The sequence below is a fragment of the Delphinus delphis genome, chromosome 9 (assembly GCF_949987515.2).
Source record: "Delphinus delphis chromosome 9, mDelDel1.2, whole genome shotgun sequence".
Taxonomy (NCBI): domain Eukaryota; kingdom Metazoa; phylum Chordata; class Mammalia; order Artiodactyla; family Delphinidae; genus Delphinus; species Delphinus delphis.
In genome coordinates, this window is record NC_082691.1 from 62,333,030 (window position 1) to 62,601,285 (window position 268,256).

Below are 268,256 nucleotides of genomic sequence, written 5' to 3' on the forward strand. Positions count from 1 at the left end.
AATAGGGTCCCTGTTGGAAAGGAGGATACCCCACACATACAGAACATCTCAGATTCATCGAAGACAACTCAGTAACAGGTCCAAGGGGAGACAAGCTGCAGTAGCTTTGAGAAAACAGGAGGCCATGCTTGAACCTACCCTGACCCAGCTCCCTGGATGGCTGAGGGCCCTGGGACCAAGAGGGCTGGGTGATTAAAGCAAGAGACCTTTGTCAGGAGCTCGAGCACTCTGCCCTCTCTTCAAAATACGAACATGTTTTTCGTTATAAGCCAGAGACCCACAGAGAGGTGATGAGAGAGAGAAAGTAGTTCCAAGGGGGAGCACACATGCCCAGAAGATATTTGATGGAGGTCAAAGGTGGGCCGGTGCCACCAGGTGGGCCACAGAGTAGAACATCAGCCGCACAGTGCTTCATGGGAGGTGGCGTTGGCATGGGCAACCTGGGCATGGGGACATGACAGAAAAGGCACAGGCAGCACTAGGATTGGTAGATGAAACCCCTTCCTTCCATGCCTTCAAAATACAGAAAGCGGGAGGCTTGAGGTCTTGCATTTTGCGTGGGAAGGAGGAGGACTGGACTTAAGAACAAACCTTCATAGAATCTATAAGCTGGGGGAGCCAAAGAGACCATTTGGTAGCATGCATGTATGTAGTCAAAGAGGAAAAAGGTAGTAGAAACAGAAAAAAGAATACTTGGGAAAAGTATAAGATCTCAGAGAGACGAAGGAATTGGTGGACAGCAGAGTTAAAGGCATTGGTCTTGGAAAGAGGTAAGCAAACCTGGCCACATACAGCTGGGAAGGGATGGGGATCACTGTACTAAAAAGAAAATAAGCTAAGACAGTCTCTTATCTGGCAGACTGAACTCTCTAAGGCAGGCGATGCCATGGGCGGCACAAAAGTGTCATCTTGGAGGCCAGAAGCAGTGCAGTGTGAGGAGACAAAGACCAGTGTGATCAAGACAACCCCTTGAGGGGCATCAGTGAAGGATGGTTGTACTGCAGAAATGGTCCGGTTGAAGTTTGATATGCAGTGTATCTCATGAGCACACAGATGGAAGACATGCCCTGGAACGTTTTCCTCCTGAACTGTCATGAGGATTTTTAAAATAATTTAAAACTATATTGAACACCTATGATGTGCAAGGCAGGCTGCTGAAGTGGTCCTCACAGTGCATAAGGTGAGGCCAAAGCTCTTGAGGCTTCAGAGTTTAGAAGGAGAGGCATGGCAGAGATTGCTGGGTGCCTGGCCAACATCCATTTTCTCCCTCTTACGTATTCAGGACCTGAATTTATTCCAGGTGGCAATATGCTCTGATAAAAAGGATATATTTTACAGCTTCTCTGAAATCTAGAAGTGGGCAGTGAGATGTAAGTATAACTCATTGGTTGGGACTTTCATAAATATTCTCTAAAGGGGTCTGATCAGGTGGATGGGACATTCTTTTGCCATCCCCTTTCCTTCTTCTTCACTGGAATGAGGACACAATGGCTAGAACTCCAGCAGCCATCTTGGGCCATGAGGTGAACTTGAGAATGGAAGCCCCATACTAAGGTTAGAGGAATAGAAAGGTAGAAGGCACCTAGGCCTCTGGTGCCTTTGGACAGCCATACAAGTCCTACTTTATCTACCACTTCTTTTAAATAAGCGTGAAATACATCTTTATTTTGTTGAGGCCACTTACATTATACACACACATACACACACACACACACACACACACACACACACACTAATCCTGAGATTAAATATGAGATTCACATAACTCAGCTAAAAAGAAGAGATGCTTAATCAATTTGAAAGGCGTTAATTATTAAAAGGGTTCAGAAAATAGAAATACCTCTCATCCTCTCATGCTGGGAGGTAAGGGAAGCATGGGGTCAAGAAGAGAGCAAGGAGTTAAGGTGTCCTGACCTCAAGCCTTCTGGGTGTTGTGTACAGTCTCTCTGAGGCTGCAATAAGAGGTTAGCAGTGAGGCAGATTTTGACCCAAATCTGTCCGACTCCAAGCCTTCCTGATCAATTGTGCTCTCTATTCTTTACTATTTCCTCTTCCACTGGAGCGACACCTTAAGAGGTAGGATTCTGTAATGCATTGCATCTGTGATGTTGGTATATGAATGAACAATTCATATGATTTCTCAGGGTTGCAGTCAACCAGGAACAGGGAGGCCCCTGTTGGGGAAGAGAACTGACACTCTGTCCTTGGTGAGTGTAAAGGTGGCAGCTGGGTGATTCCCATGCCAGAGGTCATCAGTGGGATCTGAAGGATAATTAAGCCACAGGGATCAGTCCCACACACCCTGATTCTATCAGTCCACTGAAGGAGAGAGCACACATCAGATCTGTGCATCCAAATTATGGGAGAAATTTCATTATCTCTAGGGTCTGTGCCTAAAAATCCCACTCTTGCTTGAATTCCTTACGAACAAAGCTCTGAGATGAGATGCTTCTTCTGAACGTTTGCTTCTTCCCCAGACATTCAGCCAGCTGCTTTTCTTCGCAGCTCTCCCATATTGCCAGAAGGGAGACAGGAGACTGCAGCTCCTGTTGCAATCTCTAGTTCCAACATGAGTTTGTGACCCTCGGAAGACTGCGGTTTTCAAAGGTTGTCTGGACCAACAAGACACTGAGCAGGCGCAGTGTGGGTCACCTTGGAGCAAGGGTGTGGGAACGCCACACCTATTCTGCTAATGACCAAACAGAACTGCCTTAGTTTTCCTTCTTTCTTTTTTTTTTTTTTTTAAACCAAACACAACAGATTCTTCTAGTTCCAGGTGCTTCCTCACTTTCGTGCTCTTTGCTCAGACAGGGTGAGCAAAGATCTGACTCTCAGCGTCTGAGGGGCCTTAACGAGGCCGGGCAATCCTGGACACAGTCCCAGGGAGGGCAGGTGTTGTGCGCGGATTCGACGAAGCAACCACGAGTCACTCCCGTGTCGGCGACAGACAGGGGACAGGCGGCTCTCTACCTAAGGCAGACTTCTCTCTATCCCTGGAGGGCACACTGCCTCCTCTTTCCCGACTCCTTCGCCCCGGCCCTCGCGGGGTGTGAACGGGCAGGTGTTAACACACCTGCTTTGAAGGGCGCGTCCGTCACCCACCGAGTACCGCGCCAGCAGCTGCTGGTACCCTTGCCCCTCGGAGCGCGGCGGCCGCGCGCGCCATAGGGCCGGGCGCTTAAGGCAGGGGGAGCTGAGGGACGGGGGACGCTGAGTCTCTCGGCCTCGGCTCAAGAAGCCCCGCCAGCCGCGGAGGGGCAGGACCGGGCAGCTCTTAGCCGAACTTGGGCAAACTGAAGCTGCCGCCGCCGCGCGTCCCCCATCGTGGCAGATAGCACGGGCGATGGGGCGACCCCTTTCCCGCCCCCCGGGGCCTGGCGACCATGAGGTCGCCTCCTCCCCGGTTCGGGGCAGGGTCTGCCGGGCGCGCCTGCTCCCCCCGCGGTGAAGTGTCTTCCCCGGCCTGCAAGGCCGGAGCAAGAGCCGCGGCCCCCGGGACCCAGGGCGCCCACTGCGGGCGGGACCCGGGCAGTGCAGCCCGTGTCCCTGAGCCCGGATGACTGCAGGCGACGGGAAGCCGCCTCCACCTCCTCCCCGCGTCAGCCGCGAGGCGCCGTCGGGCCTGCGCCCGCTCAGTCGATGCCCGCGGGGCGCACAAGTGGGCAGCGTGGGCGCAGCCGTGGAGCGCGGACCCCCTGCCTCGGCCCACCCAGCACCGCGCGGTCCCGCCATCGGTGGACCCATTTCTACTGGCCTCACCAGCCTTCGCAGCTGTCCCCATCTTCCCCCTGGAGGCAACCTACGCACGAGGGCATCTGGAGTGAGGTCACTGCCACCTTGATTTTTATCTTAGAAGAGTCTCAGTTCTGCTTAAGAGGGTGAGCTCCTTTGCGCTATTCAAGTAGGGTTTAAACTTATACTCACACAGAATTTAGCCTCTAATCGGCCAGACTTATTTAAACGGCACAGAGTAAAACCTTCCAGTTTTAACATCCACTCTGGTGTTTGCTGGAAATTTGCCACCGAATTTCGGCGCGAGCTGAAGGTTACCAGGATTTATCATTGTTTCCCCAGGATGTTTAACCCTCATGGGCACCTCTTCTTTCATTTAAGATACTTAAAAAAAAAAAAAGAAAAATTTCTTGTAAGCACTTTGGCCATTTTGTTTAAGAAATTTGTTTTATCTCGCCTGGTTTTGAAATCCAGAACTATGTCTGAAATGGGGAGGAGGGAGTGTTGGAGACAGAAACCAGCTGTGTACCAGGAAATAATAAGTATCATGCAAAAATATCACAGCTAATAGATGTCCTTTACGAGTGGAAATATCTATGTTTAATCGCTTTAAAAATGTGGGTGGAAAACCACAATTATACATTGTGAAAACAAACCTGTACAGATAATTTCTGAACAATACAAAACAAGTGCTGAAAATTTTTTCTCTAGGATTGATATAATTATTCCAAAATTATGACACCACCTACCCAAATATCATGTTGCCCCACCTGCAAATCCTTGAAGAGGAATAGTTCCCGATCGAATGCATTTAGACTCGTCCTTAATAAAACGAAAGTTGCATAGCTTTTTATACTGTTGTACACCCTCAAATGCATCTTCCAATATCATTGTCAGCTTAGTGTTATTCTCGATATTTAAAATGTTCAATTTTTCAGAGATACATTATATATAAATTCCTAATAATTATAAACACATCATTTTATTCATCTTATTTTTAATAACATGCATTTTTATAATTACTGTACAACTGAAGTAGACACTGAATTATGCTGTGTGCACGTCTTTATTCAACAGTATATTCTTAGACACCTTGTTCAAACAAATTAAGTGAATTTAAAAGAAAATAAAACATGAAAAAAATAACCTTCCAGTAGAAACAGAATCACAGTGCTTTACAGACAAAAGGAAAGGAAAAGAAGTTCTCATAGGAAAAGAGATTTATTATTACATAGAAAATTCTCACAATAGTTGAAACACACTCCAGAAACTAGTAAACACCTTAGCTAGAGTTGTGCCTATTACTCAGCCCACAAGCATCTGCTTTGTCTTAATCAGAAGGGGGAGGTGAATGACCACTGTTTATTTTCATTTTCCTCATTAATTATGAAAAACTGCATTTAATTCATCTTGCATGGTGAGAGATTGGCTGCGCAGATGTAAGTCGTAAGGGAAGTGGCTGTCGGTGGGCAACCTGAACATGGCACCCTGCCCAAGGGGACCCCTGGGTGGCACTGCACAGTAATGCATGCCGTAATTGTAATTTTTGCCATAGTCCAAGGTTTCTTCTTGCTTCAGGGAAAATATCCCATTATAGTTAATTGGGGGAGGACTTAAGGGACCCTCAAACTGAGGGCTGGCACACTCAGGGGAAGTGCTTTCATAGAAGGATTCATACGCACTGCAATAATTGTAGGGTTTCATGGGCTTGGAATTATCAAGAGTTCCATGCCCCGGGGGAGGGGTGAGCTCAGGGCTGTGGTAGGGCGGGTAGAAGGTAGAGTAGGGTGACCTTGTGTGGTGTGCCGCCTCCCCACCCTGACCCATCAGGAAACTCCTGGCATTGAGCTGCAAGCAGCCTGCCACCAAGTTTGTAGTTGGCTGGGAAAGACCTTTGCATAAGTTTTGGACGAACGTGAGCAGATCAGGTCTCTTGCCGATTCTCAGAATTTCAGAAAGTGCCCAGATGTAGTTTTTGGCCAGTCGTAAAGTTTCTATTTTGGACAGTTTTTGGGTTTTAGAATAACAGGGGACCACTTTTCTTAAATTGTCCAGGGCGTCGTTGAGGCCGTGCATCCTGTTCCTCTCGCGCGCGTTAGCTTCCTGTCTCCTGAACTTGACCCTCTCCAGTCGGAGCTTGGTCGTCTTTTTTTTCCTAAGACCCCTCCTTCTGGGCAACCCATTTTCATCTTCCTCTTCCCTGTCTTCCTCCTCTTCTTCTTTCTCAGTCTCTTCTCCAGGGGCCCTTTTGATGCTCTTTCCTCGAAGGACAATCTGTTTGGAAAAGCTTTCTGGTTTCTTAATTTGCTTCTGGTCCTCGCATTCTCTAGAAAACTTTCTGCACATCTGGGATTCTGGCATTACAACTGACTCATCAAACGGTAGTGTTAACATGGTTCTCTAATCTTAAATTACCTGAAAAAATGCCAGCACAATATTTAAAGTGTTTTCATTTTTAAAGTTTATACACTTAAAGCATATTCAATGACTTAATCATAAGAATACAAAAACATGAGAAAAAGACTGATTTTTACATTAAATAAAATTTTTGAGTTTGTGCAGCCTAGTAATTATTAAAGAAAACAATGACACATGCAATAGGATTAATTTATACCAAATTATCAAAAGAAAATAAAACAGGAAGTATTTATTGTAATACCACCACCACCTCCATTTCTCTTTGATTTTAAACTGATTTTTAATACACGAAAAGGACAGTGAAATTCAAACAAATGCAAAACATGATATAGCAATGCAGAATTTCATTAATTCCAATTCCCCTGAGTGCAAAATGAGAAGAGGCACCAGTTTTTAAAATAAAAAATGCTACCTCTCCATTAGCTGACAAATTTGTGGAGATTTATTTTTTAGAAAGAAAATAAGCCTTAACTTTATTTGCTGTATTATATAACTGTGAATTTAGATAAGTGGCTGTTGAAATACACAAATTTAAAGAAAAGATTAATCAGAGCCAATTTAAAAACTGCTTTCTTTCTGATCCGTAACGAGACATGTAAGAGAGCACTCTTTTCCCAACCTTCACCAAAAAAAGCGAGGGGGAGGTTAGGCTAATTTGGGATAAACTCTATAAATAAATTTTAAAAATCACTGGCATTATTTTAAGTCAAGAAAAATATTGAGACTGCTTTTCTATTTTAAATTTTTCTCAGTGTAATTGTCTGTTTACTGCTGTTCAAATCATCTGACAAAAAACACTCTCGTAGTGTTTTTGTTCTACGAGCCACAGAAGTCTCCCTCTAGCTAATATCTGACAGGAACGGTCCAAGGATTCTGACTGCAATTGTGCACGTGTATTCAGAATCCCGAATGAAAGGGGAAAATAATTTGTGTTTCAAATGCAATTTTGGCTTTCGTTTGGCAAAGCAGCAAGTATTTTCATCTAAAGTCTTCAAACAAATAGGCATGTTAAAACAGAGACTTTTTAATTTAACAATCTCCAGCTCCCTCAACACACACACACACACACACACACACACACACACACACAAACACACACACGCAAACTCTTAATAATGTCTACATACTTGCAGTTACATAATAGCCGTGAAAGTATGTGATAATTACATCATAAGAATGAAATATGATAAGAAGTTATAGATGACAAAAGACCATATAAATACTATAAGGCAGTGACACTGTATCTTTAAATACTTGCATGCAAAGCCAGCATCAATTGAAGTATATCTTTATTTATATTACCTTAGGTTTTAATTTCATTCAATAATCAGTTTTCATTTTGGATCTTCCACATCTTTTCAGGCTGAGTGTCGCATCGTCTCCTGGAGTCTCTAGATCTGTGTGTATCTGCACTATCTCATTGATCTCTAAAAAGTGACATTGATGCCAACTGCCAGAGCTGGTACCCATGCCATCTGCTAGTGACGTCACAGGGCAGAGAGAACCATGTGATCCTCTCTCTTGGGACCTTCATTCTGCACTGATCATCTGGCATCCCTGTAAGTGGGTACCAGCATTCATGCATCAACACAGAAGGTTAGACTGATAGGGAAAAAAATCTGCACCAGCCTTTCACATACAGTAGGTGCGTTTCTCCTCGAGCTGCTTCGGCTTCACTGGCAATCTGTAGAAATAGCTGTGTTAGTGTTCAGTTTCGCCCTGCCAACGGTGCAACTATTAGGTAGTCGTTAATATTCCATTCATTTGCAAGGTGGGCTTTTGTGTGTGAGCGAGAGGTTTTTTGTTGTTGTTGTTGTTTTGTAAAGATCACCATCCCATTTGTGCACCTGGGTGCCCAGGGAAAGAAAGCCGTGAAAAGGAGCTGAGATCAGGAAAATGGTCTTGAGATGCTTAACCAAACTAAGATTTGTGTAAGCGAACAGGGATCAACAAAGGTCTCCTTATTTCCTTTCATGGCATGTAACTTATGGGTGTGTGTCTGTGTGTTCTCTTATTGACATGTAAGACTTCTGTGCTTCTTAAGAATTTGGAATAAAAGAACAGTTTCTCCATCTGGGGTCTGTGAAAGACATCCTCAGATGCTCCCCTTTCTACACTTGCTGGTATCTTTCAACAACTTTTCAGAGAGATTCTTTGTATATCTGTGTAAAATGCAGAGACAACTGCAAGTCCACTGTGAAAGATTTCAAACTACATTCTTATGTCCTCTACCCAAAGTCACAACTTCACTCTCTTATTGTCCCTCTCTTTACAGCCTTCACTGGCCTGTTCCTTCTCATTTCATTTCATATACAATGAACATAAAAATTATCACTTAGGTTTTTGTCTTTCCCTAGCATTTTGCTGAGTATTTTAGTCAAAGGTTAGCTTTCCTATTTTTTGGAGCTTTCAGATTTTTTTCTTTCTCCTGAAAATCATCCCCTCACATTTTCCCCCCTCTGGATCAAAATCATTTTAAATATCTTCTCATCCCTGTATCAGTGTCCAGTTGTTTTTCTCTGTCAGATTTATTTCATACTTACCTTTTTCTTCCACTTTTCCCTTTTGGTTTCTTAACAAAAGCAGGGTACAAACAGTTAAGCAAAGCTGGCAAAGCCTTATAGATAAAACGAACTGTGAAGCCAGAGGCAAACCTCGCCTTCTCCTTTTCTCTACTCCCCTGCCACCACCAGCCCCCTACCCCTGAAATAAAAGGACATTTTATTTCAGGATTGCCTGTCACTGAAGTTAAAAGGGCGCTTTAAAAAAAAATAAAAGTTTAAAAATAGACAAACACAACCTTTGTTGTTTGACAACTGAGTAATCTCTTTCTATAAAGTGAGACAGTATGCTTTTGGTATTAAAGTAATCCCTGGCAGAGTTGTAACTGTTGAATCTGTGTTAGCATTCCCCTTATAAATCCCAGTTTTGAAAGGTTTAAAATTCTGCTGCTTTAATGCACTTTGGTTCCAAATTGGCATCGGGGGACTCAAGCTAAATGCAATTTTTCTCCTGTCATACCCCACTCATTTCCGTCTCCCCACAAAGTTACCTGACTTTGCCTGGACTGTTCGAGAAAAGATGGGGAAGTTGGCAAAAAGAAGAATCATGCTAAGTAAAGGAGGGTCATTTTTTGTCTCTCAGTGGTCTGGTAAAAAAATGCAAATTTAAAATAAGGCTATAAACTCATAACTTAAAATATTGGGTAGGTTGGCCTAGCTCATGTTTTTAAAAAAATCAGACACACCAAAGGCGTTTCAAATTTGTTGTTTAAGGGAATAGTCCTGGTAATGGGTGCATTAAGTGTATTTCATATAGCTTTTGGTTCAAAAACTACACACAATTTTTATATCAGCACAGAGAATATCTATAGGAAGACCAGGTGCAGAATTTTGTTTGTTCTCAGGAATGGTTTACTTTTTAAATGTAAAGGAGGGTAAGTAAGTATCAGAGTCACAAGCCATGAAGCAGCCAGCCCTGTCATGAATGTTGCATTTTGCACCATATTTTAAACTTGCAAAGTCTCCAGAAGCTGCATTGTATTACAGGCATCACAGACATGAAAATCAAAATCCAAGGAACAGATAAAGGGACACATTAGTAGAAAATTATCACCGATGTAGCTCATCCCAAGGATAGATTTTATACTTTATCCTTGCGATGTGCAGACAAATGAGAACCAGCTTTTCCATGAAAACATTTGGGGCTGTTCTATTTCTGCCTTTGAACACGAAATAAAACCCTTTGGTGGTGGTGGTGATGTGGCGAGGTGGGGTATAGAATCTGTGTTGAGGTTTTCTGAGTATTAATCTATTGTTTGAATGTCTTAGTTTTTTGTTTTTTAAAGGGAGGAAACAAAAAGTTGTTATGTCAAGATTTAGCAAGGATTCAGTGTGTTTGTACAATAGTCTTTCAAAAGAAATTTCGTTATGCATTTTCTACTGTAGTTCCAGATATGCAAATGTCTGTGCTGTTAATATGCATTCATAACATACACCATAACGGCTGTTCTACTCTCTGCTAAGAAAGCATGTTAACACCAGTACTCCAAACAGAAATACATTGTGAGTTATAGACAAATACTCGGAGTAAAGGGAGTGTATCCTCACCATTTCTCCTTTTACGGCCATCACTGCACACCAAAGTTTACCTCTATAACTCCATTTAATATTAATTGAACTGATATGCTCTTTGCTTCTGAGGCCATGACATTTTTAAATAGATTTTTTAAAATTGCCCAATGTCTATCTGCCTGCCTCTGTCTTGCTTTCACTGGGTGAATGTCCATATTTCACTTATAAAAATGACCCAGAGAAAATTTAGGTATAATTTGACTCAGTTGCAAGGCAACAGAGGCATAAAGTCTAAATTAAGACTCAAGCGTTGTTATTTTTAGGTCATCCAGTTGGTACCTGTGTCTTAGCAAATGGGAATTCTGTTGACTCTCTTTTTCACAATCCCCTCATTACTTAAGAGATCAGTTTGGAACATGACAGGCATTTTTCTCAGCTCTCCAGGGGTATAAGGCAGCAGAATGTAGACCTGGGCAGGATCAGGCAGCAAAACCTCAGAACCAGAGTTTTTTTCCCCAGAAGTAGGGTACTTCCTGAGATAGATTTTGGACCATTTTCTCTATTGCCTTTTTTTTTTTTAAAGCTTTTAGACAAATGCTTCAGGGCAGCCTGGAAGCCTGTGAACTAGCCCAGTGTTAATCCCTAGAGTTTTAACTCTGTGATCCTCATTGCCTTGAAAGAGTTTTATGGCTGTGACAGAGCATCCCACTTTGGAAAACAGCCCTTGGGGTTTAAATAAAGGTATTTAACTTGTAAGACAAGACACAGAACAACCTTATTCCCCTTGAAACTTTAGAGGGCTTAAAAATATAATTTAAACTAGATGTCTTAATATTTTGTTTATGTGTGTTACACTAGCATTACTTAGACTAAACAGAGAATCTGGAAATAAAGCAACATTTGGATTGCTTTTTAGACTTCTTTCAGAGTGAAGACTAGAGTGAACTGTACTATTATTATGCAATTTTAAAATATATGGTTGTTTATGCCACTCACAACACGCTTTAACATTCAGTCTTTGACTTTAGTCCTTGCACAAAACAGCACTGCAGTCCTTTCCAGAAATACCTTTCTCAGTTTTCTTCCGTGAAGCATACTTTTTATTTTACTCACCAAACCGCAATTATTAAATCCATTTTCTAATTTGTTATCAAATAAGGTCACCTGAATCTGCCAGTGAAAACTTCTACTAGTATGACAAAACCAGTATTATTGGACTGAGTTATTATACTTCCAGCCATTAGTAAAGAAATGGTGTTTTATTAACTTTTGTGATCTTACTGTAAGAAAATGTAGTTTCCTTTAGGCTTTTACAAATATTAAGAATGATTTATTGTTGATTTATTTTTTATGCTGCTGAATTCAAAATTATTGCTATGTTCCAGTGTTGTAATCGTTACTTATAAACATAGAAAACAGAAGTGCAGTTTGTCTTTTTCCTGTTACATGAATCCATTTTGTAAGATTGGAGTGGGTACTTTATAAGGAGATTTTTTTTTGCAAAAGTTTATGCAAACTGCATCTTGAAAATCAAGTTTTATATTAGTTGCTTGTATGATGACATGCAGGCTCTCTTCACACAGGGGATTCCTGGATGGATTTTAAGAGGTTCTGGACCTGCCTAAAATTCTGTACAAATTTGGCATATATGTACATATGTACATTTTTCTAAAGAAAGGCTTTCTCTCAGTTTCTTAAAAAGTTGAGAATCACAACAAGAATTTTGATGACCAACTAACCTTGCTGCTGTTTAATAGCTATGTGTCATTCATTTATTCATTCATTCATTCATCCATTCAACAAAGGTTTACTGAATATCGCTTTTGGAGTAATTCTTGACTCCTCTTTTTCACACACTAGAAACAAATGTCTGCAGATTCTCTCAGTACTATCTTAAAATTACATCCGGGATCTGACCACTTTCTGGCAATTCCACTACTCCTACCCTGGTCCAAACTGCCTTCATCTCTCACCTGGCCTAAATGGCACCTGGGCTTTCACTCTTGGCTCCGTACATTCCATACACAGTCCTCAACTCAGCATCCTGAGCATCTGGTTAAAACATGAATCAGATTGTATTCCTCTAGGCTCGGAAACCTTCAATGGCTTCCCCTCTCCCTCAGTCAAAACCTAAACTTAACAGAGGCGCCGAGGCTTCCTCTGGCCTTTCTGACCTCACCTTCTACTACTCTCCCCTTCACTCGCTCAGCTCCAGCCACACTGGCCCTCGACTCTTCCTCACACTCTCAGGCACGCTCCTACCTCAGGATAGTTGCACTTGGTCCTACTTGGAATCCCCTTCCCTGGTTTATTCTCACATTCTTCGTCTCTGCTCAAATGCTCCTGTCAGGGAGGTCCCCTCTGACCACCCTAGTTTATACTGTACCCCTATCTCCATCTCTCCCCCTCTATCAACCTTCCACCAGTTTTGGTTTTCTCAGTAGAGATGATCCCTTGCTAACACAATACATTTACTTATTTAACGTGTGTATTAATCTGCAGTTCTAGTGCCTGCTCATGAAAGGCCATAAGTACATACTTGTTGAATGAAGATATATGTTCCAGGCACTGGGTTAGTGGTGACTATTCAGTGGCGTGTAGAACAGCCATGGCAAAATTGTTGGGAAGTTTAGTCTAAACGGTGGGCAGGCAATGAACAGGTAAACATAGAAATGTGAAATTTACGTGTTGATGGCTACAGAGAATCATGGGAAGATCTACTGGATCACATGGGAACCTTTTTCTGAGTCATCTTTTGTGCTGAGCTGTGAAGGAAGAGCAACAGAGGCAAGAGTACATGTGAAATGTCTAATGTTCTGGGAGGAGCAGAAGGGTCAGAGCACAGGGAGAGTAAGGATCAGACCATATGAGATTGCGTATTGGTGAAGTATTTGGAATTTATTTCAAAGGAAGACATTGAGGGTTTAAGGCAATTTAAGATTTGAAAGGATCATTCTGGCTGCTTTGGAGAGAAGAAAAGAAGAAACAGGGAGAGATTTACAAAGCCTATGACAGTGGACAGAACAAGAGGGGCCTGGCTGTGGCCCGGATTAGAGTGGTGGTAATGGAAATGGAGAGAGGAGGCCCGGAAACATATTTTGGAGCTACAGTCAGCAGAACTTACTGATGGATGGTCGTGGATTAGATGCGGGAAAGTTCCTTAACCTCTGGTCCTGATGATAATGAACAGTACTCTTCCACGTGTAATCCGCCAAGCACCAGGCTAAATGCCTCATTTACAGTTGACCCTTGAATAATTTGGGGCTGGGTGATAGAGGTACCAACCCTCTTCACAGTCGAAAGTCCACGTATAACTTATAGGTGGCCTTCCACACACACAATTCCTTCGTATCCATGGTTCCGCATCCTTGGATTCAGTCAACGGTGGCTGGTGTAGTACTATGATATTTACTATGGAAAAAATTTGTAAGTGTACCCATGCAATTCCAACTGTGTTGTTCAAGGGTCAACTGTACATTGTCTCATGGGAACCTTGCAATAAGGTAGACGTGACTATCTCTGTTGTAGACTCTATGAAACTATGCGGCTCAGAGAATTAATGTACCCACAACTGCTCAGTTTTTAAGTGGGAGAATCACAATTTGGACATAAGTCTGTCTGAATCCAAATCCTAGTTTCTTAACAACTCACACTTTACTGATTTAAGAATTAAATGATCAAATGTCAATGAACTGCCTAGAACTGTTTCTAGTACAAAATAAATCCTGAATAAATAATAAATATTAGATGAAGTAGAAAAACTTAACCATGAATCTATTCACAAAATGAAGAATTATCCTATTAATATATCCAGTGACTTAAGCGTTTTTACTATATACATTTGTCTTTTAGAGCCATGCGCATAGACAGGTAGATCAGTAGACTGCCATGTATGACATAATCCTCTAACAATGATGACAGTCGTCATGACTGAGCTTCTGTTTGTCTGGAATAGTTGAGGGTTGAGTTGTTCATTCATTCTTTCATTTTTTTCATTCCTTCAACAAAACACTTACATTTGTGTGTTACCACTCTAGATATTATTAGGAGAAATAAAGATAAACAACAAAGAGCCCCACCTCTCAAGGAAGTTAGAGTTGAATTAACACACAAAATACGTCCACAATATTCTAATTAAAAGCAGAGTAAGCTTACTATGATAAGAGAGTTTGTTGGTAGGGAATGAAGAAAACATTTGAGTAGAGTTTGCAGGTATTTGGAGAATTATTTTCATTTGAAGTATAATAAAGACTGAAAAGCACACATGACAATAAGTACACAGCTCCATTAATTTTGACAAATTGAACACATCTGTGTAATAAGATTGTGATCAAGAAACAGAACATTACCAGAAAAGCCTCCTTCCTGCCCCTTCCACGTACCCAACACTTTTCCCCAAGAGAGAGCACTGTCCTGAATTCTAACAGCATTGCTTGGTTTTGTTCATTTTGTACATTATATAAATGGAATCATTCAGTATATACTTTTGGGGGGTCTGATTTCTTTATCTCAGCATTTTGTTTGTGCAGTTAGTTTATCCATGTTGTTGCACGTAACCGTAGAATGTTCATTCTCATTGCTGTATAATATTCAATTGTATGACTATATCATAATTTGTTTCTCCATTCTGTTGTTGACAGGTGTTTGGATAATTTCCAGTTTGGGGCTATTATAAGTAGTGTTATCCTAATACAAATAATTTAGTAAACATATATATGTTAGGTGTAGTCCATTCCTAGGTATATATCCAACAGAAATGCATACATGTATTCTGCATGTGTAATTTTAAGAGGAATTCGGAATAGGACATTTAGAAAGAGTTAATCTTTAGTAATTACCTACATGATAGTCACACACTTTCTAAGATCATTACACAAGATCAATAATATTATCCCAAAGCTATGGAGTCTGTTACAAATCTACAAGTATTTACTGAGTGATTCCTATGCAACAGCCACTGTGATACTGGAGAAAGACAGTAGAAGACACAATCCTTTCCTTCAATGACTCAAGAATCCTGTTTAGGAAATGAAACTAACAAACTTAAAGCATTGAGATGCATGAGGGGCAGACTATGGCGTAGAGTATCAAACAAGTGAATATTTGCTTTGTTTATGTAATACCCTTTAGGAAGCTAGTGCAAATTTAAGATTATGCAGAAGGTTTACAAGGACATATTTCAGAATACTTGCCCTTAAAGAGTACTTCAGTTGATTTTAAGTTTTAAAACATGATGGCTAAATTACTGACTAACATTTGATCATGTTAATATTGACTAATATTTTAATACTTTCTTTGTACCAGCTTTTCTGCATATGCTACATAATTCTTACAGCAGCTGTGAGGATTATATACATAAGCAGACCAGTAGAGTAGCTAAAGCGTAAGGACATAAGCAGATCGGTATGTGGTATCGGGAGCCAGAACCCCTGGTTCTAACACTTTCTTGCTGGTTGACTCTGAGTAAGGTCCTATGCTTCAGGTTTTCCATCCGTCAAATGGGGATAAATATATTCTTATCTCACAGGTCATTGGATGTAAATGGCTATAATATTAGCTGGCACATAGTAAGCCTTGCTTTATTATTTGCTGGATTATTTTAAAATAAAAATGGGGGGAGGTTAAAAATAAGGCCTTTATGTGAAATAATTCCTCAACTCTTCGTGAAGGAAAGGCTCACGTCTATGGCAATGTCCTCTGGTTTTCCAAGCATTCGGGTTATAGGTAGAGAGCACATGTTATGTTGTCAGTGAAATCAATTATTTTGAAAATGTTATATCCTTTCGTTTACAAATTTAGCTCGTTGGGCCAGGAAATATAGCAAAGTGTTAAAGACAGATACCATCTGAGGGAAGGTTGAGCCAGGCTGCAAATATTTAAGGGACCTGAGCTTCTCTGCTATGAATACTCCATTTCTTTCCTATAGAAACACTGAAGACTTTGCACTTTGTCTCCACCTACTTTTGAATTTCTCAGTGGCTTTGATGGAAGGAATACACTACACACCCAGACAATAAACAGACAGAAAGCATTTTTAGTCCTAATGTTTACATGCTTGCAGATATAAGGCCATGAGGTGACTTTGGAAACTAAAGCATTAGATTAAAAGGCTAACTTTGCTAATGCCACGGATTCAAACGCACACAGGCACAATCCAGTCACCCCCCAGAGACCACATGTATTTTTCCCAAGATCTGCCATATACAGGTAGAACTTATAACCCCTAGATCACACTAAAAAAAAACATTGTTTACACCTATAGAAATAGAATAAGCAGCGAACTAATCCTACACAAAATGAAAAAGCCCAAATCATTATTTGTCTTCTTGTATTTTAGACTTCTGGTTGGTTTGCTCTGTTTGGCTGGCAAATCTCATCTAATTAGAGTATATTTTTCATTTGTGTTTTAAAATAGCAATCCGAACCCACTGTTATCATAACATATGTGGTTAAGTTGTTGTTCCTGGGGTGGTAGTAAATTCATGGCGATCCATTCACATCCTCACGGGTTGGAATTAATCTTTCTCCTCTGATTTCCCACTATACTTTGTGGTTCTATTATTGTGCGTAGCATAATTTACTTCGTAGTGGAGCTATTTGTGAATGCATCTGTCTCCCCAGCGAGATCGTGAGGACAAAAACTGTCTCGGATTTCTGTTCGTTTCATTCTGTTTTGCAGTCCCTACGTCACACACACGCTGATTTGTACTTAGTAGGGACTCAATCAATATTGATAGTAGAATTGAATTGATCAACTGTAGTCATAGCACATTTGACTGCTCACCTTAGAGCAATGAGGCCCATCTGTCAATCAAAGCTGTAATCTTTTCTTCATTAACACCATGGCTAAGCAATGAGGTAATAAGTCAGTGACAGAGAGCTTCACGCCTCACATACCATAAGTTAAATGGTAGATTATATAAGTCCTTAAGCAGGAAAAAATCCTTTGGAAAGCATGAGGCTCTGAGGTGGCAAAAATGATCAGTAATTTTATTCAGCCTATGTGTGAAGATGGAACCCAGATATCTCCTTCCTATTTTTTTTTTTAATCCAACAAGTCTGCTTCAGTGCTAATTACTTCTTTCAAAAGCTAGAGTAACTATTTCACGAGGCAGTTTGCCGTTCATTTTGGCCACCAATACTGGTACAAGATCCAGTCTCAGATTGTGGCACATGGCTTTGAATTCTCTTATTGGCCAGTGTCATTTTCTGCAGGAAATATATCATTATCCCTTTGATTCAAAGATTAAGCATTCCCCAGGCTGGATTTTCTACCATTCACAGGATATAAGTTTGGCTTGTTAGTGGCGATGAGAGCTTGCAGTACGCCAGCTCTACTTTTCCCCCCGTTACTTTTTTGGGAGATATTGATATAAAAAAGAATGGAAGGGACCGTCCTCCGTCATGCTCCATCTGGCCCTGCTGGTTACTTGGCTGCTGAGGCAGCGCATACGTTTGGTGGACTGATAAGGAATGGGAAATCCACGATAATAATAACGATCCTCTTCTCCAAAGCGAAAATCCTTCCAGATTAGCATGTCTCTTACAAACAATCCATGTTGGGAGGGGGCTGAGAGAGAATCAGGGAGGAAAATGAAACAGAAGTAAGTGAATATATTACGTATTTGGAATTAAAGGCCGGACAGGACACCTAAAGATGGCATGTCCTTAACAGCTGCGATTATTGAATGTCTAGCATGATAAATCAGTAGAACACGGTGCCTGTCCTTAAAAGACTCCTGGTCTTTAGGGGCATTTAGACACATCCCTAAAGTAGTGGGGGGTAAGAGTCATTTATAACAGCGGTCCCCAACCCTTTTGGCACCAGGGACCGGTTTCGTGGAAGACAGTTTTTCCATGGACGGGGTCGGGGCGGGGGGGATGGATCAGGTGGCAATGCGAGTGATGGGGAGCGGTGGGAGGTGGCAGGTGAAACTTTGCTCGCTCACCCATGGCTCACCTCCTGCTGTGTAGCCCAGTTCCTAACAGGCCTCGGACTGATACCAGTCCATGGCCCCGGGGGTTGGGGACCCCTGATTTATAAGACTCCATAGAAGAAGTCTGTCTCTTTCAGGTTTGAAATGATCCTAGACATTTTTGGTAGTGATGGCAGTAAAAACATAATAGCCCATTGGAAATGTGGATGAAATTAACATTCTTACCTGGAAGAATTATAATTTTTCTACAATAGGAAAGAGCAGATTGAAAAGGAAATTTTGAAATGTAACTCGTGAGGTCTTTGAGAACTTGGTTTTTAACTATTCCTCAGGAGACTGCAAAACTTTATCTTCCATGAGAATTCTAGTCATAACTAAATAAAAAGTAAGAATTGTATAGATGAGGTGGTGTGGCGTTTAATTCAGAATGTCTGGGCAGCATGGAGTTATGACTTTTGTGGGCCCTAGATACTGTGCTTTTGTAGGTCCCGTCCTCCATAAAAGAATAATACAAATTATAAAAATTATACTTGGTGATTGTGTCGCTATATAAGAAGTATAATCCAAGATGGATTGTATTATTATATGAATAATTATAGATATGTTTATATATATATACAATAATATATATAACCATATGTATGTTTATGTTTTTTATTCTTGTGTACTGTGCTTAATGGATAAATCGACGTATTCACCTATCATTGGAGATAGGGCCTTGCCAACAGCACTTTTTAAACCTCCACATGGTTGAGAATCTCTGTGCTTTGGGAGTTACCCGCTAACTCACAAGGACCTTAGGAATACCTTTTAGAAGTGTCTGCCTCTTTTATTTCCTTCAACTTCCAGTTTTCATAAGCCACCCACTCTCCATATGAAATACACCTGGTTGGAGGACATGGCAGAATGGGTATACTACTAAGATTGCCAGATTTAGCAAATAAAAATGCAGGACACCTAGTTGAATTTGAATTTCAGACATATTTATGTATGGGACAAACATACTGAAAAGTATTCATTGTCTTTCTGAAATTCAGATTTAACTGGGCGTCCTATATTTTACCTGGCAACTCTATATGCTTCCTTTATTCTTGGAACCCCAAGTTGCTTTTTCCTCGTAAAATACACTTTCTGGTTGATATGCTATGCACTAATAAATTGTTTTCCAAAGAATGCTCTGTAGACTGTTAATGGGAATCACAAGGAAAGGAGTTGTGTGGTCTAAGGTATTTTCTTTCAAGTGGGCTCTCTTGATTTTCTTCCATATGCCCAATCACATTACAATTTCCAAGAGCAGGGGAGCATGTCCCAAATTTGTTAGACCACTATGAGTGACTTCCTTTCTTCCTGGAGTATCTTGCAGAACTGGAATTTCTGATGGGATACACATAGTATCCTGCCAAGGGCCAATATGCTTTTATTTATGATGAGTGTGATGGGTATTTTGAACCTGCTTCACTGATTTACTTTCCTTTCCTGTTTTGCTCTTACTGGCTTCTGTGATGAGTTGTACATTGCAGGGTGAAATGCAGCTTTCTTTTTTATCTCAAGTGCTTCACAGTCTCCCTTTGTGCCTGGGGTAGGTTTAGTTAGAGCTAGAGTATAGTTGATTTACAATGTTGTGTTAATTTCCGCTGTACAGCAAAGTGATTCAGATATATATTTCTTTTCCTTTATGGTCTATTATGGAATATCGAATGTAGTTCCCTGTGCTATACAGTAGGACCTTGTTGTTTGTCAATTCCATATATAATAGTGCACATCTGCTAATCTCAAACTCCCAGTCCTTCCCTCCCTACATCCCCTCAGACTTGGCAACCACAAGTTTGTTCTCTATGTCTGTGAATCTGTTTCTCTTTCATAGACATGTTCTTTTGTGTCATATTTGAGATTCCATATTTAAGTGCTATCATATGGTATTTGTCTTTCTCTTTCTGACTTACTTCATTTAGTATGATAATCTTTAAGTTCATCCATGTTGCTGCAAATGGCATTATTTCATTCTTTTTTATAGCTGAGTATTCCATTGTGTATGTGTACCACATCTTCTTTATCATGAATTTTATCTTACTGTTGAATGAAGGGCACCTAAAGCAGGTGTACAGGGCCAGCCACATAATTAGTGGGGCTGAGAATCAATTGAGGATGCAGGGACCCTAGTTCAGAAATTAATAAGAATTTCAAGATGGCAACAATAGATCATTAAACCAAGCATGGGGCCCTTCTGAGTGCAGGGTCTTTCTGAGTGAGTGCCCGCTCAGGTGGCACACCCATGAAAGTCAGCCCTGTGGGAGCACCATCCTCAGTGTCGAGACGCTGAGAGTCTTCACCCAGGAAACCCCAGAAAGAGTTTTCAAAGGCTAATAATCAAAACTATCTTCATAGTTACCAAGAAGTCATAAGCAGAAGCAAGGTAACTAGATTGGGCCCCAGAAGACATAGAATTTTGATATTTTATTTATTGTGGATTTTTTGCATTAATTTTGAATTTTAAAAACCTTGTATTAAAATGTTATTTATATTGATTTTGATGCTATCTTAGTCTGCTCAGGCTGCTATAACAAAGAAACCAAGACTGGGTAGCTTAAACAACAGAAATTTACTTCTCACAGTTCTGGAAGGTGGAAGTCCAAGATCAATGTGCCAGGAAATTCAGTTTCTAGTGAAGGAAGGCTCTCTTCCTGGCCTGCGGACAGCCACCTTCTCACTGTGTCCTCACATGACCTTTCTTTGTTGCACATACTGGAAGAGTGAAGGAGACAGAGAGAGAGGGAGAGAGAGAGAGATCTCTTCCTCATCTCATAAGGCCACTTATCCTATCATAAGGGACACAACCCCATGACTTAATCTAACCCTATTTACATCCCAAAGGCCCCATCTCCAAAAACCATCACATTGGGAGTTAGGGCTTCAACGACAATTTTTTGGGGGTGTAGACATTTACTCCATTACAGGCACCCCCTTAAATTTTGTTCTGGGGTGAGTGCTCACTCACACACCCCTAACCCTGGCCTGACAAATGGTGATGAAAAATTATGCTCTATCATTATTTACTTTAAAACATAGTTTAAAAAGGGAAACATTTTCTTCATTTATTTCTGTTTTACAACTCAAACACAGAGCTACATACATATTACATAGACACATACATACACCCCAATGAATAAATATGATTTCTTGGAAATGGCTGGCACAAAATCTAGAATCATTCTTTAAGAATACTTCAAATGGAAATGAAAAATGTAAGATAATCTATTTGTCATTAGAATTATACTTATTTCAGATGAGTGTTTGTTTTAAGAAAGGCAAATTCTAAAAAATAATTGTGGCCAAACGTATTTTATCTGCTAATTTATCTGCTATATGTTTTTCCTTTCTCCATATGCAAACAGTTACTTGGTTAATCATAACTTCTGAATAATGCAAAAGAGGCTGTTCTTATTTAACAAATCACAGCTTTAGTTATTTTCTTAAGTTTCTGGACCACTGTTGATTTATTTTTTTTGAATTTTTGCTTGCTTGTAGTGGCCATCTGTTTCTGAGTGCCAAGAGTCATTTCTTTATATTTTGGCAAAATGCTCTTCTTTTCTTTGGCAGATGAGCCCTCTTCAATCCGCATGCTTTTTGTGGTCCTAACTCCACCTCTGGAGACAGATTAGACCCAGGGGCCAGTCAACAATTCCATTCCCTGGATGGAGTGCTTGCTTGGGGATCAGCACAGGACCCGAGTAAGCCCAATGAGAATCAGCCCCAGGCTTTTGATGGAACTATTGGAAAAGAACTTTTTTTCCACTGAGGCTGCTGAGCTGGAAGAATGTCAGCCTGGAGCTGCTAGTGCCATCTTGGCTACTCCTGAGGAGAGGCTGTTGGAGAAAGATGCACTCACAGAGGGAGAGAGGCCAAGACATGGTGAGGAGCAGATCCCTAACGGCAGTGTTTGAACACCTGGATCAAGCCATGTCTGAAGCAAGCTACCCCAGACTTTTAGTTATGGAAACAATAAGTTCACTTTAAAATTTCTGGTTTAAGTTTCTGTCACTTATCACTAAGAGTACTGACAAACTTTAATGCACAGAAATTTCAGAACTGGGGATGAGTGATGATTATATTGCAAAAGTGGTCCCTTAGTAATACCAGAGTCAGTCTGAGGGCTCATTAATTGATACCTTTCCCCAGACCATGTTAGATGCCTCCTTATAAGTACCTGGACTGGTACACTTGCACAAAGAATTGTAACTGCCTGCTTACCTGTCTGTCTCTTCTCTTGGACTGTGATAAGCCCCTTTGTGTGTGTGTGTGTGTGTGTTTGTGTTTGTTTGTTTGGTTGGTGTTTTGGCCACACGGCTTGTGGGTTCTTAGTTCCCTGACCAGAGGTCGAACCTGTGCCCCCTGCAGTGGAAGCACGTGAAGTCTTTACCACTGGACCGCCAGGGAAGTCTGTGATAAGCCCCTTTGGAGACTGTTTTTGGGCTCAAGGGCATTCATTTGGTGCTTACTAAGTGTTAGGCTCTATTGGGTACTTTATTCCTTTATCTAATTGTCACAATAATCCTGTAAAGTATCTGTGCCTTTTTTTATTAGTATCTCCGTGACTGGCTCGTAGCTGTGTGTGTGTGTGTCAGGGGCCAACTATGTAACTAGGAGTTTTCTGAATTTACATCCCTTTCGAACATATATTAAAAACTCAAGAACAACTGAACCAATTCTTTAGAACAGAGGTGGAGAAACTTTTCTCTCAAAGGCGAAGCAGTAAAAATTTAAAGGCTTTTTTTTGCAGGTCATAGGGTCTCTTTTACTATCATAATGTGAAAGCAGCCTTATGCAATATATAAACAAATGGGTGTGGCTGTGTTCCAATAAAACTCCATTTATGAAATTTGAATTTCATGCAGTCTTTACATGTTGTGAAATATTGGTTCTTCTTTTGATATTTTTCAACTGTTTTAAAAGGCAAAACCATTCTTAGCTCTTGGCTTGTGCAAAAATAGGTGGTGGACTGAATTTTGCCTATAGGTAGAAATTTGCATATCCTGGTTTAGAACTTAGACCAGCACTTTACAATAGAAATATAATGTGAACCACACAAGTCATTTAAAATTTTCTGGTATCCATAGTAAAAAAAAAAAAGGCAAAAAGAAACAGATGAAATTAATTTTAATAAGATATTTGAATTCTTCCAATATAACCAAACTATTACCATTTCAACTGGTATTCAATATAAAAATTCATTAATGAGGTGTTTTACATTCTTTATTTTTGAGCTGTTAGAAATCTGGTGTATATTTTACATTACAGCATGTCTCCATTTCTATGCTAAATTTTCATCAGAAATATTTGATCTGTATTTAGATTTCATAAAATTTACAGCTGAAAAATAGATTCACAAGTCGTTAGAAAACATTCTTAAAAGTTTTCTGGTAGTTGAAGTTTGAAATTTTAAGTTAATTAACTTTAAATTAAAATTTAAACATGAACAATTTAGTTTCCCAATTACTCCAGTCACATTTTAAGGGCTCAATAGCTACTATATTGGACAGCACAGACTTAGAAGAACAAGAGATTGTTTTTTGCAGACAGTATTTTCACTGGCATGGTTTAGAATTGCCAGTAAAATGGAGATTATAGAAAGCAGATAGACTATGTCAGTATTTTAAACCTTTTAAAATTCTCTGCAAAAAAAAAATAAAATAAAATAAAGTAAAAAAAAAGGTAAAAAAATTAAAATAAAATAAAATTCTCTGCAGACAGTGTACCCCCTCTGGCCTGCACCTGGGGTGGACCACCACCCCAAACTTGGTTCACCCCCGGAAGCCCTCATGCCAGGAATGCAGTGACCAAGGAAGAGAAAAATATGAGAGATTGCCAAAGAGGCATCTAGTTGTGGACCACGTAGGGCCTGGTAAGCCTTGGTGAGGATTTCAGACTTTCTCTTAAGTGTGATAGGCAGTCAGTCATTGGAGGGCCTTGAGCTGCTGCTGGCGAAGAGGGCAAAAGTATGGCAGGTGTCAGGTGATAGACATGGTGGGTGCAGGGCTGTGATGGAGGGGAAGTGAGCGGGGCACCTGGGATCCTAAGCTGAAGGAGGCACTCACCCTTAGGGTCACGTGAGCGCTGGTGTACCACCCTAGGGGTGAGCATCCCCTTACATTTTGGCCCTGGTGGCTAGGTTAAAAGGGGTTCTGTCTAGGAAGTGAGAGAGGTCACCAGAATTTGGATCTATTTTAAAGGAAAGGCTCACAGAATCTACTAGCAAATTGGATGAGGAATGTGAGTAAAATAGGGGAGTCAAGTGTGACACTACGATTTTGATTTTCACTGTAACTCCGGCCACAGCCCCCAGGATAGCCTGCACTGCTCTGCTTGCTCCATTGCCAAGTTTACCAGAGCACAGAGTGCTTTTGAAAATAGGAGATTTCAATTAAACACATTTTGAAATTGCAGACATTCAGCTGCGCAGCCCCAGTCTCCTTCCTTGTAACAAAGGTCACACTGTGTATAAAGCTGGATGGTTTATGGTTCCACTTCATTGTGAACCACCACAGAGCTGGTTTGCCCTTAATACCACTTATGAGAAGTCTCAGGGTACCATCGCTGCATGAACCTGTTCTCACCCTTCTTGAATACCAAGGCTGCTGTGACCCTTCCCCCCATCAAAGGGAGCATCAGCCCATCCCCCCTGCTCCGGGTCTGTAATGGAAATCCAGGTTTGTTCTTACCCCCCTTGCCCCCCACCATCTCCACTCCTCTTAGATTCCATTTTACAACACACAAAGCAAGCTAGCCTTTGTTAAAAAGTTTAATGTTCTTAATTAGTTGAATCAGTTGGGCTAATTAGAATACCAATTAGAATTGGCAGGGCTATCATTAATTTGAAAATGCTGTGGTCTAGTGTTAATCGCTATTAAACCTTATAGTTTGTGAAAGAGAGAGGATGAATTCACAAAATACTATTTGAAATGTTAGAGGTCGGTGGTCAGAAGGGGCCTGCCTGTCAGTGAGTATTCCAGGGAGGCAAAACCCACAGAGAAGTGCAGTTGCTGAAGACTTGGGCCCTACATGGGGCATAAGTGTCTCCCTTTTCAAAAAACAATGTTGAAAGCCTGCAATGTGTTTTACTAAAATAGCCAAAGTGTTTAATTCACCTAATGGACTAGTGATCTAGAATGATTCTTTTAAAGAATCAGCTTAAGTTAGCAGGACACAAAAAAGTTTCTGCCATTACCAGAGCTGTTTGTCCCTTTGGGTTGTAACTTTCTACTATAAAGACCAACCCTCACAGTGAAACCTCTTTTGTTTCTGGTCACTGTCTGAATAGGAAATTAAATCACAAAGACAAAAACCCAAAGTCTTAGTACAGAAGAAATGCCATGTTTGGACTGTAGTCATACATGAGTCTGTATTTTCATGTCTCATTTGGAGATGGCTAAATGGATAAGCAAATCTTAATTTATGTTTTCCAACAAGTATAAAAATCACTACTCATTTTCTCAGCGAGCAAATATGGAACGGACAATTATAGCAATTCCTACCGTACATTTTCTGAGATATGACTTGATTTTCCCTCTATTCCAGTGATAAAGACAGAAGGTATTGCCATCCATTATCGTTGCTGGTATCCTCTCAATATATCTGTGGTACATTTCCGGAAAATAAACCATGCAGTTTATAGAAACAAATATAAAGATATATTTCATCATATGTATTATGGCACTGTTAGGAAACAAGGAATCTTTCTAAATGGCGAATTGCTCTACAAAGGATTTAAAAATGTTCAGCTCAATTGCTACCTCAAATCTTGGAGGTAAGTGGAGAATAAATTTAAAACACTCAGACCAACAAATACATAAGTGACTGAGTGACTACCAGTATAGTATTTGTGTGTAAAATTTGTAGGCAAAGAAAAAGTTTATAACCAAGAATTTGCTCTCAGTGTATCTTAGGATCTATGGTGACATCTGTATAGATGTTAGGAAGTAATATCTAGTTAAGTTCCACGTGATCTTACTAATGTCTATTTTGCCTTGATCAAGTGGCCCCCATATTACAGCCGTTGTGCTAGATGCCTGCCCTGGGGACAGGAGAGGACATTGTTGAAAAAGACCTGATTAGGGTCTACCAGGCAAGACTGTATAACTGACAGCAAAACATACACACAAACAAAAACAAAATTTGATAACTGATCAAAATAAACTTGTTTCCTTTCATTGTAGATTCAAATACCACATTAAGCCTTTGCCTCACCACTAAATTTTTTACATTTGTTTTTAATCCTACTCACCAGCTCCAATTCTTTAGGACTACTGGTCATATGTTACCTTTAGGTTATGGTTGAAAATAATACTCAAGCTACTTGTTTAAGTCTTTATTTTGAACTTATACGCGAAAAATCAGTAATTTTTTTTGTAAAATGCCAAACAGTTAAGCACCAGAGGTTCTCCCTTAAGCACTGAGAGAGGGAAAAACCAAGACAAATGAAGTACAGACCCCAAGTAAAAGTTTGAACTGGGAACTGTACTGATCCACCAGTCATTTTTCTTTTCTTTTTTTTACTTGACTGCATTTCGAGTTACTTACGTCCTTGCATATGTTTTGGATCCGCTTTTTTACGTTGTACGCAAATCCCTTGATGAATGTATTCTATAATCAAACCATAAATGCCTTCATTAATTCATCCATGCAGTGATTTAACAAGCATTTATTTATTTTTTACTATGTACCAGGTAGTATGCCAGGCTCTGGGATACAAAGATGCAAGTATAAGACAGCTATGTCAAAAAATTGATCAGTCTAAGAAATGAGGCGAAGGTATAAAGAAATGGTTGGAATACTGTCTGGCAAGCAGTGTGTCAGGGGCGAGGACCAGGTGCTTTGGAGGACAAAAGATGTAGCAAGGAAATTGCTGTGTGGGCAGAGTTGGGGAGGTGAGGTCTGAGGGAGCTTTGAAGGACAAGTAGGGCCACTATGGGATGGCTGTCCCCTGGAATGTGCAAGTCAGAGGCCCTGGCTTAGGGTTTGGAGTGGGGGAGGCATTGGATGTTATTTGAACCTGGAAAATATTATGCAAAAGAAAGAGATGGGACGAATAAAAGTACAACTCTGATGTAATATGCATGTATATTTCCTCTCTAGAATCTCTCCAGCTCCTGAGGACAGGCTTTGATCCACAACAACACTAATTGTGTGGTTTAGAAAGTTATCTCATAAATTAACAAAGCTCAATGGTAATTTTCGTCTACAAAGAATCTGTAGGATTGAGCTAAAGCGACGTATTTTCAGAAATTTCTTTTGGCATCTGTAAAAGGTATACGAACACCAAGGAAAGTATATACAATTCATTTCAGTTTTAGAAAGAATGTTAAGAAAACAAATGAAATAATTTTTTATTTCCGTTTTGGTTTGATTTGAGACTAAATGTATCCCTTATTACAAAAAAAAGCATTCATCCCAAATCAGGCTCTCTCCTGTTGCGATGTGCATCCTTACCCTGAAAATATATTTAATGAAGTCAAATCAAGATGCTATTTCGTACTCACCCTGATTCCCCAACCTCCCTGCAAATTTTTGAGCAGGTCCCTCATCTTACTGTGGGTGCTTAATGTCTTATTTGAAGTCTGTGTGTCTACGTGTCTGTGCGTATGTTTATAGTTTATTTGCCCCGTGTCATTCTGCAAAAATGGATTCACTCAGTCAACTAGATAGGAGAGCTTTGAGCTCAGCTATCAGCTGGAGGAACAAAGAGAAGGCAATCTGAACCCCCTGAAGGGAAGGTAGTGAAGGCTCACAGTCCCCTGAGGGTCCTCATCAGCACTAAAGAACTGTTTTGACAGAACCACTGAATTGAGTGCAGGAGTCAAATTCCTGGGACATCAAACCAGGACAGATTTCCCACTCACCCACAAACAACAGAGACCCCTCTGCCTTTGGGGAATAGGAGGAGCCCGGTCTGAGGGGCACATTGACTTCCAGGGTTGGTTGGAATAACTTGCTGTAGGCAAAAGGGCAAGGAACATTGAGTAGCAGAAATGGAAGCAAATAATTTACTACTTTTTTAAAAAAATTGCGAACCCTGATGTCTGGCCCCAGATATTTGAGCATATTCTCCATTCTTCTAACAAAAGAAACACACATGCTTATTCCACCCTTTTCCGCCTCATCTGGCAGCCGCTTTCTGGTCCAGCAGACACTAACATCTAATGAGTCAAACTTCTCATTTTCAGACTAATCAGTCGGCTGCACTAATTGCAAATGCAAATATGCAAATTTATATTAATTAATTACTCTGCTAATTAGTTCTGCGGTCTTTTTTGGGTAATAAATCATTGTGCAGTGGAAGGGAAACAAGTCCTGTCCCATTTCACTCCACATAAAAATTTAATGTACTCATGGAAGAAAATATATATAAAAAAAGACATCCTGAGTTGATCACTGTGCTCCCAGACTAGTCCCCTCCAGAAAGGTGCAATTGTGAGAGGGCTTTCACATCTTCAGCAAATGCCATCACTAAGGTGCCTGTTAGCAATTTAATTATCACATTACGGGCTTCAGAAAACGCCAGTTTGCTGTGCTGCAGGCTGTGACATGGAGCTCGACAGTTCACCCACTTTGCAGCAAAACACTTAAAAATAAAATGAGAATATAGAAAGGGAATCACATTTCTTTGCTGAAACACTATAGCTTGGGATCCAATATTTTCAGGGTTTTTGTTGTTATTGTTGTTTTAAGCCAAAGTTACCATCTTGATTTCCATGAATGAAAAGTTTTATCATTCTGGTTTAGAGACTCAGTGAAGGACTGTATCATGGGGAAGGGGGTTCAGGACAAGGTGAGGAGTAGCTCTTAGGAGAGGAAACTATCTTTCCCAATGTTTAGGAGGGATATTGTACTCATTCAGACTTATTTATTTAGCAAATTCTTTTTGGTGACCTACTATGTTTCTAACGACCCATCTTGGGGGATAGAGTGACATATGAGAAACAGTCTCTCCCACTTAGCCTTTGAATTCTCTGAGGATAAGAGGCTGTGTCTGTTCTTTGGCCAGATAGAACAATCAATAAGTATTTGCTGAATGATTGAATGAATGAATGAATGGCTGCAGCCTTCAAGAACCTCAAGTCTATTTAAGGTGACAATAACTTATTCACGTACAGTCTTGCCTTTATTATTGGGTAGGTGCCAAGTGATACTGATTAGGAGATGGGGGGAGGGAGCCATGGTGGTTAAGATTTAAATCCTCGGGCTTCCCTGGTGGCGCAGTGGTTGGGAGTCCGCCTGCCGATGCAGGGGACACGGGTTCGTGCCCCGGTCCGGGAGGATCCCACATGCCACGGAGCAGCTGGGCCCGTGAGCCATGGCCGCTGAGCCTGCGCGTCTGGAGCCTGTGCTCAGCAACGGGAGAGGCCACAGCAGTGAGAGGCCCGCATACCACAAAAAAAAAAAAAAAAAAAAATTTAAATCCTCATGTGTTAAATGTCCCTTCATTTCCTTCCTCTCAGAAAGAAATTTCTCTTTTAATTCCCCATGCTCTTTCCTCTCTATTGTGCCTTCTCCATGTGGGATTTAATGATTGAGCCATAAAAAGGAAACTGCTATCATTACAGCTGGGCAATTGTAATCTTGGGCAAGCCATTTAACCTCATGGTGTCAGTTTCTTCATCTGTGAAAACAGGAGTGGTGGATTCCTTATCAGCGCTGTGGTGGACGCCAGGCCTTTGCAGTCAGCACGCAGTCCTCACGCCCTCAGTTGCTCTCTATGTGACTGTACTTTTTATTACTTATAAAAATTATTTACTTCTGAAATGTTTTTAAAGAATTGGAATGGAGGGTACATGTACATGGTACAAAATTCAAAAAGTGTACAAGATATTCAATAAAAAGTTAGTCTCCTTCCCTGACCCCTAGCCTCTCTGTCCCTTCCCCAGTGGCAACAACTAATTCCTGTGTGTACTTCAGTGACAGTCACTGTACTTGTGTGTGTGTGTATTTCCCCACACACGAATGATAGCATACCATGACGCTCTTCTGCATCTTACTCTTAAACTACTTTGTACTTTATTTATTTATTTATTTATTTATTTTTGCTCTTTGTTGCTGCACGTGGGCTTTCTCCAGCTGTGGCGAGCGGGGGCCACTCCTCGTTGCGGTGCGCGGGCTTCTCATTGTGGTGGCTTCTCTCGTTGTAGAGCACGGGCTTCAGTAGCATGGGCTTCAGTAGTTGGGCTCGCAGGCTCTAGAGCACAGGCTCAGTAGTCGTGTCTCGCGGGCTCTAGAGCACAGGCTCAGTAGTTGTGGCGCTCTGCGGCATGTGGGATCCTCCCAGACCAGGGCTTGAACCCGTGTCCCCTGCATTGGCAGGCGGATTCCCAACCACTGCGCCACCAGGGAAGCCCTACCTTGTACTTTTTAAGCATGAGTGTTTCACATTGTATGAGAGTACAGTAATTTACTTGTATTAGCCACCAATTGATGGCCCTTTCAGTTGTTTCCAATTTTCAACTAATACTAATAAGGCTGCAATTAATATTCTTGTACTCACAACACTTTGCCCATATGGAGGTAGATCTGCAGGATGATACCTGAAAATAGAACTGCTGGATCAAAGGCTACATACTACTTGAAATCTCAATTCCTCCGTTTTCTCATCGGCAAAGTGGAGATAAGAGTTCTCCCTTTCTCATACGTGGTTGTGAGGAGTAACTGAGATAATTAGTGAAAAGTCCTTAGTATTGTTGTTTGTTATTCTTAGTCTCAGCATCGACATTATTATTTTTCTTTTCACCATCTCATGGCTTTTTGTTGAGGGTAAAAGGAGACCACAATTGTAAAAGCAATGTGTATAGGACTGTGCCAATGTTAGTCATCAGTAAGAACCCATTTTGCTTTTCCTACCCTGTTTTCTTAGGCTTTTGTGCCATGGTGGCCTCTCGTGCTAAGCCTTCACGTTGTTCCAGTTCATAGAAATATTTTGCAAGTGCTTTGGAAGGTTTTCTAAGGCTTCAGAAATGTCTGTATATGTAAAGCATTTAACAAAAATAAGACTAATATTAACTTCATTCTCCCAAATTAGTCACGTGCCCAAGGTACAGAACAGGAGAAAGTAAGATGTATGAATGATAGCAAATGAGAATACAAACCAAGGGACTAAATGAGGGAGGTAGAAAGTGGGGAAGAGAAGGAGGGATGGAGAAAAGGGAACAGGAAGCAGCCAAGGTAGATGACCAATTAGATTGCAGGGCACCAAAGGGGAAGGTGTAACCAAGGTCCAGGACCCAGAGGGCTGCCAGCAGAGGAGGTGGTTGGACAGATGATCCAAGCATTTGATTAGCCTAGAGAATGCACAAATCCTCGCTGCCTTTCTGCATCATACTTCCATTGTTTGCTGAGCAACGGGCCTCCTTCCCGTCTCTTCTTTCCACTCCACGCATGAGCTGATTCCAGGGCTCCTACTTTATCCCCTCCTCTTCTCTCTTTAAACTTTCCTCCCTGAGTTCAATCTCTTCTCAAAGTTTCAACTGCCACTAGTAGGTGGCTATCTGGCTGGGTGCCTAGTGCCATGTTTTAAATCACTGACAGAGCACTTAAGAGTCATTCTTAAATAATCTGTGTTCATTTCCAGCACAACTTACTTGAAACCAATCTCATCCTCTCTCTGAAATGCCTTTTCCTTCTTATTGTATTTCCATGTATGTTAATAAACTGTAAATAACTTATTGCTTTGGATATACCCTGTCAGCAAGGACAATGCTGCCCGATAGTCTGTACACAACAACTGCTTGTTGGTTGACTGGTGGAGCCCAAGTGTTTCCCATGCTTGTAACAGCCTCATCTTCCCCAGCGCAGCTCACTTCTCTTATTTTCTATTTTGATATGAACACAATTTGGAGATTACTTTCTCAAAGATGAGACAGTCTTTTGATTGTTTCATGGCTTGCACTGGATGATTAACAATTCTTCAGCAGAAGCCTTCAATCTGCTGATCTCAGAATAGCCTTCAGAAAAGCCAGTGAGCCACCTTACCAAGTGAGTTTATGTACATGGGAGAATTCAGACCCTTCCACTCTGCAGGGTATATAGCTGTGCTCTACAGGTCCCAAAGGGGAGAGCTGGGCTAATTATTTATTTAATGTGAGAGCCTGAGTGCCGTATCTTAGAACCTAATTAGTCCCGTAAAAGTGAATCATGATGCAGATTTTAAGAATGTGAAAGGGGTTGGCCCAAATCTGGAGAACTGAACCTTCAAAATTCCATCTGAAAGAAGAAAATAAATGCTATTAATAAATGCTTTATGAAGGTGAAATGGAAAAGAATGTTTCTTCAGATGATTACATTAAAAACCCTATGCCACTACTAGATGTGTTTTATATTTGTCATATTTTTTAGGAAAAAAGATATTTCTTCAATAGATTACTTTTCCTAACCCATGTTTTAGATAAGAAGTTGTTGAGTTTTGGTTTTGGCCTCACGTCTTTTAGCAATCAGCTGTAGGTAAAGGGTGATGCTAATGAACTGAGGTTGAACACTTCGTGCCCCAGCATGACCGACTGGCTTATGGTAAGGGACTTTGTGTTCTGTACACCCACACTGTAGCCACCTCTTCTGAAAACATGTGCCACAGCATATGAGAAGGAATGCAATTGCTTTCTAGGAAAAGCCATTTAAAATCCTTGCCATTTAAAAACTATTATTTTATATTCATGGTTTAGCATAAAGGAAAACAAAAATCACCCTTAATCTTACAATCCAAAGATGACCACTGTAAATATTTAGGGTTCTACCCTTCCTGATTTTTATGTATAGCTACATCTAGAACTGTTAGTATCTATATACATTCTTACTTCTCTACGGATATATCTCTATCATTCCTGGGGTTTGCACTGATGCTGCAGCTGGATCACTTGTTTAAGGCTTATTCTGATTGGTCAGAATCAATGCTGTATATTGGTGCTCTGTGATGACCTAGATGGGTGGGATGGGGCGGGGTGAGAGGGAAGTCCAAGACAGAGGGGATATAGGTGTATATATAGCTGATTCACTTCATTGTATAGCAGAAACTAACACAACATTGTAAAGCAATTTTACTTCAGTGGAAAAAAGAAAAGAATCAGTGCTGTATAGATTGATAAATACTCTGAGTGTCACCTTGTATCTGTTTTAACAAAAGTGGAGTCAGTCTCTCCATATTGGGGTGTGTGTGTGTGTGTGTGTGCGCGCGCGTGTGTGCGCGCATGCACATGCGTGTGCATATCTGTACTTACTGGTGTCAGTTTTTCAAAATGCACCTCATTTTTATGACTGCAGAGTATTCAGTTGTGGGCATGGATATTCCATAATTTATTCAACTAGTCCCATGTTATGGGATATTTTGAATTGTTTATAGTTCAATCTTTTTTATATTTATATGTCATCCTATTTTGTTGTCGATCTTCCCTTTTCCTTTGTTATCTTTGTTGCTTACATTTCTTTCAAGTAGTGGTTTGAGATTTCTAAACTTATTGTTCTCAAATAGTCATTATCTTTTTATTGAAAATATTTGAATTCATCTTTATCAGCGTTAGGGTTTAATCAGTTTCTGCTAATTTCCCCACCTTCGCTTTCCTCCCAGAGTAGATATTTCTGCTTTTATTGTCTCTTCCCATCTCCTATGCTCAGTTGACTTTAAATAATTTGGGGTTTTTATATTCATTTCTTGAAATACAATTTGTATCTCTTCTTTCAAGAATTATGTTTGATATTTGCATTGTTTATAATCATATTAGCAATTGTTTAGCTGTTAACTGAACTTTACTGCCTTCATTGCTCACTGCCATTTCTTTTAAACAACATTTTACATATATAATATTTAAATGCTTTATTTTGTTACTTTCTCAATGAACTGAAATACTTTTTTGAGGACATTTTTCAGAAAAAGCATATGGGTGATAAACGTATATAGCCCTTGCTTATCAGGAAAAAAATGTTTCTCTTGTCTTCAATCATAAATGGCATGCAATCTGTTTTTGTTATTCTTAAAATTTCTTTACATATTCACCCCAATTATTTTCTGGCTTTGAGTTCTAATCTGATTACCTTTTTTAAAAAAAATTACTCATGCCTAAATATATATATTTTTTTCCTTTGTCTTTGAAATAGAAAACCATAACTAGAGTTTGTGTGTGTGTGTGCCTTTCTTCATTACCTTTTGTACTGGACCCATGAACTCCAGGTTCATTTAGCATTTTTTTCATCACAGAAATCTTTCTGTTGTTATTTCAATCGTAAATAATTATGTCTCCTGCATATTGCTGTTTTCTTTGTTCTCTCATCATACTCATACTACATCCTGTGGATCGATCATCTGGGTCACTTATCTTTCCACTTGTTGCTTGCTCCGTATTTATCGCCTTCCACTGAGCTCTCTGGGTGAAGCTCTAGTGTTCCCATTCACAGATTCCATTTTCTGCTATTCACCACTTCACTAGTACTTTTACATTTCAAAAACCTGTTTTTTGTCTGACAGCATTCTCTTCTGGAAGCAGATTTTTGTTTTCTTTGCAGAGATGCAACTCTGAAAGATACTGAATTTACAACAGTATGTATTGTCATATATACTTAATACACAGCTTCAAATACACAGTTTTTAAAATTTCTTGTCATAAACCTATATCATTTTGGGAATTTGGTTCTGTTGCTTCTTTTGGTCAAGTGAATCTTTTCATATGTCTGGTGAATCTTCACCTTTGGGAGTAGGAACAGACATAGATGTTTGTTTATTTTAAGTATTATGATGGCTTCGTTGGCAATTTTATAGATCCCTGTTCACGTGTATTTTAGTTCTAGACAAAAAGAAATGAAAACAGCTTATATGTTCTGCAGTTTTATTTTGGCAGATAAAGGTTCCAAATGCTTGAGAAGACAGAGTAAGAAACACAGCCAGAAGCAATTCTGCAGCCCATGGCTTTTTTCTGTGTGTCACTTAGTACCTGGCCTACCATGTGGGGTCCAGGCTGCAGAATGACACCCATTGTCAGTCCCATTCACACTTTCTGAAGCCACTGGCAGGGGCTGTCTTTTCACTGTTTTGAGGCCACTGTTTCACTCACTCTTGCCTAGAGAGTCTGGCTACTCCATATTGGAGGTGGGAGACAGCCCCCTAGGCCATCATGGTTTCTATCAGTGTCACTCACAGCTACTCCAGATTGGCTTAGCCGTTCAACTGGCCAAGTATAAGCTAAGACAGAGGCATGTGGCCTGTAAACTGCACTACTTTGTGGCATTATTCATAAAATTGAGATTTGCTCCCATGGGCCACCCTTTACCACAGCCCTACTCTTGTCAGTCTGGGGGTGTTTGTGAGGCTCTGCTGATGACTAACCTTCTTAAGTGCATCCTTTTATAGCCTGAAATTGCAGCTTGGGCATTCCATTCCTCAACCTGGACCTGGTCAGCATTACGTCTGACGTGTATTCTGTGACATTCTTGGCCTGTAGCTGACAGAGCCTCACCTATTTTTATTTTTAGGAAGTTTGCATAGTTGGGGCAGTTAATCAAGATAATTGAACCCCTGTAAAGACATCGAAAGCTATGACAAATTCCACCCGACCGCCTTGTTGGTCCACAGGACACAGGAATATCTGAATGAACAATTCAATGATCGCTATGATCTGTCATCTCTAAAATATGACCCACTCACCTATATATAGATATTCAGGCTTCGAATTTTCTTCTTGATATTTGGCATCATAAAGCTATGGATCCTGAAGATCAAAAAACATTTTCCCCCAAGTCTGAAGATCTTTTAGGCAAAGGTACATTTTAATGTGGCTGGATTGATCCCAACTTCTGGGACTCTCTCCTGTGTCTTTGTAGAAGACCTGAAATAACAGTTTGTTTGCAATTTCCTTTCAAGTTGCTTTGCTCTCACTCTCACCTCCTTTCTTAAGGCACAAGCTGAGCTTTACAATTCAGAAGTTAAGCACATTAGAATATTTATTTAAAGGCAGTTACACTTCCTGCTTTTTCTGGAGAGATGGGTTCAACATGTCACTAGATCACAAATTTTATTCACGTTATGGTGGTGGCCCGGTCTGCGGGGGCTCAGCCTACAAGGGGATTGTCCCCCTGTTGTTTGAAAATGGTTTCCTCCACAAACCTTTTAACTCCACAAGTTTGTAACCATTAATTCTTAAGGGTTTTGACAAATCTCCCCAGTTAAATATTAAATAATAAATATGGTCCTGATGGTAATGGGGCTTTGTGAAGTCTGTTTGAAGTGTCCTTTAAAATATTAAATTCAAATAAATGATTGAATCAGAACAAAGGGTATATCTTAAGACAAATTCAGCCAAGTCTCTTTAACCTTTGAGCGTTCAACATAGATTAGAAAGCTAGGGCAGCACATGCTTTCATAGCAAATTGAAATGGGATTTTTGAAGCAGGTCTTGCAAACACAGGTAACCCATACCTAGGTTTGATCTGCCTTTGCCATTTGGGGGGAGAGGTTTTGCTGCCTATTGTTTGATAAGTATGTGATTTTTTTTCTTTAAACGCTTACATTCAAAGAAGCAAATCCTTGAAAACGCTAGCTTGGGGTGCTATGTTTATTCCTTGTCAATGTCTTCCATATGAAATCTGTTCTGCTTATAATATCTACCACAGTTGGAGCCCTGGAAAAAAATCTGTTTCATATCTGCCCTTTGCACTTAGCTTATTTTGTTTTACACTTCCCCCATGTTATCTGTCTGTAATCAGTCTTGCTTACAAGCAGGCAGTCTCTGGGGAGGAAGACTTGGGGAGATTGCCCTGCATTTAGGGGGATCCTGGACTCCTGATACTTGCGCCGGACCCTACGAAAGGAGCAGGTAAAGGAGAGGGGGTGGCTTCACCAACTCGGCTAAAAAGACCAGTAAAGGCAAATTCCGCCTCCTTCTTACTCCCCCTCGTGTCCCAGGCTGGTTTGGCACCCATTATGTCTATTCTCGGGTTTGTGCTCTGCCACTGGGTCTCCATCTGCTCTATCTGCTTCCTTACCACTGAGCAACCTCCCATATCTCTTGCTTGAGTCCACCCAGAACAGTGACTCCATATACCCAAGCTTCCCAGAGTAGGTGACACAGTTGGCACAGGGCATGCCCAGTAAAGAAACCTTGTTAGAATAGAATGTGGAACAATCTGGTTGGCTTCATGGGAGCTGAAGTGCATGAACATGTCAAAGACAGACATAAAATAGATAGCTATGGGAAGCAGCCGCATAGCACAGGGAGATCAGCTTGGTGGTTTGTGACCACTTAGAGGGGTGGGATGGGGGGGGTGGGAGGGAGACGCAAGAGGGAAGAGATATGGGAACATATGTATATGTATAACTGATTCACTTTGTTATAAAGCAGAAACTAATACACCATTGTAAAGCAATTATACTCCAATAAAGATGTTAAAAAAAAAAAAAAAAGACAGACACCCACCAGACATCTCTGGAATGAATGCTTGTAGGCTGCAAGGGCTTCAGAAAGGAGCAGGAATAAGACTTCTGCTCCTCAGATTCGCTGCAGTGTAGGAGGCTGGTGGGCATCTGTGCCCAGCCTGGTGAGAAAACGCTCCAACATGAGGAGGGGTGCATCCTCCACTAAAGCCCAACTAAAGCCCCAGTATTGATGTAGACCCTGTCCCCTGCTCTCTCCCTCTCTCACTGATGCTCCATCTGGGGGATAGGAGTTTCCCTTACTTCAGAAATAGATGAATAAAGTAATTAGCCAGTACAGGAAAGGTTAGACATTATCCAACCCAGTAAAAGGAGGTTTAAGATCCAGAGAGAGAAACCTTCTTTGGAAACCTGGGAATACAATGCTCATTTTTCCTGTACAGGAAAGAGACATGTCATCTTTGGGGCAGCTCCCATGGTTGTGGAACCACCCTTGATGGTTTGAAGCCTGTGTGTAACCCGTTAGGCTGAACTTCTCCCAGGAATCCTGGTGCAGATTCCGACTTCACACCTCTTTTCTGAATGGTGTCAGGCTGTTTAAAGGCATGGCCTTTGGTTGCTGTATGTCCATCCTGTTCATGCCACTAGGGGTCCTCATTGGTTTGCTCTGGACAGAGCAAAAGCCAGCTTCTAAGACAGAAACCACGAGGAAGAAGCTTTGACTTGAATTCTCTGCTGGTTTCAGGCTGTGTCGTCTCCAGCAAGTTACTCAGTGCCCCTGAGCCTCTGAGTTCTCATTTTTACCACGGGAAGAAGGGGTCAAGAGATTACATTTGTTGAGGACCTACTGTGTGCCAGACATTGCTTTTGTTTTAGTTGGAATTACTCCAAAAACAAAGTCCAAGATAAGGACTTGGGTACAGCTGTTTACCTGGGGAGTGTGATCACAGGAAGCAGGAGTGAGGGTCGGGGGTGTGTGTGACAGGAACAAGGAAAAGCCAATCCAAGGGTATGTTATGGAGGGGCTGCTGAGGACTACAGGGTCCTGATTCCAGTGAGACCTCCTCAGAAGGGTACAGAGTGCACTCCCAGAAGCGTCCAGAAGTATCTGGAAAGGCTGCCTCCTTTACCCACTGGCTCCCATCCCACGTAGGTCGAGGGTTGCCTCTGAGGGTGATGCACTCTCTCACAGAGTGGAGAAGGCTCTGGGACAGAAGATGGAGACACGTGGCACCCCTTAAAGTGAGTGAGTCCAAAATCAGGTGAGCTGCCACTGATCAAACATGAACCAAAGGATGTGACACAGGCACCTGGGCTATGGTTTCAATGACATAAAACTATATATGGCCTGCCGATCATTTGATACATATGCAAGGACCTAATATCTATGGTGCTCAATGATATATATGTATATGACATATAATACACATATATCATTATTATGATATATGTTATATATATTATCATTATTATGATTGTGCCTGACGCAAGGGAGAGTTTTGGAAACAGAGCTCGGCTGCCTGTTGGCACAGGGAGAGTGTATGTCCACTAACAAAGAAGAGCTACCTCCCCTGGGGACCACTGTGTTTTGGGGGAGGAGGGAGTGTGAGAAAGAAAGGGGCCACCCACCGATGAAGCCTTTGGGAGCCATTCAGCTCTAGCAGCTAAGCTAGAGCCTCTAGCTGCTAAGACTCTCAACGGGCTCTTGTTAAATGAATGAATGTAGCCATGGGGTTTCTCTTTGCTGACCCCATGGCAAGATCATCAGGATCCTGGATATTTTTGAGATGATCAATTGAAACATCAATAGGCTGAAAACCTTCACCATCATATAAAACACACGCAGAACGTGCCTGGCACTACATTCGTGTGCATGGGTGTAAAAGCTTTTTAATGTAATTATTACTACATTCCACAAAGTAACACTTTTCCAAACCTAAATACATAAATCTGTGTTAAATAAATAGTAACTTGAAATAGTCAAAAAAGATTAAAAAAATTTTTTTTATCCAGTGGAATATGTTGTGGAGCAGAGCAAAGTTTTAAGTTGGTGGCCAGAGCACAGACGTAGCCTCACTGTGGTGAATCATGACCAATGTGCTTATTCATTAGGGCCTGACTATACCTAGACTGCACACATTTATGTTTCTACTTAGGATTATCTATACCCCAGATTATCTGAGGTGAACTGCTTCAAATTCTTAGTGAAATTTTCCAGAGAGTTTACCAGAATCTGATCATTTGCATCTCTTGTTTAGCTTACTTCCTTTGGAGCTTGCAAACAGCAAAAGGTATTTTTAGTGAAAGTATTTACAGACTCTAAGCCAAAATGTGCTCTGTGTTCTCTTTTCCGTCCTCAGAGCCTCTATCTTAGTTCAAACCGCCCTCAGCTGTCAAATTATCATAACCTTCACTGTACCAGTGTCTGCCTCCCCGCTGGCTTCCAGTCCTGTCCCTGCTCCAATCCAAACGCCTCCTGCCCCTAAAAGGATCCTTACAAAATGCAAATCTAGTCGTATATGTCACCCCTCTGTTTAAAATCCTTCGGTAGCTCCATATTTTTCAGAACAAGATGAAAACTTAGACCTTACATGATCGTGCTTCCCCCGCCTTTTCAGCCCACTTCAGTCCCCACACATTTTTGTGATTCTGACCAGACTCCAAAGGCTGTGACGCTGCACCCCAGGTCTGTGTCTCAGCTGGAAATGCTCCCGCTGCCTCTACCTGCCTCAGCACCTCCGCCTGGTCCTCCCTTCATATTCATCTCTGCTCAATGATTCTGAATGTTCTCGACTGAACCACAAATAAAGTCAAAGAAGACTGCCTCTTTCTAAAGGGTTATTTGGTCAAACTCCAGCATGGCACAGAGAGGTGGGTGAAAGTTCTAGGCACAGGTAAGAAAGGAAGTGATATAATTCCCAACTCTTCCTGACTGGGTCTTCACCATGTGTTTTAGCTATTTTATTTAAACTGAATTCTAAGAGCACCAGACCTGTGCATACTTAAATATGTAAAACCTTGGAAGTTTAAGCAGATGCTATGTAAGTGATTCTTGGGTTTTTCACCATTTTAAATGATCTGATACTCTTTATTATAGAGAATGGGACTTGAATGGCTATCTATAACAAATATGTCTGTGCTCTAGTGAACTAATTAACTGACACAGACATTACCTCCTTAATATTCAATACAATAAGATTTGACATATTTTTCAAGGCACAGAGGAAAATGGACCTGATTTTGGTTGAATAAGGTATCCCAAAGCTAAGTTCCTGTAATTCCGCAGGTTTAAAAATCAATAGGCCTGCAATTTAATTTGCCATCAAAAAAGTGCCTTTTCTCACCAAAAAAGTAAAATTATGCCAGTTCATCCCAAGATTAAATAGGAATATGGTTACTAAAATAACTTGCTTATTATATTTGCCTTGCATAAGAAATTGAAGACCTTTTTTTAAAAAAAATGTATTATATTTATGCAACCAGCTGCATGTCTAATTTATATTGTGGTGACTTAAAACAGAGCATTTTGTATTAAGGTTTATTGTTACTTAAGCTGCTTTCCAGAGGGGTAACCGACACACGCGGAAATAGCCTTCATTTAATGAGCACATTTAAATAGACTCCTCTTCATTGGTGCACTAATAATACCAAATATGTACTGACGCACTCATTCAATTCTATTTCAAAATATTTATTGAACATTTATTATTTTTTGTGCTAGGCATGCTGTGACAATGAACACTCTTCTCAGAGTCCATGTAATGAGCTGATTATCTACCTTCCACGGGGAGAGCTTAGTTCAGACTATCCCTCATGCCCAAGGTATCAGGCAGATATTAGGCAGAAATAGTTTCTGTAGATGACGTTTGGAATAGAATGACCAAGAAAGACCAGTTCTAGGATGAATCATTCACCTCACTCTCAATTTTAAAAGGTGAAACATCATCATCCAGAATGAACAAAATACCAAAAATTTATTTCTTAAATTTTGTACTAAAATATTTTCCTTGATTACTGATTACTGAGAGGTTTGTGTGTGTGTGTGTGTGTGTGTGTGTGTGCTACCTTAAATTTGACACCCAAGTCTAGTGCCCCATTGTCCTTCCCCTAGTCCCAGTCCGGCCACCAGGCAGACCTCATGGCTGCCTAAACGTTGTGGAAACTGGAATGGCCTCACTCTCCCCGCTCCCCGGGGCTCCTGCTTGAATGTACTTATCTAGGGATAAAGCACTTCATTCTACAATAACAAATTCTAGACTTAAGATGTCAGGGAAAAGATAGAAGGTGATTTTAATTTGTACTTCTGAGGAATTGACTAATATCAATTCTTTACAAGGGTCAGCAAAGAATCCAGGTAAACACTCGTGCCCTGCAGGGGGAGAAAATGCATAGGCAGGAAAGTCTGGGGACAACACAGACACATCTGTGTTACAGTCCAGGTTGATCCCAAGTGGTAGAAATGGTGGATCCAGATCTTTTGAGGCAGTGGCTGTCGCTGCCGTATTTTCCATATAAAGTATAAAGAGTTTTTTTTTCAAGGAGGAGCCATGGACACAGCTTTGTGTTTCCTTCAAAATATAGCTAATTTTAATGGACAAGAACAAAGAAATTTAGAGATGATGGTGAACATCTGTCCATGATTAACCCTGCTTGCACTTAGAAATTAGAGACAATCACACCGTTTTGAAATCATAATATCACCTTCAAGTGAAACTAGTCATTCTCGGAACTTTGTCTCCAAAAAAGAAAAAAAATGCTAGTAGTCAGTTTTAAATTGCCAGGGTTTCGAAATATATTTCTTTATAACCATAATGTTTATATTTTTAAAAATTTGGGTTTGTGATAATTTGTCCCCCTAAAAAAATTAAAAACAAACTATTTCATTTCCTTGTCCCCATTTTCTAATCAAGAGAATATTTAAGACAATCCAAGTGTACATTATTTAACCAGTCTAAATATAGAGTATTTTGCAGATTGCCAACAAACACATGAAAGGATGCTCAACATCACTAATAATTAGAGAAATGCAAATCAAAACTAGAATGACATATCACCTCACACCAGTCAGAATGGCCATCATCAAAAAATCTACAAACAATAAATACTGGAGAGGGTGTGGAGAAAAGGGAAGCCTCTTGCACTGTTGGTGGGAATGTAAATTTATACAGCCACTATGGAGAACAATATGGAGGTTCCTTAAAAAACTAAAAATAGAACTACCATACGACCCAGCAATGCCACTACTGGGCATATACCCTGAGAAAACCGTAATTCAAAAAGAGTCATGTACCACAATGTTCATTGCAGCTCTATTTACAGTAGCCAGGACATGGAAACAACCTAAGTGTCCATCGACAGATGAATGGATAAAGAAGACATGGCACATATATGCAATGGAATAGTACTCAGCCATAAAAAGAAATGAAATTGAGTTATTTGTAGTGAGGTGGATGGACCTAGAGACTGTCATACAGAGTGAAGTAAGTCAGAAAGAGAAAAACAAATACTGTATGCTAACACATATATATGGAATCTAAAAAAAAAAAATGTTTCTGAAGAACCTAGGGCAGGACAGGAATAAAGACGCAGACATAGTGAATGGATTTGAGGACATGGGGAGGGGGAAGTGTAAGCTGGGACGAAGTGAGAGAGTGGCATGGACATATATACACTACCAAATGTAAAATAGATAGCTAGTGGGAGGCAGCTGCATAGCACAGGGAGATCAGCTCGGTGCTTTGCGACCACCTAGAGGGGTGGGATAGGGAGGATGGGAGGGAGATGCAAGAGGGAGGGGATATGGGGATATATGTATAGCTGATTCACTTTGTTATACAGCAGAAATTAACACGCCATTGTAAAGCAATTATATTCCAATAAAGATGTTAAAATCAATAAATAAATGTAGAGTATTTTAGAGAAAATAAAATGATCTGTTTTTCAATAATAGAAGTTCTATATCTTGCAGCCCCTAACATACACATCAGTGTACAACATTGGCAAACTCAGAAACTTTAACATAGAAATCCAAGCTCAGATCTTACCTCAAGATTGAAACCCATTTAAATTCCAAGAATAAGTAGCTGACAGAGATAATTTTCATAGATTAACATTTTTCACCTGGGTTTTATATTTCTGGAAGAAATATACACTGCATTGGTTATGCATTGATCAAACTTTTATTGTGCCAGCTGTACTTCATAGACCTGAAAAAGTGATTCAAGCAAAACAAAAGAGAACATAAAAGCACAACTATAATGGTTTTAAATCCCAAAGAGGCAATTACAAGTTTGATGCCAGTGATGCAGCTGGACTCCATCGGAAAACGAAACACCTTATCCATATTAAGTAGTTATGAAGGCTAGGGCTCTGGATGTAAATAATAAATTTGCACTACAGTCGTATTTGTAAAGTACATCCCTTTTAATAAGTGGAAAGAATATGGTAATAAATTTCACACTAATTCATGTGCAAAGGAAAATTTTACAGAGTTCAAATGTGTTAAGGCAGGTAAAAAAACTGAGGTATGAAACAAATAATTATTGAGATAAGACAAATGAAAAAAGATCAGAATCACGTGCACGGGATTGGATTGTAACTCTTTAACCACTTAGAGCTGGGGTCAGCCTAATGCAGCTTGTTGTATGCATGATGTTTCTCTGCCTCTCTTTAAAAGTAAAATGAAAGTAAATGGGGCATTGTGTTGCTTCCCAAATTAATCCACAAAAGCCTAGGACAAGACACTTCTAGAACTAATTATTGCATAGCTTAGAATATCTTTCTCTTCCCCAATTTTTAGACATAGGAATGAGAAGAGTAAACAGGATTCCATCCAGTATTAAGCAAGCTGGCTGGGGCTCGTCCAAACTCCCCTCTGAGTGATCCAAAAATGCTCATTAATTCATTAATCTGCCAAACGTTTGGTGTCTATTACATATCAGGCACCAGGGATGCAAAGATCAGAAGGCACTGGACCAAACCTCAAGGCCCCACAGGTTAGTGGAGGAAATAGATGGGGACACATATTCCCGGGAAAAAGAAATAATTGCTAAAGTAGAAAAAATTCAGTGTTGTGTTGCAGAGTGAAAGACTACTTATCTCTTTGTCTTACGGAAAGAAGTTCAGACAAAGGCTCAATAGTAGAGCAAAACTTGAGTAGTTTTTTTGTTTGTTTGTTTGTTTGTTTTTGCGGTACGCTGGCCTCTCACTGTTGCGGCCTCTCCCAGCGGCCATGGCTCACGGGCCCAGCCGCTCCGCGGCATGTGAGATCCTCCCGGACCGGGGCACGAACCCGTGTCCCCTGCATCGGCAGGCGGACTCTCAACCACTGCACCACCAGGGAAGCCCTTAACTTGAGTAGTTTTAAAGTAATCTTTAAAAAGCTTTTGCTCCAAATCTTGCTGCTTGTAACAAATTGCTGAGGGTTACCCAATGTAAGCCCATTATTCCTCAATGGGCCATTCACAAAAATCAATCCTAATTCTTACCAAGAAGAGTCTGTTGATTACCTATAGAGTAAAAGATAAAATTGGATTCCTTCCTCATATCAAACATAAAGATGGTTTTAGAAATTAAATGCAAGAAGCAAAATGTTAAACATTTAGAAGAAAATATAGGATGACGTTTTATGAAGTTGGAGTAGGAAAAAAATTCTTAATCAATCCTCAAAACAATGCAAGACCGGAAGGAAAAGAGACAATTTTAACAACATTAAAATTGAATTTTTTGGGCTTCTCTGGTGGCGCAGTGGTTGAGAGTCCGCCTGCCAATGCAGGGGACATGGGTTCGTGCCCTGGTCCGGGAAGATCCCACATGCCGCAGAGCAGCTGGGACCATGAGCCATGGCCACTGAGCCTGCATGTCTGGAGCCTGTGCTCCACAACGGGAGAGGCCACAGCAGTGAGAGGCCTGCGTACCGCAAAAAAAAAAAAAAAAAAAAAATTGAATTTTTCTTTTCATCAAAAAGCAAAAAAAAAAAAAAAAAAGAAATTCTGAGAAGATAACCCACAGACTGGAGAGATATTGCTAACTTGTATAACCAATACAGCATTAGCATCCAGCATATATGACATTTACAAATCAATAAGAAGAAAATTTAAAAGTAGAACAATGAGTAAAGAAATGAAAGAGCAGAGAAACAAGGGAAAAGATGCTCACCTCTTGAGTTATCAGGATAAATGCAAATAAGAACATAGATTTCATACCTGTCAAACTGGCAAAAAGTCAAAAAAAAACTGAGGATACAAACTATTGGCAAGGATGTAGGATTAAAGAAACTCTCACATACTGCTCATAGGATTGTCGACTTGCACAACTATTTTGAAAGACAAAACAGCAAAATCTAGTAAGGATGAGGATGTGCATACTTTATGAGCCAGTAGTTTCAATTCTCAGTGTATATTCTAGAGAAACTTTTATATATGTACACAGAGCACATGTCCAAAAGGACATAATTTTGAGCCAAAATGTCCATTAAGAGGAGACTAGATAAATAAAATGTGGCATATTCATATAATGAAATACTATATGGCAATGAACATTAATGAACGTGCAAGTTACTGAATGAAAAAGGGAGGTAGTAAAAATGAAAAGAGAAACAAAGCATGAGTATAAAAGAGAAGCTGAACTGGAGCAACCCACGGATTTTTTCATAATAGAGGATATTGAGGTGGGAGACTGGAGGTTTTTTTGTTTTTTTTTTGCGGTACGCGGGCCTCTCAACGGACTCCCAACCACTGCGCCACCAGGGAAGCCCGGGAGACTGGAGTTTGAATGTCTACATAGGGCTACAGCACATCCAGGGCAGGGAAGAAAGACCAGAACTCCACATATAAAGCTTCCAGCATCAAAGTCTTCATCATCTGGAAAATCTCCATGTGCTCGTCTGGTGAAGCAGCAAAAAAGTTTGCTCTGAGAGAGAAGGAAAACATCCTCAAAAACTTGAGGTCCTATGCCTGCACCACTGCAGTGAGGAATCCCAAGTGTACCAAAAACATGGTGAGGAAACTCAGTGCTGAGTAATCAACATGAAAGCTATCATTCCAGAGTGAGGACAAAATAATAATAATTTTAGTAAATGGCTCAGTTTGCCACTCAAGGAAAGGAATACTGGACTTTAAAAAGAAGGAAATTGCACCCAGAGAGATCCAGAAGAAGAAAGAAATCATGAGAAACAGAAGAGGTAAACCTAAAGAAAAAATGACTGTAAAAGCAAAACAATAACAATAATCACCAAGTGGGGTGTAGGATAGGTAAAAATAAGTTGGAACAAAGCTATGAGATCAGAATAACATGGAAGACTGAGAATGGGAAATTGGATTTAAAGCTTCCCCAAAGCATGCTGCTGTAGGATAAACAGACATATAGATGAACTTCAGACTTCACTCTGTGAAATAGACTCCTTAACTCTGTCCACAGCTTGCACATAATTCCTTTATTAAGCTCTTGTCAGCTGACTCATTTGAATGGATTGTTTTCTGTCATGACTCATTTTGATACAGAATTGAATATTTACGTTAGAAGTTAAGAAATGTTGTAAACAAATGAACTAAAAGTAAATCCAAAGAAACAGAATAAATGAACTAGTAAAAGGAAGAAAAAAATTGATGTGTGAATATAGGGGTGCAAACTGGTTCCCATATTGCCTCTAAAAGTACCTAGAATTCAACATATTGAGATATGTTCCTGAAAGACATTTTAGTCAGGGCTTTGTGAACAGCTAAGAGCAGAACCTCCTGAGTGAGAATATCATGGGCATCGGGGCTGGGAAGGAAAGAGAGCCCAGGGAAGGGAACACGATAGATTGATTTTATTATTTCCCTATGTCCAGCCCTGCCAGTTTATACCTAGAATCTGCACAGCCAGCTTTTTCCCCCTATACATATAAGACAAACATTTGCATGTGCTTTGATTGTCATTTTCAGTTTCTTACAAACTCAGATACACTCCTACAATTGTCTAGTTGCTTCCGAACATCAGGTAGAATGACTGTTCTCTGCTGTCTTACTTAGAATCATTTGGGTCTTGGAATTAAAATTTACAACGTTTCCACTCCATACGGCAGCATCAAACAATGACACCTAATTTCCTATGGCTGTGTTCTTTGTCACTAATTGTCTTGTAAAACTGAAATATTTAAAGAAACATTTCTGTTATGATTGTACACGATTACTCTGTTAAAGTACATATTGCAGGTACGCATGCACTCTGTTAATGCAGATCTTTGGGATTTTTCAGCCTTGAAAAACACCATTTCTTTTTACTTCATACAAAATTTTTGTTAGCCTGAAGTCGTTTTACCTCTCCTATCTAACGTGATTGAGACTAGTTTGTGGGAATCAATAGCTGTTAGGGGATTCCATAAGCTTTGAGGCAGAATAAATTATAAATTATTTTATCATGTCCTCTTCCTTGGATATTCAGTTTAAGGGAATGTAGTGGCTTTAAACCTAGGCAAGAGAGAGCCCTGAATCTTGCCCCAAGTACATGGGAACCCCTGTCTGAGCTGCATTACCCCGGAACAAATTTTGTCTACCTGTGAAGAGTTTTATTCTTGGAGAGCAGAACACTCGAGCATAAATCTTGACTCTAATAAACTGGCTGACAAATGTTGCGTGAGGCATTTAATTCTCTGAGCCTCAGTTTTCCTCAAGTGTAATGTGGGGGGTGATTTCCATCCCAAAGAATCATTGATTGACTAAGAAAACTCATGTAAAATCCGGTGCTGGCACAGAGAAGCTGAAATCCACAAGTCATTACTATTCAGAGACTTACCAGGAGGGTCTGTGCAGGGGTCCTCCCAGGAGGAGTTTACACCAACGGAGGAGAGATGTTGGGGGTAGGTTTGAGATTATTGTCCAAGGGCTGACTCTGGCTGCAGTGTGGTGTCCATCACATGGGATGTACTGTAGCCCAAGCCTTGTGACTTCTGCCTAAGTCCCAAGAAGAGCAGTGCAATAAAAACAAGTCAAAAGTGGAACCAGGGGCATTAAGATGCTGCAAGCAGAAGTCAGCATTGTGTTGCAGCCCGTGTATCACATGTGGCACAAGGAGCTGTAGGGCACTGTTCACACTTGGTCTGAGTGATGGCACGAATCATGGGCTTGATGATGAGCTGGGGGAGGCTTTGAGGGACACCTCACTTGAGGAGCTTTGAGGCCCAGTCACAGCAGACATCCCACTGCTGCTTGAGCGGGAGGAAATAGGTATGACTCATGCATGGACTTGCCAGAAGGACCCATCCTCAGAACCAGTGTGGAGGTATCTGAGGCAATGCTCATGTATCCACCAAGAAATGGGAGAGGGTGGAGACAAAAACAATGTGCTCTTTCCAGGCTGGTCTGGCTGTGTGACCCAGGTTATCTTTGCATCCTCGGTGATATCCCACAGAGCTCTTCATTCCAGACATCAAATTCTAGTTCCTCTCTAGTTGGAGAGGAGCGACTATAGCCATCTACGTTTTTCCTTCTCTATATTTGTCTAGGTATCATTTATGCCATTCTTGGAGTTTGATTAACCACATGTCATTTCTTTGGCTTTATTATTAGTTGGATTTTGCCCAACCTTTGTAGTGTATAGAGTGTGGAATATGGCTTTCACACTCGACACCCTTTTCTCTCCTACTCCTCAGACTTTTGCTCCTTGAACCTCTCTATCCAGATGTTCTTGGTTCTCCCTTAATACTTTCTTTTTCCTCCAGCTTTTACTTCTGTTTATTTTATCTCCCACTATTTGCTCTTAACAATGATGTCTTTGCAAGTCTAACGGCATCAATATAAGCAGATTTGTAGATCAACTGTTCACTTCTGTCCCCTGCTGAGGAAGATGTGAAAATCATCCTAACTCTTATTTATTTTTTCATTGTGTTTCCCAAAATGCTTTTCAAATTTTTCACTTTTAATGACATTTTTGTCAGTTAAAATGTTGAACATGTTTTTAGAAAACGATCCTTGGTATTTTTAATACTAAATGATGTTGGAGAACGAGGGAATGAAAAGCACCCACCAAACTGAGCAGGCATTTTGAGACCAAAAATAAGACAGACAGCTCTATATAATCAATGGATCAGTTGATTATAGGGTAACTTACTCATAGGGTGGGATCTGGATCAGGTGGACCACAATCCAGAAGCATTCGCAACTGCACTCTGCAGTACTGAGGGGCCATTAGGACAATTTTATAGTTAACCTAGGGCCTGGGCCTAGGTACTTGGAAACAAGACATGCATTCCTGAGGCAAGATTTATGAATGGGTAACTAGTCTTGTGGATGACTAACAGAGCATAGAGGCTGCCTGATCCTAATGATTATTAAACAATATCTATTAACTACAAAGCCCTGGATGACAGAGAGGTAATTTGCTGTACAGTATAGACCTGGATAGGGTCAGCAGAAGGACAGGAAAAACTTTAAGGGCCCAACACGGTGTTAGTTATGCTAACAGCCATGCAGATGAATTCAGCAGTGTCTTTACCAGGAAGGTGAAATTTGGTGTATCTATAATAACAACCAAAAGGAATTTTTTTTTTTTTTTGCGGTACGCGGGCCTCTCACTGTTGTGGCCTCTCCCACTGTGGAGCACAGGCTCCGGACGCGCAGGCCCAGCGGCCATGGCTCACGGGCCTAGCCGCTCCGCGGCATGTGGGATCTTCCCGGACCGGGGCACGAACCCGTGTCCCCTGCATCAGCAGGTGGACTCTCAACCACTGCGCCACCAGGGAAGCCCCTCCTCTTTTTACGTTTCTACTAGTAGTTAACTATGTTTGTTGAAAAGATATTTTAACCTATGTTTCTCTTATGATAAGATTCAAGTTGGAATGATATCTTTAATATTCCATTATTTAAAGAGAAGTAGTTATTAATTCCCAACTTTCCCTTTTCTTATATTTAATCACACCCCTGTTACCTGACCTATATTAATATTTGATATTTAGATCTAGAATATAATATACTTTATTATGCAGTGTATTGGGTTTTAGTATATTCACAAGTTGTACACCCATCACCACAATCTATGTTAGAACATGTTAGAACATGTTAGAACTCTAGAAGGAAATATGCAATAAGGCATTACATTATTCGCTCTTTCTTTATATTTTTTCTCTTTGAAGAATAATGTTTGATATTTTCATTGTTTTTTAGCCAGATTTTTAGATGTTCTTTAGACTTATTTCTAACTTAACTGGTTGCAATGTTTAAACCCAGTACTTCATAGCCTTTGTTGGCTAGAGATTGAATTCAGCAACATGTAACAGTTGCTTAAACAAGATAGCTATTTGATTTCTTTCATGTAGCAAGAAGTCTAAAGGTAGGGCAATCAGGGGTGGAACAGCAACTTCATAATATCACTGGCTACCCACTTATGCCATCCCTGGACTGTGGTCTTTTTCCTGTTGCTAGCAAGGTGACTGCATTGGGGACAAGAAATAGGAAGAAGGGTTCTAAGAAGAAAGAAGACTGTGCATATATCAGGAGAGCAATACTTTCACAGAAACAACCAGCACACTCTGCCTACATGTCATTGGTCATGTACCTGTGTCTGCCCAGCTGCCCGGGAGACTTGTGGCTTCTAGGTGGAGACAATGCCAACTTTAACACAATTGGGATTCTATTAGTAAATCAGAGAGGGAAAATTGATATTGGATAGGTAGCTATAGTCTTGCCAAGTTCCCCTTTTTTGATCTCTTCCTCGGTTAGTTGAAATATATCACCAAATAATATTTTAAAAATAATACATTTTTAAATCTGGAACTATATTTCAATGCGTTCACTTTGTGAAAACCCAGCTTTGCCTTGGATCATAAACTTTCGCACTCAAAATCCTGTATTTATTTATTAAAGCTTTATTGAGATATATTTTACATACCATAAAATTCACCCATTTAAGGTGAATAGTAGAGTAATTTTTTAGCATATTCATGGATTTGTGCATCCAACACTACAATCTGTTTTAAAACATGTTCATGATCTAAGGGAAACTCCATTCACATTAGCAGTCACGCCTCATTCCCCTCTCCTCCTGGCCCCTGGCAACCAGGAACCTACTCTCTACCCCTATGGATTTTCCTATTCTAGACATTTCACAAAAATGGAATCTTACAATACATGGCCTTTTGTCACTGGTGTCTTTCATCTAGCAAAATGCTTTCAAGGTTTATCCATGTTGTAGCTTGTATAAGTACTTCATTCCTTTTGTTGCTGAGTAATATTCTGTTGTTTGGATATACCACATCTTGTTTATTCCATACAGTTACCTTACTATTGATGAATATTTGAATTGTGTCTGCTTTAGGGCCATTATGAATAATGATGCTATGAACCTTCATGTGCAAGTTTCGTTTGGACATATATTTTCATTTCTCTTGGGTATATACCTAAGGAGTGGAATTATTGGCTATTAGGGTGACTCTATGTTTAAATTTTTGAGAAACTGTCAAGCTGCTTTGCAAAGTGCCTGTACCATTTCACATTCCTATCAGCAGAATATGAGAGTTTCAATTCCTTCACATCCTTGTCAACACTTTCTCTTGCCTGATGTTTTAATTATAGCCACCTAAACAGGTACAAAGTAGAACATCATTGTAGTTTTCTGTTGCATTTCCTTAATGACTAATAATGTTGAGTGTCTTTTTAAGTGTTTATTGGACATTTGTATCTCTTCTTTGGAGCAATGTCTATTCAGAGCCTTTGCCCATTTTTGATTGGGTTGTCTTTTTATTGTTGAGTTGTAAGAGAGCTGTATATATTTTGGATACAAGTCTCTTGTCAGATATATAATTTGCAGGTATTTTATCCTATTCTGTTGTCTTTTCAATTTCTTGATGATGTCATTCGATGCACAAGTTTATCAATTTGATGAAGTTCACTTTGTCTTTTTTGTTCTGTCGCTTAAGCATGTGGTATTGTAACTAGGAAATTACAATAATTTGTCATTATTGCCTAACCCAAGGCGATGAAGATTTGATTCCTTGTTTTCCTTTTAGTTTTATAGTTTTAGCTCTTACATTGAGGTCTATAGTCCATTTTGGGTTAATTTTTGTGTATGGTATTAGGGAGGGGTCCAAATTCATTCTTTTGCATGTGGATATTCAGCTGTACTAGCATCCATCATTTGTTGAAAAAACTAATCTTTCCCAATTGCATTGTCCGGAACATTTGTTGAAAATCAATTGACCATAAATGGGAGGGTTCATTTCTGGATTCTCAGTTCTATTTCATTGTTATGGAATATGTCTATATGTCTATTGTTACCATTATCATATTATCTCAATTTCTAAGGTTTTATAATAGATCCTGAAATCAGTAAATATGAGTGCTTCAACTTTATTTCTCTTTTTCAAAATTGCTATTCCTTGATTTCTTCTTGCTTATGTCTCTGACTTAAGTGCTTTGTTCCCAGGGACATTTCCCAGAATGAAATGTACCACCATCAGCCTTCCCTCAGGTTCTTTTTCTGCCTTGCAATTTTCAGCCTTGCAATTTTCAGCACCCATATGGATGTGGGGAGATTGAGACAGGGAGGAGATCGGGATCCATCCTCCAGCCACCTTCCAGAGTACTTCAAGCAGTATAGAAGATGAATAGATGTCTCATCCTTTCACAGATGTAGGTCCCACATCTCCAAGTCAGGGAGCAGATTGGTGAGGAGAGACACGAACATTTTTTTCCTTCTTTTTTTTTTTTTAATCATGGTCTCCTATGGTTTCGTAAAGCCTCATTTACCGAAGCCTGGGTAGATTCCTCTTAACGTCATTCCACCTTCTGTATAACTGAAGCTGATGTTCAGCCAGCACCCTCCACTATGACCACTGAAGTTTTTCGTGGCCAGCATCTGTCATGTCTGGATGATAAATATTTTTAATAACACTCTGCTTATCACCCATGTCAATTACCCCTAGATACCAAGATGTGATTACTTTTCAGGTTAAGCTTGGCTGGTGTCATGAGCTTTCATCTAAGTTGGATGTGGAGCTATAAGCCAGCTGCCACTTTGCTTTCGATGTCTCCATTGGATAGGATATGAAATTCGTGGCATAGCTGCAGTTTTTGACGGCAACTGTATAACTTCATTTAATAATCATTTTGATCTTCCCTCTGGATAAATTTTCCTTGAGAGGAGGTTAGGCTCTTTGGGAGGTGAATTCATTCTCTCAAGTCATTAAGGTTCCAGTTAGTGCTCTGCAACTGTAACTAATTAAACTATGCTCAACTTCCCTAAAAATCAAACTTCCTATATCCATAGTGAATGTGAGGTTCACACTAAATAGACCCAGGCATGAATACACCAAGGCTCACTTTACTTATGTTTGTTGCCTCCCAGTCGGTCTTGATGAAGGTATCTTGTGAGTGGGGGCATGATGAAGTTGATGTTTCATTTCCACTTCTGTATTTTACAGATTTTTTTGCTAATCTAAATATCTTATCTGGTAATAATATCTGAGAAGAGGGTGATAGACAGTAAAAAAAAAAAAAGAAGTATTCTTTATTTTAATTAAAATGCTAACATAAGGCATGATCACTGAGTGATAGCATTACAAAGCAGCTACTTTTCTGCCATAGTTAAGTGTGATTTGATACGTCCATTATGAGTCTGTATTCTCAGGGGTTTATATCTTGGCCAAAATAGTCCCTCTGGGCTGAAACTTGGCAGACATCTCAGCCTAATTACAGTCATTTTCCTTTTTGGATTAAGGAAATGGAATTATGACAGTGCCTTAAGCCTACCCATGCCCTTATTTTCAAAGGTCTGTATTTATATCCATGTAAATTATGGGCTCTTGATCATTTCAAATAAAATGGCAACTTAGCAAGACCCAAAGGACTTCTTTAGTACTTGTGAGCAACTTGATCCAAGCATTCCATGGAGAGGGACTCACCCTTGCTCAAGCAATTGAAGCAAAGAGCCAGGATATCACTGCATTAATAATGAGGTATGTGGGAGTGTCAAGGAGGCCAGGGCTGTGGGTTTTGCTGCCTTCAGTAAACAGGTAGGTGCCTCTCTTGTTCCCAAGTCATGGGGCCACAGCTACCATCACATCCTTCCTTCAACTTTCAGCAGTTTCCCTAGAATTGTCCTACTACACATCTGACCTCCATTTTCCTCACCCATCTTTACCCATCAACAGGGGTGGGCAGAATCCAAGGAGCTCAGAGGTAATTAGAGCATTTCTACTATAATAGGAAAAATCCTCAGTCAGCAGTCTTCTCTGAGGTGTCTCTTGTGTTGTTCTCTTAGAGACCTTGTGGTAATGTTAGTGGCTTTACCAGCCGGCAAAGAACAAGGTAAGTGACTTGCTTGCCTCCCCAAAACACCAGTGTATTACTTTTGCTGGAATTATTTGAAACATAGACTACTGGTGGATAGTACTAAAATTTTTATCATTTCTTAGGTGCAGTAGGTGAGATTTGACTTAAAATTCTCCATCTTACCTTTTATACCCCCTGTTTGACATTCTTATTGCTTGAGGCATGTCATATCTTCTTTCCAGTGTAAGTACTGTAGGTGGTAGATAGAATGGTTTTGCAGCGTTTAGACAGCTTCCCTGACAAAAACCACGATCTATAATTTGCAAACTTTTGTGAAAAAACCAGTGAGGTTTCTGCAGTTTACAGCTTGGAATTCCCTGGGTTCTTGCTTGTAAATCTATCTAGATATATGCCATGAATATGTAATATGCAGACCCATGCTGAATGTAGCAGTACAAAATATAAATAGGCTACATGGGCTTTTCAAAAAAGCAACAGGAGTTGGTGAAACAGAATTCTACTCAGTTTTCTACACTGTGCAGACTATTAAAGAGACTGTAGAATCAAAATGTTGAAGATGCTACAAAGAAAATTTTGCTGAGTCAGTTCCTTCTAAGAGGCTGGCATGAATGAGTCACTTGGTATGGAGGAAGAAGACACTTAGGCACACCCGTAGCTGTCAAGGATTTCATTTACTTAGCAGGTTTGGTATTTGTGTGAGTGTGGTGAGCAAATAAAGCACGTCAATGGTACATAAACATGAATCCTACAGCAATTAAATTAAAACCTAAAAAGGTTTTGAATGGTAAAACTGCATACATTTTAATTGAACATAATTCTATGGAAGACGATTAAATTACCACCTTGGAACAGAAGCACAAACAATGTGATAATGAGCTATGGAACCAAAATTTAGAACAGATAAACTGAAAAAATAACAGGTACCCTGGTGTAGGAAACGCACAGTGCTGATGATATGAAAATATGAATTATTTATATCTCCTTTAAATGTAGAATGTAAATTTGCTTGGAATTAATTTCTGTTGGGAAATCACTGCACAGTAAACATGGCTGTCTCTTAGGGTAATATGCTTTTCTCCTAAATGTTATTATTATTATTTTTTTATTATTGTTGTTATATGGGGAAGAAAGAAGATGAAAAAATACTCAAGGTTGAAAACTGCCACGGTATAGTTACATTGGAAAATCAAATCTTTTATTTCTAGGCAACGTGTAATATAGACAGTTACAAAGTAATTTTTCCCACACTTTTCAACAAAGGATAGCCACACTGAGTGTTGTGGGCCGAATTGTGTTCCCCTCAAAAGTCTGTGTTGGGGGACTTCCCTGGCGGTCCAGTGGTTAAGACCTCACCTTCCAGTGCAGGGGTTGCGGGTTCAATCCCTGGTCGGGGAGCTAAGATCCTACATGCCTCGCTGCCAAAAAACTAAAAAACATAAAACAGAAGCAATATTGTAACAAATCCAATAAAGACTTTAAAAAAAAGTCTATATTGAAGCTCTAACCTGCAATGTGATTGTACTTGGAGAATGGGTCCTTGGGAGGTATTCAATAATTAAGGTTAAATGAGGACATAAAGATAGGGCCTTAATCCAATAGGACTTGTGTCTTTACAAGAAGAGGAAGAGGCATATCACTTTCTCTCCCTCTGCGAGTATAGCGGAGAGGCCATGTAAAGACATAGCAAGAAGGTGGCCAACTGCAAGTCAGGAACAGAGCCCTTGCCAGCAGTGGAATTGGCAAGCACCTGAATCTTGCATGTCTAGCCTTCAAAAACGTGAGAAGTAAATTTCTGTTTTTTAAGCTGCCCAGTCTATGGTGTTTTATTATGGCAACCTGGATAGACTCTGACACTGAGTAGAGTTTACATTTAAATTTAATTTGAAAGGCATTTTTATATTTACTGATGCTCACCCACTAAAGACCATAAAGGCTTTTGTGCTTTCAACCGTCTGAACTGTGTGCACATGAATACCTGTGTGTACTTTTCCTTGATTACTTCTGCTTATTGATTCATTTAATGTATATTGTTGTCTCTTCAGAACTGGAAAAAAGTTTCTTCTCCCTCATCTTATGACCTTCACGCATTCTCCCTTTCCGTTGTATGCTGCTCAGCAGTGTTCACAGCTACTCCATGGCTCTTCTCCACCCACAGTGCCCAGGGTACTGCCTGTGGACTGTTAGCATAGGTCCCTGGTCACGTGGCTCAAAACGTTTTCCAATTTGAGCTGAATTGCGAACGTATAGGCAGTACAGCATAGTTAAAAGTATGGCCTCTGGAGCCAACTGGCCCGGGTGTGACTCCAAACTTTGCCACTTATTAGCTATGTGACTTTGAGCAAGTTATTCACCTCTTAGTTTCCTCATCTGCAAAAATTGGGAAACAATAGCATTTCTCTCGTAGAGTTACTGTGAGGATTTCATAAATTAATACATGTAAAGCATTTAGAATAATGTCTTTCATCTCATAAGCACTCTATGTGTTTGCTCTTTTTATTATAGATAGTTCCTGGGAATCAGATACCACATTTCATCCTTCTACTACTCTCTTGGCCCTCAGCCCTGGACCAAATGCATCATAATGGTTTTAATAAATTGTTAATTAACTGATTCTCAGCTTCTTAATAGACTCTGATACCTGATGGTTATGGTAGTTCTGAGTGAGCTGTGCAAATCTTGCAACACTGCATGGAGTCAAGTGCACCAATGCACCAGGCACCCTGCGTCCAAATGCCGATTCTATCAGTTTTCAGCAGTGATACCCTGGGCAAGTTACAACTCCCCGAACTGAAGTCTTCTCGTTTGTGTAGGGGGCACATTTTAGCACGATGTCTGCCACGTGGTAAGAACTTAATAAATGTTAGCTATTATCATTCTCCTGTTGTGCCTTCATGAGGTCATAGGGTCCACATCTGTGGGTATGGAATTTGGAATAAAGATTGGGTTGCAGAAATTCTGGCTTCTGGGATGAGGAAGGCAAGGAGTAGACACGAGACCCCTGCCTGGTTTGTGGGTTTGGGTCCCGGGCCTCTGTCTTTACTAACATCTGCCTCCTTGACTACCCTTCCCAGAAAACCTCCAAGTAGCACTGCTGAGTTCAGAGTCACTCTTGCTTACGAGGCAGCCAAGGATGGTCATAGAATTCCTCAGTGTCCAAGCTGGACAGCATCTCGACAGTCACACACCCCAACCCATTTCACAGGTGAGGAGGCTGAAGCCAGAAAAGGAAGGCGATCAGTGGGACCAAGTTACACAGGTAATTAGTAGTAGAACTGAGACTAAGGCCCAGCTCTTCCAGCTCTCTATCCGTTGATCTTTACTAAACCATGGCATTTCTGAATTGATGCCAGGAGGCCTTTGCAACCTTTACCAAAATAGCCGTACTACATGACATACGTAAATCATATAAACCATGCACAGGTGAAGTGGAAACAGGAGGGAAGGGATCTGAATGAATTTCATTAGTTAATATAAATATGCAGTAATGTTTTTCTCCTACTCTCACTCAAGACATTGAGAGCCAAACACTCCCTAAGTGTACAAGGAGAGTATGTGAGGGCCCTTGTCAATAGTGAGGGGTTAGTTGGTCACTAGGAGCCCGTCAGTCCTTTATGGTGTCTGACCAGGCCTCTCTAAACCTCCCTGATGCCCAACACCCGCAGCTCTCCTTAGCTTTACCTGGACCTTCTTTCCACGAGCACCCCTTCTTTCCTCCACACTCAACCTCTCAACACTCTTCCGACTCATCAACCCCTTATCCATGCTGTGCCTTTGCACTGAACTTTCCCTCTGCCCGGAACATTCTTTCCACTGCCCCCTCCGCCCACCCAGCAGCTCTCTTCACTTTCTCTTGGCGGCGTATGAACTCCAATGCCGGCTCCTCCCCGAATGCTGAATGTTCTGCGCTCCTCCAGCACCTCGTTTTGACTTACGTTACCATAAGAGGTGTGTTGTGTCTCTCTTCCTTGCCAACAGTAGGCTCCTTCTGGCCAAGGACTTGTCTTACTCACTTCCGTATCCCAGCTCCTAACACATGGCCTGGCACATAGTGAATGCCCATGCAGACTGGTTAGATAGACGAGTTAACAACCCTGCCCGTATCTGACCGCCATTTGTACCATTATAGCTCCAGAGCGCTTCCCCTTCTGTGTTTAGAGTCTGGAGCTCAATTAGGTTTCCAAATGTAGATTCCATCTTTTAATTATGAACTGGAGAAAAATATACATATGAATGTGGGTATATTTTTAACCTTGGATGGCTGCATTCTTTCTACCTTTGCCTGTTTTGGAAATCGTTGCCTTCCCTGTGATCACACCTCTCTCCCAGTAAATGGACATGAAAGTGAAGACGTGAATATTTTTATCTGACGTTATTTTGGAGCATTGCTTTCCTGCTCGCTGCTGTTTCCTTTTCATGGACCATTAGCAGCTTCCAAAGGCAATATCCTTTCACTGTCACACTATGCCATGGGGGGCCATTTCAACAACTTCAGACTAGGGCATTAAGTGCAATTCTGGATGAGAGTCAGCACATAACCAAATAAAAATAATAAAGGGAAAGCTTGTAGGAGCCATTTGGAATGCTGTCCCGTGCTGAATTCATTTGCAGCCTCGCAGAAACCTACCCATCACCAGTGATCAGCCCCGAGCCCGACCGTACCTTATTTAATTGTAAAGTATTTCATATCCTCAGAAAAAGCCCTGCTAATTTGCTTTTCCTTTTTTGGAGATTGTCTTAGTGGAATGCTGAGATTCTAATCAGTGGGAGAAGAAGAAAACACAGGTTTTGATTTCAGCAAGCAAAAAAAAAAAAAGTGCATTTCTTGTAGCGTTTCTTCCCTCCTTAAAATGAGCACTTAGGAAACCTCTTTGGAAATTCTTCCAAAATAGGTGCTGAGCACAGGGGAGAAGGAGGCAGAAGAGTGAGGTGAAGTAACCTCAAGTGCCTTCCAGCATAAGCCACTGCCACCCCCAGCCTCCACGTGTTTCAGAAATGAACTGGGGAAAACCAAGCATGGGAATTCGTCTCCAGACCAGTATCCCTGATGTTCAACCAACTGAGAGTCCTCTGAGCCAGGGGAAAGTCTCAGGTCTAGTACAACCAGGGAAGACTAGAAGACTAGCATATATCAGTGTACCCCTCACCTTCTTGACATCACAGCCACTGGGGGAGGTGGGTTGTTAAAGATATCGATTCCCAGGCACCAGTCACTAGAAATTCTGACTTGGTCAGCCTGGGGTGGGTAATGAGAATCCATACGTTAAGAAGTGTTCTGCGGGACTTGCCTGGTGGCGCAGTGGTTAAGAATCCGCCCGCCAATGCAGGGGACACGGGTTCGAGCCCTGGTCTGGGAAGATCCCACATGCTGTGGAGCAACTAAGCCCGTGTGCCACAACTACTGAGCCTGCGTTCTAGAGCTCCTGAGCCACAACTACTGAGCCCACGCACCGCAGCTACTGAAGCCCATGCGCCTAGAGAACGTGCTCCGCAGCAAGAGAAGCCACCGCAATGAGAAGCCCGCGCACTGCAACGAAGAGTAGCCCCCGCTCGCCGCAACTAGAGAAAGCCCTCACAGCAACAAAGACCCAACGCAGCCAAAAATAAATTAATTAATTAAAAAAAAAAAGAGAGAAGTGTTCTGAGTGAACCTTATGATCAGGCAAGTTAGAAAATGCTGCCCTTATTTATTTATTTATCCATTCTCTAAATAAACTCCAGTTGATAACAAATTTTGTACAAGATAACTATGGGGGTAGAGCAGAAATAAATGTGGAGTCTGCCCTCCAGGAGTCTACAGTCTAGAAGGAGCTTGTGGTAGTTGCAGAAAGCTGCCAGTTCATCCTTTCGTCTCCTGCTCATCAACAATTCAGTGCTGCAGATGAATCAACACTCGTGGCAAATTCAATAATCAGTTAGGAAATGGTTGTGCAGTGTTTGTGCAAGATACCGTTCCTGAGACCTGAAATGGTCACATCTCAGAGCCAATCCGTCAGTTCAGCCTATCTAAGGACAGGCTACCCTGGAAGACCAGGGATGTCTCGTGAGTCTGCATAGTAAAATAACACAATTATAAAAATCATAGCTAATATTTATCACATGATTATTATGTGCTGAGCATGGTGCTAGATGATTTTCCTCTAGGCTCCTTTAGTTGAACACTTTTTTTTTTTTTGGCTGTGTTGGGTCTTCGTGGCTGCACACGGGCTTTCTCTAGTGGCGGCGAGCGGGGGCTACTCTTCGTTGCGGTGCATGGGCTTCCCATTGCAGTGGCTTCTCTTGCTGCGGAGCACAGGCTCTAGGTGAACGGGCTTCAATAGTTGCGGCTCGCAGGCTCTAGAGCACAGGCTCAGTAGTTGTGGCGCACGGGCTTAGTTGCTCTGCGGCATGTGGGATCTTCCCAGACCAGGGCTCGAACCCATGTCCCCTGCATTGGCGGGAGGATTCTTAACCACTGCGCCACCAGGGAAGCCCTAGTTGAGCACTTTGCTTACTTTGTTCATTGTTTTATCCCCAGCTTTCAAGACAGGGCCTGGCACACAGTAACTCTTCAATAAATACTTGTTAAATAAGTAAGGGAATACATTATTAGTTCACCTAATTTTTAAGACAGCTATCTGAGCTACATACCAAATATCCTAGATACTCTAAAAATCTGGGAGGGAGTCCACAGAATCTGTATTTTTATCAAGCTCTTTGAGAGATTCTCAGATTGGTGAAGTAGGAACTAGGGACCAATTCTCTAATGGATATTTAAATCCCCCAGGAAACATGGACGTTCAATGTTTTTTCACTTCTATTTGAAGACAAGGAATTCACCTCTTCTGGTACCCTGTATCATAATCCGTACCAAAGTCTAATCACTTTAATTGTTGAAAAGTTCTTCCTCATGATTAACTGATTCTTACCTTTTCTTCATTTCTACCCACCATCCTTATTTCCTCTCCGGGAAAAGGACCATGCCCACAGCATTCAGCTATTGATCACCCGGTATAATGAAGATTTAAGATCATGTTGTGATTGAGAGGCAAGTGCAGTGTTGAATCCATGGCCTGATCCCACATGAGAGGCCTCAAACTGTGCTCTGAGTTTAGGTAGAAGATGGACATAGGTCCCATAAACTTAGGTTTGAAACTTTATTCTAACATACTAGTCCTATGACCTTGTATGAATTACTTAGGTTCTCTGAACTTCAGTTTTCCCATGGGTGATGCAGGAATAATATCATATCATTATGAATATAAAATATAATAGCTAACAATGACAAAAACAAATCCCACACATAACAATAAAATAATACAAACATAAAAATCATAGCTCACATCTTACATGTGCCTGTTATGTGCTAGACAATTTTCCTCTAAGCTCCTTTGGACTGTTTTATTTGTTTTGTTCATTCTCGTATCCCCAACACTTAGGACAGTGTTGGAGACATAGTAACTGCTTGATAAATATTCGTTGAATAAATGATCAAACCCATTATTAGCTTATCTAATATTCAAAGCAGCTCTCTGAGCTAAATGTTACCAGCAACGCTATTTTGCTCATGAGAAAACTGAGAATTAATAAGATTATGTTACTTGCTCAACCAGTAGGTGATGGAACAGTGGTTTAACCCCAGACGCATTCCTTGTGCCACCTACCAACTAGCTGTTTCATGTCTTTGCTATTTATTGATTGTTACTAAATCTAACTTTAGATCTGTATCCTTGTGCATCACGACGTATGTTGCTGGAGAGCGACTGCATTAATTTGGTTGTGATATGTGATTCCAATTCTGTCATTACTCCATCCTGTGGATGAATGTGCGTGGGAAGCTGGGAGCTGCCCTGGATGAGGGCAGCGTTCCTTTTGCCCAGCGTCTGGTGGCCTCGCTGCCTGCTTTGTGAGAGACCATGCTTTACCCAGGGCCTTTGGTTGTCTTTTCCTCCCACTGAATAGTCACTGGGAAAAGCAAGCACTCTAAAACTGCTGGACTGAAAATGAAATATGCAATGGCTTCAGGCTACCTTTTCCCTTTGCTGGGAAGCACTGCCATGATAATTGTTTCTACAAAAAGAAACTTCAACTCAGGCAAAAAAAAAGAAAAAAAAAAATTCAAACCCTCTGTTTGCTTGAACCTATCATAAACCGTTGCTGGTAATTATAGAAGCTGATTGTGCAACAATTTAGTTTAACTTAATTGGCTTTTTTGTTTTAAAGCTGCAACACAATAAAAATAGTGAAGAACAAGTGAGGTTCTAGAGGCAGAACATTTAGCTTTGGTGAAACGTCAAAGATCCGCACACGCTGCCAAAGGTGTGGGAATGTAACTCTCTGCTGTCAGCTCTGTTATTTAAATCTTTGTTCCTTGAGTTTTAAGTTCCGTTTTCTGAGTGCAGCCTAACGTGGGCTTTTATCCTATTATGGCTAACCAGGGTTTTAAATGATTGTGGGAAGAAATGTGCCCTGTAAACCAATTTAGAAACATGAGACTCCTGTGTCTGGAAGAGATGGCTTGTGCAAGATCAACTAGCAGCGTCCCATTTCAATTTAAGTATAATTGCTTCTTTGGGGGGTTCATTTTACTTGATTAAAATATTGGTTAAATCTTTACCTCTTTTTCCGTCACAGGGGATAGTCTCATCCTTGTTTCCCACCCTTGGTCTTCTCCAACATCACGTTCGTCATCTCATCTCATCTCATCATCATCATCATCGTCAGAATGTCTTAATAGTAATAGTGATAACAGCTAGCCCACTAGCTATGACCACTTCCATAGGCCAAATACAAGGCCAAGGCCTTTCCGTAGATTATCTCATTTAGTCTTCACAGAGACAATTTAAAAAACCATTCATTAGAAAATGGCAGGGCTTAGATTCACACTTGTGCCTGTCTGGCATCATGGTATATGATTTTTATCCACAGTGTTATTCTGTCACTTTCAGGGTTTTGTCTAAAACTAGGCCCCCATCTCTGGAACAAAGCATAGCCCAGCTCCATAGAAAAGGCAGAAAATAGAGCAAAACCCCAGAGCCACCATCCAGGGAGGTTTGAAATTGATCTTGTTACCAGTAGAGCTGATATCTATCATGTCAGGGATGACACTTGGGGGCCTGTGTCCCTTCCAGGTGGCAATCTTCCCTGAGCAATAATCCTTCTCCCACAGCTCCTCATCCGGGGGGAGTTCCACCTCCTTTCCTGGCCCAGCCTGCCAGGTCCCCACTAGGCTTGGGGCTTTTGCCCAAATGTCAGCCAATATCTGGGGCTGAAGAGGCTCCTCTCTGCTCTTATCAGTCCCCTTCCTCTAGGGCTTGAATTCCTGATCCTTGGACTGTGGAGTGCACAGTAAGGCTAGGTACTAAGATGCTTCAGTAACTTCCTTTTAAATGAAAATCTCAGTGATGGTGATGACTATAGTGATTTATTTAGTGGTATTTGCCAGTACGATTCTAAGTGCTTTTATGTGTGCTAACTGCCCTCACAACACCCTAGGAGGTAGGTCTATTGTTCCCTCCACTTTCCAGATGAGGAAATGAGGTAGAGAATGGTTAAGTGACTTACCTAAGGTCACATTGCTAGAAAGTGGCAAAGCCAGAAGGATACCCAAAGTCAGTAAGCTTAGTCATGATACAATGCTGTGATGTCAAAATAAATGATATAAGGAACCAAACCTTTAAATTACTTCAGAGAAACATAACAGCTTCCAGATAAATTGAGTTATGAAAAACTACTTTGGCTTCCAACTTACCATGTAACCTGTAGATTAAAAACAAAAAAATTACTTATACAGCTAAAGTCTATTTTGATTCCATTTTTGTTACCTTCCCTTCCTCTCTCTTTCCTCCTTCCTACTCTTCCATAGGTGGTGTGAACCTTCTCATTCATGGTTCCATGAATATAACTATGAGCCCATAAATGATATAAAGTATAGATGTGTTTAAAACTTAAATAAATATTATCATATACTCTATGTGTCCTTCAGTTTAATCCAAAATTAACGTTTTAAAGTTATCCATTTAATGCAGAACCAGATCTAGTTCATTTGTTTTCATTTCTCTCTCTCTCTCCCTATGTGTGTATATATATGTATACATATATAATTTTACATTATATTCATATATTTTAATTTAGCCATTTTTCTATTAAAGGGTGTTTTTTTCTAATTTCTCACATTGTCATATTTAATTGTTAAATTAAATTTATTTTTATATAATGTGTGAGATAGGATTTTCACATGTCACATTGTCACTTATGAAATAGAAAAAAAAAGAAAAAAACTGAGAAAAGAAAAAGCAATTGCTGTGTTTCATTGCGAATTTTAATAGCAATTCTTCTATTCAAAACTTATTTAAATTGAGATTATGAAGAACACATTACTTAGTAATGGTGGCATGTGACAGTTATCTCTCTAAAAGAATGAATTCATTCAGACACATGCTTTCCATTAAATATTTGTTTGTATATAGTTCCTTTCAGTCTCCTCAAACCTCTTTTAGGAGAAGGAGGGGAATCAATTCTAGGAAATGATATATTGTAACGTCTTTCTCAGTGGAGATGGAAGGAAGGAAAGAAGGAAGGAAACTAAGATTTGAGTTTCCATGAAATGGAAGGAATTCTGTTACATATTCTCATTTAACTAATTTAACCCTTTCAACTCAATGAACAAGCATGTGAAGTAAATATTATCCTGGCTTTTTTATATGAAGAAAAACCTTACCCTCTAACACACAGCTAATAATCAGAGGAGACAAGATTCAATTCCAAGGTCATGTGGATTTCAAACTCTGTACTTTCCACTTCACAGAAATAAGAGGCTTAAAGAGAAAAGTTGAAACCTGCCTTCCAGTACAATGATCTTGGACATGAAAAATAATGACAGAAAGAAATGGAGATGCAGATTGAGGCATATAAGGAAGAAAAGGCAATAAATTCCGTCCATGATTTATCTTTTTTAATGTAAAAGAAATGTGTTGTTTAAAATATTTACTCTCTAATTTTTATTTGGATCTTAAAATAAAAAGTTTCTAAAAGAACCTGATCTTATAAAAGGTCCCAACAAGGGGAATTTCAGGGGATTAGTAGTAGAAATGAAATGGAGCAGGACCCTATGGCCCTTACCCCGCCCCATGTCCTCCGCCTGCCTTTTGTCTGTGGAAAAACTTTAGCCAAAGAATAAGTTTAATCAGAGAAGTGAGAAAATGCAAAAACAAAGGAAAACCGTCCAACAAGACTAAATAATAATAGTTTAGTCATTAAGCATAGTCAAGGACCTTTAGTTCCTTCTCGAGGGCTGTAGATAATATTCTGAGCCATCTCCTGTGAGCTGTCTTGTAGATACTGAAACCTCCACCAGGTGGAAGAAGTTAACTACATGATGACCAGGCTGTAGCCATGACATAAGCTGCCACAATTCCAAGAATTGGCCTCAGGGAAACGGGAACAAAGCGACCCTGGAACCCAAGACTAACTGTACCTAAAACAGTCAAGATGACGCTGGTCAGACCACTGATGACCGATTTCAAGATGCCTGTCAGAGCTGACTGTGCTGTTTCTGCATGTAGCCCCCTCCCTCTGTCTATAAAAGCTCTTGCCCCCTGATTGTCACGGCGGGAGTTGGCCTTTGGACAGGGGTCCGCCCTCTCCCCCAGTTGCCGGCATCCAAAACAAAGCAAACTTTCCTTTCCACCAACCTGGCCTCTTTATTGGCTTTTGAGCGGTGAGCAACCAGACCCCCCTTTTGGTTACAGAAACAGTTTTGAAAAAATAACCTTAAGAGCTCTGGCTGGGTATTGGCCTGGCCTGGGGCCTCCCCTACCTCAGAAGAGTCAAGGTAAGACTGCGAGGGCAAAATTCTCCATAAAACTGGTCAAGGGGACCATTTCTCTCTCTTCTTGTAAAGCAGTGGTTCTCAACCTTGCCTGCATTTTGGAACCACCTGGGAAACTTCAGAAAATTCTTGAAGCCCTGCCCCAAGAAATTCTGATTTAATCGAGCTGGGATGTGGCTTGAACTAGGGGTTTCTAGAAGCCCCCCAGGAGATTCTAATGTTCATCCAGGTTTGAACCCTCTATCAGAAAGGAAGAATATCCTCACTACCTGTCTGGCTCTCCTTAGCCAGAAAAGCCCGTGTCCTGGCCGTGGAAGGTGGCTGAAAGTAAATCACACCCAAGAATACCTTTATTTCCCAGCTGTACCTGAAGCTACAGAAAACTTGTGAACCATCATCGGTGAGTCGGGCCTACTGTGGGCATCTATCTCTCCTCTGGGGACCCCTGGAGATTGATTGTGCCGTCTTCTTGTCTGGGATGAAGAGCTGGGCGTCTCAGAGTGTGGTCCTGGATCCAGCAACATCAACCTTGCCCGGGAACTGGTTAGAGAAGCAGAGTCTCAGGCCCTGCCCAGACCTATCGAATGAAAACCTGCATTTTAACAAGACCCCAGGTGATTCCGATGCACATTAAAGTTTTTTTTTTTTTTGCGGTACGCGGGCCTCTCACTGTTGTGGCCTCTCCCGTTGCGGAGCACAGACTCCGGACCCGCAGGCTCAGCGGCCATGGCTCACGGGCCCAGCCGCTCCACGGCATGTGGGATCCTCCCGGACCGGGACACGAACCCATGTCTCCTGCATCGGCAGGCGGACTCTCAACCACTGCGCCACCAGGGAAGCCCCACTTTTTAAAGTTTGAAAAGCACTGTTGGAATAGAAATAAGATGTATTTGTTTATTTTTTTATTTGTAAATTATTTAAGGTTAGCTATAAAACCTATATTCATTAATGCAACACATTAGGAATAAACATTTAAAAATCAAGACAGGAAAAACTGTAAATTGGAAGAGGATATTAAGCAAAGGAACAAAAAATAGTAATAGATAATTAAATCATAAGGAACTTGTCAGTTAAATTGTTAAGCACAAATTTGAATCTAAGTTTCCTAGACTCCAAAGAGAAAAATATAAGAGTTCATATTGCCCAAGGAAAGAAGCAACAATTTTTCATGGGACTTCATGAGAGGCACTAAGTGATCTGGTGTTAAAAATCTTTAATAAGCACCACACTTGACGTCAGAGAGATTCTGCACATGCCACTGTCTAATGTCTTAACATGGACAAGTTACCCATCACCAACTATTATCTTAGCTTCATTCTCGCTATCATAGGAATAACACTTTCAATCTTACAAGATTGTTTTGAGGACTAATTACAGATAGTACACGATATGTCCTTGGGGTCAGAGTAAATTCATACCTTGTTTTTGATCCAGATAAAGTGACTAGGCATTTATCGTTGATGAATATTTAGGTTGCTTCCATACATTTGTGGTAAATATATGCAATGGACTATTACTCAGCCATAAAAAAGAATGAAATTTTCCTATTTGCAACAATACTGATAGACCTGGAGGCTACTATGCTCAATGAATTAAGTCAGACAGAGAAAGACAAATACTGTATGTTATCATTTATATGTGGAATCTAAAAAATAACCAAACAAATGAATATAACTAAACATAAAAAGACTCATAAATACAGAGAACAAACAGTGATTACCTGTGGGGAGAGAGAAGGGAGGAGGGGCAAGATAGGGTTACAGGGATTAAGAGGTACAAACAACTGTGTATAAAATAAATAAGCTAAAAGGGTATATTGTACAACATAGAGAATATAGCCAATATTTTATAATAATTTTAAATGGAGTATAATCTATAAAAATATTGAATCACTATGTTGTATACCTGAAACTAATATAATATTGTAAATCAACTATACTTCAATTTAAAGAAAGAAATATAAAAAAATAAAGTGACTATCTCATCACTAATCATACCTTTCTAATTTTGAAAAATAAAGGTGCGAATCTTATCCTATCAGATATCAAGTTTTGTTTAAATCTATAATGATTAAAGAATATTGTATTGGCAGAGATGAAGGTATAAATTAACGGACTTCTAGAGTGGTCAAAAATAGACCCATAAGTATATCAACACTTGAAATAGAAAGCAGGGTGCATCACAAGTCAGTAAAGTCAATTTAGAAAATATCACTTTAAATATAGGTAAAGGGGGCTTCCCTGGTGGCGCTAGTGGTTGAGAGTCCGCCTGCCGATGCAGGGGACACAGGTTCGTGCCCCGGTCCGGGAAGATCCCACATGCTGCGGAGCGGCTGGGTCCGCGAGCCATGGCCGCTGAGCCTGCGCGTCCAGAGCCTGTGCTCCGCAACAGGAGAGGCCACAACAGTGAGAGGCCCGCGTACCACAAAAAAATAAATAAATAAAAATTTAAAAATAAATATAGGTAAAGGTTTAGACTCATTATTTTTAAAAGAAATCCATTCCCATTCCATTAGAATATTTTATAAGAGTAAAATTTCTTTTCTGCTTAAGAGTAAGTAGTCACATTTCTTATACCCTCAGAATTCAAATTACAAGTAAATTTGGATATGCAGTTGTAGAGCAATGAAAGATCACCTGTTCTCAGAAAGCCTTGGTTCTGAGCTATAATAGGGATAGCCCTGAATAATATTGTTTGATTTCATGACTCCCTAATCTTGTTTCTACCCATCTTTTGAAAAGGTGTTGAATAATATATTTATTATTTAAGCTAATGAAATATTTTCTTTTGAGGAATATTATGGCTTCTTTTGTAATAATCAGAGACAGTGCTGAAAGTCAGTGTCTTATACACTGGGGTTTCCAATTCAAATGGACACTGAGGTAATTAAAAAACAAGTGAAGTGGAGTTACATTTTCTTTAAAACACATTGGAATGATTTTTACTTTTACAAAGAAAGAGAATTTTTCATTATATATGTGGTCCATCATTTTTGATGGAGACCCAGGTACAGAGAAATATTTCTCTACTAAAAGAAGAGAAATAGCATAAGTATAATGATAAATGGCATATATTGTGTGACCTTAGGTCATGGAGACAGTAGGGAATGGTGAGGACTATGGTGAGGTCCAATTGTCACCATGTGGGAATCGAGCCCAAGGTTCCCAGGTCTTGTGAATTTGCAAGAGAAACCAGTAGCCTGGAATTTTATGTTGAAATGTCCTACAATTTAAAATAGATCTTTTAAAAAATAACTTATAGAACAAATAAAACATGAATGCCAATCAAATTCAGGAAGATCACAAGTTTGCAATTGCTACTTGGAAAAAAAATAATGCAGAAAGTTAAGGGGAAGCAGTTTCAGTGAGGTGTCTGATATGAAGACTAGCTCTTTTCTGGAATGAATTGTTTTCATTCAAAGGAAATGTGAGCTGCTCTGTGTGTACTATTGGAAATCTATTTGGTTGAATGAGACATGATAGAAGGTACATAACGTTTTTGTGATGGAATGTTGGGGGTTGAAGGCATGTGTTTGGAGCAAGTGGGGAAGGAAGCAGCACGGCAGACACCACACCAGATGGCAAAGGGCATCACGGTTCCATCACTGAGAACTGAATGGGGCCCCCAGATAAAATGTCAGGGCACAAGACGGGATGATATAGTCCAGGTGAAGTGTACCAAGTCTCCAGAGACAGTGACCTGTTAAAGATAAACTCCTTTTAAAGGTGATTTTTCTAATACCAACAAATGTTAAACAAGGCAGTTCTGTTTAAGATAGTCCATATAAAGGTTGACTTAAAAAAAAAAAATCAACATTTCCCAAGGCTTTTGCCTTGCACCATCTCCCTAGCAATTGAGGATTGCTGTTCTCACCTTCGCTGTTGTTCACGACCCACTTTTCCACGTTCCTGAAGAAGTATAGAGAAGATTCCTTAAGCTCACCATGGCCCCACCATTCTGGGTCCTGGCCCACGAATCTCATTTTGGCCAATCACCTTTCCATACTGGTAGACTGAAAAGGAGCAAACACTCTGCACACATAGTAAATTCATAGTACTGCATGCATTCTTGTTTTAAGCAAGAACTTTCCCCATGTGAGAGAAAGAAAAAGGAATTTGTATTCACACTGCTTTGTAGAGTTTTAAAATGTGTTTTAGGGGGATACAATTCAAACACTAAAATAATCCATTTCATGCATATTAATTGCTTTTTACGTGAAGACAATTCCCATTTGCATGAGAGCTTTGGCAAGTGTTGAGTCTGGGGAAGATGTTTTAAACAGTAGTGGGGAAAAATGAAACCAAACATTGCACTATGTTGGCAAGAGCTTAGGGAAACAAGTGCACTTGTGCCAGTCTTCCTTGTTGTCCGTAGCAATCAGTCCACTGACCCTCCTGGCCCATTGCTGGCTCCTATCACCCTCTATCCAGAGTCTCAAGTTTGTGGTTCCTTGGAATTGAGACCTGAGCCTCTTCTGCTCTCTAGCGATTGTCATTCCTCAAATGAGTTCATTTTATCATGTGGATTTAAAAACCATCTTTGTGTTGCTGTGTCTCAAATTCACATCTCCAAGCCAGATAACTCCCTTGGTTTCCATCTCATTGACACTACCCTTTGGTGTCCCAATGACACAGAAAACTCACGTCCAAATGACTTAAACAAAAGAACATTTATTGGCTCACCTGTCACACTGAAACAAAAGTAGGTGGGCCCCATAGTCGGATTAATCCAGAGGCTATGGATTTTGTCTGCGCTTCCCTTGTCTCTCCCCTCTCCCGCCATGCTAGCTTTGTCTTCCAGCTGGCAGTGAGACAGCTCCTGCAGTATCAGACCTTGGGTCCTCGCTTTGCAATGTCCAGAGGAAGAGAGAAGGATGCTTCCTGGGTCCACTCATAAGAATGAGGAAACTTCTCTCCCAAAAATCCCCTGAAAAGCTTTTTATGAGTTTTCTTGTTTTGAATTGGGATATGCCCATTCCTGAACCTATCCTTCCAGGACAGTTCCCGTGGAGAGATTGGTTTAGCCTTTTTATCCCTAAGTTACTCATGTGGCAAGCATATGGGATGACCCTGAAGTACTTAGACCAATATTCTCAACTCTATCAGGCTTTGCACCCCATTTTGTATTGCTCCCTGTAGTGTTGTGAAATAAAATCCATAGAGGATTAAATTTAACTATATACTTAATTGATATGATGTCCTAATTATAATATAAAAGAGGTATGAAAAGAGTTCATCATAAAATCATATACATTCCAATATGCAAGTGGTGGGGCACAGTTACCTTCGAAACTCACTCCCCAAGGTGTGGTCCATGGGCCAGCAGCATCAATACCAACTGGGAGCTCATTAGCAAGGCAGAGTCCCCAGGTGACTGTTGAGTTTTAGACGCACTGTGCTACAAGACACAATGTAGCCCACTGTTTCCCCCGTTTGTTGAATCACAGTAAATATGACAGCCACAAACGTGACTGATAAAGATATACTGTATTGACAACTCAGACATCCATTGGTGTTAGGATTTTTGGAAATAATGAGCAATACTTGAGACAAGAACAAAACAAAGTATGTCCTCAATTTGCGTAATAGGAGCCATTCCTGGAAAACACAGAGCATAATAAAGGATGTAAAAATACCTTATATTTACATGTAAAATGGAGTTTTTAGGTTTGTATAATTATAAACAGGTTTTGTACTAGATTCAGGTTTTTGCTTTTGCTTTTTAATATCAGGTAGGGTATTTGAAAGTAGTGCGAGATCATGAGACAATTCTGCAGTCTTTCCTTTAGTTTCTGTCAAATCTCCTGCCTCCCATGTAGGCTAGCCCTAAATGTAGTCTGAAGTAGAGAATTCAGCTTCTCTAAACTGGCAAAGTTCAGTTTACCTTCAGATCAGGTTCACAAAGGGCCTGTTGGAAGTTTCCAGGGATTTCAAACGGAGGACAAGCCCAGACTGTGAATCATATGGGCAACCATTCACAGGCGTAAATAGGTAGAATGTATTCACTGTCTGTTAGCTAGTTATGTCACTTGTTAAGCTGAATGTGTGCAGATGTGTCTGCTGTATTGATAATTACCATGAGTCTGGGGACCTTGTCATTTTTGTTCACTACTATATCCCCATTTGTTAGCCCAATGGTTCTCAAATTTAGCAGACATCAGAATGACCAGGCCACCTCCAGAGTCTCTGATTCAATAGGCCCAGGGTGGACCTGAGAATCTGTAGTTATAACAAGTTCCCAGATGATGCTTCTTACATTAGCCAAGGTCCAAGCATCACACTAGGAGAACCACTCACCCAGTAAATATATGTGAAGAAAGGAATTGAATTCAATCAGTCAACAAATACTTAGAGTGTGTGCTAGCGTCAGGTGCAGTACACGAATCAGACACCATCATGGCCCTCAGGAAGAAACATTCAAGTGAGGGAGAAAAAAAGTAGAAAACTGTCAGTGTACTCAACGTGGGAAAGCGAAGAAAGAAGAAGACAGGTGTGGGCAGGGATCATGGAACCACAGGGCCGTGAGGCACCCAGGGATTAGCAAGAGCAGGAAGCTCTTACCCCTCTGGGCCTAAAGGGGCAGGGCAGGGAGCTGTCACAGAAACAGTGGGAGCTCTAGACCTGGGAGAAGGGCAACTTGACAGGAGCTACAGGCTCAGGTAGTGGACCCCAGAAATGGCTACACTGGGGCCCTGCAGGGATGGGTGTTAGGGGATACAGTCCCCCCTTTTTCTTCTCTACCCTCAGTCTCCTCAGTGACTCCCATGTAGGGTTTCCAGAAAAAATAAAGGACACTCAGTTAAATGTGAATTACAGATAAACAATGAATTTCTTCTTAGTATAAGTGCAATATTAGGACATACTTCTATTATTATTTCTTGTTTATCTGAAATTCTAATTGGGTGTGCTGTATTTTGTTGATTTTGTTAAATCCAGCAACCCTATCTCATGAAAACTTAACTGGAGGACAGAAAGCAAGGGTAGTGAGAGTTTCAGTCCATAAAACATTTCAGGGCATGGAGTCAGGTAGAGACAGGGGATCTGGAGTTAAGGAGGGATTTTGAAAATCAGAAAATAATCACATGTTTGCATGATCTAGCAGAGAGAGAGAGAAAGATAACTATGTAGGAGAGACTGAAGACATTTTTGAGAAGGCTTAGAGAAGATCATGGATCTGTTATGCATAGTGACAAGAGGAAAGGCAGCATACGTGGGCACAGAATCTTTGCAATGGCTTACAAGCTCGACAGGATCTCCTCCATCCCTCTTATCATTTTGTCTTCATCTCCTACCTCTCTCCCCCTTATTGTTGCTGCTCCAAAACCATTGGCCTCCTTACCATTCTTTGACATAGTTTGATAAGCAGGAGTGCTAAAAAATGGCTCTGGATGCTCACTTGGGGTTACCTGGGCAATGAATTAATTGGAACCACCCTGGACAGGAGGGGCTCTCTCAAAACATGCTTCACATGGGATTGATGTCTTCCTTCCCCTGGCAGGAAGGGATAAAATTTCTCATGGAATCCAAGATGCCCAAATAACTTCCATAAGCACCGGGCACTTCAAATCCCAGCTGTCTTACTGCAAGCAGTGTTCCTTGTCCTACTAAGAAGGTCACTCTCACAGGTTGGAGACATGGGATCAGAGAGAATCATATCAGGATAGGTTTTGGAGAGAGGGTTGATAGGACTTACTGGTGGATTGGATTTGGTGGGTAAAGGAGAGAGAAGAGTCCAGGGTAATGCTCATCGTGAACGGCTGAGTGGATGGGATTTCCATTTACTGAAATGGGAAAGGCTTGCGGAGAAGCAGGTTGAGATGGGTTGGGAGGAAAATCAAGAGTTTGGGCATGGGTTTGAGATATTTATTATACGTCCAAGTGCAGTTGTCATATGAGTAATTAAATATACTAGGTTCAATTTGCAGGGAAAGGTCATGGTGGAGATATAAATTTGGGAGTGTTATATGGTTTTCAAAACCAAGGGACTGTTTTAATTCATGTAGGGAAATATATATTAGTAGTGAAGAGAAGGGAGGGTCAGAGAGAGCCCTGTGACCCTCCAGCATTTAGGGGCCAATCAGAAGAGAAAAGTCAGCCAAATGGATTGAGAAGGAATAGTCAGTGAAGGAGGAAAATACAAACAGAAGCATGTAGAGTCTTTAATATCAAGAGAAAAAAGTGAGTATGAAGAGGTTAATTAGTATAAATTTCACAGAGGGAAAATGGCAATATGCATCAATGTCTTAAAGATAATCACACTTTTTATTAAGTAATTCAACTTCTAAAATTCTAGCCTATCAAATCCTAAAAACTATGGAACAAGATTTATGCACAAGATATTTTCACTGAAGCATTATTTCATAATAACCAAAAATTATGGAAAACATAAATGTCCAAAAATAGGACATTAGTTAAATAAATTGTGAATAGCCATACAATTGTATCTTACGCATCCATTAAATTATGTTTATGAAGAGCTTTTAATGAGCTGAAAAAAATGCTTATGAGATGATATAATGTTGAGTGAAAAAATAGCATACAAAATTTTATGTATAGTTATGATCTCTTATTTAATCATACATACTCATTGAAAAATGCTAGAAAGAAATATGCTGAAACGTTAATATAACCTTTAGATTATAGTACTATGAACAGTTATTATAGTTTTCTTTGCTTTTTTTAAAATTTTCCCCCATCATCATGTATTTCCTCTATAAGCAGAAAACATTGAAAAAAATTCTTCCTTAAATTGAGTTGAAATCTGTCTCACTCTTATCAAATCAACTGGTTCTTATTGTTCCTTTTAGAGAGGAAAAAGTGAGCAAATCTAACTTCTTTTATCTATGACAGCCTTCAAATATTTGAAGAGAGCTGCCAGCCAAGAGTTTTAGCTTTACCTATGATCCCATGTTCCTCTGCCTTTCAAACTCTGAAGGAAAGAAATCATCTGTGCCACTTTCATAGCTCCTCATAGAGAGTCTTCTCCATCATTTATCACTTGTTCTGTGATTAGCCTTTCTAAACTTCAGTTTTCTCACCTGAAAAATGGGAATAAATTGTTGGGAGGACTGCATTTAGTGGAATACTGTATATAAATGACTTTTATAATCTAAATACCATACAAATTTGAGAGTAGATGCACATGAGAGGATATCAGAGAGAATGGAAAAGGAGGGAGAAGAGAGGTGACCTGAGCATTCCCAACTCTGTCACTAACGACACCAGTGGTCTAGGCCAGACACAAAGACTCTCCTTCATCAAAGGAATTGTAACAGGTTCCTGTACTGTCTCCCAGAGTAGTCAGGAAGAAGTGAGGTGAAAAATACAAGCACCATTGACATGTGAAAAAGCACAGTGTGTATGCAGAAATGTATTGTTTCTACACTGGGACATTCTCCCCCACCTCACATCCCACATGCCCTCATGTGATGGGACCCACTGGGGACTTGTGATGCTGTCACGGGTGGATGTCATGGCAAGGCAAACACGATCCTTCTCCAGTGAGCCCCAACTCCGTGACTCACCATCTCAGAATCAATATATGACCAACATCAAGATCTTAGTCGTGAGGCTAATTCCTATCCCCTCTCAACCCATCCAATTCCTGGGTTCTCTTAAAGACTCTGCTCAGCTTCCAACACATCCTTGAAGCTGGGCAGACATGAGTTCATATCATTACTTTCATATTTACTTGTTATGTGACTCCAGGAGTATTATTAAACTTTCTGAGCATTAATTTCTTCATTTATAATGGAAGCCTAATAATAGACACTTGTTATGGTTCTATGCATTAAGTGATTAACATGTTTAACGTTCCTAACATAGAATTTATTACACAGGAGGAAATTAATAAATCATAGTTTTCTCCTTCCTTCTTACTCCCTTTTCTCTCTTCTCCTTCCTATTTTCCACAGAAATCTCTCCCTTCTCCAGAATTGCTCTTGCTATTATCTTCTGCCTGAAATGCTTTTCCTTAATTCTATAAAGTTCAAGTTCTGCTCATTCTAAATGATGCTCAGGACATGAAATTTCACTTTGAACCTCCTCCCTGAAGTATTTCTTCTTCCATTGCACACTTATAGCACTTACTTATTCCTCCCCTTTAAAACTCATTATTTTCTAATTTGCCATTTAGATTTGTATTTATAATTTCTTTTTACTGCCTAAAATTGAATTTCTTGAGAGCAGGAGTGACCTATAGCATGATGGATCTGTAAGGTCTTGTAATCTACTCATGCATCTCCACTTTAAGCATGAAGAAAGTGAGACGCAGCAATGTGAACTGGTACTCCAGGGTCTTATGTTTAGTTGGAGGCAGAACCAGGACTGGGCTTGGATTTTCTGATTACTTTTTCTATTGGTTCATACCAATGGAAGTGGATGAATTGCTGCAGGCTGTTTCTCCTTGAACTCTGCATTGAGGTAGCAGTTTGGGACTTGAAATATGAGCTCCAATAGTGTTGAGTAGATATTGCTGCTGAGTTATGGAGTCTTTCTTAGGTCATTTCATTATTGTAGACCAGTAAACTATTGTTCTTCTCCCTCCCCTCCCCTTCCCTTATCAGTCTCTTACTTTCACCTTAGTGATGATTTAGCCATTTGGGAAACAAGGTATAATAGAGGGGTAAAAATTGTCCCCCACTCCCACATCAGGATTCAAGGACAAAACAGTTATCAAATTTGGTTAAGTGAATGATAAACTGACTACTTTGGATAGGAAGCTAGGCCTTGACCAACTGTCTTTTCCTGAGTTTTCTATCTTCCTCTTGGTTCTATTTTCCTCTTGAGTTGGGTGTTCTATTTTCCTCAATTGATGACTTGCAGAAATGGGGTTCAAAATATAATTCCATGTTTCATCAATTTTTCTCTAGTTCCATAAAAGAGATTTTCCCCAAATCTAAAGCCAAAATCTCTTCTGCATAATGTTGGTCCGTCAGACATCTTACTGATTATTTACAGGTTAGGGCCCAAGTGCTGCTGCAATTTTGTTTTTAATCCAAGTTTTCTGTTTTCCTTAGAAGGGTTCTCTAATTAATTGGCATGTAAATGAGGCATTGGAGCTTTGGGCTTATCAAGGGCTTCACATAGTTCTCAAAGACTTTCTCATCTCGTTTTTTGAGGCAATTTGCATACTTTCACTCATAGTTCTCCCTACATTTTTCTTTGAAGAAATCTCTTAAATGCCTGTGGGTGTTCTGTGTATACAACTCCCTTGACCTCACACTTGTGCTTTGCTTTCCCTTGAGCAATGACATTGCCTTAGGCAAAAGTGACATATTTCCATCACTGATGAGCCTCCTGAAAGACTCAGAGAGTGTCTTGGGTACTGGCTTGAATTTATCTAGATCTGGGGTTGTACATCCTGTTATCTTTAGAGATTCCATGCACAAATTAAAGAAAAAATGCATTCCTCCATGTGGAAAGGAATAATAATCCTTCACAAATAAAGTTCCTTTCTTTTAGCTTTGCTAATTAAATTTAGATGGATTTGGTGAAGAATGGATATTTTTTCTTCTTCATTCTTACTATTCAAATGGCATGAAACCATGATGTCTTCATGAAAGGTGAGCTGCTCTGCCTCTTAACCTGCATTTTGAAATCATTCCATTGTTGCGGAAAAAGGGAGCTAGCTTATTTCTGAAATTGCGTTTGGTACTTACCAGTCATCATTTCTCAAAAAGCAAAAAAACATATCACTCTGAATGCTTAAATGTCCATAGTGTTATTCATCCATTCCTTTATTCAAAAAACAAATACTAATTGAATGGTATTACATGTCAGACAGTTTGCTGGATTCTAACAAAAAACAGGGTCTGCCTCTAAGGGCCTGGTGGCTTAGCACAAGCACTCATATATAGAAGGGGATGAAGTAAGCCAAGAATTAGAAAGGGTGGATTATGGTTCTGGGTTAATCATACTTGGTGACCTTAGACATGTCACAAGTGAGGAAGTGGGGTTCAAAATGTAATTCCACGTTTCATCAATTTAAGATGCCATTGGAGGTAAGATGAACCTTTTTTTCTGTACCACTAAGAAAAAACAAAAACTGCTTTATAAACTATGATAAAATACTCTTATCTAGTTGGAATTTTTATTTTCTATACTGAAGTAGCTCTTTTAGACTTATTGACTTATTTCTAAAATCATATATCTTTCTTTTTGGTATACACCACAGGAAAATGCAAGCAAAGGAAAATGAAATTTCAGAGTTAGAGTCTTCTGAGTCAGTTTTCTGCTCAGTGTTGTTGATGTCCATGCTTTTCCATCAGTGTCATTTTCTGTATCATCAAGAATGCTGGTTATGTGCAATTCTTTGAAAGAGCATGCCACTTTTGGTTCTGATCTTTTTCTTTCTAAGTTACTGATATCCATTCTGCAACTTTTTATAAATTTATTTATTTTTATTTATTTTTGGTTGCGTTGGGTCTTTGTTGCTGCACGCTGGCTGCGGGGAGCGGGGACTACTCTTCATTGCGGTGCGCGGGCTTCTCATTGCTGTGGCTTCTCTTGTTGCGGAGCACGGGCTTCAGTAGTTGTGGCTTGCGGGCTCCAGAGCGCAGACTCATTAGTTGTTGCGCACTGGCTTAGTCGCTCCGCTGCATGTGGGATCTTCCTGGACCAGGGCTCGAAACCGTGTCCCCGGCATTGGCAGGTGGATTCTTAACTACTGTGTCACCAGGGAAGCCCTCATTCTGCAATTTTTGACCCTGGAAGTTTCTTGGTCTTACCAGAATATGTTAATTGGTGGTTTTCAGGCAAAACTAGAACTCAAAGTCCTTCATCAAATGTTTTTGTTCTCGGGCTTCCCTGGTGGCGCAGTGGTTGGGGGTCCGCCTGCCGATGCAGGAGACGCGGGTTCGTTCCCCCGTCCGGGAGGGTCCCGCGTGCCGCGGGGCGGCTGGGCCCGTGAGCCATGGCCGCTGAGCCTGCGCGTCCGGAGCCTGCGCTCCACGACGAGAGAGGCCACAGCTGTGAGAGGCCCGCGTACCGCAAAAAAAAAAAAAAAAAAAAAAAAAAAAAGTTTTTGTTCCCTACCCCTTCCGACGGGCTGTGGGCGGGGCTGCTTTATGCGGTTCTCAGCGGGGCGGGGTCATTTGTCTGGCGAGGCAGGCGCAGCTGTGCTGCTCAGGCTCAGATTGCAGTTCCGGGAGCAGCACCTCGCCACGCGCCTCACAACCGCCATCTTGAGCTGAGTGTAGCGCGCAGCGCTTCTCCACACGGTCACCGAGCTGAAGTGTCGGTGCGGTGAATCTGCGCTGGGAACTCTAGTCCTACGTGTTTGTTGCAAGGCCTCTGCACGTGGCACCCTTTGAGCAAGTGGAACTAGACTGAGCACGAAGGAAAAGGAAAAAAGGTCAGACTTTATTACGCAGATTCTATTTTTGTTTCCTGGGAATTGTTAATGGGCTTTGCTGCTTACAAATCCCTTTCTTTTGTCCTCTCCTCATTCATGAGGGGCGCTGAGGGGTGATGGTCCATCTTCTGCAACTATTGATACTTCCTGCTGAGTTTGGGTGTCGTCATAACGCCAGCAGAGGAGCGGAGATTCTCCCCCAGCTGCCTTTAAATGTGTGTGGTTGTCCCCAGGTCGCAGCCCCAAGTGTTCATATCCCTGAGTGACCACCATTTGTCTAACCTTTAGGAGACAAAGGACACCAGTCAATTTAAGGTACATGGCCCAAATATTAGCAAAAGAACAATGGTCGCATGTCAGATTTTCCTAAAAATGAAGGCATCTGGGTCTTTTTCCTGTAGGCAAAAGAGTGCCCGGATGGTGAGGCTCAGTGCCGTGGCCTGAATATCCCTGATCGCACGTTGGTTTTTCAGAAGAGAAGCTTCATGTCAGACACACGTTCATATGATTAGTCAAGGGGCCCGTTGCCTCAGGTTGTCTCTGCAGAGTTTGGGGCTTGGGGGCCCCGCTTCTCTCGCGTGTGATGTGTCCGCGGAGAGATCCCCTGCAACTTCAGGACAGGATGAGTGGTTAGGATTGCCAGGTGGGGTCCATTCCACTTAGAAGTTGAGCTGGTCTTTGGGGCTGCTGGTTTTCCAGGTTTTTAGGTGCACCCAGTATCTTATCTTGGCCAGAAGAGGTGTAGGGCCAGGTCGGTGGGTGTGGACAGCACCTGGTTATCATAGTCCACGAGAGCTTTCATGGATTCTCCTACCTGGAGGGCATTCTCGAGTTGTTCTATTTCGAGGGGTTAAGGTGTCTCTTCTCTGAGGCTTGGAGAATGGGTCTACATACGTGAGTTCAAATGCATGTAACTTTAACTTATCTCTTGGGACTGACTGCATGTGGAGCAGGGCAATCAGAAGCAACTTAATCCAGTTTTCTTCAGTTTCCTGGCCCAGCTTGGCTAAGGCCTGTTTCGAGGTCCGATTGGATCTCTCTACTTTCCCAGCTATTGGGGTCTTCAGACTGAGTGCAAGGTCCATTTTATGCCCAAGGCACTCATTCTTCCCTTTGTCATTTGGGGCACAAATGCTGGACCGTTATCGCTTTGTAGGATCCTGGGAGCCCAAACCTGGGGATTATTTCTTTTAGTAAAGCCTTAGCCGCTTCAGCTGCCATTTCAGTTCTAGCAAGGAATGCTCCTATACACCCCGAAAATGTGTCCACTAGCACCAAGAAATACCTGAAATTGCCCGGTACCCTTGACCTGACCGTGAAATCAACCTGCCAGTCTTCTCCATGATATGTCCCTCTGGTCTGAATGGGCCTTATCTGGGAGCCCCTGGGGGGGTCTGGTTTTGGGGTTGTTTATTGTGCAGATGGAACATATCTCAACTCTTCAACTGATTATACTTTCATTCCAGGAGTTACCATGACCTCCACTAACCAATATCTAGGGCTCACCCCTCTATAGTGAATTCCTTGATGAGCCTCCCTGATAGCTTGATAAGCTGCAGTTTGGGGAAAGAAGTATTGCCCATGTTCATTAACCAGCCATGCATGATCTTCTAGATCTGTCCTGAAGCCCCATTTTCCAGCTTTGTCTGATTTTTCCTTTGTGTAGATTAGGGAATAATTGGATGGATTTAGCTTTTGAGGTTTGAGGGATAGAGACCAAGTTACTGGTTCCAGGGCCACCCTTTGGGCAGTTGCATCCACTTTGTTGTTTCCCTTTGTTACCTCTGCCTCCCCCTTTTGGTGACCCCTACAATGAATCACTGCCACATTTTTTTTGAGACTGTACTGCTTCTAAGAACTTTAATATGCTCAAGCCACGTTTCGCCTGTTTATTCTTTGCAGTAAGTGTACCTCTTTCCTCCCAAATAGCTCCATGTGTATAGGATAGTATATGCATATCAGGAATCTTTGTAAACATTTAAGATCTTCCCTGTCCCAAGCTAAGGTTTGGGCGAGGGCTGTCAGCTCTGCCCTTAGGGCAGAAGTCCCTGGGGGTAGGCTTCTTGCTTCTATGACTTGGGTCTGGGAGGTTACTGCATATCCCACCAGCCTTTTTCACTCTCTCCTGGGTCGGGGCAACTGGAATAGGTTTCTGTTTCCAGGGGCCCCATTTCTGTAGGTAGCAGAGTGGCAGGATTAAAATGCTGGACTGGGTTCTGTAGGTTAGGTTCTGGCTTGTATGGAGGGGGCCCCTCGGGCCTGTGGCCCAAACTGGGACATATGAAGGAAGGGGGTAGGGAGGAAGCAATAGGAGGAGGGTTAGGAAGGAGATCAAGAAGGGCCTGGGGGGAGGTTCAAGGACTGGTACTACCTCAGTGGAGGAGAGCTCACATCCCTTTTGAAGGCCTTTGTTCTGATATAAGGCCATAAAAAAAAAACTGGATCTAGGGAACTTTATCCCATTTTTTTTGTCTCTGCCATAGCAGGTCCAGTTGTAAGACGATGTTGCAATTTAGAGACCCATTGAAGGGGCCAACATTCCCCATCTGCCAGCTGGTATTGGGGCCAGGCTTTATTACATAGGAAGATTAAATGTTTTGGGGTCAAGGGGTGATTTTTGAAAAACTTCTAGTTCTGCAGGATGCAACTTAACGGGTATCCTTCAGTATGGGGGATGTTTGGGTTCCCCATACCTTAGATGTTCTGTTTTGGATTTGTTCCCAACTACTGGAGATGGGAGGGAGGGGCAATTGGAGTGATTTTTTGGCATGCAAATGCCACAAGATCTGACCCAAGTAAGATTTCTGGTTTAGGAAATTTGGAATCAGAAACAAACTGTTAATGGATTCCTCAAAAGGTCAAAATAGGAGTCGGTGAAATGGCATGGACTCTGATATAACTTGTAACTGGGGGTCCCCTTTGAATTTGTAATGACCTGTGCTTGAGATAGTCACTCCCTCTGCAGTCTCAGTCAGAATGTCCCACAGAGGGTTAGACGGGACTGCCTCTGGGCCAGAGCAGCCTAGCCACGCTAGTTCCTTACAAACTTGGTCCATTACGGGGTGGCACAGCTGGCTGAGGCAGGGCTCTTCTCTTTCCTCCTTTCGGCCAGTAAGGAGGAGTTTTTGGACTTTGGACTGCGTGAGAGCTAAAAGCACGAGGGATTCTCATGGGGTACTCACCGTATCGCTGGGGCAGCTGGTATTCTTTGCCGATACCTGGAGGAGAACCTGTGGAACCTCGGTCGATAAAGAATCACTCATGGTTTGCCTCACAAGCAGAGGTGGGAGGAGAGGTCGGGCAGTGGGTTGTTTCCTGTTTTTGCCAACAACTCCTGGTGCCTCTTCGAGAGACTCACGGGACTCCCCAGCCCACTTCAGAGAAACTAGGCTGACTGGAAGAGGTCAAGTCACTACTGGTCACATACCTACCTTGGGACCCCTTTGCACTTGGGCATCCCTGGTACCTTTTCCTGAACTTGGATCAAGCATCCTCATTCCATTTTGTCAGGAGTCCTTATTACCTGGGACTTTTCCTGGTGTCGCCTCTTTGACTCACAGGGCTGGCCACTTTCCTTTACCAAACTGAGAGAGACTATGGGGACTGCTACTGTTGACCCTGGAGGTCAGCAAGGAGGGCAGAAAGCCCTGGTGTGGCTGCCACTGCCTTGTGCAGAAGTCAAGAGGACAGCACTACTGGTGAGACAGTGGGCAGGACTGTAGTGGCTCCCTCTCATCCACAGGTCCTCACTGTCCCCAGATGTCCAGGACCCAGGGAAGGCCAGCCAGAGGCAGTGGGCAGATACGCATGGCTTTGTCTCTGATCCCCAGTGATGCTGTAGTGTGATCCTCAAGGGGGTGCAGTCCAGATGACTCTGGGGACTGTGCTGTGTGTATACCACCCCCAGGTATTGAGTGGCTGGGCAGAGTTGCTCTGAATTCGGCTGAAAGCTGCTACCTTCTACCCCATCAGAGTGTACTCAAAGACCAGAGTCAATCATCCTCATGCAAACCTCCCAAAGGCTCTGCCACCCTCCTACTGGAGCCAGGGTGAGCCCAGAGCCTAATGGATAGCCTGGAGAGAGGATGTTTGAGAGCCCCCTGCCCCAAGGACACTGGGGGAAGTTTTGATACAGGGCACACAAGAGCCAGAGCAGGATCATGCCTAATTCCCCCACCCCAGTCTACTCTGCAGAGTTTGTAACCATCTTTGAACTCTCAAATAAAACATTACTTAAAGTAGTGGCTTTCAAACTTTCAAACATTTTTGACTTATTCACAGTAAGAAATATGTTTTGCATTAGTTATAACTGAATATTTCATAAAACTATACTCACCCTTCCTATCGATCTCATTCACATGTTTTATTTTTTTCTACCATATTTCATTAAAAAAAAAAAAAAAGCCAGTGTAACCTACTAACATGATTTCATGATCTACAGTGAGTCATGGCCCACAGTGGGAAATACACTAGTGTATTTCTGTTTGTTTGTTTGTTTGTTTTGCGGTACGCGGGCCTCTCACTGTTGTGGCCTCTCCCGTTGCGGAGCACAGGCTCCGGACGCGCAGGCTCAGCGGCCATGGCTCACGGGCCCAGCCGCTCCGCGGCATGTGGGATCTTCCCGGACCGGGGCACGAACCCATGTCCCCTGCATCGGCAGGTGGACCCCCAACCGCTGTGCCACCAGGGAAGCCCTACACTAGTGTATTTCTGAAAACAGACTATGTTTTCACTCGGAAGAAAGGGAGTGGGTGGTATTAGGAACAAATTGAGAAAGGGAATCTCTGGTTTTCAGTGAGATCAGGATTATCTATCCTCAGTGTAGACACCTGAATGGCCTGTAGACAAGAGCCCACAGATGATAGCAGAGTGATTCTACTCTCGGCTCTCCTGAGAAACATGGAAGATTCATTCTGTGGGAAAAAAGAAATGAGGAGAAGGAACAGCAGCAACAGTCACAACTTACAGTTTACATCAGTGATTTGGTGTAAAAGCAAACTATTTATTTGCATAATAATCATGGCAAAGTATTTTTATAACAGGACAAAAAATTAAAGTAAAAATATTTACCACATTTTCTTTCACATGGGCTTTATATGAAGAAGATTTTGAGAGGATTTAAGGAAGAACCAGATTGCTTTCCTTAACAAAAAAGATGGTCACTGTCTTAGTCCATTTGGGCTGCTATAACAAAATATCACAGACTGGATGGCTTATAAACAACAGAAATTTGTTTTTCACAGTTCTGGAGGCTGGAAGTCCAGGATCAGACTGCCAGCATGGTTGGGTGAGGGATCTCTTCAAGGTCCCAGACTTCCTGCTGTGTCTTCACTGGTGGAAGGGGCAAGGGAGTTCTGTAGAGTCTCTTTTATAAGGGTACTAATTCCATTCATAAGGGCTCCACACTTCTGACCTAATCACCGCCCAAAGAACCCACCTACTAACACCATTATGTTAGGCAGCAGGATTCTAACATGTGAATTGTGGGGGGAACAAACATTCAGACCATAGCAGACAGAGAAGAAAATGAACAGAAAGGAGGCCAGAGGACCAACATGGGAGAAAGGAGAGGAGAAAGAGTTGACAGTGGAAGTTTAAGAAAGAAAGGAGGCTGGGAAACCTACCATGCAGTTAAGAAGCTTTTTTATAAAATTTGGGCATATCAAATATAATTCCTCCCTTGACATACTACCCAATCCTGAGAAAACCTCTAGAAAAGAGTTATATTACCCTTTAAAGCTTTTGTCAACATTGTGTATGTGTGTATGTGTGTTTGTGCGAGCGTGTGTATTTTGTGTGTGATGAAATGAGCCTGAAGGCCACAGGGCTGGCTTAATCTGAATTAACAGAAGTAAACTGTAACTAATAAGTAACTAATAAGTTGACTCTTTGCTGATTGAGCAGTTGAGGGGGGTCACCCAGTAGGAAAATGAGTGAGTTACAAGTGGTTTAGAGATCTGGTTTACACTCATAAGTATTTGCATGCAAGCCAGCAAATGTTTCCCTGTGAACATTTTCTCAGCAAGATCAAAGTGAGCCTGGTGAACCACGTGTTCATTGTAGGTTTAAAATTTTCAAATAGCCTTGTAACTTTCTGAAGTCAACATCAGTATTGGCTTCTGAGATCTATCAGCAGTCTATAGGGTCTGATCTCACCTAGTTCAAAGTCTTAAAGAGAACATGATTTTCTTCATTTCCATAAAGTTGAAAGAAATCTGTGGAATATTTCCACATAGGAGGATCCTCCCCCCTCCATGAAATTAAGTTCTCACAGGACCTCAATTGATTCAGAAACCTTAGGATAAGAAGGGAGGCTGAAGCAACATTTGAATGAGACTTTTGGGGGAAAATTCCACAACACACCATAAAGTTGAACCAGCCTATGTTTTCCTAAGACCACAGCTGGATATACCCAATGTGGTGAGACTATTAAGAACTGTCACATGATCGAAGTTCAAGGTATCAAAAGAAAAATACTTATTGAACTTCCCGTGAACTTGAGGATTTGATAAGACCTGTAACCCCTGCATTCTAAGGGGCCCCTTACTTCTCTCAGCAGATAAGCTATACCAAATGGAGTGGCGGGTGTGATAACAGTGTTCCTAGGGCAGTCTCCTTTTAAGTAAGGTTTTATGAGTCACGGTGAGGAACCAAGAAGATGACACACCCTCACCCCTCCAAAGACAACAGATGAATCCCCACCATGCTCCTGGATGTTCCAATGATCTCAGTGGATTCTGAGAGATAGAGGGTTTGTAGCCTTCTCTTTAGGATGCCCAGGTAAACACCCACAGGGATCATTTCCTTCTTTTGCTATATTGTAGGAATAAGTGAAATTGAATGTGCATGCAAACTTAGAGCCTTAGCATCTGAAGTAATTTGTACCGGTAGCTAAAGAAAACAGACAATAGGCAAATCAGGATCTAGAATAGAAAATTGCGGCCAACTCTATGAGAATTATTCTTTTCTCTGTGAAAATCATGGGGAATTATATTTCTCTTACTGTAGATGCCATAATTTTCTTAATCTTCAAATGGGGTGTTTTTATAGCACCGTGCTGTGTCTATGTAGATAAAGACTACACCCATTATACTTTGATCTTCTATCTCTAAACCATCCTACTACTACTTTCAAGAGTTCAGCTTGGACTTCCCTGGTCATGCAGTGGATAAGAATCCGCCTGCCAATACAGGGGATGTGGGTTTGAGCCCTGGTCTGGGAAGGTCCTACATGCCGTGGAGCAACTGAGCCCGTGAGCCACAACTACTGAGCCTGCGTGCCGCAACTACTGAAGCCTGCGTGCCTAGAGCCCGTGCTCTGCAACAAGAGAAGCCACCGCAAGGAGAAACCCGCGCACTGCAACGAAGAGTAGCCCCCGCTCGCTGCAACTACAGAAAAGCCCACGCGCAGCAATGAAGACCCAATGGAGCCAAAAATAAATAAAAATTTTAAAAAAGAAGAGTTCAGCTTTGCTCTATGTCCTATTTCTAGTTTCAATTTCATCTCTGTAAAATGAGGGACTCAGCCCAAGATTTCTAAGGTTCACCCAGTTCTGGTTTTTTCTTTGATTTTTTTTTTTTTTTTTTTTGCGGTACGCGGGCCTCTCACTGTTGCGGCCTCTCCCGTTGCAGAGCACAGGCTCACGGGCCCAGCAGCTCCGCGGCACGTGGGATCCTCCCAGACTGGTGCACGAACCCGTGTCCCCCGCATCGGCAGGCAGACCCTCAACCACTGCGCCACCAGGGAAGCCCCTTTTTCTTTGATTTTTATGTCTCCATCTTTGCTGTCTTCAGTGGCATGCTGGGGTCAGCTCCCACTGGTCCACAGTGGCAGCTCTTTCCAACTCTGCATTCAGTAACGTCAGATTGGTAGTTTAAAATCATCATGGTAGGAGCATTTACACCTCAGAAATTGGCAAATACAATATCAGAGTGCTTTTATTCCTGGAGAGCCAATTGTTAAACATTTATCAGTGGTATATTATTATATACCACTATATATCTCTCAAGCTGAATTCTAACTTTCAGTCTGACGGATGGAGAGACAATTGTTAAACAGTACACCACTACACGTCTCTCAAGCTCAAGTCTAACTTTCAGCCTGACGGATATCAGGCTGAAATTTGAATTTATTTGGGCCATCTCAAACTCTACTGGCAGAAAGTAAAACTTGAGTCTCAAATGTGTTCCCCTCCCCTTCTCTATCCCTTGTCTGTTTTGAGAAAGGAACTACATATTTTTCGGTCAGCTATGCATAAAATCTTTGTATTATGTTTTATCTATCTCCACACACTAAGGGTATGCAGAGTCTTAATGGTTGTTCCTGTGAAGTTTCTCTTAAAACCGCCATTTTTCCTCATTTCCCTTGCCAACCTTCATCATGTCACACCTGAATTCATTCAAGAAACTCCTAACTTTCTTTTTTTACTTCTGTCTCTCCCAAACCTATAAATGGCAACAAACTTTCTTAAATCTTATCTTCCCCCTACAAAAATCTTTCGTGGCTCTAACTCTCTGATCATATTTCATGTCTAACACCCTCTGCCTGGTTTATAAAACTCCTGTCAATCTGGCGCTATGTCAGCCGTCTCACTTGTTTTTTCCTACTCTATCCCATCCCTCTGTTACAATGAGTCTTCCTGTCATCTCACATAAGGCTCATCTCCCAAGTTGTTCTCTCAGGGACTCAGGACACCCTTGCCTGCAGCCTTAGGAGAGAAGTCAGGGCTGTAGCAGCTGCTGCTACAGCACATTAACCTCCCAGACTTCACCTTTCATTGGACTGCTCTGAGGCTGCTCATGTTTAGCTCCCCTGGCTCCCCTCTTTCCCCGACTAGCTCATGTCCACAAGCTGCCATTGCCTTTTTGTTTTGACTCCTTTGCGAATGCTAACCTGATTCTGAACTGTCTTCAGTGATTCTTTTGGCCCTGCTGAGAAGAGAACCCCCGATGATGCTGGCTAGGCTCTGAATATGCTCTGTTCATATTCTGATAACCCCACAGCTAAAAGCCCTGGGCCCTAAACCATGTGCATGGAGAGAACAGACATACTTATTTTCTCCTATTGCCCTTTCTCTTTCTTTTCTTTATTCATTTATTTGATAAAGTTTAATGAGCATATACTGTGTCAGGCACCAGGATGAGCAATAGAGATGCAAAGCTGAAAAGATATAATCACAGGCTTCCAGGACAGGAGTTGGCAAATTATGACCTGTGGACCAAATCCAACTCACTGTTTTTGTATGGCCTGTGAGCTAAGGATTGTTTTCACATATTTAGAGAGTTGGGGGAAAAATCAAAAGAAGAATATATTAAATTCAAATTTCAGTGTTGATAAATAAAGTTTTATTGGAACACAGCCGTGCCCATTTTCTAGGTACTGTCTGTGGCTGCTTTTCCACTGCAACAGCAGAGCTGGGTAGTTATGGCAGAGATTTTATGGCCCACAAAGCCTAGAATATTTACTATCTTGCCCTTTACAGAAAAAGTTTGATGACCCCTGTTCTAACATTTCAACATTTAGTGAGTGAGATAGATACGCAAACAGTTAATTACAGTATACTTAGATGACTAATTTGATGGCAGCATAGACAGGAGACAATAGTTGGAGGGGATAAAGTTCCTACTAGAAAATGTGTCTAAAAGGTGACATTTGAATAGTATAGAAGGTGCAGAGATGTTCAACATCCAACAAATATGGGGAATAAAATGACTATATGTGTTTTTTAAAAAAAAATTACTTCAGGGTAAGAGATGGGTTACAGAGGTGTGAGAGTGAAACCTTTGGAAAGAGGATGAATGATGGGTTATGGGGAACAGCCTACGGGAATAAAACAGTTCTTCTCAATTAAGGTAGAAGTTGGTTTAACCTTTCCAACATCCTAAACCACAGGTCATGTCAGAAAATAAGAACATTCTTCTTGGTTCACTTTGGCCTTCCATTTCCAAAGGCTTATCAGATTAAAAGAAGAGGGTGGGTAATTCATTTTAGGTCAGTTATTGAAGCCAATAGGTGTGCTTATTCCTCAAAACTCTAACCTATCATCATCCTTCATGCTCTTAATTGCTGACCTTCTTCCTATTCCACAGAGAAAACAGAAACAATTAAAAGAGAATTTCACCTCTCTCACACCTACTCACCTATCTCCATCAGCGCCTGTATTATCTGCCTCTCATGCTGCTGCTTCCTTTCATGCTTCCAACTAAAGCTAACCACTCTGTTTGAAGCCTAGATTCCATCCCTCTATCTCTGCTCCAGTAGTCATCCTCACTCCCCTCTGTAGTATCTTTATCATCACCTCCCACTCTCTGGACTCTCTCCTGGGTCATCTTCATTGGCACATAAATGTGCTCTGAGTCCTGCCACATCAAAAAGAATTCTCTCTTGAACTCACATCCCTTTTCCGCTATCAGGACGTTTATCTGCTAACCTTTTCAACAAAACACCTTAAAAGAGTTGTCTCGACTCACTCCAATTTCTCTCCGCTTGTTTTCTCTTGAATTCATTTAAATCAGACTTTTGCCAGCACCACTCCACCAAAACTGCTCATGTCAACCCCACTAGTAACTTCCTCATTGCCAAATCCAATAGTCTATTCTCCATTCTCATTGTACTTGTCACAGTAACAGCTTTTGACACAATCAGTCTCTCTTCCTGGAGATACTTTCTTCAATTTACCTCTAGGACACGCTACTCTCTTGCCTTTCCTCCCACCTCATTGACCAATTCTAAGTTTCCTTGCTGGTTCTTTCACATCTCGTCAATGTCTTAATAAGGTACTATGTACCAGCACTTAATCCTGGAACTTCTTTCTTCTCTGTCTACACTCAGGCCCTGACTGATTATTCCATCATGATGGCTATAAATACCAGTCGTACGTTTATGAATCTCAAATTTGCATCTCCATCATAGATCTGTTCTCTCAGTTTTAGACCTTATAAACCCAATTTTCTACTTCTCTACTTAGGTATCTAAGACATACCTCAAACAGTATGTCCAAAACAAAACTACTAAATTCCACACACACACCCAATTAGCTCTCCTTGGAGTTTTCCCCATCCTAGTAAATTATGACTCCATCCTTCCATTTACTCAAGACATAAACCTTGGCATCTGTCACTGTCTCCTTTAATATGCTCACACCCCTCATCCAACAAGCCAATAAGCCAATCCTATCAGGTCTATCTTCAAAATATATTGAGATATATCTGACTACTTCTCACCACCTATATTACTACTACCCTGGTCCACACCATTAGCTCTGCTCTGGATTATTGCTAGAGCCTCTGAAGTATTATTCTGCCTGTTCTATGCCTTGTCCTCTACATAGAGTCTATTTTTATTTTTTTGCAGTACGCGGGCCTCTCCCTGCTGTGGCCTCTCCCGTTGCGGAGCACAGGCTCCGGACACGCAGGCTCAGCGGCCATGGCTCACGGGCCCAGCCGCTCCGCGGCATGTGGGATCTTCCCGGACCGGGTCACGAACCCGTGTCCCCTGCATCAGCAGGCGGACTCTCAACCACTGCGCCACCAGGGAAGCCCCATACAGTCTATTCTCAACACAGCATCTAGAATAACCCTTTAAAAATCTAAGTCAGATCTGCCATCCCTGTTTTCAACACTTCTAAATGTTTCTCATCTCTTAGATAAGAGTTTGGGTAGTCAAGCATTTTTGGTTTCCTCCAAGACACAGGAAAGCAAGAAAGGAGAAGCGTTTGAATTGTTTTCAGTAGCCCATTCATGTCACAATGTGAAAAATCCTTATAAAAATGGTAAAATACGTCTGCAGGACATGAAAGATCTTAAAAAAAAAAAGATTTATACCATGTTCATGGATGGTAGGACTCAATATCCACCTTTAAGCAATTATCCTAGAGAAGGTTTCAGTGTGTCTGTGAGATTACATGTGCAAGAATGTTCATTGAAGCATTGCCTATAACAGCAAAAAAATCGGAGAAAAACCCAAATGATCAACAGAAGAGACAAATTATGATTTAGTCAGCAATGAAATTGAGCTGTATATCTACATGGATAACTTTGAAAAACATAATATACTGAAGTAGCAGAATTATATCATTTTGTAAATTTTAGCATATTTATATAATACATATCATATATGTGATACGTATATATGAATATTTTGTATATGTGTGTGTATATATACGTATATATTATCAGTCCTATGTGAATGATAAATACCAAATTCAAGATAGTGGCTATTTTTGAGGGTGGGGAGTAGAACTGAGGATGAGTATCTTAGGGGTTTCACCTGTACTGAAATGTTTTATTTCTTTAAAAAAATTATGAGGCAAACATGGCAAAACTATTTAATCAAACAATTATTAAAACTAATTATGGGGGGCTTCCCTGGTGGCGCAGTGGTTGGGAGTCCACCTGCCGATGCGGGGGATGCGGGTTTGTGCCCCGATCCGGGAAGATCCCACATGCCGCGGAGCGGCTGGGCCCATGAGCCGCGGCCACTGAGCCTGCACGTCCGGAGCCTGTTGCTCCGCAACGGGAGAGGCCACAACAGTGAGAGGCCCGCGTACTGCAAAAACAACAACAACAACAAAAATAAAACCTAATTATTGGGTTCACAGATTCACATTAATTATTTCTATTTTTATTATGTTTGAAATAGTTTATAAGTAAAAAGAGTGATTTAGCTCTTAAAGTTGTTCACAGTCTACAGTTTAGAGATGGAGTAAGACATGCCTGCAACTAATTCGTATTTGGAATGTTTTGGATGACTAGAGCAGAGAATCGCTCAATTCTAGCTTCAAAATGGGGACATTTAGTTTAAAGTCACACAAAGGACACTTACTGAAATCAAAGGGCAGAAACCAAAGTACAGCCAGAACTCCTGGGGACTGGAACTGAGAACTGGAAAGTGGACAGGACCCTGGGCTACCTTTCATAGGGGCTGCAAGTTTACACTTGGGCTCTCTCTCTCCCTCTGCTTTTCTCTGGGCATCTGCTTTACCCTCAGCTCTCTACTTTCTCTTGACTCCTCTGATTCATCTGTAAGATGTGAGATGAAGTTGCCCTTCTATCACTGCAACTTTCATTTGTAATTCTGTTCAGATTTGAAAAGAGCATGTGTAATTAATAGATATCATCATTTAGAACCAGGCCACACAGGTCTTTTGTCCATCCCGAGGCCATATATAGGTCACTTCCCATGCCTAATCTCTCGTTCAATCTTAGTGCCCATTCCAAAGCAAACAGCAGCCCAGGGCTGTTTTCCTGAGCAGGGGCTGTGGGAAGTATCACTTAGTACTACTACTACTACTAACGCTAATCGAATTTGCTTCATACAGCAACCCTATGAAATAATACTATCATCTCCATTTTACAGATGAGGAAAGTGAGGCAGGAAGGAGCTAAGTGACCTACCAAGGTCATACTGTAAATGGTTAAGCCAGGATTCTAAGGCAATCTGAGCATAGCTGGCAAATTGACTGGCATTTCTTGCTCTTTGCTTCAGCCAGAGCAGAGCCCTGGGCTTCTCAACCAAGTGTTCCAACTCTCGGGGTGGGGATGGGGGATCTCCATCAGTCCAGAGTTGTTGGGAGGGAGTTGTTGCTACCAATAGTTAAAATATTGAATGTACATCCATGCTATTGAATCCCTTCACTTTATTTGATCTTTTTAACTTGATGTCATGGTACATCTGCTCTGATTAGCCTCTCTAATAATAAAACTTTTGAAATATTTTTCTAATTTTTCTTTAAATAGCAATGCCGTCCACAGAGCAGGAAAACGATCCAAGGAAGTAAAAACGATACAGACTTCTCCTGACTTCTGTCCTTAGGCCCCTGGTTTTCTTCCCATTAGGCAACCACTCTACCATTTGCTCATGTATCCTTCTAGAGAACAAAGAAACTACTGTAATTGGTTGTACACACCCCAGCCATTATGTCTTTTATCTATGCCCCATCGGGGGTGGAGTGTTCATGGCATCGGAATCTGCCAGGGAGTGGAATAAACGTGCTTTCTGAACTCACACCTTACTCTCGCTCCTGCTGTTCTGTCCCTTCTCTGCTTTTCCACAACCGTGAGTTCCTCATGAATGTCCAGATTAAATGTGTCCATCTCTGGGACCACCTGCCTTCCCACCTCATCCTGCCTGCTGCTCCAGCTCTCCAGGAAGAACCCATCATCTCCTTGGAGTGCAACCTGAGCACTTCGCACATACCAGTACTCTAGCATGTTTCCAACAGTGGCATAATTGTTGGAATGCTCGCTCTCCTCTGTCCTCGCTCCCTATAAATTCCTTGATCGCAGAAACCCTTCATCACAAATCTCCTTGACTTTACATAGAAGAGTGCTTATTACATAGTAGGGGCTCTGTAAATTTTTGATAAATAAAAGAAGACACAGGCAAGACCTTCCCACTGGTGAGTTGAATCTAATTGAAATGTGACTGAATCCCAGGAGCAAATCCTGGTTGGGTCCTTCTCAAGGAACTGAATTCCTCACTGCAGCTCTCTAGAGGGGTCTGCTCATCAGGGCTCAGTGTGTGGTCTAGAGTCATGTGCACTGACATATTGCAACGCCGTATTTTAATGATGCCTTAGGTAGGAGGCAGCGCTGTCACATATGAAATGGCTAGAGAAAGAGACGGCTCTTCCTTTTCCCATTTTGAAAGTTATCAGATATTTTGGAGGAAGATGCAAATATCAAATCCCTTTCAGACACACAGACATGGGCAGAGACACATACGCACAAGGAAACGCTGTGTCTTAGCTAAATATAACCCTTTGTAGCAACAGTATCTCAATAATTTTCAAGTGAAAAGATAAGGAAGGGGAGCCAAGTCTTTCATAATGAATGCAAGCCTATAGCTTTTAAGCAGGGCTAACATATGGGCCACTGATGTGAATGTGAATGCAAATTAGATATTTTTGATTGCTTGAAATAAAGTCAGCAGAATCAAAACCTCACACAGCAAATGGTGCAGCTTTAACTGTTTCGGTGCCAGGTTGAAAACAAGAGCTCTTAACACATCCTCAGGAAAAAAAGGTTTTCAGGCTGACATTTTGGATTGAGGCCCTGCCCCTTCCTTTTATTGCCATTCTGGTTCTTTTATAGGAGATTCTTTCTTTCTTTCTTTCTTTCTTTTTTTTACGGTACGCGGGCCTCTCACTGTTGTGGCCTCTCCCATTGCGGAGCACAGGCTCCGGACGCGCAGGCTCAGCAGCCGTGGCTCACGGGCCCAGCCACTCCGCGGTATGTGGGATCCGCCCGGACCGGGACACAAACCTGTGTCCCCTGCATCGGCAGGCGGACTCTCAACCACTGCGCCACCAGGGAAGCCCCCGATTCTTTCATTTTTATTGCACAGAAATAGATTAAAGATCTACTTTGACCTCTGACTTTTCCAACTTGTTGTAAGTTGTCCAAAATCTTGAGGTAGTAAGGAGCCTTTAGAGGTCATTTATACTTCGGGCAGGTAAAGTCACAGTCACCGTGGGAGGCACTGTCCTAGGTGCTGGAGATCCAGAGGGCCTAAAATAGTCACTTAGCTCAAGGAGACTGCTGCATTTTGGAGACATGAGATCAAAAATGTCTGTGTGGTGTAGGATGTGATGCTTGCTTTGGTGAAGGGGAGCCTAGAATGCCACAGGAGCACAGGTGGGGGGCATCTCCTCTGGGAGGGAGTGAGTGTGGTTCCTGGAAGTCTTCCTGGGGGAGTGACCCATAAACTAAGCCTTGAAGGGTAAAGAGTAGCAAGGCAGTCAGAGGAAAAGGGACAAACCTACACAGAGGCACAAGGCTGAGAGTAAGGCTAATGCAGTGAGGCACAGAGTTCCTTGTGAGGGAGAACATGAGAGGGCATTGGGTGAGCACACTTTGTAAGCAGAGGTAGCCCTGCTCCCAGCATACTCAGCCGCTGATGTGGTTCTGAGAGCTGGAAGTACAAGAACAAAGCTTAGAGAAAGCCTTTAATAATGTGAGGCTTTGCCTCCCCAGAAGAATGAAGTGCTTGCCAACTAGGCTGGACCACGCAGAAGATTCCTGCCCAGACTCAGGCAGGTAAAAGATGAGAACCAGAGTAGATCAGGTGGCCCCTGGCCGCTTGTCCTTTACTCCCAGGCTTGAATCCCAGCCTCCATAGCCTACCATTTGCAGGGACTTCTACTGTCAAATCAGCTCAACATTTCTGTCCCTTCTAGTAATACAAGATTTTCCCCACTGTTTCCCTTCTCTTCAGCATAGGGTTTCTCAACCTCACTACTATTGACATTTTGGACTGATACTTCTTTGCTGTGGGGGCCTCTTCTTTTTCTTTTTTTTTAATAAATTTATTTATTTATTTGTTATTTATATTTTGCCTGGGGTCTTCGTTGCTGCACGCGGGCTTCTCACAGGCCCTAGGCACTAGGGCTTCAGTAGTTGTGGCTCACGGGCTTAGTTGCCCTGCGGCATGTGGGATCTTTCCGGACCAGGGATCGAACCCGTGTCCCCTGCATTGGCAGGCGGATTCTTAACCACTGCACCACCAGGGAAGTCCCGGGGCCTCTTCTTTATGTTGTAGGATGTATATCAGCATCAGTGACCTTGACAGACTAGATGCCAGTTGCACCCTCCACACACACCAGGTGTAAAGATCAGAAATGTATCCGGATATTGTCAAATGTCCCCCTGGGGGTTAGGCTGGGGCAAAACCACCCCTATTTGAGAACCCTTGTGGGAGATAATATAAAATATTTATAATGGTCTCTGCCCCCAGTTCCTGACACAGAGCTCCTAAAACCCTTGTAATTTCCTAAGTGATGAGAACACTAAGAGCATCTCTTGTTCTAATATTTGTCTTTGACCTCATCCCTGACACAGGACGCTTAAAACCCCTGAAAATTCCTAAGTGGTAAGAGCGCTAGGAACGTCTTTTGTTCTATTGAGGCAACTCCAGATGGGCTCCTGGATGGGGGCTGGTCACCAGAAAGACCAAGCCATGACGAGAAGCTTGGAATTTTCACCCTCACGCCTCATCCTCCAGAGAGTTGTGAGGGGCTAGAAATGGGATTAATAATTTTTCATGCCTACCTGAGGAGGCATAAAAATCCTCAGATAATGGGGTTCCGAGAGCTTCCAGGTCATCAGCTGGGTGATGCACCCGAACTCCACAGGGACAGAAGCACCTGTGCTTGGGATCCTCCCAGACCTCACATCATATGTTTTAATAAACTGGTAAATGTAAATAAGTGCTTTCCTGAGTTCTGTGAGCCGCTCTAGTTAATTGAACTTGAGGAGGGGGGTTGATAGAAGCTTTGATCTATAGCCGGTCAGTCAGAAGCATAGGTGATAACCTGAGCTGTGTGGCATGTGAAGTGAGGTGGGGCAAGGCAGTCTTGTGGGACTGAGCCCTTACCTGTGAGCTCTGCTACTATTTCCCTGTGTATATTGTAGATTGAGTTAAATTGTAAGACACACAGCTGGTGTCTGAGAATTGCTTGTTGTTGTTGGGAAAACTCTCCATACATTTGGTGACCAGGAGTGTCAGAAGTGAAGCGTTCCGTGTGAAGGTAAAGGAGACTCAGGGAAGAAACTCATAGCAGGGAAGAACTGGGTTTTTCCCTACATAGGAAGGAAAAGGCTCTGTTTTTCCCTGCTCTAACCCAAACACACAAATACACTTCTTCTGGTAAATGCTCATTTCCCTGCTCCAAAGTTACAGTGTGACCTTGACGGGTGCTTCTGGGTCTCATGTGACCCCTCTTCCTGTCCAAAATGTGACCTGACCGAGGTTAGATACCTGGTTCAGCTGCTGCAATCAAAGTATTTTCAAGGTGCTCTCACTGACCTAGGAGGTTCAACACTTTCTTCCAGTAGCAAATTTGTATGTCATGAGCCTGGGAGCTATTGGTGGCCAGGTTACCAGACATAGACTAAGCTTTTGTAAGGGAGTCAAGTTAAGGAGAAGAGATAACATGGAGTGAACTTCTGGTAGCATTTGAGCATCTGGAGCTATCAGTCCTAAGACCTGTGGTCTGCCTCCATGATCATTGAACTTCCCTTTATACTCAGTTCATATAAGTTGAGTTTGAGTCAGTAAGAACCAAAGTAGACCTAATGACTGCACCATCCCTTGCTGAGGAAAGTCCAGTCCTAAGAAAGACAGGCAAGTCAACAAGATGAAGTGAGAGTGCGATGGTATTTGTGTCGATGTCTAGAGCACAATTCATCTGGCTGCCCATCCCAGGCTGGCTTAGGGCAGAGCTGCTTCCTGGGGTCATCTTACCTCCATGAGAAGAGCAAAGAGATGGCAGTGAGACAAATGATCAGAGTTCAGTTCCTGTGTGGGATCAGACTTATAAAGGAAAAAACTCAACTGTTCTCCTTTGCACTACAAACACTTCTGTACTCTGGCAACCAAACGTGTAGTAGTTTTTATTGTGGTTGTTGTTTTTCACACCAGGCAATTCTGTGACGTCAGCTGGGTGTCCTGCAATTTAACTTAATTCTGACACTATCTCCCAGAGATAACTCCAAATCCTATAGGTTAAGGGCTCAGTCCCACAATTCTGCCTTCTCTGGCCAACCTCAGACGCCAGTCACAAGTCCAGGTTGTCACCTGTGCTTCTGACCACCTGGCTCTTAATCGGAGGTTCCCACATCCCCTCCTCAGATTTGATTAATTTACTAGAGTGGCTCACAGAATTCAGGAAAGCATGATTCTAGCCAGATGACTGGATTATTATAAAGGAACAGCCAGATGGAAGAGATGCATAGGGCAAGGTATGTGGGAAAGGCATGGAGCTTCCATGGTGTGCCACCACCTCCACTTGTTCAGCGACGTGGGTGCTCTCTGAACCTTGTCCTTTTGGGTTTTTATGGAGGCTTCATTACATAGGCAAGATTGATTAAATCATTGGCCATTGGTGATTGAACTCAATCTCCATCCCATGTCCCTTCCCACAGGTAGGGGTGAGGATGGGACCAGAAATTCCAACCTTCTAATAACATGATTGATTCTACAGGCAACCAGCCCCCATCCTTTTGGAGCTTTCCAAAATTCTCTTCATTAACACAAAATCAGGTGTGGTTGAAAGGGGCTTGTTATGAATAATGAGATGCTCCTTTTACCTTCACAACTCTGGAGGTATTTCAGGAGCAAAGGACAAAAGACCAAATATAGCAAAAGATTCTCTCATTGCTCTTAATGGTTAGGAAATGCCAAGTGTTTTAGGAGTTGTGCCAGAAAGCGGGAGACTAAGACCAAATATATATATTTCTTATTATAAGTCACATTACAGACATTTAGCCCCTTTGCTTATCCCAGTGAGTATCCCCAGAACTGTGACTTTATAAAATGTCCTCACTTCTATTTCTACCTTACTCTTCTAGTGATGGGGTAGAAAGGGGGCAGAATGGAGCCAAGAGGAGCCTTGAACCTCTATAGTTGATAACATTTCTCCACTTTTTATTCTTTCCTCACTCTCAATGATCTTATTGTTCAGACCTATGGCCAAACAGGGATGCAGCCATCCTCCTAAGGAGAGGAAATCCATCAAGCATCCTTAGAAAATCTGCTTCCCTTCTTCCAAATCCTCACCTTTATTCCCAGTATCCACTGGGGCCTATAGGGTACACAGTTCAACTCCCAAAGCCTTTACCAATATTTTTTAAATGCTTCTTCCAGCATTGAAATTGATTTGTACTGGAAGTTAATAAAATTTACCCCGAATCAGAAGATTTACAATTAATCAGATCTTCTTAAAATTCAACTGCATTTTTCCCAATTTTGAATTATAATCAGTTACATTTTTCTTTTGAATTCAATACAAAATATATTATGCATCAAAGAGCAATGTGGTCCAACAAAGCAATATCAGCACTGTTGAGCCCCATCCTCTCTGTCCATGACACAGCCTCTAATTCTAATGGGTGAGCAGAGCACAGAGGAAGAAGACATTATGTCCTTTGTCATTTGCCCCATCCCCAAACATCCCTTGAGCCATGTTTAAGTTCCTTTGCCTGTATAACCCGCATTATTCTAATTGCAACAGAAGCATCCCTTTTTAACCTACAGAGGCACATCAGCCTCAACAATGGCTGAGGGACAGAAGAAAGGAAAAATAGCCTATTCTAGCTAGCACCAGGCCACCCACTGTGTCTGACTCTTTCAACCCAAAAGGTCCAAACCTGCATGTCAGAACTCTGGTGGTAGGAGGGTAGCCTGCTCTGATGCTAGAAATAAGCCCCCACACTAGCTGTGCTCCCTGCTGTGGGAAGTTACCCACCAAGAATGCAACTGTAGAGCTGCTCAAGGTTCCTGGGCAAGCTGTTCTCAGCGTCCCTACAAATTCCTATTCTTGCTAACACCAGATTCTGCTTACAATACATGGGATGTTGCTTGTAAGATCTGGAGCTGTATTTTGTGTTTTAAGGGTAGCTGGGATTTATTTCAGTCAAGTATGATAAGACATGTAGGCACAGAAATGACTGTCATGAAGTTAAGAAGTTTATACAGTTCCCTAGAAACAGGAAGCTTGGTGTGCCATGCAGGGCCGCATGGAGAAGCACAGGGCTGGACAGGAAGTGAGAGGTGGGGAAATGTGGGCAAGAGCTTTTCTTGTGGTTTCTGTGGGAAGGAAGAGGCAAGGCAGGGTAAGCAAGTTTGGGATTGGCTTGTTTGAATAATTTCAGTAGGCTCTGAGGCATAGGGGCTGTACCTAGTGGTTTGGTACCTGTCCCTGAGGTGATTAGGGCAGGGGAATGGTAGTAGCCTGGAATGTGAAAACCTAGTAAAGACTCCAATTGGAGGTATTGGTTGGCTTGCATATGAAAGGCATGCCACTGGCTCACTTGTTTCCTGTCTCTGTCTCTAGGAATTGGCTAACCCTGTGTGGTACAGTCTATCCAGGGTCAACAAGGCCTTAGATGGCAAAGCATCAGAATACAGAAAATAAAAAGATATGGTTGATGCAGTTTGCCATTGCGGGTATAAAAATTAAAGTGGTGGTTTGCAGACCTTTTGTTTGTTTTATGCCCCTGAATCGTTTTTTCAAATGAAATCTTATTTACGTGGACAGCAGTGTATAAAGTTGTTAATGGAGAGCTATTCTGGTTGGAATAAGGATCATCAGCCCACAGCCTTGAATACACAGCTTCCCTGCCCTCTTCCTGAGTGGTTCTTGAGGGGATTCTAGAGATCTAGGGATGATGGCTTAGAAACAGGGCACTGGAGGTCTCTCCTAATGCCAGTTGTACCTGCCACAACGTGGGAGCCTGCTGCCCACATTCTAGTCTCCTGTACATATACTGCCTTGGTCTGTTGGAGGTTCATAAGAGGTCCCATGAACCCAACACCCGGGTCTGTTCTGCCAGAGCACTGCTCCCAAGTATACCATCTGCACCAAGGACAAGGCCAGGAAAGGAGACACCCCAATGCAAGCTGGGATTTGTATTGGGTATTAATTACATTGTTTAGAGACTTATTAGGAACTGAAATCACAATGTATTCCTCTGGGGAGTTAGACTGGGCCATGCAGAAGACTCTGGCCTAGAATAAAGAGACCTGCACAACTTCCTTTGCCCCCTTTCTCCTAAGCTTCTGAATCTCAAGTCCTGTATATCTTCCCCCTCAAATGGCTAGGAAAGCCCAGTCTGAAGATAAGCCAGTTAGCCATGGAAGAATAAGAGCAAGGATTTGTCCTGTTGTCTCGGCCAGGTTAATTGTGATGATCTTCCCTAGACCTTCTCTCTCAGGCCTGTCTTAGTTCACTAACTGCAAGTAAGCAAAACAAAGAAAGTAAATCAGCATTTCACTGTCATTGGTGTCGTCATCATCATCATCACCATTTATATTGTTAATTTTATTATAATGATCAGTTTTTTCTTAATGTCCCTTTCTTGCTTCAAGGCAATTATTATTAATGTAAGTTTAGTGTCCGTCTTTGCCCTGAGATGGTGGGAGAAGTTGTAGCTCTCTATCTCATTAAACTGAATTTTCTAAGTCCACGTTCCCTCAAATGACTGTGGCAATGCGATGACATTGTTGTTGTTATTTCTCTGTTGACTTATTGTATCACATATTTGTGGGTATGCTGAAAGCCTGGGCTCCTCACTAATAGGCTCACCCCACAACCCTTGGTGAACCTCATTTCATCCTGTTCCTTGTGCTCATCGAGGACCATTTGTTGTCCTTGATTGTACTTCTGTGCCCTGTTCCTTCCCATGTTTTTGTGGGTTTTTTTGTTTTTTTTGTTTGTTGTTTCTTGTGGGAAAAGCATCCATTGGGAGGAAGGAGCGACCTTCTTATTTGGAATCTGAGTTAGAAAATGATTCCCTGTTGTTTTGCACGATGGAAATTTCAAGTAACATCTCCTTGGAAACAGTGGCAACTGACAACCCAATTAATCACCTATTACTCAGTATCAAGTAATGGAATAATTTTGGTTTATTTATTCTTGATTTTGAATTCAGAACTGTGTTCTAGAGAGTTGGAGAAACTTGCTAGAAGCCTGACATCTGAAAAAGCAGAATAATATCCTACTTTTCTATGAGGCTGCTCTGTGAATGGTAGAACATCCTGAACACCTAAGAAAAGTGCCTAAGTTGGAGGTTTATTATATGTACTGAGTGCAATTAGTGTCATGTTAGCTCCAGCAGAAACCTGATATGGGAGATTCAAAATGATGTGTTAGAAGAGCACTCGACTAAGACTTAGAACACTATTTTTGTAATACAGGTGTTTCTATGTATTGGCTGCATGATTTTAAATTCCTCTTTTCCTTTCATTCATATTGACATGCATGTTGACTGTTCAAGTGAGATTATTTATATAAAAATTTTTGAAATCTATAGAGTATGATCCATATGTAGAATGTTATTGCCTGCAGTTATCTAAAATGAAGGAAGCGCACATGCAGTTCTCAACTTACTTTCTTGGCTTCCTAGGTAATATAGAAAATTAGAAGTTAACTTTAACTCATATGGACAGGTAGGTGAAGTAGAAAACAAGCTCATGTGGAGATGGAAAGGAATCATCCTTGAGCAGATGAATAATGATAGAGGGAAGCAGTTGGCGGTGGGTTGTGTTATGTTCCCAGGCCTTACTGATTCTGGCACAGCCACCCTGAAGACTTCCAAAAATTTAGGAGCAAACACTTAAATATATAACAAAAAAAGCAAAGGCATTTGAAGAATATGGTAGTATAACTTCAAGGTTAATTTAGCAAATTAAAAAAAATTGTGGGGTCTATTCACTTACAATTAGCATACTAAGGTTTGAAATACCCTCAGAAATGTCTAAAACTCATAGGTGTGGAAATCAGCCCAGAAATTGTTCAAGGATGTGAAGTGAAGATTCTGAGGTGCTCCGTAATTCTGTTTTTATTTCATTTTGAATTACTAAGTGATAGAACCCCAAGTGACATAAGAAATAAACTAGTCCAATCATTTCATGATCCACATGGCAAATCTGATTTTCAAGGTGGTAGCTGACTTCTCTAAGGTTACACTCCAAATCTGTGCTGTCCTATCTGGTCAACATTAGCCACACATCGCTATTGGGCACTTGAAATGTGACTAGAGAAACTAAAGTAATCGAATACTAAATCTTGTTTTATTTTAATTAATTTAAATTTAAAAACTGCTGTTTGGTTCAGTTATTGGAACATTTTCATTATGTCAAAGCAACTTGGCTATGTTAATCTACTTTTTAACTGTGAACTTCATGGAATCTAAATACAGATCAATTATTTCTGAGGAAAATTTAACATCTAAATCAAGAGGTGCTATAAGTGTAACATACACATCAGATTTCAGAGACTTTGTTATTAAAAAATACAAATATTTCATCAATATATTTTATATTGATTTTATGTTAAATAATGTTTTGGATATATTGAATTAAGTAAAATCTATTAAAATTAATTTTACCTGTCTCTTTGTACTTTGTTTTAATGTGGCTGCTAAAAATGTAGTTACCTACGTGGCTCACATTATATTTCTGTTGGATCGTGCTGCTTTAGAGGATACAACAAACAAGACTACAAATCTAGTTCTTTATTCTTGGTCTCTTGTTCTTTCCACTGAACTTTGATGCCTCTTTAGCACATTTGCTTATCTCCTCCACTATTTTTTCAAAAGCTGGTATGTGGGCTTTCATCAAAAGTTAAAAAAAAATTTAAAAAGGTATCTGGCTGGAGAGAGCATTCTGGGAAGATGGCAGAGTAGGAAGTACTGGGAATCTGTCTCTCCACCTAAACAACAATTTCACTGGCAGAATCCATCAGATATAACTCTTTCAGAACTCTGGAGTCTATTGAAGGTTTGCAACTTCCAGGGGAAGCCTTGGTAGGTAAATTGCAGTTAATTCCAGTCAACTTCAGCGCTTAGTACAGTAGCAGCTACGCACCCCCCACCCTCACCCCCATGGCAGGCTGCTGTGCATATGTTCCTGAAGCAGCCTACACACAGTTTGCAGGAGCCAGGGTGGGGAAAAAGGACCATGTTCTCCAAGTATCAGGGATCTGTATTCTGATCACTGATTGCTGCTTCTGATCACACGGGCTTAGGCTGAGAGATAGGCAGCCTCTCTTGTTGCAGTAACATCACTGTCCTCATTGTTGTGAGCCCCTCCTCCTCTGACTGAAGTGATTTTTTTTAGGGGGTTTAAAGGGCTAGTGCCCTTTCCTCCCTCCCCTTTATTTTTCCTCATTTCCCCTTCTAGAAGTCAGACATTAAAGACTAGGATATTTAAAACAAATACACATATGTGGAAAATTAGAAAGTGACCACACATGTCCAGGGAAAGCCTAAGCCTCAGAAAAATCCTGAGACGACATTAAGTTTACAGCTCAGGCTAATCCTTGATCCTTGGTACAGAGACAGCCTACAACAATTTACAAAAACAATAAACAAATACAATTACAAGAAACAGCAAACTCTGGAGAAGGGGAAGAATCTAATTTCCAGAGTTACCACATTATCAGATTCAAATGTCCAGTTCTCAACTAAAACAACAAATCTCAAAGCATAGAAAGAAAGGGGAAAGTATGGCTCATTCAAAGGAAGAAAAAAATCAGCAGAAATTGTCCCTGAAAAAGACCTGATGGTTGATCTAACAGACAAAGACTTTAAAGCAGCTGTCTTAAAGATGCTCAAAGAACCAAGAAAGACGTGGATAAAGCAAGAAAATTATGAATGAACAGAATGGAAATATCAATAAAGAGATAGAAAACTTAAAAGCAAATAAAATTGAAATTCTGAATTGAATTGAAAAAGTACAATAACTAAAATGATAAATTCACTAGAGGGATTCAAAGACAGACAAGAGGGCAGAATAAAGAATCAGTGAGCTTGAAGAGGGGGAAATGGAAATTATCAAGTCTAAGGAACAAAAAATTAAAAAGATTGGAAAAAGTGAACAAAGCCCAAGGTGCCTGTGGGACACCATTAAGCAGACAAACATATGCATTGTGGGAGTCTAAGAAGTAAGAAAAAGAGAAAGAAGAAGAGAGCATGTTTGAAGAAATAATGGCTCAAAACTCCCCAAATTTGATAAAATACATGAATATAAACATCCAAATAGCTCAATGAACTCCAAATAAGGTGAACTCAAAGAGACTCACACTAAGACACAGTACAATCAAATTTTCAAAAGTCAAAGAGAGAGAATCTTGAAAGCAGCAAGAGAGAAAAAACTCATCACACACGGGATCCTTAATAAGGATATCAGCAGATTTCTCATCAGAAACTTTGGAAGCAAAAAGACAATGGGCATATATATTCAAAGTACTAAAAGTAAAAAGAAACCCAAACCAAACCAAAACAAAACAAAAATCCCCACCGTATCACCTAGAATCCTACATCCAGCAAAACTGTCCTACAGAAGTGTGGGAGAAATTAAGACTCCCCATAAAAACAAAAGCTGAGGAAGTCTGTTACTGAAAGAATGCTCAAGAGACTCCTGCAGGGTAAAATGAAAGGACATTAGACAATATCTCAAAGCTGTATGAAGAAATAGAGATATCAATAAAGGTAAAAATATGGACAATTATAGAAGCTAGTATTATTGTAACAATGGTTTGTAACTCCACTTTTTGTTTCCTATGTGATTTAAGAGATCAATGAATTTAAAATAAGTATCAGTTTATGTTTTAGGGCACACAGTGTATAAAGGTATAATTTTGTGATATCAGAAATCAAAAAAGATGGGGATAGGGCTGTAAAAGAGAAGAGTTTTTATATGTTATTGAAATTAGGTTGGTATAAATTCAAATTAGAATGTTATAACTTTAGGATGTTAAATATAATACCCATGGTAACAGCAAAGAAAATAGATATAGAATATACAAAAAGCAAATGAAGAAGAAATATAAACATTTCACTACAGAAAGTCAACTATACACAAAAGAAGATGACATGCAGGAAATGCGGGACAGAAAACTAAAAGGCACATAGAAAACAAACAGCAAAATGACAGAAGTCTCTTCTTATCAGTAATTAATTTAAATGTAAATAGATTAAACTGTTCAGTCAAAAGACAATGATCTGGGCTTCCATGGTGGTACAGTGGTTGAGAGTCCGCCTGCCGATGCAGGGGACACAGGTTCGTGCCCCGGTCCGGGAAGATCCTACATGCTGCGGAGCAGCTAGGCCCGTGAGCCATGGCTGCTGAGCCTGCGCGTCCGGAGCCTGTGCTCTGCAACGGGAGAGGCCACAACAGGGAGAGGCCTGCGTACCGCAAAAAAAAAAAGGCAATGATCCAACTAAATCTATTTATAAGAGACACAAATAGATTGAACGTGAGCACATGGAAAAAGATATTCTATGCAAGTAGTAATCAAAAGAGAGCTTAGGTGGCTATACTAATATTGGATAAAGTAGACTTTAAAAAGTTTACAAGAAACAAAGAAGGACATTATATACTAATAAAAGGGTCAATACAGCAAGAAGATATACCAATTATGAACATTTATGTACCTAATAAAAGACCATCAAAATAGATGAAGCAAAAAATGACAGAATTGAAGGGAAAAATACAGGCCTACAATAATAGTTGTAGACTTCAATATACATTCTGAATAATGGCTAGAATAACCAAACAGAAGATAAATAAGGAAATAGTGGACATATACAACATAATAAATCAGCTAGATCTAACAGACACATACAGAACATTGTACCCAATGACATAATAGACATTCTTCTCAAGTGATGGGTGTATGACCTATGCCCCATGCTTGGAAGGGTCCCAAACTTCATTTAATTCATGGCTTTCATCATCTTGAAATTCTTAAGTTTTTAACAAAGGACTCTGCATTTTCATTTTGCAGTGGGCCTCACAAATTATGTAGCTGGTCCTGGGTACAGGTGGTGGAAGTAGACGGGATATAATATTTTTAAAATATTTGGAAAGATGAAGTTGCACTTTTGAGGCTTACATCTGGATGAAAGTGAGAAGTGGAGCCTTTGGAGACACTTTATCACATGCTTATCCCTAAACTGAAATAAACCAGTATATACAGTTCCTTCCAATCTTTGTTTTTAGATTAAGAAATAGACCAATAGCTGACCTGTGGCAGCAGTGAAATTATGGGTATGATTCCACCAGAAAAACATCAATGTAAACAGCTGTCCACTGAGTGGGGAAACAAGAAATAGAAAAAAAGACTCAACCAGTCGTTTGCAACTGCAGATTACAGTTTAGGCTGTAATTACAATAACTACAATGGAAAGAATTGTAATGTGTGCTGAGTTAAATATTTTACTTGTGCAGAATTTAACACCAAGTTTATTCTTTTTCTGATAAGTGATTTTTATTTCCTTCAGTACATAAATGAAAATGGTCAAGACTGAAATTTAGCAAGTGATAAAATGGTTCATTTTTACGTATTTGCCAGTTTGTGTACATGCATACATGTGTTTATGCATGCGTCAATGTGTATCTATATAATATACATTCATGTGGAAGAGGGAGAATCATGTGCCAAGCACCTTGAAAAAGGAAGGAACATGGTAAATTCTGGCCATTCACTGACAAAGAAAACACTGAAAAAGGACTAGATTCATGGTGGGAAGATCATAAGTTTGATTTCAAAAGCACATGAAAAGTTTAATCCAAAGTGCCTCTGAGATATTTAAAGGAGCTTAATAAGTAATTGTTTTGGATACATGCATTTGGAAATCAAAGGAAATACCTGATCTGGAGAGGTGAATTTGAAAGTCACCTGTTTATAGCTAGTGATTGAAGTCTTGGGCATTAATTAAGCAAAGAAAAATAGGAGAAAGAAGAAGAGGCCAGTGGCTAATCCTTGCAGAATTGATAAGCCTGCTTGTGTGACTGAGAATGGGGGGGCCACAGAGGTGGGAGGAAAACCTGCACTGAATTGAGACGAAGAGACTCCAAGAGAAGAGATGATCTTATGAAGATGAAATGGTCAGTGGTGCCAAAAAGTACTAGCAGGTGTAATAAAGAAGAGAACAGAACAGTACCTGTTAGATTAAGTAAGATAGAGACCACCAGTACCACTGAAAGAGCTGCCCAGGGGACAGAAGACAGGCTAGGGTGGATTGGGAAGTGGATGGGATAATGATAGTGAAAATGCACACTTTGCTGATGCCCTGTCTCTCACTCTCTCACTCCTTCTCTTCTTCAAAGACATAGAGAATCAAGCCATCTGAGCCTCCATCTGCTCATTCACTCTGCTGAGAATGCTTGAGGTGTAGTGGAGGTATCCAGGAAGAGCCCATTCTCTCCAGGGGCTGAGAACAAAGCCAGGGCAGCAAAGGTGATGGCCCTGCACTTCTGGCCCTGCTCCAAGTCTCAGTCTGGGAGTGATATATGAAGCTAGGGAAATCGCTGAGCCAGTGGGCTTCATTCCTCCTTTAAGAAGACAAGAGATTTGGGGAGTATTCATTGCCTTCCAGAGGAAGACTAACCCTGGGTCTAAGCTGAGACTCAGCCAGAAGGAAGTGTTTAGTCAGAGTACGACCCCTGTGAGGCCATGCCTGGTGAGTGCTTGCCGAGGTCCCGCAGTTAGTGCGACATGTCCTCCTGATTACTGCAAGTGACTAGAGGTCTCACGTTCACAAAGTTCTCAAATTTAGACTTCCATCCCTGAGTCTAACTGAGGCAACACACACAATCTCAGAAGTACGCTAGCAGGATTGGAAAGAAGATATCCCCAAACTGTAAATGTCTCTATTCCCTTTCACCTCGGGCAAGCTACTGAACATTTCTGTGCCCCAATTTCTTTGTCTTTGAAATAACCGTAATGGAACATACCTCATAAGGTTGTTGGAAAATTAAATGATGTAAGATATGAAAAGTGCTTTGAGCAGCATATAGTAAGCACTCAATAAATGTAAGCTGTTATTATTTTTCTTACTACCGGGCGCTTGTGAACAGCATGATTGCATTACATTGTAAATATTTCTTGTATAAAAGATTAATTTGTTAAAAGTAATATTTTAAAAATAGCATCATTTTGGTGACCCTGTTTTGACATTTCTTTATCTTTTTTTTGTATACTAGAGCCTTAAAACAATCTAAGTGTTTTGGGTTATTCTCCACTTCTGAGTGGGCTTGACAATGATTGCTAAAGAGGAATTACCTATAGAAACTGAATGTGGGAGAAAGTGGTGATGGGGAGTCTAACTCTGTCTTCATAATTGCAAGAGATTTCTTGAATGCTCAGCCTCTATTGTTCTTGTTGTATTGGGTTGGACAAAAAGTGCTTTCATCTTTTAAGTAAAAATAAAAGACACATTTTTCATTTTCACCAAGAAATTTATTGAACAACGTATTCATCCTTTTGTTCCACTACTTTCTGCCATTTTTCAGGCAACTTCATAATTCTATCTTCCCAAAACTTTTTATCTTTTTGAGCAAAGAACTGTTCCAAGTGCCTTTTACAGTCTTTCAAGGAATTGAAATTTTTTCCATTAAGAGAATTTTGTGAAGACCGAAATAAATGGAAATCCAAAGGTGCAATTTCTGGTGAATACGGCAGATGAATCAGAGCTTCCCAGCCAAGCTGTAACAGTTTTTGCCTGGTCACCAAGGAAACATGCAGTCTTGCGTTATCCTGATGGAAGATTATGCATTTTCTGTTGACTGATTCTGGACGCTTTTCATCGGATGCTGCTTTCAGTTGGTCTAACTGGGAGTGGTACTTGTCGGAATTAATCGTTTGGTTTTCCAGAAGGAGCTCATAATTGAGGCCTCCCTTCCATTCCCACCATATACACAACATCACCTCCTTTGGATGAAGACCTGACTTTGGTGTGGTTGGTGGTAGTTTATTTCACTTGCCCCACGATCTCTTCTATTCCACATTATTGTACAGTATCCACTTTTCATCCCCCATCACAATTTGTTTAAAAAGCAGAACGTTTTCATTACGTTTATGTAGAGAATCGCATGTGGAAATACGGTCAAGGTTTTTTTCGCTTAACTTATGTGGAACGCAAACATCAAAGTGATTAACATAACCAAAGTGGTGCAAATGATTTTCAACGCTTGATTTGGATATTTTGAGTATGTCAGCTATCTCCCACGTGGTATAACATTGATTGTTCTCAATTAATGTCTCGATTTGATCGCTATCAACTTCAACTGGTCTACCCAACCGTGGAGCACCGTCCAGTGAGAAATCTCCAGCACGAAACTTTGCAAACCACTTTTGACATGTTCTGTCATTCACAGCACCTTCTCCGTACACTGCACAAATCTTTTTTGTGTGTTTCAGTTGCATTTTTACCTTTCTTGAAATAATATAGCATAATAGGCTGAAAATGTTGCTTTTTTTCCTTCCATCTTCAATATTAAAATGGCTACACAAAAATTCACCAACTTTGATGTCTTTTGTTAAATGCACGCTGATATGACAGCAGTCACATACAATCTAACAAAATTATTTTAAATGAAGTTAAAGACAACTAGGTGCTACTAGAGCCGTCTTACGGAAACGAATGAACGTTTTGGCCAACCCAATATTTGATCTGGTGATAAAATGCCTGTTGCTGCACTGCTGTTATCAATGTCATCGTTATTACAATGGCCAGTTCTAGTTGGAAAACTGTCTTCACAGGTTGTGACCAGTAGGTAAGGCCAGCTCTTAGCATGTCTGTAGGCAAATGGAACTGCCAAGGGTTGCTTTGTGAATTGTTATACCAAACATTAATTTAGAGAACTGTAGCTCATAGGGACATTAAAGTTTCATGTGCTTATCAAATAGATTTAGAACATTCTAGAGGCTGAAGGTTCTGGGAAAAAAAGGGAATTGAAAAAGCTTGTCTGATCTAGCTTGATGCTTAGGCAGAAAATTCTCATTTTTCATAGAAAAAAAAGTTGCTAAAAGACTAGTTATTGGGCATTGTTATTCAAACCAGACAAATTAATCTTTGGAAATTCAGAGTTCATGGAACATATATATTTAAGAGAAACAGTAGCTTCACTACTTTTTACTATTGTCAAATACAGAAAATATTCACATTAAATCATGGTATTTCTGAGCTCCAATTAATTTCTTCTAAAATGCACTCTAAATTCCTGAAAGATATGCCTGTCTTGGCATCCACCCTGGGCTAATAAAGGAACAGATATGATACTTAGCAAAGCTAAAACTTCAGGCTGGGAACGGGGAGACTAATTCGCAGTGAATTCCATGGAGAAAAATCTAGACTTAGGAGCAGGTAGAGGCCATGAAGGAGGGCAAGAATGGCTCACATTTCAAGCCTCTGTGCTAGGGATCTCCACTTGGACAGAGAGCATCTTCTTAGGAATAATCTTAACTGGTTTTGGGGTTGAGAAGATATGGTGGGTAGCGGGGGCAGAAAATGGCAGCCCTCTTCTTGATGCTGGGTCCTCTAGCACTCGTTTTATATAAATTTTACTAACCTGGTGGATAGGTATTACATTGCCATTTAACAGATGAGAAAACTGAGGCTCAGAGAGTGTACATGACTTACCCCAGGTCACATAGCTGGCAATTTGGCAAGGATGGTTGAGTGCTAGGACCAAACCCCATATCATTCATTCCTCGTCGTACGTGATCTTTACTGCTCCATCCTAGCTGCCTCTCATCACACAGTTGGGTGCCCCCAGTTTCAATATCTCTTTCTAATGATATTTGGAGGTGTTTTTAAACTAGTGAATTACAAACACAGGTTACATGAACATGGCTGAATCTGTATCATGGCATAAGAACTATTCACAGTTTACTTTTCAATTAACCTAAGTATAATCATTATATTCCTGCTGGCATTTTTTGCTATACCTGTCTCATTGTAATCAACTAGTTAATTGACTGACAGCTACCTTGATTATGAAAGGGCACAGACAGTTTAACAAGTTAAAAATATAGAAGAAAGCAGATGAAGCAAAAATAGGAAATGAGGAAAAGCTGCATTTTGGCTAAGGATGCGACTTTGCTTCGCACGGTGCCCTCTTCTTTCATTTCCTGAATCCCACTAACACTCCTGCCTGGGCTCTACCTGGTTCTTATCACAGGCTGGAGGGTAGTACAGGAATGGCTGCTTCTTGCTTTCTTAAACTGGACACTTATAATCAATGACAGAGAACGACCAATATAAGCTGATAAAGTAGATTGAAGTCCAACATTTCCCCCATATTGTCAAAATATTGCTTTATTTCATTCTAACACCTTTTCTGTGTAAATGTATAAACATTTTTGCCGCATTGAAATTATACCATAGACAATTTTATTTTCTGCTTTCTTTTTACTTTATATTGTTACAGCATGCAAAATTCTTCGAAAAGAATTTGGAAAACAGATTTAATTAGTTTTTCTTTTAATCATGAAACAAATATATTCGTATGGTAGACAAGTCAGGAGTATACAACAGTATGGTCTCTCCCTACCCACACCCAGCCCTATCTCATCCCTGGCACACTGGTAAAATGCCTACCAGGCCTCTTGCTATTAAGGCAAACCTCTGACTCTCTGTGGTCATCCTGCAGCCAGTTGTAGAGTAGCTGAGCTGCAGAAATGGGATGGAGGTGTTTGCACACAGCTCCTCTGCATCCCTAGCCAGGGACACTTCTTCCCTAATAGTTTTTGCCTAAATCTGTGAAATACTCACCCCCTCCATCCTGGCTGCCAAAGCTCAGTTCTGCTGTTTGGCCATTTAATAATGACCATAAACACTGTGCACTTGGAAGATCTGGCTGTATCTGCCAGGTGTTCTGCCCTTGGACCTCAGGGCAGAGGGCTTGTGAGTTTGTATGCATGGAGGCTGCATGTTATCCATCCAAGCGCCATGACCATGTGGGGTGGTAAAAACAAACTGGAAGCAGCAAGACACCCAGGACTGTGCCCAGGCCCCCCAACCACCTGTCCTTGCTTCTGGCCTTGCGGCTTTAGGTTCTGGACTCTGTATCCAACTTGGATTGCTGTATCCTTTGGCAACTTTCCTACCTCTTTTTACTTCTTGGTCTTTGGCTAATTCACACCTATGACTTTCGATGTTAAGTGTTATCATGTGGGTTTCTTCCATCCTAACTTCATGGCCACATAGAATTTTAACTCTGGCCATGGCAAGGCTATTCACCCTCTCACTCCTTCTGGGATGGAGCAGATTCCAATATTTTGCCTGTGGATGTTGTTGGGTCACCTACCCTGGGGCAAAGCATGAAGTCCCAGCCATTCTCCCACTCCCCATATCCGGGAAACTCAGTGTGATAGGAAGAAAAGACAGCCACTATCATTGTCCAAAAGAGCGAGAGAAGATTAGTGGAACTGACACTGAATTTACGTTAGCCACTCCATGCAGTGTCACCACCACCTTGCCCGTATTTCTTCTCTTGCACTAATTCTAAGGTAGTTTCAGTAAATTTCCGGCTCCCAAGCCCAAGAGGTAAGGGTGGAGAGGATGAGCAGGCTTCCCATCCGGACTGCTCTGTTGGAATGAGGCAGAATCAACAGCCTGTCTGTGAAGGTGTTCTACAGCCCCATTCTCTGCCTCCCAGGAATAAAGGGCTGGTAAGCTAATTTATCACCAAATTCTGCCAAACTAACAGCAGGACAAATTGTCAAAGACTTTAGAGTATCCCTTCAGAAGTCCCTCTGCTCCCTTTCATTCACTGGCGGTGTGAGTAAAATGGGTACTTTTCCAGAAAGCAGCCAGAAGTGCAAACTGTAATTATGTATCCTTTGTCCCAGATATTCTATTTCGGAATTTATACTTTAGGAAATTATTGGACAAGCATCTGAAGAGGCAACTGGGTAACTGTAAAATTCTGATGGCAGAGTTGGTCATAAAAGCCAGAAAAGGGAAAGTGGAAGGGAAGGATGGAATAAGGAAAGAGAGAGAGAGAAGCTTTATTGTCTCACAGTATGGAATTGGTTAAATAAACCATGGTCCATCTATAAATGAAATACTATAATACTGGGCAACTTTTAAAAATAGTTTAAATGTAGTTACTAGCCTGGAAAATGTTCTTCTTATATGGTTAAGTTAGAAAAAGCAGGTTACCAAACAGTATCCTTTTAAGGATATGAACTAAACGTTAACAGTGGTTATTTGTGGGTGCTGTGATTTCAGGTGACTTTTAAAAATTATTTTTGTTTACACGCTTTTTTTGAAGTCATCTACAAAAACATGCATTACCTCTGTAATTAAAACTCACAGTGAAGGAGAAAAGTATCTGGTGAAGTAACTGAAGCCCCCAGCCATTCTGAGCTCATTGCTTTTTGTGAGAAGTGACAAGCACCACCGGGACCCAAAGACATCTTCCTGTCTTGGAAACAATGCTCTCTCCCCAAGTCAGGATGAGCAGAGAAATCTGGATGAGAACCTCATACTTGCCCGACATCACCGCATATAAATTCCTGGCGTTGGCAATCCTGAGCCAACAAGCAGAAGCCCCACTTGGGGGCCAGCCCTGAAGAATGAGTTTTCAAGAGCTTCATCTCGCTGAAGCTTCTGCACAGCGCCACCCAGAGGACAATCAAGGAAATACAGTGGTTCCTCAGCTCTTCAGACCTGTTTCTGATCTCAGGAAAAGAGGCTGCAGTTATCTCTCAGTCCACTAATGTCCGGTCCCCAGCTACCCTGACGAACCAAGCCTCGCTGGACCGCCCGGGTGCACTACTTTCAGGTACTCCATCCCAAATGGGCTCGGAATATTTGCGGGCGGTGCCTAGAAATCTGTATTTTAAATAAGCCACTCTTTGGACACTGAAAGCTGGAAGGCAGTTAGGTTGTCCACACACCCTACCGTCTATGCCCTTGGAAACTCAGGCCAGCAGAGCTAATTTCTCCTTTCTCTCTATGCAAGGAGGTGGAGTGTGTGGGAGTTCAAACAAGCTGCATCTCACAACAACTTTATGAATTCCTTACTTCATTCCCACTGCCTGACACTGGTGGTAAATGAATAGCAGGGCTACCCCTCCCCAGGATGATGCAGACAGAGGGGATGCTGGCATGTAAGTAGGTAGTTATTGTACAGTGTGATAGGAGAATGGTTGGAGGTCAGAAGTACAGAAACCAAGATGTGACAAGGTGTGGAGTATTCAGAACTGGTAGAAAATCTGTGTGCCTGGAGCAGCAGAGGCAGGGACAAGAAGAGGCTATGGAGTCAGTGAGAGATTCATTGAGCCCATTGTACAGCTGAGAAAACAGAAGAATTTGGAGCTAAAGTAATTTGCTTGTGGTAATGTAGGTAATTTGGATTAGAAATAATTCTTTTCTCCACAGGTAGAACACTGGCTATGTGTGGCCCTGTAACCCCAGGCAGAGGGATATTTTACTGCATTAGGTCTTAATTATTTTGATGTCATGGATCCCTTTGAGAATCTGATGGAATGTACATATATATACACACTTTTGAAAAATTGCAAGGGGTCTATTGACATGCTGAAGCACTTCTACAGTTTATAAGGTAAAAACTCCTAACCCCCAATAAAGGACAGAAAGAGGTGGGAAGGGTAAGAGTGCATGGAACTGAAATCTAAGAAAACAGTTTTCGTCATTACTGGGAGAAAATGTCTTTGCAAAGGGCAGGAGGAAAACAAGAAGATGAGTAGTCCACGTGACATGCTGCCCGCAAAACATCCGAAGTGATGACAGCTGACGTGCTAGCAGTATTTTAGGATCCCTCCACCACTTGCACATTTGTTACTTCGATACACTGACAAAGGCCCACATTACGGATTATCGACTCTCTTTCCATTGAGGCTTTCCCACTGAGGCATAACAATATCAAAGCTATGGGCCTGGAAGAAGCATCACGCTACTGGTGTGAAGAAAACTAGGCAATGTGTATTAATGAAATCATTCATTGCCTTTCCCACAGGATGCCAGAACATTCTCACTTGCCTCTTGGTGGCCGGGTTTCCTCTGCAATGTCTCTCCCAGGCATTGCCTCAATGCTACCAACAGTGTTTGCCCAGCCTGGCCTCTGCTGTTAGGGCCTTGTTCTGTTAAAATAAATATGATAAACTCACTCTCTATAAGTTGGCTGTTCATAATGTAATGAGTAGCCCTATTGAAATGACTACCGAACTGAAGCATCAGTTTCAAGGCCTCAGCTAGGAGAAGTGAGGAATGCAAGAATACAAAGGAAGAAGATAATTTGGTTCCATGGCCCTAAGATCACTTAGCTTCTCCCTGACAGTGCCATCCTTAATGTCTAATCTGAAGTCAAGTTAAAAAACACTTAGACCAGCACGAAGAATGCTTGCTCAGTGGAACTTGTCCTTTTAAAACCTTCCACAGATGGAACCTCAATTGACACTTTTCCTCATCCCCATTATAGGAGCCCTGGAAGAGATCTTTAGAGAATCTATTCATCAACTTCTGTTTCATATCTTACAAGGTATAGATGATTATTATTCCTGCTTAATAGATAAAGAAAGTGAGTCATCTGTAGTGAAAAGAGTGGGGTTTGGTACCATGGAGTTCTGGATTCACTGGATCTGAGCATCAACATCCTTGTCTATAAAATGGGGCTAAAACCTATACTATCCAACATTATTATAGAAATTAATCAGCTACTTTATCAAAAGTGCCTATCATCAAGTCAGGTAGACAGTAGGTGCTCAAAAAACAGTTTGTTCTTTTAACCAGTTGGACCAAAGTCACTCTTGTGGAAAACGGCAGAGCCAGGTGTTCTGACAGCAAATCCAAGAATCAGTCCATGCATGCTTTCCTGCCCTGCCTACTTCTTCTGTCTTCTCAAAGCCGGTGTGGAAAGAGCTTCACATTCCCATCTGGAGACTTGGAGATTCACCTTTCATGACAAAGATTCCTGCAGAATTAATTCACAGCATTGGTAAGGTGGGGTGGTGGTAGATGTGAGTGATTTTTTTTTATAGCGTTACAATAATTTATCATCTTCTCTCCAGCAGCCGTACTCTGGCTGGCAGCTCTAAAAACCCTGCAGTCCACGAGAGAGCAGTGAGCAGAAATATTTTCAAGAGCAGATGGGACGTACCTTCAAAATGCAGGATTGTCCCACTGAAACTGGGACATCTGGCAACCCTAAAAAAGCCCAAACTAGATGAAATAAAAATTATGAGGTGGAGAAGCAGAAAATATGTCTTTGCATTGATTAGCAGGGAATGTAATTAATCTCCTTCAACTCCCTTTTCAGTCCTGTGGTGTAAAACAAGAAGAAATCGCAGTCTTACTGCGTTCCCCTGTGACAATTCTTACGCGATAATTTCAAAGTAGTATGAGTTTTAAAACTTTGTAGTAATGCCTCCCCTTCTATTGTTCAGAACTGTTCAGGGAGTGATAAAATTCATGCCCAAACTTCCTCAATACAGTGCTTGTCTTATTAGCCTGGCCAACATGGGGTAAGGGAGAGGGTGGAAAATGTTCAGCTGACTAGAATCAGGCTAAACTTTTAGTTTTAATAGGAAATTATACAAACAAATATTTCTTTGCCTGTTAAGAGGTTTTATTCTGGATTTTTCTTTTTGTGGGTGCAGAAGCAAGAAGGGGAGAGCTGACCAGCCCCAAGGAAAGCGGGAAGATTTTCAGCTTTTCTTCTCAACTATACTTCCTTCCTCCTCATTCTGTTTTGTCTGCTAGCATCCTATGCTATTTTGGCCACATATTTCTTATCAAACCTGTGTTCCGTTTAAACAAAACACCATTGGACTAGACAGCAGTCTTAGTGTGTGGCTGTGCACCTCTGTCTCCTTTTCCTGCCCTGCTTGGGTCCAGCCCAGTACCCAAAATACTGTAGGTACTGAAAAGTAAAACGTGTGTGGGTTTGAACAGACTGGACCCCTTGTATTGACCGATAATTCTGCATTTGATCTGGAAGAGGACCAGATGAGGAGTCAGTACCAGAGTTCAGTTACCTACTAAGCCACAGAAACAGGAACAAAGACAAAATCTAAGCATCTAAACCTTTTAAAGCCAAATATCCTGTCTTTATGAAGGTAGCATATATATATATATATATATATATATATATATATATATATAGTTTCTTATTGAATTGTAGTTTATTCTCCCAAGTATTCTATTATGCCCACTTCTTGGATTAGAAAAACATTATGGACTGAATCGTGTCCCCTCAAAATTCATATGTTGAAACCCTACCCCTCCAATGTGAGGGTATTTGAAGATGGGACATTTGGGAGATAATTAGGATTAGATGAGGTCATGATAGCAGAGCCTTCATGATGGATTAGTGGCCTTATAAGAAGAGGAAGAGGTAAACCTCTCTCTCTGTGTGCAGTGCTCAGAGAAAGACCGTGTGAATGCGCTTCCAAGATGGCAGCCATCTGCAAGCTAGAAAGAGAGCTCTCATCAGGAACTAAATTGGTTGATACCTTGATACAGGACTTCCAGCCTCCAGAACTATGAGAAATTAATTTCTGTTGTTTAAGCCATCCAGTCTGTGGTGTCTTGATATGGCAGCCTGAGCTGACTAATACAAGAATTGATTCTCAGAGTGATTAAATACCATGCCCAAGGGCACATGATTAGGAAATGGTGAAGCGGAGACAAGAACCCATATGTGTAACTCCAAGCCCAGGACAATTTCTACTACACCATGTGGCCAGCTCCAAGTTCATGACCTATCGTACATAACTATTTAAACCATACATGGATATAAGCCTCTCTTTTACCCCAGGGGTTATTTCCAGGAACACACCACTAATGTGAGCAGTGCATGGGAGTTAGAAGACTTAGGTTTGCCTCACCCTCCACCATGTATGAGCTGTGAAGCCAGGCAGCCTGCTGCCCTCAGCCTCAGTTTCCTTATATGAATAGTGGGAATTTGTGGAATCAAATTGGATGATAAACTTGAAGTATACTTCTGGGCTGTTAAACACCTGAAAAACAACAGATAGCACATTAATTTTTAGTCAGAAGGGCCCTCAGAGATGATAGAGACTATTTCTCTCACTTTGCAAATAAGGAAATTGATAATAAACAATGATCTTTGAGAACTAACCCTGTCAGAGTCATCCTCCATTCATCCCTGAGAGAACATTTGAGGGTTGTTGATTTAAACAATTAAGAGAGAAGTCAGGGCCAATTTACTCATTAGGCACAGAAGGTATGGTATGTAAAGTACATAGGACTTCAGGGCCTAATTTTTATTTTTAACATCTTTATTGGAGTATAATTGCTTTACAGTGTTGTGTTAGTTTCTGCTGAAACAAAGTGAATCAGCTATACGTATACATATATCCCCATATCCCCTCCCTTTTGTGTCTCCCTCCCACCATCCCTATCCCACCCCTCTAGGTGGTCACAAAGCACCCAGCTGATCTCCCTGTGCTATGCAGCTGCTTCCTACTAGCTATCTATTTTACGTTTGGTAGTGCATATATGTCCATGCCACTCTCTCACTTTGTCCCAGCTTACCCTTCCCCCTCCCCGTGTCCTCAAGTCCATTCTCTACGTCTCCATCTTTATTCCTGTCCTGCCCCTAGGTTCTTCACAACCATTTTTTATTTTTTTTTTAGATTCTGTATATATGTGTTAGCATACAGTATTTTTTTTCCTCTTTCTGACTTACTTCACTCTGTATGACAGACTCTAGGTCCATCCACCTCACTACAAATAACTCAATTTCGTTTATTTTTATGGCTGAGTACTATTCCATTGCATATATGTGCCACATCTTCTTTACCCATTCATCTGTCAATGGACACTTAGGTTGCTTTCATGTCCTGGCTATTGTAAATAGTGCTGCAATGAACATTGTGGTACATGTCTCTTTTTGAATTACGGTTTTCTCAGGGTATATGCCCAGTAGTGGCATTGCTGGGTCATATGGTAGTTCTATTTTTAGTTTCTTAAGGAACCTCCATACTGTTCTCCATAGTGGCTGTATCAATTTAACATTCCCACCAACAGTGCAAGAGGCTTCCCTTTTCTCCACACCCTCTCCAGCATTTATTGTTTGTAGATTTTTTGATGATGGCCATTCTAACTGCTGTGAGGTGATACCTCATTGTAGTTTTGATTTGCATTTCTCTAATGATTAGTGATGTTGAGCATCCTTTCATGTGTTTGTTGGCAATCTGTATATCTTCTTTGGAGAAATGTCTGTTTAGGTCTTCTGCCCATTTTTGGATTGGGTTGTTTGTTTTTTTGATATTGAGCTGCTTGTAAATTTTGGAGATTAATCCTTTTTCAGTTGCTTCATTTGCAAATATTTTCTCCCATTCTGAGGGTTGTCTTTTCATCTTGTTTATGTTTTCCTTTGCTGTGCAAAAGCTTCTAAGTTTCATTAGGGCCCATTTGTTTATTTTTGTTTTTATTTCCATTTCTCTAGGAGGTGGGTCAAAAAGGATCTTGCTGTGATTTATGTCATAGAGTGTTCTGCCTATGTTTTCCTCTAACAGTTTGATAGTGTCTGGCCTTACATTTAGGTCTCTAATCCATTTGGAGTTTATTTTTATGTATGGTGTTAGGGAGTGTTCTAATTTCATTCTTTTACATGCAACTGTCCAGTTTTCCCAGCACCACTTATTGAAGAGGCTGTCTTTTCTCCACTGTATATTCTTGCCTCCTTTATCAAAAATAAGGTGACCATATGTGCTTGGGTTTATCTCTGGGCTTTCTAGCCTGTTCCATTGATCTATATTTCTGTTTTTGTGCCAGTACCATACTGTCTTGATTACTGTAGCTTTGTAGTATAGTCTGAAGTCTGGAAGCCTGATTCCTCCAGCTCCGTTTTTCTTTCTCAAGATTGCTTTGGCTATTCGGGGTCTTTTGTGTTTCCATACAAATTGTGAAATTTTTTGTTCTAGTTCTTTGAAAAATGCCATTGGTAGTTTGATAGGGATTGCATTGAATCTGTAGATTGCTTCAGGGAGTATAGTCATTTTCACAATGTTGATTCTTCCAATCCAAGAACATAGTATATCTCTCCATCTGTTTGTATCATCTTTAATTTCTTTCGTCAGTGTCTTACAGTTTTCTGCATACAGGTTTTTTGTCTCCTTAGGTAGGTTTATTCCTAAGTATTTTGTTCTTTTTGTTGCAATGGTAAATGGGAGTGTTTCCTTAATTTCTCTTTCTGATTTTTCATAGGGCCTATTTTTAATTTATTTTGACATCCAAAGAAAAAAGTAAACTTTTAGATCAAATGAAATATTTTAATATATAATATTAACAAGTTCATCTTTACACCAATGTAGTTGTAAATTATAATTTTTAATACAGTTTATGAAGGAGGGGGCCCACAAAGGCAAAAGTGCCTCAGGCCCAGAACATCCTGTGCAGGCCTGAGAAAAGTACCACATAATGAAAATACTTTTATTTCCAAGGGAAACATTTCATTTACTTGGTTTCAGTATTGCTCTGGACTTCTGCAGCCACTCTCGGCTCTGCACTGTTCTCCTAAAAGCACTGCAATCTTTCCAGAGTCTTGTCTGCTTATGCTGTTCCCTTTGTCTACAGCATGCCCTCTGTCCTCACCATCGTCCCCACAAGGCAAACACTGTAGTGTCACCTGCCTCCGTGCCTTTGTTAGATTGCATCATAGGTCTTGGTCTCTTGGTTTTAACCATTCTTATCATTCTCACCACCTTTTGCCTCATGTTTTAATCATTCATTCAGTCGGCCAGCCCTATCCAAAATGTGCAGAATGCCCTGTGAGAGGCAGTAAAGCTTAGTGGTAATGACCAAGGACTCTGGTCCTGAGTTCGAAACTCAGTTTTGCCACATACTAGCTGTGTGATATTTGCCTAGTCAGTTAACACACTTGCCTCAGTCTCTTCATCTGTAAAATGGAACTAATGATAGCATTAGTTCAAAGTTTCTTTTGAAGGTTATTTGAATATACATGCATATGTGTGCATATATTCGCATACACAGATTTGCTGCTGGGAACACAGTAAGCACTATGTAATGATAGATATTATTATTTATTGTTATTTTATTAATATAATTATTATAATATTATTATGTATCAATTTCTAGGCCCTAAGAATACAAAGAGCTCTTTAAGGGGTTCACTTTCTAGTGGAAAATTAGGCATATAAAGAAGACATATTAAGATAAATCTTTCTTTTTTTTTTTTTTTTTTTTTTGCGGTACGCGGGCCTCTCACTGCTGTAGCCTCTCCCGTTGCGGAGCACAGGCTCCAGACGCGCAGGCTCAGTGGCCATGGCTCACGGGCCCAGCCGCTCTGCGGCATGTGGGATCTTCCCGGACCGGGGCACGAACCCGTGTCCCCTGCATCAGCAGGCGGACTCACAACCACTGCGCCACCAGGGAAGCCCAGATAAATCTTTCTAAGTGTTTTGAGAGCCCAGACTGTCTCTAGCTAGGGGAAGTTGGGAAGACATTTTAAATGTATGTGGCCTGAGGCTGGGTCTCGGTAGAGGGTTGGGGTTCTGCAGGTTGATGAGAGGAACGGCATTCTAGGAAGGGTTTGCAGATTTAAATAGTCTCAAGATGGCAAGTTATGTTTGGAAATTGGTGAGAAATTTAGTGTGGGCAGAGCATAGGCCATTTCCAGGGAAAGGAGTCAAAGGGGGTGGGGTGGGGGGGAGGTGGGAGAGAAGGAGCCAAGCCGACTTGGAAGTTTGGTCCTTTCCCTACAAGCTTTCGGAAATTGGAGAGTAATCTGCTTAAATGTCTACTCTAGGAAGATCACAGTGGTGCAGGGTTGAGAGAGTTCTAGGCGGAAGGGTAATTGCAGGAGAGAACCAGTCAACAGACTGTTGTGAGCATGAGCTCAGATTTTAGAGTGGAACCTAAGTCAGAGAGGGTGTGAGGAGAGAGATTAAGAGGCCAGAAATGCAAGACTTGACAGGGCATGGTGACAGATTGGTTGTAGGAAGAAAGGGTGAGGGAAAGATTGAGACTGATTGATTCTTAGCCTGGGCGGCAGGAAGACTTCAGTGAAGACTTTCAGTGAAGACTGAAAATGGAGAAGGAGGAGGTGTGCAGCACCTCTGGCGTGCATGTGGAGACGTCAGGGAAGCAGCTGAAAGGAAGAGTCTGGTACTCAGAAGAGAGACCTAAGCTGGGGATAAAGGTCTAGGGGATGACAGTTGAAGCCACAAGAGTAGTGGTGGATGATGGTCGAAGCCACAAGAGTAGCCGAGAGCACCCAGGGGAGTGTATCAGCCGTAGTTGGCTGAGAGCCACGGATCGCCTGCAGGGATTCAAACCTGAGCAGTTATGGTAAAGTTGGATGGAGCCAATGACAGAGTATTATCTTATTTAATTGTTCATTGTCTGTCTTATCCACAGGAATGTTAGCTTCTTGAGAATAGAATCTTTGTGTTCTGCAAAAAAGACATTGGCACACATGCCACTATTATCGTGTGATATAAATATAGACTGGAGCATTTGGGGAAAATATTACCAGCAGATGGGGAGTAGAGTGTACATGATCCTCCGAAGTTTATTATTCCAGAGAAGGGTATCCAGGTCAGGCACACCATGAAAACAGCTCTGGTAGAGAGAAGTCTTCCACTCCTCTGAAATTCTACATATTTATAACGGTGGGAAGGGGGCGACCATGTAACAGTAGAAACTTCCTGGTAGATGTGTCCTCATTAGAAAGGCGGAACCTCAGAGCTCCATGAATGTCTGCTTTGGTCCCTGTCCCAGGGAGCTAACTCTCTTTGCTGGACCACTAGAGGAGAGGAGGTAAGCCTCTAGGGCCATGCAATCTGTCTGTGAGCACCTATAACAGTGCTCAGCTCATAGTAAGTGGCCAAAACCAGTCATTGAATAAATGATATACTCCGAAGTGTCTAGCAGTGCTTGGCACACAGCAGGTACTCAAGGAGTGAGCTTTCTTCTGTCTTCCAGATGCTTACAGGACTCATGCTAATTTCTAATTTATTTCTGTATGCCCTCTTCTCCACTCATACGTCCTTGCCGGGTCTGCTTCTCCTTATGGACCCTAAATACCCTGGGGTTCTTCCTCCTTTTTTCCTCCAATCTCATTTGCTCGACCTGTGTGCCATCCCTTTACCCCTCTCTTTTCTACTGGACATAACGCTTTACAACAATCTAGTAAAATAGGGACTACGGCAGCCATTTTTCAGCTAAGGAAACTGAGACTTTCAGGGCTTAATGTCTTGCCCAAGGTCATAGGGGTGGTAAGTTGCAGTGTGGGAGTGTCTAAACCTTTTGACTCCAGGCCCAAGTCTCTGCAGTTGCCTCCTTTAGGAAGTATGTGATCCTCTTTCACAATTGTCCTTCAGTAGATCTTTGGGAGAAGATGATGGAATGATCATCATGTTGCACTTCCAGAAAAGCCACACAACATAGGCTGTTTAAAGTGGAATGATAGAAATGAGTAGAAAGAGTTCTATTAGTCAAGAGAGCTGGGTTACAGGGTCAGCTCTAACACTTGGCATATGTGTGACGTTGGGCAAATCTCTGCACCACTCTGGGCCTCAGTCTTCACTTCTGCAAAATAGGAATAATAATTTCTGCCCTTTATACTTTATAGAATTGTTGAAAGAATCAACAATTGCATAATGAATGTGCAAAGCAAATGCAAATGCAAAAATGAATGCATAATTGGAGTGAAAAAGCATAGAGGATTGTAAAGTTGTCCACAGTATCAGGGGTCTCTCTTTTTCATTATAAAAATAGTCAATAATGAAAAGAGTGCTCTTTAGGGTCTCTAAAGATTAAATCACAATATCAATTGTGTATTAATTTAAATGTTAAATTAATTTTTCCTAAAAGGCATCGTGCATGTTTGAACTATGCTTTATAAACTTTCTTTTAATCAGCCAGACTAAATTTCTTATAGTTCATTCTGGCAGAAATAATTCATTGTCATTGCCATCACTTCGATAAACAGTGCTTTGAGGGCTTAAAACATCCCCAAGGATAGAACCAATATTTGCCAAGGGATCTTTTGGTCCATGAATCTCACTAATTTGCTCCTTGTGTTATATGAATGAGGAAAAGGCCCTGGCTCTTGGATCTGGGACATCTGAACTGACTCCTGCCAAGTGGCAGGGACAATTTTAGTGCTGCTGAGAATCTGACTGCTGTTTCCGCCTACTCCCGCCTTCCCCCTTCCTCCTGTCCTTGAGCACGCAGATGCTGCCTGCCTTCTGCTCTCTCCTTTACCAGTTTCTTGTATTTCCATGTCTCCTTGCACCCGTTTGCCTCTCTCCAGATTCTCACTTATCCCTGTGTTTTCTTCCTTATCCCTCCCCATCCCCCATGCACAGTTTTATATTGGTTGGTTTCTCCAATAGGCCTATGTTATGTCTTTCCTTACCCCAGGGAGCATGATAGAGCATAGCCTGGTGGTAGCAGGGGTGATTTTGTTTTTTCCTTGAACCCTCAAAAATGCCAATGGTAAGAGTCTTTCCAAATGTGACCAGCATCTTTACCTTCTTTTTCTTCTTTTCCCTGGATTGTTGTATCCTTCCATTAACTGGATACCTCTCTCCAGTTCTGCTCACTCCTGTCTACCAAGTCACCCCACTGCATTCAGAGTGAACCTTCTAAATATTTAATCTGACCATGTCACTTCTAGAATGTCCCAGTAACTCCAGATAAAATCCATACTTCACATTCAAGGTCATATATTACCTGGCCTCTGCTTACTGCTGGGAACTTACTCATTTCCAGCTACACATGTAGCACACACTTAATCTCTGTTGGCATTGCTATTGAATAAATGAATGCGTGAATGCATTAGTGAATGGTAGATTCTCAGCATGGGCAGTAGTGTAGTGCAATGGAAAGGTTAGACCTGTGTTCAGGTCTCAGCCACTTATTCACATAGATTAATTCATAGTAATTAATCTATGATAGTAAATTAATAGCAAATATTATGCCCTTCCTCTGGGCCAGGACTAGGGAGAGGTGAATGAGGGGATTCACTTTGGATGCAAAATTGAAGGGGACACCAAAAAACTCAGGAATCAAGAAAATATTATTTTAATATAATATTTATAAAAATCAAAATAAATGCAAAAAATCCATGATGAATGCAATTTCAGAATCTAATAAAAATGGTATCTACCCTGCACTTACACAACTCACCTCACTCTCTTCATCCTGCCCTTCTTACAGGATAGCTGTGAGGACTCAGTGCAGGGTGTTAACAGCCACCTAGCCTGGTGGCTGGTCTTTCACTCTGACTTGAGTTTTCTCTAAAGCAGCGATGCCCTGAGTGTGGCTCACAGACCAGTGTTGATCTGTAAACCATTGTTTTGTCTACAGTGAGATAAATACAGAAGTTAAAAGTGTTCATATATTTTTATGGTAATTGGACTGTGATTTTATGCTCAATCTATTTACAAATTTGGGCTTTTATTTTGCATGTCTTCTAGGTTTTTTAATTTTCTTTTTTAGCAATTCATTTTTATTGTAGTTTACAAAAGTTTCGAAATAATTTTACAAAACTGGTCCTTCATCACAGATAATTTAAGAATCACTGACCTCAAGTCTGAGACAGCTGAAAAGGTCTGTGGTTTTCTAGAATTGGTTTATTTGTTCCTAACAAGGAGATGTACCAAACTGGGTAGATGTGGTCTAGAAACCACTAACTCCGGGGGGCGGGGGTGGGGGGTGGGAGTGGGGGGTCCAGCATCATTGTAGGCTATCCAAATGGCGCCCCCTAGTGTTCTGAGAATAGCACCCCTGTGTGGGTCCTGCACAGCCAACCAGGATCCATGCTTTGTATCCCCTTCCTACCTTTCAGATTGTATTTCATTTTCCCTTTTTATTCCTCACTTGCTGCTGCATTCATCTGGGCAGTGTATCCATCCATCTATCCATTCATTCAACAAGTACTTATGAGCCCCTACTATGGGTGGAGCACATTTACAGATGTGGGAATATAGTGATGATAGAATCAGACATGGTACCTACCTTTACCTAGCTTACAGTCTAGAACAGAGACCAGATGAACGATTACACAGACAAATAAATATATCAGTTACAAGCAGGTGACATACCATAAAAGCTAAACAAAGTGCTCTGATGAATTAGAGAGCAAAGCTTCCTTAAACAGGGTGTTCAGTGAAGCCCTCTCTGAGGACAGGAGCTCTGAAGTATGACGAAATCTTAACCATGCAAATAGCAAGGGAAAAACATTTATAGGAAGAAGGAATAAAATGCACTAAATCCAAAGGAGGGAAAGAGCCCTCTTTCCCTGAAAGTAGAGCAGTGTGATTAGACAGAGGGACATGAGGTGAGGTTGAGAGGTGGCATGCCACATCATATAGCATCTGTCAGCCATGGTGAGCTGTTTGCACTCCACTCTAAATGCAATAAGTCTGTCCCCAATTTTAAAACTTGTACCCCATCTTTGAATTGTATATTATTTGGGATATTAAGTGTGAGTAACACAAGCCTGGTAACCTGGTAAGCTTCCGTTCGCTGCTGTGGGGGATGTTTCCCGACTGTGTAGGGCACTTCCACCATCATCTTCCCTGACTGCTCCTCCCTGCACTGTTGCTTATTTTTGTACAGACTCTGATCCTGGGGAATCAGGCTGGGCAGGCATAACCTGCTTGGACTCAGTGATTGGTCAAGAGAAAAATGTGTGACGAAAGCCGAACTCATCAGGTTACCTTTCTGAGGTTTACTCTATCTAGAACCAACAGGAAACAGTATGTGCCTTTTGTGACTGGACTCCAACTGCCTGTGACTACATTCTCCACCTCAAGGAGAAAACTTGTGTGCACTGGAGTGAATAGGGTCAAAAAGAGGCAGTCTGACATGATAGATGGACAGAAACTTGGAACAGTATCAGTCACAGGTCCCAGTCTCTGACCCTTTACGCTGCCCTGGTTCCTTCATTACCCTAGAAACCTTCTAATAAATCCTTTTTATTTATTGTTTTGCCTAAGCTTGTTTGAGTACAGTCTCTGTGACCTGTAACTAAAAAGACGTTACAACTGCAGCCTCCCAGACTCTTGACCTCCTCCAGGGCCCGTCCCTTTCCACGCTCCCACTTTGCGCAGGACTTCATCTCCCTTCACATATGTTAAATACAGTGAGGGAAAGTCCATGTTTCCCAAAGTGGGTTTGTCAGAAACTTCCTACCATTGGGAAACTGAATTTGACCATTTCTCAATTTTTTGGAGATGTCCTTTATCATAGCAGCTGTTAGAGGATTGGAAGTTCATAAGTGAATATTCCCCATAGCTTCTATGAGTCTCTAGTTTGGACATATACATACCGTATCCTCATAGATATGCACACAGATGCACACACAGACACACAAAGGCACACATGCTGGAGTGCATTCCTGTGGATGCTCAGGGCATGTTCAGTTGTTGCTTTTATGACCAAATAAAAGGAATATCATTTTCCTCAATGTTCTATAAATGAAAGGCCTTTTCTTGGGCTCTGGGTCAGTTTAGAGCTCTTCAAAACCATCTGGAGCATGATTTCCTTCTTCTTAACAATTTCTTTGTGCTGTTTTTCTTTAAGCTCAACTGTAGTAAGAGGAAAAAAAGCCTCTAAAACCAAGCCAAAAATCGGTGTGAATCCTGACAGCAGGCTCCAAAATGCCAAGTGGGAGAGAAAGAAATGGAAACACTGACTTTTTCCAAAGCCATGTAACAATTCATCCTTCCGCAGATATCCATGTGGTCTTAGTGTGTCTAAGCTTTCCGAGCTGGCCTGGGCCAGCAGGAGCAGTTTGTCGTGGTGGCTGCCTACTGTCCTGTGCCCATCTATCCATCTCCTTCTACCACACTGAATCTGGTGATCTTTAGGATTCGCTGCAAATCCAGATGTTCAGTCTGACTTAGAAACCCCCAGAGGACTAACTGTGGGTGTGTCACAGAGGTGCATGTAGATATTTTCAACTGCAAATGATAAGTTAATGAGGAAGGTGGCTTGTAGGAGTCTTGGAACAAATGATCTACTGCTGGAAATTGGATTTTTCTGTGGCTTGCTCTACTCTTAAGAATAAATTCTACTGTTAATCCTAGATCTATACTATATTGCTCATACAGGGGGTGTTATGACTATGAATGTGCCCATTTTGAGAACCATTTATACAAAATTCTCAACTCCAAGACACATTAGGTATACACTAGTTATTATTGATCTTCAAAATAATTCTATTAATATTTTTCCGTCGAATGATTCTAATAAACCATCTTCTTCAGTTCCTTTAAGATACATTATTTGTGACTACTTACATGTATTTAGGGGAAAGTAATGTTTTGAGTAAGGTGGAGAATATATGTTCTCTGAAACAAAAGTATCAACTTGTAAGATTTAATCACATGGCTTTCCCTTTAATAAGATTTGATGGTTATCTTTGTCACTTTTTATCTTGGGGGGATTTTTGCACTTCATGGGACTCTATGGCTGAATTAAAGATTCTAGTTGGCTATTTGCTGAGTGTGACGGATTTTGTGAGCTGCTACTGAAGCTGGTAAGCTGGTCCCTGGGAAATGTCCCTGGATTCTCTTTTCCACCTGCCTGCTAGGTGACAGGGGTGGAAGTGGAGAAGCCTAGACTTGGAGCCAGAAACCTTGTTTGAGGTTAGGCTCTAGTAATGACCATTTGTGTCGCCCTTTGGCAAGTCATTTACTTCTTACCGTTCCTCGTTTGTAAAATGGGAGTAATAGCTGCCCAAACTGTCTACGTCGTCATGGGATTTAAATGAGATTATACATGGGAATACACTTCCTAATCTATAAAACAAATCACAGAAAGGTTAATTATTGATAACATCCTCTTCATTCTGTCCATAAAATAATGGCGTTCCCTCTGCCTGGAATGCTCTGTCCTTGCATCTTCGCAAGGTGTGTTGTTTCAGATTCCAGCAAGAAACAGAGTCCATCCCCAATTTTTTGGTTGAGGGACTGTACTGTGGGTTGGGTTAAGGAGACAGCCAGGAAAGGTGGGAAACCTAGACAGTACCAGTACTGAGAAGCCATTGCTACCTCTAAGGCCAGAAGAACTGGGGCTGGGATGGGAGGAACCATGTTACTGGGGCCCTGCTGGAGCTGGAACCGGGGAGGGGGCCACCCCAGGAGAGCTGCCATTGTAGAGGACCACAGTCTCCACCTGTCTGATAAGGCTCAGGTTCTAAGCAAGGAAAGATTTACTTACTCTCCCTCCTCCTGCCCTCTGGTGTCTCATTGGCTAAATCCCATTGGAAATAAGCTGGGAAGGGAGTCAGAATAGAGAAAAGCAGAGCATGGATGGGGGCAAATGGAGAACCACCAGTTCACCTGGCTTCTTGTTATGTCATTTCCATCCCCTCAGAATGGCTTTCCTTACCACCCAGTCTAAAGGAACTTTCACCAATCCTTTTCAACCCCATCACCTTGCATTTTCTTTATAACACTTATTACCATCTAGAATTATCTTACCATTTATTTGCTTGGTTATTTATTGTTCCTCTTCCCCCTACTGGAAGGTCCGTTCCATGAGGTGAGGTTCCTTGTTGGTTTTGTCCACTGCTCTATCTCGAGGGCTTAGAGCATAATAAATCATTGTTTAATACCCTGCAGAATGAATAATGATGGTAGAGTAATTGAGGAAGAGGTGATATGATTAAAGATGCCATCAGAAGAATGCCTGAGCTTTAACTCTATTGGCAGAAATATCTTTGCTCCTGACCTCTGGCTGAATTGCTAGTCAAATTTTCCCCTTCTGAAGAACTCAGGCTGCCCACTCCTGCCAGGGGTTGGGGAATGTTCATTAATGACATTGCCTCAAAGATTCTTTGCCCCCTCATTGTTCTTTGCACATTGCAACAGAAATAGCTTTTGCATGACAAAGTGTCAGGAAGAACCAAGACCACTCATTTTCTATTCACATCTGGAAGTGGGGCCTCTACCATTTCCTCTACGCATTCCTTATCAGTTTGGCAAAAGGGGAGCTCACGGTGACGCACAGAAACCCCTGCCCCCAGAGTCCTGGATGCGTCACGGCAATGACGACAATGCTAGAAATCCCTTACACTTACATAAAGGGCTTTAGGGACTGAAAAGTACTTTCATAGTCATCATCTTTTAATCGTGACACTAACACATAAGACAGGTACTACTTTCTTGTTTCTTTAATGAGAAAGTTGAGGCTCAAAGAGTTTAACTGAGTTGAGGCAAAATGGAGGTTTGTCTCAAACTCAGTCCCCTTGGGAGCTGTTTCCTCTATCAGTGTCACTGAAAAGAACAAACAACTCTACAGGCAAAACCTGTCCCTGTCAAGGGAAATCCATGAATGCGAAATCTGGAATAGTCTTTATCTAGCAACTGGCATGGATGCGTTCAGCATCTTTTAGTTGATCAGGGAGCTCGAGCAAGTAACAAGGACATGGATCTTGGACTCAGCCTTAAGTTTAAGACATTACCTTAGAACACATTTATCTTTTGATTTTAGGTTAGGTCACTTCACTCTGAGTCACAGTTTTCTCTTCTCCTAAATAGTTTATTTAACATGTCTTCTAGAGTCGTTTGAGAACTAACTTGCCCCAGATCGCACCATTAGCAAAGGGCAAAACCAGAATTTGAGCCCAGTCACTAACGCTAGAGTTTGCCCTGTGAGATAATAACATTGAAAATGAGACCGGAAATTCTCCAATCCTCCTAAATCTCATTTGCTCACTCAGCCAACCCCAGTGGTTTGCCCTCTCATTGTTAGAAAAAATGAAGAGGAATGCGGGGGGAAAAGGGACTTGATGAAGTGAGTCCTTGACTTTCAGCAGGTGTTGAGTCTGAGAGTAGAGAAGCAGAAGATAGGAGCTGGGTGACTTTCTTGGTGGCTCAGTGGTTGGGAGTCCGCCTGCCAACGCAGGGGACACGGGTTCGGGCCCTGGTCCAGGAGGATCCCACATGCCGCGGAGCAGCTAAGCCCGTGCGCCACAGCTACTGAGCCTGCGCTCTAGAGCCTGCACGCCACAACTACTGAGCCCACGTGCCTAAAGCCCGTGCATCGCAACAAAGACCCAACGCAGCCAAAAATAAAAAATAAATAAAAATAAATTTTAAAAAGAAGATAGGAGCTGAAGCAGAGCATTGACTCACATTTGCCTTGACATAAAATTTATCTTGAATAAGTGAGGACTTGAATCTGTCCCTTCCAAGTATAAAAAAAGAATAATCCAATATCTTTAGCATGGGATCATCTCCCCTACCTTCACTTTCCAGGGCTCTCACTAAGCGGGAAATAGAAATTCTGTGGCTCCTTCAGATGTAGGCCATGGGGACCCAGATGAAGCCAAGGACAAACAGCTCTCCTTCTGCTCCACAGCAATAAACAGCCACCTGTCCCCAGGGGAGGTGGACCTCACCGCTGATGTGAGCATAAACTGCCCGGTCTGCCAGGGCTGCATCCTGTGGTGACAATGGAAAGGGAGTCCTTGCTGCTCAGGAGGGCAAGTGGACTTTGCAGTTAATCAAGCCTTCGAGGAGACATCGTAGTTAATCATGTCAGATATTGTCGCATCAGCTCTATTTGAAACAAAAGAAGGGCAGGGGTCACTAGCAGTACCAGGTAAAAGGAATGGCAGGTAAAGAGGAATGTTTTAGCTATGACTTACTGTTTCTAAAAGAAAGGGGGAAAAGATGCTGGCTATGATTTTAATGTGGGTCAAGGTTATTTGAAATGTGCATGGAAGTTATTCTTGTGAAGTAAAATGGGCAGTGTGGGAGACCTGGATTCACTGAGAGAGGTGATCCACTACCAGAGACTCTGAAATTGGAATCAGCTGCCTTGGAAAACAGAGAGCTCCCCATTTCCATTCACGTGTCCAGCAGAACCCAGGTGACTGTTAGGTGAATATTTGGAGTGGATTTAACCACTGGATGGTAGGGAGTGGATTAAGTGGCTTGGATGATTTAATGTTATTTAAACTGTGCATGGGCTTCTCAGTGAACACATCCATATAATGAGAGCAAGAATTGTATCCCCAGTGCCTGGCACAGAGAAACTGCTCAATTAATGAGTGAGTAATAATAATACACACATACATGCATGCTTTTCCAATCAAGTTCCTGCAATGTACTAGGTATTATGCTAAGAGATTCACACATCATTCAGTCTTATCCCCACCCAGTGAGTTGTAGATCAGGTATTCAAAACCTGTCCCCCTAATGTTGGTCCTTGCACATAGTATCTCTCAGCCACTGCTCTTTTTAGGGGCCTAGTTGGTTAGTAAATGTTAATCTGAGAAGCTGACTCACACAGTAGTTCTAAATGCTATTATTGGCGTCCCAGGGGCGGCTATATTTTAGCAGTGTCTTCAGTGCTTTAACACAAACGTATAGTATGTGAAGTGTTTGGGCACCTTGGCAACCTCATAGAGGTTTGAGGGAGCATGGGAGATTTTCCTCAGTGACTAGCCACTTGTTGGAGATCTGTGCATTTTGGGTAGGGTCTAACCATGTTCATTACCATACTTGAAAATGTTTTATGAGCAATGCATCTTCAGGAAAAAGGAGACAGACCCTCTGCTAGGCATTTGAGTGGAATTGTTATTTAATCCTCTAAATGATGCAGTGAAACACATATTATTATTTAAATTCCTATAGAAGATGAAACCAAAGCTCAGAATGGTTTACCAACTTAACAGAGGCCACATAGCAAGTAGCAGAATATGTTTTGGGTTTTTTTGTTTGTTTGTTTTATAAATTTACTTTATTTATTTTTGGCTGCGTTGGGTCTTCCTTGCTGCACACAGGCTTTCTCTAGTTGTGGCGAGAGGGGGCTACTCTTCGTTGCAGTGCTCAGGCTTCTCATTGCGGTGGCTTCTCTTGTTGCGGAGCATGGGCTCTAAGTGCGTGGGCTTCGGTAGTTGTGGCACGCAGGCTCAGTAGTTGTGGCACAGGGGCTTAGTTGCCCTGCGTCATATGGGATCTTCCCGGACCAGGGCTCGAACCCGTGTCCCCTGTACTGGCAGGCAGATTCTTAACCACTGTACCACCAGGGAAGTCCTAGAATCTTGTTTTAAATACAGGTCTTTGTAATTCCAGAGCCCCCATATCTGGAAGGTTTGGGGAAGACTGGGGAAGGTATTTAGCTTATTACTTCTAAAACTTTCTCAAATGCTTTGATCCCCGTGAGATAATCATGATTCAATAAGGTGGGAAACACTGCTTATTCCACACTGAATTTGGATATTCTCAGCGAGCACATGAACTCAGTAGAGATCCTAAGAATTCCTGCTACGAGGACTGTTTGTGCCTAATCAGCATTTCCCAAAGGTATTTGACCACCAAGCCTCTCCCTACCACCATTCATTGTTGTTGCTGTTCAGGTGGTTTTCTTTGTTTCCATGTAATATATGTTAACATTCCATGGACCTTGGATTATAATTTGTGAAACCCTGGTTTATTCTGCTCTTAGGATGAAATCAAAGTCATGGTAGGGACAGACAATCATTAATACTCTCTTTGTGTTGTGTATATGTGTGTGTATGTGTGTTGCACACATGTGTGTGTTATATGTGTGTGTGTGTGTGCATAAGAGAACCAGAGAGAGAGAGCCTGAGTCCTATCACCATGCCTAATTGGGAAGAGGGAGCAGGTGAATACAGATAAGTTCTGTCACTTCACTTGCTTTTCCCTACAAGTAGGCTCAACGATTGCCCCAAATTTTCTTCTTACCCATTGTCATATGAATATTGCAAATGGGAATTTAATGGGAAGTAATTTTGTCAGGGATTAGCATGTTTTGCTGGGAGTGGTGGGAATAGGCAAGGGTGGGAGGAAGAAAGGAAGGTAAAGATGAATCCATTTCCTGGTGGACAGATGATGCTAAAGTCTGGGATATGACAGAATGTACCAGCTTCTCTTAGGAAAGTTGGCAGGGCAATTAGGGCCCAGCTTCTCTGAGCCACTGCATATATACCCCTGACCTATAGGTAGAGAGAGAGGCTGATAGGAAAATTTTAGGATCTCCTCTGATGGAATTGCAGACTTTGAAGAGTCTGCTTGGGTGTAAGTTCTTCTACCACGGTTCCATATCTCAGATAGATAAGACTATACTGGATGATATTTAAGGTTGCTAACAGAGTAATGCCCCATGACTTGACGATTTTAACCATCTTTACATAAGCGTTACTAAAGATTGATCATTATGGCATTCTTGCTCAGAATGCTGCTTGGCAAGTAGCCCCCAGTATAAGCTCTCCAAGAGTCTTCTAAAATACTCATGAAGAAGTAGAATAAGAGGAAATCCAAAGCAATTAGAAACTGAAATTTATAGACAACATATCAGGATTTGGAATGCCTTGTCAATAAAACACAAATGCAGTTATTTTAGGAAAAAAACTATCAGTTTGTGTCATGACCTGGTTCAATGTCATGAAACAGTATCATTAAAGAAATAATAGATGTTGTCTTCCTTCCATATAAGCTCCTGTAGACTTAAGAACCAGGACATGTACCCACCAGATTAGGAATGTGTTTATCCTCCAGTCCTTCCCTCCCACTTTTTAAAATCTCAAGCAGAGACTATAAATCTTAGAACTCAACTAGGAGATGTAGAGGGCAGGGTTGGGTAGAGTGCATTCTGGAAAATTCCATCCTATGAAGAAAACAGTGAAGCCCAAGGCTGAGGAAGGAAGAACTTACAGAGCACAGCAAGCTTGGCATGGTCAATTTTCACCTATTGTTCGGGTTCATAGCATGAGAGACCCAAGGCAGGAAAATTAGACACTAGTTAAAAGCTTCCTAGAGACTGCTCATGGATCTGGAAGATGTGCCCATGAACCTGCCCTCACATTTTAGATTTGAGAAGGGAAATCTGAACAAGAAAAAGCCTATCCTTTCATCCTGTCTGAAAACAGATATGGGGAATTACTAGATCTCACCTTACTTTAAGGGTAGACAATAATAGTAAGGAAACAACATGGGGACTATGATAGAAAATAACCTCCAAATAGGACATTTGGTGTACTGCTGGAGAAAACAAGAAAAGGAAGGTATTTCTACAAATCATCTATTCATGATCCCAAAGAAAATTGGGAGAAGAGATTTGGAATATTCAGTACAGAACAAAAAGACATATACTATGTGAAACACGAGCAGACGCAGCCATTAAGAGAGCAGATTGAGATTAAAAGTCTGGAGTGTGGGATGAAAATAGACTTAAATGAAATAATATAGAATTTCAAGGAATCTTAAAAGACAATAGCAGCATTAAAGCTTACATTGGAAGAGAGTAGAACTGAAGTGTAAAAGAATTATCAGTGATATGAATGACAAGTTTGTAAAATTCTTCCAGAATGAAGAGACAATATACAAAAAGAAGAGTACAGTGCTGGGGAAAAAAGATTATAAATGCTAAGGGCAAACGTAGGTGGCCAACTTGCAAATAAGTATTATTTCTGAATGAAACCTTGGACAAAGTAGAAAAGACATAAATTTATAATAATAGAATATTTTCTGCAAATTCCATGTGAAGTCAAAGAAATGACACATACATCTAGACATTTGGATAAAGACAAACAACTAGGATAAAGATAAAAATCAATTGTGATCCAAATAAGAAAAACAGATTTTCTGCAAAGAAACAAACATTAATTTAGCTCAGTTCCTCATTTATAACCTTAAATGTCAGTATACAATAAAGCAATGTTTTTTCTCTCTCAATGAAGAGTTTTTAGACCCAAGAATTTTAGACTCAGACAATTGTGAGAAGGCAATATAAATGTATTTTCTGATAAACAGAAGCTCATAAAATATACCAATGACGTACCTACCCTACCTAATAAAATTATTTGCAGATCCACTCCAATTAGCCAGGAAGTAAAGCAAACTTCAGAGCTCAAGAGCTCAAGAATGAAGAAGTCATAATATAAAAGGAGTGATTCTGAGTACTTGCTGGCCTGTTTACACAATTCTTCGTCAGAACAAATGCACAATATACATATATGTATTTATATACTTAACTGAGATACTATAGCATTCCAAGGAATCTTAAACAACAATAGGGGCTTCCCTGGTGGCGCAGTGGTTGAGAGTCCGCCTGCCAATGCAGGGGTCACGGGTTCGTGCCCCGGTCCGGGAAGATCCCATATGCCGCGGAGCGGCTGGGCTCGTGAGCCATGGCCGCTGAACCTGCGTGTCCAGAGCCTGTGCTCTGCAACGGGAGACGCCACAACAGTGAGAGGCCCGCGTACTGCAAAAAAATAAATAAATAAAAATAAAAAAAGACAATAATACCATTAAACTTTACACTGGAAGAGAGTAGAACTGACATGCAAAATATTTTATATATTGTAGATATATAATTTAATATTTTATATATATAAAATGATAAGCAAGGTTATATATGAAGTGAATAATATAATTAATAGATGATTTTATATGTATATATAATCTCACACTTACATTCTTACAAAACTGAGGATCTAAAATATCAGTGCCCATAAAACATGTACACAAATCAATCTATATGAGCTAGTTCATATAGACAGCATCAAAAATTCCAAAAAAGCAGTAGTACAGGCCGTAATGTCTTGATCTCTGGCCTAATGCAATACTAGAATTTAATAACAAATGGTTAATCTATGAAAGCATTAGCAAATTAAGAGCAAAATTTCCAAATAAACCAGGTTGAGTTTTTGGATTTTAGCTTCCAGCTAAAGTACTAAATGTTGGAAGTCTTTGGAAGATGACCATTTTTGTTTGTTCTAGTGTCAGATATGGATAGGTATTAAAGAGGATGTCATATTACCAGCTTAAGGAAAGGTCAGTTATGAAATTTAAAGAAGATTGAATTTTTTTCTTAGTAGCTTTTATTACCAAGTGGTACCTCACCCTTCAGATCAAATTGCTTTTGTAAGAAATGTAAACTATTTTACAAACCTGAGAGGAAATTTGACTCCAAACAAGCCTAAAGTGTCCTATAGAGAATGAGAGAAACAGAAAATATTTGCCAGGTTGTATATGTGCTCCGTCACCTACCACCCCTCTTATGAACATTCCGCCTGCCCCCAGAGGGTGAGCCTTCACTAATAAGGGAAATACATATTACCAGTCTCCTTTGTTCCCCCTCCTTGGCCTACCTTTAACAAGCTTATCTGAATTATTTATTGTTCTTTGCTTTATTTGAAAAACCAGTCCTATGAAGACTGTAGAATTTCCCCAGAAGTTCAGGCCCTGATTCCTGACTTTTCTCCAAGCCCTGCACAGTGGAGATGCCAGCCATGTGGGTCACAGGCCTGTGGGACCTGACAGTGCCACTGAGGACCACTTTGCTGTGCTCAGGCCCACTGGTTTGGGATGACTTTGCTTCCTCCCATGGCTCAGGTGTCCATCAGCTTTGTGCTGTGGTCTTGGTGTGTTGCTCCATAGCTTTAGAAGCCTAAAGGGAATAATTCCACTGAGTTTTTCAAAACAAAAATGTATTTGATTCTTAAACGTCTCTTGAACACAATGCGGATACATCCCTGCTCTTGAAAGTTCTAGAGATTTGGCTTTGTTGAACCGTAATACTTAGTGACTCATAGAGTGAAAAAGAATACCTTAAGTTGGGTTTGAATTATAGTGCAGGTCCTGTTTCTGGGCCCCTATGCTAGGACTTGGCAAGATGGGTGCTGGAACTCCTAAAGCAGGAAGTGAAAACCACAATTTTGGCCTATGGCTGGCTCTAATTGCTCATGTTTTGAACTTACTTATCTTCTAACAGAGACTAAGGAAGAGAGCAGCCATTTAGTAAATATTTACAGAAAATGTTGGAGCCCAAGAGCAAGGAGTGTGGTGACCATGCTGACTAGATTTTTCCAGAACCTTCTTTGTTTTAAACATTCTATCTCATTATGCATAGAGGTGTAACTTTGCCTTGATTATTGATTGAAGAAATATGGTCCCTTTAGTCTGGGCTTCAGATAGTTAAAGGAAGATAAGCTGTGGGCCTGGTGTGGACCTGTGTGAAGCAACACATGTTAAACGCCTAGCACATCATGGAAAGTCTCTCAGCTTTGGAGTAATAAAGACCTAGGTTTGCACTCCACCTTCACCATGTATCACTTGTTTGGTCATGGGAAACATTGTCATAAAATTAGGTTACGTATTGTGCTAGGGAGAGTTGATGTTCCCATAGCCATAGTCATGGGAAAAAAATTTGCAGAGTGGAGAGGGAGAGTACTATGAGGTCGTATTTCCTGGGACTGAAGGTCAGAAAGCCTTCATTTCCCTAATCCTGCATACATGACCTTCATAATCAGCTCTGTGCCTCCAGCTCTACTTCCATGAAAGGGTCAGGTTGCCAAAAGTTTTGTTCCTAAAACAATTAGAAGGGAGAAGGGAATCCAGAAATGTCTTAATACGTTTTAGCTAGGAGGTTTACTGCCACTCCTGCTATGTCAACAGACCCAGGAGGATATTTGCAGAGTGGTTTACATTTCTTAAGTTGTAAAGAAATATTTTACTCAACACCACTGTTCTGTGCAAAGGTTGCAAATTCATTCCAGTTTGGTAGGAGCAGGAAAGGAGAGAAAGAAAGCCTGTTGCGTACGGGAAAACCTTTCACAAGTAAAATTCTGTGATAATGAAAGCCCTGGAACAGCCTCTTTTTACAGCGCTCTTCCCAAAATATCACAATGTGTTATCCTCAGGCCCAACATCACTGAAACTTTGAGTGTCCATCGGGCTCTCTGGCCCTGCATTTCCTTGAGACTGATGTCCATGACTGTGTCTCTGCCAAACATAGTAAGAGCTATTGGAAAACTCATAGGGATTTTATAAGTTCTTTCCTTTCTGAGACTCTATGAACACCCTCTCTCTCCCATGTGGACAAGGGCCCCCCTTGCTGTGCACATTGAAAATACTCAGTAGTTTGTGTCACCTACAGAGCAAGGTCTGTGTGGAATACATTTTATAGCTTTTCATCCAGAATGGAGTCTAAGGTGTAGAAGAGGCTTAATATATACTTATGAGAATATTTATTATGATGAGAAATGGAAAAGTTATAATTAATGATAGCAAAATAATCATATAATAATCCTAGTGTGGTGACATTTACCGGTGACATACTGTCTTCCTGATGCTTTTGTATAGTTATTTCATTTAATCCTCATAAAAACACTAGACAAGATGAAAAGCTAACATGGCCTGTGGCCCCCTTTCTGAGGTCCAACCCTGGAGCTACCACAGATGATAAAGGAAAACAAAGATAGCCCCAACCAACCTACATAAAACACAAGACATTCCTAGACAACAGAAGGACAAGCACCACAGATGAGTGACTGGGTAGGGAAGGGATTTTACATGTGCTCTTTTTTTCTCCCCACATTACCCTGAGCAGACTGCTACCCACCCTATTATTTCTGAAAGTCAAGATCAGCAGCCAGCCCAGGGAGGCTAGGGGATACCTAGTCAGGGCAGGACTGGAGGAGACCACAGTCAGAGCCAGTACCAACAGATACATGACAGCTGGATCATTCAGTAATTGGACTTTTATTCCTTAATAACCAAGCTCCCCCACCCCAAGAGGTTGGTTAGGTGATGACAAATGAGTGAAAGAGCTATTGTAAAAGAGTCTGTTTCTGTTTTGTAAATAAGTTCATTTGTATCATTTTTTTTTAGATTCTGCATATAAGCAATATCATGTGATATTTATCTTTCTCAGCCTGACTTACTTCACTTAGTATGATAATCTCCATGTCCATCCATTTTGCTGCAAGTGGCATTATTTCATTCTTTTTAGTGGCTGAATAATATTCCATTGTATATATGTACCACATCTTCTTTATCCATTCCTCTGTCAATGGACATTTAGGTTGCTTCCATGTCTTGGCCATTGTAAACAGTGCTGCAGTGAACATTAGGGTGCCTGTATACTTTCAAACCAAGTTTTTCTCTGGATATATGCCCAGGAGTGGGATTGCTGAATCATATGGTAGCTCTATTTTCAGTTTTTTAAGGAACCTCCCTGTTCTCCACAGTGGCTGTACCAATTTACAGTCCCACCAACAGTATAAGAGAATTCCCTTTTTTCCATACCCTCTCCAGCTTTTATTGTTTGTAAAGTTTTTTGATGATGGCCATTCTGACTGGTGTGAGTTGATATCTCATTATAGTTTTGATTTTCAGTTCTCTAATAATTAGCGATGTTGAACATCTTTTCATGTGCCTCTTGACCATGTGTATGTCTTCTTTGGAGAAATGTCTATTTAGGTTTTCTGCCCAATTTTTTTATTGTTTTTTTGTTTTTATGGTATTGAGCCACATGAGCTGTTTGTAAATTTTGGACACTAATCCTTTGTCAGTTGCATCACTTGCAAATATTTTCTCCCATTCTGTGGGCTGTCTTTTCATTTTGTTTATGGTTTCCTTTGCTGTGCAAAAGCTTTTGAGTTTAATTAGGTCCCATTTGCTTATTTTTGTTTTCCATAAGAAAGCACATAATTTAATTGTAGGTGATTAGGTAGCATTGGAACTCAATTGAGGTTCTATCAATGGTGGAATGGATAAGTAAAATAAATTGATTGTGTTGTGTCTTATATGATGAGTAGGAACTGTATAGGCAAAGAAGTAGGGGAAGTTTATGCCAAAAGAGGAAGCAGCATCTACTTGGGTCTGAGCTATTTGTAGTGAGGTGGATGGACCTAGAGTCTGTCATATAGAGTGAAGTAAGTCATAAAGAGGAAATACCATATGCTAACACATATATATGGAATCTAAAAAAAAAAAATGGTACTGATGAGCCTAGTTGCAGGGCAGGAATTAAGAGGTAGACATAGATAATGGACTTGAGGACATGGGGTGGGGGGGCTAAGCTGGAGCGAAGTGAGAATAGCATCAGCATATATACACTACCAAATGTAAAATAGCTGGCTGGTGGGAAGCAGCTGCATAGCACAGGGAGATCAGCTCCAGCTCGGTGCTTTGCGATGACCTAGAGGGGTGGGCTAGGGAGGATGGGAGGGAGGCTCAAGAGGGAGGGGATATTGGGACACGTGTGTGCATATGGCTGATTCGCTTTGTTGTGCAGCAGAAACTAACACAGTATTGTGAAGCAATTATACTCCAATAAAGATCTATTTTTTTAAAAAAAAGAAATACAGAGGAATATTTTCTGGAGTTAACAAGTGCGAGGCTATGAACAAAGATAAGTCATTGGCTCAGCTGTACAGAATCTTCAAGTTTAGTGGGTAAGAAAGCCACATAGACAAGGATATTATAGTAATATATTCAAGGTACAGTAATGGCATCAGAAAGGGGAGATTAGCAGCCTTGGAGAGGCGTATCAATAGTAGTTAACAGTACAGACTCTGGAACCCACTACCACCAGGGTTTGACTCCTAATTCTTCCTTTGAGATAATGTTTTCCTTAACCTTTTCATGTCAGGTTTCTCATCTGCAAAATGGGAATAACATTAGCATCTATGCCATAGGGTTAATGTGAGGTTTTCATTAGAACAATGTTGGGAACACAAACAGTGCTTAAATAAATTGGTGAGTAAGGCATCAAGGAGAGGTTTATAAAGGAGATCATCTGTAAGTCAAGCCCTGATAAGTGCTTAGGTGTTTTTCAAGTGGACTAACCAGGAGGATGTCAGGGAGAAGGGAAAGCATATGCAAAGTCATGGAGGCAAGATAAAGTTGAGGGTCTGGGGAGATTTGACTAGCTCCATGTAGTTTCTATTTATGTCTCGTATTAGAGGTAGACAGTGCTGGAAAGGGACTGGAGCCCTATGAAGCTCTGGTTTATTAAATCAGACTCTGTTACTCTTCGTCATCCTTCTTTCCACTGCCTATCACCTTTTCTCTCTTGCAAGTCCTTTCCTTTTTCTGCTTGCTGTCTTTATCTTGCTGATGGCTATTCATGGATCTGTGTATTTTGTTAAGACTTTGCCCCTCTGTATTCATGCCTGCATCCTGTAACTAATCCCAAAGGCAAAATCAAGTTAATCCTTGTTGCTTAAACATCTCCTATCCAACATACCTTGTAGTAGCAAATCTCACCTCTACCATAGGACTCCCTCATTCCTCAGAATCTTAGTCTTGAAAACTCATTGATCCTCAGACTTGAACTTCTGCATTATATTTCTAGACATGGCCTTGGTTTCCTCTTGACCAAATTTATATTCTTATGCCATCCACCCAATCTATCTTGAGTAAGTAACCCTTTTGGACTGACCTGTCCCAGAACGCCTATTTTGGTTCCGCTGAGGAATGGAGGAGGCTTTCACCCGCCCTTGTTCTCTGGGGGCAGTTAATTTCATGCCTATACCCCTCAGTGACTCATCCTCCCTGACAGGTAATTGGAAGTCTGAGATGCTGAGCATGGAACTGGGACAGACATAAAATTGAGACAGTACTTGTTTTATCATCTGCAGTCCTGCATCCTCATAGAAACAATAAAAGAGCAGTATTGATAAAAGAAATAAATTGAGGACAGTCAGGCATTCAAAAGAGATGTGAAACTCTAAGATGCTAGACAGAGAGAGAGAGTCCAAGTAGAGGCAGGAGACAGAACCTGGGAAAACCATGTGAGTACAAGAGTGGTCAAAGACAAGGTGGAAGGAAACAAGTGAATTTTTATGAGGCGATGTCCTGGTCAGGACATTGAAGGCGGCTAGGGAAGATGGACACTGTGCCATGTAAAATCACTTGGGAGCTCTGGAAAATGGTCGGGAGTCCTGGAGACCATCCAAGCAGTAGAAGTTACTAACCGTGCGCAACTCCCTTTTAAGGAAATGTCCTCGAGGCAGTATGATTGCAAAAGAGTATTCAGACTTGGAGACAGAAGCAAGCATTGTGGTTCAGGTCATGTGACCTTGAACAAAGCAAGTCACCTTTCTGAGTCTTAGCTTCTTACATGTTAAATGTAGGAGGGGAAAAAAAAAAAAACAATAAAAAACAACAACTTTCCTGCCCTGGGTATCCAACAAATCTTTAGAAACAAAGTAAAATAATGCATGTGAAAGCACTTAATGAAGCTGTAAAGCCAATATTAATGGAGCAAATTATAATCATTAATTCGATTTCACAGAGGAAGAAATGTTAACAATAGAATGTGCTTGCTATTTCAAGGGTTTGCCGTTCTGTGGGAACAGGGAAATATCAAGAACGGAGGTCTGACCTAGGGATAAAATTGCCAATTCATTCCACCTTCCTTTCAGGGTTCTTATGACAATTAACTTGCCAAGTTTCAACCACAAGACTATATGTTTGTTAGATCATGTGGGTAAATGTGGTTTATTCTGATTATTTGTTTGTATTAACATTATTAGTGCAGTGCTTCATTTATTATGCTGACCCAAATTCAATCTGTCAGGAGGCTTCACAGAACACAAAAGTGTAAAAATACTCTAAATGCAAGTGATTTTTAGAATAGGAGAACACTAAGCTCACCTCCTCCCCAGCAGATCTTGGGGGCGATCACCTTGGCCCTCGCACAAGAGTGGTACTCATCCTGATCACAGGCCCGACCCTTTCTAAAGCCTTGAAGAACCTTCTGAAATGTCAAAGGACTATTCCTATGAACTAATGACAGCTTTAATATTTAATGTACTTTAATTATTCTAATTAATTGGAAGTTGGTATTCAGTGCCCTAATTCAAACTAGATCATTTGCCCAAACAAATCACTCATTTTCTGAGTATACTGAGTAACTAAATATATATTGAACTCTTGCCTTCAATGCTTCTCTCTCACAATTACAAATAATATGCTAAGTTCAGACACTAAAGTGTAGAATCATTATAATTAGCTAAATTCACAGTTTTCTGAGTCATCAGTCAGCCCACCAGGTGAGGCTTCCTTCTTCTTCAGCCTCCTTTCTCCCCTTTGCCACCACATACTCTGTGCTTCAGCCATGCAGACGATTTGCAGTTCCCCAAAGGTATCATCCGTTCAATAATTTTGTGCCTTTGTATGTGCATCCTCCCCACAGCTTCAAGCCTAGTTCAATCTTTGTTCATCAGGGAAGCTCCTACTCATGCTTCAAAACTCATGGCATGCATTATGTCCTTGGTGAAGCCTTCCCAAATTTCCATTAGATAGTACATGCCCTTTCCCTCTCTGCCCTCACTGTTCCTCCCTGGGAGTTACTGGCTGTGGCCCTCAAATGGCTACAAGCTTCTTGGGGGAGAGAAGAATGATTTGTTCATGTTCACATTTCCTTTTCCTAGCCCGTGGTCTGGCACAAAGTAGACCTCCAAAAATCTTGTGGGACCAAGGAATGCAAGAAGTCTCCTCTAGTCTGGTTCATTCGCGTGAAGGAGCCTCACTGTCTCAGTCCCCTGTTTCAAATGCTTCCTGATATAAAATATCAGGAAAACAGGTTTTTTCTTAAGACAAATGGGCATGGATTATGAAAATGTTATGCAATATTAGGCAAATGCTACGCTGTTTCCTGCAGGAACTGTCCACGTATACAACTTTCAGACAGTTCAGCAGTGAAGCTTTTGTTGCAGGTGGATGGGGCTGGTGGATGGGACTATGACAGTCAGCTTCTTTAGGGGATGAACTTTGCTCGTCCCTGAGCTTCACTCCAACTGGAGGAGGTAAGACTGTTTATCAGGACCTTTTCTTTGTGCCATAGCAACCTAATTACTCTCCCTGATCGTTAAAAGGAGAGACACAGGAAATCAGCTTCCTTTCTCCTTCCTATTTGTAAGAATCTTTTGATTGAAACTAAGCTAACAGACTTGAGTTGAATGCAGGTGAAATTGAGGGGACTTCAGCTATTAGAAACAAATAGAATGATGTTAAATGCCATTGATGAGGGGATTGAAGAGTTCACTGGGAAAGAGACAGAAGAAGGAGAAGTAATTCTCTGTGGATGGGTGTAAATCAAAATGATAATCTAGAGTTGCAGCTGAGAATTGACAGATAAATGTGTGGTCATGAGAGAGAGCTAATTCCAGGGAAGGAGAGGGGTGTGTGTGGCGGGGCGGGGGGTGTGGAGAGAGAGAGAGAGAGAGAGAGCGAGAGAGGAAGTCCAGGAGGTGAGAACTGCTTATAAGCATGATGTTCCATTTCTGGTTTCCAGATAGTGATATTTCTGTGTGAGGATGTCATTCAGAAGAATGTTCAAAATGCCATAATCAGAATGGTATTTTAGTACCTCATCTTTAATATAAGTTGTTAATTAATGAAACATACTAAATACTGATGAAATTAAATGTTCCAGTCAGACAGTAGAACATATTTAAAGATATATATTTATATATCAACATATATAAATACAATTGCTATATCTATGTTTATATATACACACACATATATGTGTCTGTCTGTCTGCCCCCCTGTGGAATAAAAACAATTGTATTTTCGGCAGATACGTTTATTAAGTCAGCACAGGACTCCCTCTCACTTCTGGTTCTGACATGAGAATGGCCCATTTCAATCACTATCACTAAGGAACTGGCAAGAGAGGGGGAATTGGGCTCTAGTAATTGTCTATTCATGTTTAATAATGTGCAGCTAAATAATAACTTTACCAGACCACTCCCCAAACTCCTCCAAGGCCAAAGATCCAGAAGTGAGAAATTTCAGGGGGAAAGATATTTTTAAGGACGGCTTTTTTCATTATTTTTTGGTATTTCTCCACTGAAAATTACATGGAGTGATAAATGCAAAAAGGGACACATCCTGCTTTCTGCAGCAACAATAAAGAGAGCATTAGAGAGAAACAAATCATGGTATGTCCATTCAATGACTGCTATGTGGCCACCAAAAATAAGTCAGATCTATGCGCTTGGACGTGGTGTGATGTCCAGCAGGTGTTCATAAGTGAAAAATTATGGAGGACAATGATGGGCAACACTTTTTATAATAATTACCTCACAAGATTGAGAAGGTGGGAAACATTTCTCCCTTCATTTTATACACATTATATTGTTTAATATGTATTGTTTAAAATGTTTGCAATGAGCCAGACTGATACATTTTTAAAGAAAGAATGACTGAAGGTGGGAATGTAAATGAGAGAATGAGAAAAGAGAATGAAGGAAGCAGGACACAGATCCCAAGAATATGATCAAGGTGTGACACTCTTTACAGGTAGGACTAATGATTTTCTCTGTCATGTTTGAAGATGCCATTGATATTGTGCTAGGGAAATAAATAGTCTATATATTTTGAGTCATCCTGAATAAGTTATGTTGCTAATAATATACTAGGTTTCTAGTTAAACATTGAACTTTTAGCAGGTTTAATATAATTTTATTAAAGAGGGGCACTGGGGAAGGAAGGAGGGTACATTTGGGAACTTAGTTTAATTTTTTAAAAAGGAAAAAAGAGCTGGACTCCCAGAACCATAGGGCATGCAGAGAAACTTGGACAAGTTTCAGAGAATCACAGAGACACAAGGGTTGGGCTAGGAGAGGAAGGGACCAGGAGATTAAAAATAAAACTCTTTTTATAAACATCATATCTTATAATCTGCATAATACTTCATCACCTGGGTGTCTTGTTAGACACTTAGGTGGTTTTTCTAAGATTTTTTGGCATGTGTTTATAGGTTCTAGAGAATAGATATTGAAAATATTTTCAGAGAAGAGAATGAATATATCAAACCTTAGATGTTTCAAGTAAAAAGCCCACCCAAATTATAAGATCTTACTTATTTTCTACTCATTTATTTCCAATAAGTCTATGAAGCTCAATTATGACTGTTACTGTATAATTTAAGACACCCTGTATATCCTTCAAATCTCACATCAAAGAAAAAAATCGCAGGGATGGTGGGGTCTTTAAATGGGTGGTAGAAAATGTGGCTGAATTAGAGATGGCAAACTCAGAAAAAGAAAGCAGTTTATTCTAAGTGACACAGATAATTGATGATATAGCCCAGATTTAAATCTGAGTCTATCTCACCAAAGCTATGCTCTTAAGAAAAAACAAATTTTATCTGAATAGAAAAGTATTGCATGCTTTAATTAGAGCCTCATATATCCATTTACACTTTCTAAAAGGGTCATCTTATAGAACTGACAAAGTAGTGACTTCTCTGTGACAAGATGTGACTGGTACCAAAAAGTGCCTAACTCAGAGATTGCCACGAAAATAGAGGTGTCCACTCTGTTGGATATTGAGAGAAAGACAGATACATGGTAGACAGAAACATGGCCCCCATACCAAAGATGTCGATATGCTACCTTACATATCAAAAGGGACTTTGTAGATATGAATAAATTAAGGATCTTGAGATGGGGAGACTATCCTGGATTATCTGGGTGGGCCCAACGTGACTGTAAGTGTCCTTATTGGAGGGAAGGAGGAGAATCAGAGTCGGAAAAGGAGATGTGATAGCAGGAGTAGAATATCAATGTCCGAGAGATCGGACTATGCTGTACTGCTGGTATTGAAGCTGGAGGAGGGGCCAGGATCTGAAGAATGTGGGCAGCCTCTAGAAGCTGGAAAAGGCAGGAAATGGATTCTTCCCAAGAGCCCTCAGAAAGGAGTGCAGACTTGCTAACTCCTTAATTTAGTCCAGTGAGACGAATTTTGGATTTCTGACCTCTAGAACTATAATATAGTTTGTGTTGTCTTAAGCTACTAAATTTGTAGTAACTTTGTTGCAGCTTGATAGAAAACTAAAACAAATTGTAATAGGCTCTTCTAGGTGAACTTGATGTTTCAAGGGATCAGTGTCAGTGGGGAATAGGAGTAGGAAAACTGGAAAATGTTGCTGATTAAGAGATGGCAGGATCACTGATGGTGGAAGGGTCTCAGAGTTTGACTTCAAGATGTATGGATGGTGACTTGTCCTTTTTCATCATTCTTCCTTAATCTCAGCCCCAAGGAAAAAGCAGTGTAATCAGAATGACACACATGTAGCAATATGTTCACTTTATCACACAGAGTATTTTCTGCATATTGCAGAAATTTTTTAAAGAATAATTTCAGTAAGGCCTTAATGAAATAATTATCCTTGTATTTAATCCTTCCGTATTTTAACCACTCTGATTTGCTCAAACCTTTGTAAATTTTCAAGGACAGATTTAACTGCAAATAATAAATTATTTAAAACCTACAGAAAAAGGCTTTCTGAACCAATTCCCACAGAGCAGACATTTCCTGAATCTCAATCTTCCATCATCTTCCAGAAGATGCAAAAGAAGAAGTTGGGCAAGTCACATAATTTCCCTGGAGTTCTTATTTTGTGAAATTATGCCTAATTCATTGAGACAGGCAGAGAATGTTGAATCTTAAATCTGGAAGGAACCCCAGAGATGGAAGTAGCCCAGATTTCTCATTTTATGTATGAGAAAACTGGATTAGTTACTTCAGTTGCTTGCCCAAGATTTCACATTGCCTTGCCCTCTGCCTGTGCCCCTAAATGCACAACATACTGGGCTCTGGACTAGACAGTAGTGATGCAGAAGTGACAGATTTTTTTGTCCTTAAGAATTTTATAATCTAGGAAGGAAGACAGACGAATAACGTACATATATAATTTATTTTGTAAATACAATGATAGAAGTAAGCATGAAGAATTGGTTAGGCTTGGAGGAGGGGCACATAGTCCAGAGGGGCAACACCCATCATGGATACTCATTGATTTGTAAAACAAAACCTTTTACTGACTTGTTTTTATTTTACAAAAGTAATTGTGTCCTTAGTCAGTTGTTTTTAAAATACTGTCAATAAAATGAAGAAAGTAAAAATTGTCCATAATCATATCATCCAGAGATAACTATTCTTAACATTGTCTTATGTATCCTAATATAGTAATATTACATCTACATAGATATATACACACAATCATACATCTATGTATCTATTTCTAGTCTCTCTCATATGTGTATAATTTTAATGTATATATATATGCATGCTGCTGCTATTTGTCACTTAGCAAATCACAAATATCTTATTTTAAAATCATTGAATATCAGAGTTAGAATAGATATACTAAATACCATCTTGTCCAACTGCCAAATAAATAATTTTTAGAAATTTTTGAATAGTTTAAGATTTACGGAAAAATTGCAAAGATAGTACAGAGTTCCCCATATCCACTTTCCTCTATTATTAACATCTTACATTAGTATGGTAATTTATTACAATTAATAAATCAATATTGATACATCATTATTAACTACAGTCTGTACCTTTGTTTCCTTAGTTTTTACTTACTGTTCTTTTTCTGTTCCATGATCCCATCCAAGATACCACACTGCATTTAGTTTTCACATCTTCTTAGGTTCCTCTTAACTGTTATAGTTTCTGAGACTTTCCTTGTTTTTGGTAACCTTGACATTTTTGAAGAATATTGATCAAATATTTTGTAGAGTGTCCTTCAGCTGGGATTTGTCTGGTATTTTTCTTATAATCAGACTGGAGTTATGGGCGTGAGGGAGGAAGGTCACAGAGGTAAAATAGCATTCTCATCGCATTGTATCAAGGGTGCAAAACTATCAACATGACATGACTGTTGATGTTAGCCTCGATCACCTGGTTCAGGTATTGTTTGTCAGGTTTCTTATCCGTAAAGTTACTCCCTCCCACCTTTCCATACTTTATTATTTGGAAGAGAGTCACTATGCTAAGCCCACACTCAAGGAGTAAGAAGTTAGAAAGTGTAGTATCTAAATAAATTATTTGGAATTCTTCTGCACAGGAGATTTGTCTATTCTCCCACAGTTATTTATTTACATAAATCACTTATTTATATGAGTATGGACTCGTGGATATTTATTTTAAATTTGGGGTTATAATCCAATACTGCTTTATGTATTGTGTGCTCAAATTGTACCAGCTTGGGCCGTTAGGAGCTCTTTCAGCTGGCTTTTGTATCTCTTTGACATACCACATCATTGTGTGTGTGTGTGTGTGCGTGTTTAGCGCTTCATTACTTTAAGATGTTACGAGTTTATCATTTATAGTTCAACAATCTCTCAAGGTGCATTGGTTCCTTTTACAGGAGAATGATATATTAGAAACCAAGATCTGGGAACTATACATGCTTATTACTACTGGGTGTTTTGCTTCTAGGCCCTCTCAGCTGACAGAGGGAGGAAATATATATGTGTATGCTAACTCATCTATATAAACATATGTATAAATATTTCCATATGTAACTATCTGTATGTATATTAAGCTAACCATGAGTTAATACTGTTGTCCTCAACTCTAATCCATTACCACCTGGGTTGTTCTAGCCTCTTCCCCTTGTTTATTTGTAAATTTCCACTCCAACTGTGAGAAACCTGGCTGTCACATTGTTTGTTTCTTTTCCCTTTTATTTTCACTTAGGCTGGCTAAAGAGTTATCCCTTTTATTGATCTTTTCAAATAACAAGTTTTTGGTTTCATTGATTTTTCTCTATTGTTTTCCTGTTTTTCAAGATTTTTGCTCTTATTTTTATTATTTCTTTTCTTCTGCTTGCTTTAAGCTTACGTTGCTTAGATTATAGATCTTTATTATTTTCTAAAATATGTATTTAATACTATAAATTTCCTTCTAAGCACTGCTTTTGCTACGTCTTACAAATTTTGATAATTGTGGCAAGTTGTATTTTCATTTTCATTTAGTTCAAAATATTTTTAAACCTAAGATTTCTTCTTTAACCCAGGTGTTATTTAGAATTGTGTTGTTTAATCTTCAAATATTTTGAGATTTTATAGTTATGTTTCTGTTACTGATTTCTAGTTTGATTCTATTGTGGCGTGAAAACACACTTCATGTGATTTCTAGTCTTATAAATTTATTAAGGTACATTTTATGACCCGGAATGTGGTCAACTTTGTTGAATGTTCTATGTGAGCTTGAGAAGAATATGTATTCTCCTATAGTTGAATGAAATTTTCTGTACATTTCAACAGGATCAAGTTGGTTAATAGTGCTGTTCAGGTCATCAGTACCCTCACTGATCTTCTGCCTGCTTTGTGTATCAATTACTGAAAGAGGGGTGGTGAAATCTCCAACTATAATAGTGGATTTGCCTATTTCTCCTTTCAGTTATATCAATTTTCACCTCGTGTATGTTTATGCTCTTGTGTTAAGGGCATATGTTACCTGGTCCAAGCTCTACTGCTCACTGCATGACAGGCCAATAAATCAAGAGACAAGTTGTTGGGGCAAAGGATAGCGATTTTATTTAGGACGGCAGCAGACCAAGAAAGTGATGGACTCGTGAACCATCTCACCTGAGTTAGAAGTGAGGCTTCTTTTATACTAAAAGAGGAGAGGGTGTGGCTGGTTGTTTCAGACATCTTGGTGCCAGCCAGACTCTGGAGGGGATGTGATAATTCTTTGTTCTTACAGCTGCCCACATAGGTCTGATCACAATGTTCCTAAAAACCTTCAAAAAGACAAATGTTATTTTCTGTTCTGCAACTTTTTATCTCTATATGAATGAAAAGTGTTACGCCTTTAAAGGTCAAGCCTGGGAGGCAGAGCCTTGAGAAAGGGTTATTATGTATATTCCAGGCTATAGGCAACGTTATTTTACTGTTTGAAGAGAGAAAGGTGCAGAGCCATCATGACTAAGCACAGGCAACAGAGCACAAAGGTTAGAACTAAAGGAATTGAGCCAATATGGAGTCAGATTTGTTCTCTGTTACACATACACATTTAGAATTGTTATGTCTTCTGGAGACTTATACCTTTATCATTACATGATGCCGATATTTACCCCTGATAATCTTCCTTGTTCTAAAGTCTGCTTTGTTTGAAGTGAATATAGCTAATCCAGCTTTCTTTTGATTAGTGTGGTGTATCTTTCTCCATCCCTTTTACTTTTAATCTATCTGAGTGTTTATATTTAAAATGGATTTTTTGTAGATAACATCAAATTGGGGGTTGTTGTTTTTTAACCCACTCTGACAATCTCTGTCTTTTTTTTTTTTTTTTTTTTGCGGTACACGGGCCTCTCACTGTTGTGGCCTCTCCCGTTGCGGAGCACGGGCTCCGGATGCACAGCCTCAGCGGCCATGGCTCACGGGCCCAGCCGCTCTGCGGCATGTGGGAACTTCCCAGACAGGGGCACGAACCCGTGTCCCCTGCATCGGCAGGCGGACTCTCAACCACTGCGCCACCAGGGAAGCCCAATCTCTGTCTTTTAATTGCTGTATTTTGAACATTCACATTTAAAGTGATTATTGATATAATTGGCATAATGTGTCTATGTTATGCCTACTATGTCTGTAATTGTTTTCTATTTGTTGCATTTGTTCTTTGTTAATTTTTTCCCCTCTTTTTTTCTGCTTCCTCTGGTTTTATTGAGCATTTTATATGACTATTCTATTTTCTCTTTTAGCATGTTGTATACTTATTGTAAAACATACTTAGTGGTTTCCCTAGAGTTTACACTACTCATGTTCAACTAATCTAAAGTCACCTTTAAATAACATTATGCCACCTCTCATGCAATGCAGGTAACTTATAATGGGGTATTCCCACTTCCTCTCTCCCATCCTTTGATATTATATTTTATTTCACTTATTCATATACTTTAATCATCCAATACATTGCTACTGCTATACTGCAAGCAGTTATAGTTTACATAAATTAAGAATAGGAAAAATAAAAAATTTTATTTTACATGTATATATTCCTTCTTCAATGTTTCTCCTTTCTTTTGTAGATCTAAATTTCTGACCTGTTGCATTTTCCTTCTACCTGAAGAAAAATTTTTAACTTATCTTGTAGGGTAGTCCTGCTAGTGATTCTCTTAATTTTTCTGTTTCTGAGACTACGTTTATTTATTCTTCACATTTGAAGGATAATTTCATTGGTTATAAAATTCTAATTTGATGGGAGGTTTTCATTCAATATTTGAAATATTTTACTTCACTCTCTTCTTGCTTTTATGGCTGGTGAGAAGTCCACTGTAATTCTTATCCTTGTTTCTTTATAAGTACATCTCCCCAAGCCCCCCAGCTTCTTGCAAACTTTTCTCTTTGTTTTTGGTTTTCTATAATTTGAAAATAATATGCCTAGTTATGGTTTTCTAGTATTTATCCTACTTAGTGCTTTCTAAATGTCGTAAATCTGTGGAGTCTGTCATTATTTCATTTGATTTTCAGTTTGGGAAGTTTCTACTGACCTTTTTTTTTTTTTTGCGGTACACGGGCGTCTCACTGTTGTGGCCTCTCCCGTTGCGGAGCACAGGCTCCAGACACGCAGGCCCAGTGGCCATGGCTCACAGGCCCAGCCACTCCGCGGCATGTGGGATCTTCCCAGACCGGGGCACGAACCCGTGTCCCCTGCATCAGCAGGCGGACTCTCAACCACTGCGCCACCAGGGAAGCCCCACTACTGACCTATTTTTAAGGTCACTGATTCTTTTCATGGCTGTGTGAGTCTTCTTCATTTTTGTTATAGCATTTTTGATTTCTAGACTTTCCTTTAGATTTTTTTCTTAGAGTTTCCATCTCTCTGCTTATATTACCCATCTTTCCTTGCATGCTATATACTTTTTCCATTAGACCCTTAACATATTAATCATAGTTATTTTACATTTCTTATCTGATAATTCCAACATTTGTATCATTGATTTTGGTTCTGATAATTGTTTTACCTCTTTAGACTGTGTTTTTTCTTCCCTTGTAATTTTTTGTTGAAAGTAATACATGTTGTATCAGGTAATAAGAACTGAAGTAAATAGCCTTTAGTGTAAGAATTTATGTTATTTGACCAGAGATTGGGCTGTATTTAATGTTAGCTATGGCTATAGATGCCAGAGGCTTTCAAATTCCTCTAGTGTCTTGGTTTTTTGTCTCCCATCTTGACTTTGATTTTCCCCAAGTACTCCTCAGAGAGAGAGAAAGAGAGGAGAGGGAGAAAGAGAGAGAGAGATTGTAGATTTTTAAGTTGTAATCCACTATGATTATATCAGAACTCTGTTGGTATGTTAGTAGAATGTGGGGGAGAGGATGCATTCTGCAATCTTCTGATTAGATCTCAGTGTTTTAGTGAGTCTCTGTGTTGGGGCTGAGACTTTCACAAGTGTTTCTCCAATAGTATAGCTTCTTCCTTCCTGCTCCTATTGCCATACCTGGCAGCAGCATTCCCAGTCTATTTCCTTGAAGCCCTGACCCCTATTGACTATGTTTTTTCTTAGGTGAGACAAGAAATCTAAAGTGGTCTAGAGTAGGAGGAACGCTTTTCCACAACTGGGGTGAGGTTCTGGCAAAATATTTTCTCTTGGAGAACAGGCCTTTGTTATGGAGAAGGATCTGAGCATATTTCACAATGATTACTCTTCCCCTACTGCTCCCAGAGCCATGAGAGTCTCTTTCTTGCATCCTCACTGTGAGAACCTGGTGGGTTTCCTGAAGGTGAAGTTCACAAAAATGGGAGAGATTCTCTTGGACCGCATCCCTTAGAGATCTTAGGTGCTGTCCAACTGTGCCATATTCACTGTGCTCATGGTGTGGAATAGTAGGGTTTCTTACTTACTAACTCTATAAGGTTTGTTGATGTAAATGGTAGTTGTAAGGGTGTTGGTTCTTCTTGAGCCACTGAGTAGCCCTTTGGATTAAAATGGCTTGGAGCTATTAGCCTAGGCAATACTGAGTACATTCTAGGTTAGGAGATCCACGAAGGGAATATGACAATGGACAGTGTAGGAAGTACATGTTAGTAATATATCAACTATTCAGTTATGCTGAAATTGTTGAGTACCCAAGACAGTGTAGAGACAAGATGAGTCCACTCACTCTTTTCAATGAGATATCCCTGGGTATTTGGTACTCTCCCTTACAACCAAACATTGTGGGGCTTTGTAGAGAAAGGGGCAAAATCAGTGCCCACTTCCTCTATTACTGTCAAGTAATCCTGTTCAGTTTTTTGGACATTTACTGAGCAGTTATTTATTTCCTATGAGCAAGATAACTGGGAATAGTGTCCAGCTGCCTGGTGTGTTCTCGAAAACTTCAAGTATACCATTAGTTTGCATTCCCCAAATACCATTAGTTTGCATTCTGAGGGCATTTTATGCCTCAGTTAGAGCAATGAGCAATGCACAGCCACTGTTTTGAGTCATGACTAGTGGTCCCATTTTAGGATTAAAGACTAGAGAGCTGCCTCCATTTTGTTACTTTTCTATATGGTCAGATTTAACATATTCATTGTTAAAAAGCAATTTCAGTTCCTTACTGACTTTCATCTACTCTGAAGAGTGGGTAATCTGAGTCATTAGAATGTATATTTTTCCCCGTGGGGATCAGTAAAGAGAGGTAGTAAAGAAAGTTTTTTTGTTGCCAGTAGTAATGCAACCCATAAACTTCTAAAATATATCTTGAATTGCTATTTTTCTAAAAAAACTTCATTCATCTATTCTCTGTTATCTTAGACTATTTTACATGATATTTTAATTTTTGTTTATATCTCTATCTCCATCCTAAAAAAGAGCCCTTAATTCAAGGAGAATGTCTCATTTTTATATCTATAGTACCTAGAAGAATGCCAGCCCAGAGAGCCTGCTCAATAAACACTCACTGAGATGAAATTAAAATGAGTAAGATTCTAGTTTAATTTGAAATCCGGCCTAGATGTCATTACTGAGCTCTAGACCTATATATCCAAACTCCCTGCATAATTATTATCATTATAGTCATCATTATACATACAATCTCAAAGCATCCAATGATGATTGTATTAAGTTTACAGGCCACTTTTAGGCATTATTGCCATGAACCCTACAATATTTCTGTGAAAGGAGCATCTGTAAAGTAAGTATCTACATTTTACTGATGAGAATACTCAGATTCAGAAATTGAGACCTGCCCATTGTCTCACAGGTAGCAAACATTGGAGCCAGAGCTGGAACTAAGCACCTGTGGCTCTAAGTCCTAAGCAATTTATGTCTTTCCTTTGTCTAATACAGAGGTTTTTTTCAATCTCCATGCTCTTGATATTTGGGACTGAAAAGTTCTTTGTGATGGGGGGAGTGCTCTGTGTATTATAGCATGCTTAACACTATCCTTGGCCTCTACCCATAAGACACTAGTAACATCATCCATCCCACTGTGACAACCAAAAATGTCTTCAGACATTGGCAAAGGTCCCCTTGGGGGCAAAATAAATTCCATTTAAGAATCAGTGGTCTAATAGCAGGCACAATGTGGTAAGTGCTCCGTGACAAGCATAAGGAAAATGAGAGTAAAATAGGGGAGTTCCATTCCCGGTGGAGGCAGCATTTGATTTGGATCTTTACTGTAGAAAGATTAAATTGACCTAGCAGGACTTATTGTGATAAGAATGAATACCCAATAACATGCATGATATGACACATCTAACTCAAAGGGGTAAAATGCAGTAATAAGCATCATTAAAGGTCTTACTAAAGTGAAACACCATCTTAATGTCCATCTACTAGACATTAAGAGCTATTTGGAAAACACTTCAATTGATCTTACTAAAGAATGTGGGTCTGATGAGATTCTAGGGAGGCTGAAGGTCTGTCTCCCTCCCCCAGACTCTGCCTCTGATCATTAAAAACCACCGCCACCATCATCATTCACATGTTCTCTGTAAGTGAAGTTTTCACAGGGTAAAAGTGAGAAGAGTAAAAGTGGGAACATTCCCAATGAGCTGGAAATGTACTAGAAACCACAAGCTCCATGTATAGCTCAACAGTCAATATATCTTTTAAATGCTTAAGAGTAGAAGGTGAGTATTTGTGTGTAGAAGAACAATGTCAAGAAGCAAAACTGGCCAATCAGGAGAAAGGATGCACTAACCAGAAACAATGATTCTGAAATTCTTCCCTTGGGACACGCTACCTCAGAGTTGCTTTGGAGAACTTATCAATAACGATGCATATTTTCTCATCCCACCCCAGACCTACTGACTAAAATCTCTAGCACTAGGGACTTCCATGCACATTTAGGTTTGAGAATCTTTGAATCAAAAGTTTCAACTGTCTGTTGTGTCTCCTTCTGATAGTTTGAACCCATTAGACATTTCAACAATACAGTTGACTCTATTGTAGATTCATCAAGCTGCCTGATGATTGTAACTTGGCTTCTCATGTAGATCAAAGGTTTCAGTTCTCCAGAGCTTACAAGCCCGCTTCTGATTTTGGCACTCTTAATTCTTCCCTTCATCTTGTTCTCCATGTTGGTCTAGGACCTACTTTCACTCCACAGTCCTTCCTGTAGTGAACTCACCTGTCACCTTGGCTTCAATTAGAAGCTATTTTGTTACTGGACATGCATGTAAACCCAGACTTCATTAATGAACACACTCATGTATCCAAACTGCATACTGATACTTCCCCTTGGTGTTTCCATGGGAGCCCCAAACTCTATATTTGTAAACAAAACACACTAGATCCCTTTATAAACCTATACTTGAGAAAAATCTTTGACCACTGTCTTTCCCCACAGAGTGGATCAGTTAATAAGACCTGCTGATTTTTTCTCACACATGGTTCTAAAGTAACTCATGTCTTTAACCGTGGGGCTATGGCTGCAGTCAGTATTGCATCTCACCTGGTCCCCAGCCTCCTGTCTTTAGTCATGTTCCTTCCACTCATTGAATTCTCCATATTAAAGCAAGAGGATCTTTTTTAGCATATAAATCTGATAATGTCATTTCTCACTACCCTCAGAATAAAGTTCAAATCTCTTAATGGAATGCAAAACCTTTATGATCTGCTTACTCCTTTTCTTACCAGCTGTATCACTTGACATTGACTCTTCATATATTATGCAGTAGCCATACTTAGACTCTTGCAATTCTTCAAGTGCACCATTCTCTCTCTGGCCCCCAGACCTTTGCACATGCTGTTCCCTCTGCCTGGATCGCCCTCCTTCTCCCCACCCCATGCAGAGGATAGGAGCTTATGTTTACTTACTGGCATTCTTAAGAAGGCTACCCCAGACAAATGGAACCACAAGTAAACTCAGTTAATTGGAAAGACATTAAACTTGTGCCTCTTCTTTTAGCCTGTTTTCCCAGGATGACCCATTAATGGTAGAAGCATTAGGAAAGGGATTCCTGAGACCTTAATTCCAGGGCGTAATATACCAAAAATTCATTTTGTGATATTCTCAAATCACTTAGCTTTTCTGGGTCTCACTTTCCTTATCCCTGCCATTGTATTACAGAATTTCCAAAGAGATCAAGGTTATGAGAATGATACACTTATTGAAAATATGGAAAATATATGGGTTTTCCAGTCGTATTTTTGCCCTACCCTCATTTCCCTACTAATTGGAGCACCCCCTTTAGCTTATTTCCCTTCTTTTTCACCTCCTTGACTAACTTCTGATCTCCCTTAGGATCAAGCTTAGACTCCATGTTTTCCAGGATGCTTTTTCCAAACCCTCAAACCTGGGCTGAGGACTCTAACTATGAGATTCCATAGAACCCTCTCCTTTTACCCCCCAAAATTTAGCAACTCTGTTGTCACTTTGATTTACTTTATTACCTCTCCCTTAGGCAGTGAACTCATTCAACTTTAAGTATTTCTTTATTACTAAGGAAGAAATTATTCTGCATGCTAGGGAACAGAACTAGAAGGAAGGTGTTTTATTTGGAAGACTGTTCATAGAATAACAATGTATTGGCTATCAATTTCCCTTGTTTCACAGACTTTGATACAATATGATATCTTTAATTTTCATGCAGAAATTCAGCAATGTACACATTATTTTTCCAAATTAGCTATGTCTCTGAAGAGGAATTGATTTTCCCAAGACCATTCTAGTAGGAACTGGGTTAAGATAGGGTCCTATTCTCCTAATTTCTAATGCAGATTTCAATGCATCGTGTACTGCAACTTCCCAATAAATGATCTACATAAATAATACATATATAACTAATAGGCAACTGAAATATGGCTAGTTGAGGATTTCTTTGTGGGTGCAATTGAATGTCTATTTGCATTTAAAAAATCACTTTTATTAAAATGAAAACTGTTAAACTATGGACTCCATTTTCCAAGTGTAGTTCTGCACGTGATACTTCAGTTAAAGTATGCTTTGCCAGTTAGTCTTTGTCCAAGACAAAAGTTCTGCTCTTCCTAGGGCTGAGTGGGTTGTGGACGCCACAGGAGGAAAAGGTGGCTGTGGTGTTATCTCAGGCCTTAAGAGACTCCTGGGCTTCCGAGAGTAAGGGTCTTAGAACCTGGTGGTGAAGAGGTGAGAGAAGCCTAAAAGACAAGAGTTTCTCCCAGGATAGGTTTCAGGCCAGTTTATAGGGCCATTAGCATTCTACCCACTAATATTAGGAGCTCTGCAGAGGAACCTCACTAGCTGTCATAGAGGGAGAGGGAAGATTTGATGAGGCCCTTTCCACTCATTCCTCTTGAAGACAACCTCAGCACTCTCCTTTTATATATTGGGGTTCCTGTTTGTTTGAAGTTAAATATAAGTTGAAATGCACACGGTCTTTTCCATCATTTCAAACTCTGCTAATGAAGCTTTTCAAAATGAAGCCTATTTGTTGGCATGCGTGACTCAGGATAGAATAATTTTTAGGGAGTGCTTTAGCATTATGTCTTTCACAAGAATGCATGCTGAATGTGACTGTGAAATTTAATTTTTTTTAATGAGGCCAATAATGTGCTTATTTACCTTTCTAAAATGAAATTGTCTGATCTTTCAACTAAAATACTTCATAGATACTGAAATTCCATGGAGGATAAGACTGACTGTTAGCCCTTACAGTTTGGTCCTCTTCTTCATGGGTTTGGGAGTATGTGTGTATATTTATGTTCTGTTTGCTCTGAACTTTCCAGTAGAAGTTCCTGTGAATTGAACCTCTCCACCTGGAATATCAAGTTCCAGTGATGTCCTCATTTCCAGTGATGGTTTGCAATGCAAATCATCAGGTTGGTAACACACAGTACCATAACCATGGTAACCAGATGAAGACAGGTTTGCTTTACTTCCTCAGTGAAGTGCTTCCCAGTCTTGCATTCAGACCTGATGCTACTGCCAACAGGTCAGAGGGCATTAAAGGGACAGCAAGAGGATTCATAGAAATAAAAACACAACTGGAACCATTGTATCCATTCTCTACGCATTCCTCTGAGTCCAGGACTTCTTACTAATGACTTCTGCTATTCCTAACTAGTACTTTCTTGCTGCTTTCTTTCCTTAAAAGGGAGGGTAAAGGGAATCACTACATATCTTTATCCCCAACTTGACCACGGATCTTTGCAAGCAGACTGTCCTGGCTTTCTATGACTAACTTTTAAATAGGCACAAATAAAAACCTAGATCACAGTTCTATCACAAAGGCTGTTTAATGTTAGCAGCTTTGATGCTCAAGGAGACAGGAAAGCATCCAAGACCACTACAAACACTTTTTGAGAACAACTACAGCAAACTAACTACAAGGGCCACTTCTCTGCTGAGATTCCTTTCTTCTGGTAGAGTAACTTTTATCATTTGTTTGTTTGTTTGTTGTGGGGGAGGGGATATTAGTTCTCTGTTCTCATTTTCTCTCAGTTGGAATGAAAGGGCAGCTGTGGCATGTTCTGAAACTTTTTTTTTTACCTGCAGCTGTGTGACGGAGTGATTCCTAGGAAGAGAGACTATTAGCAATAAGGTAAGAAATCTAATCGTCATGGGTTCTGGCCCAGATGATTTCAGCATCCCTGTGACTGCCTGGGTGGCTGCCATTAACACAGAAAGGTCTAAAACACAGGGGATGGGAATGCTCTAGGCTCAAAATGGTTAGCTTATTTCTTCTATGTTGTGAATATTATTTCAAGCAATGTTTCTGAGATGCAGAAATTATATTTCCATCCTTTTGTATCTATTGTTTGTATCTTGGATCATTTGTGTCACTTTTCCCTTACTCTCTGAAGGAAGTCTAATTCATTAAGATGAAGCAAAAGAGTTACACTCTTTGGCTTTTAACTAATCAGTTAATTCACTAAATATGAAAACTGAGCTTGATGTGCTCAGGCCATGTGGGCTTTCCGGTACAGGTGGAAACTGCTGTAGAAGTGAAAACTTCTTTTGCAAGAGTAGAGAAAGCTGATTCAAGGATAGGCTTGCCAGATAAATACAAGACACCCAGTTAACATTTGAATTTTAAATAGACAGCAAGATTTTTTGGTATGAATAGGTCCCAAATAATGTATGACCCATACTTATGCTAAACTATTTATTTTTTACCTGAAATTTAAATGTAACAGAACACCCTGTATTTTTTAGTTGACAAGCCAGGCAATTTGATTCAGGGATGAAAATTGAAGAATTGTAAGGAAAAAAAAAAAAGAGTATGCATTTTTCTCACTATAAACCTTTCACGGGGCTTCCCTGGTGACGCAGTGGTTGAGAATCTGCCTGCCAATGCAGGGCACACGGGTTCGAGCCCTGGTCTGGGAAGATCCCACATGCTGTGGAGCAACTGGGCCCGTGAGCCACAGCTGCTGAGCCTGCGCATCTGGAGCCTGTGCTCCGCAACAACAGAGGCCGCGATAGTGAGAGGCCCGCGCACCATGATGAAGAGTGGCCCCCGCTTGCCACAACTAGAGAAAGCCCACGCACAGAAACAAAGACCCAACACAGCCATAAGTAAATAAATTAATTAATTGAAATAAGAAACAACCTTTCATTATAAAGTTCCGTCAAAAGATCACCTACTTATCAGTCTTATTATGTTAGGAAATGATTTAATAGTGGGACTCAAACCTTAAAAGGAGGAAGCAATGGTCAAAAATAATCATAATGAGTCAGCTATTCTCACGCTAATGAATTTCTATCTGAAAATCTAATATGGTAACTCATTCGCTTTTTAGTTTTCCTTTTCTTAAATAATAATGACATTACATTTACATTTTTTAGTCATTCATAGATTTTCTATTTTTGGATTGCCTGATCATTACACTGCTTCTACTTCCATGTATCTTTTTCTTTTTGATTTGTAATTGCATGTCATACATTAAGGATATGAAAACTTTTAATGTCACATATACTGCAAATATTTTTACATTTTTTAAAACATTTTGACATGTTTACTATTTTTGCCACAGTAAATTTAAAAATTTTATCTGGTGAAATCCATCATGATTTCCCTTCATTGCCTTTGGTGTCATTTCTCTGCAGGCTTTTACAACCTCAAGATTAGAAAAAATACAATATTTTATTCTAGGACTATTTGTATTTCATTTTTTCACATTAAATCATTAACACTATTGAAATTTATTTTGATGAATTGTTTAGGACTCTTTTTCTTTTGTTTTATTTTTTGTTTTTTAATTAACATTTAATTTAGAAATAATTGTAAATTCACATACTGTTGGTTGTAAGAAATAGTACAAAGTCTTCCTGCCTTAATGCAGGAATCTTTTTCACAATGCATACATAACTTATTTCTGCATATGCAGATTTTATCCGGGAAGAGTTTGTCTTCCCAACACAGTGGGTACGAAGCTGTAATATCATGACAGTTTCTTAAGATCATTTATAATGAATAAGATCTGTTCCCTTTGCTACATTCCCTGAGATTTTATGGTTATGATCACAGTGGGAAGGGAACAATGATGGCATCTCTGATACCAAAGGAGTAAAGAATACTGCTAGAATTTGCCTCTGTAAGAAGTCTAGGAGGAAAGCGTGTTTAGGGACAAGAGTTGGCTTAAATCTTGATCTCTTCTCTTCACTATCAGCTATTTCTTTGTGAATACTTTCTCATTTATATAATTAAGATCTTTACCATCGTGTTAGTTTCCTATTGAACTGAAATATGATGCAGTTTTTATTGTGTAACAGTATACTTTTAAACTTGAGGTGTATGCACCTAAAGATCTTAAAGCAAATTGCTGGACCAGTCATTTGCAAAGGTTATTAGGAAAGGTAGATGGAAGGAAAGTGTGATAGAGCCCAACTATATGGCTGATTCACTTTGTTGTACAACAGAAACTAACACAGTATTGTGAAGCAATTATACTCGAATAAAGATCTATTAAAAAATCTTTTTTCATAAATAAAAGATGTTTTTAAAAAGAGAGAGAAGTAAACATCTGCATTGGTCAGCTTTCGCCAGAGAAATGAAACAAAACATAGATACAGAGATATGTAGATAGATACAGACATAGATATATGCAGAGAAAAAATATCTCTACCTACCTATCTATGTGTCTGTCTATCTATTTGTCGAGAGATTTATTATAAGGAATTGCCTCACACAATAACGGAACTTGAGAAGTTCCATGATATGTCATCTGCCAGCTGGAGACCCAGGAAAGCTGGTGGTGAGGTTCCCATCTGAGTCCAAAACTCGAGAACCAGGAGCGTCAATAGTATAAATCCGACTTCCAAGCAGGAGGAGACTCATGTCCCAACTCAATCAATCAGGCAGAGAAAAAGAACTTTCCCTTCACCTTTTTCTTCTGTTCAGGCCCTCAGCAGATTGAATGATACTCATCCACAGTGGGGAGAACAGTCTGCATTACTCAATCTACTGAGTCAAATGCTAATCTCTTCCGGAAACACCCTCACAGACACGCCCAGAAATAATAATTAGCCAGCTGTTTGGGCACCCTGTGGCCCAGCGAAGTGAACACATAAAATTAATCATCACACCATCATATAAGATGCCACAAGATTTCAGTAAGTTAACACTGAAGAACATCTGTTTAATTGTTGCAAAGTCACCGGTTAATAGCCCTTTGGTAAAATTTATGCTATCATTGCTTACATGTATTTTGAACCCCTTGTCTCGAATGCTTGCCTACCCATTATCCCATCTTCAGGAGCCAGAATGAATACTTTCGCTTCCAAGAAGCCTTTTCTTATGCCCCTAAAAGAACGTTTTCCTCTTTTAATTTTTGAGAACAGTTGTACTTCTTTTAAAATGCATATTCTGCTTCACAATATGTAGTTAATAAATGCTATTTGTTATACTGTAAGCTCCTCAAAGTTTCTTTGTACACAGTAGACAGTAAAATACTGAACTGAATTGAATTAGTAGATATCATTATTGAATTTATTTAACTTATAGTTCATTTATACCATGTGCTTTTATGAGCAACTACAGTACCTTGTATATACAGTATACAGTATACAGTATACAGTACCTTGCCTAAAATGATGAAGACTACAAAGATGAGTAACTCACAATTCCCACAATTTTGAGCAAAGACAGAGTCCAGGGTCAGAAGTAATTATACATTCATTAAGCAGTTATTGCTAATCACCTATCATTATCCATGTCCTAGACTAAGTATCATGGATACAAAAATGAGGAAGTCATGGTCCTTGTCCCCAACAAGTCCATTTAGATGAGTGAGAAAGGCAGAAGTGTAAAAAAACTACTTAACTTGAGTGTGAAGAGTGCTACAATAAGGGGTCACACAGTTTGCTGTGAGTTCCAGAAGGAGGCTGGGGCGGGAGTGGAGAGTGATAAGGAGAAAAAGTTCTACAGAATAAGTTCTGTTTGAACTCAATGAGATGGTATCCAGTAAGGAGAAGGGGCAGCACTATAGAAGGATCTGTACCCAGTGGGATCAGAGAGGAGGGCACATTTGGGAAAAAGTAGTTCTGTGTATCCAGAATATGATGTACATGAAGGAACCTAGGCTGCAATTATGTTGAAACGGGAGACCAGAAGTAGTGCATAGATGCCCCCACATCCTTTCATCCTCCCCCCCTAGCATGAAGCAAAGCAAATGTTTAGAAGACAAGAGTAGAAATGATGACAAAGGAGGGGATCATTGAGAAATAAAAATCTCTTTAAAGCTGGAAAGGGATTGGAACAGAGCTAGCAGTAGATGGATCATTCGATCCAACTTTACCAGCCTCAGAGTCATTTCAAGTTTCCAGGAAGCTGTATATAAGGTTCTTGAAATAATAATCTTTTGCGTATTTTCCCCAGCAAAAGAGGAAAACTCCAAGTCCAAGAGAACTGACTTTGGGTTCCAACTTGGGCACAACTGCCTTGTCTTTAGATCCAGCTTGCTCCTAAATGGCAGGAGTGAGCACCCTTCACATATTTCCTGGTGGGAGGAAACCACCCACAGAACAAGTCATCACAGACTGCTTGTTCCTCCCAGCAGAGTGATGACAGAACACTCTATTCCCTCTACTTCACTGAATCATTTGGGAACATTTACAAGTATTTGTGGGACTTTGATACTTGGATAGGTAGGAAGAGCAGAAGGGCATTCCTGGCTTGGGTTTGTTGCTTGAGTTTTTGAGTGGTCTTCCAAACTTGTGAGTAATAGGAACAATGTTTTATTCTTCTCACTTTTATAGTTTTGATGAATATAGCTTTAAAATATTTTTTAAATATGAGCTCCATTGGTCAAATATTAAACAGTTTGTGTGGAGGCTAGAAATTGAATAATCGACTGATGGAATTATCTCATCTCATCCAATTCTCTCATATCATGCAAGAAGAAATTACATCCCAAGACAACTTGAAACTACATGCCCAATGTCATATACCAATTAACTATTTGTTGATTAATTTCCCTGGTGATGAATTAATATCTTTCATCTGCTTGTTAGCTGTTGGAAGGCTCATAAGAGAAGAGTAGAAAAAGGTATCTACTTAGATAGTTTTGGTCAAAATGGCAGAAGTGGGCATCAAGTGATGACAGAAAATTCTGCTTCAAAATGGTGATGTTATATATATATATATATATATATATATATATATATGCATGTGTGTGTGTATATATGAATATATATATAAAAACTTATCACTTTTAAAATTCATATCCACAGTGCACTATTCCCTGATTCTGTATACCCATTCCTGGCAAGTTGCACCTTCTGATAAGTTGTTTAACTGCTAAATACCAAACCATTCTTAATCATTTCATAACCAGATTTTCTTTGATATTCTCAATCCCTTGTTGGCATTCATTCAGTCAGTCAACAAACATACATTATCTTTTCCACATAATTATGATATGAGAGCTAAGATCTCTGTCCTGAAAAAGAGATGGTTAAGCAGAGTTGTTAAACAGACATTAAGCAGACTTATAAAACAATGTAAAAATACTTTAATAGTGATTTACACTGAACTATGGAATTAGAGAGTAGCAGTTAAAGCCGCACTCATGTAGGGAGAGCAAGTAGATAGAGAGGATGAGAGACGGCTGAGGACTGTGGTATAGACCATCCATAATTTAGAGGTTGGAAAGGAGAAAACCAGCAAAAGAGCTTGAAACAAAAAAAAGCTTTGAGTGAGATAGGAGGAAACCTGGGAAATTGTGGTATTAAGAAACAAATGAAAAGACTGTTTCCATTAAGAGGAAGGGGTCAGCTATATCAAATGCTGCTGAAAATTCTAAAATGATAAGAACTGATAGTTGACCATTATTATGCTGATTTGAGTGGGTTATAAAGAGAATGGGAGGTGTAGATGGGAATCTTTGCTATGATCCACGTGAAACTACAAGTTCTGATTCACATCAGGTTGATACCAGTGAAGGTGGTTGGTCTGAGATATACTGCAAGGGCTCCTTTGTCTGTCTGTCTGTCTGTCTGCCTCTCTCTCTCAATTTAATGGCTTGATGTGCGATGTGAAAGGAACAGAGGAATCAAGGAAGACTCACAAGTTCTTGGCCTGAGCAACTACTTGAATAGCGGTGCTATTTATTGAGACAGACACTGTAATAGATGCAGGTACGTGGGAGGGTCATGTAGAAGTCAAGGAAAGAACGAAGAATTCAGTGCGGTACATATTAAATTAAAGCTGTCTATAAGTATCTAAGTGGAGATGTCACGTAACTGGGAATACCCCATTCTGAGTCTCAGGGACCTTATTCTGAAGCTGTGGACCAGATTTGGAAACGTGAATTTGGGAATCATCATCGGTTGAATTGAAAGGGTCAATGGAGGATTATTTTAAGATGGGAAACATTATACCATGTTGTAAGCTGAAGGGAATGACCCGGTGATTGTGCCCAGGCAAAGATGTGAGCAGAATAGTGGTGACAGGGGATGCTTGAAACTGGGATTTAAAAGGATGTTCATTTACAATGTTGAAGTATGAGAATCAAGTAGAGTGAAGGATTGTTGAGAGTGGGCAGATTTTTTTTAATTGGAGTATAGTTGATTTACAATATTGTTAGTTTCAGGTGTACTGCAAAATGATTGTTATACATGCATATATATATAATATTTATATGTATTTTTTTCAGATTCTTTTCCCTTATAGGTTATTATAAAATAGTGAGTATAGTTCCCTATGCTATACAGTAGGTCCTTGTTGATTATCTATTCTATATATAGTAGTGTATATGTTTAATCCCAAACTCCTAATTTATCCCTCCCCTCCTTTCCCCTTTGGTAACCATAAGTTTGTTTTCTGTGTCTGTGGGTCTATTTCTGTGTTGCATATAAGTTTACTTCTATCTTTTTTTTTTTTGGATTCCACATATAAGTGATATCATATGATATTTGTCTTTGTTTGGCTTACTTCACTTAGTATGATAATCCCTAGGTCCATCCATGTTGCTGCAAATGGCATTATTTCATTCTTTTTTATGGTTGAGTAGTATTCCATTTTATGTATATACACCACATCTTCTTTAGCCATTCATCTGTCAATGAACATTTAGGTTGCTTCCATGTCTTGGCTATTGTAAATAGTGCTGCAGTGAACATTGGGTGCATTCTCTTTTCAAATTGTGGTTTTCTCCAGATATGAAAAGTGGACAGATTATTAAACTGAGTGCTCAGTTGTTGATAAGTCATCTAGATTGATAATGAAATCTTCCAGAAAGATGACAGAAATACCATCTTAAAAGTTTCAGTAAATGGGGCAAATGTCCTAGATGTTGATGTCCTACATAGTCTGATAGCATGTTCTTCAAAGGACAGAGGAAACAAGATCTGAAAGCAGCAATGAAGAACATGAAGGAAATTTACACCATCTTCAAGACTATGTTCCTAATTCAATGGGCAAAAAAGAAAAAGCCACAACTTGAGACAGTGAGAAAGGAAGCTGTGTCCAGGTTTCAATTAGAGAAAGAATTGAAGGGACATTCAGTGAAGAGCTTCAGATAGAGGGGATTTGGTGGGTTCTAATCCATGAATTCCAGAGGGCACAAGGGTTAGGAGAGTCCTGAAAGGGTGGGAGATTGGGCCAGATGAGGCAACATTCACTGCCATATGAACATGGCTCTAGGGCATGATGGGATTAATCCTGTGGTCTCCTAGGGCAAGAAGTGTAAATCAGTTCTCTTTGAGTGTCAGCCTCTGAGTACTGATCTCTTAGTTTGTGAAGAGAGGTGAGTGGTACTGAGGCTCATGGTAATTATCTTTTTGAGAATATAAGGAGCTCTGGGGGCTTCCTTTTCAAATGTCTGTGAATGGCATTACAGCTGGAAAAGGGACAGGTCTTCCTGGAGCCCATGGCTCTATGTAGACTTCTCTTAAATCCTGCTACTAGGGAAGGCATTACACATGGAAGATGGAGGGGAGAAAGGCAAGCCTGGATACTATGTGAGATCTTACGAAGGCTTGAACAAAGGTTGTGATAACAAGAATCCAGAGGGAGACATAGAGATCGTGAGTTCCCTTGTGGACCCAGAATGCCTTGGGGCTGTTCTTTCATTATGAAGTTCTCTTCTTGACCACAGGGCTCATTCAGAAGTGGTAGCCAAGGCTAGAGCTACAGCCTGTAGTTATAACCTTGAAATTAAGTCCATAGTTAAGGGAATTTCCAAACTCTGATATGAACCTCTAACTAGTCTCAGGGAAATCTGCATTCTCATGGTCACAGAATTATTTTATTCTCATACTCCCCAAATATATCTACTTCTCAATTACCCAAACTAAGTAATCTCAAGATGACATGGGTTATCTACAAAATAAGTGTCAAATTTATCTCCTGTGAGAAAAACTATTGCATTAGTTGTTGATTCATCTTCTTTACTTGACAGTTCTTGCCAGAACAATAAGAGGCAACATAAAGAAGAGAAGAAAAAAAGAAAAAAAAAAAATTGACCAATATGGGTATTGATTGTTCTATATACATTTTTCATTAAATTTTCCCAACAACCCTATGAAGTTACTATTTCATACTCGTTACAGAGATGAGGAAACAGATTATCAGAGGAATTTGAAATTTTCCCCAAGGAGATGTCAGAAAAGCAGCAGAGCTGATTAAAACTTGGAGTTATCTGATCTGAAAACACTTGCTCTTTTAACCACATACCAACCAAGAATACTAGCTAAGCCAACTGCACGTTCCTTTCCCAAATAACCAAGCAAGCAACTAATAGTTAAAGATTATTTACTCTGGGTAAAATGCTGTGCTGGGATCTATGAGAAATACAGAGGTCAATAAAGCACAACCTCTATTCCGCAGTACGAACTACCAATTTGGCAAGACAACCTGTTTGCGTAGAGGTGCAAAAAGTTAAATAATTCCAGAGGACAAAGGTGGGATCATTACCACTGCTCTGAGTATCATGTATGGTTGAATTTGCTCAAGTGAAAGAAAATGTGATGTAATATTAATGTAACAAAGCCAATTTTTTCTCATTTTGACTATTTAAAAAATTTTGAAACTCTGATAACATTTCAGTACGTTACTTTTTGTCTCTTCAATACATTGGTTTCGGTCTTGTTTTGTTTTGTTCTTGCAAAATTGAGTTCTTGATGCATATATAGTTTCACATCCTCTTGTTTTTTTCAGTTAAACTAGATAATATAAGAAATTTCCCGTGTTAATGGCAGTTCTTTATACACATAACGATTAATGACATAGTAATCATAATACAAGGGAACTGAAGAGAGAGGAGGGCCTCTCAGGCACAGGAGGCAACGCAATCCAGAATGAGGATTCACTTTGGGCCAAGTCAGAGCTGGCAAGACTTAGGTTCCAAGCGGTCCTGGGGAGGGGTTAACTAGATGAGTCAGCAGAGGCCACATGACATAACTTCTGCCCTGTCAGTCCACTGGACTGTTTGGGCCTGCCACCTGATTTGTGTCCCTTTCCAAAGGACTCTCTGTGGGTCAAGCCAGTGGATGCCAAAGCAAGGTCATTCAAGCATCAGAGAATACATTTCCAGAAGCAGATTTGTTTACTAACTGGGAAGGCATCCACTATAACAGAGGGAACAAATGAGTTTTTCTTTACAAACCTGTCCCTGACCCTTGCTTTTAGCAAGGGTTCCCACTTTCCTTGGCAAGCTTTTTCCTGCTCTAAAGCCAAGTACAGCTGAGCAGGCAGGGAGCGTATCCTCACTGGCTGTGCAAGGCTGGTGGCTGAGGTCACACATGCCATTGTAGAATGGAAGTTTGGGGATATATGAATAAAGCAGCACCATTATCTAAAATCTGGATGACTTTTACAGTGTTGTGTTTGAGAAAGTGGTAGCTAGGTGAAAATTCAACATTATAGTACAGAAGCAGCAATTTGAGGACTGAACTGCTTGACAGTCCTTGCTGCCACTACAAAGCAAAATCTTCGTGCTAAACAGAAACTGACTTTCAGCTGAGGTCAGTGGAGGAGCAAGATTACTGGGGGAATCTTATTTTTTTGTAATACATTATTCTTTCCTTCAAGCCCTGATCCTTTATGGAGTCTGATATTTCATGAATGTTGTTGAGCATTTTGGAGGTTTCCTCCTTGTGAGATTTTGTACTGTCAGAGTTGATGCTTTTATTATAATTCACACATACAAGATACAAGGCATTACCAAAGAGACTATTTTTTTACTCAAAAATTAAACAACTAAAAATTAAATGTAGTTTCTAAACTTTATTTTGCCATGTTATGAATTCTAGCATATGAAATAATTCTGTAAATTTTAGAAATATAATCATCTCTGTATGATTTTTGTCTTATGTTATCATAGAAATTTTTATAAACATTTATTTGCTCCCAGAAGATATTCCTAAAGTTAACTTTCTAAAGTTAGCTGGCTAAAAGACCTACCATTAGTATAGATATTAACTATCCACCCTTTGCCTTAAATTTTAATTAATTGAGATTTCTTAATAATTGCTGTTTTAAACATAAAATTAACAGTCATTACAATTAATTTTTGCAGTAATTTATTATTGCAACAGTAATTGTATATTTATAGTTCAACTGAATGACAGAATTTTAATATATAAATCATATAGGAAGACCCTTATTGACAATTGCACCTGGAATGCTCATCTGTAATTAAATGAAAATATTCAAATGTTTATAATAAATCTGAACAACTTGACTTGTTAAAATGCTGATTAGAAATGAGTGTCTACATGTCATGTGATCAGTGATTATGCATAAGTTTAGGGATGCAAGACATGCTGCTGAAGTAGGTATTTGACTATTTGGTCATTTCTCTAAACTTGAAGAATAAACTAATGCAATTTCAAGTAGATGCCATGGAAGGAATTCAGTCACGGTTTAGTGGTTTTGAACTCTAGCTTTGCTACTTTAGTTTTGTACATATTTATTTAGCACCTACTCTATGCTGAGAATTCAATCAAATACTGACAACCAGTAAGAAAGAGGCCTTTGTTCTCTATGTGCTGATAGTCTGGGGAGTTTACACAATTTACACAGCTTCTCTAAACTTCTGTCTCCTACTCTGTGAGCCTCACAACTATATTAATAAATGTCAAATGAGATGATGGGGACAGCCTGTATTTCTTGTGCCATGTAAATAACGTATTTATTAACATCCCAATTGTCCCAGCCATCATACAGGGCAGGTAGTGCAGCTTAATTGTCATGGGAACATGCTTAGAGTCCAGAGCCTGGGTTTGAATCCTGGTTGTTGTGTGACTTTGGGTAAGCAATTTAACCCCACTGCTCTTAGATTTACTACAAAATTGTGACAATTAGATTACTTCCGGACTTCCCTGGTGGTACAGTGGTTAAGAATCCGCCTGCCAATGCAGGGGACACGGGTTTGAGCCCTGGTCCGGGAAGATCCCACATGCTGCAGCACAACTAACCCCGTGCGCCACAACTACTGAGCCTGTGCTCTAGGGTCCGTGAGCCACAACTACTGAGCCCACGCGCCACAACTACTGAAGTCTGCACACCTAGAGCCCATGCTCCACAACAAGAGAAGCCACCACAATGAGAAGCCCGCGCACTGCAACGAAGAGTAGCCCCTGCTCGCGGCAACTAGAGAAAGCCCGCGCGCAGCAACAAAGACCCAATGCAGCCAAAAATAAATAAATAAATAAATAAATTCATTTAAAAAAGCAATGAGATTACTTCCTTCATTGACAATTAAATTAAATAACGGATTATAGAATTCAGCATAGAATCTAGCACATAATAAGTATTCTGCTGAGGTTAACAGTTATTAAAATTCAGTGCAATTGATCCCCAATTAAAAATAAGGGAATGCAGAGAGGTTATATAATTTATTCAAGGCCACACAATAAATTGCAGAGATGAGACTCAGCCAAAGCCCTTATTTTTTACATTTTGGGTCTCTAAACATATTGTCATAGATGTAACTGTTGGATGAATTTGAAAGATACTTATATTATGTTAATCAATGCTTTTAAACTTTCTCCTTGGCTGGGTAGGTCCTCCAGTCCAGTTTCTTTGCTTGCCATCCACATCCCAGACCACCAGATTGAATCCTCCAGAGTGTGGATGTGGCCTGGTGAAGGGTGAGACCACGTTAGTCCTTAGTCTCCAGCTGCCTCTCCATTGAGAAAGAAACAGTTATCTCATTGAGACAGGGACCTTGCTTGGGTAGGTGAGCCAGGCTCCCAAAAATTGTAAAGCTGGGTCCACTCATTGAATTGTGAATCCTGTCGTCCTCTCCCTCTCACTGAGCCAAACCTGAAAGCTGAGCTCTTTGTGTCTAATCTGTTTGTGTGTGTGTTTTTAATTAGCTTGTTGAATTACTCTCTTAAAGATGGCGGAGAAGTCTCAAGGAGACCAGGAAAAGAGCAGGAGAGACATCCTGAGGTCCACCAAGAGGACATGGGCTCCCCTGGATGAGCAGCCGCCCCCTGGCTCTGAGGAGGAGAGCCGCAGTCTCACCTCCCCCATGCTGGGTGAGAACGGGCCCCCAGGGATATTTGAATCCAACCTACTGTGAGTGGTGAGGGTTATGGGGGTTTTGGGCTGGGGGCAAATGATTTTGGAACAAAGATTTGACTTTGAAGATACCAGTATTCCTGGCATGATACCAGAAACTTCTATGAAATGGGCACATCTGACTTCCCCTACAGACACCTAAGACACAGACCTTCTTGATGGAAACAGACCAACTAACGAATGAACTCTGCTTCCTTTCCACTCCAAGATCCCCTCATCCTAAGTCCCCAGGATCATAAAGCTATGTGGAGTCCATGCCAGAGACATGAAGCTTCGTAGGACATCAAACATTTTATTGAAAGGCTTTTATTTGCTGGGTCTTGCACAAGGTGTTGATAATAATTTTAATTGTTTAAAGAGTAATAAGTAAGAAAACACTTCTCCCTTCACTGTGATTTTTTTGTTTGTTTGATTTTTTATGATGTAACTGATGGCGTTTCTTCTTTGCCCACCACCAATTTATTCTATCCCTTCACAGTATCTCAGTTGAAAACTAAGCACCTCCCATGTCCACTTGGCCTTTTTGGTTCACCAGACACCTTGTGAGGGGGTAATTCAGGTACCTCACTGCTTCGTAGGATAAAGTCAAAGAAAATAAGCCCAGAGGAACCTGTAACCAACCAGAATGGAAACAAATATTTACAGGAAAACTGCTTTTATATCCTTTCCTTTTTGCCTGTTGACTATTTGTTGAGCTAGTGGTAAAGATCCACCTTTAAAGACTGGATGCCTTTTTAACACAGGGTGCCTGTGGCAATTCTGGGACTGTAGTGCAATTTGCCCCTGGAATGAATGCAAATTTGGTTCCTAACCTGGCAGAGAACTCCTTGCAAATGAACATCACTGGCTAGCTGCCTTATGGAAATGTGATTCAGTAAGGAGAGGCTCCATGTGATTTATGTCCAACTAGAGAAAGGCAAAAGTCTCCTATGCTTTTTCACCCTTTGTATTCACACCAGGTAATTTAATAATTATTCTAACATCTCTTGCTCTTTGGTGATTTTTTTTTTTTTTCCTTTTCACATTTTTTTCTTTCTCTCTTTTTTTTAAGTTAGTCCTTTGGCAAGTTTACACTTCATTTTCAGGAAAAGCTGATTATGGAAAACCGGAAGTTTTGCCTTGGGGAAAAAATGAATATGCTTATAGAAACATGTGACTAAATACTAGGAACCAGACCTATTAGGTGGTGGCTGAATAACAGGGTGGGATCACTTTAGCTGGTTATGCTTTGACTAACTGGTCTGTTTCTCATTAGTAGAAGATTCCAAACAAGAAAGTATTCAGCACTGGCTGGACTCTGGATTCTTGTAAGTGTTTCTTTATGCCCTTACACATCCTTCTTGCAAAGATCCATGAAAACAGTATGGGTAATCCTTCTGGGACAGGTGTGACATGTAGGGATTTTCATTTTAACTGGGTGTTTGAAGGATAACTCTGTTATTGCAAAAGTTATATATCGGTTTAAAACTACAAAATAGAGGGGCTTCCCTGGTGGCACAGTGGTTGGGAGTCCACCTGCCGATGCAGGGGACACGGGTTCGTGCACCGGTCTGAGAGAATCCCACATGCCACGGGGCGGCTGGGCACGTGAGCCATGGCCGCTGGGCCTGCGCGTCCGGAGCCTGTGCTCCGCAGCAGGAGGGGCCGCAGCGGTGAGAGACCTGCGTACCGCAAAAAAAAAAAAAAAAAAAAAAAAAAAATACAAAATAGAATAATATTATTTCAGCCCCCAGCTGTTCATTGGTTTCCAAAAGTCCTCTTATAATAAAGCCTAACTGCATAACTCTGTTTAATTAAGGAGCAATTTAGCATAATTTATTTACCCACATTGTTTGACTCACAATACTTTTGTTTCTTTATAGTGTCTCTGTAAATGAAAACCTTCAGCCAGCCATCGACCACATTGGTAAGACCAGAGAACCCAGAGCAGTTATGCTTGTGGACCTGAGTAGGAGATGTATTAAAATGTTTGTGTGAATAAATCTAAAAATGAGAATTATCAGAGGTTCCTAGAAATGGAAAAAAAATCTCAGAAACCATTCAGCTCAGTCACTTTCTTTAATACTTAAGGCAAGCTCAGAACAGATAGGTGTTATCCAGCAGCAGGTTGGGGGCTAGAAACAAGGACTCTTGCCATATCATTAGCTCAGACTCTAACAGAAAACTCACTGGGTCTGTGAGGACATTTTGCAAGGATGTAATTATGGAAATGAAAATGAAATTGTTTAATTTTTCCTGACACTGTATTGTACTTTTATTTCTAAATCTAGTTTCTTTCTATTCTTCAGTCTTAAAATTATATCCTCTCTTTCTAATGATGCACTTGTTCTCAAAAACAACAAATGACTGAATTCTATAGCAAACAGTACAAATATGTATTTCCGAGGCAGAAAATGTATCACACTTGTTACACTGAGATTTGATAAGAACATTACAAGAAGAAAAAGAGATTTAACTACAGGTCTCACAGTTTACATCTTCATTAAGTCAAATACGGTATTTCATAGAATGTAAGGCTCCTCAATCATAAAATGCACCCACATTTTAAGTACCACTCCAATAGGAAAATAAAACAACCATCTTTGTCATCCCTGTCAATTATAACTAGGCATTATAGTAGGCAACTGACTACTAGACACATCCTGATTTCATAGATGTTAAAATGTGAAAACAGCGTGTTTTAAAATTGATGTAATGCCCTAAATAATGCATGTAAAAAATGACATAAATAAGGAGTTTAATGATTAGAGGGAAAATTATTAGTCTAATTGCTACTTACTTGGCTAGTTTTAATTATTTCACTTCCTTCACTGCCACTTAAATTAAGATTGACCATTGGCTACAAACCAGTTTAAATTTAGGAATTTTTACTTTAAAAATTTAGGTATATTGTTCAAATTTCCTCCTTTGCCAAGCTTCTTTATTTTTTTTAAATATAAAAGTTCCATGATGCCAAAAATCTCTGAAGATGTTTGCCAATAAATTGAATTTAAGTACCTTTGTTCCTGACAGTTTATTCTCATGAAAAGGCAGGAAGTTAAGAAATATAGCCAGCATTTCATATCCCTCTGATACTTCATCTTGCCCAGATTATAGTAGGAGGCCTGGCACCAGTTCTGGGGTTGTCAGTAACTATATTAAAAGCTTCACTTCCCAGAAATTAAGACAAATCATGGCCCTTCCTCCTTTGAATCAAGCCAATGAAGTAAAAGCATGAGGTGAAGAGTTGGAGGAAAGAAGGGTAACAAGATGACTCTGAGATCAGACATGCGCAGTTTCTATTTGCCAGGTCCTTTGTCTTTACTGAAGTTTTTAATAGTAATGGAATAGCTTCTTACAAGTTCAGTTGAGCCTTCACTTTTACAAGGCCCTTCCTCATCTATCATACTTTAAACTCAGTAACCTGTATGGTAGCAAGGCTGGTGTTCATCTGTGTTTGCAGGTGGAGAATCTGGGTGGTCAAGTGCCACGATTTTTAGTTACAGCTGGTTGGAGGTGGGTGGAGGGACCTGTGGCTGGGCATGCTCTCAGCCCCTCTGTGTGCTGGTTTTGCTGCAATGAGCTCAAGGCACCCTGAGTTTAGGGAAGCCCGCACCAGGAAGTGGAAACTATAACAGTAGTAGCAGAAACTGGAGACCTGAAGGTCATGAGGGGTGTGTCAGAGAGAAAACTGTGGTGAAACAAAAAGGAACTGAAGGAGAGAAAGAAAAGTATTCTCTGCTGGAGGGAAAATCCTGTGAAAGCTCCCACAATCTCAGTATGATGTAGAGTGGTGCATTCGTTCCTAGGTAAGCCATAACCAATTACCACAAACTTGGTGGCTTAAAACGGAAATTTGTTTTCTCACAGTTGTGAAAGCTGAAAGTCTGAAATCAAAGTGTCAGCAAGGTTCTCTTTTAGGGAAACATTTTAAAGTTCTTTAAATCCTGCAACCTTTTGGGGGCACTATATAGTTCAATCATTGTATCTTCTAAGGGAAGAAAAATAATACAGTGTCAGGTGGGGAATTATTATATATAAGTACGTTTCACTGTAGTGATTTTTCTTTTATTTCAAGTATATTTTCTTAGAGTTTCAGGTTTGATTCTCTTGTATGTGCTTTAATATCAGTAACTATGGCAACAAGATTTTAAATGCTGTCTGTAGTATAAGTAAAGGGGAAAATGGAGAGAATAAAACCTTAAAAGAACAAAAAAAAAAAAAGTGACAGCAAGGTTATTCTCTCTCTGAAAGTTCTAAGGGAAGAATCTTTCCTGGCCTCTTTCTTGTGGTTCCCTTCAAACCCTGGCATTCCTTGACTGGTAGCTACATCATTGCATGCTCTGCTTCTGTTTTCACATGGCTGTCTTTTCCCTGTGAGTCTTCTCTATTCTCTTAAGGACCCCAGTCATTGGCTTTAGGATTTATGGCTCACCCTTATCCAGTATGACCTCACCTTTAGTAATTATATCTGCAGAGACCCTATTTCCAGATAAAGGATACATTCTGATATGAAATTTCAGATACTGAAATGAAATTGCAGGGGGATACTATTCAACTGACTACAAGTAGAAACCACTCTGCGGCTGGTTTCCCTCAGTGATCATTCTGAGGCTTTATACATTAAAGTGTAACAATATCCAAGTGCCTGCTCATCTTCCAGGTGACCCAGTACCTCCCATGGAAAGCATTCTAGTGGACCTCAAATAACATGAAGAGGTGGAATAAGGCTTCAGTGGCCCTATTGCTGATTTCCTCCTATGTCTTGAGATGGCCAAGGTCAGGTCTTGGCTTCTAATGGCGATTTTTTGGCTTTCATGCTGCTCTGCAGCTACCTAAAGTCTAATTTATTTTAAAGTCTAATTTTTATTAAACTGGAATCTGGTTGGCCTATCTTGTTCACCACCATTATGCCAGGTAGAGCTCCCAGAGGGGAATGAAATTAGTACATGTGGAGGGCACACAGTCTAGGTACTTTTTGTGTATATTATCTCATTTACCAGAACCATCTTCTGTGGTGGATATTATCATTAGTAACTTTTGCAAAGAGGAAAATGAGACTCAGAAACGTTAAGTAACTTGCCCAAAGTAACCCAGTTAGTAGATAAGTGAGTTGAGATTTGAACATGGGTCTGTCTGACTCTGCAGCCACGTTTCCTCTCTAGAGGACTATAGTATAATTTACCATCCGTGTTATGCATGGACACTCCTGGAAGTATCCTGGGAGGAAAGCTCTGCATCAGTGTCCCTGCTAGAAAAGTCAAAGCATGAACAATGTGGGTCAGTTCACTGGCATCTACTTCTCCCTCCAGGTCTTCTGACTCTTGTGTACCAGCTTTTACGGCCACAACTCAGTCCTCATGAATTTAAATGTTTTGAAGTAGGACAATGCTAATTTTTTAAATGTCAGTCAAGTATCCGTAGAAATGAAAAATGGCCACATCTGGATCGTAAAATAAAAAAGATGCATCAAATTAGTTTTCTAGAAAGTCATAAGAAGCCCATTCTACCTTAACTCCAGAAATTTTAAATTATAAGAAACTAAACTCTTGGAAAATCGACATGAGTGAGGTACTAGCCCTTAAGAGTTGGAAAATTCCATGGTTATTGTTTTTTTTTCCTGAGGTTCACTCAGGTTTTTCCTGAGGTTTCTGATGCCTATACATTTCAGTCTCAAACTTATAATTAGTAATAATTCGTAATTATCATATATTGAGTGCCTGTTGCATATTTTAAAAATATCGTGAAGTATTTCTCAAACAAGGTGATTGATTAACCTCATTAAATATTGAAGAAACAGAGACTCGGTAAAGTTAAGAGATGTACCTAAAACCACATAAAGCCAAAGAGGTGGACACATGATTTGAATTCTGTTTGATTTCAAAGTTCATGCTCTTTTTACCAGAAACCAGTATACTGCATACTGGTGTAAATCCATGGCCATTAATTTTATCCCTAGCTTTTCCTTATTTCTGTGAGCCAAGCTTGGATGGCAAAAAGGGACACTTCCATTTAAGGGCGTTCTTGTATTGATAAAACCTTATTTCATTTACACTTGAGGTACATAATGAAGATTTAAATATTATTAATTAAAAATAATTGTAGAGAGGGAAGAAAGCAGAAGCAAGAAGTACTACAATCCTGCAGCCTGTGGAACAAAAACCACATTCACAGAAAGACAGACAAGATGAAAAAGCAAAGGGCTACGTACCAGATGAAAGAACAAGATAAATCCCCCGAAAAACAACTAAATGAAACGGAGATGAGCAATCTTCCAGAAAGAGAATTCACAACAACGATAGGGAAGATTCTCCAGGACCTCAGAAAAAGAATGGAGGCAAAGATCGAGACGATGCAAGAAATGTTTAACAAAGATCTACAAGAATTAAAGAACAAACAAACAGAGATGAACAATACAATAACTGAAATGAAAAATACTCTAGAAGGAATCCATAGCAGAATAACTGAGGCAGAAGAACGGATAAGTGAACTGGAAGACAGAATGATGGAATTTACTGCTGTGGAACAGGATAAAGAAAAAAGAACGAAAAGAAAGGAAGACAGCCTAAGAGACCTCTGGGACAACATTAAACGCAACAACATTCATGTTATAGGGGTCCCAGAACAAGAAGAGAGAGAGAAAGGACCCAAGAAAATGTTTGAAGAAATTGTAGTCAAAAACTTCCCTAACATGGAAAAGGAAATAGCCACCCAAGTCCAGGAGGCGCAGAGAGTCCCATACAGGATAAACCCAAGGAGAAACATGCCGAGACACATAGTAATCAAATTGGCAAAAATTAAAGACAAAGAAAAATTATTCAAAGCAGCAAGGGAAAAATGACAAATAACATACAAGGGAACTCCCATAAGGTTAACAGCTGATTTCTCAGCAGAAACTCTACAATCCAGAAGGGAGTGGCATGATAAAGTGATGAAAGGGAAGAACCTACAACCAAGATTACTCTACCCAGCAAGGATCTCATTCAGATTCGATGGAGAAATCAAAAGGTTTATGGACAAGCAAAAGCTAAGAGAATTCAGCACCACCAAACCAGCTCTACAACAAATGCTAAAGGAACTTCTCTAGGCAGGAAACACAAGAGAGGAAAAGAACCTACAATAATAAACCCAAAACAATTAATAAAATGGTCATAGGAACATACATATCAATAATTACCTTAAACGTGAATGGATTAAATGCTCCAAACAAAAGACACAGGCTTGCTGAATGGATACTAAAACAAGACCCATATATATGCTGTCTACAAGAGACCCACTTCAGACCTAGGGACACATACAGACTGAAAGTGCCTGCCAATGCAGGGGACATAGGTTCAAGTCCTGGTCCGGGAAGATCCCACATGCCATGGAGCAACTAAGCCAGTGCGTCACAACTACTGAGCCTGCGCTCTAGAGCCTGTGAGCCACAACTACTTAGCCCACATGCCACAACTACTGAAGCCCACGCATCTAGAGCCCGTGCTCCACAACAAGAGAAGCCACCGCAACGAGAAGCCGGAGTACCACAACCAAGACTAGTCCCCGCTCGCCACAATTAGAGAATGCCCACGCACAACAACAAAGACCCAACGCAGCCAAAAATCAATCAATAAATTAATTTTTAAAAAAACTATTAAATAATAAGAACTTACAAGATCCAGTTCTAAATTTGTTGTCTATATTATAAGAATGTTTATAATATGAAAGCATAATGTTTATCAAATGAAAACATTCAAAGCAGAGAACTATGCAAGGTGGAGGATGCAAAGGTGTAGAATATATGACTCCTGCCCTCAGGTATGTCACTCTGACTTTCCAGGACGTTTACAATGTGAATATAACCTGTTCCAATTTTCTACAAGACTGTCTAGTCTCATCTCCTCTCATTATACCTAGTTCTTTCTCTTTCTTCATCCAGTTCCTCCTGTCTTAAAGTCTTTCCTGTTCCGTTTACCTCTTGCCCTTCTTTTGAGACTTTACCCAAGTCCCATATTCTCTGTAAGGCCCTTCCTGACATCTGCACTAAGAGACTCAGTCTCTCTTCTGAACATCAGTGACATCCATCATGGGTTCTACCCATATGACACTTGGTCTGTGCTGCCTCAAATTATTAGTATATGATCGGCCTCATTAACAAAATTGTAAAGGCCACTGAGGCAAGAATTCTCTCTCACACATCTGGTTTCCCTAAAGCTAGTCAACAAAAAGATCTTAGTAAAACTGGTCCATAATAAACATGATTTAATCAGATTGGGCAATCTTCAAAAAAAGGTGAGACCTGAGCTAGTCAATCAAAGAGAAATATGGTTTTGAAAAAACAAAGAGACAAAGCAAGTCGATGTCATTTCCTGGAAGCAATAGGAGCTTGAATAAAGGCACAGAGTGAGAAGCAAACTGAATGTGTGCAGGAAAGCATATAGGGTGATAAGACTAGAGAAAAGGTTTCACGCTAAGGAGCAAAGGGAGACATGTTTCTGTTAAATAGGGTGTGGTCAGGTTATAAATGCCTTAAAATGCAGAAAGGGAATCACGCTTGACGTCTTAGGACAGGGATGGCAAAGAAGTGTCATCTCAAGTACCAGCCAAAGGATGGGTAGTTACAGCTGGGGTCTGTGTTGAGTAGAACTGTGAAGCCATATCTTTGTTCACCTGGATAGAGGGTCATGAATAATAAGTAATAACTCCACAGGTGCAGCGTTGGGGAATTGAAGCAGGTGTGTTTCGCATTTGCCATCTCTATTGTAATGAGTTATGAATGGTTTCTAAGAAGAGAGATGACAGATTCCAGTGTTTATCCTGGCAATGGGAAGAAGGTGCACCCTTTGGGAAGAAGCTATTATGACCTCAGGCTTGGGGTGATGAGAGCTTGGGCTGGGTGTCAGCAGAGGAATAGAGAAGAAGAGTCCACAGCATCTGGAAAATAAACAGCTATCTGGGTTAAGAAGAGCAAAGCATCACAACTGGCTTTAAAGTTCTGAGCATGAGGGTCAGGGAGAATGTCAGAGTCTCTTTTTCTTGTAAGAATATAGTTTAATAAGTTACCAACTGAGACAAACAAACCCTGATGACTGCCTCTACTAAGTGTCTTGGTCATGCAGGAGTTAAATATACAGAAAGCTGCAGAATGCTATTATTTTAGAGGCCTGTGAAAATGCAATTTGATTAGTCTATTGGACGATATTCCAAAGAACCAAATGTCTTCCATGAATCAGTCAGAAATGCTTAGGAAAACCAAAATAAAAAATGCTTTCCAAGCCAATAAAGGTGCTAATTAGTGCCTTCTGCATATCTCACTACATCTTCTCCAGTAATACATTTTGCAGGGTTAAGTGCAGTGTCTGCTGCTTCAGATGGCAGAAGTCCACCTAACAGTAGGGAGGGTGGCTGGAGACTCAAGTATCTAAAAGGGAATCAGAGCTGGCGTTTTAACCCATGCAATGGGATGTATTGAGTAGAGCAGGGAATTTTTTTTTTCTCACTTTAATTTTCCTTCAGACCAACCCTTAGGAATCTTGAGGATAGGAGAACTTGAATTTTTTCTTTCTTTCTTTGTTCCCTCAATGCTTTTAGAGAGTAAAATCTGGCTCTAAAAACCTAATAAGAGTGCTATCTTGGGAGGACAAAGAAATGGAGAAAATATCAGAGCCAAGCGCCCAGAGAAGCCAGTGTGGATTTGAGCAGGCTTAGCAGGCAGGCTTATGTGGTGAACACAGGTGCATCTGTAAGGGTCCCACCTTGTACCTGAAGAAGCTTGGGGAAATCTGGGGTAACAGGAGCAGCTTGTTTGTCCCGTGATGGCATTCCCTAAGTGTCAAATTTGTGCTCTGATCAGAGGTCACAGACTTAAATGCTTCTGTGAGCCAGGCAGGTGAGTGCTAATGAACCAGGCAGGCGGGGAGACTGCAGAGAATTGCAGGGCGCATCACCTCCAGCAGATGTTGCCCTGAAGAGACCTGAGCCAGGGCTGCTGGATCTTCTGGGTTTTAACAAAAGCCTGGGAATACCAATGCTGCTGAGAACTGGGCTACCAGCTTCAGGTTCATTATTGAAAACAGGCAAAGAAGCAAGGGCCTGACCCTGACCAGGTTGTCCTCAGGTTCCAGGAAGTTTACCTTACAAATTAACAAAGTGGAAAAAAAAAAAGCTAAAGTAAAACCAAAGAAAACTCAAACAGGCAAGGAATAATAGTTTCACATTGTCCTGTGCAAGACTCAACTGTCAGCGTCCAACACTGGGAAGGCCAGTTCCTGTTTCCACAGTCATCAGGAAGTAAACACGTAGTAATGCTAAAAATGCCTCTTGGTCTCCCAGGACTCAGGGTGTCCAGGGAGTGAAAAATGGAAATGAAGCAGTGAAGCTAATTGATTTTTGATAATTATATTACAATTTTAAAAATCAGGCTTGTCTTGTGAGTTTCAAAAATTATATCGATTTTCCCTGGCTTCATTTTCTCCAGAATCTAAGCTTGGCAGCAGAGAAGGCTATGTGTCTGAATATATTGGATAGAGATAGACATTTGTGTCATTTTAAACAAGATCGAAAAGAAAGAGTATAGAGTCTAACAAAAGATGTAAAAGCTATATCTGTATATCAGTAAGTGCGAGATTCAGGTGAGGGGGGTCAAACATCCTGCCCAGCCCCTAGCTGTCAGCGACGGCTGGGCCTTACAGGGCCCGCTGATGCTAAAACTGTGTAAGGCTTTCATGTGTGTCATCAGACCAGAAAACAACGCTTCGGTGAACTAGCCAGGTCCACTTTGCATGTTCCTTAGAAAATATGTTTCTTTCAGGGGCTTCCTTCCCCTTTGGGGCTGCCCTTGGTTTCTTGGCAACCAGATTGCTCCTGAACCTGGACTGCAGAGCTGCAGCGTGTGTGGTCCGTGGAATGTGGCTACTAGATCTGTGTGGGCACTAGAATCTCATGAAGAAGCCCTGAGTGAAGGGATGTGGAATTTTATGGATGACTTGGATGTTCTGTGGGGCTAGGGTTTTTGAAAACTCAACAAGGCTGAGCTAACTCTTTTCATCAGTATCTGAAAATGGTTCATTTCCTGTCTGACAGTTTGAACAATTCACTGTGGCCACAATGCCAGACCCCTGGCCTGGACGTACACATCCGTTCACATGTTCTAGGAAATCCAGAGCAATAGCAGACAACCAGAAAAGACTGAGGCAGTGGCAAGAGTGGCGGTACTGGCAGGATATGACGCCAAATGTCCTAGAACCCCAGAGTATTTTATGCAAGAGCTGCTCAGAAATTCCAGAATTCTCTGGATGAGCTAACTAGGCACAAATGGAGCCTGCCTTTGTGAGATACATGCAGAGCAATAGATGGAGATGGTGGGGGCAGGGAGAAATAGACAAAAGATTGCTGAAAATGATAAATATTTATTTTAACCTTCCATTTTGGGCAACCTATTATTTAATTCATCAAGTCATTACAACATGACTGCCAAAATATTATACTGTGCTGGCATCTATAACATGATTAATAAAGTGGCAAATAGGCTTTCTCCCATGTGACAACTTTAATCAATTGGCATTGGCTTTATGATTTGAGAAGGTTTGAGACTGAGTTCGGTGAGCAAGAGTGCTGCAGTGGATTAGCAATGCCTGCCTAGGTGAGCGATTTGGTGTTGAATAGATGAGTTTTTCAAACTCTGGATTGTGGAGGTGACTGACAGAGTGAAGGAAGAGCTAAATGGGAGACCACTCTGCCCAGAACAGCACTCCTTTTATCTATTTAAATTACTAGAAATTTGCAAAAGAATTCCTCACTAAAACGCATAGTTTTAAAACTACTGAGGTAATGGGCAAAAGACTGGAGTTTGGATTCTAAGCTAATTTCTAAATTGGTGCATAAGTTTGAGTCAGATATTTTAACTTACATGAATAACTGTCACCAGATATCACATAGCACATTTAGTAAATGTCACATTTGTATCGTAATAATGACCATTCACCTTGATATTCCATCCTTGGTAGTGGCTCCCTACAATGTTCTATGAAGCAGTTTATTCTAAACTCATAGTTTATTCTAAACAAAGGGTGAAGTTTGTTTATTCAAAAAAAAAAACCACTCATGAAGTTTACTCTACACAAAGAATGGCATAAAAGCTTCATCTCATTCAATTCCTGACAATTTTGAGAGCCTATCTAGGCTCTATGAGAAACTGGTGTAATTGATTAATGATGTCTGCTATGAGAGTGGTAGCATGGAGATATATACTTTATTTTTAAACCTTTATCATAGATTAATATTTTTCACCCTGTATAGCTCTTGTGGTGACAGAATTCCATTTGTTTTGTAGGGCAGAACTTACTGTATCTGTTTTCTCATTACCTTTTAAAATTGTAGTTATGTATTTCGGACTTAATTAAGAATCCACTATTTGCTCACACCTCAGTAATATACCTCTAGTCTTTATCTTTCTAGACCAGTTGCCCTTTTCCATTCGGCAGGGTCACTGAACCTTAAAAAAAAACAGCTGAAAACTATGAGCATTCTTATCTTCACCCTCAAAATTTGTTACTCAGAGACAAGTTCCCAGATACCTTGAGATCTATTCAGAGACCCCCTACCCAGAGAGGAACTCTGGCTCCAGACTGAAGAGCCCTTTATTATTTTCCTTTTTTATGTATGTTTCAATCATTTAAGCTTGTTTTTCCAAAATCTCTCCCAACCTGTGTTATATTTCTTATGGTGAAGAACTTTACATTCTCATAGAAGTGCTGGGTGGTAATACTTCCAGTTTGATACATGTCACACATTTGCGCCCAGGAGAGCCACAGTGAGAGGAAATTGGAAGCCCTGGGGATGGAGTGGGGGACTTCTGAGGAACTGCCTGTCTTCTGAACACTTCCTTCTGCAGATGTCTACCGCAGCGTTACCTCACAACACAGGTTCTGAGTACCACTTCGGCCCCTGAATAGGCCTCTCTGACATCCAATATGTAGCTCTTCTATTCTGTCCTCAGCACCACTAACCAGGCAAATGGACTTTCAGCATCGTCCTTCTCACATTTACTTGTTCGCTCAAAAACTTTTTATCGTTTTCCATGTCCTAACACGTACATAATAAACTCTTCTTTCCAGCTTTCGAATAAGCAACAAGACAATCTGTTGACAGCATAGTGTCTTGAAAAGAAACAACAGCAACAAATAAAAATAAGCTGTGGCACCCTACTGGCCATGGGAAATTTATTTACTCTGAGCCTCAATTTATTTCTCTTAAGTGGGCATGAATGATACCTATTTCACGGATAAACAGATTGTGCATGTAACATGCTTAGCACATTGCCTCACACAAGCTTAATGTTAAATAAATAGTAACTATTATTGCTATAATCAATAATAAATGTAATGATAAATTCCTGGATCTGCTACTTCTGACTGTGTGGTCATGGGCTCATTACTCAACTTCTGTGAGTCTCAGTTTCCTTATCTGAAAAATAAGAATAGGTCCTAAATTATAAGACTGTTGTAAGGATTAGGTGATACAAATTAATGGAAACTGCTCCGTGAATGCTGGGTTCTTCATGTATTCTTTTGCCTGTCCCCATCCTTGCTCCTCAACCTTTTGTACCAGGAGAGAGTATTCCAAAATGCCTTGTGATCTAATCAGCCTATAGCCCTATCACTGTGCTTGGCACTTGCTATAGACACTCTTCTTTCATAATGACACCTCTTTTCCATTTATCAAATTCTCCCCATTCTTAAAAATCCAAGACAAGTACTGTTTCCTCCATGAAATCTTTGCTGACTACGTCATTTGCCACTGACTTCCCCCTTCACTGAGCAAGTACCACATTTCTTCAAGTGCTTATCACACAATTTAGCCATTAATTACATTCTGTCTTGTTCACTACAGAGATGCCTTTTATCTCAGGCTGACACAGTCTTGGATATGGAAATCAATGCCATGTTGGTTTGTTGGAAGGTGAGAAAACCTTCCTTTAGAAAAAAAGGAAATTAAGCTCATCTCCTCTTTTTTGTTGCAGTTCCTTTTCATGAACAAGGAATGGTTCAAATGACTGTGAAAGACTACAGGAGGTAGGTGACAGAGTCACTGTTATTTCACTGCAGGATTTTACAGCCACGTCTTTCATAAATGAAGTGGAAGTGAGGAGGTCTCTTTATAATGCCATGGATCTTGGGATCTTGTCACTGGTTTAGCCACAGTGCCTAAACCATTTGTACCAGCCTCGAGAGAGATAGAGGTTCTTTAATTGTCATAAAGGAATGTGCAGATTAACTCAGCAAATGCTGGCTTGGAGGGAGTTTAATGAAAGCATCCACGTAAATGGTATTCTACTAAAATTCAGCTATTCATGAGGACCTGTGCATAAAGTAGTTACATTCATTATTTTCATATTGTCCGTTATTATCACACTGTTTGCTGGACAAGAATGCCTACAGTTTCCAATGTTAGGAGTTTAATTAAAGCATCTGTGTAAATGGTATTCTACTAAAATTCAGCTGTTCATGAGGACCTGTTCATAAAGTAGTTACATCTGTGTTTCCATATTGTCCATTATTATGGACATTATTATGTCCATATTTGCTGGACAAGAATGCCTACGGTTTCCACTGTTAGGTCGAAAGCATTTTGAGTGTCCCTAATATGAGGAGAGAGACTAGGTCCCAAACGGGTCTCAACAGCAGCAGGAACATCACCTGGCAACTTAGTAGAACTGCAAGTTTCCAAGCCTCACCCCACTCACATCACATCAGAAAATCTGGACGTAGGGATCAGAAATCTATGTTTTTGCAAGCCCTTCAAATATTCTGAGGCCCACTCTAGTATAAGAACCACCGGAACAGACAGTGTGCTTCTGGGGCTTGGGAACTCTGCTTCCCACGCTCTAGTCACTCTTGCCTTCTCCGGATAATTCGAACTTGTCGAAAACCAAACGTTCAACACTGTATCCCTCTACCTCCTACCGATTCAGACCTAAAATGCTACTTCGGCATAGTTTTTCCCTCTTAGAAGATTAGATGTTTTTGCTACTCACAGAATCATAGAGGCGTGGGGACCACAGAAATCTCTCAGGCAACTCGTTTTGTTGAAGAGGAAAATGACAAGTTAAGGTCAGTGACTCACCCATGCTCCTACAGCTTGATTGGAATTGTGACTGTACGTGGACTCTCCTGGATCCAAGGTCAGGGCAGTTTCTGGGTAGCTCTGCTGAACATTATAAAATAAAGTGTGAATCTCAAACACAGAGTGAAACAAAAATTATGGCAAACCTAATGCAAACGGAGGGGAGGCAGTAAGTGAAAGGTATCTTCTTCCTGCCTTCCAAGGCTCTCAGCCAGCTCAGTCATCTGCTAAAACAGAATCTTTATTATTGAGAAACGTGCATTTTCTCAGCCTTAATACAGAGAAGCAATTAAACAAAGAAGAGGCGGGGCCCAGCTCTTCTTACCAAATGTGGACCAGGCTAAGGCAAATTCAGGAGCCCATGTAAAATAACTTGGTGTCCTTGGGAGAATTGATATCAACATTGTATTCTTTGATAAATTCCAATTTTGTGCCCACTTGCTGTTATATTTGATGAGGCTAGATATGTTATGGCATATCTGAGCCATATAAAAGTGAACTATATTATAACAGGGTTCCATTCTGTTTGGAAACCCTTTCAGATGACTTGCATTGCAGGCCTATTTGCAGGGAGAGATGCTCGTGGTTTTTTTGCCTTTGCCATAAGAAAGGAGTTTGTTAGTGTTGCGTATGGATGACCACAGGAGACAGCACTTAGAGAGTGGTAACCATGCAGTATGAAACCCTCCACCACTACGAGAATTCATGCAGAGTTGCTTCAGTGGTTGCTTGCTCTACCTCTTTCATCACATAATTTTAACTTTTTCCTGAAAGTTGGTGCCTAGCAAAGCTGTATTCCTGAAAGGTTCCCCAATGATTCGCCATCTGTCCAAAGTGAGACATTCTGTCACCTTTATAATGAGTACTTGTGGGCATCTAACACTTAAATTCCTACACCTTCTGTAACACAACGCTCTTGAAGAGAGGAGCAGTTCCTCTGCTGCACACTCTGTCTTCTTCAAAGGTGCGGCCATTACGAGATTATTAGAAATAAAGAGGAAATGCAAATGTTTGCGCTGGAAGGGAAAGAGTCACAGTGACCTCCCAGGGCACTATCTAAGTCAACACCTCTCACCGTTGGTATTTCCCCCCCTCCCCCGACTGCAGATCTCTGCATCAGTGTTTAGAAACTCCCACTCTCTCCAGAGGGACCAGTTTCAACTCTGGCCATTCTGCTGCAAGTATACCACAAAGGTACGTGATTTCCAGGCACTTTTCATCCAGAAAAATCATTCTCTTCAACGATGGATTTCATGAAATTACAAATAGGCACTTGAGAAATACTTGTTGAATGGATGGATGAGAGAATGAATAAAGGATTTCAGAACCCCAACTTGCAAGAACGATGTAAAAGATTCAGTGAAGGTGGACTAAATATCTGTCAATGGGGAAATGGCCAGTTAAACTATTGGCCCACCCACTTTATGGAATTCTATACAGTGATGAAAGGAATAGGTAGAGATAACTATACTAACTTGCAATGATCTTTAAGTCATATTTTAAAAGGAAAAAAATCAAGATGCAGAAAGATACACAGAATGTGTTACTGCTTATAAAGCCAACAAGTGAAAACTATAAAGCATATATGTAACTACATAAAAAGAAAATGTCTGGAAGGATACACATAAATTCAGTAGGAAGGCAGTCAGGATTTGCAGGGGTAATGGCCAAGGGGAGAGAGACCCTTATGTAGGACATTGCAATTTTTAACAAAGTGAGTGTATTTTATGTCTTTCTTACCTGATTAAATATAGATTTAAAAAAGTAAATAATATTGAAAGTATTTTTAATGACAAGTCAATCAATAATTATATTCTTGGCCGTGAGAATGTGAGCCATTAGAAAGCAGGACTATATTATTTTTGTTCTTTTTTGTTCCTTAGATGCCTACCAGAGAGCCTAGAACATGACAGACGTTCAATAAATATTTGTGTAAATGGGTAGTCAGTGAGGGGGAAGTGAGCTGGTATATATAAATATAATTTCCACATAACTGCAGGGTATCATTTTAAGTGCCAGCACTGAATAAAACAAGTTGAAAAAAGTACTTCTTGCTTCTCAGCCAAGTTCAAAAAAATACAGAACATATTTTAACCTCACCTAGGGACTTAAAGTCATTATTTGTGAACATTAGTCCTGTAGTCTCCATTTAGTGATATCCTCAACAAATCTGCGTGACTGGGGACGCCCCAGACTGATACTCTTTTTAAATATTCTTTTTTTTAGTCTACTGTTTTCAGGGTTGATTTTTTTTTCTTCTGTTTCATATTGCCATCAACTACCATTTTTTGTGGTTATCACTTCACTGCCTCTGGTTTTTGTCCCACAATATCCCTGCCATATCTAATTTAACACCTGCCTGTTGTGAAATGGAAAACCTGTTAAGTAAACTCATTTTAAAGTACAGACAAGCAGTCCCTGAGCGGGGGTGAAGGACTGTCCTTTTAGGAAGTATATATGAGTTCTAGGAAATGCACCATCTGTTTGTCTATTCAGATTCCTCCTTTACTCAATTTCTGGAAGATTGGGTGGGTGAGGTGACTAGGAAAAAAAATGGCTTTTGGTTAAGTGAACTGTTACTGGATAAAGATATTCATATTTTTACTGCAGCATTCCTGAATGGCTGGAATTTTGGGAAAAAGATCCAGTGGAGATTCTCTTGGATCTGGGGTTTGGTGCTGACGAGCCAGACATCTACACACGAATCCCAGCCAGATTCCTGGGCTGTGACTCAGCAGCCAGAGGAATCAACATCCGTGTTTTCCTCGAAGCTCAAAAGCAGCGAATGGACATTGAGAACCCTGACTCGTACAGTAAGTGAGGACCACGTGGCGTCAGAACCTCAGCAATGGCAATGAACAGTCAGATGAGCCACAGTATTAGGAGGGATGGGCCAGGAGATCTGTACAGTAGCAATCAACCCCAATATCTCAGTGGCTTCAAACAGAAACAAGTTTATGTCATGATCACTCTCCATGCCCACTGCAGATTGGTGTATATTTTGGGAGGAAGAAAGATCTGTTCCATGATGTTTTCCTTATCCATGGACTTGGCTCCACTATCTGGAACATCACTGGTTGTAATGACAGGGAAAAGGTGGAAATAGAGAACGATACTTGGGTCTTAAAGCCTCCTGCTCAGAACTTACACATATCAAGTGTGCTCACTTCATTGTCCAAAATAAATCATGTGGCCACAGTTAACTCCAAAGGGGTGACAATGTGCAATTGTACCGCATGCCCAGAAGGAAGACAATACTGGTGAACAGCACTAATACATACCATAGCCACAGACCCAGAGGTCAGAGCAACCAGGATCTGGCTCATGAGTCACTAAGTGACACCTTAACTTTCTCATCTGTGAGGCTTAGAACACTGCTTATTTCCACCCCAAGCTGTAATTGGTAGTTATAAATCTGTCATATCTTCAGATTTGTGGATTAACTGTGCTTAAATCTTATAGTTATCATGCATGCTGCAATTTTTCTCCAGCTGACGGTCAATGGAATACTTTTCTCTAGGACACTACTGAGGATATTCTTGGAGCATGTGTACTGTGCTCAAATAATTTGAGAGAAAGATGGCTTACAGTTAAACAGGTTTATTTACTGCAGGATTTGTTTAATATGCTGAGGTGCACTCTCAGTCTTCTAGAGGGGATGCAGTGCAGCGTTTTCAAAATCATTTCAGTACAGAACCTCTTTTAGAGGGGCATTAAAGAACATCTCCTCCGTGGAATAGAGTTTGCAGAATTTTGGACTGCGGAACATGCCAAAACTCTGTTAAATAAATTCTTCTAAATAAATAAATTCCCTGAAAGGAAAGTCAAGTGAGATGAAGTGTTTCTCTCAAACAAATATCAGGAACAGAGATTTTACTTAGATTTTTCATTTCAGTTTCTGTTTCCCCTGCTTTCATATGGGTGAAATGGGTCTCAGAAATCTCAGCAACGACATTTTTTAAAAAGAGTATGCAAAACTGAAGGTGTTGCAATGTAACGTTTCTTTACCTTTAGAAGAAATTAATACCGTTCTTTGTTGTCTCCTCCTCCAAGCCCCACAGAGATGCAAAATCTTTGATCAGTTATTTATTTGGGGAGAATAATAACACTTACCAATATTTGAGGAGTGATTGAGCAGATCTGTGAAGTAAACATTTCACAGATGAAATTGACACATGGATTATAGGGAAACCAGGAGTTGGCCCCTGATCCAGTGACTGCTGGCCCCCTCTAATTTCCACCACTTAGACCTGTGCTAATAGAGCACGGTAACTATTCTGACTCAACACTTACAGTACACCTTCAACTCGAGAAAACTGAGAAAGTCAAATGTAAAAGAAGCAATAGTAAAATTAGTTGGTTGTCCCGTAGACAGAATGGAAAAGTATGTCTCCTTCAAAGTCAGTACAAAACGTTCCAACTTGAAGGGATGAGAATCAGTTGGTTCATTGTTCAGTGTACCTCAAAGCAAAACAAACAGACAAAACCCCCATCCAACACTTCACACTATTATGTTCTCTGAATTGCCTGAACCAATTAAATCGATAGGTTTTATGTTAGTCTAAGTATAAAAATCTGCTATAGAAAGGATACCAAGACAATCATAAAAGTGGAATTACAATTCAATCATGCTCTTGAGCTTACAACTAAATTTAAGAGGGAAGCGTAATCAGAGTATTTCTGAAAACATCTGGAACCCAAGAGTTCCTCTAGGTCTTGACAGAATATCACAGTCCTCCATAAGACACCCATCACATTTTTTTGGAGTAGAATTAAGAATGGTTAATATCTTCCACTTTCAGGTGAAGAAAACAGGTAGGCATAATGATTTGCTCATGGAGGAGTCTGTAGCATTGCTATGATGGTGCAAACAACAGAACAGAGGGCAGTATCCTTCCACACCAATGGGCCTTTGGCCGTTGATGAGCTATGCAACCCTTCATGCTATCACTGGGGTTGAGAGAAGGCTGTGTAATAAAAACTAAATGTTCTGTTTCCATTACTGTGGTTTTACTGTCTGGAGATACCAAAAATATTTTTTACAATTTTCTCAAAGTGGCAATGCATCCCCAAAGTAGCCCTTGCTACATTAGATCTCTCCCACATACTAATTAAGCCAATTCTTGCATATTGCCCGAATGAGTGAGGCCAGGTGGTTCAGAAAGACTTACAAGTTGAGGAGCTGGTTGGTTTGGAAAGGTAAATGGGTTTTCACATTAATGACTATCACCTCTTGGAAGACTGAAGACAATACATTCCCTTCCTGAGTTGCGCACATTTATTTTAACTGATATGTATGTAGCATTGTGTTTTTCACAACAGATGTGAGAGGTATGTAAGACTGGTATTATTATCTCATTCTCCAGATGAAGAAACGGGCCATTTACTATGTGCCAGGCACAAGATTAAGCACCATGAATCTATCAATTCATTTACTTTGTGGTCACACTTTCAGTGACTGGTTGACCTGGGATTTGGATCCAGGCCTTCTGATTCCATATGTCATGATCTTTCCACACTCTCAGGTGAAGGGTATAGATGGATATGATGGAGGTGATGATGAGGACGATGACTGCCTCAAGCTATGGAAGAATGGAAGAATCTCCAAGCTCACTTCGTATGAAAGAGCTGGGTTCACTCTTTGACATTTACTTTAACACATGACATTAATCTCAAGATTCAGCCTTGCCTATAGTTTTTATAGATTAACACATAAAGACTATATGAATCTATATAGTCATGCATATTCAACTAAATATAAAAGGCATTCTCTTTCCCTATAATACAGTGATACCTTGTTATGTAGGGGAATCTCCTCCTTGATAATCAATGGCACACACTAAGGAAAACTTGAGTTTCAGAAACTTAAAGTCCTTCCCATCTTGAAAATCACATGAGTTAACAAATCTCTTCAGTTTTTACCACATGAATGCAGTTTCGTTGAAACTAAAAATTGTGTGTTGCTTGTATTGTTCAGGCTGTTTCTAACAGCTGGAAATATTGGATCATGTGGCCAGTGCTTTCTCATCTTTCCTGAATGATGTCAACATCCTGCAGAACAAAGCTAAAGAGGAAGATGAAGGGAAAAGTGTGCAAAGAACCTCAGTGAGTGAAGCCAAAGAGCATCGAAGAAGAATGGGTGAACTTTTTTAGGATAGGTTCAAAGCAGAACACTAGACGGGATTATAGCCTGGGAGCACCACAGTCATTGAAGATGAGAAACAAATTTTCCATCGTCTCTGCAGAAGCAGGGTGTGGAGCAGAGTTGCCATGACAAACAAACACGACCAAAGTCATTTGTCTCTTTCAGCAGAGCACTGGTCTCTTCAGGCCTGTGATGACTTGACAGCTTGTGATCCTCCCCAAGCTCTTCTGAGCAAGCAGTGTCCTCACTCATCCATGCTGGCCAAGCAGGCTCCTCCTTCCTATGTGTCTGAGGGGTTAGTCAAGGACAGAACTCAAAAGGAGAACTCACTTCAGACTAACAAACTCAAGAGCTTGTCTTGTCTTGCAGGCAAAGCACGAGACTCCTTCGAAATGGAAGAGGTCAGTGTACTCAACTTCTAAGGGAAGTATCTCCCACCAAGGCATCTTTTGCCTTCCACCCCTCATTTAACCCCTTCATCTTTCAGCCCTTCAGCATTACATCTTATTCCAAACTTCTGTTTAATCTAGGACATTTAAGGTCATTCTAGTTACTTCAGTCAGAACTAAACTAGTATGAAGCCAGCCTTTGCTTTCTCCCATTTCTTTTCCTTTTTTTGCTCAAAACTGAATCCACAGGTTATTTTTCACTTTGCTTTTCCTCAGTGTTTTATTATGCATCTCAGTATACTTTCATCTACTCTCTAACTTTTCATGTTTCACCTTCTTTGAGGGTCAGTTCAACTACTTCCCACTAAGTGAAGCTAGCGCACCACTCTTCCTCTGTATTCTCGTAGCCTTGGCATGGAGAGCTTGTTACAGTAAAGATTGTGTGTGTGTGTGTTGATTACACCTCCCCCGCTGGACTGTCAGCTCCTTGAGGATTAGATTTTATCCTCAAGGGAATATGTCTTGGGAATATTTCCCTTGCAACACCTAATGCAGGGCCTTGGACAAAAAAAGTAGGGACTTGGGTTTGATAGCATTTTATTTGCCTGCTTGCTTTGGGATTTAGTGATACTCACATAGCTTGACCTCCATTTCACACATACTCTTTGCCTCTTCATCCCACCTTCATTCACACGTGCTAATTTTCATTGTCATTTAGATGGCATACCCAACTGTACTTCAAAGTCTTTAAAAATATATACACATTTCCACTCATCTCTTTATTGTTTAATTACAGAGAAAGTATAGAAGAGCAAGGCTTTTTCCCCCTTTTCATGTAAATTGTTTAGAAGTTGGGTAGGATATTTATATGCCAGTCCCAAGGTCAGGCCACTCTCTTTCGAGCCCTCTACAGGTGAGACACTCTACATGTGAGCCCCCTACATGTGAGACACTCTACACGTGAGCCCACTGCATGTGAGGCTCTGGGACACAGACCCTCAAGGTAACCACAGTGTAGTGGCAGGGATAAGCACAAAAACCAATAACATGGTAGGGAGAGTGACAGCTATGCTGATAAACTTTCATGTCACTAAAGAGACAAGTTTGGGTATCTGGGGAGTAAGAAAAGGGGCTCTTAATCAGCCGGGGGGCTGAGACAATCAAGGAAATCGTAGGATGTTAAAGCTTAACAATAACTTGAAAAGAAGTCTAAGAATGCCTATTGGTAGGTCTCCCCATCCCACAAAGAGAGAAAAATTGCCTCAAAATATATAGCTGTTAATGATCCTAATAGCTATGTGTATATGTTTTTGTATGCATATGTATTATGTCAAAAATTACTTTAAGAACCTTAAAATATTAATCTGACTTTAAAACAGTAGCATAAAAATGAATAAAAATTATAAATGGAGAAAAAACAGAGCTTTGGTCAAGTGCCGTGATTTGAATACAATCGCAGGTGGCACTAAAAAAGAGTATTTTCTTTTATTCAATCTTGTAAAAATTATTTAATTACCAAACTAATAGTTAAATTACTATAAAGACTATAAAGACAATCTGCAAGTCATTATTCAGTCTGCTGTCTATTTCCTAGGATCCAAACAGGAAATTCCCCCAACTCCAGCCTGTTGACAAGCCTCATTAGACTCCACGGTCCCCTTACTAAGCTTCTTCTGCATCAAACTATACTGACTTAGAGGAGAGCAAAGTTCCTTGCGTGTCATCTATATGTAAGGGTACAGGGAGAGATAAATATCATCATATTCAACATAAAGAGCTAAGAAAAGAATGTTAGTCCTTGCATGGCAAACTTTCAAATATTCTTATATGACAATTATTCAAGGAAAAGCAATACGTATTAGTATATATAGGTGTGGTAAGGGAGAACACACTCAGACACCAAAAATAAAAATAAAAAACCTCACGTTTTGTGGCACATAGTGGGAACTTGGTAAATATTCATAAACGAGTAAATTAATATTAGAAGTATTTGATAATTTAATCTGTGAGTGGCTTCCGTATAAAAACAAAATATTCTGTTGAACTTTGAAGCCAACTTTCTTTGTGGTGTTTCTTTAATATTTGCCCAGATTTGTGTAAGAGGCTATATGTATATATAAGGCAGAGAGAGCCTTCAAAATGATATTTAAAAACTCACTATTTGAATTTTGTTTTCTTTTTTTTAATAAATTTATTTACTTATGTGTTTATTTTTGGCTGCATTGGGTCTTTGTTGCTGCGTGCGGGCTTTCTCTAATTGTAGCGAGCGGGGGCTGCTCTTCACTGTGGGCGCGGGCTTCTCATTGTGGTGGCTTCTCTTGTTGCAGAGCACGGGCTCTAGGCACGGGGGCCTCAGTAGTTGTGGCGCACGGGCTTAGTTGCTCCGCGGCATGTGGGATCTTCCCAGACGAGATCTCGTTAAATTCTTAACCACTGCACCACCAGGGAAGTCCCGAACTTTGTTTTCTTAAAAATGTATATTTAAAATATTAAATCTTCATCACACAGACTGGGAGAAAAATATTTCTTTCACTCAATACCAATGTATGAGTAAATGAAACTTGGGTAGGTTGTAGCTTAAACAGGAGCTAATGCCAGATTTAATAGTCATTTTTTAATGGCAAATTTAAAAATATAAGAAATGAAAACTATGTGTGAAATTGGCAGATTTTCATGGCAGTTAAAACATAAACCAATGTACTTAAATATCTACCTATCAGAATTTCAACTCTGATTGGCCAAATTCTGCCTCCAGATGACTCTATGATGTTTTCCCTAAAGTCCTACTAAAGGCTGAATATGGTAATATTTGGCTCACTTCTCAAAATTATGATTCCAACCAAGTTGTACATAGATTTTTAATGCAAAAATCAACATTTTTGTGTTTAATTTTACTGAGTTAAACTGAGTCTGTTCCTTTCTTTTTTTAATTCCCAAATATATTATGAGAATTTAATACTTATGAAACTTCTGTAACTGTAGACTCTCTTAGGATGCTTCTTTGTATCTACAATATAACATCTTTAACCTTCCCTCTGGCTTACATACAAGGACCCTGCTCTCTGGAACTCCTATGTAAGAATGTTACCCATAGTATTAAACAATGCCAGTCAGCATCTTGTTTAGGTGAGAAATATTTCAAACGTTATAATTATTATTTTTTTTTAATAACTTGGGCCCAGGTGGAATAACCCAGGAATACACCTGGTTTCCATTTTACATTATTGGGAATTTTTTGTTTTTCTTTTTTTTAATAGATGAATAGGTACTTTACATTGCACTAAGTGGATTTTTCTCCAGGATAACATTCACAGAGAAAAAATTTACTTATTATACTGAAAAATTTATATGGTGCACACTGGTTTGAGTTACAAAACCAGTAAAAATAATGTTAAGTATTAAGTAGAAGTATGTCTAATTAAGTAGAAGTATGTCTAATCAATTACAAGTATAAAGTACCTTCTGTGAAAAAAGAGATGAAGGATTAAAAAGAGGGAATAAATATTTCTTCTTACATTGCTGAGCTATATCCTCATAGTCCTCTGTTTATTCCTGGGTTAAAGGTAATTTTTGGCCGTATGTACCACAATGCTTAAAATGTTTTCATCCTTTGATTCAGCCTTCAATATTCAGACATGAATCGCAAATAAATAATATGACATGTAGAAATAGATTTATATACAAAGATACTCATCTCAGCATCATTTCTATTTGCAAAATTTAGAAAACTTTCCAACATTAGGAGAATCATTAAGTAAATTAATGTACCTTCAAAATATGGCCTATTGTGCACTCATTGAAGATGGTGTTTTCAAAGAAATTTTATATGGGGAAAAGAGGTTCCTCCAAATTTTGAGATGAAAATTTGACTACGTTACTATATCCAGAATTAATGTATTAAAAGAAAACCTGCAAAGACATGCTCCAAAATAATAACAGTAACCATTTTCCTACCTTCTTTAACTTTTTATATTTATCAGGTTTCTATAGAAAGCTGTTATTATTTTTAAAGAAATAATTATTATTTTGTTTTAACAATTTTATTCTCGTTAATAGGGTAATATTAATTCCTTAAAAGAATTTTTTAAATAAATTCTACTCTCTCAATTTGAAAATCAATTTGAAAATCAAATTTTCTTTGAGCTTTCTAAGCTTTATATAGCAACTGAGTTATGAAATTTTTTTTCATATATTTTTTCAAATATTTTTTTCAAATTTTTTCATATATTTTTTTCAAATTTTTTTTTCTAAGCTTTATATAGCAACTGAGTTATGAAATTTCCTGAATTGCTCTCCACAAATTTACCAAGTTGTAAATAAATCCCTTAGAGAGCTAAAATTAAATATGGGAAATAACTTGCTTGCTCCAAATATAGTTAAAGCTCTTTAGGAACAAAAGAAATATTTCTAGGTTAATAGTAATAATATTATTTAAGTTTAGTTCAAATGCCACATTTTCCAGGCAGGGCCTCTATTCCTTCCACCCAGAAGTGATCTTTCCCTTTCCCTCTTCTTAACTCCCTTAGTTCTTTGAATCTTTGTTATGAGTGCCTTGTACATACCACCTGCCTGCCACAGACTGTTAGCTCTCTGAGTTCAGAAATCATGTTTAATCCTCTCGGCAGTAGCCAGTAGGTATTCATTATATGTTGATTAAATAAATGAAGTGAATTTATTATGAAAGCATTTCTAATGAGACTGATGCACTTTGGTGTCTCAGGTCCAGAGCTTTGAAGAAGAGGCTGGTAATCCTCTCGACATGACCTCAGGAACTGTAGGTAAGAATTCATCAAGGTGTACAATTTATCAATGGTCTTTCACAAAGAAAATGTCAATAACTAGTGCTCAATTTTCTTAATATGTAGAACTTAAATTATCTTCAAGAGATGCTATACCTACTATTACTACTACTTCGACCTACCATTATTAAACACCTGCTAGCAATGCATATGTACATGTAAATTTCAAAATACTTACTACAGAAATGTCCAGTATCCCTGGGGCTAATGTAGTATGTGTTATTGTCTAACAAAAACTCTATATGGGACTTCCCTGGTGGCGCAGTGGTTGAGAGTCCGCCTGCCGATGCAGGGGACACGGGTTCGTGCCCCGGTCCGGGAAGATCCCACATGCCGCAGAGCGGCTGGGCCCGTGAGCCACGGCCGCTGAGCCTGCGCATCCGGAGCCTGTGCTCCGCAACGGGAGAGGCCACAACAGTGAGAGGCCCGCGTACCGCAAAAAAATAAATAAATAAAAATTAAATATAGGTAAAGGTTTAGACTCATTATTTTTAAAAGAAATCCATTCCCATTCCATTAGAATATTTTACGAGTAAAATTTCTTTTCTGCTTAAAAGTAGTCGCAAAAAAAAAAAAAAAAAAAAAAAAAAACTCTATATGGCCCAAAATAGGCTAATGAAATGGATTTTACACAGACCTGGGACTAACTGAGTGAATACTTTCTTACTCCTACTGCCAACTGCTTGCTGTTTCACAAGTCATATTTTACTGGACCTCAGTTTTTCCGTCTGTAATAAAGAGGTAAGTACAGATAATTTTTAAGTTCTCTGCTGGCACTTATAGTCTACATTAAGTGATTCTATGACCATCATATTAATCTCACAGTGGAAACAAGTTGCTTAGATGTAACATTCCAAATCATCTCTTAGACTGGTGTTATATTACCCTAGAAAACAGAGAAGGAAGTCTTTCTCCACTACTGGTTCTTAGGCTGCCATTCAGCCATCATTGTGATTCAGCATTTCCATGATGCTATAAAAGAGCTAGAAGTAGACAGGGGTTAGTGAAGCAAAATAAAGCAGATGAAGCTCGCGTGCTTCCTAGAAGAAAATATGCAAATTTAAAATTTAATTTAGTGTGGTGTCAAACACATTTTTTTCATTACAAAGTGTATGTATGGGCCTCATTTTGCTAAACGCTGTTTAGAAATTATGCATTAGTAATTATAGGGTCCTGCTGATTACATAAATTGTTATCCTGCTCTTCGAAGTAATTACCACTAACCTGCACTGAGGTTTATAAGACAAAAATAAGCATCTGTTTTCCATCTAATTGAACGCTTCTCAGTGAAGCTGGAGGTCCCCTTGCCAATAGGAATTGCCTTCCTTGACATTCAATTAAGAGGTCTGCTGATACCATGTAAGTCTCCCCAGTCATTCCAAAAAATGATTTGGGAAGTTAGGCAAAAGCACTAATTTACATTTAATCTCAAATTCATAGAACAAATTAAGATGGGTGAAGGTTGGCCTAATGGAGAAAATCTGAATTATAGTAAAGCAAATGCGATTTTATTACTTTCAAAAACAGTGTTGTTAACCCAAGAAAAAATAGGACTGAGAAAAAATAAGTAAAACTAGTTTGATTAATAGGGAAAGGGAAAATTATTACTTTGATTGATATATATGAATGGATTACATATATATGAATTATATATGTACATATTAAATATATACACATATGAATGAATGCTTACACAAAGTTCAAAAGATGACTTGACTTAAAAGATGAAAGCACATGGACTGTTTGACCAATAGGATATGGCAGAAATGATGTTGTGCCACTTTCAAGCTTATCCTTTAACCCACCTGGCTGCTTCCTGTTTCTTGAGATACCTGCTCTTGGAACATTCCTTCTGGGAACCTAGCCCTAGCTCATTCTGTGTGAGAAGTGCACCATGTGGGTATGCCACATGTGATCACTCTGGTGGGACAGCCTTGAATGAGCTCACCTGTGAATAAACCATCTTAGTTACCCAGTTCGGTCAAACTTTCAAATGACTCCAGCCCAGATGCCATCAGACTGCAACTGCCTGAGAGAATCCAAGCGACAACCACATAGCTAAGCTGAATCAATCCACAGAACCATGGAAGTAATAATGAATTGTAGTTTTAAGCCACATATATACACACAAATAGATGAAGGCATGTGATGAACCCTTCAAATACCTTTAAAACTTGAAGATATTCTAAAGACTATTTCATCTACTCAAGCACAATACTCTGAATATTAGCAGAAAAAGTGTATTTAAGCATTTCCCTAAATGAATTTGAGCAAAATTTCTTCTTATGAAAGATGGGGACCCAAGGCCACAAATGTACCATCCTCCCTTTATCACTGAAAAATTATCACTGGAATGACGAGGGAATATAAATATAAGAAGGAAACATATAACAATTCTCATCTCACTGAAAATATTCATTTCTGAGGATTCCAAATGATTCTTTGTAGTCATTCTTTTATTGGTGAGCATTTTTGGAATAGCCTCTAATTGTGAACTGCTAGATACTGTGGTAATTTTTCTGTGTTTGCTGATATTACAGTGACAGGAAAGGTATGCCTTGACTAATCTGAGAGTTAACTTAGATTCATTTGGAAATTATGACCATAACTCGTTAGTATAGTTCTACAGTGCACTTACAATGCTAAAGGAAGCTCTTCAGACTAATGATAGACAGTGAACTGTGATGTTTATACCATACATAAATGTAATACATATGACATTTTCAGCATGGAGGAAGGGGAGGTTGGTAAATGGATCAATATAGCTCAAAGTTTTTACATCTTATGTGAAATGGTACAATATTAAAGTACACCACGAGGGACTTCCCTGGTGGCACAGTGGTTAAAAATCCACCTGCCAATGCAGGGGACACAGGTTCGATCCCTGGTCCAGGAAGATCCCACATGCACGGAGCAACTAAGCCTGTGAGCCACAACTACTGAGCTTGCACTCTAGAGCCCGCGAGCCACAACTACTAGCATGCGTGCCACAACTACTGAAGCCCGCGCACCTAGAGCCTGTGCTCCACAACAAGAGAAGCCCCCGCTCGCTGCAACTAGAGAAAGCCCATGTGCAGCAACGAAGACCCAATGCAGCCAAAAAATAAAAATAAAAAAATAAAATTTAATAAAAGAAAATAAAGTACACTGTGAAATTTTGAGGATTTAAAGCAACCATTAACAAATCAATAGATAGCTAGTGGGAAGCAGCTGCATAGCACAGGGAGATCAGCTCAGTGCTTTGCGACCACCTAGAGAGGTGGGATAGGGAGGGTGGGAGGGACATGCAAGAGGGAGGAGATATGGGGATATATGTATATGTGTAGCTGATTCACTTTGTTATAAAGCAGAAACTAACACACAATTGTAAAGCAATTATACTCCAATAAAGATGTTTAAAAAAAAAATGGGCAGAAGACCTAAATAGACATTTCTCCAAAGAAGACATACAGATGGCCAAGAGGCACATGAAAAGCTGCTCAACATCATTAATTAGTAGAGAAATGCAAATCAAAACTACAATGAGGTATCACCTCACACCAATTAGGATGGGCATCATTAGAAAATCTACAAACAACAAATGCTGGAGAGGAAGTGGAGAAAAGGGAACCCTCTTGCACTGTTGGTGGGAATGTAAATTGATACAGCCACTATGGAGAACAGTATGGAGGTTCCTTAAAAAACTGAAAATAGAATTACATATGATCCAATAATCCCACTACTGGGCATATATCCAGAGAAAACCATAATTCAAAAAGACACATGCGCCCCAATGTTCACTGCAGCACTATTTACAATAGCCAGGTCATGGAAGCAACCTCAATGCCCATCAACAGACAAATGGATAAAGAAGATGTGGTACATATATACAATGGAATATTACTCAGCCATAAAAAGGAATGAAACTGGGTCATTTGTAGAGATGTGGATGGATCTAGAGACTGTCATACTGAGTGAAGTAAGTCAGAAAGAGAAAAATAAAAATCAGATATTAATGCATATATGTGGAATCTAGAAAAATAGTACAGATGAACCAGTTTGCAAGGTAGGACTAGATACATAGATGTAGAGAACAAACGTATGGACACCAAGGGGGGAAAGCAGGATGGGTGGGGGGGGTGGGATGACTTGGGAGATAGGGATTGACATGTATACACTGATGTGTATAAAATAGGTAACTAATAAGAACCTGCTGTATAAAAAAAAGTTTAAAAAAATCACAGAGGTATAGCAAAAAGCTGATAGAAAAATTAAATTATAATTTAAAAAAGTACAATGAAGGCAGTAAGTGACAGATTGAATACTGCAGAAAAATAACTGAATTTAAAAAGTAGGAGACATGTGTGAGAAATTATTTAAGAATCAAGTAGAAAATGAAATGGATATAATAAAATGTCAAGGAAGACAGATCCAAGGAGTATATTACATAGTCCTAACAGGTGGTTAGAGTTGGACTCTTCCCGTCTTAGTTTTGACTGAGGTTCTAAAAAAGATATCAGATACAAAGTCAACATGTGACAAATCCGTATATGCAACTTTTCTAAGGAAATTGTAGGACTCAGTTCCACAACTCTTGAGCTCATTGTGTATTTAAAGAAGGGACAAGTTGCAGAGAGAAAGAAAAGATTGGTGAAGATATTTAATTGGGGAAAAGTAATGCCCTGTTGTGTTTCTTTCTACCATTTGGAGGAGGACTGGGGATGCTACTTTGAGACCCAAGCAGTAAGGGGCATTTAACGGAGACCACTCACAGAGCAATTTCATTATATTTAACAAGGACAGTCACAGTGTAACCGGTACTTCACATGTTCTGGGTACTTCACATGCATTACACCTTTTAATCCTCAAAATAAACCATTGAGTTAGGCACTATTATTATTTCTAATTATTAGATGAAGAAACTGAAGCACAGAGAGGTTAAGTAACTTTCCATGGCCTCACAGATAGTAGAAAGTGGTTCCAGGTTTCAAATTCAGGTCATCTAGCACCAGAGTCTGTACTCTTAAATACTACACCATACAACTTTGAAATGACTCCTCTGCAGTTGGAAGACATGTGGTTGGTGAATGAGAAAAATAATGCAGGCTGTGAAATGGATTGTGACTCCAGGCTGAGAACTGCTCAAGGACAAGTCAAGAGGGCAAGGGAAGAGTTGACCACTGTATTTCATCAATTATAAGATGAACAGTTTTTCCTTGAAATCAAGATACATCTTACAATTGATGGCAGGTCATAATTTAATTGGCAGAGGGTTTTTTCCTTTTTTAGTGGTACATAAATAATAGAAATCTTTAAATTAATGGTATCTAATACCAATTGATGGCAATGGGCATAAAGAAAAGGGAATGCCACCTGACCAAACTACAGACTCTGCATTGAATCATATTTACACAGCTATAACAATGTGAACACTGTTGATTGGTTTTCAGCTTCGAGAATCAACAAATAGGCAAACACAGAGACTTAATTCTGGTCACATAAACATTTTGAAGGTAGAATTAGAGCTGTTGGGAAGTGGTAGATGAAACGTTGGAAGAAAGGTGGAGGAAAGAACAGGGACTTTCATCCAAGAAGAAAACAGATAGCACCCAACCTGGGCAACTGAGAAGTAGTTTCCATAAACGTATGAACAAGCTTAAACCCAGCAATGAATGGTGCCAAATCCTAGGTTTGGAAATATTAGGGAGAAATTACCACTCTTAGGACTGCAGGGGCAGGGGAAGGAGAAATTACCACTCTTAGGACTGCAGAGGCAGGGGAAGGAGTAGTGGCTGAAACCAGGTGGTGAACAGCTGTACGGAAAGCTGTGGCTTTTTGTAGAGTGAGGCAGCCAAGCTGTGGATGACCCAGCAAGGAGGCAGGTGGGAAAATAAATACTCCAAACTCCCTCTCTCGCTATCCTCCAATCTCCAATGGCCAAACCCAAGATGATGCCAGAGATCAAGGAAGCTCATTGATATGGTCAATAAGGGACACATAGAGAAGAAAGGAGACTAGATCTGGAGGAGCAAACAGAAAACATTCAGTACAGTACACTAATGTCTTTACCTTAGATAGAAGGTTGGCAAGATAATGATTAAAGCTGATAGACTGCGAAAGTAAGAAATGTTCAGATAGATGATAGATAATGATAGATAGATAGATGATAGAAATACAAGGACAAAGGGAGTACAGTAGCAGTGTAAATTAGCTAAATCTTACCTTTGATAAATAAATATTGCAACAAAAATAGTTTTTATTAAGTCTAGGTACATGAAGGAAATGAGAACACCTAAATATCACAGTAAAATGTATGAGATACAATGATAAGGTGGGGAAAGGGGTAATCCACAAATTTCCAGACAGAAAAGTACAGATTACTTACAAGTGAAAACGTTCCAACATGTCACTAGGAACACTAAATGGCAGATGGGAGTAAACTGATGTACACATAATTTAGAAGTGGGAAAATGTGAACCAATGATTTTATACCCATTCATATTTTTTCTATATGCAAGGGCAGCTTAAAGTCATTCTCAAAGGAAGATTCATGAAGTATTCCCTTCACTACCCTTCTAGGACAATGTCCTGACTGAGTAAGATGTTACTCAAAATAACATAGTCCTGGGAATTCCCTGGCAGTCCAGTGGTAGGACTCCAAGCTGTCACTGCCTAGGTTCAATCCCTGGTCAGGGAACTAAGATCCTGCAAGGAAAAAAAAAAAAAGTACTCTAGGGGCTTCCCTGGTGGCGCAGTGGTTGAGAGTCCGCCTGCCAATGCAGGGGACACGGGTTCGTGCCCCGGTCGGGGAAGATCCCACATGCCGCGGAGCGGCTGGGCCCGTGAGCCATGGCCGCTGAGCCTGAGTGTCTGAACCCGAATGAATGAACCCGAAATCTCTCAGCCTGGGCTCCGCAACGGGAGAGGCCACAACAGTGAGAGGCCCGCGTACCGCAAAAAAAAAAAAAAAAAAAAAAAGTACTCTAGAATAATTCAAATAGGGTATGGAAAAGGTGAACTCAAGTAAAAACCAACTAAACATACAAAGTTAATTAATTATTGTCAAAATTTTTGAAACAAAATATTACAAAGTAACTTGGGATAAAAATAAAATTTACAATAATAATTTGTTTAAATTCTATTTTATTATAACAAACTACTGTGAAAGATTGGAAATAGGATAAAAGAGAAATAAAGACAAAAATTAATTAGGGTTTATCATATTAAAATCTAATAAAATATACTTCAAGGTAAAAAAACTTAAAAAGAAGACTTTAAAAATTTAATCAAAATTATAAACCACATTTAAGATTTAAAAATTATGAATCATTACATACCAAATAATTAACATCTACTATATAAAGACTGATTTTATGAATTTGTAAAAAGCCTCTAGAAATCAATTAGAACAACAACAAAACCTTATTAGATTAATGAGGAAAGGAAATAGATACAAAGTCCAGGGAAGAAATATACAAGCTCCATAAAAATGGTAAAACATGATCAATGTCTCCTGTAACTAAAGAAATACAAGCTTAAACAATAATGATAACATGTGTTTCACCTACCATATTAGCAAATATTTAAAGATTTATATAATACCCAGTGATAATAAAAATTTAAAACAAACACCCAATGTTGGTTGGAAGCTAAATTGTCATAATTATTTGGAGTATAATCTGTTGATGTTGCACAATTTTAAATGTATGTAACTTTAGTGCAACTATTATAGTTCTGAAACTTGACCTACCAATAGACTCAAATGTACACGCAAGGATTTTTTACTATAAAAATGTTTATAATAACAAGCAACTAGAGGCAGCCTAAGTGCCAAAAATATGTTTGCTTCAAATAATTATTGTACATTCTGACATTAAAATCTATTAATCTATTCTGACATTAAAATCTATTTTTTTAAATGAGGCAGATATTTATATGTTGATACGGAAAGGTCTCTAAGATATACACCTGCTAAAGGAGGGGGAAAAAGATACGTGCAAAAGAGTCTATATACATACCTCTTTGTGTTAAAAGAGTATATTGAGAGTGGAAAGTATGTGCAGGATGCTTCTGAAAGAATGTATAAGGGACTGTTAATGGCAGTACCTTAACAGAAGGGAAACACATGTTTTAAATTAATTGGCATCTTTTTATTATGTAACCATGTGTATATGTTATTTTCATAACACTACTTAGCAAAATAAACTCTGTGATACTATAGGAAATTGACACAATGAAAATGGGAGATTTTGTTTTAATAAAAATTATGTATGTTAAGGTGTACAATGTGATAATTTGATGTACATATACACAGTGAAATAATTACTATGATGATGACTACTCAAGCTAATTAACATGCCATCTCTTCACATAGTTAACTTTTTTTGTGTGTGTAATGAATGAACCCGAAATCTCTCAGCAAATTTCTAATATTCAATACAGTATTACCAGCTATAGTCATCATGCAGTACCTTAGATCTCTAGACTTACTCATCCTGAATAACTGCAACTTTGTACCCTTTGACCAACATCTCCACTCAAATTGAGAGATTTTATTATTCCTCTCATCTTTTACAGGTCAAACATGAAATAATAAAATATGATAGAAAAGATATTAATATTATAATTGATAATGTGCCTTTAATAGAAGAATATTGAAATAAGTATTCCTTGCTGGTGTTCTTGGAATATTTATTAAAATATCTAACAAACTGTAATGCAAAGATTATTTCATTTATATCTTATACACACACACACACTCACACATAATGTATAGGCTACTTTGCCATAGATATAAATGCAGTAATGTTTGAATTCAATAAAAAAGTATAAGTATAAGTGACACTTTCCTCCTCCAAACAAAGCAAAATACCAAATCCAAGACCTGGGGACTGAGTCCTCCACCTTATAGAAAAGTGCAGAAAATGCAAAGTTAACACTATAAATTCAAAATAATGTAAATGAAGCAAATTTCAACCTCAGTAGTAATCTAAGAAATTTAAATTACACTAAAATAGACAAATGAGTTACTAAATTGATGGAGGGTTAAGAAATCATATAATCTAATGTCAAGTATACACATTGTTTTCCAAAGGCAATATAACAACATGTATCAGAAATATTGCAAATGGTTTACCTTCTGAGCTGTGCGCACCCTCTAGAAAGTTATCCTAAAACAGTTATAAAAGAGGTGTGAAAACTAAAAATAATCAAAAAAAATTAAATTAAAAAAAAATCAGAACTAGCCTAGATATCCAACGTAAAAGGTTGTTTAAATAAATAATGCTGCATATCACGCAGTGATTAATGAGAACACAACTGGTATTTTACGCCACAGTGGTTAAAGACTTAGAGTTAGGAGATAAAAACAGGTCAAAATAAAACTCATATTCCTACAGAAAAACATCTCAATTTGCTTATATAAAATTACATATTTAATCTATATAATAGACATAAAAATTACATATAAGATAAACTACAGGTAATAGTTTGGTGACCATCTCATGGTGATGAGTTTCAGGTAATATTTTGTCTTTCCCCTTCTTACATTTTATACAGTACAAATGAAAATGTTTGAAACAAGTTTCAAACATTTTCAACAACAACAACAAAAATCAATCCTTTGATCAATCAATCAAGAGAGAGAAAGAGGGAGAGATCACAGTATTAACAATGGTAATCTCCAGATGATAGAATTACATCTGGTTTTTCCTCCTTTTGCTTATCTGTATTTTCTAATTTGTCTACACAGAATAATCATTCAATGAAGATAATCCTAAATGTTAATTTTTACAATTTGAGTATATTTGGGGACCTAGAGAACTTTGAAGAGATAACTTTTATATCCTGTCTCCTGGTTGGTCTTCTTCCTCATCAGTTACCACTAAACTAGAATCGTTTATTCTCTCTCAATTTTTCCCTTCCCTTCCTTTCTCTTCCCTCCCCTCCCCTCCCCTTCTCTTTCTCTCCCTCTCCCTCTCCCTCTTCCTCTCTCTTCTTCTTTCTTTGTTATTTCAAAGAGGCTGGTATTCGAATTTAGAAAACACCAAAAATGGCCTATTTCCTTTGTTAGGCAGACAAATTCCGTAGTCCCTGCTATTCTTCCTCCTTTATTTTCTCTACCTATACCCACTTCCTTTTGCTATTATTGCCCTTGGTGAATGACACCTCCACAGGACTTACTGGAGAAACTGTAACCTGGCTCTCTTGTGCCAAACAGTGCTCCTTTTAGGGGTAGGAATCTTGTCCTATTTACCCAGTAAGCCTAGCACAGTGCCTGACCCATCAGGCAATCCCATACATACATGTTGCCTCCCCACATTGGTCATGTCGCCTTCTGGGCTTCTCTCGTCTTAACCAAAAGAGTTCCCAATTCTAATTCATCAGTAGTGATTTAATGTTGCAACAGTGCATTATGGGCAGAGTATAATGACTAGCTTAAAATGTAGTGCATGTTTTTTTTTAATGGTTTTACTGTCATAGATTTCAATATATGTAAATTAGGAATTTACCCAATTTGTACATACCTTTCAAATCTGTGAATTGCTCATTCATTTTATTCATGTTGCATTTAGTACTAAGTAATGTAGACAATTTACTTCACTTTTATACACATTTCAGCAACATCTCTCAGAAAGCTGGTTTATCAGAATATATGTGAAATCTGTTGCTGAACTTTATACTCCAATCAATTACAATTATTATGAAGGAGCATTTCCTTGTCAATTAACAATTTACATCAATACACAGATCTGTAGTGTCCCAAGCAATTTTAATTATAGTACTTAATGTAATGATCACACTATTCTTTCCTCTTTAGAGATAAGACATCAATAAATTAACTTGACTAAGTTTACACAGCTGGCCAAGGGAAGGACCAAAATTCAAGCCAGGATCTTGTCCTCCTTCCATACTGAATTAATTCATTCAACAAATATTCAATGAGCACTTATACATACAAGAACCTGTTCTAGGTGCTGGGGTTACAGATGGAAGACAAACAGAGCCTAGTCTCATGGAGCTTACAAGATTTAGGAGAAACTAATTAATTATTAATGTACAATTGTGATAAGGGTCAAGAGGAAAAAGCAAAAGATGAATTGAAAGCTGCTAACATCCCGGAAAGAACCAAGTACAGATTTAAGTGCCTTGATAAAGCATCATTTTAACTTCCGGGCAACATCTGAGTGCTCACTCTGTGTCAGGCACACTTCCAGACACTTTCCATCTATTAATTCATTGAATCCTCCCTTGGAGGTGGATTCTATCATTATCATTCCCAGTGCACAGATGAGGAAACTGATGTACAGAGATTGTGTGGTTGCCCATGGCCACACATCTCAGAGCCCCTGACTGTCTTTTGTTTCTGGTTGCCTTCTAAATTGGCATTGACAGAATCCCTGTGGTGACGAGCTCTTAACGCTTACCTTAAACCCTAGTGCAGAAAGTCTATTGAAACAACAACATTGCTCAAATATAAAACAAACTTAGATCATGAGACTCAGAAGATACTGATTTCTATAATAACCTCCTACACATGAATCTACTTTGGCGTTTATGGCTTCATACCTGGATTATTACCACTGACCTCCCCGATGGTGTGATTTGCTAACTTGGAGGTAAAAATGGACTCCATTGGCAATGAGAAGAGGAGCAGAAGTGCCCACCTCTTTGGTTGTTTGCTCGGCCTAGGTAGTGTTACTTGTTTGGGGGGAATTAGTGCACAGGGAAAAGGATAGCCAGAATGAGGGGAACTGATCACTTGAGACTGCCTGTTCACAAGACAGATTAGGACCAGTACACTGGTGGAGCACAAGTCTCAGTGGCTCTGTCCCTTGTCTCAGTCGCCTGGCCTCAATTTGAGTCCAATTGCTTAATTTTCTGCACACCCCACGAAAGCCAATTCCCATGCTGCTCTGCGTTTTCTTTATATTTCTCCATAATACCATCTCTGGCTGTTTAACTGCAGCGGGCTTTATGATAAGGGTTAGTGTTTGTTGTTTTCTTCGCTGGCAGTAGGCAAAGACTTCATTTTAAAAGACACACTCCAACTCAAACAGCCCTGAACGACTTACAGAAAGCAGGGTGTTTTCTAGGCTTGTTTTTGAAATATTACAATTTTTATTAGGCAATTTTATCATTGTTATAAATAAGTAATTGTACTGGGGAGAAGGGATAATCCTTATTTAATTAAATTCATCTATACTCCCAGGTTGGCAGCAACAAGACATATGTGAGACTAATACCCACAGCCTGCCTCTTTGCATGTGCAATTAAAAATTCACTCTACAGTAGCACTGCCAGTTTCATGTTGCTTTTGGCATTTACAAATTCTTTTATTTTGTGACTTTTTTTTTTACCATACACATATGCTGGAGCAGATGTTGCTTATTTGTTGTTTATTCAAATCTGTAGGCCCTGGCAGCTAACTCCATTGTTCTGTAATGAAGCTTTATTCACTGTCCTGTATTAGGACCCAGCGCCTGCACGAGAGGCTGCGTTAGCTCCCAGTAGGATGCCACAGTTATTGCCCTTGTAGTTGGCTGTTTATAGTCGGAAGCTTGCGTTGGGGAGAAAAATCAACAACAACAAAGGGCTGGGTGGTTATAGTTGGGGTGAATGGAAAGGAACGGAACAGGCGGGAAGGTCACCCAGCATTACTCTGCTCTGTAGTTCTGCCTGGTGGCCTCAGCCTGGCATCCGGGTTCATCTGCTGTGGGGATTTGGTGTCTGGGGCTGGGAAGCATTTCCTCCCTGTTCTTTCTCTTCTTTTTCTTTCCTTTCCTCTCTCTAGTTATTTAATTCGTTCACGGACGGGGTGTCTAGTGCATCTCCTCACCCCCACGCCACCCCCTTATTTCCAGTACATACATAGATTCACTAACAGCCACGCTTAGTCCAGCGCAAAACTTTCTTCCATATATCACACCCTCATCACATCTTTCCTCATCCACGTACTGTTTCTGGCTGCCTGTGTCCTGGGGAAGCCACACTTCATAAAGTCAAGAATGTCAGGTCCACGTTGACCAAAATAAAGACCTGCTGATCCCTAGAGCTCCAACACCAATTTGGAGACGTTCGCCTTCTGGAAAACCCCTGTCTTGGCCAGGAGGCAATCAATCAGAGATGTAACCACCTCCATCTGGCACATTATGACATGGAACCTCACTATTAACACATTTGTGATTCATCTTGTCCCAAGGAGTGGTGCCAGGGATCAAACCACATCCTCCCTCCCCGTGGCAGCTGGGAGCAGTCTAGCTTCCAGCATGCAGAGTTAACACATTGGCTCCTGTGACATTGCAAGTAACAATTCTTTTAATTATCACACCTTCCCTCCCCCTCCCCACCCACTCCACAGACATTTTGGCACCATGGGGATGTTTTGCAGCCGGCAATCAGTACTTTTCTTAATTGACTGAGTATGTTCCATTAGCATGAAGGCTGGTATTATCCACTATCAAATAAAAGGGGCAGTTGCTTGATGCTAAGTTCTATAGCTACAACCCTACACTTGTTTGGGAGCTTTCACTTCCATAATAATGCTCTACTGTTCATTCATGATTGTTTTTTGAATTTCATTCTCCTAATTGTCTATACTTGGATATATCCTTAGGATTGAATTCAAGGTCTTTCCCATTCTGGCCTCAGTACATCCTGACGGTCTCACTTCCTCTCCTACAGCCCAAACTGCATGTATTTGGGTTGCTTTGCATCCCTCAGCACTTCCCACTTTTACATCTTTGTAGTTGCCTTGCTGCCTTTTCATGGAATCCACTTCCAATTTCTTTTTCTACATGCCAAAAGTCATCCATCCTCAAGGTCTCAGTTCAGCTATTGCCTCTTCTATCATCTCCTCCAAGAACCCTCTTCCCTGGAGTACCCCTTCTTCAGTGCTCCCATAAATTTTGATATGCCTTTACTATAGGCCTGAACACAGTTTGCCTTGAATTATAATTAGCTGGTGCAAAACATATGTCTCTAACTAAATTGGTATTTCTTTTACGGATTCTTTGCATACGTCTTTGTAGCCATGTCTTGATTAGGGGTTGGCATCACATCCGTGGAGCACTTAGCATGGAAAATGGGCTTAAAGAATGGGGATAAACCTGTACTGAGTATTCTATAGGCCAGGCATCACACACAGCACTTTACATTCTTAACTCATCCTTAAAACAACCACAGGAATTAGTGGATTTTACCCCCATTTTACAGAAGAGGAAACTGAGGCTGAGAGAGGATAAATAATTAGATCCAGGTAACCCAGCTATTGAGTGACTGAGCTAGGATAAACAGATCTGTCTGATGCAAAAACTTTTATTCTTGCCAAAACATTCCTCTATTTCCCTAACAAAAATTTTAATGTTATGTTAGAATAGTCAAGATACCACCCTAATGTTAAAATGTAGGTAGAATTAGATTTATAATTCAACAGAGAAAACACTGTTGTACTTCTAAGGGAATATTAAAATCAAAGTATACTAATATGGTTGAAATAAACCACACCAAAAAAGGGGGAGCAAACCAAAGTTTATGATTTAACTAGGAGTTCAGTTTATTTATTTAAATTCAGGCTTAATAATAACAGTTATTATTATTATTATATAACTCCCCACAGAACTATGCTAGATGAAAATGAACAAGAGCATGCTCTTCTATGCCCCTTAGAAAAATGAACTTTTTGTTTAACGAGATGTGTTTCAGGGTTTGTTCAGAGGATAGCTTATAGCAGATATGAAACCAGGAATCCTTTATTTTGTTTTAGCCTAACAGGTTGTTTTGGAAGAGGATTAGAAAATCGGTCTCTCACAGGCCCTTTTTTGAGCCTGGAGAGGTGATTATGGAAGGAATGAAGGGTGTGGCCAAGGGTGGTTGATAGAAGCCACCAAAGAAGAAGAAAGAGGGGCTTCCCTGGTGGCGCAGTGGTTGAGAGTCCGCCTGCCGATGGAGGGGACACGGGTTCGTGCCCCGGTCTGGAAAGATCCCACCTGCCGCGGAGCAGCTGGGCCCGTGAGCCATGGCCGCTGAGCCTGCGCGTCCGCAGCCTGTGCTGCGCAACGGGAGAGGCCACAACAGTGAGAGGCCAGCGTACCACAAAAAAAGAAAAAAAAAAAGAGGAAAAAAGGGAAGGTAAAGAAAAAAAAGAGGAAAAAAGGGAAGGTAAAGAAAAAAAGAGGAAAAAAGGGAAGGTAAAGAGGACGTGTTTCAGATGTTTTTTATCATACGGTTTATCCCCTATTCTTGCCCCAGCTCGGCCCCAGCACTTTTCCCCCACTCCTTTCTAGGTTCCTTTAATTACTGGCCAAGTGCTAGTATAAAACCACTCAAGGTGAATATTGCATCAAGAAACTAGGCCATTCATAAGGGAGTTTGTGTTTTGCCAAAAGTCCCAGGCAGTATGAAATCGATGTGAAGACCGATGGCTTAGGGGAGTGCAAGGGGAAAATCATTGCTTCCCACCTTCTTTTCAGGAATCTGTTGGAAGAAAGATCCCAGTACTTGTCTTGTGTAGCAAACATTATCCTGTATGGTAAGCACAAGGCTCTAGAAAAGTCTGAGCAAATGAGAAGGAAACTGGTACTAGAAGAAGCTTTGAATATTAGGGCTTTTCCTTCCATATCTGATCTTATTCTGGCTGTTCTCCTCACTTTGGAAAGAGAGTTGGCATTTCCCCCTCTTAGTCTTCCCTGGGAAAGTTGAAACCAGAGGTGAGGCTGGTTCTTCTCCCTGGGAAGAGAGGTTAGAGAGTGGCTCAGAGCTAGAGCAGCTGAGAATTTGATTGGTTTCTTCTGCTGCCAACTGTAGTCCGCTTCTGGTGCCCATACAGACTTCAAGGATGATATCTGACATGGTCTGTTTCCTTCAGCAGGTGCAGTTTGCCCACCTGCATGGCAATTGCACAGGTTTCACCTTGGTCATGGTCTGATGCACTAACCAATAGGATTTAAAATTTATTTAATAAAATATAACATGATATGAACGTGTAAATATTCTATTTTCATTAAATGACTTTCTTTTAAAAATATGCAGTCTACAGGGAAATTCAAAGTTCTGTTTCTATCATTATTGTTCCTATTGTATTAATAGGCAATATTATTAGTATAAATTCTTGCCTCCTGAAAAATATGACTATTTCAAAAACCAGTATTTGCTCTTTGTTAATGATAACGTGAATAAATTGTGATTTCCTAGCAGTCCAAAGACACTGACATGCATACCTTGGTAATCTAGTGGGATATCTGACACCTATTCGAAGCTCAGAAAGTATTTCTTCAATGGATGAATGAGACAACAAAGATTTCTCAGGAGCTGTATCCCTGACTTTGATAAAAAGGCAAAATCAAGCCCCTATCTAAATGTTTTCATAGAGCAATGATATGAGAGAGAAAGAGAGAGCTAGAGAAAGAGAGAGATGGAGAAACTTATGATGGCCAGGCTCTAAAGGCTTAAATAAAATCAATGTCACTTAAATGAATTTTTGCAAAGATAATGTAGTGCAGTAGTATGGACTTCTGTTGACTTGATAATGATAAAAAGCTTTGAATTTAGAAGAATAAAAAAATTTTATGCCCATCAGACTATTATTTTCAAGCATTAGTATCGAATAATATATCAACTGGGATTTTATCAGAGAAATTGAAAGTTTACATGGAGATATTGAATAGAAGAATGGACCAAGATATTTTGGGCAAGGTATTTTTGTTTATTTTCTTTTATGTACCTTACCAGCTCTTCCTACACTTTCCAATACCTTCTCAATATATTTTTTCATAAAATAAATTTTTACTCCAGGTAAACTAACAAATCTAATCATTTAAATTTACTCTTGGCATCTACTCTTATGGTAATTTCCATCCTTTTTTTTTCTCTAGATAGAATGATTTCTAAGCCTGCTATGAAACTGTCATCCTCAGGGATTTTCCTTCACCTTCTTTTTCCTACATCTTTTTGGGTTGGATTATCCTTTTCCTAGAACTCATTTATTTCTTTGGGTACCCCCTTTTTTTTTTTTCAGAAAACATCCTCCAGTGATTTCATTAGATTAAAAAGATATATAATCAGAAAACAAAACTCTGTTCCTAGTGTGCCTTTCTAATCAACAAGATGGTGGTGCTTAATGCCTGATGCACAGTTGTCACGTTAGGATATCTTAGCATCACCAACCCTCTAGTGTTTTTTCACTCAACTTGAAGGACTTCCGTTAGTTTTTTTTCATTGGGCAGTCTGCTAGTGATAAATTCTCTCAATTTTGTTTATCTGGGAATGTCTTAAACTGTCTTTTATTTTTGAAGGACAGTTTTGCTGAATATAGAATTTCTCGGTTGGCATTCTTTTCTCTTTCAGTGCTTTGCAATGTCATCCCACAGCCTCTGGTCTTCATGGTCTCTGATGGGAAGTTAACTGTTAATCTTATTGAGTTTCCCTATGGTTTATTGTTATGATAGTTTGTTGTTGTTTCTGGTTGGTTGGTTTGTTTTAAAGTGACTTCCCTGGATTAATTCTGTGAAGTCTGTCTTCTTTGTCATGTGCAGTCACTGAAGTCTCTACTCAGATAGCTTAGTGGTCAGTTAATGATTGGGCAGATTTTTTTTTTAAGTGCCTTGAACAAATAAATCTCCCACGCACTGCTGATGGTTTCTGTGCATATGTTGGAGCACAGCTTCAGTGCTCCAACTATATACAACTCAGCCTAGTCTTCACTTCCTCCTTGTTCAGAGCCTCAAGGTCAGCCCGAGGTGAAAGATTGGGGTCTCCTCAGATCTTTCCTGTCATGCACACAACCTTGCACATGTGTACAACCTTCTAGATCCATAGGAATATATTGGAGCTTTTCAAAGTCTTCTGTGGGCATTAGTCAGCTTCATGTTTGCCCCAAGTGGTATCGCCATCTCAGGTAGCTGCAATGTTAAACAATTATCTTTGGTTGTTTTTGACAAATGCCCTGAAGATGTGGCTTTCCTCACTTAAGGACCTGTGAGTCAAATCAAATAAAGACAAGCTTAGTGAATGGGGTTTTCTCAGAGAGCTACCAGCCAGGTCAACTAGTGACAGTTCTCCAGGGATGGGCTTTTCTGGGAGGTTCACCCTTTTTCTGCTTCTACCACTCACTGCTAAGTCTTCTGATTTTCACAGCTATTGTTGTTCCAAGGCTGCTGGTTTTCAAGGCTCATGCAGAGCTGGGGAAAGGATGATGGGATTAGGGTAAGTTAAAATGCCACAAAGTTCACTGTTCTTATTTATATCCAGCTTTTTTTTTCCCTTGAATAAATGCTCCTTAGGTTGTTGCAAGCCTTGAGTTAATTTCTAGAGTTCTGAAAAAGTTAATATTGACCATTTTTGCCAGTGTTCTTGTTGCTTTTATGTAGAAATGGGGTTTGGCAGGCTATTTTTCCATTATTCCAGAAGTACTTCTCTCCTTTTATGTCTTTGTAATAAAACAAATTTCTTTTTTTTTTAAAGAGGATTCATTATCTGATCTAAACTATTAAAGTATTAGCAAGGAGGTATGTTTCCCTTGAATTACTTAACAATATATTCCTATAGTACAGCTAAGAGATGCACACACATCAATGGTTATCATCAAAATATAAATAGGGGGCTTCCCTGGTGGCGCAGTGGTTGAGAATCTGCCTGCTAATGCAGGGGACACGGGTTTGAGCCCTGGTCTGGGAGGATCCCACATGGCGCAGAGCAACTAGGCCCGTGAGGCACAACTACTGAACCTGCGCGTCTGGAGCCTGCGCTCGGCAACAAGAGAGGCCGTGACAGTGAGAGGCCCGCGCACCGCGATGAAGAGTGGCCCCTGCTTGCCGCAACTAGAGAAAACTCTCGCACAGAAACGAAGAACCAACACAGCCAAAAATAAAAATAAGTAAATTAAAAGAAGGCTCAACATTTAAAAAGATATATATATATATTTATAAATAGGAACACATCCACATACTTCCCTCCCTTTTATACTTCCTTCTGCCCCTCTGCTGCCAACCTAATGAACAAGTCCTGGTGTACATTTCTCAAAGATGGTTTAACAATTCCATGTCCGAGATGCTACTATATGAACAAATTTCTTCACTACAGTTTTAGCAAGGTATTTGCAAAGAAAAAAATTATATGTGTTCATTCTACCATTTTAGTCCAGAGTCTACATTTGTTTTATTATTCAGTAACAATGGATTGAAACATTTCTACTAGTAGAATATCAGGTAGTAAGACACACCAGAAGCAAAGATATTCTTGGTTAAGACCATCCTTCTTTTAAATCCCCATATGATCAGCAGTCTGTTTTGTTTCCATGTAAAGCTAGATTCAGTGGTTATGTTTATATTTATGTTGTATACCAGACAGCATTCTCAACCTTCCTGAATTTGAGAGATGGCTTCTTATGACATTAAGTTACATTTGTGTTATTCTTGCCATTAATAAGAGCTTCATATTTTTCTAGCTCATAAGTTTTTTCCTTACAGTCACCAGTATAGTAGTTTAAGCAGTCAGGCTTATCTCCATTTATCAGATGCTAAACTTTGGCTCAGAGGAGTTAAGCGATTTGCCACAAAACAACCAATTAGTATGCACCAAGGTTGGAAGTTGAATTCAGGTCATCTGTATTAAAATTTAGAGACCTCTTCGTTATAACCATCCAGTGTCCTCGACTCCAGGTACCATGGACTTTCAGGTTGTTATTTAGTCCAAACCATCCAATGCTTAAAACACCTACATAACCTCCAATGTTTTCTTAAGCATCTAAAGTAAGGGGGATGGAGAGGTCAGTTCATAAATATTTCCAATAAAATTATGCTTTATAAGAGAAGAGCAGGGCTAGTTATCTTTGTTTTTGGTGGGGAGCAGGGTATGGAAGGGAAGAGAGACTCAACTTTAGCTCAATAGCTTATTTTAAAAAATAACTGCATGCAAGTTTGCAATTTATACTTTTTCTAGTAATTTAACAAATATTTATTGAGTACCTATTATGTGTCCAGAGCTGTAAATAACAAAGTCTCCACAAAAGGAAGAGATGACATACAATTAATAGGTGTACACATCTCATGCATAGAGTTATTTTCTCTGTTTTGTACAATACTGTATGCCCAGTTCCTTAGGACATACCCAGATCCTGATACATAATGGGTGTTCAATAAATATACATCTATATAATTAATTAATTAACTAATAAGGTAATCTTAGATGTTTTTAAAGGTTATGAAAAAATAAAATGGAGCAATGGAGTATAGAATGTCCTGGCACAGGGAGTTATATTTGGTTAGATGGGTAGGAAAGATTCTCTGAGGAGAAGGGATTGGACACCCTTGTCATCTGATTTTAGAATATTCATTGCTCGTTTTTTTTGAAACCTATTTCAGAAACAACCACTGAGAAAACTCCTGACTCAGAAATTCCATTTATACTTTCAAATCACAAGGAACCCTGGAATGTCGTTTCTTATTCCCTGAAGTAGAATGGCAGGAATAAACACTGGACCTCACTTCAGGTCCACTGCTGACGTTTTGTATCACCATCAGCCAAGTGACTAAACAGCTATTTCTTTTTAAACTCTAAGCTGTAAGCTTGAGAATGTTACTTAGTTCAGCTTAATTTTGTATTAATTTCCTTAAGGAGCATAAGAGTGGCTTCTGGAAAGTATATATTGATTAGCAAAACTCTAGAAATCACCATAATCCAGAATTTAGCCCTTAGAAAATAAATGCCAATATTTTCTCCTTCCTTCTTTGGACATGGATACAGGACTGACTGGTGAAATACCAAAGATTTGATATGTGTGCTTTAATGGAAAAAGCATGAACATAAGGTCAGGTCACGTTCTTTGTGTGACCTATGGTAAGTTATTTGAGGCCTGCAAACCCCAATGTTTCCATTTTTATGATGGGCCTGATGAAATCTACCCAACTGGGCAGTTGTAAGGATCAGAAACAATGTGTACAGAATATCACAAACAGTAGTGGTGAGCAATAAATAGTGGCTATTAGCACTGTAGTTATTACTGTGGATTCATCTTGAAAGTCATTTGTAAACCCTCTTCTGTCATTTCTATGGAAAGATATGAAGACATGATAAGTGATTATCAATAGATAGTCCTTAGTACTCTCTTAAGAAAAATGAGACATTAACTGATTTAAAAAATGGAAGTCTTTTCTTTGATTCTTAAAAGGAAAGTATGTGTAATTACACAGACTTTCATTTTCAGATATGATCCAGACTATTACTAGTAACATACTAAGTGACTAATTAAGGGCTCATACAAGTGGTACATTCGAGTTTACTGAGAATTCTAATTCAGTTTTCTATAAAGAGGCCTGGATGCTACACAATGCTGTGACAACGTTATAAGATGCCTACTGTACATACAACCATGTAAATTTTGGGAATTTTTACAATTTTCAAGAATTATGGTTTGTTATCAACATATTAGTAACATCACCTTGAATCGATCATGGTTTTCAATTGTGGCTCTTTCTTGGTTTTTTTAATGTAAATTATTGTTAATTTACTTCTTTTTCATTTATTCTATTTACGATAAGCCCTTCAGGGCCTGTGATGAATATTTACATATACTGGACTTTCAATAATTAGATTTTTTTAACATTATGTTCGAGAGTTCACTTATGAATCATCCCTACCATTTATCTTAGACTGTGTTCCCCAGAAACAGTCCTTGGTAAAAGGTTCATGTTAAAGTGATTTATTAGGAAGTGTTCCAAGGAAAAACAGCAGGGGAATGTGGAGTGGGTCTAGGAACTGAAGGAGGTAATACACTTTTTAACATACCCCTTCCATACACTGACAAAGGTCCAATTTTTCATCTTCTCTGATTCCACAGGCACTATCTGTTATTTTAGCTTTGAAAATAGCTAGTGCCTTAAATCACATAGTAGATTCCCTAGATAGCTGGGAGAGTAGTTTTCAATGGGCTTTTTTCTGATTTCCTCTGTGCCCAAAGCAAGAAACAGCGTGAGGATTAGTACAAGTGAATAAGACAAAAAATACAAGACCAAAAAGGTTTCTAAAATGCACACGTTGGCAGTGTAAAAACACTAGCTTGTCTTTCAAACAACTGTCGGACTCCCAGACCTCTCCTGCCTACTTTTTGCCTTTCCAAATCTGATTACTCCGTCAATAAAAGGAATTATTTTAAGCTTAGTAGTTTGCATATATGGTGTGGTTGTCCTGGTCACATTCCAATCTAGATAATTATATTTCCTCTCCCTCAAACCCCCTGTTGCTTATATTCCAAGTGGCATTCTTCTTTCCTTTTTAATCAACTGCTCCTAGGCACCACTGTGAGGTAGTAAACAGCTACAGGGAGCTACCCTGGAGATGGTTGCACATCCTTGGTAGGTGTGCTCATCCCAGTATAATTTGTCTATCAACTTATTCAATTTTTAAAGCACTTGGCATCCTTCAGGAAGAAAAACCTAGAGAAGGGAAAATCCTATTATTACTCCTATAACCACAGTAGATTTGAAGCACTGCTCTAATTAGAATGGAGACAACACCAACAATTAAAAAGTGATAGACCCGTGCAGAGAGGATGATTTACGTAAAGGAGTTTCTCAATAGCAAGTATTTCATTGATAACCTATAATAAAATTAGCCTTAAGTTTCAGAGTGCCAAGGTATCATACCTCCATGCAATATTAAGCATTTCTAAGTTACACAAGAGGGGGCATTGAGATATAACCAAATATCTCCAACAGTTTACTTAAAAGAAAATGTGTATCAGTATAAAATCTAAATCGTCTTGCTTTTTGTGAAGAAAACTTCACTGTAAGTGGAAAGAACAGAGTTTAGACAAACTTATTTCAGAGGAAACATATTCTGATTGGACTCCATTAACAGTCACTCTTTAGACAAGTCCCTTACCTTACAAATAATTCAATATCCCATCTTCTAAGGAAAACAATCACCATATTCTCTTGTAATTTTCTGGTTTATGTTTGTGCCCTATTCCTGCTCCCACAGTACTTTAGGGACCTAAAATAAATTCAGTAAACTTGGTTGACAGAGCGAAGATAAAATATTTGAATTTCAGAAAAGAATATTTAACTTCAGAAGAAAGGTGCTTAAATTTATTTCTAGCACAGATCACTGTAGGGAAAGAAAATAAAGTTCCTTTTCTATTTGTAGCAAGGGAAATGGTGGGGAAATAATTTCAGAAACACCATATTTACTGTTGTTAGAGAAATTGTACACGCTCTTCTGACAGTTCCTGTACTTGTGGCCTCCCTGGGATCCTAAGGAAGCCTGGAGAAGACAGAAGACATCTGGCTCGCAGACCCTTAGGACTCATATGCCTTTTTGGTACCCATTAGTGTTATGGAAGCAAGGACGCTGAAGTCTGTATCCAGACCAAAGGTGTAACCATTTCCTCAAACGTAAGAACTTTTCTGTTTTATGTGTATCTCTCCAATCACCACCCAATTTGCCCCTCTCCCCAGTATGACCAGTATCCCATAACAAATAATAGGGCCGTTTATGGGGAAATGGAAAGAAGGCAAGTTTACATTATTCTTTGGGGGATCCCTCTCGTGCCCTTTGCTTCTGATACACAACACTGCTAGAGGCATCTGGGTCTTGCCAACTCTTTGTACCCAAGTTTCACAAATATTTGTTTCTTCGCTGTTCCATAGCCTAATTCCGAGACAAAATGCTTCTAAGTGGGGTCCTCCTTTTTCCTTGAAGAAGGTAGAGATGATGTTAGAAAAGGCTTTGAGGCAAGAAAGTAAAAGGGAGTCAAGAAAGGCCAAAGGCAGATTTCAGAAACTTCCCTTCCTTAATTTGGTTACAACGTAGTACCCCATAATTATAGTTGAGTATAAAGACTTATCTACAATTATTTCTAATTTGTGAATGAGGAAACCAAGACTCATAAAAGTTAAGTCACTTGCTCAAGTTCACCCAACTGGCAAGTGTTGGCCTCAGGACGAAACCCAGATTTCTCTGACTCCGGTTGGAATGTCCTGTCCAAATTCTGTGCTGCAAATAACCTATTGGGATGTAACTTTATTACAAAATGAGTTTTGCTGGAGCAGATTGCATTTCATTAGAAGCCAAAGCAGATAAAATGTTTTATCACACGTGTCATAAGGGAGTGGGTAACACAAAGCCTTTCAGGATTCACTCTGTGAAACCTGATTGCTCACCACCTTGTAGTATGTCTGAGAGAGGAAATCCTCTCTGCTCTCCTCTCTGACTCCCTGTTCACCTTCATCTTCTTATCATTTCTAAAATATGCCCATGTTACCTGTAATCTGTATATATTAACCATAATAACCTATTTATTTTTAAAAATAGATTTAGTCTACCCTCCTTTTCTTTGTCTATAAATACATGCAAGTTACCCTCTCCATGTCTTGGTAGGCTTTGGTGGACCGTGTTGAGCCAATATGCATGCTCAGACATTCAGGGGTGGGCATGAGGTTATGGTTATTTCAGGCAATCAAATTGTTGTCATTATAAAATGGAAGGCTTAATAACTCCATTTCTAGGCCAATCCTCATACTTTACATATGAGGAAAGAAAGGCCCACGAGGTTAGTGACTTGTTCCAATGCCAGTGATGATTAGTGACAAATCCAGACCCAAGACTCTCAGTTCTGAATCTTCAATTCTGATTATTTTATGATTAACCAGTTCTCTGTGTAACATGTTCCCAAATTATTCTTTGTTTAAACGATATGTGTAAAGGTAAATTTAAGCAGGTAATAGCATTTTGATGGCATGAATAATGTCTGATTTCTTTTCAATCCCCAGAATTTACCTCAGTGCCTAGCACAGAGCAAACACTCATGTTTGCTGGGGAAACAAATGATCAAGTAGTTTTTTAAATAAAGCAAGCTCTTCTTCAAACCGTTAAACATTAGAGTAAGCTTTTCTTAGAATATCTTTTAAAAAATATTTCCTTTACAAAGTTATCTTATGAATGCTTAATTGAAAATAAAATGGTTTCACCTTAAATTAAGACACTATATTTCAGATTCAGCTACAATGATTGTATTAAGAAGGTTCTTTACGTACAGATACTTGGTGATGATAAAAATCTTGAGTAAACTTTGTTAGACTTCTTTATCTATGGCAAAATCTGTAATTTTCCCAATGTTAAAAGGAACCCAAGTTTATTCTAAAATCAAAGAACAAACAGAAGTTCAAGTGGGTTGCAAACTTGGCAAAAACATGTCCTTCTAAGAAAAAAAGAATTCAGCCTCAAAATCTGTTACTGCTGTGCATCTTCTGGTTTTCCTTTTGTAAGAGCAAAGACCAGAAAAAAGAATGATAACATCACATAAAGCAATGGAATATACTTTGTGTGACAAAAGATATTAAAATTGCTTGCTTGAAATTAAGCCAGATATATAATTCCTTTAGAAAAGTCAATTTGAAATAGGCCACCTTGTGACCACAATCATGCTTTAAGTTTGGGTGTGTAACCTCGTTCTGAGCACCACCATTAATCATACTTCAGTTGCCATCACTAATCTGGTGATACTAGGTAGAAATAAGTTTTTCTAATATACTTGTGTTTGCATTTCACTATTTATAGATCCATAATTATATTTCTCATTTGTTATCATGCTTCCCTTTGCTATCATGAATATCACAAAACTGCATACAGCATCTTCACTTGATTTTTCCGCCTGTAGTAGGTATTCAGGATTTCTCTTCTGAATAGTTTTTAGCATTTGAATCCAAATAGTTTACACGTGTCAGTGAAACCATGCTTTAAAGAGGAGCCAGTGCTGCTGGAGCCGCAGATAAAAGGACTTAGTCTTTAAAGTGTACAAAGACTGTTATAAGGCTATTTTACTCTTTGTAAGGGCTACCAACGTCCTCAGAGTTCATTCTCAGAACATTTGACTGAACTTCTGCCGGGGAGAGACACAATCTTATTCACCACTGTATCCCCTGAATCTAGAACACTGCCTAACTCACAGTAAGCACTCAATAGATAAATATTTCTGGAAATGAATAAATAAATATAGCAAGCTATTTTCTAGATGGTGGCTAGTCATCAGCTTTCAAATTATTTTATTTCATTGCTTAGGAGGCACGTCTTATAAATTATGTGTTTCTAAAACATATGTTGAAAAAGATCTTCTGGGGGTATTTTTTATTGCTATCAAATTAAATTAAAAGGCACTTTTAGCATTTTTTTTTACCATCTATTTTACCCATAATCTGTGCCTTGTCGACTAGACAAGTTCCTCAAAGCCTGGTCTGTGTCTTTCAGGTCTCTCCATTATTCATCCAATGCCTGGCACAGAGTAGCCAACTAGTAATATAGTTGTCAAGTAAATGAATGAGAATATATAAAATAATTTTTACCAGAATTTAAAATGATTTTGAAGTAGTAAAAAATACATTGGTAGTGCAAAAAACAAAGAGTGACATGAAAGACATTCTTTAGAGAAAAATCAAAATGAGCAAGGCAAAGAGGTGAAAGGGATTAAATATGACAGATACGGAGGGCAGGGTCTCAATCCTCTGTCCATCTTTCCAACAAGCTTCAGTGGGTTAAGGTCCCTAAAAACACAAACCTCCTTTTTTTAAAAAAATAAATAAATAAAGATTAATTAGGATTAAAATTTAAAGATACTGGGAATTCCCTGGTGGCCCAGTGGTTGGGGCTCTGTGCTCTCACTGCCGAGGGCCCAGGTTTGATATCTGGTCAGGGAACTAAGATTGCACACACAGTATGGCCAGATAAATATATAAATAATTTTTTTTAATTTTAAATAAAATAAAAAGATGCAATGCTATGAGAATACTAGATTAGCCATGGCAAAGCATTTTTAGTTATCTGGGTGATTGTCCTGGATGTTTCACTCAGAAAAGCAATACCATATTCAAAAATGTTTAACTGAAGAGAGGTTTGAAAAGGAACTATTTACTGAGGTGGGCTGAATTCAAGGAACAAATAAGAGGTGGGGAAGCACCCCTAGGCTAGGAAGAGCAGAAAGCCATTACCACTCCTAAGTCTGAAAAAACAGTGAGAAAGAATCATGTTACTGGAGCCTGGTAAAAGTGGAAGCTTTAGAAGGAAAACACTTTACCTGGAGATCTCACCGTAAAGGAGTGCAGCTATTTTCAAATAGTACCCCGAAGGGAGTGGTGGTAAGTAAGTACTCAGTGTTCTTTCTCCTGCCCTTCAATCTCTACCAGTTCCTCCCATTGACTGAACACAAGTGAAAACGTGGAGGAAAGACAGGGCAAAAAATGACTGGAGTAGCAGCAGTGAAAGTAAGGAAGGGCAAATGGAGACTAACCAACACACAAGTGGCTTCCCAGAGAGCTTCCCCTTTGCCCCCGATGTAGCCACCACTCCTACATCTGTCCCCTAGAATGTACGTAGATGAAAATCATAAGCCTGATTCTTGATGAAAATTTTAGTTCTCCAGCTTGGTGTCTCCAAACTTTTTTTCCTTTTTCATCCTGGATTATTACATTTTTAAGAATTGTATTTTTAAGAAACAGTTTTTACTTATAATTGTAAGAAAAATAGATGCAGTTTGGATACTTAAATTGTTACTTTTGATGAAGTAGGCTACCGTGTAAACGGACTGTTGCCTCTTGCTGTCTGAGCAGTTGGGATAATCAGCCGCCCATCAGCTGGTTAAGTCAAGCAAGGATAATGTTGCTCCCAGACAGCTTCGCAAGAGAAAAAACATTTGGACCGGTGGTCTTCACAACTATGGTAGTTGAATCAGTACAGAAATTAAAAGCTTCATATAAATTGGTATCACAAAATTTGTAATCCACCTATTGTCTCAAATGGTCATGGCGACGTTGTTCATGTAGCCCTGGAAACTTCTATTCTCCTATTTTCAAATATGAGACAAGCACCGGTTCCGAATGAAAAATTTTCATTACATTCTTCCCGAATGATGAATGCAGGTTTACAATTCAAAACTGCCTCTGTGCCCCTTCCTTTTTTCTCAAGAATATCTAATAAACAAGTGTCTATGTAGACAAAGAAGATATGTGTATTGAAACAATATAATCTTCATAGATTCATATAAATGTTCTGTTTCAGAAATAATTTAATTGATTAAAATTACTTTGTTTCATTCCAAGATTCTTCATGATCAATCCCCTGATTACTTCATGCCACTTAGCTCCAGGCACGCTGGCCTCTTCTCCTTATGGGTAGAAACATAGCTTGTGGGGGGAGGAGGGAGCACAGAAACATAAGTCACTCCCTCTGATTATTCACTCTAAAATGTCCTTTTCAACTATTGCTTAGGTGGTGTGTTACATGACAGCTTCTAAAAAAATGGTATGAAAAGATGCCAGAGGAAGCAATGTATATTTTAAAATATGGTCAGACCATGAGACCAACAGAGGTTTTTCACACTCACCTCTCAGCAGAAACCAGAGGATAAGAGCACATCATTTTCATTTTAAAGTAGATATTTTGCAACTCAAGAATTTTATACCTTTTTAAGTTGTCATATAATTGTGAAGCAACATTTCAGATAAGCAAACTCTCAGGAAGTAGAGCACTCACATTTTCTTTCTCAAAGATGTACACCAGCCTACCGAATGAGGAAATCCTGTTTAAGAGGACGAGCAAGGCAAAGTAGAAGGAAGTGTAAATTATACAGACGGAATCCAAATGTCATGAAAATTCTTAAAAAGAAGGCATATGAAAAAAATAATTTAACAACAACATTCTAGATCTAAAATCCTAGGTCATATCAAAGAAAGCTGAATGCAGAAGAAAATAAAATTATCAACAAATACTGATTAATTGGGCAGTCAATAGACATGTATAATTCTTGATGTTGAAAATCGCAGTGTGAAATATGTTTGAACTTTTTAAGTTACCACTAATTAAATTTAAAAACACACTATATGCCTTATGAATTACCAGAGTAAAAAAGCAACCTAAGAAAATATAGTCCACCTGGCAAAAGAATAATCATTGGAAATTAATCATACTAATGATACTAACAAATATTGAGTGCCAGGCACTAGGCTAAGTGTTTTACATTATCTCTTTTAATCCTCGATTAAGTCTCTGAGATAGCTATTTATGATGCAGTTTGAAATCAGGTCAGCTTAAATGTGAAGTTATGGTCTTTATTAATACAATAAGAATAGCAAATAGATTATAACTTATGTCCCAATTCTCATTGATTAGTATTAACCTTTAGTAATGTTGAACTGATAAATATTCTGAGGCTGAATCCCAGCTCAGCAGAAAAGACCAGCATGGATTATTAGTGAGCCTATTTTTAAAAGAAGAGAGAGGGCTTCCCTGGTGGCGCAGTGGTTGGGAGTCTGCCTGCCGATGCAGGGGACACGGGTTCGTGCCCCGGTCCGGGAAGATCCCACATGCCGCAGAGCGGCTGGGCCCGTGAGCCATGGCCACTGAGCCTGCGCGTCCAGAGCCTGTGCTCCGCAAGGGGAGAGGCCACATCAGGGAGAGGCCCGCATACCGTGAAAAAAAAAAAAAAAAAGAGAGAGAGAGAGAAGATTTGCATCAAGTATGCCATATGCTTACTACATCAATCACAATTATAAAAGTAGATAACATAAAATTACGAACAATAAGACCAAGATCATATTTTATGAAAATGGTTATAGATATAATAAATGGATCTAACAAAGGAAAAGACTCAAACGTTTTAAATAAAATAAAACCTTTTAAAATATTTTAAAATATTTAAAATAAAGAATCACAGAAAAGTTAAAAGAAAAATGAATGGGCAAAATATACCAAAAAGTATGCTAAAGTAAACAAAAAGAAAACAAGAATTCCAACATTATTATTATTAGATAGAGTAGAATTCAAGAAAAGAAAGTACATACAAAAATTTATGAAATAAAGCCAAAGCTATGACAAGAGGCAGAAACTTAGTCTTTGTTCTTTTTAGAGACTGTAGAATGAAAACAAATGATTTATTTGACTGACAACATTAGAAAATAAGTAAGAAAAGAAAGTATTTCCATTAATTCAAGAAGTAGGAATCCAAAAATGTCAATAACTATTGTAGAAATTAAAAGTTGTCAAAGAATTTCATCTTTTAAGATGCACCACAATCAGTGGTTTTATGGCTGAGCACTTTAAAAAGTTCAAGGACAGGCTTCCCTGGTGGCGCAGTGGTTGAGAGTCTGCCTGCTAATGCAGGGGACACGGGTTCGAGCCCTGGTCTGGGAGGATCCCACATGGCACGGAACAACTGGGCCCGTGAGCCACAGCTGCTGAGCCTGCGCGTCTGGAGCCTGTGCTCCGCAACAAGAGAGGCCGCGATAGTGAGAGGCCCGCGCACTGCGATGAAGAGTGGCCCCCACTTGCCACAACTAGAGAAAGCCCTCGCACAGAAACGAAGACCCAACACAGCAAAAATAATTAATTAATTAATAAACTCCTACCCCCAACATCTTCTTAAAAAAAAAAAAAAAGTTTAAGGACGTGATACTACCTAAGCTTTCTACACTGCTTGAGAGCATAGGGAAAAAAAAAGAGAAACCTATCTACTTATTTTTTTATACAAGTAGCACAATCATTATATCAAAATCTGAAAAAGAAATTCATGTGCTTACAAATACACACATATGAACACACACACAAATTATAAGGAATTTTTGATAGAGAAAAATTCACAATATATTATGTGAAAAGAAGCAGAATATATACTATGTATGTTAGGATGATTATTTTATAAAACATACATATACATGTGCACAAAGAAAATGTACTGGATTGAAGTAGATATATATTATAGTAACTTTCCTGTATGGTTAGATTATACGTATTTTTTCTTTTCTTTTTTATGTTTTTTCACTTTCCAAATTTTTTTCACTGCTATATATTACTTCTATAATGCTAAAAAATAACTAATGGTATTAAGCCAAAAAGAAGCTGATTTTAGAGATGCAGCTATTTTATTTTTGGAATGATGAAGGAAGATTATTCTGACTAAAGAACAAAGGAGAAATTGCTAAACCTGGACTAATAAACAAAAAACAAAAGAGGGAGGAGGTGAGGGAGAGGGAGGGGAGTAGGAGGAAAAAGGAAAAAGGAAAAGTAAGGATTCCCAGGCTGTAAGAAAGAGATTGAAACAAAAATGTCAGCAGGGTGCTAATGGAAGTTATCAAATCCTTATGTAGAAATCTTTATGGGATAGAAACTCCTCTGCTTCCAGCCTGCTGGCATAGAAGGAAAAATTAAATCTCTTCAGGTGTACCTGCCACAGTCACGAATATTGTCAGCCTTTCTTGATTTATAGAATTCAGTCAAGATAAAATATAAGCTGTGTTGGTCTTCCCTGGTGGCGCAGTGGTTGAGAGTCCGCCTGCCTTTGCAGGGGACACGGGTTCGTGCCCCGGTCCGGGAAGATCCCACATGCCGTGGAGCGGCTGGACCCGTGAGCCATGGCCGCTGAGCCTGCGCGTCCGGAGCCTGTGCTCCGCAACGGGAGAGGCCACAACAGTGAGAGGCCCGCGTACCGCAAAAAAAAAAAAAAAAAAAAAAAAAATATATATATATATATATATATATATATATATAAGCTGTGTGAGGCCAGGTACTTTTGTTGCTGTGTCCATGGAGTTTCTGGAGCAGCACAGGGCCCTGCAGGGCCAGTGAACATGCATTCAATGGAAGAAGGGGGGTTTGCAGTAGAGCACCCTGCCCGGCTCTGTCTCATGGCCTGTTCTCTTCAGAATATGAACTGTGACTTGGCCCACAGCAAGAATGTGTTTCAAAGCCATAGATAACACAAATAGCTTTCAGAATGAAGGTCAGAATCATCCTTGACTGGATGAAAACATGGTCCCAAGCTAGCTAGGTCAATCTGTGAGAATACAAAATAGAGACTGATCTCAGTACAACCCAACACTGCAAACACAGCCTCTGACTAGACTAACCGTAGGCTGTGTGGACAGAAGAGAAATATCGAGAAGGAAGAAGGCAGTCCTGCTCCACTCCATGCTGGTCAGACCATGTCCCAGTCACGGAATCGAATTCTGGGCGCCCAGTTTTACAGCAAACATTATTAAGTGCTTATTCCAAAATACAAAACAGAAATGGCCTGGAGACCCTGCCCTCTGAGGGCTGATTTAAGGGGATCTGGGGAGATTTAAGGTGAGGAGAAAAGGCCTGGAGAGTACAAGAGAGCTGTCCGGGGGAAAATGGGTTAGACCCATCCAGTATTACTCCACGGAGTGAAGTATGAGCAACAGATGGAAAGTACTGAAGTAGATTTGGCTCAATACGAAAAGGCATTTTCTAAAAGGTATGATACCCTCTGAGTACACAAGAGTAGGTCTGTGTCACCACGAGTGGGCAAACACCAGCTAGATGACCATCTATAAGGAATGTTCTGGAAGGTACTCTTGCACTGGATGGTAGGATGCACCATGCAGGCTTCCAACATGAGGGACTGACTGGCCCATAGAGAGGTTTTGTTTGTTCTACAAATGAATTTTTTTTTTTTTTTTTTTGCCGTATGTGGGCCTCTCACTGTTGTGGCCTCTCCCATTGCGGAGCACAGGATCCGGACGTGCAGGCTCAGCGGCCATGGCTCGCAGGCCCAGCCGCTCCGTGGCATGCGGGATCTTCCCGGACCGGGGCACGAACCCACGTCCCCTGCATCGGCAGGCGGACTCCCAACCACTGCGCCACCAGGGAAGCCCTACAAATGAATTTTTTTTTAAATGCCTTTAGGGGAACACACACTCTGGAGTCCAAACTATTCACACGGCTCCCTATCGTCTTGAATCTTGCTGCTTCGCATATCTATGCGACCTGCCCAGCTCCTAAAGGCATTCGAGTTGGCATAATCTGTAATGTCCAGTCCAATTCGAAGATAATTTGCCCCTGAGATGTAACTTCACCACGGAGCTGTCACAGAATTTTCTGCCATTGGAGGATGGAAGAGAGAAGAACTTGGCAAAGAGGTAGAGTAGAATAGCTCAGGGAAGATGGGAACCCCAAACAGCCTAAGGTTGAACCATTTCTTTTGTTCTGCACAACTCCAGCATACATCACACCCTTAAAGATTCCTTTTCTTTTTCTCCCTCCCCTCATTTATATTTCAATTCCACAGGCTTTTTTTTTTTTCCTGAGCCTCTAGGAACTCAGACTACATTAAGTAAAAACTTTCCACTTAGGATTCAGAGCTTTTATCACTAACTCAGCTTAGAAGAGCAACCCTTCAGGTTGACTTCTCTTACTGCTTTCAGCCATTCCAGAGACTCTTGTCAGGGCCCTGACTCCTCTGTGCTGTGGTTGGTGTAATGCTGCCACCTGGTGACTGTTTGGACAAAGTGCCTGCAGCATCACTCTCCTCCCAGGCAGAAATGTTTCACACCCGTGAGATGGTGAAGCAAACCTCCCCGGGGCAGGGTCTACCTACTTGGGAGGGTAAAATCTTAACTCTGTGAGGACAGTCCTGTGCTAGGAAAGGTAATTTCTAGTAAGTATTAATATTAATAATGACACTTATTAATGATATTTAATAACATTAGTAATGATTGAATTCTGAAAGATAATATAATATTAAGATGATGTTCTGCAGTAAAAATGTATATATAATTACATCATCTTTTCCATGTACATAAATTCTTCACGTATGTATTATTGGATATTATCCTCTTCGCAACCCCACAAACAATATCATCAGCCTATTTATTCTTTTCCCCATGAGGAAACAGACACAGAGAGTGTTAGTGGCATGCCCAAGACCACACAACTAGTAAGTAGGAGAGTCAGAATCTTAACCCAGTAGTCTTGGCTCCAGATTTTCTAGATGACTCAGCTATGGGAGCAAACTGGATCTTAGTAGCATACATTCTAGAGAGATTAACCCCCCACCCCGAGCTACAGGATTGGCAGAATGAGGGAATCAGCAGTCTAAGGGGCATGACACACTCACGAGGGGATTCGTGGTGGTTTGGTACAGGATCCGCCCAGTAGGCAAGGGTTTAAATAATAAGATATAGCTAGGGGAAAGGGACTGGTAGGGGTAAGGTAGGGGTAAGCCAAGGCCCCAATCTAGTGGAGTAGGGAAGAGCTATGGCTCCTTGTGCCTATTAAGAGCATAGGGAAAATCCTATTGGAGGTGATGAAGCTTCTGAAGTTCTACATGTCTTGGCCTCGATAGTTTCAGGAACTGGGTTGGGTTGGCCTGAGGGTGCAGGTACTAAGTCCATTACTCTTGCCAGAGGCCATATCATCTTCCCCTAAGTCATGCCAACCTTCATATTACATATTAGGTGTGAGGGTGTGGGAGTGCTAAACGATGCACCTTTGTATTTGTCTATTTGCTTAATCATCTATCATAGCCATCCTGGACTAGGCAATGTCTCATCCTTTGTATCATGTAATTCCTACAACCCTAAGAGAATGGTTAGAATTTGCAAACCCGGGACTTCCCTGGTGGCGCAGTGATTAAGAATCTGCCTGCCAATGCAGGGGACACGGATTCGAGCCCTGGTCTGGGAAGATCCCACATACCACGGAGCAACTAAGCCCGTGTGCCACAACTACTGAGCCTGAGCTCTAGAGCCCGTGCTCCGAAACAAGAGAAGCCACCACAATAAGTCTGTGCACCGCAAAGAAAAGTAGCCCCTGCTCACCGCAACTAGAGAAAGCCTGCGCACAGCAACAAAGACCCAACGCAGCCCAAAATTAATTGATTAATTAATTATTTTAAAAAGAGAATTTGCAAACTCAATTTTGAGAGTTTATTATCGAGTTGTCAGAAAGGTGGTTTATAGGCAGGAAAGATTTTTAGCCTCCTGAAGAAACGAAACCATCTGTAAATTGGACCACATTTTCTTGGCGACTTGCTCAAAATGATTCAGATGCATGTATTTGGCTTCTAAAACACAAGATAAATAAGGCTCTACTCCTGAGAGAAATATGCCCAATTCCACCATTTGATCTCACCATCAAAGAGAAGTTTTCATAATCTGGTTTCTTCACAAATTCACTTAAATGAGTTTCAGAGGTTATTTTTGTTTATTTTTGTGTTTTTTGTGCTTTACAAAGTACAGTTAACTAAAGGTAACAGTTATAATATAACTATATCCCTTTTAGAGGAAATCACTCTCTCTACTTTTTAGGGACCCTTTATGTTGGTGGTTGTTTATTTTCATTTGGACCAGACTGACTTGAACCTACCAGCATACGAATAAATGGGCTTTAACCGATAATTTTGTTCTAGTGCTCTAACGTATAATTTCATTCCAGAGTTATAAGAAAGGGAATAGCAACCATTTTATATGAAGCTTACATTCCAGAATAGTAATTGCTTAGACATTATCTGGAAATTGTAAAGAATAATGATGTACTGGGAGTCCTTCACAGCTTGTGGCACAAATCTTGCACCAAAACAAATATAGAAAAAGTGAGAGGTTGCAAAGTCTGTTTTGTCCATCTTCAGCGAGTTTCAACCCTTCTGTTGAATCTTTGGGTCTCCTAATGTTTACATAGCATGGTGGAAGGGGAATGTAACATTCTGTCCATTACAGTACATATACACAGATGTATAAATTGTGGTGTTTATTGTTTTCTAAGTGTGGCATTTAAGGCATATGCATTCCCTTCTGGATTTTCTTCCCCTTAGTGAAGATGCATCTCACAATCAGATTGTTATTTCGTTTTAAGAGATGTTCATTCCTCTTCCTTTGTTTCATGTTTTACTCCTTGTAACAGGAAACCAGTGACTCAATTTTACACTGATTGCCCTCTGGGTCTGTGGTGACGCACATCACAGAAGTGAAGGATGGGTTCCTGAGGCCTGAGCGAGCTGGGGCAGTATATGTACAAAGCCGCCACTGTGAGTCTCAGAGATCACCTGGAATTGATCGTGCTCAAGACAAGTCCTTTCATGTTGACTCGGAGGCCCCAAGAGGAACAGAAGGCGGTAAACTCTGTCCTGATATTAACAACGCCTTACTGATGCAAAAAGTGTCCCACAGCACGTCCCCAAGCCCAGTGAAGCCATGCCCTATACAGGCGACCTTGTCCAAACATCTGGAAGGTCCATTCCCCATCTAGATTAAGTGGCCGGCGATACTCCCCAAGTGAGGCCAAGATGTAGTGCTTTGGGTCAAATACCACCTAGGGCAGAATCTGAGATGGGAAACCTTCCTCCAGATGCTAACGTAAATGCTCCAAGTCTGTGACAATCCAGATGTTCTGCAAACTGGCATCAGCTGCTCAGAGTGCTGTGGTCTTGGGAATGGATTCTAGAGAAGCAACTTTAGAATGCACTACGTGTGCCCCTGTTACCACAGCAGAACCAGGACTGGGAACAGAAGCAAGACAGCTCAATGATGTTTCTGTTCAGACTTAACACATGTGAGCCTAGGCCCTGGCATTGCTGTTCAGCTCCAAGTAACAAGGCCCAGCCCCTCACCAAATCTGTCTCTGCAGACACGTTTCCCTGGTATCTACCCAGGGGGCCCCTGCCAAGCTGCGCCTGCCCACTGTGGTGTCTGCTGTCACCACCATCTCCCCTGACACGGGGCGAGGCAAAGCCCCAGCTTTGTGTCTTCAGCCTGTAGGCCCTGTTCATACTCACATAACCATCTGGAAGCCCAGTTCAGGAAGGCTTTGAAAGTCCTTCAGGACACCCCAGTGAGGGAGCTGTATTCTGTCAGTATTTACCTCTGCAAAGATGGAGAAGCAGACGCAGCAACGACAAATACCTCAGGGATAAAGTTCAGCCTTCCCTTCCGAATGTGAGCTCTCGGGACACACCTTTCCATTTCACATCATGACTAATATTTGTAGACTGTTTTATTATTTAAAATATATTCTCACAAATTTCTTCTTATTTGATACTTCCGGTCACCTTATGAAGGAAGGAAGGCACATTTTATTACCCACCCCCATTTTACAGAGGGGTAGAGGACAGTGCATTCATACGTAAGGTTCTAAGCATCAATGCACCTGTACCTCCTCTTCAGTTCAGTCTAACTGAAAATTCTGTCTCGTGTTCACTTAGCTGTATAATCTTGCACAAGCCATTTCATCTCTCTGAGCCTAGCTCCTGCTTTGTAAAATAGGGAGACTATTCATGTCATCGATGCAGGGTCGTTTTCGGATTAAATGAGAGCATCGGTGGTTACCGATTTTTGTTACTATTTTATTATTGTTCAGGTCTTAAATATAGAACTTCTCATGTCATATAGAGGAACTTTTGGTCTTCCTTTGCTAAGCTTGTTTAAAAGTGAACATTGAGGTTACTGAGGACTGAAGGACCCCCAACCCTGTTCAGCTCCCGGTAAATCAACAAGCATTTAGTGAGTCCTTCCAATGAACCTCTTCAGCAATTCTCAGGTCAGAAATAATCTAGGCTATCAAGGCTAGTCATTGATTTAAAAAATTAAAGCGTATCAAACATGAAACTACGTGTATAGACAGGGTGGAAAAACAAGGTAGCACATATAACATAGGACTATAGCTGTTCAAAGGAGAATGAAAGGCAACTACGATTTCCTGGTTGCCTACTATTCGGTGCCTTCTGTGTTACCTTCCCATTCTGTTAATTCCACAAATATTTACTGAGTGCTATACCAAGCGCTTTATTTATGCTGTGTCAAATACCCCCCATTTTCATCCATGCCATAAATGTGCCAAGTCCTCCCTCTTTCACAGATGAGGAAACAAGAACTGAGAGAGTTTAATTTTCCAACTTCCCACAACTCCTAAGTCCAGAGTCACATTCCAGCTTAGCTGACACCAAATCCTTGGACAATCCACTCCAAAGATGTGCCCAACTTTAAAACATCTAAATCTATGTAAGTGTAACAGTAACATGAGAAAGTGATTACTTGAAAGATAAGGCAAATTACTACATGGTCCTTCAAGATATAGAAATCTATACAAATGTAATATGAATATAGAAAGTGATTATATGAAAGATAAAATAAGGGTTGAACTAGTAAAAGAAGGTGTTGAGATCAATTCTAGGTATAATATGCTAAGTTTCAGTGAGAAAAAAGAACAAAAGCTAATGTATAGCTGGGGTCCTTTGGAGTAAAAAGACCAAGGTTCAAATCCTGGAGAATGGTAGGAGTCATCATCATCATTGATGTTAGTTGAGAGACTGTAAATGCAGTGGTTTTCAATTGCAGGTAATTTTACCCCAGCCATGGCGACATTTGGCAATGTTTGGAGACATGTTCGGCTGTCCTAACTGGGGTAGGTGCTATTGGCATTTAGTGGGTGGAGGTCAGGGATGGTGCTAAACATCCTACAATACATAGGACATCCCTCCCAACAAAGGATTCTCTGACCTAAAATGTCAACAATGTCGAAGTTGAAAAACTCAGCTCTAAGGGAATAAACATCTACTTGACCATATAGTTCATGTAGGCAAATGTTAGGGATGAAAGACAGCTGGAGAAGGTGACATTTTAAGAGGCTATAAGGGGAAAAATATTAAATCCTACAGTTAGGTACTCCAGTTTCCATGATGAAAACCAGATTATTGATCTAACATATCCTGAAAAAATATTATTTTTCTAATTTACATTTTTAAGATAAATTTCATAAGGAAATATAAATTAAACCATAGTTGGCTTTATATTTTGTTTAAAATAATAAAGTATAAAAAACCAAAACTGTGTTTAAAACTTCAGAAGAAAGTCACAGAGAGGGTGCGCTCTCGTGGGTTATCTATGATAATGGTTTGCTGATATGATTAATTTCTTATAAATAAGTGATTTCTTCACAATAATTTGTTAATTCGAAATAAAATCTTTCCAGAAAAGAAAATGAGTTGTATATGAAATAAGAGTTTTGGATATTAGAAGATCCATCTATAATGTTTATTATTTAGATTTAAAGAAAAAGAAAATCGTACAAATTTTAAAAAGTAATATGAGACAGGCTTCCCTGGTGGCGCAGTGGTTGAGAGTCCGCCTGCCGATGCAGGGGGCATGGGTTCGTGCCCTGGTCCAGGAAGATCCCACATGCCGCGGAGCGGCTGGGCCCGTGAGCCATGGCCACTGAAAAGTAATATGAACCAATTCAAAAGCGAAGGGTCAATATTGTTGCTCTTACTATTGAAGATAAAGTTTGTTTTAAGGCCCAGGTTGGGTCAGTAGAGTAGACCTTGCATTGTATTTGAGTTATAACCTAGCCCTTATATTGGAAAAAAAAAGAGTTCAGAACAGCTTCTTTTTTTGTTTGCTTGACTAAGGTTTCCTTTTTTCTGAAACTTCTGTATGTGTTCTAAAGCAGAAATGTATTGATAGTTTCAGTGTTTCCAAGTGACCGGGAGATGGCAGCATTTCAGAATCTTCCACATCGCTCCCTTCACAGGGAGCTATACACGTCAGTTATTCCTAAATCCCAGCCTTCATGCCTTCCAATCACGAAGGGTTATCCCAAAATATCTAGATGAAGCATAAATTTCAACGTTTATAACGTTCAGCCTACTTGAGCACCATATTTCCATGGCCCTGGCCTCACAGTCCCTAGAACTTGGTCACCTTGTAAGAATCTACTAAGACCAATCGGCTCATTCCTTAGGGACAAATAACTTCTCCGTATGACTAGCTACACTGTAGTCCCTGCTGTGACTCAGCTAGATCTTGAGAAGAAAAGAAATGAATCAGGAGAATTGGGTTTGAAATCTACCACGTTTTGACCTGGGACAAGTTAGTTAACTCTTTGTGTCAGAACACTTATTTATAAAAAGAAGTCCTCCATGGTCTGTATGATCTTTTCTAGTTTTAAGAACCATAACTGTAGTCACCTTTCAAGCACTCTTGCCGACATCAATAACCTTCAAATACTCCTCTAACTGGTTCAAATGGACTCACACCGAAGCGACAATAATTGGAGAGTTTTGCTCTGTAAAATGTTGTTCATGTATAAAAATGAGGATAGAATCAAAACCGAACTCTCAAAGCAAAATGATGGAGGGTTTCAATATCAGAATATCACTCAGGACAGTATTTCCATTATGACAATACCAGTAAAAATAGCCATATGGTTGCTAAGAGCATGGCCATGTGGTTTGGGGGTGAAAGGTAAGAAATCTGGAACTTCCTAGAAAAAGGGGTGGGAGGAATTAACATAGCTGAAAGGCTGGTCTCCACTGAAGGAGGAAGAAGAAGAAAAGGTTAAAAGCATCCTGCCATTGAAATTTTTCCTTTAAAGAGTTTCCCAAAAAAAAAAAAAAAAAAAGTTTCCCAGAAGCCCAACTCCACCACCTCCACTTCCATCTCATTGCCATCCTATCTGCAAGGGATACTGGGAAATGTAGGTTTTTAGTTAAATGCTCAGTGCCCCTAAGATATTAGAATTCTGTAATTATGAATACAGGAGGGAGAGATGGTGAGTAGGCAACGACCAGACACTACACACTAATCAGGGAGGAGTTTAAAATGGAGGACCTGGTAGATCTAGCATTAGGGTCCAGCTAGCATTAATATTACTCAAAGTCAGATGGGTAGAGATTCTGGGGTTCTGGATCATGGATCTATTTAAAGCATGATCCAACCAGGGCTAGAAAACAAAGAGGATAGCTGGTAAGAACTCAGCAAATCAGCAGAGTGCCTGACAAATAGACCAGGCTTGGTGGCTGCAAGAAGATATTTAAATAAGGAAACCAAGGCAACAGCATCGTCGTACAGAGAAAGTAAGATTTAAAGATTGATTCACATCAGGAACAATGGGAAGCAGGATTGGAAGGACAGAGTTCAATTTTCAATTCCAGTCCATGGAGGATGGGATGCCTAATCTATGCCTACCTCACTCTGAATGGGCTTGTCAGCTGGGTGGGGCTGATCCTACAGATTTCAACCACCAGAGACTGTGGTTAAGCAAAGCTAAGGCTAATAGAAATTATTCTAAGCAGACTTTCTCTAATCAAATACGTACCATCCGAACAAACATGTTCAGTGTTACTGAGATTCAGAGTGAGGCAGTACTCAGTACCAAAGTGAAACAAGATTAAACAAAACTCAACAATTCTAAGCACAGGCTCGCACTATTCTGGCCCTTCCCTCCTCCTCTCCTGTCTACATCCTCGCACCCTACCTCCCCCTAGTCTTCCAGAGCGCCTTCTTGTCTCTGGGACATAATGTCTCCAAGGGCCATCCAACAATGGCTGCCCTCCTGTCCCAGCCACATACTGCCTCTACTTGCTTGACGAAGCCAAAGGCTGGGCTTTCCCTATTCTCTTTCTGACACATTAGCAGCAGGGCTTCGTCGCGAACAGGTAAGCCCAGGTGGGAAGGCAGGTGCCACTGTGGTGAACTCTTGCAGTGATTCAGAAAGACCTTCCTTCTCAGCTCTTTCTAATTGTTCTCAGTGCACAGTCCCTGAGATGGAAACAATGAGGACGGTCTGCCAGAGTTTCCCGAAGCATTTAGAAGAAATTGAGCAGCACCTTAGAAAACAACAGGCACTCTTTTCCAGGGGCATGTCAGAGGAGAAAAGATAATTATCTAAGGGAGCCATAAAAGTAAGTACCAGCCCACACATCTGGAGCAAGAAAAGGTATTCAGGGCAGGACAGATGAGCACCACGGAGCAGGGCTAACGAGAAATTGACCAGCTTTCCCTTTGCTTTCCTGTTCCCATTCTTACTTTCTCAGTGGGAGTCTGTGAGAGCCATTTGCCGGATAGCAACACTTTAACTCTTCAAGGCCAGGGCTATTTGAGGTCAGGAAATAGGCAGCAGCTAGGAAGAGGGGGCTACCCAGCAGGATATCTTTAATCAATGTGAACGGGGCTCACGCAAATACCAATATTGGCGATTGTTAGAGTTTTGGAAATCTGCACTATTTTCACATAGATTAAAAGTATTTGTCCCAAAAGTGGATTAGTCATTGCCTGAGGCTGCGAGTAGGAATAGGGATTAATTTATAAAGGAGTACAAGGTTTCTTACTGGTGAGATGGAAGTGTTCCAAAATTGAATGGTGGTGGTAGTTACACACTTGGCAGATTTACTAACAATCATTGAATTGTACTCTTAGAATAGGTAAACTTTATGGTATGTAAATTATTCTGCAACAGAGTTGTTTAAAAAAAAGAAAAAAGGAAACCTGCCCTCCTAATAAACCTATGCCTGCAACTGATACAAATAAAGATGGTGACTGAAATTGAAGCCCAGAAAAGCACATTGGTTTGCTCAAGGCCACACAGCTAGCTGATGGTGATTCAGGACTAGAACTTGAGTCACCTCACCCTCATGCCAATCTTTTCCTCTGCCCTGTAAACAAGAGATAAGTATTAGTAGCCCATTTTCCAAATGAGAACAAGAAACACGGCTTTTGACCTAATATGGGCTAAGTCACTGCCAGGATCTGTTGCCATCGCACAGAGCCCAGTCTAGAGAATTCACACCCAGCAGTGCCTTTCCCACCAGTCTGAGTTAGCTGCTTGGTGTAAATATGGGAAGTTGTCCACACTTTTTGTTCCTGTTTTCCTTTTAGTAGCTTGAGCTTCTCACAGGGAAACCACCTGAACACCACTGCATCAGTATAAGTGGACCGAAGAAAAGAATGGCCAGACTTCACATGCTAAGATCCACCCCTCCATGGCCCCTGGGGCTGCCTTTCCTCCCAGTGATGGCCAGCGGGCTCCATGCTGCAGTGTGACCCATTTAGCTGCCTTTCCTCCATCCACCTTCGGGAGAAGCACCAGGATGTCTCCTCCAGCTTGGGCAGAATCAGATCCAGCCTCTCTGTCAAATTGTCCTGGTGGAGAAAAGGATACAGATGTCTTCCTCTAGATCAGGGCAGGTTTGTTGACCTTTCTACAAGATGTAAAAGCACATTCTAGCCAGAGCAAGAATATCTAGGGCTTCCCTGGTGGCGCAGCGGTTGAGAGTCCGCCTGCCAATGCAGGGGACACGGGTTCGTACCCCGGTCTGGGAAGATCCCACGTGTCGCGGAGCGGCTGGGCCCGTGAGCCATGGCCACTGAGTCTGCGCGTCCGGAGCCTGTGCTCTGCAACGGGAGAGGCCACAACAGTGAGAGGCCCGCGTACCGCGAAAAAAAAAAAAAAAAAGAATATCTAAATTTTCCCCAAGGAGAAGTATGTATCAATCCTTCCTCAGCTATTTTTTAATATTCTACTCTATGGTTAAACCTGGGAGGAATATTTTAATACTCAGTCGATACAGAATAAGTGAGCACCTACTATGTGCCAGGCATAGGGTGCAGTGGCCAAGATGTATATAATATATATCTCTCAAGGTATATATGGTGTACAGTCTTTGCCCTGCTGAAACTTACAGTCTGTTGGGGGAGACAGAATGTAAACACATAAATAGGTATGAATTTGAAAACTGTGAAAGGGCTTTGAAGGAAATAACAGGGTTTTATGAAAGAGAGAATAACAGGGAGGCTGATTTAGGTCAGGGTATCAGAAGGGCCTGGTTGAAGGAGTGACAACACAAGGAGGAAGGAAGATCCAGGCTTGAGAGGTAGCAGACTGTCCAAAAGCTTTGAGTTGGTCGGCAAGCCAGACTTATTGAAGAAGCACCCACTAGGTGTCAGCAGCTCCTCTCGTGCTGGAGACAGAGCTGTGAACGAGACAGAGCTCCTACTCAACAAAGCATCGGACGAAGGGTGAGAAACAACCACCGCACCAACAAACAAGTATATAAGATCACGTCAGTTCCTCACCATGGCGAAGACCGTGTGATAATACTGTAGAGAGTGACGTGGGGTGAAAAGCTTACCACATTGATCAGAGTGGTTGGCCTTGCGAAAGGGAAGCTATTTGGGCAAGACACGAATGGTGAGGAAGAGGGAGCCATGTGAAATTCTGGGGAAAGAACATTTAAAGCAGAAGGGGGCTTCCCTGGTGGTGCAGTGGTTAAGAACCCACCTGCCAATGCAAGGGACACGGGTTCGAGCCCTGGCCTGGGAAGATCCCACATGCCGCGGAGCAACTAAGCCCGAGCGCCACAACTACTGAGCCTGCGCTCTAGAGCCCGCGAACCACAACTACTGAGTCCACGTGCCACAACTACTGAAGCCTGCATGCCTAGAGCCCGTGCTCCACAACAAGAGAAGCCATGACAATGAGAAGCCTGCGCACCGCAACGAAGAGCAGCCCCTGCTCACCGTAGCTAAAGAAAGCCCGCGCACAGCAAGGAAGACCCAACACAGCCAAAAATTAATTCATTAATTAATTATTTTTTTAAAAAGAGCCCTTCTCTAAAAAAAAATAAAATAAAATAAAAATAAAGCAGAAGGAATGAGAAGTTTAAAGGCTCTGAGACAGAAACAGCCAGCATTGCTGAGTGGGTGAGTGAGAGGGGATTGGAGGGAGTGGAAGTCTGAGAGGTGGGGCTTCGGGATAACTGTAGGCTGGAGTCTGAGAGCCTGAGTTTTTCCCAAGTGTGATGGAAAGCCACAGTAGGTTTTAAGCAGGGTTGTCCTGTGATCTGCTTTACATTTAAAAGTCACGCTGACTGCCTTGTGGAAAATGTACCACTGGGGACTGACAGCTGTACAGGAGCTCCCGTTAGAAGGCAGTTGGTGTAATCCCTGAAGGGAGAAGCAAAACTGTCAAGTTGCTTCCATCCAGCTGGGGAGGCTTGTGAGCCCTCCACCCCCCTTTGCCAGTGAAATGCAGGGTAGTGTACACCAGGGCTGAGTGCACTGGCGGTCTCTAAGTGCTACAGGAATTCTCAGGAGCGGGGGATGCATGAAGAATGGAACAGTCAGAAAAACTTCATGGAAAAGTAACTCCTTGAGGGAAGTGCATAATTTATGTAAGATGGGCCAGTGGTGGTTACTTTCCAGCAAGGAAACTAAGAAGCTATTTCTTTTGAAGCTACCCATTACTAGAACCCATCTCATAGCCTATTTCCGTTCTTCATCCTCTTTGCTTTGCGGAAACCCTTTGACTTCATGGGAGCCCTCCTACCCTTCAGACCACCCTGCAGTTCCCTCTGTTGACTATACTTCCTTAGAGTGTGGACATCCCTCTTCTGTCCTCAATTCTCTTCTTTTTCTCTCTCCACACCATCTTTCTCAGTATACACACTCACTCTAGAAGCCCAGTTCCCAGCTCTCTCCAGAATTCCCATCCAGCATTTTCTACTCTCCACAAGATAGTTTCAGCTGGAAGACTTGCTTCCAAATCTCACTCAGTATCTATCTTTTTATTTCTGTGTGATACACAGTGCCCCATGCCAAGTACTTATATGACAATCTCTTATTCTCAAAAGCAGCCCACAGCAAAACTGTTCATTAGACATGGAAAACTTTTTTTTTTCTGAGAACCTAGCTTAAAGCCTAATAAGTTCCATTTTGGAGTTTGGAGTGTGGATAAAGTTCAGACCTGTTTTTGACCTGAGTTGCTTCCACACAAAACAGATGCAAATGAAGATTTGATGGTTGTTATTTCATATAATCAAACTGCATAAAAAGAACTGACCATATAAGTTGCCATATAAAAATAGAAGTCTTTTGCGTGTGACACGACAGACTTTCCCTCATTTGAGCCTCTCAGTGCTAAGGGAAGTATTCCCCATTTGAATAGGAGGAAGCTAAGATGGAGAGAATGATCTCCACAGGTAGGCACTGAGTCCTGTGCTGTATTATTAATGAGAGGCAACTGTACAGTGGGGTTAAGGACTCAAGCTCTAGAGTTAAATCCAGAAGCTTAAATCCAACTCCACCATCTGTGCTGGATAAACTACTTAACCTTTCTAAGCCTCAGTGTCATCATCTGTACATTACAAGGGTTAATGCGTATATAGCCCTTTAGAGCAAGCCTGGAACATGGTTCCTGTATGATTCCGTATGGAGTACAGCTCATTATGATTACGATGATGATGATAAGAAGAGTAGTGGCCATTTTTGAATATCTACTTACATGCAAGGCACTGGGCTAAGCACTTTATATGCAATATCACTTATCTTCACAACAATCCTGAGAGGCAAAAATTAATACACACACACACATATGCATGTACACACACATGCTCAAAAAGACTATAAATTGTCTAAGTTCCAACAACTAGTCAGAGATTGAGTTGACTCTCTGATTCCATGTTTTGCCAGTGGTTCACCATTATGGCTTTGCCAAGCCTTGGGGCTTATGTGCAGCCCACTGATAGGTCCAAATCACCCAAAGTAACCCTGCTTCTGTCTGCATTATCTAGTTAGCTTTAGCAGAGATTTTCCTTTAAAAAAATCTCACTCTAAAAAAAAAAAAAAAAAAAAAAACTCACTCTATATAAAAGTTTGGAAAGCACTGTACTATGTTAATGACAAATGACTTGCAGTCAAAGGCAGGTTCTGAGTTGCTTTCATGTAAAGAGATGACTCCTTCCGCAAAGACTCCTCAGGAACCTACCATCCTAGAAACTCTTCGCTTACTACTGCTTGTCCCACTGCCCAAGGATAATGGCAAGAGTTCCTTTGCAGTCCCTGAATGATTTTCTGGGGAATCTCATTGTTCTATCTTCAGGTTCCAAGATCCTGCATTCTCTTTTTTTCAAAGTTAACCTATTCAAGTTGACTTTATTCAGGAAAATCCAGACTACATATCTGAAATCAGAGATCATTGCAATAAATATTTGTACAAAGTTAATAACATAGAAAACCTTTTAATTGTGAAACCCAGCTCGGGGTTAGAGTCATTCCATTTCAATGAAAAAGAAGAAAAAAAATAAAGATCACACCACCGATCATTTTCAAATTTACAAGTTGGCAAGGGAACAATTTAACTTCTTTTACATCGAAGGACAGGGGTCCCTTCCTGTATTAATTTTATTCCATCCAGATTTCATTTCAATATTCAAAGACAAAGATGTGACTAGAGAAAACTGAGTTGAGAAACAACACTTGGAAACTCGGGTTATATATTTTCCTTGGTTTTGTTATGCATGAGTGAAGACCCAGGTTTCACTCACGATGGAGACAAAAGGATAAAACCTTGAAGGTTGCTCTGAACCACAGCATATGCATAGGCTATGTAGATTTATATAAGGATATCCATCTTTCAATCCACAGGAAAACATTTCCACAGAATCCCATTAGATTTTGTTTAACAGATATTCCCTTATATATGCATTTTTGTCTGCAGGTCCAGAATCATCTTTTCTTCAAAAGAAAATAATTTTGCTAAAGTAGAAAAAATAAAGTCACAATATGTTCTAATGACTTGAAAATCTGGTCTAATATAACTGTTTCTTCTTGTTGAGAAATAATTTCTGTGGTATAACAGAGGTCATAAAATAGGACATTTGTGCAGAGATTAAAGGATAAAAGTTTTTTTGAGAAGAAAAGTTTCAAAATGTTTAATTGTGCGATGGTGGGTTGCATATCTAATTTCAAATTTTAATTTGAAAAACAAAGAACAGCCATAATTTGTAGGGACTGTAGATTATTTGAAATGATGTCAAATTGTCTTTCTTGAAAATGAGAGAATGTGAACAGAAGCCAAAATATTGGTAGCACCTTTCTCTAACCCAAGACTCAGGTTCTAATAGTCTAATTTTCAAACATTAGTAGACCAGAAGTTTAGTATGAGATGCTCCCTCTCTGAGTCACCCTAATTATGTAAAGAAAGAGACTTCCATGTCACGAATGATTTCTAATCATTAGAATCAAACTGAAGACTTTTCCCATTTGGGTACTTCAAGAGTTCAGTGCTATCCAATGTTGGTAATCCACTCTAACAGTCAGAGCCAGTCCTTCTCTGAATTCACTCACCAGGAAAATAGAAGTGAAAGAAATGCACCTACTTCCTAAATGCACCTACATTTTCTTCATTCCCATTATCACTCAATAATTGCTTATTTGCTAATGACAGTGTACCAGAGTCATAGAACATCTATATTTTTCTTTTTTAAAATAAATATTTTGGGATATTTTATAAGTATATAATTTCTAAGACTTAAGGAATATAATAGGTGTCCACAATTTTCTTTCCCAAAAGCCAAGTATTTACCCATTCAAAAAAAGTTACACATTTCTGCTTTGGACCATCTGTATTCTTCTACGGAAATGGGTAGGCATTTGTCAACTGCATTGCTCTGTTAGCAAGTCCTATGAATAAAATAAAATTTACTTTTATTTTTTATTATCCACTGACACAGTTTTCTTGAACTGTTGAAAACTGTTGAATCTTGCGAACTTCCCATTGCTTCAATGAGTGCATAACATTGATGCGTTACAGGGGGAGGTTCCCTGCCCTGTTCAACTCTCATTCCTGCCCAGTCTTACCACTTATCTGTTCTCTACAGCCTCAACCTCCAGAAACCCCTCTGCTTCTTCTTCAGTCCACAGTGGAGGCTCCAGAGCTGGGTATACAAGTGGTAGAGTAGGATATCTGTCTGGCACTTGGTCACTTTATGTGTATGTATTTTGTTTCAGAAAACAACTCTCTATTATTCATTTAATCTGAATAACTGTAGAGCAATGAATCATACATTTGCTTCCCCTGAAAACTCTTTATTTAAATAGGGATGCTCTTTGAAATTTAGAAAGGTAATAGGTTCCCTTTCTTCTGGTTGAGTGGTCTGCTTTCTGAAAAGCTTTAGTTTGCAAGAATAATTTGTGTGTCCTTTTGTAAAATATTCAAGTCATTTAAAATTACAGTAAGAACTTCTAACGTTATCTTATTCACTTTTGTATCTTTCACATCTGATAACAGTGTCTTGTTCATAGTCACTTCTCTATAAATGCTTATTGAAATAAATTAAGGAGCACTGCCTTGCTTTGTATAAAACAAGGTTTAGGGATTTCTCTTCACTTACGCTCAAGGTGAGGCATACTTATACATATGTCTATGTAAAGTCACAGTTCGCTACATCATATAACACTCTCTTCATAAAGACACACATTATAAGATGAACTGTATCTCCTAAAATTCATATCTTGAAGCCCTAACCTGCAGTGTGACTGTATTTGGAGATAGGATGTTACAGGAGGTAATTAAGGTTAAACGTGCATCTAATGACTGGTTGATATGAAGGAATGTAAACCAAGCCCCCTCACCTCAACTTGGGACAACTCTCAAGAGTGACTCCAGCTTCAGAGCTCTCCATGGGGTTACTTGAGACTTTTGTTGTAACTACAGCCCAACTCCTCCCTCTGTCCAATCCTGCTTTCTTATCTCACAGATGTTAATTACAAGAGTACCTCTTAATAAATTCTAAATCTCCATTTCAGAATCTGCTTCCTTGGAAACCTAATCTGTGAAACTCTTTTAGTTTGAGTTATCTCAGAGTTAGATCCTGAAACAAGGATACAAGTTCAAAGAGTTTCTTTAAGACGTTATCCCTAAAAACACTACTAAGGCAAGTGGGGAAGTAGGAGAGGGAATGGATGAAAATCAATAATGTATGCATTGTCAAGCAAGTTAACAAGAGTGGGCAAACAGGACTAAATTCCACTGGGAAATCTGAGACCCCAGTACTTCAGAGTTACCCTGTCCAAGGAATATGAGGGCTGGGGTATTTATTCATCAACTCCCATCAGTCATCGGTTGAAATCTGCCCCTGGAGCGTTAATTCCCCAGTATAATCAGATTGCTCTGTGTGCAAGAAGAATTGGATCCAGCCCTCAATCAACGTGCTGTAGGAACTGGAAGTTGGAAATTTGGTGAAAGTGAAAAATAAGTGTTCAGAGGTATATGTGCTATAATAACTAAAAAACTTAAAGTTGCCCAAATATACCAACAAACCACTGCAGGGTGTATTCATGTTTCTCCCTGTTACAGAGTACCTACTATACTGCACTAATTTCTCTACTCATTGGGATATACCTTTTAATATTCAAGTCAAACATAATCTCCTCTTGAAACTATGCCTGGTTCCTTCTTTTTCTTCTTCTTATTATTCTTTTATTATTATTGTGTGTGTGTGTGTGTGTGTGTGTGGTACGCGGGCCTCTCACTGTTATGGCCTCTCCCGTTGTGGAGCACAGGCTTCGGACGCGCAGGCTCAGCGGCCATGGCTCACGGGCCCAGCCGCTCTGCAGCATGTGGGATCTTCCCGGACCGGGGCACGAACCCGTGTCCCCTGCATCGGCAGGCGGACTCTCAACCACTGCGCCACCAGGGAAGCCCCTGGTTCCTTCTTTTTACCTGAATAGAAACAACTACCTCCTCCTTTGTGTCACCAGAGTACCTTATATGGACTTCATCCTTAACTCCAGTGTTTACACGGCACTTAACTGCTCAAATTTCCACCTTATCTTGGACTTCAGAGTAAGTTTCTTGATGGCGTAGCTGAGTGTTGATCTTTCTGGAATCACTTGTACTGAGCACTATACCTAGAACGTAGTAGGAATATTTGGTGGAAAAAACTTATTTTAAGTACCAGACCTGTTCTCACACCTAAATTACTGAGTGCTGTTTGCACTGGGCATGAAAATCTGCATTGACAGTATTTTTCTTTCAGCACTTAAAAAATGTTATTCCTCTGGTGTTTTGTTATTGTTTTTGTTTTTTGTTTTGCCTCCATGGTTTCTGATGAGAAATCTGCCATCATTTGGGTCACTGATCCCTTTTTAATGTATTGTTTTTCTATGGTCTTTTTAAGATTTCTTGCTTTGTTTTGGTTTTTTGCCCTTTGATTATGATGAGTAAGAGCAGGTTTTCTTTGAGTTTATTCTTTTTGAAGTTTGCTGAACTTGCATCTGCAAATATATGGCCTTTACCAAATTTTGAAAATTTTTAGCCATTATTTCTTCACATATGTTTCTGCACCAATTTATTTCTCCTCTCCTTCCAGGACTGTAATCACAGTATATAAGAACTTATGATATTGTACCACAGTTCTTTGAGGATCCGTTCATTTTTTATCAAACATTTTTTTTCCTTCTGTGTTTTCCAGATTGGATAATTTTTATTGATTGAACTTCAAGCTCATTGGTTCTTTTTTTTCTCATCTCTATTCTGCTTTTGAGGTGCTCCAGTGGACTTTCTAGTTCTGTTATTGTATCTATCAGTTCAAAAGTTTCCATTTGGTTCTTTGGCATACCTTCTATTTCTTTTTGTTCATTTTGAGAATGTTCACCCTTACTGCATGAATCTTCACTATAAGAGGTGTTTTGAAATATTTGATAATTCCTACATCTGGGTCATTTTGGAGTTTGCATTTGTTGATCACTTTTTCCCTTGAAGATTGTTAACATTTTCCTGGTGCTTTGTATGTCAAATAATTTTGGACTGTATCCTGGACATTTTAATATTATGCTATGAGAATATAGGATATGTTAAAAATTTTCTGAGGAGTGTTATTTTTTTGTTTGTTTTCTTTAGTAGGCAATTAACCTACTAAAGTTAAGTTCAGACCACAGTCCTGACCCACCTGCAGGCTGTAGCTCTATTGTGAATTCGGTTTTCATAGCCTTTCTGTACTATCCGGCCTACCTGTGCACGCACCATCCAGGTTCAGTCTGAGACCAGGGTGGTGGTCTACACTGTAGTTCAGTTCTCAAAGACTTTGCTATGTTGCTTATGATCAAGTTCTATACACGCACAACTCATGATGAGCCCAAACGTTATACACAGATTTAAAGGATCCCTTTCTCCTGCTACCTCCTCCTTATGAATCCCCCCCACATTCTCTGACTCCTATGGACTCCTTTTCATGGCTCTGCCTAGAAAACCATGGTTTTAGCATCCATGTACTATAATGAACTTCCTGAAACTGGATCTACCTCAGGGCAAAGTAGCAAGAGAAAGGAGCCTGCAGAAATCCTGCTGCTGTAGCTGCTACCCATGATGCCACCTCCACTGCTGCTGCAATTCCCACTCCCATGGGAATGCCACCTCATTACTGAAGTAGGGCTTAGAGAGGTAAAAAATCTTTCTTTCCCATGGGCCCCATTCCCAGCCCTCTGGCCCAAGAGGGAGGACTTTTCATGCAACTTTTTCTGTTAGTACCTGTTGTACAGTCTCAAGATTCAAGCAGTCCTTGAATCTATGCCTGGAAGTATGGGAGGAAAGAAGAAGCAGGAACTCATCTTCATAACTGTTGCTCTTCGTGGCTTTTTTCTCCTCCCCAGTTAACTTGCTGTTGTATACTTTTCAGAGTCCTCAGATAGTTGCTTCATATATTCTGTCCAGGACTTTTAGTTGTAATCAGTGGAAAAGAGAAGGTGGCATGCATTTACCCTATCTTAACCAGAATTGAAAATTTTCAACCTAATTACTTTTAATATTATCTTATTATAGTAAAAATTGCTAACACTTGCTTACTATGTGCTTGCTTAAATGTGCTAAGCCTTTTACTTGCATGACTTACGTATAGAAAAACGACAAACATTTGTGATAAACGTCATTAACCCCATTTTAAAGATGAGGAAATAGAGACTTAACAGGGGTTAACTGAATCGCTCAGTGTCACACAACTGGAAAACCAGGTATGATCCTAGGCTGGTCTGATTCCAGAATCACTCCGCAAAGTAGTTATGAGTGGGGCCAGAGCTGCAGATGCTCTGATTACATGTGAGGATCAGGCAGCAGTCTTCTCTGAGACCCATGTTTTCCTAGCTTTCAGCATTGATTAGGTCAAGTTGAAAGATGTACTTATGCACAAGGCAGGTTGAGATTTAATATTGCTTTGTGTTGGTTATTGGACAGGTGTTTGTTTAAAGGAAGTGGAAACAGGTGTGTGGGCCCTGATTCAATTACATGATGGAGGGGAACATGCTGATCCATGGCCCTTTTCAAGGAGAGATGCTGATTGTGCTAATTAATCATTTGTCTGTCAGAACAAAATAGAACATAATAGAAAATGATGTTCCAGTTACCATAGGTATGGAACACAGACTCATGTGTCTGCCTCTGCAGCAACCAGATGCAACTGTTTATGATGACATCAATTAAGATGCAGTACCTGAATCCTCCTGGATTACCATGTCTGAGATGGTTTGAAGGAAAGGTGTTTTATAAACTCTTGCCAATAACATGGGACATCATCCAACAGGAATTGTCTCTCAAAGGAACTTTTCCTTTCAAAGAGACTAATTGAGTCCTTTTAGATCATGATGGTATCCCAGAGCTACAGTTGAATGGAATATTTTTCCATTCTGGGTCTTGGAACACTCAATTTACCTCACCTAACCAAGACATTTATTCTCATAATGGAACATCATAATAATATCTAATTCCTTCTTGAAATTATCCACTTACCACCCAATAACCAGAATTGTCTTTTAAAAACATAAATCAGATGGATTGCTTCTCTGCATAAGAATCTCCAATGGCTTTCAGTATATTTATAATTAAATCCCTAACTCCTTACCAATATATACAAAGCTCTACATGACCCAGCCCTGCATACCTTTATGACCTCATTTCATACCACTCTCTGCCTCTCTCACTATGATCCAACTTCATGGATCTTTTTGCTAATTCCTGAACACATTAATGTCATTCTCACTTCAAGGGCATTTCCCTTGCTGTTCCCCCTTTGCATTTGCTAGTCCACTTTCCCCAGATATTCATATGGCTGGTGCCTTCCCATTTAAATCTCTGTTCAAATGCAAACTCTACAGAAAGGTTTCCCATGACAACCCTATCCAAAATAGAGCTTCTTCCTACACACATCTCTGTATATTCTCTATCCACTTATCCTCTTTGTTTTCTTCATGGCATTTATTACCTGGATTTTTATTACTTTATTTGTTTAGTGGCTATCTCCCTTATTAGAATGTAAGCTTCATAAGGAAGAGACTTGTCTGTCACCTTTCCATATCCTATCTCCAGGTCTAAAACACTGCCTGGTGTGATATCAGTTCATAAAAGAAGTTGATGAGTGAATAGACAAGAAAGTTGATTAGCTAATTAACTAATCAATATATCAACACTAATAAACATTGGATAAACAAAGACGAGACACAGTCTAATCCGTCAAGGAATTTTTGGTTTGGGGAGGAAAAAACATATAGCTAACAACCTGTCTATGTTATTTATTTATACTTTTCAAAAATTCCCTATTAACAGCAGGGTTTCTGGTCCTGGGATCATCATTTGTACCAGACAGCGGGGAAATTGAGAAAAAAATATTAGGACAACAAGGCAAGTCTTTAATGCAACCCAAGTAACAGTGTTCTTCCTCTTACTTCAGGGTTACATCTCCTTTTAAATTAGAGGAGTTGCCTCTTGGTTGGAGAATCACAAACCTGGATCCAAATTGTATAATCCCCCTCAAAGATTTCTCCTCCACCCCTAGCCCCTGCTTGCTTCACCAGCCCATGGAATTCGTTACCTTATTGTAAAGCTACTTCCTCCCAAGGGTCTCCTTTGAATCAGGATTTCGTATGGACAGGTTTCCTTTACTTTTGAATCCCATGCCTGTATGAGATTTTCAGATTATAGTAAATCATCTAGGTCAGCGATTCTCAAATCTGGAGGCCCATTAAAATAACCTAAGAATTTTCAAAAAGTTGCCATTGCCTAGGAAAAAACACAGAATTTTTTTTTTTTTTTTTTGGCCACACCACTCAGCGTGTGGGATCTTAGTTCCCTGACCAGGGATCGAACACGCATCCCCTACAGTGGAAGTGCAGAGTCTTAACCACTGGACTGCCAGAGAAGTCCCCACCAAAATTTTTATATAATTGGTATAGGATGGGGCCTGGGCACTGGCATTTTATAAAAGTGCTTCAAGTAATTTTAATAGGCACACAGGGTTGGGAACTACTAGTATAAGTAATCTATAGAGAATTATATTTGTAGGAAAATAATTATAACATGCATGCTGAATTTAACTTTTCTTCTAGCCCAAAGGAGAAGCACCTCACAAATTAGGCACTTCTTAGAAGGTCCCTTCATCGGATGCCTTCCAGGTGGTATCCTTGCCCACCTGCCCGCAGGCTTTGATTTTTTCTCACACAGAGCCTCGTTCAAACCTTCTTCATGAGAATTTGCAGTACCTTTTTTCAAGAAATCACATATCTTACTCACAGATGTTGATATCACCTAAGGATCCTCTCTCCCCTCCAAGTCTGCATTATTCAGTCTTGACCTGTACCCTGGTGTTCCCCCAAATCCTGCAGACCTCTGCTCTAGTCTTGTGGATGCAGTAGAGAATGGGATGTGGAGGAATTTATTCCCTGGCTTGTAATTCATTTTCCTATGAAATGTCTGAATTCAAAAATAACTAACTACATTATAGATTAACTTTTGAGAGATCTCTTTCTTCTTAGACTGTATAAAGTTGGACCACTCTTAATGAACAACGAGGAAAGCTAGATAAAAATCATAATTTTTGTAAATCTATCATACAGCTGAGATCACAGGGCAACCAAATAACTTGAAATTTGAGGAGAGAGAACCTCCCACCTCACCCCAAGGAGAGACAGGAATGTCTCCCTGTGACAGAGCTTGGGAGAAAAATTATTTTTGTTTATATATATTGAAGGCTATTAATGTTTATGTATTGACTTTATAACCTGATATCAAAATTTTAAAAAGATATTCCAAAAGAAAAACTACCAATTAATATACCTTACAAATGTACATGAAAATATACATATTTTCTTGCCGTATCAGCTGAACAGACTTAGAAGTAAGGACACTGCAGTAGCATCAATCACACCTAGCACTTAGACCTTAGTTTCTAACATCACCCTCCAATAAAAGAAAATAGGACTGCTTGGAAAAATGGCTGATTCTAGGACTGGGGTAGGAAATATACAAGCTTAGCCTGGCTTAACTTGTAATGCCAGAAAGGAAGTTCAAAAACAATCCAGTAGGGATTATGTCAAAGGGACACAGGAGCCAAGTGTAAGAGCTCTCAATGGCAAAAGATGGAACGATTTAAGCAACAAAATAAAGTCATCTTGGATTATTATTCAAGGTATGAACTAAATTTCCATGAGTCCTCATTGATATAAGTGGATGATTAAAATGTAAGTACATGGGGAGAAGAGACAAATCTCCCATGTAGAAGAGTTTCAAATAATGTCTGTAAATACTCCATCCTCAAAGAAGTGGACTGTAATTCCCCCATGCTCAAGTATGGACTGTGCATAATAAAATCTTTCCAAATAGCACAGTACAGAAAGGAGGGAAAATACATAACTCTACAGTGGAAAAACCGGACAAACTCTGCCCCAGCCAAGTGATCAAGATCAACTTCAACAGTGATAAGGCAAGTTGGTATGGTATAGCCTTAAATGATGTGATGGAAATGACAGTTTACTTCTGTGGTCTTCCTTCCACCTATAACCCCAATCTAATCATGAGGAAAACATCAGAAAAATGCTAGTTTAAGGAGATTCTACAAAATGTATGATCAGTGTTTCTCAAAACTGTCAAGAATATCAAAACAAAGTCTCAGAAACTATCACAGCCAAAAGGAGCCTATGGAAATATGATGACTGTGTAAACATGGTATACTGGATGAGATGCTGGAACAGAAAAGGAACATCAGGTAAACATTAAGGAAATTTGAATAAAGTATGGACTTCAGTTAATAATCATGTATCAACATTGGTTCATTAATTTTAAGAAATATACCAAGCTAACGTAAGCTGTTAATAATAGGGGAAACTGGGTTCTGGCATATAGGAACTTTCTGTACTATCTTCACAATTTTTCTATAAATCTAAAATGTTTCTTAAAAATAAAGTTTATTTTTTTAAAAAAGAGAATAATACTAGCACCCAACCAGAATAAAATTTTAAAATAAACAAATAAAAATAAGAGGAATAAGAAGAAAAAGAAAGAAAATGAAAAGACATGCCATAGACTGGGAGAAAATACTTAGAAAACACATATCTGATAAAGAACTGGCATCCAGAATATATAAAGCACTGTCATCACTCAATAATAAGAAAACAAACAGCTTAATTTTTCAAAAAGATGTAATATTTAGACAGATACCTCAGTGAAATAACATATGAATGCAAATAAGCACATGAAAAAAAGTATTGAGAAAGACAAATTCAAACTGCAATGAAAAAATTAAAACCACATGACAAACTATAACACACTTATTAGGATGGTGTTAATAATAATAACAATGATACTAATAATAAACTGTCTCTACCAAGTACTGGAAAGGATGCAGAGCGACTGAAAATCTCATGCATTCCTGATGGGAATGCAAACTAGTACAGCCACTTTGAAAACAGTGTAGCAGTTTTTTGAACATTAAACATACACTTACGATACAACCCAGAAATTACTACTTTTAGGTATTTACCCAAGAGAAATGAACACAAATATACAAACAAAAGCCTACACATTAATGTTTATAGCAGCTTTATTAATAATCTCTCAAAACTAGAAAAAAAAGCCACATGTCCATCAGTCGGTAAATGGAAAAGCAAATTACTATAAATATATACAATGGAATATCACTCAGCGATAAAAAGGAACATGAGTGAATCTCAAACACATTATGCTTCTGAAAGAAGCCAGACTGAAAAAGTTATATACTCTTATGACTCCAGTCATATAACATTATAGAAAAGGCAAAACTATAGGGAGAGAAAACTGACCAGTGGTTATCAGGGGCTAGATTGAAAGCTGGGCATTGACTACCAAAAAGGCTAAGTGGGGAATTTGGGGGTGATGGAAACGTTCTATTATCTTGACTTGTAGTGATGGAATATGACAATGTATTTGTCAAAATTTATAGAATTGCACACCACACTATGGTGAATTTACTGTATGTAAATTATACCTTAATAACCGTACTTTAAAAAGCAGTTAGTGTCCTTCCAAAGAACAAAATCAGGTCTGTATGCCAAACTTGATTTTCTCTTAGTGCAATCAAACGTATCCATACAAACTACAGTCTTAAGTTAATTGTGTGAAGTGTGTCATTTTCCAAAAGATTATAGAAAAAAAGACACTACATTCAAATACATAATGAAAATTTGTGGAAGTTTTGTTGAACTCATTAAGGAGGAAACTAGGAAGATGACAGAGTTTATTTAAAGGACAACACGAGGATTTCCCTGGTGGTCCAGTGGTTAAGAATCCGTGCTTCCACTGCAGGGGGTGTGGGTTCGATACCTGGTCGGGAACTAAGATCCCGCATGCCACCCAGTGCAGCCAAAAAAAACAAAAAACAATAAATAGTAACACGAGAAAGGTTTGTTTATATAATGAGTGTAAGACAAATAAATACTTGATAAAATTTCTACTTTAAGTAAAAGACTGGTAATGTCTTACAGAGCAATAAATCATATTTTGGGGGGTTATTTTCTCTACTGGGTAATTTTTTTTTTTTTTTGATGTGGACCATTTTTAAAGTATTTATTGAATGTCTTACAATATTGCTCCTGCTTTATGTTTTGGTTTTTTGGCCCCGAGGCATGTGGGATCTTAGCTCCCCGACCAGGGATTGAACCTCCACCCGCTGCATTGGAAGGTGAAGTCTTAACTACTGGACCACCAGGGAAGTCCCTCTACTGGATAAGTATTATTTGAATTTGTTATTGGATATAAAATAATTTGTATTTTATCAGATTCTGATAAACTTACATCTAACTGTAGAGAGTTGTTAAATCCCATGGCCCTAATCGATATAAGTCCAACAATCATACTTTCTATGTACTTTCTACCAAAGAGTCAAATGACCCTCACCTGGGTTGGGTGAGCAACGCCCCCCCCCCCCCAGCATGACAAAGAAGGTCCTAACAACTACAAACAAGGGGCACCCTATCCAAGTGGTTTTTTTTCCCTAACCTTCAGGTTTTTTCCCTAGATACAATAGTGGAGGAGGTGGGGAAGGCTTCTCATCTGAGCTTCTCACATATGCCTGAGTCCTCCACAGAGATAAATTGTTTGTCAGATTTTCACTTCTCCACCTACTCACCCCCTGGGATTGCTGAGTATGTTTATCTATATACATCAAATGAAAGGGCTTCTTGAGTGGGAGTATGTGCCCTTTAAATAGACAGTGGACTAGTAAACAAATATGCAGAAACAATGAAATTTCAAATAAGTGCATTTATGTAATCAATCAATAAAACAATATGAGAATGAAGTACTGATACATGCTGCAACAAGGATAAACCTCCAAAACATCACACTAAGGGAAAGAAGCCAGTCACAAGAGACCATATATTTTACAATATGATCTTGTATATATAAAATGCCCAGAATTGTCAAATCTATAGAGACAGAACGTAGATTAGTGGTCGTCTAGAGCTGGAGAATGAGGTGGCAGGGGAGGGGAATGAAAGTGACTGCCAATGCGAACGAAATTTCTTTTGGGGTGATGAAAATATTCTGAAATTATGGTGATGGTTGCACAATTCTGTAAATATACTAACAACCATTAAATTGTTCACTTTAACTGTACGTAAATTATTACTCAATGAAGTGTTAAAAAGGTAGCAAAGCAAAATAAATACATAAAAACAAAGTAATCATGAATGCCTGAGGCAGTGTTTCCAGGGAGGCAACAGCAAGTACACCACGGTGGCTGGGAATGAATTTGCGCTGTTTAGGGGACAGAGAGAAAGTAAGGTTGGAGCCAGTCCAGGAGGGAGAAGCAGGGACCAGGTCAGAAGGGTCTCAAGCCATGGTAGGATCTTTCTGAATTGTGTTTTGAATGTAATGAAAAGCCATCAAAGGGTTTGAAGTAGGATAGTGACAGGACGCAAAACATACTAAGAAGATTAGTCTGGCTATCTTGTGGGTTATTGACTCAGGGGGAGCGAAAGGAAGCAGGCAGACCTGCCAGGACCTATCATAGCATAGCAGTTTGAGCAACACTCAGAAATGTCAGATTCCTTCCCTTCCTTTCCCTTCCCCCCCTACCCTTCCCTTCCCTTCCCTTCCCCCTCCCTTCCCTTCCTTTCCCTTCCCTTCCCTTCCTTTCCCTTCCCTTCCCTTCCTTTCCCTTCCCTTCCCCCCCTTCCCTTCCCTTCCCTTCCCTTCCTTTCTTTTCTCTTTATCATAAACAGCAAGGTCACTTTATATTTAGCAGAACAATTTTCATGAATTGCCCCAGAAAACGACTACTATCCAGAATATTTGACCCACTGTTAACCTTTAGTACCTCAAACAAGCTATACGGTCACTGCTCACAAGAGAGCAATCTATTAATAATGAAAAATTTAAACTCTTATATAATTAATCCTTATAAAGAAGGCATTATCCCAATTTAGTATGGAAACCTGCTTTTCACTCCAAATAGCACTGTCAAAGTAAAACATAGGCCACTTAATTTGTCCGTGACAACTCTTTCCACACCAATTTTCTAGCTCACAGCAGCCAAATGATTTTCCTACATCACAAACAAACTAGTCTTCAGTGATATATTTGGCAAAGCAACAATAAGGCATCTGTAGAAAAACAGCGTTTGCATTAGACTCCTCTTCTTGCCTTAGGGGTTGTTTCCCTCGTGCAAGCTCAAGTGGGTGGTAAAGAATAGGCAGGCTTTGTTAGACCATTACTCACATAATGAGATTTGAGGTCTGCTATTCAACACAATTTTCAATGGGCACTTTCCTCAGGGCTAAATTGCAGCCTACAGACGTTTTGATTAGCAAATATAATTTAAAAATAAAAGCCTAAAAACGCCCCTTCTTTTCTCCAGCCCCCATCCTTTCAAATTCATCAGTTTTTCTCACAGAAGAGATTTGCTCAGCAGAGAACTGTGCTCAACCTTGGAATGTGTAACTCTCATCTGGGACTCCTCCAGCCCTCCTCCCATCCCGTGACAGGTCCCAAGGTATCTCTTTCGCTTGACCCAGATATTTCTATGTCAGGAGCCAATCAACCTTGAAAGTGATTTGACACCTTGTCTTTCAGGCAGCTCCAAACATTCATATACCACATGCCCACTTCTCCATAAAATTGAGCCATACCCATGCACTGGTGACTGTAACGATCATTTCAGAGGCTGTTTATCAATTCTAAACCTGCCCCTGCTTCAGTGCAATTTTCTTCCATGTTCTCTCCTTTACGATCCTGCATATCTCCCTGTGATATTTTGCTCCTAATCTCTCTAACTGGTAACTGTTGTCCCATTACAGCTTAGATTCTAGAAAATTCAAGTTATGCTTTAAAGTAGACTCACAGGTAACTTTAGAAGTTCAGGCTCAAGCCCTGTCTATAAACTGCTATGAGACTATCCAACTACCTCTGTTACAAAATCTTATTGTACCTCACTGGTGACTCATTGCCTTGTGCCATGGTGATAGCGTCACAGGTCCACTGGCTCTCAACAGTCAGCTATCTGCTGTGCATTCCCCACTCCACACCACCACCCTCATCGCCAGACTGGGGCCCACTGGAATATCTAGCTCTCCTCAACATCGTGCCCAGGCTGTGGGGAATCATGGGACCCCGTCTCAGACCCTCTCTCCACCTAAGTCCACCATGCTGACATTTCTATTATGTCCACCCCATATAGCCATGGGACAGACACAGAGATGCTCAACCAGAAGCTCGGATGGGAAGCATGCTATGACTCCCCTTCGCTCTGGGATTCCCATACCTCTGTCAGGGAATCCCAGAGATCTAACAAGCATCTAGCAGCACACAGAACTAGGCCACAAAACCCACACTAAAACTAAAATATTTCCCTCCTTCTATCTCTTTCTTAGCTTCTCCTACCCCTGACTCCACAAGGGCTTTTGTGCTTGTGTGATAAGAATGTTCCTTTTATCATAAACTCCATTTTTTCATGGTCCGAGGATTGATCCTTGATTTGTGAAAATTTTTGGAATTTTCTAGAAAATTATTATTTTTCTTTCCTAAAGCCCTGCTTTTATGTTTTTTCTCTTGATAGGGACTTTAAAATGCTCAAAGCTGAGCTATGACTTCTATGTTCTAAGCTTTATCAGTCCTCCCCTCTCCTGGGGCCAGAAGCCTCAGACTCAGGACCAAGTGTTCATGTCAAAAAAACTGCTTGGCAAGGGGGCAGGAGGTATACTTTACCAAGAAGGGAAATACATTGTATGATCTTTCAAAAAATTACACAATTGCAAACATGAACATTGTTTCATGACTGCATCACAGCCTATTATAATTGTTTTCTAATACTGCTAATTCCCCATGTTGATACATTGTTAGCTTCTCGTGTTTCCTTTTTATTAACAATGAAAAGATATCTTTGTCAGGTATCTACACAGGTCAGACAGTTTTGGTAGATTAAATTAATAAAAGTGGGATTTCAGGGTCAAAATGTGAACATTTTTAAAGATTTAGATACATATTGCCAAACTATCCCAGTTTCAACATAAAGGTAAACTCACTAACAATGACCCTTATTCCATACTCTTCACAAATCATTATCATTCATTTAACTCTACCAACCTGATAAACGAATTTGGTTTGCATTTATCTGAATATTAGTGAGATCAAACATATTTACATATACTTCTGACTTTTTTTCTTTTATTCCTTTTCTTTTCTTTTTTGGTTTTTAATTGCCTATTCATATTCTTTGCACACGTTTGGGAGTGCGGAAGTAAGTGAGGAGCACTCAACTGAGAACAAGCAGAGACTATTCATTTCAGAGCTTGCTGTAACAGTGGAGTCAGCTAGCAGTGCTTGTGTTTGGCCGACTCTAGGGCAAGCAGGGGAGTGGGAAAGCTTTAGAGTGAAATGAATGGAAGGCTTCAAGAATGCCGTGATTGCAAGTTGTTGCCATGGGGAAGCTGGAAATGAACTAACTGGAAGGGAGCTAGTTCATATGATTGGTTTGGGGAGAATAGTTAACTTTCTCTGGTTGGCCCTGAGTTGGGACGGGGGTAAAAATTAGGAAAGCTGACAGTAATTATCAACTTACAGCCATTTTGTGCTGATTGCTGCAGAGACTGTGGGTCAGAGTTCTTTTTTCATTTCTAATGTATGTTGTTTGTATATTCAGTCTTTGGGGAGGGGAAAATATCTCTTTCTCTTTAATATGTAAGAACTCTTTATAGGGTAAGGAGATTCAATCTTTGACATAAATGTTGCAAATTGATTGTGAGTTTTTATGTTACATCAGTTTTTAAATTTTATATAAACCTTTATTTTCATAGCCTCTGCTTTAGTTAGCTTGGAAAGATTTTTCACATTCAAATATTACAAAATATTCACCAGCATTTTCTTCTAATGTTTGTACTTTTTAAACATTTAACGTACTTGGAATTTATGTTGGTGTAAGGTGGGTGGCAGGAGACTAGTTTTCTTTTTCTTCAAACTGATACGTGGTTGCCTCAACATCACTTATTTTAAAAATCAATTCATTGCCCATCAGTACATTCCCACCGGTAGTTTTGGTTTTGATTAAATAATAATATCAGGCTCTGAAGTTTTAATTACACTCTCAGCTTGTGAAGTGCCTCACAGAGCTTTAAAAGGTAAGAGTCTGATGTGCCGAAGGGCAGGGAGTAAACACCATTGTGGGCAGTTAGAAGAAAATCCAGAACGAATTGTAGGAGTATGCATCTCATTCGCGAGAACTGTGTTCAGCCTTTTTCCTTTAAACATATCATGAAATGTATCAATCTTAAATATACCATTCAACAACTTTTGACAAATGGGTACACCTGTGCAACTCAAGATATTTTCAAGATAATCTCAAGATAATGAATATCACAATCATTTCAGAAGTTCCCTCATGTTCTTTCCCAGTCAGCCCTGCCCCAGCTGCACAGAAGCAATCACTGTTTTGATTTTTTTCCATCATTCATCAGTTTTGGCTGTTATCGTCTACAACATACTTTGAAATACATCAAAAATAAAAGTTAGAGGGATGAGTAGATGGATAGGTATACATTAAGCGAGTATAGTAAAATGTTAATGATAAAACCTGGGTTGTAGTTATATGTTTATTCCCTGTAAAATGCTTTTAACTTTTTATGTTTGGAAATTTACATAACAAAATGTTAGAATGAAAAAAAAAAAGCAAAAACCCAAAGAAGATCTAAAACACTTCTGCAGAAGATCAAGATCAGGGGAATATTGCTAGATATCAAGAAAAATATAAAGATATACTAATCAATACAATGTGGTGTTACAGACATGGAAAAACTGACCCAAAAAACAGAATAAAGAACCCCAAAACAAACCCATAAGTATGCAGAAACTGCACTTATGATGGAAACAGCATCTCATATCAGTGGAGGAGCAACAACCTTTTCAAGAAATAGTACTTGGACAATCAGTTATCCGTGTGGAAAAAATAAAATAAAATAAGATTCCTTCCTGACAACATAAAACCAGATGAATTAAGGACTTAAATGGGAAGGCAGAGCTGGGAAGGTTTTAGAGGAGGTGTGAGATGCAGTCGACCAATGCTCAGAATCCATTTGTACTTTCTTCTGATGTGTATCCCTACACTGCAGAAATCTTAAAAAAAAAAAAAAAAAGACATTTCTCAAACTCCCAGTAGCTAAGGCCCAGGATACAAATTAGGTTTCATCAAATAGGTGTGCTCACATGGGATTTAGAAGGTGGCAATGAGGCCAAGGCCACCCACCTGCTGCTTTGGGCTGTTTTCTGCTTCAAGCAAGACGATGGAAAATGCAGCAAGCATCCTGCCCATCTGACGTGAAGGGCAGTTGCGATGGTAGCAGTAGCTGGGCTCTGTTCCAGCCTTCAGTCACCAGCTTCAGAGCAGACAAGCTGTGCTTGACTTGTGACCATGGCAGCTTTGTCATTATGGCTTTTTCACCCTAGATCATAGATTTCATTTTGATACTGCCTCCAGATTTTGTTAGAACTGCCTCTTTTGAACTCCTTTCCATTAAAATACCTAGATTATGTTGCCTACATTCAACCCTAGCATATTAGAAAATATATTTTCTAATATTAGAAAATATCCTTATGGCCTTTTTTGTGGGAAAGCATTTCTTAAACAGAACACGTATTGAACATCCATAAACCAAAGTAATTCACATTGAATTTCTGTTCAACAAAAGACACGATAAGTAGAGGAAAAAATTCACAAAATAGTTGATGATATTTGGTACACATATACTTAGTACATATTAGGATCGGAAATAGATTTTTTTTTAACTAATATGAATCAATAATAGAAAGGAGGAGGATTTTAAATATGGCAAAGTATACAAACAAGAGGAAGGGCTAATATGCCATATACACATGAAACTGTATTTTACCTCACTGGCAATCAATAAAATCCAAATTAAAACAACAAGATAAAATTCTATACCCACCAGATTGGTAAATATTTTTAAAAAGCAGATAATACAAAATTATATTAGGATATGGAAAAAATACAATTCTGAAACACCCCTAATAAGAATATATTCTGCTACAGCCACTTTGGAAAAGAGTCTGGTATTACCTAGAATAATTCAACATGGACATACTCTACCACAGATATTCAGCTGCCAGGAGTAAGTCTTTGGGAGAATCTTGTACATATGCATCAGGAGATAAGAATAAAGAATGTTTCTGGGAGCATTACTTCTATAGGAAAAAATCAGAAATAATTCAATGTTTATCAGTAGTAGAATAGACAAATGAACCCTGGGGTACTCATTCAATGGAATACTCTACAGCAGTGAAAAATGAACGAACTACAGCTAATCCTCGTTTGTTTGCTCTCAGATCTATTCAGATCTATTCCTTATCCTTCTCATGCAAACTGCATTTTCTGGGTTCCCTTGACAACTGACTTCTGGTTAGATATGTATCCTGGACAATCAGACACACAGCCTGAAGACTGAGGAGTTGGAGGAAGGGAGAATCCAGGGTATTTCTCCCTTTTTTTCTCTGCTTTCGTGGACTTCTCCCAGTGTAGGCCACATCTCTGCCATTCTCCACCAGCCAATTCCTTCTCTATGAATCCAGTTCCTGCTGTGGTTCTAGGTCACATCAGATGGCCCGGCTAGGTCTCTGGTTAGACTGCCTCCTATGTCCTTTCAGCCCTAATGGTAGCAGTGCCTTCTGCTGTTGCTAATGGCTAGCTTGCTCCATCCTCCTCTACTTGACTTCTCCGATCTTTCATTCTCCACGGAAGCACTGCCCTGTATTAAATTTCTTTTGTATGTACCCAGAGTGGTGTTTGTTTTCCTGACTGGTCCTTAATTGATACCCACAACTACATACCTCACAAGTGGATCTCAAAAAAAATTTTTTTTAAAGGCAAATTGTAGCATTATAATCACACTTATGTAAGTCTCACAAATACACAAAAACAATATACTGGTTAAGGATACAAACATGCTAAATTTATAAAGAACAACTGTGGGAAAATGTCAGCAGTGGAAGTGTAATCTCACTAAATGACCCATTAAAAAAAAAAAAAAAAGACCAGACAGGGCAACAGGATAACAAAACCAAAACCCACTGATAACATCTACATCAAAACAAAACAGGTATGAGGTATCCATCTGAAGAGCCATGTTCAATATATCTCAGAATCTACTACCTGAGACATGGAAGAGAGTATTGAACCACTGGTTACCATCTCCCAGAGTTGCCTCAGAAGATATTAATGCCTTGTTAATACCATAACGCTTTCAGGTCAGCATGTGCACCGGAGCAGCTGAGGAGGCCCCTGTGATGCTCCACAGGGCAGTGGCAGAGAAGCCAAGGGCAGAGCACCAGAGACAACCAGTGCAGCAGAGCCAAGGGCTGTCAGAAACAGTCAGAGAAAAAGGGTGGAAATAGGGACTGTGAACCAGAGTCCGAGACACATCCAGCGCAAACTCTGAAAACTGACAACAGAAAGTATGTTTCCTTTTCAAGTGCATGTGGAACATTCAGGAAAATTGGCCACAGTTTCTTAGGACACAAAGAAAATCTCAATAAATTCCCAAGGATAGAAATAGTGCAAAGAACATTCCCTGACTCCAATGGAATAAAACTAGGTAAATTTTAAATCATAATAGTTTTAAGAAATGTACTCACACACATACTATTAAACAACTCCTAGGTCAAGAGGGAAATACAAAACAAAATTACAGAATTTCTTAAAAGTAGCAAAAATGAAAATATTACACATCAGAAGCTGTGATAAGGCACTAATGAGAGGAAAATTATATATATATATATATGTATGACATAAGTAAATATGCACATACGTATACAAATGTGTGTATACTAAGTGCCAACTCCAAAAACTAGAATAAAGTAAACCAAAATAAAGCCAAAGGAAGGAACTAATAAGACAAAAGCAGAATTTAATGAGTTAAAAAACAGAAAAATACTAGAATTAGATCAATACAAAAGCTGTTTCTTTTAATAAAATAAATGAAATAGACAAACCATAAGCCAACTGATTAAAGGGAATAAAAGGACAAGATAGGGAAATAATGAAGGAGAAATAACCTCAATCAGGGGCTTAACAAATCATAAGAAACAACTTTGCAGAGGGTGATCGACCATTAGTCCCACCTATCCAGGCCAGTTTATGCCTGTGGTCCCAGCATCCCATCCAGTTCTCACATGCTCCAGCTCTCAACTGGAAAATGATTTTTAATGTTACCCTAATTTTGCAGAAGTCTGTATATAAATTTGGAAACAAATTAAAATGAATAATTTTGTAGGAAAATGTAGAAGCAAAATTAACCACAGCAGAGACAGAAAGTCTAAACAGGACAATTACCATAGAAGATAAAAAGAAAATAGTTTTATGGATTCCCGACAAAATAAGCACCAGGACCAGGAAGTTTCAGGGAAATTCTACCAAACTTTTTACAAATCAAATAATACTAATATTACTTAAACTACTCCAGAGCACAGCAAACAAAAAACCTTCCAAATTCAGTTTGCAAACAGAGTAGATTGACACCAAAATTTGAAATAGATTACACCAAAAAG

At 40.0% G+C, this 268,256-nt stretch overlaps 2 protein-coding genes across 2 annotated transcripts; one reads left to right on the plus strand and one right to left on the minus strand.

Annotated features, from left to right (window-relative positions):
• Positions 1–4,322: 4,322 nt before the first annotated feature.
• NEUROD6 (neuronal differentiation 6) lies at positions 4,323–7,607 on the minus strand. The gene is made up of 2 exons (XM_060019935.1): positions 7,453–7,607; positions 4,323–6,147 (listed from the first exon to the last, which is right to left on the minus strand). Exon 2 carries the CDS (start codon positions 6,124–6,126, stop codon positions 5,113–5,115), a length of 1,014 nt encoding a protein of 337 aa, XP_059875918.1. The 5' UTR covers positions 6,127–6,147; positions 7,453–7,607; the 3' UTR covers positions 4,323–5,112.
• Positions 7,608–40,232: 32,625 nt separating this feature from the next.
• ITPRID1 (ITPR interacting domain containing 1) lies at positions 40,233–243,309 on the plus strand. Its single transcript, XM_060019783.1, is given in 20 exon segments — positions 40,233–40,421; positions 161,718–161,763; positions 174,011–174,152; positions 175,451–175,502; positions 176,058–176,101; positions 188,174–188,225; positions 190,384–190,470; positions 191,887–192,089; positions 195,254–195,423; positions 195,425–195,539; positions 195,542–195,822; positions 200,531–200,588; positions 236,302–236,511; positions 236,514–236,575; positions 236,746–236,903; positions 236,938–236,991; positions 236,993–237,209; positions 241,885–242,010; positions 243,014–243,044; positions 243,047–243,309. Coding segments are annotated over 18 exon segments (2,325 nt in total). The 5' UTR covers positions 40,233–40,421; positions 161,718–161,763.
• The last annotated feature ends 24,947 nt before the right edge of the window (positions 243,310–268,256 follow it).

Coding starts and splice junctions, on each gene's coding strand:
- NEUROD6 (XM_060019935.1), bottom strand. CDS start 6,126: ATGTTAACACTACCGTTTGATGAGTCAGTTGTAATGCCAGAATCCCAG.